This window comes from Bubalus kerabau, chromosome 4 (assembly GCF_029407905.1).
Source record: "Bubalus kerabau isolate K-KA32 ecotype Philippines breed swamp buffalo chromosome 4, PCC_UOA_SB_1v2, whole genome shotgun sequence".
NCBI lineage: Eukaryota > Metazoa > Chordata > Mammalia > Artiodactyla > Bovidae > Bubalus > Bubalus kerabau.
Genome location: NC_073627.1, coordinates 72809070 through 73095112, shown reverse-complemented (window position 1 = coordinate 73095112; position 286043 = coordinate 72809070). Strand labels below are relative to the sequence as shown.

General features: G+C 46.2%; 7 protein-coding genes, 1 long non-coding RNA gene and 1 pseudogene across 17 annotated transcripts in view; 3 read left to right on the top strand and 6 right to left on the bottom strand.

Moving 5' to 3' along the window:
- Window positions 1-43785: 43785 nt before the first annotated feature.
- On the top strand, window positions 43786-91957 carry GATA4 (GATA binding protein 4). 3 transcript variants are annotated; one of them, XM_055580171.1, is made up of 6 exons: window positions 43786-44401; window positions 83299-83465; window positions 84413-84538; window positions 86995-87082; window positions 88865-89013; window positions 90264-91957. In XM_055580171.1, the coding sequence occupies exons 1-6, from the start codon at window positions 43786-43788 to the stop codon at window positions 90444-90446; spliced, it is 1329 nt and encodes a 442-aa protein (XP_055436146.1). In that variant the 3' UTR covers window positions 90447-91957. The 3 variants fall into 3 exon arrangements, with proteins under 3 accessions (XP_055436146.1, XP_055436145.1, XP_055436147.1); XM_055580170.1 differs by having other exon boundaries at window positions 83296-83465; XM_055580172.1 differs by lacking the exons at window positions 43786-44401; window positions 84413-84538 and having other exon boundaries at window positions 83301-83465.
- Window positions 81246-82107, bottom strand: LOC129651462 (uncharacterized). Its single transcript, XR_008714154.1, has 3 exons — window positions 82030-82107; window positions 81806-81892; window positions 81246-81525 (listed from the first exon to the last, which is right to left on the bottom strand). It is a non-coding gene; the product is annotated as an uncharacterized LOC129651462 (long non-coding RNA).
- Window positions 91958-97482: 5525 nt separating the features above from the next.
- Window positions 97483-108498, top strand: NEIL2 (nei like DNA glycosylase 2). Of its 3 annotated transcripts, none has more exons than XM_055577704.1 (5): window positions 97483-97599; window positions 99796-99935; window positions 102073-102410; window positions 104680-104879; window positions 107441-108498. In XM_055577704.1, exons 2-5 carry the CDS (start codon window positions 99798-99800, stop codon window positions 107752-107754), a joined length of 990 nt encoding a protein of 329 aa, XP_055433679.1. In that variant the 5' UTR covers window positions 97483-97599; window positions 99796-99797; the 3' UTR covers window positions 107755-108498. The 3 variants fall into 3 exon arrangements, with proteins under 3 accessions (XP_055433679.1, XP_055433680.1, XP_055433678.1); XM_055577705.1 differs by having other exon boundaries at window positions 97513-97647; XM_055577703.1 differs by lacking the exon at window positions 97483-97599 and adding an exon at window positions 98892-99269.
- Window positions 108499-116884: 8386 nt separating this feature from the next.
- Window positions 116885-143330, top strand: FDFT1 (farnesyl-diphosphate farnesyltransferase 1). Of its 5 annotated transcripts, XM_055577695.1 has the most exons (8): window positions 116885-117125; window positions 129283-129380; window positions 130415-130598; window positions 134480-134608; window positions 135365-135556; window positions 137544-137720; window positions 139047-139199; window positions 142439-143330. In XM_055577695.1, exons 1-8 carry the CDS (start codon window positions 117027-117029, stop codon window positions 142658-142660), a joined length of 1254 nt encoding a protein of 417 aa, XP_055433670.1. In that variant the 5' UTR covers window positions 116885-117026; the 3' UTR covers window positions 142661-143330. The 5 variants fall into 5 exon arrangements, with proteins under 5 accessions (XP_055433670.1, XP_055433671.1, XP_055433672.1 ...); XM_055577697.1 differs by lacking the exon at window positions 130415-130598 and having other exon boundaries at window positions 116971-117125; XM_055577694.1 differs by lacking the exon at window positions 116885-117125 and having other exon boundaries at window positions 128908-129380.
- Window positions 143331-147299: 3969 nt separating this feature from the next.
- CTSB (cathepsin B) lies at window positions 147300-168372 on the bottom strand. Of its 2 annotated transcripts, XM_055577700.1 has the most exons (10): window positions 168242-168372; window positions 155833-155983; window positions 155092-155177; window positions 154092-154206; window positions 152149-152267; window positions 151215-151300; window positions 150764-150907; window positions 150238-150354; window positions 149003-149131; window positions 147300-148405 (listed from the first exon to the last, which is right to left on the bottom strand). In XM_055577700.1, exons 2-10 carry the CDS (start codon window positions 155956-155958, stop codon window positions 148320-148322), a joined length of 1008 nt encoding a protein of 335 aa, XP_055433675.1. In that variant the 5' UTR covers window positions 155959-155983; window positions 168242-168372; the 3' UTR covers window positions 147300-148319. The 2 variants fall into 2 exon arrangements, with proteins under 2 accessions (XP_055433675.1, XP_055433676.1); XM_055577701.1 differs by lacking the exons at window positions 152149-152267; window positions 155092-155177; window positions 155833-155983; window positions 168242-168372 and having other exon boundaries at window positions 154092-154165.
- Window positions 168373-235512: 67140 nt separating this feature from the next.
- Window positions 235513-236196, bottom strand: DEFB136 (defensin beta 136). Its single transcript, XM_055579688.1, has 2 exons — window positions 236142-236196; window positions 235513-235685 (listed from the first exon to the last, which is right to left on the bottom strand). Exons 1-2 carry the CDS (start codon window positions 236194-236196, stop codon window positions 235513-235515), a joined length of 228 nt encoding a protein of 75 aa, XP_055435663.1.
- Window positions 236197-249422: 13226 nt separating this feature from the next.
- LOC129651460 (nucleosome assembly protein 1-like 1) lies at window positions 249423-251251 on the bottom strand (annotated as a pseudogene).
- A 15081-nt stretch (window positions 251252-266332) lies between these two features.
- DEFB134 (defensin beta 134) lies at window positions 266333-268739 on the bottom strand. The gene is made up of 2 exons (XM_055579687.1): window positions 268682-268739; window positions 266333-266475 (listed from the first exon to the last, which is right to left on the bottom strand). Exons 1-2 carry the CDS (start codon window positions 268737-268739, stop codon window positions 266333-266335), a joined length of 201 nt encoding a protein of 66 aa, XP_055435662.1.
- A 14477-nt stretch (window positions 268740-283216) lies between these two features.
- Window positions 283217-286043, bottom strand: part of LOC129649821 (beta-defensin 43-like) — a 6781-nt gene continuing 3954 nt past the window's right edge. Inside the window, exon 2 of the mRNA XM_055577692.1 lies at window positions 283217-283467. Coding sequence (XP_055433667.1) covers window positions 283316-283467 — 152 coding nt within the window. The 3' untranslated portion in view covers window positions 283217-283315. The remainder of the gene's footprint in view (window positions 283468-286043) is intronic.

The window sequence follows — 286043 nt, the reverse complement described above, 5'->3', positions numbered from 1 at the left end:
GTCCTCTCCCCTGGGGTAGTCTAAACATGCATCTGAAGAAAAAGACATTTATTGCCTAGACAATTGAAGATAAGACAAGATTGTCTGTCTGCCCAAACGCCTTGGGTTGGGCCAGAGTTGCGGCATTGTCAGAGTGATTTTAGCACAGACTCTGCTAGACATGAGGCTCTTACAAACTCTAGATAAGGCCCTGGTCTTTATAAGGCTTGGAGGAGTGGAAGAGAGGCTGGGAGTTGCATGAGACTTGCCACTGTAGATAAGGAGGATATATATTTTGTTTAACCAGACCTGTCCTTTGGCTGGAAACCCCAATGAAGTAGCATCCATCAAATCCTTTTCTGATTTACATGAATCCCTGATTCCCCTGATAAGGAAAAGTGTAAGTCAACACAGCTCTGTTGTAATTGGGTGTTACCTGCTCAGATACCAGACTTTTTATCTATAGATTCTTTTGCAGGCTCCCTTTGGCTTTATCTGCTTTGTAGGTGCGACCAAATTATCATGTGTGTGTGTGTGTGTGTGTGTGTGTGTTCCAAGGACCTGTTCATGAATATGTCCCAAAGAAATGCATCAGAGAATTAGTGATTGGAATCCAAAGAGGGGGAAAAAAAAAAAAGGAAGATGGCAGAAAGATGATGAATCTATTTAATAATCATACCTAAGCCTTCCCATATTGTCTGCTCCATGAAGATATCTGCAATCCATCAACCATACCACAGGAAAGCCAAACTCAGGGCTGCCCTGATAAGAGGCTGATGCTGGGATAAATCACCCACACCTCCAGACTCAGTTTCTCCACCTATGAAAGGGAAAACTGTATGTACCACCATGTAGCTATCGTCAGGATAAATGAGCTGTGTTTCACCAAGTGATCTTAAAACAGGAAGGCTGGTGGATTAAATAAAGATTTACAAAGAATTATGTCTAAATGATCATTATGTATGATGTGCTTCGGGATGGTGATAGATGATGCCTGGAGAGATCGCCAGAGAGAACCTGCTTCCAGTGGCTCATTTCCCAAATGGAAAAAAAGAAAAACACACATACTCCCCTCCCCACTTTCCCTCTGCTGGTCAGGTCAGTATCCAGGGAAGATAAGTTCGAGCTACAAGTCACTGGGAGCTCAAAGTCCATCCTTCTCTCCTGGAGAGTGATACTTAGAATTTTTAGCAAGGCAGAGAATCAGCAAGGATACAATGTTAAGCAACCTAGCAGAATACAACGGGGATTGACATATATACACTACTATGTGTAAAATGGATGGCTAGTAGGAATCTACTGTAAAGCACAGGGAACTCTGCCCAATGCTCTGTGGTGACCTAAATGGGAAGGAAAGGCAAAAAAGAGGGGATATATGTATACGTATAGCTGATTCACTTTGCAATACAACAGAAACTAACACAACATTGTAAAGCAGCTGTACTCCAATAAAAATTAAAACAAAAACAGTACGTATACTACAATTGCATTTGTGCTGAGTGTGTGTCTGGGGAAAGCAGTATTTCAAAATGAATGGAAATAGTCATGCTTGAGGGTGTGTTTTAGTTTAAATGTTAGTCTCTAATGTTACTGCGTTGGCACTGGTCTCTTAAATTGTGACGCTCTCTTTGCCAAAGTGCTTTTATACAGAAGTGTAAAAGTGTGCTCCACCATGACTCCCCAGTCTCTTATCTTGCTCTCCCCGGTGAAATAGCTTTACGTTAGACATGTATTTCCAGATCTTTCCTAGCTACAAACCTGACTCTGAACGTTTGTATTGATTTTTTTTTCCTTTGAAAAGGGGGTGAGATTCTTAAGTCTCACTACTCAACAACCAGGAACAACCTGTCCTGGGACACAACAGTGTGTGTGGGGCGGTGGGGAGCGTGGAGGATGGGGGAGGATGTACTCTCCACTGAAACCAGGAAAATGTGACTGTGGACCGAGGTGAGAACAGTTCATTCACCTTCCTAAGGGGAGACTTTACTCCCAGAAAAGCACTGACTCAGCCTGGCTCCTCCTGGCTCAGTTTCTTCCCCTTTAGCCCAAAAGCACCCAAGTGTGTTGGCCTGTGGACCCAGCCACCACTGATGAGTCAGAGGCCAGCCTGACGGAGGGAGGCTCAGAGGCAGCAGTAAGTCAGTGTGCGTGAGTGACCTGAGAAAAACAAATCATAAAAGAAGAACCCTGAGGACAGCAGGTGCAACGAGCAAGCACCATGTGGCCTGTATGTGGATTATCTTCCTGGGAAATCCACCAGGACCCAATTCAAACACCACCTTCATAACACCCTCATTTATGCTGAGCTCTGGGTGCTCATAATGGACTAATCCAAACCTTGGAACAGGTTTCTTTCATGAGCAGGTGCCCCAGTAACCCCCAAATATAAGGAACCCACCCCCTATTCACACACAGGGCTTCCCAGGTGGCATTAATGGTAAAGAACCCGCCTGAAATGCAGGAGACAGAAGAGATATGGGTTCGATCGCTGGGTCTGGAAGATCCCTTGGAGAAGGGCATGGAAACCCACTCCAGTATTTTTGCCTGGAGAATTCCATGCACAGGGGAGCCTGGCGGGCTACAGTCCATGGGGTTGCCTAGAGTCAGACACAACCGAAGTGACCTAGCACACACGCATGCATACACATACCATTCCCATCAACACACCCCTCCATCCACGGACCCCAAAATTGTTGCAAGTTTTCTCCACACTTAGAATTGCCACATTTGCAAATAAAAACTCTGGACACCCAGTTAAATTTGAATTTCAGATAAATAACAAATTCTGTTTTAGTCTGGTAACAAAAGAGTTAACATTCAAGTCACTGGAGCTCCAGAAGAGAAAAGAAATGGGTAAGGCTGAAAATAAATTTTAAAAATTTTAAAAAATAAAAATTAAAAATACTTAAAAGTTCCAAATCTGAAAAAAGATATAAACTTGGAGATTCAAAAAGTTTAGTGAAGCTCAAACAGGATAAATCTAAAGAAATCCAAGTTCCTCACAACCTATTTAATATAAAATAGACCATTTGAATAGCCCTGCAACTCTTAAGAAAGCTGAATTTATAATTTTATTCCCCCCCAAAGAAATATCCAGGCCCAGAGGATTTTATTGAAGAATTCTACCAAGTGTTATGAAGAAATCTCACCAGCTCCACACAATCTCCTCCAGAAAATATACATGGGGAGACATTTCCCAAGGCATTTTATGAGGCTAGCGGTACCAAAAGAAAACTAAGAAATACACGAAAAGAACATGACAGACCAATGTCTCTCATTTATATAGATGCAAAAATCTTAACAAAATGTTAGCAGCTAGAATACAACAGCTCAAAAGAATTACGTACCATGACTAAGAGATTTATTGCAGAGATGCAAAGTTGGTTCAGTAGTTGAAAACTATTCAGTGTAATTCACCACATTAATAGGCTAAAAAAAGGTAAGTCATGAGATCATATCAATTGGTACAGAAAAAATCTTTCCACAAAATTTGACATCCGTTCATGATGAAAACTCTCTGTAAAACAGAAACAAAGGAATATTTTCTCATCCTGATAGCATTTACAAGACACCTATGGCTAACATCATACTTAATGGTGAAAGACTGAATGGTTTCTCCATAAAATTGAGACTAAGATGAGGATTTCCACTCCCAACCCTTCCGTTCAACATAGTGTTACCAGAAGTTCTATCCAAAATAATAAAGCAAGTAAAAGAAATAAAAGGAATACAGGGAAAAATAAAAGCATGGCTATTTGCAGATGATACGGTCATATAAATAGAAAACCCTAAAGAACCTATGAAAGAAAGCACTCTGGAATGCATAAATGAGTTCTCTATGGTTGCAGAATACAAGATCAACCATTAATTACATGTGATCAAATGACATAGAACTATACACATGGCACTATGTCAGTTTCCTGGTTTTGATATTGTACCTTATGTCAGACGTTATCATTGAGGGAAACAGGTAAAGAGTACATGTACTCTGCGCTGTCTTTGCATCTTCCTATGATTATATATGTATGCAAATCCGTGGTGTATCAGCAGCCAAGGGACTTTCCTATGAGAAAAACCTATAAAGAGAAGAACCTGGGGCTGTAATGATTTTCCTCCCACTTCAGTACCATGTCTCTCTTTCAATTAAGCATAGATGCTGATCTGGGATGAGAACAATAACTGCACCTTCTTCCTTTTAAAACATGGAATGTCAGAGCAAGGTGTGATCATTTAGAATTTGATATAAATTGCTTGTCAAACCATAAGAAGAAAGGAAATTTAGTTTATTTGATTCCGCAGTCTCCACATTTATAAGGACCAATCAAGTCAACAGAATCATGGATTATTCTGTTTGTGCAGCCTAGGACTTTTTCAGTTCTAAGAGTCTAAAATAATTCAGATTAGCTTAATAAAGGCAGACTTGAATCTAGGGGATTAAAATATGTCATAAGAGTCTTCACGATCCAGCAGGCTCTCTTCCAAATGTGCAGCCTGAAGACATACATCCCACCAATTTTGGAACCCAGCTGGAATAGACAGATGGCTTTCTCTGGTTAGAAAGTCTCAGGAAAATTCTGAATACATCTTCAAATTGGCCAGCTTGGGATACCTGCTCCAACTAAGCCACAAGGAACAAGTATCCCATAGGAAAGAGGATTCTGCCACTTGAAGAAGGGATGAGAGAAGTCAAGACCCAGGACTAGCCCTCCAAAGGAGTCCTCTCTGCCCTTGAAAGGGAAATTACCAAGTGGTCCCCACCCCTGCAGACTTCACTTTCCAAAAAGAGAAACAAGATGAACCCAAATGCACAATTCACATATAAACATGAGAGGTAGGAGATCAGGTGGCGTCAGCGGTAAAGAATCCACCTGCCAATGCAGGAGACATAAGAGACATGGGCTCGATCCCTGGATTAGGAAGATCCCCTGGAAGAGGGCATGGCAACCCACTCCAATATTCTTGCCTGGAGAATCCCATGGACAGAGGAGTCTAGCAGGCTACAATCCATAGGATCGAAAAGAGTCAGACACGGCTGAAGTGACTTAGCAGTAGCAGCAGCAGATTGCAAATATGAACACATTGAATCTCAGCTTTATGAAGACATGGGTTGAGTAAAAGGCCAGTAAAGCGTTAATAATGAAGTGCTGAGCTGGAGTGTCCAGAGGGGCGGGACTCAGAAAGCTCTCATGGGGGAAATGCCCAGGAGCAGTTTCAAAGGAGGGAGAGGGCTTTGCCTCTTGAACACACAGGATTAATGGGAAGGTCCAGTGAGAACAATGTGAACACTTGGTCACTGTCACCTGTGACACAGTTGGCTGTTGGCGTGATTTACCAGGGAGGATAGGAGGACATCCCCAAGCTGAGGAGGGCACAGTATCAGAGTTAGCCAGTTCAGAGAGTCAGCGGCACAGTGAGGAATATGTGAGGGTTCAAGGGACTTCTGTGAACCTAGATGAAATAAAATGATATGTTTGTTCTCTACAACCATGTTTCATTTCTGCTTTGAAAATAGGTTCATGTGCACCATTTGTTCTAGATTCCACGTATGTGTATTAGTGTATATATGGCTGGTTCGCTTTGTGGTATAGCAGAAAAGGATAACACATTGTAAAGCAACTATACTTCAAAAATATTTTAAAAATAAATAAATAAAAGGATAAGAAAACATGCACGTGGAGAGCTCAGGGTGGCGCCTTGCGAGGGTGAGAACCCAGCGCCAAGCCACCATTCAAAGCCACGGTCCTGGTTCACCAAGTCAACATGAAGAGCAGGAAGGACCGGGAATGATCAGCTAGGAGGCAGACCCAGAAGCTGAAGCTGGAATAGGGTTAGACCAACACAACCCCAAGGGCCACTAGAACTAAAAAGTCTGGGACTTTCTCTAAGAAATTTTCAATAAACCTGTTGCTGCTGCTAAGTTGCTTCAGGCATGTCCGACTGTGTGACCCCATAGACGGCAGCCCACCAGGCTCCCCCTTCCCTGGGATTTTCCAGGCAAGAACACTGGAGTGGGTTGCTATTTCCTTCTCCAATGCATGAGAGTGAAAAGTGAAAGAGAAGTCGCTCAGTCATGTCCTACCCTCAGCGACACCATGGACTGCAGCCTTCCAGGCTCCTCCGTCCATGGGATTTTCCAGGCAAGAGTACTGGAGTGGGGTGCCATTGCCTTTTCTGAATAAACCTGCTAAATCCAATCAAATTATGACCCGAAAACATTCTGAGTTTAGATGGTGGTGATGGTTTGCACAGCCTTGTGAATATACTAAAAGCCCCTGAACTGTACATTTTAAAGGATGAATTTTACTGTTTGATTCCACTTATACAAGGTACCTAGAATAGTCCAATTCATAGAGTCAGAAAGTACAAGCATCTCCGGTTAGAAAGTCTCAGGAAAATTCTGAGTACATCTTCAAATTGGCCAGGAGCCAGGCACAGGGTGTGAGGTGGGTTGGAGAGACGGGAATGGGGAGCTAGTGTTATTAAGAGGGACAGAGTTTCCATTAGGAAGGTGAAAACTTGGGGAGATGGATGATGGTGAAAGTTGAGAGTTGCACAACAATGCGAATGTATTAAGCACCATTGAACTTTATAGTTAAATAAGATTAAAATAGTATATTTTATATCATGTGATTTCTACCATAATAAAACAATACTTTAAAATTTTTTTTAATTAAAAGAATGAATTTTATGATATGCAAAATTTATCTTGATGTTAAAAAAAAAATCAAAGCCTGACAGGCTGGGACAGAGAACAAAGGTCAGAACAGAGTGGATATACAGAGCCAAGCCAGAGCCTGGCCCAGAAGGCACTTGTCTTCAAACTGTCCTTACGTCTGCCCACATCACAGGGACCTCCCGGCCCCAGGAGACACACTTACCAATAGTCCTGTCACAACAATGCGGGGGAGCCACCTGCCAAACACAGCACAGCCACGAGCTCCAGGGCCAGGCGGAGCGTTCACAGATGGTCAACGCTTGTCAAGCAGCTGTCCACAGAGCTCCTGCCTGGACACAGGTCAGCACAGGTAGCCTGAACAGGGTCACTGGGCTGAATTCAAGCTTCCCCTTCTGTCCACAGTTAGTAATATTTTATTTATTTGTTCATCTATCGATTCATTCATCTATGTGCCAGGCAACATACTAAGTGATTCCCATCTCAGGAATCTCAGGTTCACGGGAACCCTATGAGATAAAAATTATTTTCATACCCATTTCACACATTTGAAGGCTGAGGCTGAAAAATATCCATTAATTTGCTCACACAAGAGTAAGAAATGTAATTTCTGGAGGCTATCTCTTCATCACATGTTCAATGTCATACCACCCAGGAAAAAAGAAGTCTTCAGAAGAAAAGTCAGAATTTCAGAGGGATCTGATGAAGGGGGAGGTGACGGTGATGAGAAAGACTGTCAATTTTCACCTTCTACAGTACTTTTAATTTTAGCAGTGGCTATGCCACACTCCCATAATAAAAACTAGTAAAAAAAAAAAAAGTGTGTGTGTGTGTGCACGCATGTGTATATTTGAAGATCAGGGAAAGCAGATCTGTAATGAATGTTCCTCAGAAGTTCTCTCTCTGATCTTCTCCCTGGGGTGGGTTTTGAGTGGTTTTTAGAGAGTTCTGGCTGGTTTCATCAGCAGTCAACATCATCATCCCTGGGTTTTACCCTCTGCCCTAATACAGAACAAGCAGGGGTGTGTAGATGACAGTAAGTTCTTTGTCGAACCAACACACGAAGGAGCAACTGGCAGAGGGCTTCCTTACCCCTCGCCTAACCTGAGCTCCTGGGCACATCTCACCACCCTACTCCCCACCCATGGGCAGTAAGGGAGCAAGGGCTCCCACCCTCCCAGGAAAGACTGGACCTGACCTGGGCTGTATGGCCAGAGCCCCAGACTAGGCCTCAGGACAACAGAGTTTCAGGTTCCCCAAAAAATACAAAACCTCTGGAAAGTTTGAAACCACAGGGGACAAAAATGGGCTTGCCTCTACCTCACAAAAAAAGTTCAGTAACATGGGAAGAAACAAAAATACAGGAGATTGCATTAATGCTCCAGTGATTATTTTTGCTTTTTAAATTTCTGAACATAAAAGCGTGCTGTCTACGACTTGTGTTTCTCTCCTTGACCTTGTTGGCTGAATAGTGAAGCTGTGAGGACCCCAACTTGTGGTCACATGTGGAAGATGGAGGTAGTAGACAGCAGAGCGGATGTTGGGAGCCTCTGAGCAGGCATCAATCTGCCTGGATAGAACCCCAGCTGGAGTAAATGGGTGCAGCTGACTCAGCTCTTCATTTTTTTAGGGGGATGGAGACATCCTCTACCCATTTTAAATCAGAACTCCACAAGGGGTGGGAAAAAACAGCATGACGGGGACTTCCCTGGCAGTCTTGTCGTTAAGGCTCTGTGCTTCCACTGCAAGAGTCACGGGTTCAATCCCTGCTGGCGGAACTAAGCTCCCACATACTGCAGGGCCGAAAACAAAACAACAAAACAAAAACAGTACGGCAGCTCCTCAAAAAATTTAGCTTACACTGGTCCATATGATCCAGCAATTCCACTTCTGTGGATATAACGCAAAAGAGCTGAAAACAGAACTAGAACAGATGTTTGCACACCCCTGTTCATAACAGCATAATATTCACAATAGCCAGAATGGCCATCCACGGATGATGGTAAATAGAAGTGTTGTATATGTGCAATAGAATATTATTCAACCTTAAAAAGGAAGGAAATTCTTTTTATTTTTTAATTGGTGGAAAATTGCTTTACAGTGTTGTGTTGGTTTCTGCCGTGCAACAATGCAAATCAGTCATAATTATATTAATACATATATCCCCTCCATTGGCTCAGATGGTAAAGAATCTGCCTGCAATACAGCAGATGCGGGTTTGATCCCTGGGTTGGGAAGATCCCCTGGAGAAGGAAATGACATCCCACTCTAGTATTCCTGCCTGGAGAATCCCATGGACAGAGGAGCCTGGTGGCTACAGCCCATAGTGTTGCACAGAATCAGGCATGACTGAAGTGACTTAGCACACAGCACACCCCTCCATCTGGAGCCTCCCTCCCCTCTTCCCATCCCACCTTTCTAGGTCATTGTAGAGCGTCAGGCTGGGCTCCTTGTGCTATACAGCAATTTCCCCCTTGCTATCTATTTTGCACATGATAGTGTATATAAGTCGATGCTACTTTCTCAATTGGTCCTACCCTCTCCTTCCTCCATTGTATCTACAAGTCCATTCTCTACATCTGCGTCTCCATTCCTTCCCTGCAAATAGCTTCATCTGTACCAGATCATGGCATCTGGTCCCATCACTTCATGGGAAATAGATGGGGAAACAGTGGAAACAGTGTCAGACTTTATTTTTCTGGGCTCCAAAATCACTGCAGATGGTGACTGCAGCCATGAAATTAAAAGACACTTACTCCTTGAAAGAAAAGTTATGACCAACCTAGATAGCATATTGAAAAGCAGAAACATTACTTTGCCAACAAAGTTCCATCTAGTCAAGGCTATGGTTTTTCCAGTGGTCATGTATGGATATGAGAGTTGGACTGTGAAGAAGGCTGAGCACCGAAGAATTGATGTTTTTGAACTGTGATGTTGGAGAAGACTCTTGAGAGTCCCTTGGACTGCAAGGAGATCCAACCAGTTCATTCTGAAGGAGATCAGCCCTGGGATTTCTTTGGAAGGACTGATGCTGAAGCTGACACTCCAGTACTTTGGCCACCTCATGCGAAGAGTTGACTCATTGGAAAAGACGCTGATGCTGGGAGGGATTGGGGGCAGGAGGAGAAGGGGACGACAGAGGATGAGATGGCTGGATGGCATCACTGACTTGATGGACGTGAGTCTGAGTGAACTCCGGGAGTTGGTGATGCACAGGGAGGCCTGGCGAGCTGTGATTCATGGGGTCACAAAGAGTTGGACACGACTGAGGGACTAAACTGAACTGAACTGTACCGCTTTTCTAGGTTCCATATATATATGTTAATATACAATACGTGTTTTTTCTTTATGATTTACTTCACTCTGTATAATGGGCTCTAGTTTCATCCACCTCAGTACAACTGACTCAAATTCATTTCTTTTTATGGCTGAGTAATATTCCAAAGGAAGGAAATTCTGACAAAAGCTACAGCAATGGATGAACCGTGAAGACATTGTGCTCGGTGAAATAAGCCAGTCACCAAAGGACAAATACTGTGTGATTCCTTTTTGTATGAGGTGCTTAGAGTAGTCAAATTTAAAGAGACAGGAAGCAGAATGATGAGTAACAGGGCCTGCAGTGAGGAGGAACGGGGAAGTGTTATTTAACGGGGACAGAGTTTTGGTTGGAGAAGATGAAAAAGTTCTGGAGGCGAATGGTGGTGACGGCTGCACGGCAATCTGAATACAATTAGTGTCGCTGACCTATGAACTCTTAAACGTGGTTAAGATGGTAAATTTTACGTTACATGTATATGTGTGTGCTCAGTTACATCTGATGCGACCCCATGGACTACAGCCCGCCAGGCTCCTCTGTCCATTGAATTTCCCAGGCAAGAATACTGGAGTGGGTTGCCATTTCCTACTCCAGGAGATCCTGACCCAGGGATCAAACCCACATCTCTTGCATCTCCTGCATTGACAGACAGATTCTTTATCACTGTGCCTGTGTCTACATACTGTATATATATAAGTATACGTATTTACCATAATAATTGTTTAAACTTCATGAAGAGAGGCTACAGGGGAAAGGGCAGTCCTCTGGTAAAATTAAGAGACCCCCCCAAAAAAAAAGAAATCAGGTATGACCCTGCTTCTGCATCACTGTCTTGTCCTGCTCAGCCCACACATTAGGAATTTTAATGATCTGACATTACAGGGAGTTGTACACTGAAATCTTCCTGTGGCATAGTTTCTACAAGTTATTTGGCAGGGGAAGAGTATAGAGACAGATAACAATAATAGACACCTTATTTATCACTTCCAAAAATATTCATAACTAAAAATTCTTGGAAGGAAAAAAATATTTATCTTCCCTTATGTTTTGCCTTTTTTCCCAGGCCTTCATTTCTCTAGTTGCTTTTCCACCAAACGTTTGTTCTTTAATTTCTGGCAGTTCTTTTACCTTTTCTGTTCTGGGTTTCTGGACTACATTTGGAAATAAGTAATAACTTGTATTACTTATAACTTGTTCTTTCCTTTCCTTGCAGAGATTGTTGTAAGAATTCTGGAGACTGGGAAGAGGGAAATATGTTAAAAATATAAAGGCATTCTGTTTCTTCTTATTATTATTAAGAATTGCCTTTGGGGGACACTGACTCCACAGGAGAAACTTACCCTAAACAATGCCAGACGTGACAGGAGAGAACTCCACAACAGACCTGTCGAGAGACCTGGTTTGCCTGGTTCCTCAAATCATGCTGCAACTGCCTCTTCCTGTCTCTTTCTGTGTGCCTGGCATAGCCCGCAATTCTGGGTCACCTGGGGGACAGGTAAGTGTGGTGGCCAGGAGAGCTGTACCTCCATGCACTGTAAAGGGATGAGCTCCCCATCACCAAGGGTATTCAATTAGAGTGCAGCTAATCACATCACAGGGAATTTCTGCTTTGTGAAAGAGACTGAATTCTGAGGTCTCTTTCAGTTTTAAGAACCCATTGATTTCTTTATTACTGGATTCAGTTGTGTTCAACTCTTTGCGACACCATGGACTGCAACACACCAGGCTTCCCTGTCCATCACCAACTCCCGGAGCCTGCTCAAATTCACGTCCATTGAGTCGGTGATGCCATCCAACCATCTCATCCTTTGTTGTCCCCTTCTCCTCCCACCTTCAATCTTTTCCACATCAGGGTCTTTTCCAATGAGTCAGTTATTCACATCAGGTGGGCAAAGTACTGGAGTTTCAGCTTCAGCATCAGTCCTTCCAATGAATATTCAGGACTGATTTCCTTTAGGATGGACTGGTTAGGGGAGGGAGGTAGGAGGGGGGTTCAGGATGGGGAACACATGTACACCCATGGCGGATTCATGTCAATGTATGGCAAAACCAATACAATATTGTAATTAGCCTCCAATTAAAATAAATAAATTTATATTTAAAAAAAAAGGGTGGACTGGTTGGATCTCTTTGCTGTCTAAGTGACTCTCAAGAGTCTTCTCCAACACCACACTTCAAAAGCATCAATTCTTTGGCGCTCAGCTTTCTTTATAGTCCAACTCTCACATCCATACATGACCACTGGAAAAACCATAGCTTTGACTAGACAGACCTTTGTTGGCAAAGTAACGTCTCTGCTTTTTAATATGCTGTCTAGGTTGGTCATAACTTTTCTTCCAAGGAGCAAGTGTCTTTTAATTTCATGGCTGCAATCACCATCTGCAGTGATTTTAGAGCCCCCCAAAATAGGAGTCAATTGATCTGTTCTTTATATGGGCTCCATCCCCTTCCTTGCTGTGTGACTGGACCACAGGCATGTTCCTAACTTCTCTGAGCTCAGTTGTCTCAATTATCTCTTATTATTATGTAATCTGCCTCCCTGATCCTATCCTGAGGAGTCCAGAAAATGCTACAGAGCAAGTGCTTTGAAGATCTTATTTTTTTTTTAATTGCCATGCTGGGAAGAATTGTACTGCTGTTATTATTACTCCTGCCCTCAGAGGACGACTGCACAAACCAACCAAATACCACAGGGCAGCCCTCCCCGCTCAGAAGGACAAGACTAGAGTCTGAGAGGGACTTGGGGTAGAGGAGCCATGCTCTGAATCAGCATTTCTCCCCAAGAACAGTGATTCCTTCCGTTTCTTTCCTGTTGATCTCTGGTCCTTCTGAGCAGGCGAACTTTCAAAAGCATCTCTGGAACCATGTGAACACTGACTATTATTTTTTTAATGTCCAACTAGGGCTTCAGTTCCTAGGAGGGTTTCCTTCCACTTGCACACATACCAAAAAAAAAAAAAAAAGGCTTGCTGAATTAATGAACCACTTCTCTTATCTATTTTTCCTGTTATCTAATTCCGAGGGGAAAGCTGGGAGCTCTGAGGGAGCTGGGAGACAGCTCACAACGCCTCCCTCCCACCCGCTGAGAACAGCCTGGAGTCCCCAGGACTGAAGGACGCTTCGAGGAGCTGCAGGAACATCGCTTCTGCTCCGGGTGAGTCCCCACCTGGCCCCCTTGGTGACCCCTTCACCAGGGCAGAGCAGGAGATGCACCGAGGGAGTCGGGAGGGCCAGGAGCAGAGAGGCTGGAAGAGAGGCGGTCGGTGGGGGGAGGAGGTCAGGGAGAGGACCAGCCAGTGTGGAGTGAGGGTGCACAGGGCTCTTGGGCCTTGGGGACAGGAAGGATGAGATTCTTTGCAGGCCAAGTCACAGAGGCAAGGCTTCCTTTCCCACTTTCGCTCTCTGGTTCATTTTATCGGTTTCTCTTTCTTACAATCGGGTGGCATTTTAGTTTCTCATTTCCTGATTCGGCTTCCTGCTTGAACAATCAGAAGTTGATGGGGATGAGCAGTCTCTCAAGAAAAAAAAAAAAAAAAAAGAATATGCACCGTGCAAAAATATCAAGTGATTGGACCAGTTGCCCCTGGGCCCCTTGCCTCTGCTTCCTCCAACACACCCAATGGCCTTTCTTTCCCCTGGAGTCCCCGCTGTGGATACTCTGTCTTGAGAACCTGGTTGGAAAGCTTAGGAGAATCCTCCCTGACCCAGATCAGACTTGCCCAGGATGCTTTCGGGGCAGAAAAAATCTCACTGGCATTTTTTGTTGGTTTCTTTGGTGAGTTAGTGAACAGGCCTCACGGCCTTCAGGATCTGATCATTTTCTTTACTTATTAACAGGTCAAAAGTCAACCAGACTTGGTGTCCGGTTTAATTTTTCGTTAATTCTGGAGCCAGAATTGTGATGGGAAGGAGGGGGTGAGGGTGGGTCTTGCAGGTGTACCTCAATGATCACGCTTTTCTTTTCTGAGTTCAGTTTGTACTTGCAAGAGTTTGGTTGCATATGGTTTTTGCAAACACATCAAAATTACCTCTGCTCCCTATAAACCCATTCCTTGGACAAATGAGCTTTGGATCTTATTAGTAGCTGAGAAAAGGAGATACAGTGGCTAAGACAGAGGGATAGCTCTGAGAGGGCACAGTTGAGAATGACAAATCAGTGCTTAAAAATGAAGGCTCTGTGGGGTTTGAAACCAGGCAGGTTGAACTTTTTCCGCTGGCCCAAAAGTTGGAAATAGATAATGGCAGATTTTAACTCTGTAGCCTTTCAAGGACTAAGCAGCGTTCTTCGGGAACTGGGAAGGAGTTAGTGCAAAGTCTCTTGGTGTCTGTACAGTTACTACAAATATTAGCTCTGCAAAGAGGAGAAGGGAAACTTTTCCTGTTTCCCTCTCGCAGTCTTTCAGCCAGGTGGTTCAAAAGTTCTGCCTGACTTATCTTTCCCCTGCCCAACTCTGAGTTCCTTCACCTTCCCCATTCCCCTCAAAGGTTTTTATTCTCGGGCTTTTGTGTTTTCTCCAAAATTAAGGGAATTTGAGAGGTTTTTAGCTCGGCAAAATCAAGAAAGTGCCCCTCTGAATTGAATGAAAATCTTACTGTGAAAGGCTACTAGAATCCCATGATTTATCATCACAAAATTGATTTTTTTATTATTAGTAGTAATGTGTTGGTTTTTGTTTGCTTGTTTATGTCTGTTAGTCTTATTTGAATAAATAAGCCTAGCATAAAAGGATATATAAAAGTCCTGCTTTATAAACTTTTTAAACATAATTCATTAGAGTTCATTTGTAGCAAAACAGACATATCCTGTTTCTTCTAAAGAATTCATTCCTGAAAGTGACTTTGCATTTGTGAATTCAATTGGCAGGGAGGTGAGAATCTCAGTTTCCTGTGGTTGGTACTGAGGAAATATTAATAAGTTGCTCTTTATCCAGTTTTATTTCTCAAGCCCAATAAAATATCCATTTCAAATGACTTTCTAATGCTTTGTTATATTTGCCAAGTGATTTATGGGGCGGAAAATTGTAGTTCAGCATGTGTAAGTGCAGAGATGGTTTAGCGCTGGGGACAGTAGAAAGGAGGGGGTTTAGGGTTGGGGCAGCGCAGAGACTGAAGAAATTCAAGCTATCAATCTCCAGCTGTCTAAACACAGCACCAAGTGGAGATTTGAGACAATTATCCGAATAATTGGGGGTGGGGTGGGGAGGCACTTTCACCTGAACTGTCTGGATAAAGGGGAGGGCAACACAGGAAAAAAAAACTAGCACGGGGAGGGCTCTGCTTCGGCTTTTTCCGGGATCACGCGAATTCGGACGATTTTTCTTTAAATTCTCCGACTTAGACTTAGGGATGGCAAAGAAAGCTTTCCAGAAAAAGCTTAAAAGGGGCTCCCGTCGCACCACTGGGCAAGGCGGAGGGTGGGCGCCCCGCCCGCCGGGCCTGCGCCGCGGGACGCCCCCGCCGGGTCTGATAAAGCCCCGAAGCCGATCTAAGGTCAATAAACCAGGCGGCGTCAGGCTCTGGCGGAGGGTCGGGAAGGACAGGGGCGGGAAGGGAAGACAAGCAGTCTTGAGGCTGTCAGCGAAATGGAAAGGAACGGAGGACCGAGGAGGTCCGGGTCCGGGCGCCGGCGTGGGGCGCGCGGGGCCGAGACTGGGCCGCGGTGCGGGGCGCGCGGCCCACAGGAGGGAGTCGGGCGGCCCGGCTGGGTGGATCCCCGCGGGCGCGGCCCCCTGACCGGCAGTGAAGGCGGCGACCTTGAAAAGTAAATCGGATCCCCAGCGATCAATCGTAACTTCGCCGAGAGTTTGAAGAAGGAAACGAAAAGTTTGGGGGGCGGGAGGAACAATTTTTTTTTTTAAAGAAACGGAGGAGGGGTGAGGTGGAGACGCTCAAATAATGAGAACACTCAATAAAACTTCTGGGATGCTTGTAAAAGCCAGGGAATTGTCCCAAAACGAGAGAAACTAGGAGAAGGATGACAGTGTTCATCATTAGTCATCCATTTTAATCCCTTTTGTATGGCGTTTAAAAGTTTACAAATTCCTTTTACATATAGTTCTTGTTTCTCCCACTCCTCGCGTGGCGAGAAGAAAGATTGGAAGTAGTTATTCTGCCCAAAGTTACATCACGTCGCCAGGGTTCCCCGCAAAGGGACTCAAACCGGTTGCTAAGTCACTCCTCGTCATCAGAGAAGGTCTTCCCAGGAAAGAGCCCGGATAAGTACGCAGCCCTGCGGAAAACCGGTGCACGGAAGCCTGGACCAGCGATTGGGGTAGTTAACAGCCGCGATCTGGTCCCTCCCGCTGAGCAGTCTAGTGCAAAGCCCGGACGAGAGCAGATGCGCGATGAGCTGCTGCTGCTGGTGGTGGAGGGGGCTCCCCTGGAGGCTCGCAGGATCCCGGCTGACACAGCGCCTAGAACCGACGGATTTCCGCAAATAAACACCACCCGCCTTGAGTTCTTTCCACTCTCCCACGCTTGGCCCACGAGGCTGCGGGGTCCAACTTATTCGCATTCCTGGCGCGGCCGAAGCTGGTTTGGTTTGAACTTATTTCAGCTACTGTGGTGCTATGTAGGCCAGGCCACCTCGGATGGGTGTCGAGTCCGAGGTCTCCAGGGTCGGGTCTTAGGCCCTGGGAACCCCGCGCAACCGAACTTTCTGAGCGCAGCAGGGCTGGTAGGCGAGAAAGCCCAGGCCGCAGGCGCGGTCAGTCGTGTGACCTCGGGCCTGAGTGTGGCGCTGATCAGAACGCCGCCCTAGCTGCCCTCTGCAAGGGAGACCCCTTTAGGGGTCTGGGGATGCAGGATTCAGGACGCACTCATGGCGGGGGCGGGGGTGGGGCGCTGTACGGGTTAGGTGGCGGGCAGGAGTAGGTGTGCTAACTTTGCCTGCCTCCTCCGCTTCTCCCCCTGTGAGCTGAGCTCTAGCGGCCCCAGACCCCGTTGCCCCCATGGTCGGAATAGCAAGGCTTGTAGTGCAGCCCCGTCCCCCTGGTGTCTTTCCGGTCGCGACTGCCCTGTGAGGTTCCTAAACAGTCCAAGAATCACTGTAGGAGTTTAATCAGAAAGGTTATTCTTACACACAACTCCCCAGTTAGGCTGTTCTGCATCTCAACATCCCGTATGGAGGATCCCCTATCCCCAGGGTCGAGGGTCGCAGCGAACCTCCGCAGACTCCGAATGGCACTGGATCAGTCATTTCTTGGGCCGGGTTTGGAGGGTTATGGGATCTGGGAAGGAAATGAATGGCAAACACCCCGGGCTCGAAGGCTTAGTGGCCACGGACACCGGGTTCAGGGAGTCTCGCTCAGCCCGGCTCAAAGAGCCGTAGTATTTCAGGCACGTTCCCTTCCCGCGCGGGGGCTGGAGGTAGATTTTGCGCAGCTTCTGGACTTGGAACTTACGAAGGATAAAGGGTTCCCGGGCCTGGGCACGCGGATTTTTTTTTGGGGGGGGGGGCAGTGTTTTAATCACTTCTCAGCCCGCTCCCCAAACTCGACTGTTCCCCAGCGAACCTCCTCCTAGTCTTGGATAAAAACTCCTGGCAGATCCTTCCCATACGACCCGTCTCTAAACTCGGGGGCAGAGGCTGCAAAGCCCGCTTGGAGGTGAGGGCGGGGAGAGGGGGGGCCGGGGTCCAGTGAGACGTGGGCGGGTGTCGACGTGGGGCTGGGGTTGGAATGGCTGGTGCTTTTTCTTTAGCTACTGAGAGGTGTAATGTCTCCCTCATCCACGCCAATCGTCGTTCTTAGGGATTTTCTTTATTCGTTTAATATTGTCTTCTTAACTTAAACGCTCCGCCTTTAAATTTTCCTCTGGGTCTGGCTTGATCTTTCCTCATCCCAGCCCGAGACCCTTACTCCTTGTGATAAATTCGTTTTTATTAATTCGGGTGTCCAGTTCCCACCCAGAAATTACCCGATGATGTCCTGTTGGATGAATCAGGGGCCTTCCTGTTCGCGACTTATTTTAATTCATGAATGTTAAACTACATGGTAGCAGTTTTTCTCGCCTTTAAGGAATTTCTTAAATTCCCACCTCTAATTAAATAGCACCCTACAAATTATTTTCCAGCTTCTAGGTGGACGTCTAACAAGATTGATTCTCTCAAATCATGATGCAGTGGTGTTGATATTGTTGTTTTTTAATGTTGTAGAAACATTTACTACTGAGCCAGTTGATTTGTCCTACCACACGATTTATTATGGCTTTCCACTAACTCCAAAGATTTAGCAGGAAACTGATATGGTATAAATAGATAACTTTCAGTTGTTCATCAGCTAAGATTTTGTTTGCTTTCTGTTATATCAGAGTAGTTCCAGTGTAATAATGATAGAACAATTAGTCTCTCCTTGTAGATAAGTCATTATTTTGAGCATTTATTATATGTTTTCTGCCGAATTTGTTGTTAGAGCCTACTTGAAAATGTAGTTTCCTGTAAGAGTGCTGATTAATAATAGATCCTTTTCATTTTCAGAAAATGACTGGAGATCACGAAAAGATAGCTCATACCAGGGGAAAATGTGTTGAGGTTTATTTCTTCAAGAAACTTTAACAAGGAAACTCTAAAGAAACAAAATCATTAACAGATAAAACTTGATCACAGGGAATTCAGAGTGGAGGTCAGAAAACATAGAGGAAGCTATGCTTCCTCTGCAATGATTCAAAAACAACAAAAATTAGGAAAACTACTACCCTACTGGTCACCCTGTTACTGCAAAAATCTCTTTCTAGTATTAATTGAAGGGAGGGGGAGTGGAGTGCATGGGAAAGGTGTTCAAAGTGTTCCTAGCTTCTGGAAATTTGACAAGCAGAATCTACCAGTCTTAGACCTTCTCGCTAGAATTCAGCAGATAGTAGCTACCGAGCACATCGGATACCTGCTTCCTAAAATGCTATGGGAGTAGCGGCAGGAGTTAGGGTTCAGGGCAAGTTCTGAGAAGAAGTTCTAGGAGGAGACAGCCTGGAAGCCACAGGGATTTGTCAGCTCTCCTGGGCCTGTCGTTTCCCGGGCTTGGCACGGGGCTGCCTTAGAAAGCTCTCAGCATGGTGGCCGCTCGGGTTTGCTCCAGCTGCGATAACGAAGGGGCCAGCTATCTAATCTGGACAGCAGCATGAACAATCCATTAGACCTCGACATTTATCTGGGGCGGGGGAGGAAGGAGGGATGGGGCTGGCGTGCCCCACCAGGACTAGGAGGCGCTGAGCTGGCCCATTGGAGCCTGGATGGGGTGTGGGTGGGGGGTGGGGGGAACTGGTGAAGCAGAGTTTGTGTGGACTCACAATTCACCCTTGCTTGGTGTGCTTCCGATGCTGGTAAATTACAATTTACCCATTATCAGTGTAAGGACGAATAATTAGGATCCCTTTGGGTTTGGAGTATTATACGTTTTATCTTAGGCAGTTCAGTGTACACTTCACAATGTCTCATTCATACTCCACCCCAATTGCAGGGCACTGTCAGATTCCAATTTTCACCAGGATTCCCAGGACCTGGGAGACCTAAATCCATCCACCCATTCTTTCATTCAGTCATTCGGCAAACATTTACAAAGCTTCTCTCTGCCAGGCATTGTGCTTCGTTCTGACAGGTTGAATTATTTGCCCAAGACGAGGGCTATGCTGGCGACAGAGGCGGAACCCTAAATCAACTATTCCAGCCCTGTGACTGCTCACTTCTTTCCCCTAAAACACACAAATCAGAAACACAGGGAGTTGCAAGGGCCTCAGGGGTTATCCGGTCCAGCCTACCATTCAATGCAGGAATCCCCTCCTCAGAAGGCGGGCAACGAGGCCTGCGTGGGCTTGAATGTGGTTCCCAGGACTGGAAAGTCTGTTCTGGGAGAAATCAGCCTCTGCCTGCCTTCACCTAAGCTCAGGATGCTAAGCCCCTCCAGCTACTGTGAACCCCCAGGTGTCCTGCTAACGAGCTGAGCTACCTTCCTTTCAGACTTGCCCTGGGAATGGAATCTGCAAGTACAGGATACTAACCCCCAGGTAATGCTTGGGCACTAAGGGCCTTAGTCCAGCTGGCCTGCCTCCCCCTCCCATAGTGGGTATTTGCTGCTGGGTCAGCAGTAGCCAAAGAATCTTCAGAGCTTGGATTTTTGTCTCAACACAACTACCTACAAGCTGGGTGACCTGGAGCAAATGATTTCACTTCTGTTTCTGGCATATTCTAGAAATAAGATACATGAATGTGCTTCTCAGTACTGGAGGATACCACCTTCTTCAAAGATAAAATACCCCCTCATTAGTAAAGAGATTGTTGTCATTTGCTGTTTAAAAACTTCAAAGTTACAAAAGGCAACTTCTGAACAATGACCTCATCACAGAGAACATTCTGGAAACTTTAGAACTGATGAGAAACTAGGTGCGCACTGTCACTGGGTGAGTGTGAGAATTTAGGCTGTTAGAATAATGTGATTTCAATCCCACCCCCACTGCTTACTGGCTAAGTTGTGTTCAACTCTTTGCACCCTCACGGTCTGTAGCCCACCAGGTTCTTCTGTCCATGGGATTCTCCAGGCAGAAATACTGGAGTGGGTTGCCATTTCCTTCTCCAGGGATCTCCCCAATTCAGGGATCGAGCCCACACCCACGTCTCCTGCATTGGCAGTCAGATTCTTTAGAATTGAGCCACTTGGGAAGCCCCCGCTGGCTATGTTGTCTTGGGCAAATTACTTACCATTTCTGTGCTTCTGTTTCTTGTCTTTTGAAATCTTCACAGACGTTAGAGGGCAGAGAGGACCTCTCCCAGTCCCTAAAATAATCTCCATAATGTAGTTCATTAGCATCAATATCCCTTGTGGGTTTGGTTTTGTTTGTTTCTTAACCTGTAACTTCAAAACATTTAATAGTTAAATTTGTCTACTAATGGGTAGACATTTTCTCTAAAATTGATAACTATCTTTTAAAATTATCTCACCCAAAATGGAGTGTTGCTGGTGGGAATTTTAGGTGCAGCCTTTCTGAAAGGCAATTTAACAATATGTATCCAAAACACCACAAATATTCATATTTTTTGACCCACTTTTTCCAGTAGTAGCAATTTACTCCAAGGAAATAATCAGAGGTTTACAAGATGCTTTGCTTTCCAATATTTGTGTGAACTTGACAAGGACCCTTCAAACATATATTTAGTTTAGTGAAAAATAGAAAATAATATAAACTCTGAAAAATAAGTTACATAAACTGTGCAAAATCCATAATGTAGCCATCAAACTATTTTTTCTTAAAATATTTAACTCATGGGAAATCTCATAATATATTTTTAAAGAATAAAAAGAAGATTATAAAAGAATAAAAAGCAGATTATGGAATACTTTATACAGTGTGAAACTGGCTGAGTGGGGTGGAGGGGAGAGAGAATTAGATAGATGGAGAATATTAATGTTCTCTGTTTTTCTTTCTAGGTGATGTGGTTAAGGATAGGTTGTGTTTTCCTGTGTTATACTCATTTGTGTTTTCCAAATGAACTACAATGAGCTCCTGTTTCCTTGAAACTAGAAAAAGAAATTATTTGAGAGGGGTGGGGATAATTGGTCAGCTCCAAGACCAATTCTCTTGCTTCCTAAGATTTCATGACTATAGTGCTTATGACAAACACTTATTCATTTTGGAGAATTTAAAGTTTCCAAAACTCAATGGACTCAAATTCCAAAAACAGTCCTGGACTCTAGAGACGTTTATACTTGGTGGGAGTGATTTTTCCACACAGATTCCCCCTCCTCCTTTAGAAAATCTTTTCAAAGTCATCCAGATTGTCTCAGAATTTCACTTGCAACCTTGAGTGTTTCTGAAATTGAAAACAACAGTCTAAGTTCTTGTAACTTTTTCCTCTTCTCAAAACTCCCTTTGCTGGCAGAAGGATGTGCTGGAATGTGAGGCCAGGTGCTGGTCCAACTGCAAATAAAAGCTGCTTATTCAGACCCAGGAGAAGAGGAGGAGGGAAGGCAGACATTTAGTGTTGGCCCAAAAACCGGAGAGGGTTTTCAGAAGGGAAGACCTCTGTGAAAGCAAGGAAGTTAACCACTGAGAATGCAATGTAGGACAAAATAAATTACAAGTATCTAGTGAAATAGTTTTAATTTGTAGAGGATTAAGTAACAGTTTATAAAGAAGAAGGCTGCCTTCCTTCTACTTTATATGTGCATTGTGTGATGGGGTTGCGAGGGAAAGTGGTAACACAAATAAATGGAAACAAAATCCCATCATGAACTCAAAGAGCCTTCAAAGGTCTTGTACTGAGATTTTTAATTTAATATAACATATTGGGTCAACAGAAGATAAAAGTAGCATGGAGCTGAAGGCTGATTTCATTGATATTAATTGTGGAATAAACAAGCAAATTTTAAAAATTGGAGTCTGAATACAGTAGGGGATAGAGATTTAAAATACCACTCCTATCCTCTCTCTCCAAGCTCTATATTTTTTGTTTGTTTGTTTAACTTTGAGGTCAGCCTTTGATTGGTTGGTTGGTTGGTTGGTTTGGTAATAAAGGCATAGGAATAGAATTTTGGTAGAACTGCAGAATTTAAGTTTTTTGTAAACTGGAGTGAGTTTCTGTCCATCCTGCTCCATCTGTGAGGCAAGCAGGGCTCTAGTAAGGTACCATATTTATCTTTACGCTGCATTTGCAGGCCCCCTTCACTGCACAGTCATGGTAGTAGGTGATGTCTTAAAGACTGATCTCACAGGAGCACATTCTAGACATCTTTGCTAACTGAATTCTCTACAACAAAATCGTTATCAACCACTGATTTCCCTTGTCTCGGAAGGGAACAAACTTAAGCCTTGGACAGACCATATGTACCCTCCACCTGGCCAGGATACATCCCAAAGCAAGGGGTATAAGAAGTAGTAAGGACAACCAGAGTTACGAAGCATGCATATTTCCAAAGCCTTTACAAAATGCTTTATTTTTCTATTAACGAGGATTTCCTAGATCTGTGGGCCAGTAGATACAGGCTGATTTTCTTATGACTGTGCCATTTAGCATTCTCATAAATGTCTCATCAGGCAAGATTTTCTTGAATACACACTGACCCCAGGGAAGTATCCTTAAGTACTCAACCTCTATATAATTTTAAAATAATTTCCACATGTAATCAAAATAGAATGAGAGAGGTCAAACAAGACTTCCCTTGACCCCACTACAAACTGATTAAACAAACTGCCTCAATCGATTGCCCGATTTGTAAATTGGGGACAAGGAGTAGCATTTATTGGAGTCCTTTCATGTACATATCACATTTGATCCTCACGTTTGATTGCTCCCTGGGGCAATCAGTGTGGATATTAATAGTATTATGCCCGTTTTATAGGTGAGGAAACTGAGACTTGGAGATGTTGCACTGCCAAAGGTCACATCGCTAATAAGTAACAGAATAAAATTCAAAATGCCCTGCTATATCTAGCTCGTGCTGCCTCCTCCACCCTCCAGGAGTATGCCAAGGACTCCTGAGATGGTCTGTATGAACTGATTTGTAAAAGATCTCATCAGGATCCCTTAATTTACTCATCTGAAAATCTGGAAATCAAGGAATGACAGAGCTGCAAGTTTCTTAAAGCTTATTTAACTACCCCCTCCCTTTCATTTTACAGGTGAGGCTCAGGGAGGTTAAGTGATTTGCCAAAGGTCACCCCACAAGTTGGTGGGAAATGACCAATGTCATTTTTAAAAATTAGTTAAAACAATTTCCTACCAAGCCCATTTTTATGGCTTATTTTAAGCAGGTTAATAAGTATACCAGGCATAGCTTTAAACCCAACTGAGTAAATGCTGACACTAGTTTATAGATTCAACAGATAAGTAGCAATAAGGAATTATTCATCTCTCATTTATCATCCAGCCTCTCCAAGGTGCAAGTTATAAAGTGAAGCAAATAGCAGTTTAAGAGCCCCCACACATGGGAGATCAAAACAGTGAAAATAAAGTGGTTCAGGAAGCCATCATTTATAATGTGGCTTGGCCCCCAGGTCTCCTGAAATGTGAAAAAAGTGAAAGAAATTTGTGCATTTCACAAATAGACACTTTTGTGGTACAGACTTCCATATTTCGCTTCCAGATGCATCCCGTCTTAATTCATCCTTTGGAGTGTGTATTGAGCACCTACTGAATGCAGGGCACTGTGGAAGGTATGGAGAATGATTAAATACTATTCCAGCCATCAAGGACCTTTTACGCTTAATAAAGTGGCAAAATAAAACACACACACACACACACTTGAACCTCAGTTAGTGGGTATAAAGGAGGAAAGGGAGACTGCCCTGACTGCTGGGGAAGCCGCAACAAGCAGCAGACTGAGGAGGTGTCCTTGCACAACCTTGTCCCCAACAACACTTCTTTATCATAAGCACAGTGCTGGCAACCATCACGGGCAGAAAAAAAAAAAGGCTGTGAATTGACTGCCCCAGTTAAGAAGGAATCAAAAAACCACATTTCCTCCACTCAGCTCCATGTTAAATACAAACAACCTGGTGAAGAGATGGAGGGGGTCCCCTAGGATGTGAACAGATGTTAGAATATTTGTAACATATGCTGATGATGAGTAAAATTAACAGTTGATTTGCTTATTTGGAAGGTGAGCTCTAATGAATTCTCACATTGTTCTTCAGGAGGACTGGCTTACTTTATTATTTTCTAAAAGTCAATCCCAGTACCCCAAGGGTGAGCCTTGAGGCCCAAAGGTCAATGTCAATAACAGAGCAGTCACAGATCCATAGTGACTTTGCTCTCGCTGCCCAGACAAAAGATACTGTGAGGCTCCTCTTGGAGCCCCACTCTCACAAAATGGAAGCATTTTCCAAGATATTTACTCAAAATCCTTTAATTTATGGGACTTTCCTGGTGGTTGTGGTAAAGAATTCTCTTGCTGATGCAGGAGACACAGGAGACATGGGTTCTATGCCTGGATCAGGAAGATCCCCTGGAGGAGGAAATGGCAACCCACTCCAGTATTCTTGCCATGGACAGAGGAGCCTGGTGGGCCACAGTCCATGGGGTCACAGAGTCAGACATGACTGAGCGACTGAGCACAACAACATCAAACTTTAATTTGTAGATGAGGAACCAAAGCTCAGAGAGTCCAAGTGGCAAAAGGTGACCATTCAATATATGTGAAATGATGAGTGAAGTGTGTATTACAAATAATTACGCAGGACGTGGGGGGCATAAACTGGGACATGGGATCATCCCATGAAACAATAAGGGTCATGACAAGGACCTAGCCCAGGACCCTGTCTATTATACCTCTCAACCTGCCCACAACTTTGCTATCTTATTTCATTTTGAAGGCTGGAATGTTTAATGAGGATAATTGAAAGCCATTGTCCAGAAACATATTATGTACCCAGTGCCCCTTTTGGCTTGGTTTATCCTCTGTCTAGGAGGTGCAAGGAATGACTGTTGTTTTGAATGTCTCTGACTCCCTGAGACCCTTTACTGCAGCCTTGTTCCCCCGCCCACCCCCACCGGGGCTGAGCCTGGTCACCATCTTCACCTTCCTGCAAAGCGTGGGGGTGGCTCACCATGTACTCTGGCTACCCCAGAGCTCAGTGTGCCTTATCGCTAATCCTCTCACCCTGGTGATAGCATCAGGGTGAGGAAAGCTTGGCCTTGGGATTCAGATTTATAGAGGGGAGCTATCAGTTCCTACAGCAGCATATTGAAATGGAAGAATAGGGTACGGCCAGCTCTAATACTGGCTCTGCCACTAAATAGCTGTGTGACTCTGCACAAGCCTGTCGCCCTTTTCTGGGTCCTAATCGCCTCATCTATTGAATGAGTGGATTGGACCAGAATCCCCAAGGCCCCTTGCAACTCCAGCTCTCCATATCAGTGTCAATGTCAAAATAAGAGACCAAAGGTACATGGGTCATAGTCACTCCCACAATAGGGGCACTCAGGCTAAGATGCTTGTGAGGCCTCATTAGGCATCTTCTGCATGTGAGCTTTTCTGTGTTTGCACAATGGAAGGGACCACAGCACACGTTTTGCCGTATCCCACCGGTGGCTCAGCAGTGAAGAATCTGCCTGCGGTGCAGGAGGCACAGGAGACACGGGTTCAATCCCTGGGTCAGGAAGATCCCCTGAAGGAGGGCATGGCAACCTACTCCACTTTTCTTCCCTGGAGAATCCCCATGGACAGAAGAGCCTGGTGGACTACAGTCCATGGGGGTCGCAAAGAGTCGGACGTGACTGAAGTGACTTAGCTCGCATGTAACATGGTACATCATCTTCAGTCATAAACGATAGGGGTTTATACTGTGTGAAGACAAATTGAAAACTTCCATTTTCTGAGCTCAATTCAACAAACTTTTAAAAACATCTATTACATATTAGAAGCTATGGCAAATACAGAGATACCAAATAGGATTTCTGCCCTTGATAAAGCTGAAATTTGGGAGAGGGTTATGGAGACAGGCAGACATGTGGAGAGATTAAAAGGAACTAATGTGGTAAAATCTGGATAAGGAGGGGGAAAGGGATCGATTCTGGGAATTGAAGTCTTTAAAAATGGATTTTCATTCACCTGCCAATGCAGGAGACATGGGTTCAATCCCTGGGAAGATCCCCTGGAGTAAGAAATGGCAACCCACTTCCGTATTATTGCCTGGGAAATTCCATGGACAGAAGAATCTGGTCTGTGGGGTCACAAAAGAGTTGGACACGACTTAGCCACTAAAAAACAACAATGTGAGGTTAAAGCTCATGTTTTTTCCCTTTTTCATCCCTCACAGTACCAATGCTTTGCTCACAGTAGCAGCATTTGGGTTCTGGAATCAAACTACCTGCTTGTAAATCTTGGCGCTGTCAGCTAGTAAGCTAGGCAAGTTATTTAATAGTGCTGTGTCTCAGTTTCTTCATCTGTAAAATGGGAGAATAAAGTGATTGCCTAGATAAATGAGATAGTCAATCTGTCCCACGTTGTTGGCACCATGCCTGGATATAGTAAGTGCCCAGTGGTAGCTGTTACTCAATAAACGTTTGTCTAGGAAATGGAAGTTTTGTCTGCAGTCTGAGCCTTCTATCATAGACATGCAGATGTCTATGATATAGACATTTTGGGTTCCTCACTGAACACATTCATTATCTGTGGCTAAAATTGAGTTCAGACTTAAAGGTCTGGTGTTCCTACCCTCCCTCTGTGTGGGACCAGCAGCGAGCCCCTTGTTATAGAACCTTTAGAGGGACAGAATGGCACCATTTGGAGATGTCCACCTGGGGAGCTTTAGAGTCACAAAGTGTTGATGTAGGAAAGGATCCAGCCTCTGCTACTTACAGACAGAAAACTAAAGCGCAAAGAAGCGATTTGCCTGTGGTCCTGCAGAGTCAGGATTAGAACCCAAAACTTCCAACTCCAAATCAATGCGTTTCCACCAGACACCTGACACCTAGATCCGACTCCCTGGCCAAGGCTGCTTTTTGCTGTGAGTCTCTTGGGCCACACTGCCTCCTCCCACTCTCCCTACTATGTCACAAAGAAAAGGCTACCTGTTCCCAGTTCTTAGGTCACATCTAACGTAGAGTGAAGGCCCTTACTTGTCAGAGCTAGCCCTCAACTCAGACTGGGGTGAGGGGCGGGGCGGGGCGGGGTGGGGGGAGACAAAAGAAAAATCTGAGCCCTTTAGCACTTCCTGTTAAGTTGTCTCCAGGGCTGACTTACTCCTTCAGTTCTCACCGAAAGTGCTTTGCAGGTGCTATGAGCATGGCCCCTCCCCCCACAGGAGTGTCTCCAACAGAGAAGGTGACCCTGGGGGCTTTCAGTAGAAAGTCAGAGGAAGAAGACAACTTGCCCTAGTTACAAAACCTGTCAGGAGGTCAGAGTGCCCGCTTTTCTGGTCTGAAAGACAATGGGAAGGAAAACTGACCAAAAGCAAGATGGAGGAGGGTGGAAACGGGAGAGTGAGCTTGAGGTTGCGCGTGAACTAAGGTGGATCGTATTTTTTCAAGCGAGTAAAGTGTATTCGCTATTATAAAAGCGCAATTGAAACATTCAGTTCAGTTCAGTCGAAATGTACAAAAATGGAAGGGGGGCGGATTCCAAGCTGGAAACGTACCGTCTTTACATGTAGGTGCACTGACTTTCATTTATCTACCTGTCTTGGTTTCTATCATTATGTAAAAATTCGATGAACTCAAATGGAATGTGCGCCGGGGTCCTGATTTTGCTGCGCTCGCGCGGGCGTGAGTGATGCCCGAGAAACTGACGATTCCCGTCCTGAGCTGTGTAGCCAGAGATACTACGCGGCCCCTCCGCTGGGAAAGGCGCTCCTCTCCCCCGGCGCGCAGCTGGAGAGGGCGGGCTCCGGGCTCTGACCCTGGCGCGGACCGCGGCTGCCGGGTTAGAGCCGAGGTCCGAGCGCGGGACCTCCGCCCAGGAGGCTGCGATGTCGGCCAGGGGGAAGTGGCGCGGGGGAGCGGGGGCGGGAAGCTGGGCCACAGCCTGGAGGAAGCTGGGCCGCGCACCGGGCGCCGGGCTGGGGAAGTGTTTCAGCGCCCGCCGCCCCCTCCGCGGAGCCGATCTGGGGCGCGCCGCGGGGCGGGGGCGGCCGGCCGGGGGCTGACCCCGAGCGCCGCAGAGTCTGCGCCCGCCTGCCGCCCCGCGCTCGCCGCCCGCCGCCTCGGGTTACGCGGCGGCTGTCGGCGCGCACCTCATCAATAAGGCCTGACAGGCCGCCGGCTCCGCGGCCATCCATCACCCGCCCGCGCGGCCCGAGGCGCAGGGCACCCGGCGCGGGGGGCGGGCGCGGGCCAGGAGCCGACGGCCCTTCAGGAGAGCGGGACAGGAAAGTCCAGCGGTCACCGAGGAGCTGGACCGACTCCACGTGGCGACTCCACAGCCCCGCGCAGCTCGGAAGCAGTTTTCTATCCATCAACAAATATTTGACTTTATTCCAGTTCTTAATTTCAGGGGGACATGCTCATTTGTTTTTAAAGAGCCACAAGGGAGCTTAGAAATGATCTAACACAGCCCGCCCATATCACAGATGAGGAAACTGAGACAGAATGGGAAGCAGGCATGCCTGAGGTCACGCAACCTGGTGGCGATGAAAACGACAGCCTAGGTCTCCTGACCCCGGATTCCCAGCCCACGCGCCGGCCACTTGGGCACTGGGCGGGACCCACGATCCATATGCAAGATTGTCATCAAATATGTGGATTGAACGAAGTCCTGCGTGTTGTAGGTTCTCGGTGTGCCCGCTAGTGCATGAACTCTACAAGGTCGACACAATCTCTTACCCCGAAGTCAGATCGCCTCCTGCGTGTGTGTGCGTGCGTGTGTGTGTACACGCGTGTGAGTGCGCGCGTGCTGAGGTCTAGAAAGAGAAGAGTGAATGAGGCAAATGTATGGGCGTGGCGGGGGGCACCTACATATAAAAATAATAGAGTTCCTTGAATTATTTACTTCCTCTTCCCACCTACTCCCCCACTCTCCGCCCCTCCAAGCATTAAGGTGGTTTCTCTTCTAATTTCTCTGTTGCAGCACTTTTCCGTTACCTGTTTGCAGGGTTCTTTTTCCTCACTGGTCTGAACCAGTTTGGAGGTGGAGACTTGTGTTCATCCTTAGATCGCCAAAGTTTGCCTGATGCATGGCATACAGCAAGCATTAAATACATGTTTGCTATGTAAATTGCAATTCTTGTAAGGGAATCCAAGTAATACAAGTTCAGTGGACACTGAAGCTGAAAGAACTCTCAGATTACAGTGTTTTGTCTCATTTCAGGAGAGACAGAGACTGACTCTTGATTTACTCAAGGTTGCCTGCCAGTAGGATCAAATCTCTCTTGGCCCCGAGTTTTTTTCCCCCCAGGATGCTACGGTCACAGGCTCTCCCAGTTGTGGCTTCCTGCATGCTTTTTACTTCTTCCCTTTCCTTCCCACCTTTTGGATCTTCCACTGCCAAATTAGCAAGCTTTCAAAGGATGGGGAGGAGAATAAGAAAAATCGACAGAGCCAATCTGTTGGCTTTATTTCTAACAGGAAACAGTATTTTGTGGGGTTTTGTTCTGTCTTTGTAGATGGTGGTGTTTTGTGATTGTTGGTGCTATTAATTTTTTATTTCGAGTGAACAGGATGAGATTAAAGCCAAAGACCAATGGGTGTCTGTTATGTTAGCATTCGTTTGATTGGAGTTAGAAACAATGATATCAGCAACTCTTGGAAGGGGTAGAAATGAATGCACACACACTCACACCACTTTTGTTGAGTGGGAAAGGCATCAGAGCCATCCTATGGTCCAGGTAGTCATTGGCTTTGGGCTGGCTTGTGATGTCCACTAGACCATGATTTCTGTAGATACAGGTAAAAAGTGTAATTTTATCTGGAATAATGTGCACTTTTTTCTGGTTACTATCTACCTACATGGTAGCCCTTCCACAGGCAGGTCATGAACTGCAGCTGAATGTAATGAAAATTGATATAAGAATCAGAGTCAGAACAACTTATCCTGCAGAACTGTTGTGAGGGTTGAATATGATCATTTACAGAAAAGGTCATGTTTCACCCAATGGAAAGGGAAATACAGTTCTCTTCTTGGGGGCAAACTCATGCTCTCAAGGGCACACTTTGGCTTACTCTTACTTCATGGGACCAGCCGGAGAAAATCCAGTCTCCTGATTGACTAGGTTCTGGCCAACTGGGTCTCTCCACCCTTCATTTCCTGCCAGCTGGTTGCCTTGGGGAGCAGCAATGTGACTGAAAGTGACTTAGCAATTTCTGAGCTTCTGCTACATGGTCCGGGGACTGTCAGGATGAGAGAACAACCATTCTTCCTGAAATAAGGAGGGCCAAAAGAAGATATGCAAGGCTGTCTTCTGTATATAAATCACTTTTCTGAAGTATCTTAGGTGGGAGTGAAACATGTACCAGGGATGTGAAGTCTCACTAAAGACTGGAGATGTGTGTGTGTGTGTGTGTGTGTGGAGACAGAGAGAACAGGGAGAAGAATTTTATCTTGCCCCAGAAATACTCTTCAACCCCCTGGTTTTTCAAAGATACTTTTTCAAATCCCCTCTTTCTGATTTATTGAGGTAAAACTTACATACAGTAAATTCACCCTTTTTAGTGTACAGTTTTGTCAAATATACAAATGGTGTAACCACCACCACAATCAAGACATAGACTAGTTCCAACACACCCCCAAATTTCCTCCTCCCCCTTTGCTGTCGCCCCTCCTCCACCCTCCTGCCCCTGCCAACCTCTCTTTGCTATCCCTACGGTTTTGCCTTTGTGACAATGTCAGATAAATGGGTTCATTTAGTCTTTTGAGTCCACCTCTTTGATGCAACCCTAGGGCACTTGACATTTTTTCATGTTGTCGGGTGTATTTGTAGTTCATTCTTTTTTGTTCCTGAGTCGTATTCCCTTGCATGGATGTCCCTCCATGTATCTATTTTCCAGTTGAGGATCATTTCTGTGGCTTCCAGTTTGGGACAATTATGAATAAAACTGTAAGTTTAAAGATGCCAGCAATCCTCTTTTATAGGTTAAAACACAACTTACATTGAGCTTGTCTTATCCTGAGGCTGGTCGCAAATAATTCATCTGCTGAGCAGCCATGTTCAGGGAGTCTGGGGAGGGGATGTCACAGTATGTAGAGGTAGGGAGGTTGGGAAGGAAGAGAAGAGGAAAGAGAATGAGAGTTCAGGGCTTTTGAAGAGGAATAAAGACCAATTACTCACCTAGTGAAGGAGAATTTGATTGCTCTTGTCACATAAGGCTGTGTTTTATGTGTCAACCCTCCATCCCATCCTTACCCCACACCAAGAAGTGTGTGGGCAATGGGAACGGCATCTCCAGAGACTTCCTGGGGTAGAGGTGCAAAGATTCTTGCCCTCACAGGGGAAAGATTCCAGCCTCTGTGAGCGGTGGTATGAGATGGGAGCGGGGAGACAGGCTCTGTGTGCAGAGGCTCCTGGGGTTGGGCTCTCCACCTCCCAGAACAAAACCCTGCCAACTCTTCCCCAGCTAGGTGCTGATTATTCCATTTCATTTGGACCCTTGCCTGTCTATTTTCCCCCCTTTAGTCTCTGGCACTTTGGCATCTTGCTGTTGATTAGCACCTCTGCTACAAAGGGCTTGGGCTGTGGAAGAAAGACTTTAAAGGTCGAGCACCCTTGTCTTTCAGTCAAACAGGCGGATGCAGGAGAATGCACAACAGGGAAGTTGAAACTAGCCTAGAGAAATGGAACATCAGGGATCTTCCAGTCTTTCTCTTCACTCAGGTCAAAATACAACAAATACTCTTTTGACCAAAATAGGTAGGTCGAGCTGTGGGGAAGCTCCATGCCTTCCACTTCCTTCTTCTGCTGTTGCAAGAAACCAATCATTTACAAATAATTAATAAATAACCAATACTCTGGCTGCCAGATGCCAAGAGCTGACTCATTAGAAAAGACTCTGATGCTAGGAAAGACTGAGGGCATGAGGAAAAGGGAATGACAGAGGTCAAAATGGTTGGATGGCATCATTGACTCAATGGACATGAATTTGAGCAAGCTATAGGAGATGATGAAGGACAGGGAAGCCTGGCGTGTTGCAGTCCATGGGGTCGCAAAGTGTTGGACACAACTGAGTGACTAAACAACAACAACAATAAATAATTATCTCCAAGTGCCCAGGGGTGTGTGAGAGAGGGCAGCCCACTCTCTTCAGGCACCTGCTGCCATTGAGGAGTGGTGGCCTCTGATCTAACTTTGGGTCCATTACAGGGAAGCCCAGGCCTGGGCAGAGAGGCTCCTCCCCCACATGCAGGATCACAGGGCTTCCAGCCACCAGCCCCCAGGTCCGCTCAGCTCAGCCCTGTGGCCTCGGCTCTGGGAGCCGCCTGCCCAGGGCGGAGAGATTTCCAGGGAATGGGGGGCAGGGAGGAGATGCTGTTTTTGCACTTGAGCTTCGTGCTTCCTTGACACTTTCCTGTCTCTCGCTCTGCCGCCACGTCGCGGCGCCTGCCTGGGCGTCTTCTCCAGCTCCGGGGTCACCTAGGGCTCAGTGGCCCCAGGAAGGGTGCAGGGGGAGGCCTGTGCGGAAACCGGCCCAGGCTGGCGCTGGAAACACCGCCTCTCCGGTGGCCCCACAGGTCCCGATATGCATGTCGGGGTATTGGACTGGCAGCTCTCCAGGCGCTGGATCCCGGTCACTGCCCGCTGCCCTCCTGGGAATGGGTCACGAGTGGTGGTGGGGGCACGATTTGGAATTGAAGTCGCCCTGCGGGGTCCCCTCTCCTCCATCCGGCAGCCCTGGCCTTTCCTTCCCAGTTCTCTCCTTGGCCTCCCCTCTCCCTGGGGGTCTCAATCTCTGTTTCTGTCGCCTGGTCTCTTGACTCCTATCTCTTCTTTCTCTGAGTCTGTGTTTCCCTCTCCTGTCGACACCCCCTCTTTTCCGGGGTCTCTGTTACTCTCTGCCCTCTGCCAGTCCTTTCCCAGCTGTTTTTTTCCCCTAACACTCCACATGGCCTAATACTCTGTATTTGACTTACTTCTTCTCTGTCTTCCTCTTATAGAATGTAAGCTTCCCAGGCAGAATTTTTCTCTATTTTGTTCTATGTTGACTCCCAGCAGCACAGAAAGCTCCCGGCACCGAGTAGTTGCTCAGTAAAAATAGGATGAATGACTGGATGAATGAATTGTCTAAGGATGGAACGAATCCTGTCCCCTGCTGAGTCTCCGGGGAAGCCCCTCTGGGCTCTCAAGCCAGTCTTTTCTCTGTCCTTTCTGCCTGCCTTCTTTGGTCTCAGCTTCCTCTTGTTTCTGTCTCTCTCCATTCCTCCCTCACTTTTTTTCTTGGTCCTACTAACTGACATGGTCCCTCCAGCTTTCCAAAATGTAGGGGTCCACGCCCTCCACCCTCCCTACCGGGAGACAATACACCTGGCATCGCTTGTCGGCCTTTGTCCCAAGGAGCCTGGCAGCTCCCGGCTCCAATCGCTGTAGGCTCAACGCCTAACCCGGTTCCTAGCAGAACTCAACCTCTAAAATCCTGACTGCACCTGGAAATCCCTTCTTCCTGCAGACCCCAGAGTCCTTGGTCCTTAAGAGGCAGCCTAGATTTGGGTGGGAAATTTGTAGGCAGCTGCACAGATTAACACTCCCCAGAGACTCAGAGTGGGCCTTCCTCTCCTCGTGTCTGGCCTGGGCCTCAGGGTTCTACTTAGAGAAATGGCGGTGACTGAGCACCTACTGTATGCCAAGAGATTCACTCCCTTTTGAGAGTGTCAGTGGTCCAATTCCCAGCAACCCTGAGAGATTCCATTAGCAATTCCTTTTGTAGTTGTAATCATTCAACAAACATTTACTGGGCAGCTACTATGTGCCAGCCCCTGCTGCCCTCATACATCCTGCATTCTGGCATGTGTGGGGGAGGAAGGGGTGTGTACAAGCAACCACAGATAAACGAATTTCTAACTGTGGGGAACAGAAGGCCTAGGGATTAAGCTAATTCACGTTTTTTGTATTCCAGGAACATTTACTGTGCTCTTCCGCTGCACTGGGCACAGCCAGCGCTGCAACTTCAATAGTCCCTGATAGAGGAGGAGGGAGGGAGAGTCCACAAGTGAAAGAATGGTGCCCACATCACCAAGAGAGAGCCCAGAGGTGGCAGCTTAGGTCCCAAAGAGTAGGGCCCCTCCAGTCAACTCAAAGACTCTGCAGGCTCAGGGCAGCCAGGGCAGTGGGTGCCAGAAGCTTCCGCTAGCGCTAGCGACTGTTCCCTTGCCTCCAGCCCCAACCCCCACCGAAGTCCTTTGTGAGGAAGGGGAGAGGGAGCCAGGCTGGGAGAAGGAAGAGGAGGCATGAGAGGGCGTCAGCCTGGCCGCAGGGCGCCCGGTGCTCCGCGCTCCGCGCCCCGCTGGCGGCAAAGCCGGGACTTGCGGGCGCCTGGACCGGGTTTCAGTTCTGGCCTCTGCTGCCCCGGGACCTGAGGATCACTCTCCCCATTCAAAAAACTTTTGGCATCCTTCCCGAAATTAATGAAAACGTAGAGACTCCTTTTAGCCTTTCTTTCCCTTCCCACGGGCTCTTAGATTATGAGACAGGAGCTGTTTTATTTAACCTTGATTTTAATTTTTAAATGTGAGACATATTCAATGAAATTTAGAAATATTTGAAAAGCAAAACGAGGGTTGTTTTTTTTTTTTTAAGCATTTCGTTGTAGAAACTCGATATTAAATAGAATGCTGCTGGTGCTAAGTCGCTTCAGTTGTGTCCAACTCTGTGCGACCCCATAGACGGCAGCCCACCAGGCTCCTCTGTCCCTGGGATTCTCTAGGCAAGAATACTGGAGTGGGTTGCCATTTCCTTCTCTATTAAGTAGAATAAATAAAAGAATTAAGACTCAGAAATCTAGATTTGAGACCTACTTCAGAGAGCACTGGCTTTGCTACCTCCAACAAGGGTTTTAACCGCTCTGGGTCTCTGAGTTCCCGTTTGTTCGAGGACGGGAATCTCTCTCCCTCTAGCACAGCGATGCTGTTGTTTCCTCGAAGGGGGGAAAAAAAAAAAGGAATTCGAAAGTGTTCTGTAATCTGGAAATGACTCTAAAATATGGTAGGATGTGCCAAAAACTCTAGTCCTCAGGGCCGGAAGCAGGAGGAAGCGTTTGCGGTCTGTGACTGAGAGCATGGCTTCGCCTTGCAACACCGGGTAGTATTTTTACAAGTTTGACAATTAAGAAGCCGAGCTGCCTTCTCCTCGCACGTCTGCCGGCCTCGAGGCTGGTAATTCCTTTCCGGGGTGCAGAGCACTGTACCCTCAGGAAGGGGGCGAGGGTCTCTATGCCCCCCTCCCACCAAGAATTCCCAGTGCCAAGGCACAGGGTTCGGGAGGGAAAGAAGGTCTACTAGCTTAATTCGTTCTGCATTTTTCCGTCCACGGGGATGGCCCTGCTCCACACGCTGGTCCTCGGTGCTCCACTTGCGGAGGGTTGCGCTGTTTTCAGTGCGGGCTCCGCGAGTGAGGACCGACTGTCGGAGAGGGAGAAGGAATCGCCCGCAGCGCGAGGCCCCGCGGGGCAATTGGAGGGCGGTGAGGGGACTCGAGCCGGAAAACGCTTCAGCGCGGGTCCCTTTGCCCGTCTGCCCAGAGTCCTTGTGCACAGACTCGCAGAGTATCGTCCACACCTCGAAGGAATTCGTTACACAGGACGAGGGGTGACTTTTCCGGTCTCCTCCCTGGTTCTCTTTGCGAGTTTCTTGATTAGAAGACTTTGGGGGCCCACTGTTCTTTCCGGCGTCGTTAGTTTTTAGGGCTGGCGGCCGCCGAGGCTGATTTCCGCGGGGTCCCCAACGACTGCGCCAGCCAGAACCGAGATTGTGGCACCGCCTTGCGCTCGGTTTAAAAGCAAGCCCACTCCGGTCCCACCAGGAAATCCGGAGAACCCCACACGGAGAGACCCTCGCTGGTGTCACTGTGAATCCCATCGTCCACTGCTTATTAACTTCTTTTTTCAGGGAACTAGAGTTCCGATCCCTTTGTCCAACGTGTCCTGCCTACAAACCTGTCTCTAAGGTATGGACCGGCTCAAGTCCCAGAGGTCTTAATGGAGCAAGAAAATGCATCTTATTCTTGTGTCCTGGAGATTTTTTTTTTAAGCGTAAAGCACATTTTAGTAATTCTTATTTCTCTAAAAATCTCACCACTTGACTCTTCATTAGACCCAGACTCCTAGTAAAAGAGGTCAAAGAATTTCACAGTATTACATTTTCCTTGCAGTCTATGGGAAAGAAAAGCGGAAAGAGGACGTGAATGGGGTTGGGCCATATCCCAGGCCAATTCAGAGCCTTCTCCTTAAAAATAGCCAGGAGTCCGAACCTCCAAGCACAACCGCCCCCCTCCCCCGACCCCCCTTCCTAGCGGCCTCCTGAACGTGGGAGAAGCCTGGGAACTTAGCGGCAGCCGATAAACCTCCTCCAGCCCGCGGGCCAGCGAGGCCTTGAAATGCTCTCTGCTCCTGGCAACGGCGAGCCGGCCCCAGCGGCTCCCGCCTCGCCCAAGGGAGGGAGGGGGCGAGCGAAGGAAGGAGGGAGGGAGCGAGGGAAAAAGAAACACCCTAAAAGAGTGGGCGGCTCGCCAACCACCCTCTGGACTGTCCTTGAGCTGGGCCCTTTGGGAAGAAACTTGGGGCGCTGGGCCCAAAGGTGGGAGCACATAGAATACATCGACACAAAATTCTCGGTCCCAGTAGCCTTCGTAGAAGCAAGGAATCTTTCATGGACTCCTGGGCTTCAGCACACAGGAGAGCCCGGGGGTTGGGGGTTGGGGGTGGTGAGGTGTGGGGTGGGTGTGGGGGTTGGTAAAGGAGCTCTATCGCAGGCCATGCCTGGAGCGGCCCCCTAGTGAATCCCGGCTGCCTCGAAATCAAGCGCTTAGAAAAATCAGGCTCTTCCATCAGGGGTCTCACAACAGCCACATACAGCAGGGACTGTTAAGTGACCCCTCCATTGCACTGGAGACTGGGAGTTGGGGGAGTGGGGCGAGGCCCCCCGCCGGTTACCGGGCTAATGCGACCCTCAGCACGCGCTCTAGCGCCGCGGCCGACCCGGCACTGTGGAGGTAGCCTGCGTGGGAGTGGCCGTGTCCTTGGCTTTGGGGAGGACGCCCAGATGGCCGCTCCGCCAGATGCTAAGCTCCAAGGTCCAGTCTCCAGGTTCATTCCTTTTCGCCCTCTGGGGGTCGCGCGGACGGGAGGCAGCTCTGAGACTTGGGGCATCGCTGGAGCCACAAATTTCCAGGGAGAAGGGAGATGCCGACGCAGCTTCCTGCTCGGCTGAGCTCAGCCTTTCAACTCCTAAGAAAGCCCTCGTAGGCCCCTGACGCAGGCCTTTTTCTTCGTGGCTTTCTCGCTCACTCCAGTGGGAAGGAGGACCCGTTTCAAAGAGCGCAGGGGCCCTGCACCCTTCTCGGCTGCATCTGAAAGTGCGCTGGTCGGAGTGTCCCCGCGAAAGCGCTTTTTCCCAGGTCCAGCCTCGGGGATCCCCAGGACCCTCCTCCGCCCCCACCCCCACCCCTCTTGAGTTCCCAGGCCTGGGATCTGCAGCACCAAACTCTGCCAGGCGCTGGCGAGGAGTTGGGGGAAGCTGGAGAAGGGACCGACACCTAGCACGCCACCCTCAGCTTCCGGGGCGCGAAGGGACCCGGCGGGCAGCAGCCCAGGGAGCGGCGTCGGTTCACCCAGCCAGCGCGCAGCCCTTCCGCCCCTCTGCTGGGCACCTCAGTTTTCTCTCTTTCGCCTGAGCCCCTCTAGATCTCCGCACCTTTCGCTCAGGGAAGAGACTTCCCCGCGCAGCCGCGCTCAGTCCTTCCTCCGGGATTTTCCTGAGAATCCCCACGAGTTGGCCACGATCCCTTTGGGGGTTTCCTTCCAGCCAGCCCCTAATCCTAGCCTGGTTCTCGGCGCTTGGATCGCCCTTGCGCAGGCCGGGAATCCAAGACCGATTACCGACTGCGGAAGCGGGTCTCGCCTTGTACCCTTACTTCGGAGGCGCACAGGTTTCTTGCAGGGAGGTATCCTGGTCCCCTCCCGACCCCTCCAATCTGGCTTGAGAAACCTGCGCTTGGGATAGAAACACGACCTTTGGCGGGTGGGGGGTGTTTAACCGAAAGCTTGAGAGCCACCGGCCGGCTGTTATCTGGAGCTGAAGGCTGCGGTAATCGATGGGTTATTTTTACGCGGTAATAGGGCCCTGTGATTGCTCTATTAACCTTTAGACCTGTCTGAGGGACTCTCCGGCTCGCAGCCCCGCTGCGCTGAGGCCTCTAGGCACTGACGCCGACTCCAAACTCAGGCCTGCCACCCTTCTCGCCCGGCTCGGGGCGGGGTGCTGAGCCCCTGGAAGAGTCATCTCCTCGGAGAAGCCCCGCTGGATTGCTGAGCTCCCCGAGCCCCTGCTAAGTCTCTTAGATTAGTGCGGCGGCGCCGCAGGCTGCAAAGAAAACGGAAAAATCTGAAGGCAGGAGGCCGCAGGGGCTGGGAGCTTCGCCATGAAAGCGTGGACTCTGCATAAACACAAAACTGTAGGCAGGAGCCTCACGGACTCCCTGGGCTACTGCGAAGGTGAAAGGGAGGGCGGGTTAGGTCTCCGCGCTCCGTTTGAGGAGGCCCATCCAAGTTTGGTGTCTCTTCCACTTACCCGGGATCTTGGACTACGAGGATCCCCACTGCCCACTATCACCCGGAGCCTTGCAGCCAGCCGGGGCACTCCCCGGTGACCTAGTGCCCCACACCCGAGCCAGGGTCGCTCCCAAGAGGTCACCTTCCCCTGATCAGCCCCGCCCCTCGCCCACCGCGTCCCTAGCCTCGGCTGGAACCCGACCACCAGGAGGCGTGTGGAGGAGGGACGAGGTGGAAGGCAGGGGAGGTCTCATTAATAAAGCTGACCCAGGGCAAAACCGCAAAATCGAATCGACCTCAGGCAGGGCGTGAGGTGGGGTGAAGCCCCGCGCCCGGGCGGAAGCACTTTGGCGTTTTCCGAGGAGATCCCAGAGCCTGGACTTTGCCTGCTGGGGGAGTTTTTTTGAACAGCCCCGCAGCCCGGCGCCCGGTGGAGGTGCAGCCGCCTCGGCGCACCCCCCGCCCCCTTCCCTTGCACGTGACTCCCGCGGGCCAGTCAACGCTGGCGAGCCGGGAGCAGGGGCCAGGGGCTCCGCGCCGCGAGCCGGGGGACTCCGCGGCGGCCGGCAGGGAGGCTGCGGGAGCTCTGCCGCCGCCTAAGCTGCCGCGGCGCCCGGGGGAGCGCGCGCTGGCCTCCAGGAAGCTCGAGCCCCGGCAGGTACGGCTTTTCCCATCCCTCTCCCGGCTCTTTCTCCCTAGTCGCGGAACCCCGATCTCCTCCGTGCGGGCTTGCCTGGGAGTAGAGAGAGGTAACTAGCGGGTGGAAAGGAGACGTCGGTCATCCCGCGTCCCTAACCTTGCCCAGAGCCGGCTCTCCTTTGGCTTAGCAGTTTCTTTAAAGCTAAGTGAGATTTAGGGGGAAAGTGGAGAGGAATCTTCTACGGGCTTCTGGATTTTTTCTGTGTGAACTTGGACGTTTTTAATCCCCGCCCCTCGTGCGGATTTCCCAGCCCTTGTCTGCACCTCGCAGGATTGGGCCTTGGTGGCAATGATGGCCGTGAGAAATCATCCTGACCAACTGACCCGGGACCGGCCGCCCAGCGGCTCGAACACGGAGAGACTCAGACGGAGGACTGTCGCCCATGGGCGACAGAGTGGCGGTGGGAGGCGGCGCAGCTGGGCCTCAGGGCCCCGGGGAGGCGCTCAGAAGTCGGGAATGGCTGCTGAGCGCCCGCTCTTTTTATGCCTCCCAGTCTTCCCATCCGGGGTCCAGGGAACTAAACGCCCCTCACGCATCTAGCAACCCCACCCACCCACAGTGCTTCTGGATGAGATTAGCTGGGGTTGGGGGCGGGCGGTAGGGAAGGGCGGGAACCCGGCGTAGAGCGGTGATGTCCCTCAACTGGCCAGGGCTAGCTACCCCGTCCACGAAATTCTGTCGCTTGACCTTGGGCTGGGGGGTGATCTAGGGGATCAGAGGATGCCCAAGTGGTGAGCTGCCACCAGGCTGAGAGAACGAGGGGCCTTGGGGTTGGTCTCAGAGGGTAGGGAGGGACCCAGGGCTCGTGGGAGTCCGGGCCAGCGCTGCCGGGAAGGTTGGGGAAGCGCCTCGGGGAAGTATTTCCTGTGTTTCTCAGAAAAGGAACTGCAGCCTAGAGCAGGTTAGAGGCTTTAAAAGAGAGAAAGTTTTTATTAGGGTGACGGGGTGGTTCCCACCCACCCTACCCCCCCACTTCTGGATCTCCACGTCCCCCTCAGCGATCAGGTTCATTATTGCCAGCTAGTGTGTGCGTTCGGGTGTGACAGTTTTCTAGGCAGCAGGCCGCGGGGGAAGGCGCCAGCAGAACCGAAGGAGCAGGAGTGACTGTAAATGGACGAGAATGTTAGGGCGCTCTCCATCCTCCCCGCTGGCAGAATTTATCAGAAAAGGGCTGTGCGCTAACTCAGTAAGGAAAAAAAGCATTCCTGTCCGGCCTGTGAATCGGGGGTGAACTGGGATGAGTGATCAGGAGGAGAGGGAAAACTGGGCGCAAGTCTGAATCTCCAGAGGCCAGACCTTTTCTGCCATTCTCAGGAGTTCTGTCTGTATCTTCTCTGGGTGGCCTGCTTCGGAGTCTCAATTACAGAAACAAGCAACAGTCTTTTAAAGGGAGCAGTTAATTTCTTGTCTTAACAGAAAGGTCTATGGTGGTATTTTCTCCACCTTCTATTGTTCAGTTATCCAACTCTTAGGTAATGTATCAGCCATTTTAAAAAGGCAGAGAATGCAGTAAAGACAAATGTTAGACTTATGGCATTTTCAGCGTTTACATTTTAAAGCTTGTTAAGTTAGCATCTGTATGTATATTGGAAATTGGATTACAAAATTATAAATCTTCCTTTCCTGCAGCTATGTGAGAAAAGAAATATGTAACGTTTGTTTTAGAACTGAGGTGGGTATTCCAGAAAATTCGATGAAATAGGTCAACTATTGGATTTTAAAATTAAATACGAATATTTTATTAAGGTAAACCTGTGTAATTTACTTATTGAAGCCTAGGTATTCCTTTAGGTATTAATTTTTTGTGTTCATTTTTGAAGGGGAAAATTGATTTCAGGTCAAATTTTTTAATATCCATCCTCTAACTAAACTTCTTATTGGAAGGAAATGTTCACAAACCAATAATTTATCGGAGTTTTGAAAGCAAATAATAAACCACTTAAGAGTTAACATATGACTATATAATATAGTGGTATCCCATTATTAGTAGTAATGTTATTAATGATGATGAAAAGCATTATATATTATATTAGAAATTCCGTTTCCAGAACTTTTACTGGAATAAAGATGACCATTTATTATAGTACATAATACATCGGAAGCACTTTCTTTTGATACATTAGAAAATTTTAATAGTAATAATAGCCAAGTATATAGAATTTATAATCCTCACAGTGACCCTACAAGATAATTACCTTTAATATTTGAATTTTTGCAAATGAAGAAACTGAAGCATGGGGGTTAAGTAATGTGTCTACAGTCGTTCATTTAGTAAGTGGCAGAGCCTGGATTTAGTACATAATTCAGTTAATAACTCTGTAAGTTTGCTATTGCAATAAAAAAAATTGTTACGAGTACCTGAATTTTCTTAAGGAGAAAAGTGGGCATGGACTGGACAAACTTAAACTCTGGAGTCCTTCAGATTTTGTCCCCCACATCTTTTAATTGTACTTTGATCTTAGAGGAGTTTTAAAACTTTTGGATGCTTCAGTTCTGTCTTTTGTAAAATGAGGAGAGAAACTTCTGCTTAGTGGAATTGTAAAGAAAATGACCTGGAACCAAGCAGGTGCTTCAGAACATAGCATGCTTGGTTTTTATCAGAAAAATTGCCTGGTGAAATCAAACACAGGATGCAAGGAAACAATCAAGTCCTACAAACTGTTTCTGTCCCCCAAGCAGTCTCATTGGTTGGAGGGACTGGACCTGTGATTCCATGTGCAAAATCCACTCAATGAATTGGAGAGCCAGTGAGTTCTATAGTTCTGTAAAGTGATTGTACATTTCTCTCACTTTTCTCATCTTAATATCCAGTCTGCAAAATCTCCAAAATAAAACTATTTGTAAGAAACGTGTATCTTGTCTAATTTGATGTCCACATTGTATAGTTGTATAGATAAGAGTTCACAAACCTTTTCACTGAGATTTACCAGACGCTGTGTTCATTTATAAATATTTAGAATCTGCCTCTAGTTTAAAAGCAAAAAAAAAAAAAAAAAAAAAAAACCCAAACAAACAAAAAAGATTGCAAACAAAATTTTCTTAGGTTGCTGGGTTTTTTATTTTATAAAGTTTGTCCTTGTCTTCCACGGGCAATCTAAAGTTCTTTCAGTCAGGATCAGTTGGGGATAGGTGGGGGAGAAAGGAGTTGGGGAGAGATTTCTTAGATTTCTAGGCTCTTCGTGGAAACCCGAAACCCTTGGTCTTTTAAAATACTGTGACAAGAATATGCTAGAAATAAGGTAAAATAAAAGTCCTTCCTGACAAGCAATGCAAAAAAGAAAAACGCTGATCGAGATCACAACCAGTACTTTACACGTCCAATAACTGCAGAGCCCTACCTCTCTAAGGCGCCCCTCCCCGAGGCTGCCTTGCAGCAGTCACACCCCACGGGCCTCTGCAGATCAGCTTTCCGAGGAGCTGGGCCCCTGAGAGTGGTGATTTTGTGTGTAGGGCGAGAGAAGCAACCAAGCTTAGGGGAAATAGGCCCTGAAAGCACTGGATGACCTTGTTTCCCCCTGTCGTTCCCTCTTTAGACGCGGCTACGTCTCGGAGGAAAGGAGCCGGCCCGGGCCTCAGCCTTGGAGCCAGCCTACCGCACCCTGTGCCCCAGGCCGGAGTGTTCTGACGACCGGCTGGCCCGCGTCACCCTGCAGGAGCTCCGCGCCCCGGCGCCATCCCGCGCCTTCGGATCCTCTAGGACCTTTAGTGGACTCGCCCCCCACCCCTCAACTCCACCACCAAGGGGAACAACCACAAATTCAATTTGGGATTTTCCTGAGTAAACCAGAACCTCAGTCTTTTTGCTCAACGCTGGATTTAATATGTATATATTTTTGAAGGATTTGTGTTTTTTTTTTTTTAACCTTTGATTTTTGATCTTCGGGTTTTTTGACAGCCCCTCCCCTGTACGTTATTCGTTTTTTGTTTTTAATTTTTGTGTTACTATTTTCTCTCTACGCGTTACTCCTTGGCCCGAGGACTCGGACGCTGCGAGCGCGCGCGGGGCGATGTACCAGAGCCTGGCCATGGCCGCCAACCACGGCCCCCCTCCCGGGCCCTACGAGGCGGGCGGCCCGGGTGCCTTCATGCACGGCGCGGGCGCCGCGTCCTCGCCTGTCTACGTGCCCACGCCGCGGGTGCCCTCCTCGGTGCTCGGCCTGTCCTACCTCCAGGGCGGAGGCGGGGGCGCGGCCTCCGGGGCTGCCTCGGGCGGCAGCTCGGGAGCCGCGCCGTCGGGAGCGGGGCCCGGGACGCAGCAGGGCAGCCCAGGCTGGAGCCAGGCGGGACCCGAGGGAGCCGCCTACACCCCGCCGCCCGTGTCGCCGCGCTTCTCCTTCCCGGGCACCACTGGGTCCCTGGCTGCCGCCGCCGCCGCCGCCGCGGCCCGGGAAGCCGCGGCCTACAGCAGTGGCGGCGGGGCTGCCGGCGCAGGCCTGGCGGGCCGCGAGCAGTACGGGCGAGCCGGCTTCGCGGGCTCCTACTCCAGCCCCTATCCCGCCTACATGGCCGACGTGGGCGCGTCCTGGGCCGCGGCCGCCGCCGCCTCCGCCGGACCCTTCGACAGCCCAGTCCTGCACAGCCTGCCCGGCCGAGCCAACCCCGCCGCGCGACACCCTAATCTCGGTGAGTGCTGCATGCCGCGCGAGTACCCGGGGCCGGAACAGAAGCAGCCCTGAGCCCTGTTTGGGGCATTTAATTTTTCACAAATATATGGGGGTGGGGCCAGAAGGTAGAAGTTATGCGTGAATTTCCAAGGAAAGCAAACTGGGATACCGAGCCAGGCGGCCAGGGTGATGATGGCGGTGAAGGTCACAGCTCCAGGGAGCCCAGATTCAGTGAGATTGGGCCTGCCCTCTACATCCTTTCCTGAGCGGGAGAGACGACTGCAGGATGGCAGGGGCTGGGGGAGCCCTCCGCGCGGCCCCAGACGTAGGATGTGTCTGGGCCGCCGTGCACCCAGGCAGCGCCCATTTTTGGGTGACTGGGGAGGCCACCGGGCGCCCCTAGTGTACAGCGCCGAGACCACGGGGTTTCTGCTCCCACCGCCTCTCAGTCCTCCGCAGGGTACTCATTCCATGGTTTGGGCCTAACATCTTATGGCTCCATATGGCGGCTCAGTTGGAGGATCCCTCTGGGCCGTAGATTTTCCTGTTGAGTATTTCACACCGGGAACAAATGAGGGACCCTAGCGATGGAGAGGGCTTCCCTGGTGGCTCAGACAGTAAAGAATCCGCCTGCAATGAGGAAGACCTGGGTTCGATCCCTGGGTTGGGAAGATACCCTGCAGGAGGGCATGGCAAGCCACTTCAGTATTCTTGCCTGGAGAACCCTCATGGACAGAGGAGCCTGGCGGGCTACAGTCCATGGGGTCCTAAAGAGTCAGACAGGACTGAGCGACTAAGCACAGCAATGGAGATGGGTTGAATTGGGACCAGTGCCAGGGGTGTGTCTCTGGGTCGTATCTCAGGGCCGGAGCGTATTGTGACCTTGGCTGGTCGGCCAGACCGAGGTGCCCAGGGCTGCGTTAGAAGCACTCCCCAGGTGGGTGTCCTGGCACACAGGGAGCTAGGCATAGGAAGTCCTGGCACACGGGTGCTTCTTTATAATGCCCACCTGTGGAGACTGTGACGCAGGTCCACGTGTTCAGCCTCCTCCTGTCCCTAGCGCTGGGGTTAGAAGTTATCATTGTAACAGGCAGAATGTTATAGTTCCTTTGAATGTCAGACCTGAGAAGGACAGCATGCGTGTACCCCTTGGCCGGATTTACAGATGAACAAAATGAAGTCCCAGGAAGGGCTTCCGTGCTGAGAGGAAAAGGAAGTGGCACCACAAATTCAGAATTCGAATGTCCTTTGGTCCTGTGGAGTTTCAGGAAAGGACAGAATCGGGTTTGGATGGAAGTGGCTTTGAGGAGGAGGGGAAGCCCAGACTTGAGAAATAAAGTTAACATTTATTGACTGCCTACTAAGTGCTAAATCCTTTCGCATTTGTTCTCACTTTGAAGAGGAGAGCTTTGTCCCTCCCTGGTTTCCAGTCTTGGGCTGGCTCCAAGAAGGATCCTGGCTTTGAAGGTTTTTAAATTAGTCTCTGACCCTGGGTGGCCTGGGAAGGTCCTTAGGGGTGTCGGACCAAATACACATCTTAGGTAAACTGATTAACCGTGCATGTGGCGCCCAGTTTCCCCCTCCCCCTCTTGGGGGAGCCAGATGGCACCCCCCCCATCCCCAGGGAGGAGGACCCCCCTCCCCCAGGCTGCTAGCCTCTGGGAGGACCTTGAGAGATAGCTGGACAGCATCTCCATACAATGGCAGTTGGAGGTGGGAGTACTAGGGGTGGGGCCCTCAGGCCTCCCATTCTTGGAACTCTCCTGAGTTCTCTCTAGAACTCACTCTAGAACTTCCATTTTAAAATAGGAATGGTTCACAGAGTTTTACTTCTTTTAACTTGGGAGTGGGCTGGAGAGATTGCTTCCTTAACTCCTGTAATCTTGGACTCAGAATTTGGTGTTAGAGGAAGAAAGAGAAGTCTGAAATCCAAAGATGGGGGACAGTTTGTGGTCATGAGAGTTACAGTCGCAGCAATGTTAAAAGAAAACAAAAGTACCGTTTGAGAAGTGCACTCAGGGAGTATTTAGATTAAAAAACATAACCCCTACCAAGCAGGAGGGTATTGGAGTCAGTAAAGTTTCCTGCATTCCAGTGTCAGCAAGCTGACCTTTAAGGATGGCATCCTTGCTGAGACGCGTGCTCTGTTCTGTGTCCTCCTGGTTCAGCAAGTCCCACCTGAAGACAGCCGTTGGGCCTGGCCAAGCCGTTGGATTTTCTCTTCTGTGCACAGCCAAGTGTTTTAAGTGGTCAAGTTACGAAAGGTTCCATGTTATCTATGTGAGGGGAGGAGGCATGTTGAATTTGTTGGCATTCACATCTCCAGTATGTTCTCCAGTGGCACTTATATCAAAGCCAGTTAAAAGCAGCATATGTACATGTGCTTTTTATATGTTCCTCCCATCACATGAGCCCTCTTGTAAATGCCTCGTAGCTTTATCAAGGACCATCACTGGCATGTTAACTGATGCTGAGTGGTAGAAGGATGAAGACTGATTCTATATTTTTTGAGAGCTTGCTGTGTGGAATGAATACCAGGTCCTAAGACCCACTGAAGGGCTTCCCTGGTAGCCCAGCCACAAAGAACCTGTCTGCCAATGAAGGAGATACAGGTTCAATCCCTGGGTGGAAAAGATCCCGTGGAGAAGGGAATGGCAACCCACTCCAGTATTCTCGCCGGGGAAATCCAATGGACAGAGGACCCCGGTGGACAACAGCAACGCCTAAGACCCAGTACGGTGTGGGGGTGTGGCAAAAGCAAACCTAGATCCAGGTGCCCCTGTGATCTTGGGCAAGTTACTTACCTCTCTAAGTCTCCTCTCTTTTTCTGTAAAATGAGATGATTGTAACTACTTTTAATGTTGTCTTAAAGTAGAAAAATACTGTAATGTTTGTGAAGTACTTGGCTCTGGCATCTCAGAAATGATGGCTATTTTATTAAACAGTCACTCGCTATCATGCAGAGTGACCAGTTCTGATTTTCTAAAGACTGGGGTTTTTTTTTTTAGGATTGGTTATGTTTCATGCTAAACCTAGGCGAGGCCTCCACAAATGGGGATGGTTGATCACCCTAAAGACACAAGAAGGCCAGTGAGTGACTCAGCAGGGAGCTATGGCCATGAACTGATAGCAGAGGAGAGATGACAGACGTGTGCCTCCCTTCTGTCTAGGAACCTGGAAGCCTTCACCAGGGTGGTACTGTCTGCACTTGGCACTGAAGGGTAAATAGAACTTTACCAGGAGAAGTGCCTGCAATTTGAAAAAAAAAAAAGATTAAGAAAACATATGCCCTCATCTACAAGTCACATAGCCTGGTACCATGAAATAATACAACCCAGTTTGGTTTTTGTTTAAATAATATATTTGTCACTATAGGTAAAACCACACAGACTAACTCACCCTTCACTCAGAAACTGTTTTTAATTTCAGTGAGGAGAAAGAAGCAAATACTTTTATTTTCTATGAAGTATTAAGCATTAATATTAACAATAGTTCACATCTTGCCAGAGTTCTTTTTTTTTTTTTTTGGTTATTGGAATAAGGGAAAACCCAAAGTAATAAAAGCAAACAAGGGCCTTTGTAGAGCTCTGGACTTCAGGTGGACGGAATTACTCTGCCTTGACTGCAATGTATATAAACGTTAATTCATTCCAAGTTCAATATGTGCGTGACACACCATTGAGTTCGTGAATTAGGCTGCACTAATGGAATTATGTGACCTTACTGAGGCCAGGTACAGAATGTCACTCATGTTTAAGTGCCTGGCAGAGGCTGGGCACTTAGCAAATATTTCAGTGGAAATCCAAGAGGGAGTTGCCGCAGTCCTCTGCCCAGGACAAACCACACACTTGGGCTGCTGAAGAGGCCAACTGGAGAGCCATGGGGAGGAGTAAGTCAGGTGGGAGAGGGTTCCAGAAACCCTGGGAAACCACTGGAACAGTTTTGAGTGAAGAAGTCACAGGGTGGGTAAGAGAAGATAAGAGAGAGAGAGGGACTGTGTACAGACATCTAAAATGCAAGAGTCTATGGCCTTTAAGAACTTCTCTGGTGGTCCAGTGGTTCAGACTCTGAACTTCCACTGCAGAGGGCATAGGTTTGATCCCTGGTCGGGGAATAAGATCCCACACGCCACACAACATGGCCAAAAGGTTTAAAACAAAAAATCTGTGGCCTTTAAACGTGTTGCTCTATGTGAGCAGATACTAGGCTTGAGAAGAACACTTTCAGACATGGGACTGTAGTTGCTGAAATGGAATGTGGGCGCTGAAAGTTCTTAAGGATGCACAGCGTGACCATCTGCCAATGGAGCTGTGTTCAAGGGCTCGGGTCCACGTAGGTGTGCCTGTGAGTTAGCTATGCAGGATGATATAGCTGTCCCCTTGTGGAGAACACAGCTGTTACGTAGGCATATCCATTTGTCAGAACTCATGGACAGGTACTAATAGAATGGGAGCATTGAGAATTCCCTGGTGGTCCAGTGGTTAGAACCCCATACTTGCACTGCCAGAGTGTGGCTTCAGTCCCTGGTCGGGGAACTAAGATCCTGCAAGCTGTGAGGCCTTGGATGAAAAATTAAATAAAATGGGAGTATATAAAATAAACAAAATTGCCAAAAATAAATAAAAGGGAGTATATAAAATAAACAAAATTGCCAAAAATAAATAAAATGGGAGTATTTTATTGTGTGTACATTACACCACAATAAAGTTGATTTTTTTAACCAATTAATGCTTGTAAATACTTAAGGCTGAAAAGGAAACTGGAAATTATATGTAAATATATCTTAAAGAAAATAACATTGTGATAGATGTTACTGGAAAGCTATGGAAATATATTTTATGATGAAATAATTCTTTTGTGTAATAGAAAAACAAGGGATTATATTTTTAAAGGATCTCAACAATTTAGAATCATTTTAAGGGTTGATTAAAAAAAATAACAATACAACAAAATGCACGTATAACAGTGTTAACCAGAGGTTTCTTTGAAAGCTTTGTCGTATTCGCTGTATTCTAAGAGTTTGTTCATGGTGTAGGTTGGTGAGTTCCACAAACCTACACCATAAACAAACTTTTAGAATCTTTTGGTAACTGCTTATCAACAAAGCCAGTTACTTTCTGAGCCAGTTCATTTATGTAGGGAACTTTGTAAGATAGACTCGTGAGTAGCTTGTTTGGCTAGAGAATGATTCGTCAGTCTTTGAGAAACCAAAGTTGTTTAACTTTCCGGTTACCACCCCAAGTAGGTCAGTCAGAGCTGGGGCTGGACTATGGTGCTGGCTTGAGAACCAATTAAATGGGGAAGGTGTGTGGGGGGAGCCAGGGGTGTGTCGCTGCTTCTAGTAACATTTGTCACCTGCCCAATTGTGTCCCATCGAAATGTCAAGCCACATTTGCTAGGTACTTTCTAAGCACTCAGGTAGAATGATGCACGGGAGATGGCTTTAGATAACACTTTCTTTGGTATCCCTCCCTATTTTTTTTTTTTTTTTACCTTAAATGAGCTAAGAAAACAAACATACTCTGAGATGGGGAAACAGGAACTCTGATACCTGTGGATGGAAGTGAAAATTGGTACAACCTTTATGGAGAGCCCTTTGTGATGTCTGACAAATTACAAAACTGATACCCTTGACCTGGAAATTTAACTTCTAGGAATTGATTCTGCAAATATAAGGGCCTATGTTAGTTGCAGCACTGTTTGTCATTGGAAATAATTATTCCAACCAAAATTGGAAATAATCTAAATGTGCATTATTAGGTGACTGCCTACATATGGTGCATACAAACAATAGGATATCTTGTCAGCGTAAAAAGTTAGGAAGTTAAAAAAAAATTAACACTGTTTAGAAAAAAAAAATAATTGATATTCTTTGAATATGCAAAAAGCTCTCCAGAAAAAGTTAGAACGTTCATTATGCAATGAACTTAGAATAAGCTTGGAATCCTCTCCAAGACGTTTATAAGTGCAGAATGTGTGTGTTTTTGATTTTTTAAAAAAAGGACAAGAAAAGATTATGTACGTTTGAAAATGTTTAATTTTTCTGTGGAACTATTCACAAGGAATTTGTAACAATGCTTGCCCGATGGGATGGGATGGGGTGGGGTGAGGGGAAAAGGACTTTCACCATATATGCTTGGGAACTTTTGAGTTTTTAACCATCTTAACTGTTTTTCATTGTCATTTTTCTGCTTCTTTATTAACCCATTAAATAACAAGAAAATACATTTAACATCCAGGGAGGTTAAAGTGAAAGTTTATTTGTTTTGTTTTTTACCATCTTGTTGTTGTTCAGTGGCTAAGTCACATCTCTTTTTGACACCATGGACTACAGCACACCAGGCTCCTCTATCCTCCACTATCTCCCCAAATTTGCTCAAATTCATGTGCATTGAGTCGGTGATGCTATCTAACCATCTCATCCTCTGTCGCCCTTTCTCCTCATGCCCTCAGTCTTTCCCAGCATCAGGGTCTTTTCCAATGAGTCGGCTCTTCACATCAGGTGGTCAAAGTATTGGAGCTTCAGCTTCAGCAACAGTCCTTCCAATGAATATTCAGAGTTGATTTCCTTTACCATCTGAACCATTTTTAAGTGTACAGTTCAGCAGTGTTGTGTGTGAATGCTCAGTCATGTCCAACTCTTTGTGACCCCATGGACTTCAACCCACCAGGCAGGAATACTAGAGTGAATTGCCATTTCTTCCTCCAGGGGATCTTCAGAACCCAGGCATTGAACCCGCATCTCCTACATTGACGGGCGGATTCTTTACCACTGAGCCACCTGGAAAGCCTAAGTTGTTTTTAGATTGTTGTAAAACAGATTTTCAGAATTTTTTTTGTCTTGCAAAACTGAAACTCTATACCCATTAAACAGCAACTCCAAATTTCAAACTCCCTACCAGCCCTTGGTCACTGCCTTTCTGTTTCCATGATTTTGACTACTTTAGATCCCTCGTGTAAGTGGAAATCAAACAGTATTCATCTTTGTGTGACTGGCTGATTTCACTTATGGTCTTCCTGGTGGCTCAGCGGTAAAGAATCCACCTGTAATGCAGGAGATGCGGGTTTGATCCCTGGAGAAGGGAATGGCTACCCACTCCAGTATTCTTGCCTGGAAAATCCCATGGCAGGTTACAGAATCCATGGGATCACAAAGAGCTGAACCCTGAGTAACTAACAACAACAAGGGAATGTCCTTCAGTTTCACCCACATTGTAGCCTGTGATATAATTTCCTTTCTTTTTAACACTGAACAACATTCCATTGTATGTACTATGTTTTGTTTTTCATCTGTCAGGGACACAAGTTGTCTCCTCCTCTTGACTGGTGAATACTGCTGCTGTGGATATGGGTATACATGTGGAACCTTTTTACTTTTGAGTCATATAACTATATTACCAGTTTAAAAAAGCATGAAACCGGTTAAAATTTTAAAGACACATAAGTATTCATTAATTAACTTCCTGAAAGTCTCCCTTCTTTCAAAAAAAATAGGGTTCTATATTTAGAGTTTATGGATGCACAGGAAAAGCACTTTAAAACATAAATTGTTGTTTATTGAATGTGGCTTTTGATTTTTGCTTATCCAACAGGTGATTGCTTTACTGAGGGGTCCAAAAACCCTTATCCAACCCTCAGTAATGTCTTCTGGAAGCAGATCTCAGTCCGCAATTGTCAGATGCCACTCCCCGCCCCCCACAACTGACATGACTTCCTAAGATGCCCTCAATTGGTGCATACACTGGCCACCATTCTTGGTGTGGGTACTTTCACTCAGATTATATTGGGGCTAGAACCAGAAAAACTAATAACCCAGGGCAGTGATGGGATTGTGTTAGAAAACCAAATTACCTTCCTCCAGGGCAAGGTAAGTAAGTCTTTTAACCACTTCTTTTCAGCCTGTCCTTTTAAGACCTTTAAGGTGTACTGAACTTAGAGCTGAAGCAGATTGCAAATATTGCTGCTTCTGATTGCTTAAGAAAGAAAAAGGACCCCTGGTTTTTTCCGTTGCTTTGCTCTAGAAGTGGGCAGTTCTTCTAGGTCCCGGGATACTGCTGTTTTAAGATCTTGAAGAGGCCCTTTTTGACATGCGAAAGTATTTGCTGGTGACTTCTTTGACCTATAGTCCTGCGTAAGTTGCTGGTGATAAGTCTCTCTCATGGCTTGGAAAGTATCACTCTGTTATATTGCCCTGCCATGGCCCATGAAGTGGTCTCAGGTAACACTCTCCAGGCAGGATTATTTAAATGTTTTATTGGCTTTAAAACTATTCTTCTGTGTAGAGCTGTTCTTCTGTTTCTTTCTAAAGAAGGTAAAGGAAGATAATATGAATGGGGTTATAATAAGAGTAACCTCTGAAGTATTTTAATTTATACAAAAGAAGTTTACAAGTTTGGGTACATTAATGTTTGGAAACCAGCTAACAACATTTTAGGGATAGGAACCTTTATCTTGTAATACACACACACACACACACAATGCCTGTATCATGCATATGGGGCTTCCCTTGTAGCTCAGCTGGTAAAGAATCCGCCTGTAATGAAGGAGACCCTGGTTCGATCCCTGGGTTGGGAAGATCCCCTGGAAGCAGACATGGTACCCCACTCCAGTATTCTTGTCTGGAGAATCCCTATGCACAGAGGAGCCTGGCAGGCTACAGTCCATGGGGTTGCAAAGAGTTGGACATGACTGAGTGACTAAGCACAGCACACAGCACATCGTGCATATATGCAAGTAAGCTGAATCCATTCCGTGAGGAAGTTGTCAGGTGAGAGGGACTTGTAAGTTCTTCTTGAGAATTAGATACTGTGATCTCCATTTTGCAGAAGAGGAAACTGGTGCTCAGAAAGATTAACCTGTCCCGGTTCTCTCTGGTAGCAAACAGTAGGTCCAACTTAGAACCCAGGTAAGTCTCAATTTCCAGGAACACGCTTTCTCCCCGTTTGCCACCCTTTCACTTGCCTAGTTTAAGGGCACTCATCCTTTCAGATCCTGAAGGTCTGTCGTGGTCAAAGGTCTCAGGTCAACTTCAGGCGTGTGTATTACTTTGTTCTCCGCCTGCTGTCTCTCCCCACTGTGGTTTCTCTTCTGTGTTTTCCTGTTTCCTACCAGTGTCTCGCCGTCTCCCTTTGATGCTGCAGAACTCGCTGTGCCAGGAGTCCCTGCCTCACAGAAGCGTCCTTTCAGCATCCTGATTTGGGGGTGTAGAGAATTAAAAGAGAGATTGCCCAGAATTGAGACCCTCCAAACTAGAAAATTCTTCTTATTCCTGGGGACTGTTGGCTACAGAAGAAGGGCAAAACCATATGCCTCTCACAAAAATCCTTTTCTAGAGTTTTCTGTATTACCTTTTCTTTGTATTCTCTTTATTGCCTTTTCTTTGAAGGTCAGAGCTGAGAAAGAAAGAGGGGAATCACAGTAATTATATTGTTTAGTGAACATGTGAATAGACGCCTGGATCAAGATAGTGGATAAAACCCTAGGCTGGAAAAGCCCATGGACTTGGTCTGAGCTGATCACAGAAGCCATCAGTAGAAGCTTTCTCGTTTCTGGCAGGGGGCCTAGGGTTTTATCTATTACTGCTCTGTAATCAGAACTGAGCCAGGATATTCAAGCCTCTTATCTGAATGAAGGGAATTGGGTTTTCTGGCCTTCAGTACTTTGCAAGAGCCCTTGAATTGCCTTCATGTCTTTAAATAATCTTTTTTTTTTTCTGCCAAAGGAGGCATATAATCCAGACTGGTAACCCATTCTATTTGGCTCACGCTTTGCAAGTGGAATGAACACAGAATGTAAGGCTGTCACTCTGTGTTGAATCGTCATAGACTGACTTTATTTTTGGAGGATGAGAAATCAAGGAGTTCCCACCAGAATTTGGTGGGAAGTTTTGAGGATTATTAAGCTACAGGCTTTGAGATTCCTTAGTCACAGATCCAGTTTTGCTTCTTAAAATTGAATTTGGTCCTTAACATATTTTTTTGATCTTCCTTTTTTGCTTCCTAGTTTAAATCTCTATTTCTACTTCTAGAAATGCAGTCAGACTTTATCAGCGCCATTCAGTATTGATCGATAGCAACTGGTGAGCAGGTTAATTATAATCGCAGAATAAACGCTGAAGTCTCAAAGTTCACCACGTTTGCAGTGTTTCCAAACCCCTCGGGGACCATGCCAAGAGACTCTCATTGACACATTCAGAGCAGGTGTGGGAGTTTGAACCCAGGCAGACAATCCGATCTGATTCAAGACAACCCAATTTGGCTTCTTATCTGCAGCTTTTCCTATCTTATGATGTCTGTCATTTCAGATTTAAAAAACAGTTCAGTCAATTGAGCTGGGAAATGGCAAGTTACATTTTTTTCTGATAAAAGTTTTCAAGTTGCTGTTTTATCAGATTGGGTTGAAGTTGTATGTGTTTCTGTCAAGGTCTGCAATGACCTTTTCAGATATTTTATCAGGTATTAGGTGGGGAGACCTTTTTTTTTCCTTCTTTCTTCGACCCAGCAGAGAATGACCTGACTTCCAAGATCATAAATCAAACCAGGTAAAGAGAGGCAATAATACAGGTTACCCATCAAAATTGAGTAGGCGGGGAAAACAAACAACAAATAAAACCTTTCCCTAGCATATAGAGAGAACTTAACTTGACCCTAAATAAAGAATGTGGTTCTCTCTGAGTGTACATTTAATAGGGAAATACTGCTTATTTGAGAAAAGAAAATATTTTCCAGGTCAAAGATGGCTTCAGAAAGTTTTTTTTTTTTTTCAAATAGTATCAATAAAATGTAATTATTTTTATTTTATTAAACAGTGTGTATTTACTATGGAGAAATGAAAAACTCTTATAAACCAATGCACAGAGTTGTAATCTTACCGTCCAAAGATAACCACTGTTAGGCATTAATCCTTGACTTCTTAGTTACCATATACAGGCATGTGTATATCTATATATTTAAACAGTCATAAAAAGTTACTGTTTAGTTATTTAAACATTGAAGAAAGTTTTTATAAGATTAGTGACCCAGACTGGCTCCTAAAGACTGATCCCTTAAATCAGGGGTCCCCAACCTCTGGGATCTAATACCTGATGATCTAAGGTGGAACTGATATAATAATAATAGAAATTAGTATTTCCATAAGAATAGAAATAAAGTGCACAATAAATGTAATAATTTGATCGAATCATCCTAAAACCATCCCCCTGCACCGTCCGTGGCAAAACTGTCTTCCATGAAAACAGACCCTGGTGCCAAAAAAGTTTGGGGACCACTGCCTTAAATAGAGGAAGACTGGGGAAATGACTGAAAGAATGGGCTGTAATAAATAGCCAATCAAATGGGAGCATAGTTTTCAAATCTTACAGTATGTTATGCTTAGCCATTTAAAAGCTAGGGCATTTTTCTAAGTTGTAAGTGGTTGCCCTCTTGAAGTGAGGTGACCAGCTACAGGATATGTTGATTTTCGAGGCTCTGACATGCGGGAAATATGAGTGTGCTGCTTTCAACCCACTTTTTAGAAGGAGAGGTCACTGAGGTGAAAGCACATCAGTCTGGCACCAAGAGTCCCTGCGATCCTGTCTCATGCTCTCATCTTCCTGCTGTGTGACTTTGCACAACTTACTAAGCCTCTCTTAGTCTGAGCATCTGCATTGTCAAGGTTAAGAAACCAGGCCAGGCACAGAAGTAGTGAGAAAAGGTATTTAAAAATCCAGGGTCTGGGGAATTCCCTGGCAGTCCAGTGTTTCGGGCTCCACGCTCCCAGTGCACGGGGCCCAGATTCGATCCCTGGTCAATGAACTAGATTCTGCACGCTGCAACTAAAAGCCCACATGCCCCAGCTAAGACCCAGCACAGCCAAATTAAAAAGACAAAGAAACCCCAGTCAGGGAACTAAGATCCTGCGAGCCGCATGGTGGAAATAAATAAACTTAAAAAATCCAGGATCTGATGGCATCGCCCGTGACAATAGTTCGCGGGCTTTGTCTTTCCTCACAGCAATGGTACATGTAATGGTTCTGAGCTTGCTGGGCATCCATTCGATTTCATTCATTCTGGGTAGTGTAGGTTTCCATGACTGCATGTGTGTGTGCTAAGTAGCCTCAGTCATGTCCTGCTCTTTGTGACCCCATGGACCATAACCCACCAGGCTACTCTGTCCATGGGATTCTCCAGGCAAGAATACTGGAGTGGGTTGCCATACCCACCTCTAGGGTATCTTCCTGACCCAGGGACTGAACATTCCCTTACATTCTCTTACATTCTTCTGCTTTGGCAGTCAGGTTCTTTAGCACTAGCACCACCTGAGAATCCCATTTTAAGCAATGGTATCTGAAATTTCAGGTTTGATGGGTTAATTTTTTTTTTCTTATACAAAATAAAATAGAAAAAGGTAAAAACATCTATGGGAAAGCATGGGTTAAATGACTCCAGTGTTGGGGTCTCAGTGTGTTGTTCCTTTGGTTTTGTTTTTCTGTTGTTAACTAAACCCATTCAGTGCCTGAGGTTCTTGGAGACCTGCAGAGGGTAGAGCTCTGTTACCGACACCAGTACAGACACATCATTTGTTTCATCAGCCAACCAGCCAACAGATTTTTTTTTCCCCCTGCTTCCCAGGAGCTGAGCGCTTGTTAGGCTTTGGAGATTGAAAATGAACAAGGTTGTCTCTTCATCCCAACAGTGTACCATCTGTCAGGGGAGTTAAAAAGGCAAGGGTCTCAGTGTGTGGAGAGCACATGGAGATTTACTCAGCGGGTTAAATCTGGGTTCCTCAAGAGCCCAGGATGCTTCAACTGGTAGAGGCCCGCTTCCTGTAGACCTGGACTCCTACAGGCGGCCTGAAAAGAAGTTTAGGAGTTTGCTGCCTGTGGGGGAAAGACATGGTAAGCTGAGGCTCCTGAGTTGGCTTTTCTGCAGTGTTGGGGGTGAAGTGTGGGGAGCATGCGGCCAGCAGAGGCATCTGGAGAGTTCAGACTTGGCTCGGGAAGGCAAGACTTAGACAGTGGAGGGGCAGGATTCAAGTAGCATTTTGGATCTATCACTTTGGTTATAGTGTAGACAGGTTAAAATTAGTGGCTCTTGTTTGTTTTGTTTTTGCCTCACTCTTGCAAGGTGATGACAGCCTTCCCCCTGCATTTCTGTGTGCATGCATGCTCAGTCGTGTCCGAGTCTTTGGGACCTCATGGACTGTAGCCCGCCAGACTCCTCTCTCCATGGGATTTCCTAGGCAAGAATACTGGAGCAGGTTGCCATGCCCTCCTCCAGGAGATCTTCCTGACCCAGGGATCCAACCCGAGTTTCCTGTGTCTCCTTCATTGACAGGCAGATTCTTGATGCCTGAGCCACCCACCTGTTCCCAATTAGAGAAAGAGCTCAAGTGGAAAGCAGGAGATGCAGTATAGGATGTTGAGCTGTTGTGTGTTTATGCGTGCTTTAGAGTAGGGCATAGTGTGGCTGTGTGGCTTGTGTCCGTGCCGAGGTGGAAGAAGGGGCAAAAATCCAGGTGGATTCTAGCTCCCAAACCCAGATTCCCTGCCCTGGGAAGCATGGGGATGTGGCTAATCTGACCTCAGAGGTGGAGTCCTACCCTCTTTTGTAACCCCACTCCCTTCTTAGTGATTCTGTCTCTAAAAGTGAGATGTAGGGACCAGGAGTGTCCTGAATAGGAATACAGGTAATGACGGTAAATTACTGTTCATGCAGGTGTGCAGAGCCAGATGCCACAGCACCTACTTCCCAGGGGGGTTAGAGGTGACGATGAAGATTTTACGCTCACTTCTTGCCTTTCATACACATTTAAAATAACATGTTAATTTCCAAACATATGCAAAATTAAGAGTAACTACTCATCCTGCTAGCTTCAACAAATTTCGACTCAAGACCAGCTGTATTTCATCTGTATCTCCCCCATCCCTCATACTATGTTATTTTGAAGGAAATTCTAGACAACTTATCATTTTATCTCTAATACTTTGTACATATCTCTAAAAGATATGAGGACACTGAAAAAAAATGTAGCCTGAGGATCAGCATCACTCTGATACAAATTAACTGTCACACCTTAATAGTAAATATCCAGTTGGTGTTCATATTTCCTATTTGTCTAACTTTCTTTAACAGTTTGTTGGAATCCGGATCTAAAAGGTCCATTCACTTCCTCTGTTAATATGTCTCTTAAGTCTCTTTTAACTTGAGTTCCCCCTTTCACTCTTCTTTTTCTTGGAATATATTTGCTAGGCTTCCTTGGTAGCTTGGTGATAAAGAATCTGCCTGTCAACGCAGGAGATGCAGGTTTGATTCCTGGTCTGGGAAGATCCCTGGAAAAGGAAATGGCAACCACTCCAATATTCTTACCTGGGAAATCCCACAGACTGAGGTGAAATGAGTCCATGGGGTCACAAAGCGTCAGACACGACTTAGCAAATGAACAGCAGCAATATTTGCTAAAGAAACTAGGCTTTTCCTTTAGGTTTCCCCACAACCTGGATTTTATTGATTGCATTCCCTTCATTTAATGAGTTTCTCTGTCCCATTTTTTTTTTTAACTAACTAATTATCTATTTGTTTTTGGTTGTGCTGGATCTTCGTTGCAGTGAGCAGGCTTTCTCTAGTTGCGGAGAGTGGGGGCTACTCATTTTTGCAGTGCACGGGCTCTAGAGCACACAGGCTTCTATAGTTGTAGCGTGAAGGCTTAGTGGTTGTGGCGCTCTAGCTTAGCTGCTCCGAGGCATGTGGGATCTTCCTGGACCAGGGATTGAACCCGTGTTCCCTGCATTGGCAGGCAGATTCTTAGCCACTGCACTGTGAGAGAGGACCCCCATCCCGGTTGTTTTGTGTAAATCTGTGATTGGAAAAATTGGCTAGATTATGTTCAGCAGCTGATGGTCATTGCCTAGATCTGTTATTTCACTGGGGTTGCAAATGGTGACATTCTAATACCCTCATTCCTTCTTCATTTATTAGCTGAAATGCATCTATGACAGCAAAAAGACTTTAATTTATCAAATATTCGGTTACTCTGAGATACAGTTTATATAAGAAAAGTAGGATAAATGCTTGCTTCTTTCACTTTACTTTTCAATGTTCAAAATAATGAATTCGCTCACTAGCATCCTTTCCAAGATTACCAGTGGAATAAAAGCTTTCTAGTATAATTAAGAACTCATGGATTTAAACATACTTGATGTGTTTTAGTCTATTTCCTTATTATCCTAATTGATGCTCACGCTGTCCCATCTTTGCCAGAGGGAACTTGTTCAAATTGTCTCCTGAGTTCTTTTGACAAAATCTTGGCTTGATCCCTTCCTGATTTGCATACTGTAAAATGTTCCAAGTTCTTCTTATGCACTTCCTCCTCCCAGACCTGGGTTTGGCCATGTCTCCAAGAAACACTGGATCCTTCTAATGAGAAATGGTGTTTGGACACCACTCTTAGAGTTGGCTCTGCTAGTTGAGCTCTCTGCTATTGGATGAGTCATTCAAAATAGAGAGATAGGAAATACTTCCCCTGTCCACCTGAAGATAAGATAAAATACATCGTGTGGTGAAGCTAATACTTCCAACTCAAATTTAGGACTGAAAGGCTTTCTCTTCCCTTTATGCATCTTTTGTATTAACTGCTGTAAAATATACACAGCATAAGATTGGCCATTTTAACAATTTTTAGCTATCATTTCAGTGGCACTAAGTGCGTCCACATGTTCACACGTCCATCACCACTTCCATCTCCAGAACTTTTTCATCCCCCCCAAATGAAACTCTCTGTACATTTTTCCTCCTCCTCCCAGCCCCTGGCAACCACCATTTTCCTTTCTGTCCCTAGGAATTTGACCATTCTAGTTACCTCATGTAAGTGGAATAATCCAGGGTTTGTGCTTTTGTGTCTGGATTATTTCATGTAGCATATGTCCACAGGGCCCACTCATGTTGTAAGCCTGTGTCAGAATTTCCTTCCTTTTTTGGCAGCACCACATGGCACATTGGGTCTTAGTTCCTTGACCAGGGATTGAACCCGTGCCTCCATGTTGGAAGTACAGAGTCTTAACCACTGGACAACCAATGAAGTCCCTTTCCTTCCTTTTAAATACCGAATAATATTCCATTGCATGGATAGACCACATTTTATTTATCCATTCACCTGTTGATGGACACTTGGGTTATTCTGCCTGTTGTGAATCATGCTGTTTGCCCACAGATGCACCAATATCTCTTCAAGTTCCTGCCTTCACTTCTTTTGGGAATATACCCAGAGGTGGGATTGCTGGGTCATGTGGTAGTTGTGTGTGGTTTTTGAGGTACTACTATAGTGATTTCCATGACAACTGCATCATATTACATCTCTCATGCATCTTTTGGAGAAGGCAACAGCACCCCACTCCAGTACTCTTGCCTGGAAAATCCCATGGATGGAGGAGCCTAGAGGGCTGCAGTCCATGGGGTCGCTAGGCGTTGGACACAACCGAGTGACTTCACTTTCACTTTTCCCTTTCATGTATTGGAGAAGGAAATGGCAACCCACTCCAGTGTTCTTGCCTGGAGAATCCCAGGGGCGGGGGAGCCTGGTGGGCTGCCGTCTATGGGGTCGCACAGAGTCGGACACGACTGAAGCGACTTAGCAGCAGCAGCAGCAGCATGCATCTTTACATCTTTAAATCCTTTCATCCATATCAAGAATCTCACTCTCAAAAAACCCCAACAGAATTCCTCGTTTGCTTTATGCCATCCATAGAGTCTGAGAAAAGCAGTATCGATGCTAACACTGAAGCTTGGTTGCTGGAACCTGGTCTGTCTGTTTTGATTTTGGGTTTACCTCCCGTGTTTCCAGCCCTGGGCTCTGGGCTCTTGTGCAAGTACATGAGCTGGTTGCTCACAGCGACACCCCTGCCTCTTGCTCCCTGATACAGTTCTGCACCCTGGAGGACCACCTTGGGCATCTTGGATATTCCCACACACACACATCTTGGACCTTTTCCAGGTGCAGCTTGGTTCTCCTTTTGGGGTTGCCCAGGTTGACACCATGGGTCTGCATGTGGAGGGCCTTGAAAATCAGGCACAGGATTTCGGGCTTTGTGAACAGGGAGAACATGACTGAGACAGTAAATTGAGAACATGTATACACAGAGGTGGGGCTTCCCAGGTAGGCTCAGTGGTAAAGAATCCATGTTCAACGCAGGAGACACAGGAGATGTGGGTTTGTTTCCTGGGTCTGGAAGATCCCTTGGAGGAGGGCATGGCAACCCACTCCGATATTCTTGCCTGGAGAATCCCATGGACTGAGGAGCCTGGTGGGCTGCAGTCCATGGTATCGCAAAAGAGTCGGACATGACTGGGCGACTAGGCATGCGTGGCCTCATTTTTCCTTCTACCCTAGACAGTTCATTCTGGCTTTTTAAAGCAAACAACTTTGTTTCTTCTCACTCACCTGACCATGGAAGAACCAGAAGCAAACAAGGAAGAATTAAAGAAATCAGGTTCACGCTGCCTCTCCATAGGCCAGAGGGAGCAGAGCTGGATCTTGTCATGAATGCACGAGAGCTGGGGTAGGCTCTGGGCTGGGAATCTCGCTGTGGGCTCATCTTTGCGGGGCAGCCTTTGACTTGCCCACAGACAGAATTCCTGAGACTTGTGCACGACCAGCTTTCTCAACCTGTACACACCTGTCTATCCTTGGCGCTGCCCTTTAATCTGGATTATAGTTCTACTAGACGGGAAGTGTTTCCAGGGTAAGAATCCCACCTCACTTATTTTGCCGTCCGTGATACAATTACAGGGAAGATACTAAGTGAGCGTTTAATATCTGAAAAGATAAAATCAGGAATTCATCAGAGTCTGTGGCCCCTTCGGCTCACATTTTCATACCTGCAGTCTAGCCCCACTGAGACTTTGAGAGGAAGGGATCATCCTTGTAAAAGGAACCTGAGAGGCAGAGGTCCAGGGAGGAGCGTGATCAGTTTTACAGGGAGAAGGACCTGGAGGGACTGGGTGTGGGAGGGGAGGAGGTTGAGGAGTTGTAAGAACCACGTTCAGGGGCTTCCCTGTTGGTCCAGTGGCTAAGACTCTGCACTTCCGATGCAGGCAGCCAGGATTCGATCCCTGGTCGGGGAGTTACAGCCTACAGGCTGCAACTAAGACCCAACGCAGCCAAATAAAGATTAAAAAAAAGAAGAATCAGGCTCAGGCAGCCCAAACCTAGTAGGCCAGGGGAGAGAGGAGAGCGTAGAAAACTCCAGTGCTGTGCTCTCAGAGGTAACAACAAGGCAACAGGGGATCTAGGGGTGGGTCAGTGTGTTGGACACGGTGGTCCTGAGGCGTGGGGGAGGGACAGGTAGGTGGCAGGACGCAGATGAGCCAGTCTGGAGTCTGCAATCATCACTCTGTTTGAAGCCTTGAGAAGAGGAGAGAGCCCCCAGTGTTGTGGGGAGAGTTGGTGGGGGAGTGGGGGTGGGAGGGTGGGGGTGGCTAGGCAGCACTGGCCTCTAGTGGAGGTGGGAGTGGTAACAGGTTAAGAGATGCCTGGCAAGAGGAACCAAGAAAGGAAGCTGAAAAAAAAAAAAAAAAATCGATAGTTATGTGCAGAAAAGGCAATGGCACCCCACTCCAGTACTCTTGCCTGGAAAATCCCATGGATGGAGGAGCCTGGAAGGCTGCAGTCCATGGGGTCGCTAAGAGTCGGACACGACTGAGTGACTTCACTTTCACTTTTCACTTTCGTGCACTGGAGAAGGAAATGGCAACCCACTCCAGTGTTCTTGCCTGGAGAATCCCAGGGATGGGGGAGCCTGGTGGGCTGCCGTCTATGGGGTCACACAGAGTCAGACACAACTGAAGCGACTTAGCAGCAGCAGCAGTGCTCTCCATGTTCACCTTGTAAAATTCATGCGACCTTATTCCTTGATCTCGTGATGCTCTGCTGGGCCCTGGTGGTGCCCTCTTTGACTTCCTAAACTGCTTGACCCCTGCCAACCACACACCAAGCCTTTGCATCCTCTCAGATTCTGGCCCCGATGCCAGAACCATACAATCTCCTCCTGCCAACGTATGGAGACTTGTAGCATTTCCCTCAGCAGATTTGTCCTTTGCAACTCATTGAGTGTCTGAATCTGTGCTTCTCCCTCCTCCTCACTGCGAATAGATTCCTTGAGATCCTTTTTAGAGAGCCTCTTAAGGCACCCAGGAGGGTTTTGTGTATACGGGTAACCGCCTCTCAACCTCATCATAACAAACGAGCTCAGGAACTCAAAGATTCTCTGTAGAAACAAACTCTCCCATCAGACTCTGTTTAAAGGGCGTAAGTGCCTGTTGATTTGGAAGGCTGGTCTCTGCCTGCCTGAAGTGCTTCACAGAAGTGACAAGACACTCTCCTTCAGGGAATGTTGATATTAAGTTTCCTGCCCTGTGTAAACACATCTCCAGGAATGGCATTAATAAAGGGGACCCTTTCCCAAGACAAAGCACAAGGGGCAGTGGGGGGAGAAGGACTGGGAGGACGGATCTGCTGGGCCGGGGAGAGCTGGCTGAATGCACCGTCTGACCAGCTGTTCCCGGTGAAGGCAGAGCCCATTAGCCAGACCTCTTTTTGGCATGTTCGGAACTCTTGCTTATATTTCGTGTTGGGACCTCCATCTTTTTATTATTTGGCAGCTGATAACAGAGCGGCAGAAGAGGCTTGTGTTGAGGGCACGAGTCTGGAGTCAAGACACCTGATTTAAAATTCCAGCTCTACTACTCACTTCAGTGTTCACGTCCACTTCATCAGCTTATTGAGAGTAACAGAAATAACATTCTTAAAGCATAGCATCCTTAACTGTTAGTCATCAGTCACCTATTAATAAATATTCACTATTATCACCAAGCAGGTATTATTTCAAATAGGATTTTTTCAGTTCTACTAATGAAAGATTAGGTGGCCAGGTGGAATTAAATTGGAGTTTTGTAAATATTTGTTAGGAGTTACCTTCTTTCTCAGTATTAGTGTACATTTAGGCATACAGTTGGACATATCCAGCTTAACATCTGACTTTTTTCTACATATGGGGGCATGTGTATGTAGTGAAGTGAAGTGAAAGTTGCTTAGTCGTGTCTGACTCTTGCCACCCTATGGACTATACAGTCCATGGAATTCTCCAGGCTAGAATACTGGAGTGGGTAGCCTTTCCCTTCTCCAGGAGATCTTCCCAACCCAGGGATTGAACCTAGGTCTCCCACAGTTGCAGGCAAATTCTTTACCAGCTGAGCCACAAGGGAAGACCAAGAATACTGGAGTGGGTAGCCTATCCCTTCTCCAGGGGATCTTCCTGACCCAGGAATCAAACCACGTTCTCCTGCATTGCAGGCGGATTCTTTACCAACTGAGTTATCAGGGAAGCCACATGTACATATGCAGATGTTAATTGGGGTTGTAGGTACTTGGAGGACGACTTTTTCATAGCTTTGGAATGTTTTAAAAATCCTTCTAAGGAAGTTGGAGCCAGTTGTCCGCCTTCATCAAGAGCTGAAAAAAAAGGGGAAAACAAAGAAACCCTTTGGGTTGCACTTAGAAAGGAAGAGAGTACAGGCCCTGAGGAGGCCTAGACAGGGTCTGTCTCTGGGAATCTGACAGTAAGTGAGACCCCTCTTCCTCACTGAGCCTCTTTAGTGGACTCTTCCCTAGAGTTCCAGACCAGCATCACTTGGTTCACACCATCGTGGTGCTAAGTTGTATTTGCCAGAAAGCAGGGGCCAGGTCACCTGCATGGTGGATTTCTGCCAGGAAATGTACCTATCCCACGGTGGCTGCTGGATTCCCAGTGGATTTGGATAAGAATACGAGGAAAAGGAGGAATTGTGTATTGGTTTTGTTTTTTTTTTTAATTTATTTAAGTAACCCAATATATACATCTTCCTGGACATTCCTACCTCTGACTGATTTGGGGGGCTGGAATTGATCCAGGGTTCTCTGTACCTCTGTCTCTACTGTGGGAGTGATGTGGGCTTGGTGTCCCTCTCAGAAGAGGTGATCAGGCTGTCTATAAGGTGAAAACTGCATTGTCCATATGGGCTTCCCTCGGCTTCTGATTCCTTTGTAAAAACAAGTGGATTAGAACCATATGCCTCATGTCCAGCTCTGACCCTCTGAGAGTCAGTGAGGGTAAAGTCTTGGAGTGTGTGTTGGAGGGGGTGGATTTTAATGACTTTAGCACAAATAGAAATAGAGTGAAAAAAATAGAAACCTCTGAAGGATGATTTATGCAGCTACTGGCAAAAGCAGGGGTCTTTGGGCCTTTCTTTAGGGTCTGAGGACAACAGCCCAGCAGAGGTCCAGGCAGCAAGGAGGAATATGAAACCTGGGTCCCCATCCTCATCCATGTCCAACCTGTCCAGTTGGTGAACCATTTGGAAGAAGTTGTGACATTTATTGGTGGCACTGAGGCTCAGCAGACACTCTGAGAGTGAAAAAAGGAAAAAGAAAATAAAACTAATACAATAAATGAATATAAAATATATTCTGATATCCATGTGCTTATGTCTTGGTTTAGGAACAAAATGTCTTCATCTCTAGTGAAAAGTGGGGAAAAACTCATGCCCCCAACTTTAGAAATACTCTCAAATAGGATGGAAATTCAAACCACATTGAGGGAAAGACTTTGAGAACTGGTCCATACCTCTCAGATCTCTGGCTAGTGTAAATTTATTTACCTGGTAATAAAATAAATGAGATTGGAAGGGAAGAGGCAATGTTCTCATTATTTGCAGAAGAAAGAATGGTCAGCTTTGGTAAACAAATATGTAAGATCACTGTGGAGAAAGCTATAAAACTTAAAGACATATAAAAAAGACATGAACAAATGGGAAAAGATATTGTGTTCTTGGATTGGAAAGCTTAGCAGTATTCTTCCTTCCAGATTCCCCCTCAAAGAAAATCTATAAATTTAATGCACTTCCAGCAAACATCCCAACAGGATTTCTTAAATTCAACTTATCAAGATGATTATAAAATTTATATGGATGAGTTATTGTGCAAGAATAGCCAAGATAGTTTTTATGAATAAGATGTAAGAAGAGAGAACTTGTCCTGCCAGAAATCAAAACAAATTAAAATAAACAGGTACTGGCACAGAAATTAAGGCAATGCTGTTCATTACAGCCCTGCTGTATGTAGCCGTGAAAAATTACTTGCTGAAAGACAGCCAAGGCATTAGGAAAGGGGAACCCATAGTATAAAAAGACTGGCAGCAAGCAGTGGATCCTTTCAGATATCAAAGTGCAGCTAAACAACTTTGGGAATTATGGATTAGAATGTAAATGTACTTTTACCATGTAAAACTAACAAATACTCTTCAAAGAGTGAGATAGATCTTTGTTGATGGTGTGTGCTTAGTTGGGCAGTTGTGTCTGACTCTTTGGAACCCCATGGACTGTAGCCCACAAGGCTCCTGTGTCCATGGGGATTCTGCAGGCATGAATACTGGAGTAGGTTGCCATGCCCTCCTTCAGGGGATCTTCCCAACTCAGGGATCAAACCCATGTCTCCCGTATTGCAGGCGGATTCTTTACCATCTGAGCCACCAGGGAAGCCCCTCTTAAGGCATAGGAGGAGTTATTTCCTCAGGGCAAGAATTCTTAAAGAGAATCTAGAGTCTAAAGAATATTGTGACCACACTGTCAAAAACCTTATTTTTCCGGGGTCATAGTTTTATAACCAAACTTTAGACCAGATAGTGCTCAAATTGGCCCTGATAACAAGGGCAGATTGATACCAGCAGGGATTGTCCTTCTGGGGGAGTGGGGATCTGAGTTTGATCAGCCCCAGGCTGTTGATTATAAGAGAAAGTCCTGGGCATAAGGGAACTTCAGTCCATTTTCCTATCCTATGTCAATAAAGATCTAATATTTTTAGGCCTTTTTTGCGGGGGGAGGGAGGAGGAAGTGTCCAAATACATGTGCTTCCATGAAGAAACTAAGCTGCAGAAAGGCCTGTATGGTGTGATCCCACTTGTGTTCAGCGCAGATGGCACTGTGCCCTGATGCCCTGGGGCCCTTCCAGGTGCCCCTTCCTGGGGGAGGATTACATCTCCCACCCTGATAACAGGCGTGCCTGTGAGACTTGCTTTGATCAAGGCCATGTGACTGCAAGTCACTTGCGCAGATTCCAAGCACAGGTGTGAAGAGTCATGATGTAGCACTGACATCACTTTTTTGCCCCTGCCACGAGACCAGCGTGACCCAGGTGGAGGCTGCACTGTCAGCCCGGGTCTCAGATTGAGTCGAAGCACACGCATACAACAGATCTGCAGCCAGCTGACGGGTAATGTGAACAGCAGGAAAAAACGCTTCAACATAGTAGACCGCTGAGATTCTGGGGTTGCTTACTACAGCGTAAGCTAGCAAAAGATGTCTGATACGTTGTTAAACAGCACCCAAGCCAAACCTAAGTGTTTGTTGAATATATATGTTTCTCTTTAATGCATCTATATTTGTTACAACTTTTAAAGCAGATGTGATTTGAGTACTACATTTCCATTCACAAAACTTGCTGGGTTACTTATCAGAGGTGTTACAACGTGCCTCGGTAGGCTTACTCTAAACAATGTTTTTCTTTGGAAAATAAGTCCTGTGGAAAGCTATTCCCGTCAAGTTGGTTCAGTTTAACATGCTAATTTCTAGAGGTCTGACACTTGCAGTGGATAACTGCTGGGGATGGAAGGTTTTGAACAAGCCTAATACATCCTAGAGATAAGTACAAAGACTCCTGTTACAGGGTTATTGTGGCAAAAATTGAAAACTACCTAAATATACATCATAATGAAATAGACAAATTAATGTTAATATAAAGAAAAACTGTAAAGCAAATAAAGTAGGTCCGTATGTATTAACATAATTAAAACTCAGAAACATATTAACAGGCAAAAATAAAACTTACAGAAAGCTACAAATATCATGTTATTTCTATGAAGCTTAATGAAGCTTAAGACATGCAAAAAAACTATGTACTTTTTTGAAAAACTGTGCACATATATTTACCAGAGTAAAAGCATTCACATGAATTGTAAACATATTCAAGATCCACTGAGGGAAAGAGGAGACTGGGATGATAGGAATCAACAATCTGCAGTGCTTGATTTCTTTAAAAAATTGGAAAGAAATATGGTAAGATGTTGAGATTTAACAAAGCCAAGTGCTGGCTTCAAAAGTGGTGTAATATTCTTTTCTTCTCAATTACTGAAATATTTCACATTAAAAAAAAAGGAAATTTGTAAACTTGATGTACAGTATGAGGGTATTCATGTAAAGTAAAATTTCAATTTATACAAAGCCATGCCTATAATGTTCAGAGATGCCTATCTATGTGTGTAAGAGGATAAACAGGAATTGGAAGAATATACAGTGAATTCAAAATAGTGATTGGATAGGGATGGTGATAAAGAATAAAAGGAATTGTTATATTATTTTTGGTACTTTTTGTAATTTCTAAATATGAAAATTATAATTAATAATATAGAAAATGTCTGGAAATAGAAAATTTGTGAACCTCCATTGCTTCTAGGGAGCAGGATAGTGGTAATGGTGGAGACTTGTATCTTTCGTGTGCCATCTTTCTGTACTGTTTGTGTTCTTAAAGCAATAATGATTTATACAATTTAAACATAAATATAGGGATAAATAAAATACATATATACATGAATGGAAAGAGTTCCAGTGTAGTGCCAAGTCAGATGATTCAAAAAGTAGGGAGTTAAAGGGGCTTCCCTGGTGGTCCCGTGGTTAAGGCTTCACCTTCCAGTGTTTGGGGTGCGGGTTCAATGTCTGGTTAGGGAGCAAAGATTCCACATGCTTCCTGGCCAAAAAAGCAAAATATACAACAGAAGCAATATTGTAACAAACTCAATAAAGACTTTAAAAGTGGTCCACATTAAAAAAAAAAAAAATACAACCTAGGGAGTTAGAAATCATCTTTTCCAAATATTTTATTTCTGAGTTTTGGAGACCAAAGCAAGAGAGGGAAAGCTGCTGTTGGTGAATGTTTTGGCTTGTAATGCTTCTGGAACGGGTTCTCATTGCTCCCAGCCTGTAAGCTTGGTAAATGTAGTTTGTGGTATTGAAGCAGTAGATGAATCTCATTCATATCATTGGTAGAGAGTCCTGGGTAACACTCCTGCAGCTATACTAATCCTAAATACATCAATCCTAAATAAAATTTTCATTGAAGAAAGGGTTCTGCAGCTTTAAAAAAACCCAAATGACAGAAAAGTACTCTGGTGGTTGGAGGACCTCCTCAGGGCCACTGTGTGAGTTTAAATGTATTGAGGGGGATTTGGGAAAAGTCTGGGTCATCCTTTCACTCAATCAGCTGCACTTCTCTTTTTTTTTAATATAAATTTATTTATTTTAATTGGAGGTTAATTACTTTACAATATTGTATTGGTTTTGCCATACATCAATCCTAAATAAAATTTTCATTGAAGAAAGGGTTCTGCAACTTAAAAAAAAACAAATGACAGAAAAATCACTGACAGAGTCATTTATACATTTGATCTGATATTAATCTGGATAATTTTTGAACTAGGAAGGACCTTGATATGTGGTCTAACACTCCCATTTTACGAAGAAGGTCCTAAACATAGGTGCATAAAATGTGTGCTTTCCGGGTCCCTTGCCTGGGAGAAACACAGTCTCCTGGCCCTACTGTAAGTGATATTCATCCTTCTTTTTGTTTTATGTTAAGTGAACGCAAAGCTAAACAGAGCCCTCGTGACTCTCCTTAGAATCCACGTTTCATACAAAAAGCTTGCAGGATAACTAGGTGGATTAGTGGGAGAAGAAAATATAAACTGCTGGTGATTGAATTTAACCTGGGTTTGATTAAATAATCCCTAAGAAACCCCCAGAGGAGGAAAGTAGTCCCATGTATACAGTGCTACACCTTAGCTCCCCTCCCCTTCTAAAAGGCGTAAATCTCCCTGAAATGCCTCCCTAGCATTCAGAGCAATAAAGAGGTCACATTATATCTCCATAAATCTCCCTGGCTGGCTGGCTGGCTGCTGCCATTCCAGGAGGTGAAAGGGAAGTTGTTTCCTTTTGACGGCCACTGGGCTGGAAGGAAAAGGCTTTTCCCTCCAGACCCATTGTCTGGATCCCTGAGGGAGCTGGTCTGGCAATTTGTTCAGTATTTCCTTTCTGTCCTTCCAACCTGTCACAAACTTGAAGAGAGGTTGCAGAGTCAAAAGGGCCCAGACTGGCCTGGTATAAGTTTCCTCCAGCGGCCCTGATAAAGGGCCTGGCCATAGCGCCTTCTCAGTCTTCCTAATTAATAAAAGGAACAGGATCTAAACAGGCAGTATGCATGGGTATAGCCTAGCTTTAGAAACCAAGCAGGATTCGCCAGGGGCTGGGACCTGAGCTGGTCGAGGAGACTGGACTTGGGGGCACCTCAGGATAAGAACTGGAGTGCTCTGAGAGATGGCAGTGGGTCAATTAGACTGAGAACCTGCTTGGGAAATTGTGGGAGATAAGATGCTCTGATGGGCAATCAGAAAAAGGAATCTTCCCTGCTCTAAATTAAAAACATCACTACGTGAAACAGTGGTGATGCTGGTGGGGGCTTATTATTTGCTTTATTGCTTTATTTAACCTATAAAAGAGTTATTTAATTGCAATGAGGAGATAAATTAACATAGGTCAGTATTCAAAAGGTTCACAAGGGAATACAGTTGAAAAGTACTCCTGAGCCACCAGATTATAGTCTCCCTAGAAGCAGTCAGTATTACCAGTTTCTTGTCTGTCCTCCTAGAGATACTTGGTGTGCGTACGAGCAAATTTGTGATAGTTTCAGGTGAACAGGGAAGGACCTCAGCCTTGCAGATACAGGTATCCATTCTCCCCCAAACTCCTCTCCCATTCGGGCTGCCACATAACACAGAGCATAGTTCCCTGTGCTATATAGTAGGTCCTGTTGGTTATCCATTTTAAATATAGCAGTGTTGGACGCCTCTTCTTTTTTAACAGAGTCTTCTATGCCCTGTTGTGTACCGTCTAACATTTCATAGCATATTTTGTAAAGAATTCCTTGCTACTGCTAAGTCACATCAGTCGTGTCCGACTCTATGTGACCCCATAGACAGCAGCCCACCAGGCTCCTCCGTCCTGCAATTCTCCAGGCAAGAACACCGGAGTGGGTTGCCATTTCCTTCTCCAGTGCATGAAAGTGAAAAGTGAAAGTGAAGTCGTGTCCGACTCTTAGTGACCCCATGGACTCCAGCCCACCAGGCTCCTGCATCCATGGGATTTTACAGGCAAGAGTACTGGAGTGGGTTGCCAGTGCCTTCTCCGAAAGAATTCCTTATCAGTGTATAAAAGATTTTCATTCTTTATGGCTACACAGCACTCCCTCATTGAGTTAATAACAGTCCCATATTGATGAATATATAAGTTGTTTTCCCAATCCTCTGCTGTTACAGGAAAAAAAATGCCACATTAACTATGCTTGTACGTGAGCCATTTTATGAAAGTGCCAGGGCATCCACAGGATAAATTCCTGGAAGTGGAGTTTCTGGATCAAATGCACTTGTGTTTATCCTCTTGCCAAGATATCCTCATGTTGCCCACCTCCCTATCCCCGTGCCCTGCTCTCCATCAATGTCCGGTCTGCGTGTTTACTCACAGTCCTCTCCCAGGGCACAATTAGGAGACTGAGGCAGGCTGGCGGGAGGCCTGGACTCTGGGGAGCCAGAACCAGCGCCGGACTTTGTCCACAGCGAGATTGGCAGGCAGCTTTTGACTAGCTTGTCACGTACATGGCTGCACTTGTTGGTCCTGCCCACTGAGGAAAGGACCTTCCTCTCTCCTTCTGTGGGGTAGGAAGAATAGCCTGTGCCTTAGTGGCTACCTGAGCCCAGAGAGGGATACCTGAGCCCTGAGGTCCACTTGCAGAAGGCATTTGGTCATTGGAATGGGAGGATCCTGGGAAATTGCAGGAATGAAGTCGACATCTCCAATCCCCTGGCGCCTAGGCAGAGATGCTTTGGAAAAGTAAATTGAACATGATATTAGTTATTTCACAACAGCCTTATTAATCTGCATTATGCAAGTAATATGTAATGTACAGGCTGTAAATTTCACTCATTTAAAGTGTGCACTACAGTGGATGGATGGTAGTATGTTCACAAAGTTGTGTGTCTGTCTCACAATCAACTTGAAGACATTTTCATCACTCCATGAAGAACCCTGTACCCATCAACAGACATTCCCGTTCCTTCTCCCCCAGCCCCTGGCAACCACTAATCTACTCTCTGTGGATTTGCCCGTGGATTCTGAACATTTCATATGAATGGGACCATGCACTCTGATCTTTGTGACCGGCTTCTTTCGCGGTATTAATGTGATTTTTAACCATCCATTTCCCCTGAGCTCAGGGATTTCACACTGCTGTTCCCTCTGCCTCCAATGCTGTTCCCCCAAATACAAAGATGTTTGCTTAATTAGCTGCTGATTTAGTGAATTTTGAACTGGGTTACAGGAAGATAAAATTCTTGACATAGTCTACTAATTGTCATTTAAAAAAAATCAACCCAAGTTTTCTTTTTTTTCTTTTTTTACTGTATCTTAGTTTTCTTACTCATTCCCCTACCAGTGAATATTTGAGTTGTTGCTAGTGTTTTGCCATTAACACCTAACATATAAATATTTCTCCCTTCCTGTCTGTCTCTCTCTTTATCTCTGGGAGCGTTGGGGAGTCTTTTTGATGTATTTTAATGAATTATTAGAGCAATTTTATCACTAGAGTTGGCTGATTTTTAATGCATTTCATGGAGTACTTTCCTGTATCCATCCATCCATACATCCAGATGGATGTATAATATACATATATATATACACACACACAGATGGGTGTATATGTACACTATGTGTATATGTGTATTTATAGCTAGGAGAACTTGTGGCCCTGTGTAGATAATTCCCTCAACTGAATTATGATGTGTGTCCAGGAACATGGATCTCAGTGACCAGGCAATCAGGCAGGCCAGGAGCGGAGCCTTCAGATGTACACTATCCTACTGGTGTGACCGCAGCCTCATTGAATGTTTTAGGGCGCTGGATTTTGAAATCTGTTCGGTCAAAATGTTCTGAGTTTCTATTGTGTGCCGAGCACTGCAGATGAAGTGAACCGGCCTGAGAGCAGCATGGGGCTGGGGAGGGCAAAGATCAGGTCACAGAATGTTCTGGAAGCTTAGATGACTTACTCACCATCTTCGGACCTTGGTTTCCTCCACCAAATGTCCACACAGTCACCCAGACATCTCTTCTAGTTTTCAAGACTTGTGTGCCCACCCTCCAGGAGCCAGCACAAGAGTACCAGGATGAGGGGCTGCTCAGAGCTTATCGGGCGCAGAGAAGGAATGGGGGTGTGTTTTGGGCTCAGTACCCAGAGTCCAGGAAGCAGCAAATATTTTCAGTGGCCAATGCCCACCCAGGGCTCCTGTGGCTGTAGCTGAGCCAAAGGCTAAACCCAGCCTGAACCCGGGGAACTGGGAGATGTTGGTGGCCAACTGGAGAACCCAGCATTCAGAGCAGTTTGGGGCACCTCTTTCCTTGCATTCTGCATACACCTTGTCTGGGAGGTGGTGACATGGAGAAACGAGTGTCCGGGGGACCCCGGGGGAGTAAGTGTCAGGGTTGTAGGTCTTATACCTGAGTTCTGCCAAGAGTGGCCATAAGTCTGGTGTTAAGCCAGTTACCTGATGTGAACAGCCAACTTATTGGAAAAGACACTGATGTTGGGAAAGATTGAAGACAAAAGAAGAGGGCGGCAGAGGATGAGATGGTTGGATGGCGTCACTGGTCCAATGGACATGAACCTGGGCAAACTCAGGGAGAGAGTGAGGGACAGGGAGGCCTGGCGTGCTGCAGTCCACGGGGTGGCGAAGAGTTGGACATGACTTAGCAAGTGAACACAAAACGGTAACCCAGAATAATTAGTAACAAGCACCTTTCCCTCAGAAGTGTTCTGCTGTAACTGGTGAGTTATGTGGTATCCTAGCCAGTCCAACAGAGTGGGTAAGCGGGGGGAGGCAAAGAGGAGGAGCTGTTGGTTCCAGGTTTAGAGGTGGGGGGCTGCAGGGCAGGGTGTCTGTTGGATGCAGCAGCTGACAGAGACCCAGGCTAGTCCTCACTCATGTCTGCAGGGTTCTTCCCCAGGCCCCTTGGGGAAGACTCTGGGCAGCTCAGCCACTGGGTAAAAATGGACAGGATGTGGGGAGGGGGAGCCCACAGAGGACCAGGAGACCACTGGGCAAAACAGTGTTTGTAAAAACATTTATTGTCAAAAGGATAAAATATCAACATTAGGAAGAGTTTTAAGATCGAAATTAAAACACAACACAATCTTTTGAGTGTCTCTTTCTTTGTCTACTTTGAAGACAGTTTCCCAAGCCCGTCATCACAAATGGAAAGGGGCCATGGTGACCCTCTCCCAGGAGCCTACATGTGTTTCGCTTATAGATGCAGCAAGCAAAGTAATATTCTCAGAACTTAACACCATGGATAATCATGAGGCTGTCTGTATCCTTCATGGACTTAACCTAGCACAATGCAGGAGGCTCAGGACATCATGCTCACCAAGGACCAACTGTGAATTCTAAAGCACCCGGGGCTTCCCTGGTGCTTCAGTGGTAAAGAATCCTTCTGCCAATGTAGGAGGTACAGGTTTGATTCCTGATCCAGGAAGATCCCACATACCATGGAGCAACTGAGCCCATGCGCTATAACTACTGAGCTTGTGCTCTAGAGCCCAGGAGACTCAACTACTGAGCCCACGTGCCGCAGCTATTGAAGCCATCGTGCCCTAGAGCCCGTGTTCCGAAACAAGAGGAGCCTGAGCACTGCAACTAGAGAGTAGCCCCCGCTCTCCGAAACTAGAGAAAAACTCACACAGCAACAAAGACACAGCCCAATAAATAAATAAAAATTTAAAGCTCCCAGAAATTTCTCCCACATTAGTGACTATGCCTTCAGTCATGGGGAAATCTTTACACTGTAATTATATCCCTGTACCTGGGGATTCTTGAGGGTCACAAAGAGGCAGGCCAGGAGGCATTTCCCAAGCTGGTGTGCTGAAGGACATTGAAACGCCCGTGCCTTGAGATGCTTCTGTGATGCCGGTGAGCTGGGTAAACAGGCATACATACGTGGGTGCCGGACTTCTGTGGTCCTCGCTGCTAACATGTCATGTCATGACTGTCTTTCACAAAGTGATTTTTGAATTGCTCACGTTCAAAAATCACTGTCTGCTACTGGGAGGAGAATCAGGCCCCCGGCAAGATGGTCAAGCCATCCATTTGCTGGTAGAACCTGGTGGAACTCTGGGCCCATGGTTAAGAGACTGGCCAGTTTTCTGGGTTGAAATCTGAACTCCTCTATTTACTGGACAAGACTTACTTCTCTGAACCCCACTAACACACCTCTTTCTGGGCCTCCCTCCCACTCTGCCCCTGCTGTGAATGCAGACCAAATAGGAATGGAGGCAGATACTTGGGAGCTTGTAGAGCTTCAAGAAAGGATCAGTTGCTCCACAGAATGGAAAGGCTTGTCTCTTCCCACAGCTTCTTCAGTGTCATCATTGGTTGCCCCACGGAGTCTTTCTCTGTGTGACGTGTCATTTTTCTTAACATATTCAGTTCAGTTCAGTCACTCAGTCGTGTCTGACTCTTTGCAACCCCATGGACTGCAGTGCGCCAGGCCTCCCTGTCCATCACCAACTCCCAGAGCTTGCTCAAACTCAAGTCCATCGAGTCGGTGATGCCACCCAACCATCTCATCCTTTGTCATCCCCCTCTCCTCCTGCCTTCAATCTTTCCCAGCATCAGGGTCTTTTGCAGTTAGTCAGTTCTTCACATCAGGTGCCCAAAGTATATCGCTGCTGCTGCTGCTAAGTTGCTTCAGTCATGTCCGACTCTGTGCGACCCCACAGACGGTAGCCCACTAGGCTCCTCTGTCCCTGGGATTCTCCAGGCAAGAACACTGGAGTGGGTTGCCATTCCCTTCTCCAATGCATGGAAGGGAAAAGTGAAAGTGAAGTCACTCAGTTGTGCCCGACTCTTAGGGACCCCATGGACTGCAGCCTACCAGGCTCCTCCATCCATGGGATTTTCCAGGCAAGAGTACTGGAGTGGGTTGCCATTGCCTTCCCTGCCAAAGCATATTAGATGGTATTAATTCTTGGCATCATGCTGCAGATATTTTCCTCCAGTCTATCATAGCAAGAGGTTCTTTCTTTCCTCCTTTCCTTCCTCCCTCCCTCCCTGTTTCTGGTGCTTTTGTTCCTTCCTTTCAGGATGTCCTTGCTTACTTGTGATTTTTTTCTTAACCTGACTCATTCTTTAACTCTCACCTCAAGTCCAAAGCCAGGCTCCTCGGTAAATGCTACTGGAGCGTGTATGTGTGTTGGTGGAAATCTATTTCCAGTACAATTACAATATTCACCTGAAGAAAAGTTTAAAGGTCTCTCATATTGCTCAGTGGCTATTAAGAAATGTAATTCGGGGACTTCCCTGGGGGTCCAGTGGTTACGACTCTGTGCGTCCACTGCAGGGGGCATGGGTTCGATCCCTGGTCCAGGAGCTAAGATCCTATAAGCCACATGGTGTGGAAAAAAAAAAAAAAGTAGGAAGAAAGGAAAGAAAGAAAAAGAAATGTAGTGGGTCACATGTTTCATACAGATTCTTCTCGGCTTCCTTGTTTGTAAATTTCTAAAGCTATCCCGCCCCTCATAGGTCAGGGTTGGGATGTAGTGGGTACTCTTTGTGCACCTCCCGCGTGCCCTGCCGGGCGCTCAGAGGCAGGGCCTCAGCTCCCGCTCCGCAGGGCAGCTGCAGCCCGGCCCAGCAGGAACCGCTTCTGTTTAGCAGGAGCTTCCAAAATAGGTGCTCTAATCCTGCCAGCCAGCCGGTCGCTGCCTGAGCTGTGTCTGCCCTCCCCGCCCAGCTGCCTGTCACCAGCCGGGCCTGACGAAGCCCAGAAGACCGAAGGCTCAGTCGCTACCCAAAAACCTCAAGATTTGTTTGCTGCTCGTGCCTCAAACTGAGGCGCCAGCCCAGGGACAGAGCCTGGCCTGTCAGGAAATCCAGGCACAGTCTCCTCTGAACTTTGGATGGGACTCGGGGCTGGGGTTCAGCAGGGGACGTCTGGGTAGGGCTAGATGTCCTGAAGCCCCTTTGGCTCTGTCCCATCTCTGGGCGGCCCCTCCACTCTATTCACCCGGCCTGGCCTTGCACCCAATCTGGCCTTGATTTTGCACCACTGAATTGGCACTCTGGGCATGGGTCATTTCCATTGTGTTTGTGTGTCTTCCCTCCCCAGGTAGACTGCAGAGTAACCTGGGACAGCTGAGGATGTGCTGGGGGTGGGGGTGAGGGGTGGGGCCTAGTGATGCAGCCCAGACTTCATTGCAATTTGTTGCATTTAATAAAATTATTTGCTTTGAGTTGTGCATCCCCAGCTAGATCGAGACAACTTAGGGCAGAGATTTTAGCCCCAGTTTTGCCTAATATGGGCTTCCCTGGTGGCTCAGACAGTAAAGAATCTGTCTACAATGCAAGAGACCTGGGTTTGATCCCTGGGTTGAGAAGAGCCTCTGGAGAAGGGAATGGCAACCCACTCCAGTATTCTTGCCCGGAGAATTCTTGGCATGGACAGAGGAGCCTGGTGGGCTACAGTTCTCGGGGTCGCAAAGACTTGGACACGACTGAGCAACTAACACTTCCACGCTTTACACTTTGCCTAATATATCTCTATAGGTCCAGCACTTGCTTCAAAGGCAAGCAGAGTGGACACACACACGGCATATATCTGGGCTCTGGTGCCCCCACCAGAAGCACAGGCACCTGGCAGACTCAGCATCTGAGGACTGAGGGAGAGGAGGGGCTGGCTCAATACCCAGCAAGTGGTAGCCCCCCTGAAGAGGGAAGGCATGAGGGGCACCTTTGCAGCAGAGCAGAGCCAGCTTTGCAGCTCCAACCTAGCGGCTGACATGAACGTGGCCAAGTCCGTCAGCCTGAGCTCGCTCTCTCCGGCTGTAGGGAGACAAAACAGCTTTCTCACAGTACCCAGTGGATGTTGCCAACTGTGATCCTGGTCTCTGAGTCCTCTCACTTCTCCCCCACCACCTCCCCTCTCTTCCTCTCCCGTCAGCCGCTCTCCCAGCCCAGACTTGCTGGCCAGCCTGTGGGTGGGTTCCCCAAGATTGATGGAGCCGGCCGGGAGAGGTCAGCTCCCAGCCCGTGTTTGCGTCAGCTAGCCATGGGGGAAGTCAGGGTGGGATCCTTCAACCTCCTGGCCCACATTTTTCTTGCAGGCACTTGGGTGGGCGTAGTCTGCCTTAATTCCTAGGCATATCCGTACTATTAATAAATTGGGCACAGAACAAACCAGGCTGGGTTTGCGCTCCTCCTTTAAAACATTTTTTTAATTGGGCATGGATGGAAGTGAGGAGTTAAATCCCCATTCCTGGGGTGAGGGCTCAATTCATTTTCTGCTTTTGGTTGCTAAAATGATCATGAATTAAGAGTTCCCATGAGGAGCAGCCCCAGACCACTCAACCTGTCTGCAAGTTCACTCTGCCTATGAGTCTCAAACTGGGTCAAGTTTAAGAGCGATACACCTTACAATTGAGAAAAGGTCAGATTCCCAAATCTAGCTCTTCTATCTGTTCCGGCTCCCAAAATCCCAGCCCCCAGTTTCTCCCTGGTTGTTCCCACTCTCTCCCAACCCCACCAGCCCTGACAATAACCCATCATTGTTATCTCATTGGGTGTTTGCAGACCTCTTTACAGCCATTGTTGAGTTTTTTTTTCCTCTTATTTGCAAAGTACTTTACAATTTTTATTACAAGTCTTTCCTCTGAATGTGGGGTAACACTGACCCACTTCTGAGAGCTGGATTCCCATTGCCTTTCTAAGTGGTTGGTCCAGATCCCAAGATGCCCGGCACTGGGTGGGTGGGGCTTTTGAAAGTCAAGGCCATAGCCATGGCCTTCCTCATTAGAAATCAGGCTGCTGCCCACTTGCCCTCGGGAAGTTCCACCCAGGGCACGTCTGTGTAATGAGGTGGTTGTTACCAAGGTTCACACAGATGTTAGTGCTGGTTTGGGGCTCCCAGCCTGTTGCCTCCCACCTCCCCCAGAGTGGGAGCTAAGCAGCAGTGTTTGGACTTTCTTTCCCTTCTTCAGTCTATCGGATTCCTGCTTGTGTCAGATGTAAGAGAATAAAAGGTGCCTTCCCCCATGGCATAGTGGGAGTTGCTGAAGATGATCAAAAATTTTGGTTTTCTTATCTTTTTATCATATTTAAAAGCTAAGCAATTATAACATTTCAGAATGATGCTTTTAAAAATGAAAAAGCCACACAATTTATTAGCCGAATTGAAGCCCCTTCCTGGTGGTCTCAGCTGCCGTCACAATGTATAGGATGTTTTGCAAGTTGCATTTTTTATTTAACATGGGAAGTAGGCATTTTTCTCTATCATTAGGTTGTCTTCGTCATAATCATTTACGTGTGTGTAACATCCCACTGAGTAGGTCAGATGACAAGATCTGGTAGAAGACATGGAGACTTTACCCATTTGGAGGTGTGGTAGGTTGTAGGCAGACGCGGTACATTTACAATGCTTTTAGGAAGCTCGTCCTTAACGGCTTTCCTTTGGCTGATGTTGTAATGCCCAACTCTTCAGTCTGGGTCAGACTTCTGCGCCTTCTACCCTAGACAAGCAGTCTCTGCCACCATAATACCCAACTTGCTTAAGGTATGTGTCCCAGGGCTTCCCTGGTGGCTCCATGGTAAAGAATCCACCTGCCGACGCAGGAGACATAGGTTCCATCCCTGGTCTGAGAAGATCTCACATGCCGTGGAGCAACTGAGCTTACGTTCAGCAACAAAAGAGGCCACCGCGATGAGAAGCCCGTGCATGCCCCATGCACTGCAACTAGAGAGCAGCCCCCACTCGCCACAACTAGAGAAGGCCCTTGTGCAGCGATGAAGACCCAGCACAGCCAAAAAAAAAAAAAATTTTTTTTAAGATACATGGCCCAAATGAGTTCAGTTATGCTGTTATTCATTGCTGATACTGTGGCCCAGTTTGCCCAACCAGGGCATTAGTGTTCATAGCTCCTATGACCTCTATCAGAGTGCTTAAATAGCAGGTACTCAGTAAATATTTGTCAGTGACAAATACATACTTGCCGACCTCCAATGCCTTTCCCCAGCCTGTAAAATAGTTGCTTGACTGTGTAACCCATTCTGTGTGGCAGGTGAGAAGGTATTTCTAAGGCAAGCCTTGGTGTTGGGTTCTCAACGCTCCAGGCCAGTAACCAGCAGAGAGACTGGAACTGCTAGGGAGGCTCCTGGGATGAGACCCTGTCTGGGATGTAAAACAGTAAGTGTGAAGAGAAAAGGGAATGTCCCCTCCAAAAAAAGAGGAATGGATTGAGAGACCTCTGTTTGTGCAGCCTTCTTTAGATGAATCGGAACATAGGAAAGAGGTTGGTTTGCTCATCTTTAAAAGAAAAAGAGTGTGAATCTTTATCTGTGAGAGGCACGTTCTGAAATATTTATGAGTGAAATGGCAGAAAGTCTGAGAGTTTCTTTAAAAAAAAAAATCAGGTAGGGAAAGTGGGTTGAGGTATACATGAGATACGATTGGCCACAAAATGTTGAAAGCTGGATGGTAATTAAATAAGAGTTCGTTTTCCCATTCAGGCCCCATTTGGGCCTGAAAAACAAAAAACAAAAACAAAAAAAACAATAATTGAGTTGTACTGGGTTTGGAATGGGAAGGTGCTGTAGAAAGCCCTCTGTCCGGAGTTAGACCCGAATGACGAGTATCTTTTGAGGCTGTAGCGCCATCTAGTGTTGATTGCAAACACGCTACAAATAAGGACATTGCAAGCGCCTCTCCTTGCTCTGAGGGCCTTTTATGAACTCCCTTGGCCTTTCCAGCCCTCTCACCAGAAGGCTGGGCCAAGGGAGCCGGGCAACAGGCACGGGTGGGGTGGCAGTGGTGGGTGGAGGGTGACGTGCAGGTTGTTGACGCCTCCCCCGGGTTTGGGAAAGAAAGCTGAGTCCAGGAGTCGTCCCGTCATGTGGGGCTCTGAAGGCCGGTGACCTTGCTGGAGGGTTCTCAGTGTGACCTAGGTGCAAAAATAGCCTCTCTTGTGACTGTGTGTGCTCAGCTCCCCAGCCTGAGCAAACAGCCCCTCACACCTGCACGCTGTTGACTCACAGTTACTTGTTTGCAGGTGCAAATGACTGTTTGTGTACCCAGACTTGAGGGGAGGGCCCCCCACCATCCTTTCCTCTCTTAGCTCATGTTCCCTTAGAGCAGGTAGTGGGGCCACAGAACTGGCAGAATGTGAGACCTTAACCCCCAGGGCCAGGGGGCTAAGTCCTGATGGCAGAGAAAGGCATTACCCTCCTCCTCAAGTCTCCCCGTGCACTAGAGAAAAATCCACTCTTGCTTCTCGTAGTACGATGAGAACAATCTGGACACCAGAGTGGCTGTATTTAGGGACAGAAAATTAGAAAGAATATAACATTTTTCAAAATAGGAAGCAATCCTATGGAGTCAGAGAGACTTCTGGGAGTTCTCAGCCAGGCTTTATATAGATAACAGGGAATAAGAAAACCAGCCCAACCTATCTCAGCAGGATGACACGAGTGAAATGTGTCCGTTGTCACCTTCTATAGACATTAGGACCTCCTCAGTGGGCCCGTGGTTAAGACTTTGAGCTCCCGCTGCAGGGAGCTTGAGTTCGATCCCTGGTCAATGAACTAGATCCCACGTGCTACAACTAAGACCCAGCATGGCCAAATCAATCAATCAATCAATCAATAAGTAAATATTTTACAAAATTCTAGAGACAATGGACGACAAAGGGGATGGGGAGGGAGGGGCCTGTGAGCGAGTGCAGGGGAGTGGCAGGGATGGCCACGTTCCTGTGGACAGGTTCCACTCCAAGGCATCATTGCTCATAATATGCACCTTTATTCCTTTGTTCCAATAAGCAAGAAAAATATCAAGCTATGACATAGCATAATCATACAGATATTGACATGAGAAACTCATGCAGGGAAGTTTGAAAATTTCAAGAGCTTTCAAAAAGAGAGTCCCTTTTGCTCAGTAATTCTATATCTAGGGGAGTATCCTGAGAAATAACCAGAAATGCTAAGAGTAGTTTACCGAATGAGCTGTGTCTACAAAAGTCAGAAACTGGGTAATGACTTAGTAAAAATTCAATGAGAATAAAGGATGGTACATTTCTGTGATGGGATAATATACACTAAAGTTTCTGAAGAATTTCTAATATGGGAAAATGCTTTGATATGAAGTGAAAAGACAGGCTCAAAATGATATGGCCTGACCTCAAGTAGGCAAACCTGTGTCAATGTGTAAAGTATTACAAAGGATGTAATAGAACAAACTTAATAACATGGTGATCTTTGAGTTATAGGATTACCTGTGTTTCCTATATTCTTTGTACACATTTCAGCATTTAACTTTCTTGAAGTAAATATTTATTATATTTTTATGGAAAAGGAACTGGAATCTCAATTCTGAAAGGGAAAAAAAAGAGAAAGAAGGTCTTGAGTGGAACTCAATGTCGAGTGAGACCCCAGCTCTGAAGCGGCGGAGGGGCCAGGTGCTAGTGGTCTCTGCCGCCCTGCCTTCCCCTTCTCACAACCAGGGAGAGCCCTGCTGTGTCTGTGATGTCGGCGGTGAAACGTCCACTCCCCAGGACAGGCCTTGGAGCCAGTTCTCCAGGGTGAGGGCAGAGTGAGGGACAACGTGGCAGCCCGCGGTGGCCCGTCTTCCACTCCTTGCAGGGGAGGCCATCGTTTCTGTGGTCTCTGATTTCTGGGCATAAGCAGAGAGCTAATCCTCTGTGTTGCTTCCCACCCAGTAGATATGTTTGATGACTTCTCGGAAGGCAGAGAGTGTGTCAACTGTGGGGCCATGTCCACCCCTCTGTGGCGGCGGGACGGGACGGGACACTACCTGTGCAACGCCTGCGGCCTCTACCACAAGATGAACGGCATCAACCGGCCCCTCATCAAACCCCAGCGCCGCCTGGTAAGCAGGGCCTGGTGCCGCATGGCCAGGGCCGGGGCAGGTGCCGCGTGCCCAGGGCGGGGGCAGCGGGCTTGCTTCTCTGCTTCTCTCAGCTCCCGGCTTCGGGCTCAGCCTCGGTGGGCAGCTCCTGGTTTCGAATCTGGGGTTTCAAGTTATCTTTCAAAGAAGGTGCAGGTTGAAGGATTGGGTGGGTGGCAAAGAGTCATTTCTTCCACCTTCAGTGTTAGTTTGAACTGTGAGGATGGTCCAGCCCATTTAGTTCAACCCCTTAATTATGCAGAAGTGGAAAGTGAGGCTATGCCTTGCCTGCATTGTGTGGTGTGTCTCCTGTGCTCACGTCAACCCCATGAGGAAGGCTGACTCTTCCTTTTATGTTGTGACTCACTCAGTTTTCAGTTGATCCGTTGACAAACCCAAAGATTATGTGAGGGTGTGCTGGACCCTGTAGCTGGGGAGGAGATAGAAGCAAGTTTTTGGCTCCTAGTTTCCTGGTCGTTTCTACCACGATTTAATTTTGACCAATAGCTTTCACAGATATTAGGGAAGGAAGAACAGAGGGGATAAACTGTGGTGCTTGCTTCCCTCTCTTGAAGTCAGTGTTTGAAGTCTCTGGGATACAGTAATTGTCAACTCCTGCCCCTGAGACCCAGGTTAATTTTACTTTCGGGAGAAGTTTTTCTGCCTACAGTGCCCAGTGGTTGCTGGGCTCTTCCCTGACGTGAGTGACAGATAATGTCGCTGACGCAGCAGGAACGACCAGGATTTGCTGTCTCCGGCAGCCCAGCCCTCGGTCCCATGCACCCGTGAGAGGCTGGGGTACCCGATTCCCAGCATCCGGGCACCGCAGCACCGGAGCATCCCTTGCGGTGGCCCCACCCCGCGATTGCTCCTGGTGAAGCAGATGCCATGGCACCTTGGGCCTGAAGGGTCTGTCTCCTGTGTTGCAGTCTGCCTCGCGCCGAGTGGGCCTCTCCTGCGCCAACTGCCAGACCACCACCACCACGCTGTGGCGCCGCAACGCCGAGGGCGAGCCAGTGTGTAATGCCTGCGGCCTCTACATGAAGCTCCATGGCGTAAGGCTCCCCCCGCACCACGTCCCGTACTTTCCTCCACAGCTTGGGTCTCATCCCTCTTCTTCCCCACAGATCATAATTCATTGTCTCCTTCTTAAATATACTTAAATCTGGAAGGTCCAGAGACTGTCTTACAGCAGTCTATTAAGGCTGCTGTAACAATGCCATAGGCTGGGGAGCTTGGGTCTCCTGCATTGCAGGTGGATTCTTTACTGACTGAGCCACCCGGGAGGCCCACGGGGCAGCTTGTGTGTGTGTGTGTGTGTGTGTGTGTGTTAGTCATTCAGTCATGTCCGACTCTTTGCAACCCCAGGGACTGTAGCCTGCTAGGCTCCTCTGTCCAAGGGGGATTCTCCAGGCAAGAATTCCCCAGGCAAGTTCTCTAAAGTGGGTAGCCATTCCCTTCTTCAGGGGATCTTCCCTACCCAGAGATCTAACCCAGGCCTCCTGCATTCCAAGTGGATTCTTTACTGTCTGAGCCACCAGGGAAGCCCTCCTGGGCAACTTAACCAACAAGAATTAATTTCTGTGGTTCTAGAAGCTGGAGGTCTGAGATCAGAGGCCAGATCAAGGGAGGATCCCCTGTCTGGTGGCAGACTTCTTACTGTGTCCTTACATGGTGGAAGGGGCAAGGATGCTGTGGGGTCTCCTGTATAAGGCCACTAATCCCATTCATCAGGGCTCAACCTCATGACCTCATCACCTTCCAAAGGCCCCACCTCCTAATACAATCACCTTGGACTATAGGTTTGTGAACATGTCAGTTTGAGGGGGATACACATTCAGACCATAGCAGAGACATTGCTAGGGAACATCACTTCCATCTTAATACTACCTAAGTCTAATTCCCATTTTACCAATGAAAGAGACTCAAAAGTAGTCTGTATATGTGGTAGTATGATATATAACAAAGGTAACAATTCAATGGATAAAGAATAGCTTTTTAAGAATGCTTGTATTGACACAGTCTGGAACACAAAAATGAAACTTGGCCTCTGCCTCCTACCAAAACCAAAAATAAACTTGGGTGTATTAAAGATATTTGCCATTTCCTTCTCCAGGGGATCTTCCCAGCCCAGGGATCAAACCCATGTCTCCCGCACTGCAGGCAGACGCTTTAACCTCTGAGCCACCAGAGAAGCCCTGTATTAAAGATATGAAATGTAAAACCTCTTTTAAAAGGGACAGTAAAAATACTAAAAGAAAATGTAGAGGGAGAGGTTATATAACCTTGGGGATGGAAAAACTTTTCTTCAGCAAATTTTAAAAACTCTTAAGCCATAAAAGAAAAAGATATATTTGATTGTATACCAATTCATATTAGTATATGGAAAAAGATACCCCAAGAAAGTAAAAGCAGGGGGTAAGGGGAGAGGGAAATGAGGAGTTCCTGTTTAATGAGCAGAGAGTTCAGTTTTGCAAGATGAAGTGTTCTGGAGATGAATGGCGGAGACGGTTGCATAACTGTGAATACGCTTGACAGCGTTGAACTATACATTTAATAATGGTTAAGATGGTAATTTTATGTGACATGCACTTTATGACAATGTTTCTGAAGTACTGATGTGGGTGGGGTGCACATGAGGGCAGGATTCTTCTGAAGTCAGGATGGTGTTCAGGAAGGTTCAAGGTGGGCGGAGGGGAGGAGGGCTGGGAGGGAAGGACACTTTCCTCCAAAGGTGGAGGTGCTCTCTCATCTGACTAGGTTGACCGGAAGGCAGTTCAAGTTCACGGATGCTACTGCCCTCTTTTATTTTTTAGCCACTCTCGTGGCTTAGTTCTCTGACCACAGAATGAACCTGGGCCCTTGGTAGTGAGAGCGCAGAGTCTTAACCACTGGACTGTCAGGGAATTCCCTACACTTCCTTCTTTAACAATTCCATGTTCATATCTCAAAAGTGGTTGTTGCTTTTCCTTCGGCTTTTGCAGGTGTGGCCTGTATTAGTCCCACAGGAGAGAATAGCATAGACCCGGGACTGAACCGTTTGGTTGGCCAGGCCTGAAAGAAGTCAGATGTAGGCAAGGCACACTATTTTAAAATACTAGAAAGAGGACCCCGCCAGTCTGCCACTTTCCCTCCCCCAACCCAAGACAGAGTTCAGTGTTTTTATTTTTCTGTTTTCCCGCATCACCTAAAATCTGGTTATTTTCTATTTGTCTGTCTTTCCCAACACACTGTGAACTCTACAGGCAAGGAACTGTGTCTTTAAGTCTGTTGCCCCAGGGTCTAGTACAGTATCCCCAAATACAAGTGTTCAACTCATCTTTTTAATAGAATTGATTTCTTGCTCAAAAGGAGTTCCAGGCCTGATTGACTTAGACTCAGTCCCAAAGTTTGTAGAGGAATTGCACAGATCTGGCCTTCCCAGTGTGTATTTCTGTGTGTGTTGTGTAAATACTGTCACAGATCATGTACAACTGGAAAACCATGTGTGTTGACTTGCGCAACCTCCTAGGTCCCCAGGCCTCTTGCAATGCGGAAAGAGGGGATTCAAACCAGAAAACGGAAGCCCAAGAACCTTAACAAATCAAAGACACCAGCAGGTGAGAAAAAGATCTCTGTGTAATTCTATGAATAACTCCGTAGACTTCAGAGTGAATGAGCATCGTGTATGCTCAGGTGGGCCAGCCCAGGCTGCAGAGGTGTAATGATAGCATCGTCCATTCCCTGCCTTTCAGGACAGAATGAATAACTTAGTGCAAAAGTAACATTGCCGTGGAACGTATTGGGAGCTTTTAAAGCAGGTTCAACTCTTGTCATGCCTGATTTTTGCCAGTTACAAAGATTGCAGAGGTCCAGCTAGACCGGTCTTGGAGGAGAAAGGGAAATTACTCAGCCCCTCCATCTTTAGTGCTGCAGCTACTCAAGAACTCGAGTCCTCTTGGCTCGCTTTGGGCTAAATGGGGTCAAGAAACACTGGGCCCATGAGTTGTGTTCAGTTAGATTTGGATATTGATTTGTAAGCTAGTGTATAATTAACATTGTGTGTACTTGGTGCTTTACAAACCTCCTTCACAAATACTGTCTCGTTGCTCCTTAAAGACCCTCACTAGACCCCATTTATGATCCCCATTTTACTAATGAGCAGGCTGAGGCTCAGAGAGGGCAGTGACTTAACAAGGGTCACATAACTGTGAATGGGTAGAGCTGGGATTAAAACCCCTGTGGTTTCACTTAGGAAATATGGATATTCTGTTCAATATATGTTCTGCCTCTCAATTTCTAGATTTCAAGATGAGGACTACTTGGGTCCCCTACCAAGAGCATTCCCTGCTTGACTGACATGTACACACAGCTCTATTTAAAATGGATAACCAACAAGGACCCACTGTGTAGCACAGGGGACTCTGCTCAATGCCATGTGGCAGCCTGGATGTGAAGGGAGTTTGGGGGAGAATGGACACACATATACGTATGATTGAGTCCCTTTGCTGTCCACCTGAAACCATCACAACATTGTTAATCAGCTAAACTCTAATACGAAATAAAAAATCTAAAAAAAGAGCACTTCCTTCTCAGTCAGTACCACTGTCAAAATGTGGCAGGGGCAGAGAAAATAAGTCAGCTGACCTGATGGGAATTTTATCTTCTAATGTAAGGCCTGACACGTTCAGATGACGTTCCCTGTTCCACTGCTGAGAACATGACTGAAGTGCTCCTTTTCCAGGTTCCACAGTGGCTTGCCCCTTCTGGCAGTCATGTATTATTAGAGCGTGCAGTGTCTCATAGCTGGTTCTCGGCCTTTCCCCCTCCTTGCACGCTGTGTGTATGTCCAGCACCTTCCCCTGGAACTTCATCTTTTTACATGGTGGAGTCCTGGGGGATCAGGTGTCAGTTCAGGTGTAGGATCCCCCATCTGAAACTCCAAACCCAGGGAGCTAGATTTGGCAGCAAGACGTAATCTGAACTGACACAGGCTACTTATAATCTTTATTTATCCCACGTGTGAATATTCACGTTTTGCTTTAGAACTATTAATGTATTTAATTACTGGGTGTTGTCCCAGACCCTGCCTCAGATATTCTATAATATACAGGTCTTGCCCCATTTATAATCCAAAAGTTTTGAATCCTGAGACATATGTGGCCCCAAGGATCTGGGATAAGGGGGGATGAGCCAGTCATCTGAAAAAGTTCCCTTGAAATTCTGCTGCTTCTGCTTCATCATGAGAACTGCCACCCTGCCCTGATGAAGGGCCCTGCTTCTTCTCTCCCCAGCAAGTGTAGACAGAGCCATTAGCGCTGATCTGCCCTGGCTGGCTCCAAGGGCCACCATCCGTGTGTCCCGGGCCCTGGGCTGGGTGTGCTGACTCTGCCTTGTTCCAGGTCCCTCAGGCAGTGAGAGCCTCCCTCCTGCCACCAGTGCTTCCAGCAGCTCCAGCAGCGTGGCCACCAGCAGCAGTGAGGAGATGCGCCCCATCAAAACAGAACCCGGGCTGTCATCCCACTATGGGCCCAGCAGCTCCCTGTCGCAGGTACTGCCCGTGGGAGAGTAGACTCTGGGTGGCCAGGCCCCCAGCCGAGGCAAGGGGCTGTCCACACAGGGGTATATTTCAGCATATCTGATCAAGCTACAGCGATTTGGATACACAGCCGGGATACACTCTGTGCCAGGCTTCCCTGGTAGCTTAATGGTAAAGAACATGCCTGCCAATGCTGAAGACGCAGGTTCGATCCCTGGGTTGGGAAGAACTCCTGGAGAAGGAAATGGCAACCCACTCCAGTACTCTTGCCTGGGAATTCCTGTGGACAGAGAAGCCTGTCGGGCTACAGTCCAGGGAGTTGCGAAGAGTCACACACAACTTAGTGACTAAACAGCAACAACTGTGCCAGGGCCAGTGAAGACGGGCTGGCACACAGCATGACTGCAACCTGAATCAGACTGTGGGCTCGCTGGGGGACATGGCGAACCCATCGCAGGCCTTGGGAGGCAGAACGGGGCTTTCTGAGCAAGTCTGTCTCCTCAGTGAGGGTGGCTTGACCTTGGCGGCAGGTAGATTTCAACAAGAGGACGAGGTCCCTCCTGGCCTGTGGAAGCTGCAGCGGGCAGGGTGGGAGGCTTGGGGTTGATGAGGGGTCACAGGCAGGATGCTATTGTAATGAGAGCTGGCTGCAGGTCCAGCTTCACACGTGTCCAGAGATGGGCCAGCGGGACCCTCCTGTCCCTCTGTCAGATATGACGGCAACCCTGCTCCTTCACCCTCTTCCCTCTGTGGCTCCCCCATTCGGGACCAGAATGCCTCCAAACTTGGTCATGGTCTCCCATTAACTGATCTCTTCTCCTCCTGTACTTGAGGTGAGCATGTCCTAATAAGCTTTGTGCTGTCAGAGTGAAGAGAAACTGGTCCTGTGGGACCAGGAGAGCCAGGAGCCCCTTCTGGGCAGGGGGGAATGGCTTCTCTTTGGAAAATAGAGATTGATGGTGCTAAGATTATAGAAAATGTCTGATGCAGTCATCAAAGGCGTCTGAGAAACCAGAATAGTCACAGAGTTACCAGGTCAGTGCTCAGAAGCAGCTGGTCAGTCAGGAAGACCCGTTGCCTCTCATACCTCGGGATCAGGGGGCCAGCAGTGCGGCATGGTACCTTTCCTGCCCTTGTCTTTTGACCCTGTCCTCTGGTCCCCTTCCTGGGGTGGGAGCCAGCCTGGGCACAGCTACAGAGCAGGGTTCCCCTCTCCGGTAGGAAGGATCCCACTGATGGTATCTTATACCTTTCGCTTTCAGACGTTCTCGGTCAGTGCGATGTCTGGCCACGGGTCCTCCATCCACCCGGTCCTCTCCGCTCTGAAGCTCTCCCCGCAAGGCTACGCGTCTTCTGTCAGCCAGTCACCACAGGCCAGCTCCAAGCAGGACCCTTGGAACAGCCTGGCCTTAGCTGACAGTCATGGGGACATAATCACTACATAATGTCACCCCTTCCCTCCTCGGATTCCTGCCCGGACTTGGGGACACGGGGGACAGCAGAGACGAGGCTCTGGGCTCCAGGGTGCCGGCCTGCTCTGTCTGGGAATGACTCCAGACAACAACTGGGAAGAAACTTGAAGTCAATGATTTGCTTAGGGGATTTTAGCGCATACCTTTTTAAGGTGGGGGACTGGAGAGCTCAGACTCTGATCAGGAGGAGCCCACTCCCTTCACTAGGAGCACACCTCAGCCCCTCCCACAGAGCTGCAGACTTTCTCATTTTTCTGCCCCATCACCCCCGACAAGAGACGAGAAGTCCTTCTCCCCTGTTTCCACCACTGCACCCAAGATGGTGGCCTTTCCACGGTGCTGCGGCCACCGGGGATCCCAGGGCAGGTAGAGTGGGCATCTGTTTTTGGACATGTGTTGGGATCCCTCGGACCCGCGGCCGGTCCTGCCCTCGGCCAACACTCCCCTTCAGGCTCAGTGCACCCGCATCCCTCATATTGAATCTTGACTCCAGAAACACTGCGTGTAGGGCCAGTGTTACCAGATGCTGCGTGGGGAGAGTGGCTTCCGCAAACTCGCTACCTGGCAACCTTGCCTCCCTGCAAGTTCCTTCCGCGGCTCTAATCGCTCCTTCTCTTCACCCCCTCCCTCCTCGAGGCCTCTGAAAACAAACGCCCCTCCGCTGCTCTTGGTGATTCTGCTCTGCCTGCAGTTTGAACTAGTCCCCGAATCCTTCTTCTGCCCCATCACGCTCAGGGGGGTTCCTGAGTAAGAACAAAAAAGGTTCTGCTGCTGAAGCGGATTTGACTAGCAGTCATCTAGGACTTGAGATCCTTCTGGACAGGATGTCTGGTGGACGGCCTCCCCCAACCCGGCGGGGGCTGCGCTGCGTGGGGCCGGGTTGTTGGCCTGGAACTTGCGGATGCGCTGTGGTTCCCTGGAAACGCACCTGCTGCCTGGGCCGCGGGCCGAGTCCATCTGAGGGGTGCGCACTGCCTGCACCCGCGTCCTTTCTCCAGCAGAAGGCGTCTGTCCAGGAGGCAAAAATGCTAGGGATTTTCCAATATATATTTAAACAAACACAACACAACTCATGGAAGAAAGACGACGGGTGATGAGAGAAGATAAAAGGGCGCGAGGGGGCGCCTACCGCTCCCTCGGTTTGGCAATCGGCCTCCTCTCCGCGTCGCTATCTCTACTCACTATCCGTGACCCGGGGCTCGCGAAGATGCTGCGTTCCGTGCCCTGGCTGCCAGCAGAGTGTAGCTGACTGCCCTTCCTCTGTGCTACTCCACAAACACCCAGCCCCCGCCCCGCAATCCTCCCGGCGGTAGCAGAGTTATCTTTAAGCCCAGGTTCTGTTTTAATCATCATTTACATAGGCTTTCTTCTACGAAAGCCGCCCCCCACCCCTTGTATACCCTTCCCTAACCCACAAAACTGCTAACGTTGTCTTAAGGTGAAATGGCTGTAAAATCAGTATTTAACTAATAAATTTATCTGTATTCCTCTTTCCCTTCTCCTCCCTCCGCGGTGTTTTCTAAGAGGTTCACTGCTGCCCGTTGCAAGGCAGTCCTGAGCCACCGAGGCCCCTTTGCTGAATCATTTCTCCGTCCATTCCTTTTGGCAGTTGGCGGAGACTTCCTCTGTAGGTGCTGGGGGTTAGTGACAAGGACACGCATCCAAGCCCTGCTACTGACTAGTCTGTGACTCGACAGGTAACCTCTAGGTTTGGTTACCTAGGGCGGGTTGAACCAGCCCTTAACTGAAGTTCCTGTGGCCTTTTAGAAGTTGCCACCCCAGGAAGGGGGCCATTTTTAGAGCTGCTGGCAAATACTGGTAGCTGGAGTGTGAAGGAGAGCTGCGAGGTAGTACTCTCCAGTCCACCTTATTTTACAGTGTGTACTGGAGGGTCATGCTGAGTTATTTGCCATCTTCTCCATTATGGTTTGATCCAAACAAGCCCCCAAGGGTTCCATACCAGTAGGAGAGGAGGGGAAAAAACCTCTCCTTTGTCCATTTTGTCTTCACTTAGGCTTACAGACTTGCTTACTTGCTTCATCTTAAAAGTGGAGTGGGGTTGAGGGGGGTGACTCTAAGGTTTGTGGAACAGAACCCAGACAGGCAAATGCGCTCCCACTCAGAACTGTTGGTAGCAGCTTCCTGCCTCTCAGATGGCTTATACCCAGTTGGTAACTGAAGGTGTTTGACCTTTCACAGCACCCGAGTTATTTTTTGAGCAAATAAGGATAAAAAACTGTAATAAGTACTCAATATAAAATTGGAAAAGCCTTTAAACTGGCTGTGAAATAGCCAAACCTATTCAATGCATCTACCATCCAGAAAGATGAGTAATTGATAACTCTGGCAAAGAGTAGCAAAAAAGATTTAGAAGCAAAAATAAATCGACCAGGATTTATATTAGCCTTGGGGAAGATGTGTTTTCTGATGATGAAGTCTTAGCTGAAAACATTTTTGCCACTTACCTTTAGGAATGGCTTTCAGAGGATGGATATACACACACACACACATATATATATATATATACACACACACACATATACATATATATATATATATACCTATACACACAGAACCAGAAGATTGACCTCATTCCTTATATGGTCATAACTTGTGCTTCACCCCAGATGGTAAAATCCAGCTTTATTCATCCTCCTTGCTCACCAGACTGGGTTGATTTTTCAAATCAAATGTATCCTTGCTGCTGCTAAGTTGCTTCAGTCGTGTCTGACTCTGTGCGACCCCATAGACGGCAGCCCACCAGGCTCCCCCGTCCATGGGATTCTCCAGGCAAAAACACTGGAGTGGCTTGCCATTTCCTTCTCCAATGCATGAAAGTGAAAGTGAAGTCGCTCAGTCGTGTCTGACTCTTAGCGACCCCACGGACTGCAGCCCACCAGGCTCCTCCGTCCATGGGATTTTCCAGGCAGGAGTACTGGAGTGGGGTGCCATTATCTTCTCCTAATGTATCCTTAGAAGAGGTCAATAATAATGTTAGTCGCTCAGTCATGTCCGACTCTTTGCGACCCCAATATCTGTAGCCTGCCAGGCTCCTCTGTCCATAGAATTCTCCAGGTAAGAATACCGGAGTGGGTTGCCATTCCCTTCTCCAGGGGATCTTCCCAACCTGGGTCTCCTGCATTGCAGGCAGGTTCTTTTACTATCTGAGCCACCAGGGAGGCCCCAGGAGGTCAAGAGGAGGCCAAGTTGCTACCAATCAGGATATTTGAAAGGATGCAATTCCCAGATTTTTGGAAAGTGGCTAGAGGAAGGATGGGGAGGTGGGTGTGGGAGATGGCGTCCTTAGAATAAGTGTCTGCCCTAATATGGTGAGTGCAGCCCCTGGGGGTGTTTGTTCAGGTTGAGACATCCCTCATGGTCCCTTTCAGGCTCACCCCTCACTATGACAAAAATTTTGAAGTGCAGATCAAATCATTTTAACACTCGGGAGCATCAGTTCTTAATATTTGACTTTTCGATACCTTTAGGGGCTAAGTAGTAGCAGATTTAGCCATGATTATGTGCTTCACCCCAGATGTTTGGCTTGGGTGGCAGTAGTGAACATGAGTTTATATTCACTGAACATGCGCCAACTAGACCTGGGCTGCGGATTATTTGATGCCCCCTCTTCTAAGCCCCCAAAACCTACTGATGTGGACACTAATGCATGAGAAATTCGGTCATTTGGCAAGCTGCTGTTGGAGTGGAGGTGACTGGTTTTCAGTTTTAAAAATCATTTTCTGACATTGGAGACTACTCTTCAGATTACATCCTTGCCTTGCTTGATGCTGGAACACAAACAGGCCTCCATCCTTAACAACACAAATAGGTATCTTCCCAGAACCAAGGACGAGGCTCAGAGCTTCCAAGTGTAGCCCGGGAAGTGGAATCCGTGCTCCAGGGGACTCTGGGCCCTGGACACTGTTCCTTTCTGTACAGTAACTGAGCCTCTGTTCTGTAGCCTCCTAGGAGCACAGCTGCTCTGTGCCACCCTGGCTCCTGTGCGATTATCTCCCCTCCAGTAGCTGTGGCAGTCCAATTTGCAAAAAGACATCAGTGACAAGAGAGCTAAATAATCCAAGCAAAGATGGCACTAAAGCAGACCTAGGTTCTCAAAGTCCAGTTTTCTTTGGGTCTGTGCATGGCTAGAACACTGGCTGAAGCCTGGGAAATTGTGGGCTCAGTTGTATGGAGAGAGGGGCAACCACACACAGCTGTGCTCTGGGTTCACGGGAATAGTGGAAACAGAAAAATCCTGTAAGGTGCCTGCTGGTGCTCTTAGGCCCTGACTTAGAGGTGGTGTCAGGAGGTCTTCAGAAGGACCCAAAGAGGGAGCATCTCCAGTGAAGGCTGATAAATGAGAACCCCCATCGCCCCCCACAACACACACTCACACTGCATCCCCGCGCTGTGTGGTGACTGCCTTCTGTCCTTAGCTGTAGTGGCCCTGCTTCACCTAAGAAATAAACATGACTGCATAGGTTTTTAACCAGATGCACCTGAAGTTCAAATCACTGGGTGGTTTCAGTTTCCAAATCACTGAATCTCTGACAGCAAGGAGTTCATCCAGATGAAGTTCAATACTAGTAAATGATGCCAGTGAACAATACAAATAGACCCCTCTTACAACAAAGATATTGTAGTCTCTTGTGCTGCTTCTCTTTTAAGATAGGTTTAGTCTCTGCCAAAAAAGATTTAGTCCAATGAAATGGGTTGTAATTAGAGATGTGAAACATTTAGATTTTTCGTTCCTCTGTCCTTTTCCAACTTATGAAAATTTTTAAAAAAATGAAAATTTCATTACTTCTAGGGTTCTTGATTATCTAAGACTTTGGGGCTGGGATGTGGGACAAAAACGGCAAAACTGAGATAACAGAATCCTAAATAGGATTGTTCTCTGCCGAACAAAGCAATGAGTGATGCCAGCTAATGTGCTTTAGAATGTAAAGTTGTCACTTCATTATTCAAAGAATCCCCAGACTTCGCTGTAGGGATGTGGCCTGGAAACACTTTCAGGAAGTCTTCTGGTCCAGCCCCCCTCAGTGACATCCTTGCAGAATTCCTTAATTGTGGCTTCCATCCTGACCACAGCTAGTTTCCCCATTCCACCCTACCCCTGCAATAGTGCCCATGTTTGGAAATTATTTTGCCTGCATAGTTATTGGGCTTCTCCTCACTTTAGATTAAAACCATAACCACATATAAATTACACTTCAATTTTTAAAGAACAAAAAGCGTAACTGCTCACCTCTGCTGACAAGTACTACCAGATCACACAAGGATAAGTGTGAGGAATTCTTGGTAGCCCCTTCCTTAGAGGAGGATTTGAGTCTGGGGTCTGTGGGAGTACAGGGGAGTTACAAGACACAAGCTGCTAAAGATTAGGGGCAGTATAGCTAAGGTTTCCTTCGAGTAGCTGGTTGCTGCTGCAGCTGCTAAGTCGCTTCAGTCGTGTCCAACTCTTAGCGACCCCATGGACTGCAGCCTACCAGGCTCCTCCCATGGGATTTTCCAGGCAAGAGTACTGGAGTGGGTTGCCATTGCCTTCACCCACCAGTAGCTGGTTGCTGCTGCTGCTGCTGCTGCTAAGTCGCTTCAGTCGTGTCCGACTCTGTGAGACCCCATAGACAGCAGCCCACCAGGCTCCCCGTCCTTGGGATTCTCCAGGCAAGAACACTGGAGTGGGTTGCCATTTCCTTCTCCAATGCATGAAAGTGAAAAGTCAAAGTGAAGTCGCTCAGTTGTGTCTGACTCTTCGAGACCCCATGGACTGCAGCCTACCAGGCTCCTCCGTCCATGGGATTTTCCAGGCAAGAGTACTGGAGTGGGGTGCCATTGCCTTCTCCGCAGTAGCTGGTTAGGGAGAGTCAAATGGAAGGGAAACAACCCAGCTAGAAAGAAGAATACCTGGATTGGGAGACCATGCCTGATGCACTTAAAGATCATGAGGGGATCTCAGAGATCATTTGGTGCAAACCTTTTTGTCCCACCATCATCAAAAAAAACAAAAAACAAAACAAAACTCCCCCAAGGTCACAGAGCCCCATGAAGAGGGGTGCTTCCTGAGCACCTACTCTCACTAGGCATAAAGGTTGTCAGATACCGCCCTTGCAGTTAACACACTCACCATGTGAGGGCGCCAGCGTTCTCTCTCTTGTGGCCTCCAGAATGCACCAGCCTGATTTTCGAACATTCCATCTGAGACTAGCCCAGAAATTCGACTTAAAAAAGTACCTGCCACTTATTGAGCACTTCTGCACGTCAGACACGCTAGCAGCTGTATGTACTTACTCAAGTTTTCCGAAATCCTTATAAGCACGTTTTACACATGAAGAAGATAGACATGGACTTTCTTAACATTTTTTTTTAATATGGACCATTTTAAAACTCTTTACTGAATTTGTTACAATATATTGTTTCTGTTTTGTGTTATGGCTTTTTGGCTGCAAGGCATGTGGGATTTTAGCTCCCTGAGCAGGGATCGAACCCGCACCCCATAAGTTGGGAGATAAAGTCCTAACCACTGAACGGCCAGCCTTGGAATTCCTAGCCCAAGGATTTTAAGTAGCTTGCTTAGTACAGAACTAGTACAGGCAGAACCAGGATTCAAATCTGACTCCAGAATCTGAACATTTATTAAAGCCCACCCCCGCCACTCCCAAAGAGTGGAAACCTAAGACCTGGAAACCCCGCACAACCTGGGTCTAGGTACCACTCCAAGCTGAAGTCTTTCAACTTCTCTTCAGTTAGAACCACTGGGGAATACGGCTCACTATCGACAGTCACAAGTCCAAAGAAGGGGACAACTGGAAGAGATCCCTGCCCGAAGCCTCACTCTCCGCCCTCCAAGTTCCCCAGGTGCCCCTGGAGACACATGAAACCTCCGCGATGTGGTTCAGGACCCCCAGCTCTTTCACTGTACCTGTTAGGACTGAGGAGCCCGGAACCCCTACCGCCCCAGGCATGAGCCCCGCCTCCAACGCTCAGCAGGGGGCGGAGCCCCGAGCGACCCTACCCTCGAGGGAGGAGCCTCTCCCTACGCGTCCTGGTCTCCAACCTCGCATCTGCCTCTGCACGAGGCTGCGTGCGGGCCTTTGGGGTCCCGGGGTCTACGGGCCCAGAGCCGGTGAGTCTAGCCGCGAGCCCCACCAGCGGCGTCGCACGACCTGAGCGGGTGAGGACTGGAAGTCGCGTCCTCGGCGGTAGCGACCTCCCCACCCCCAGTTGGAAACGCAGTGCTTTTTCCCAGCTTTACCCTCATCACCTGTTAGCCGCATGAAAACTGTTACCGAACATTTTAGAAGCATCCCTCATGAAAACCCGTACCCCGGGTCGAATTTTTCTTTCTTTTCGGCTGTTTACCACTTTTTAACCTACCGCCCCACCCCCCCACTCCCCCCACCCCGCCTCCACCCCCAGTGGAGCGCAGTGACCGTCTGCTCCGTCTTTGCACCCGCCTCTCCCGCACATCACCCGGAGGCGGCGTTGGGAAAAGCAGCCATTTTAGACTTTTGGGGAGTGGGGGAGGGGTGCGGATGGGGAGGGGGGCGTCGATCTGCAGAGGAAAGGGGACGCCGGCGACGCCCCCTCCCCTCCTCCTTTCTTTGTGGTCCGCAAGCCAGCCCCTTAACCAGCGTCGCGCGGTTCACCGTTCGGGGGAGGGGCTCGAGGGTGGGCGGGGTGTCCCCTTGGAACCTGTGTCCCTTTGGCTTCTTGTCTCTTAAGGCTGTAACTGAGCCCAGCTTTCCATCTCCATAAGTAAACCTAAAAAACACATGCCCTTGTGTCGAAAGATCTTAAGGATCAGATGCATTTCAGACGGGAGCTTTTCCAGAAGCTTCCTCTGTTGGAGAGGACCAGGGCGCAGAGCTGGCAGAAGTTCAGGTCGACTTAACTGTGATCTCCCTGCAGCCGCGCAGTTTTGTCAGGATACTCTGTCGAGTGTCTTGAAGGTCTGATTAGGGGCAACCACACTACATTTTAGTGAGTCTAAAGCACCATCAAAGTAAAAATACATATTAATGTTATGGAATGTGGTGCTAATTAAACAGTGAGAAAACATGGATTGTAAGAGGCACGCCCATTTCTGAGATTTTTAAATTCTTTTCAGAGTTACTGAAATGCAGTAGCTACCACCATGCCGGGAAGCTGCTTAGTTCCTTGTGTTTTCATCATCATTTGCAGATTTGTGCAGTTGAGGAAGCTGGTGGATAAGTAGTATGAGTGGGGGGGATGCCTTCAGTGTCTTAGAAGCTGGGGTGCTGAGCACTTAGACTCAAACATGTGAATGCCCCCCACACAAGACCCCAGTGGAGTGTGATGATTTGGGGCAGGAAGAGATGGGGGTCCCAGGTGACCTACATCAGGGTTAAAATGAAACCCCAGCTGTTTCTCAGTTACCAGGGGTAATTTTCTCTAGTTAAGCTGCATGTGGATCTGACGTGGCATGACCCCGTGACTTGTCACGGTCCTGAGCTCTGCGTGGTTGTCGCATATACAGTGCTCCTGCTAGCAGGATGGTCAGGGCAGGCTGAATCGGCATCTATGTCTGTGTCCCTTACAGCTTTCTCTGTCCCAGCCATCTCTCCACTGAAAGAGGGGAGACAAAGCACCAGCAGTGGGCTGAGATGATTTGGGAAGGCAGACGGAGGAGGACAGAGAAAGCATGGAGATGAGCTAGGGCCGCAGTCCAGGAAAAAAGTTGACAAGGGCTGGCTCCTATTCAGGCTGCAGGGTCAAAGTGGAGGACGCTTGTGGTGTGGTGCCTGGTATGTTGTTGGTGCTGCCTGGAGAAAGGTGAGGGTCTGGATGAGGCAACCCTCCTTGGGAAACTGGCTTATACCCTGCTGCAGCTGGACTTACTTTTTAAAAATTTTGGGGGGACATTTTATTTATTTTTATTTTTTGGCTGTGCTGGGTCCTTGCTCTGCATGGGCTTTCTCTATTTGCAGTGAGCCGGAGCTTCTCTTGTTACAGAGCACAGGCTCTACGCACTCGTACATTAGTAGTTGCAACTCTCGGGCTCAGTAGTTGTAATTCACGGGCTTCACATATGCTCCGTGGCATATGGGATCCTCCCAGACCAGGGATCGAACCCATGTCCCCTGCATTGGCAGGGGGATTCTTATCCACTGCACCACCAGGGAATTCCTGGGGTTTCTCTTTGATCTGACCACCTCCCTCCCCAACCACATTCTTTTTTTGGCTGTATATGCTCTTAAAGTTGATGGCAAAAACGTGGCTACTTGAAAGTTTGGAACCCACCAGAAATGCTGGAGAAACCAGCTAAGTCAGCAGCCTCTTTCCCCGTTTCTGCCTGTAGGGATGCCAGAGGGGCCGTCCGTGAGGAAGTTTCACCATCTGGTTTCTCCCTTTGTGGGGCAGCAGGTGGTCAAGGCAGGAGGCAGCAGCAAGAAGCTAAACCCCACAAATTTCCAGTCCCTCTGGCTGCAGGACAGCCAGGTGAGTTCACCGTCTTCCAGCAGGTTCGTTCCATACCTCACCCCCGTGGGCCAGCTCCATCAACACAGCCTGTCCCTCCCCTCAGTTTCTGTTAAGACTTTCCATGTGGTTGTTTCCTTTTTCCTGAGGGTAGCCACGCTGGGACTCCATGCAACTCCTCCGCTGACGTTTCTCAGCCTTAGGTCAGTGGCACAGTGGCCCATGGAACTGTGCATGAGCTGGATATTCACGTTCAGGGTCTAAAGTGATTCTGGTGACTCTAGCTGAGTCCACTGTGCACTTTTGGTTGGAAACAGTATTTAATTCTCTGGGGCCAGCAAGGAGGTGAGGAAAGAGCATAGCCTTAAAAAAAATTTTTTTTTAATTTACTTTTTAATTGGTGGAGAATTGAGCATAGCCTTTGTTCTGGGTTTCAGCCTGGCTCATCTTTGCCCTCAACATCAGTCGGTATTCCCTTAAGGGCTCACGTGGCCACTTGCCAATCTGATTTCATGCCTCCCCCTCTGGCCTCTCTGCCTTAGATCTCTCCCCAATCATGCTGAACTATTTGGAGCTCCTCTCACAGCCCTTCTTGCTTATGGTTTGACATGGTGATCTTCCTTTTTCTCCCTACTCCACCCCCATTCCTGTACCTTCATGTTACCACGGTAATTCCTAGTCTCCTTTGGATTCAGCCTTGGATCACATCCTTTGAGAAGCCTGTTCTGCCTGCGCTGGGTTAGGGAAGAGACCTTGATGTGCTTCCAGGGCACCTTATATGTCCTCCTGTTGGCCCCTCATTCCTGAATTTGTCCTGCCTTTTGATTGGAGGAGACAAATAAACAGGACAGGGACTGTGACCTCAGCATTATTGTATTCCTAGCACTTAACTGAGTGTCTGGTGCCTAGGAGACTTACAGTAATTGGTGGTAGAGAAACTAATGAGCTCTGCTGCTGCTTAGCTGTGCGCTCCTAAGCAAGGTACTCAACATCTCAGCTCTAGTGTCTGCTTGAGTTGTAAAATGGGGTAAACCATGTACCAGTTAAAATTGAATTAAGTAGACTTTATGCCTGGCACATAATAGGCACTCAGTAAATACTAGTTCTCTATCTTCCATCTTGCCCTTCTATCTGTCTTTCCTTTCTCTCTCTCTGTCTCACACATACATCCCAGTTTCAGTTAGAACTGAAAGATGCCTGAGAGGTCTGCTAGACCTTCACATGTGTTTTCTGCATTTGAAGGAGGGGCTCAGGGAAGGCAGAGTGGTTAGTCCAAGCTGACATAGGCTGGAAAGGGGCAGAGATTGGAGTCCAAGCCCTTTGACCTCCAGGTCTGCATGAGAGCACCTGTACTCTTTGTGCACACTGTCCTGCAAAGTTTGCAGGACACGATTAATGTCCCTTTGTCTCTGGATCCCAGAGGCCTGCATCTTAGCACCTGCTGTCACAGAGCTGGCTCGTAGAAAATAACTTTTCATAACAGACTCAGAATACTGGCTAATCCATGAAAAAATTGGAAGCATTTCCTCTTGGGCATTCTAGAGTGGCCCTGCATCCAGCGTGCATCTCTTTCATTGCTGATATGATTGTTCCACTTGCTACTAATCATTTTGAAAACTGTATACTAAGTGCTCATAGGACTGGAACAAAAGGCAAGTCCTGAATACTCAAGTTGGGAAAGCTTCATAGAAGAGGCAGAAGGGGAGACATTTATATTAGGATAAATGGCTGGATGCACCTCTTCCAGTCTTCCCCTTTCTAGGTCTAAAAGGCTCAGTCTTTGTGGACTGTAGTAACAGAGCATGTCACACCAGGTGGCTTATAGCAACAAAAATTTATTTCTCACAGTCTGGAGCATGGGAAGTCCAAGGTCAAGGTGCCAGCAGATTCAGTGTCTAGTGAGGATCAACTTTCTGGTTTGTAGACAGCTGTCTTCTTGCTGTGTCCTCATGTGGAGGAAGAGGTGGGGGAACCCTCTGCAGTCTCTTCTATAAAGGCACTAGTCCGATGTATGAGGGCTCTATCCCCATGACCTGATCACCTCCTGGAGGCCCCACCTCCAGACACCATCATATTGAGGGTAGATGTCAACATATGAATTTTGGGAAGACACAAATAATTCTATACCAAGCCTTAGATCATGTTCATCTATTTCTAGGTCCATGGAAAGAAATTATTCCTTAGATTTGATCCAGATGAAGAAGCTGTGTCCCTGGGCAATTCCCCACTGTCAGAGCCTCTACGAAAAGGAGAGCAGAAGGACAAAGCCAGTCACCACCAAGAAGCCTCTGACCCGTCCTCCCAGTCCCCAGGAGGAGACAGTGCTGTCCCCAGTGGAGATGATGGTCTGCAGTGTTTGGGGGGAGACACCCCTGCAGGAGGTGCTGAGAGGTGGCTGCAGGTCAGCTTTGGTTTGTTTGGCAGCATTCGAGTGAACGAGTTCTCCAGAGCGAAGAAGGCAAACAAGAGGGGTGACTGGAGGGACCCTGTTCCCAGGTGAGGCGTGGTCGAGTAGGCCATGGGCTGCGACTGCGGCTGTGCAGGGTCTCCGGGCTTTGCCTGGGCCAGGCTCTCCACCTGCCCTCTGGCAGCCCACTTCTGGGAGAGAGAACCCACTTCCCTGGCCACCGTGATGGCAGGGAGACTGTGGTCTACACCAGGGGAGGGACGGGAACCAGCTGGCGGCTTGGAGAGCGGGGATAATTTTCCCAACGAACATGGCCCAAGTTATATCTACTTTCTTTGAGTCTTTGGGGTCATTGTTTTTAAGTTTTTTATTGGATTATGATCAGGACAATAGCCTGTACATTTTCTACTTTTGGCATCAAAGTTTGCAGCCAAACACATAATTGATCTTTGCTTACATTTTATATACATAAATGAAGATAAAATGTTCATTAAAAGTAAAACATTCTGATAAAAACCAACCAAACAAAAAAAGTAAAACACTCTGTAAATGTTAAGAACAGGTAGTTGTTTTGATCGCTCAGATTTTCTCCATTCTTGCTTATTTTTTGCTTATTTAATATGCCAAGCTCGGGAAGAGGAGCATTGAAATCCCCCACAGTAGTTGTGTTTTTATAGGTTCTCTTTGTCTTTCTTGGAGAAGGAAACAGCAACCCTCTCCAGTATTCATGCCTGGAAAATCCCATGGACCGAGGAGCCTGGTGGGCTACAATCCATGGAGTCGCAAAGAGTCGGACACGACTGAGCGACTTGTGTGTGTGTGTTTGTCTTTCTAAGCACTTTAGGGGCTTGTTTTGCTGCCCTGGGTCGCGGGCATCAGGGTCCCTGACTCTCACAGTTTCTTTATAGCTTCATTATTAAATAATCCTGTGCCTTCTGACTGCTTTTGGCCCTAATTCGGTTTCTTTTGACATTAACAGTGCTGTTCCATGTTTGGTTGGCTCACTCCCCGTACTTTTTTTCCACTTGTTTATGGGTTCATTTTTTTCCACTTATTTTAGGTATGTTTGTTATCAACAGTGAATAGCAGGCTTTTGTATCTCTTTAAACTCAAACTGAAACTCCTTGTTTTGAAATTGGGTAACTAGGCTATTTGGATTTTCTTTCATCTGCAGTCTTACTGTCCCTTGTTTTCTTCTGTTGGATTTATCAGGGTTTATCACGTTTCTTTTCTTCCCACTTTTTTTTTAAACCCCTGTTAATTTGGAAGTACTGCTATTCATCTTCATCCTATTGCTGGTAATCTTATCTTTAAATGATACCTGTTTTTTCCCCCCCTGGGTTAATAACTATCAATTTTTTGATAGCTTTAAATTAATAATCTTCTCCCTTATTATGAACACTGGTGTTTCACTCACTCTCCTGCCATCCCTCCCTCCAAGTTGAGACTTTTAAAATATTACTATTTCTACTTCTATACTTTTCTGTCATTTCTACCCCATCTTCTGTGTCTGCTGAGCTAGTTTAGAATTTTAGTTCCAGATTGCTAATTAACTAAATTGTTAGTTGTGTATAATTAAATTAAGTGATATTAAAAACATATGAAGGGTGTCCTTTTCTAGGCGCCTCCTTCCCTCACACTTGGTTTACATTCTCAGGTGCTCTGCCGTGACTGTAGACCTCAGATCGTACAGTAGATGTTGCAGGGTCCTGTGCTGATATCTTCACCCGTCCTTTCCATCTTCCTCCACTGTGAATCCTGCTGATTTCATTTCCATTTGGGATGTATTTTTCCTTGAGTAATCACCTCAGATACCATGCATAGGTGTTTTTCTGAGTCCTGTTCCTCTCAAATTGTCCCTTAACTTTCACATAAAGGTGCGTGAGTCTTGGCGTCCAGCTGCAGCCTGAGTCTCTCCCCTCACAGAGTGACCCACTGTTGCTTATCAGGGTTCATGGAGGTTTCTCCTCTGTGTCTGCAATTCAGGAAGCCCAGGGGAGTGAGTGTGATCTTGCCCAGGATGGGAGAGGGGCCTCCTTAGCATCGGCTCTCTGCCCTCCTTCCTAACAAGCCCTGCTTTGTGCCGTAGCCACACCTACTGAACTTGAGACTCTTCTGTACGTCCCAAGTTGTCTTCTATGTATTGTTTTGATCAGGAAAAAGGAGAATATATATGTTTTCTTCTAATTACTCCATTTGGCTGTGAGAGTTTGACAGTTGTGGCAGAGCCATCCCTTTTGTCCTCTGGGACCTGAGCTCCTCCAGGTTTGCCCTGCGTGGAGTGGGAGCCGTGTGTGCACGTAGGACCAGATGCCGGTGGCATCACCCTGTGGACTGTGGCCTCTCCTCTCTTCCCAGGCTGGTCCTACATTTCAGCGGGAGCGGCTTCCTGGCCTTCTATAACTGTCAGATGACATGGCGCTTCTCTTCCCCTGTGGTCAGTCCCGCCTCTGACATCTTGTCAGAAATGTTTCACCGAGGACAGGCCCTGGAGGCTCTGGGCCGGGAGCAGCCCATCTGCTATACACTGTTGGACCAGCGATACTTCTCAGGCTTAGGTACGGCTGATGGCAGAGGGTGGTCCCCCTGATAGACCTAGTGAGAAAGTCCCTTGTCCGGGAGGTGGGACACTGGGACCCCACCACAGCTCTCAGGGTTCCTTGGCTCTACTTCCCTCTTTTTTTTTTTTTTTGCCTTGTGGCATGTGAGGTCTTAGTTCTCTGACCAGGGATTGAACCCATGCCCCCTGCATTGGAAGTGCAGCGTCTTAACCACTGGACCACCACAGAAAGTCCCTTCCCTGTTTTTTAAAATGAGGGAGTTATCAGGCTTTTCTGACCTCTCTCCTACCCTGATTATATTGTTAGTCATAGTTGGCCTGACAGCCTCCTGGAGCGTGACCTTCTAGAGAGCAGGGGTCACATCCCTCCATCCTTTTTTTTTAAATTTATTTTTAAATTGTCGTATATAGTAGGATCTGGAGAAGGCAGTGGCAACCCACTCCAGTACTCTTGCCTGGAAAACCCCATGGACGGAGGAGCCTGGTAGGCTGCAGTCCATGGGGTCTCGAAGAGTCGGACACAACTGAGCGACTTCACTTTCACTTTTCACTTTCATGCACTGGAGAAGGAAATGGCAACCCACTCCAGTGTTCTTGCCTGGAGAATCCCAGGGATGGCAGAGCCTGGTGGGCTGCCATCTATGGGGTCGCACAGAGTCGGACACGACTTAAGTGACTTAGCAGCATATAGTAGGATCATGACAGTTCCTGCACCCAGAGGAGCACAGGCTTCTAGGAGCAGCATTTAGGGTAATTTAGCAAGAGAAATGAAGAAGGCAATGGCACCCCACTCCAGTACTCTTGCCTGGGAAATCCCATGGATGGAGGAGCCTGGTAGGCTACAGTCCGTGGGGTCGCTAAGAGTCGGACACGACTGAACGACTTCACTTTCACTTTTCACTTTCATGCATTGGAAAAGGAAATGGCAACCCACTCCAGTGTTCTTGCCTGGAGAATCCCAGGGACAGAGGAGCCTGGTGGGCTTCCGTCTATGCGGTCACACAGGGTCGGACACGACTGATGCAACTTAGCAGCAGCAGCAAGAGAAATACTCTATAACTAGCTGCTATTATGTACAGTAATCATAACAGCTGACGTTTTTCAGGTGACTGACTCCGCCTTACCAGGCACACGGTTCCATCCTTACTGCTCTTCTGCAGGATGGCCACTTACCAGTTTTTCCTTCATTCAGATGAAAAAATTGAAGCAAAAGACCCTTTGCTCTAAGGGCACAGCTGAGATATGAACCAGGTAGTCCACTGGTGAATTAGAGAGAAATTTTGTCTGACTGTGAAGTGCTTGGAAAGAGCAGTCTTTTCACCCATCCATCACTCCACGCATGCTAAATGTCTGCCTGCCACTAAGCCCGCTGTCTCTCCTGGAGGAGAGTGTTAATAACCCAGCTGACTTGGACTCAACTTCCTGGAACTTAAGATAGACTGTGATAAATGCCTAGTGGAGGTTAAAGAAAATGCACTGTTGGGACATTTTGAAGAAACTTACTGATTCTGAAAGGAGAGGTCAAAGTTGACGTCACAGCAAATGAGACAGGAGTAGAAAATAAAATAACACCTTCTAATCAAACCAATATTGTAAAGCAATCATCAATTAAAAATAAGTAAATATTAAAAAAATTAAAATGTAAAAAATAACACCTTCTGAACACTTTCTATATTTCAGGCATTAAGCTTGACATTTTAAATAATAATAGCAGCTAGTATTTATTATTGGAGAAGGCGATGGCACCCCACTCCAGTACTCTTGCCTAGAAAATCCCATGGACGGAGGAGCCTGGTAGGCTACAGTCCATGGGGTCGCTAAGAGTCAGACACGACTGAGTGACTTCCCTTTCACTTTTCACTTTCATGCATTGGAGAAGGAAATGGCAACCCACTCCAGTGTTCTTGCCTGGAGAATCCCAGGGACGGGGGAGCCTGGTGGGCTGCTGTCTATGAGGTCGCACAGAGTCGGACATGACTGAAGCGACTTAGCAGCAGCAGCAGCAGTATTTATTATTACTCTCCACATACCAGCATAGTGCTCAGCATTTGTATATATGTGTGAGAATTCTCATTTTCTGCCCATGAAAACCGGGTAACCCACCCCCATTTTAGAGAGAAGGAGACAGAAGCTGAAGGAGGGCAGGAAACTTGATAGGGTCAGGTAGCTGGGTCTGGTTGGGCCAGGATTCACAGCCAGGCACTCAAATCCAAGCCCCTTTTGTTAATCTCTTTGCTATAACATGGGCCACGTGTGAGTTTTATGTCATTTCATCTTTACAACCACCTCTGGGGTGTGTGCATACTAAGTCACCTCAGTTGTGTCCAACTCTTTGCAACTCTATGGACTGTAATCCACCAGATGGGTAAGTATTAGGAAATCCTTCGCAGATGGGGTGACTGACTCAGTGCAGTGACTCCCTTGAGAGCCCCAAGGACGCGTGGTTCCTCCTGAGGTGCTCCCTATGCTAGCTTTACTCTGTTTTATTAATTTTGTGGCCAGCTTTTCTTATGGACGTTTCCCTTTGCCTTCCCTCGTCCCCTCCCCACCTTCTTCCAGGGAACATCATTAAGAACGAGGCCCTGTTCAGAGCCGGGATCCACCCGCTTTCTCCAGGCTCCCTCCTGGGTCTTCCACGCCTCGAGGCCCTGGTGGACCATGTGGTGGCCTTCAGTGCAGACTGGCTGCAGGGCAAATTCCAGGGCACACGGCAGCACACGCAGATCTACCAGAAGGAGCAGTGCCCTGCCGGGCACCAGGTGGTGAAAGAGTCCCTGGGGCCGCCGGGGGGCTTCCAGAGGCTCACGTGGTGGTGCCCCCAGTGCCAGCCCAGGTTGTCAGCAGATGAGCCCAAGCAGGTGCAGCCCTCCTAGAGCATCCAGCCTCCTTCTATATGGAGCTTTGCCCTGAAGGGACTGTGATGCCTGAGCATTGCAGACAGAGCTGTGGGCAGAGATTGGGACTGGGCACAGGAATTGGGTGGTTGGGATGCTAGGACTATTGATGTCCATCTCACTGCAGTGAGTTCAGTCTAGGGCGGTTTTCACAAAGTTTGATTTTGTTCTCTGCTAGTTTTGGTTAATTCTTCCTATCTGATCCCCATTGTGAAAGATGAGACAAGTCACAGTGGCACTTTAGGGAAGACCTCCCGAAATGACAGTGTGGCAGAGCAAGTGAGAACCAGTGGGAGACAGCCAGGCCCAGCTCTGCTTTGCACATGTTTTATTTGGTTTGGTTTTGGTTTTAAAACACTGGCTGGAGTTAAGATCCTCCATTTGAGAACCAGGGAAAGGGAATTATCATCCTTCTTTTTTCCCCAAGAGGGATCCAGGGCTGAGGGGGAAGTAACAGGAGAGTAGTGCCCAAATTTAGCCTCCCAATTGCACCCTTCCCGTGGGACAGAGAAGGAGGAGAGACAGGATCAGGGAGCTGGCCACGTTCCTGGTGTGTCCAATGGGTTATAGAGAAAAAAAAAAAAAAAAAAAACCTTGTTTCCTCCTCAAGGTGATGTATTTGTGACTATTGACAAGCTCACCAGTACAGGGATCAAAGTTGTTAGCGAAACCTTGAAGAAACCAGGACATGGAAATAAAGCTGTTCATTACTTTGTGCTGTCATCTTTATTTGGCAGGAAAGATTCTTTCACCGTATGTAACTGAGCTCTTTGTGAAGGCACCGTGTGAGACGTGTTGAGTTGGCCAGATGGGTCTGCTTACAAGGAGCGGGGCTGGGAGGAAGGCAGCCATGCACTCTTTACTCTTGTCTGTCTGAAGTCACTGAGTTGCCCACGGTGGGGTAGGGAAAGCCACCTGATGGCAGGCACTGGCTGGGGGCCAAGGTGGTACCCACACAGGCCGTTTCCTATAAGTCAGTGTCTGTGAGGGGCTGGAGCACAAGAAGGGCTGGGCTGGGCAGACATCACAGCCTGCATGTGAGTGGACACTCACTGAGATTAATAGAAAAGGGAAAATGCTGTTGGCAGTTGTTGAGAAAAGAAGCCACAGAACTAGAAACAGCAGTGGAAGTGGAAAGGAGCAGAGATGGGAGGGTCACCATGGTGATTGATGTCAGCTGACTGGATGTGGAAATATGGCTGGGGAGGGGCTGAGGATGGCTCAGGCCTGGCAGCTGAGAGCTAGAGGAAGCCACCCCCACTTTGCCCTTGAGATAGAAAGTCGGGGGAACTGAGCAGGTTCCATGAGGAGACAGACCTTGTGCGCTGAGCTTGGGGTACCTGTACCTAAGCAGGAGGACAACAGCCAGGAAGCTCGCTGCCAGTGCAGGCTTGCAGACATGGATTTGGGAGCTTTCCTTAGATCGGAGGGTCAGTTCAAGAAGGTTAACAAGGGTACTCCTGCGGCCTGAGAAGGATGGAGGTCACAGGAGAGCCTTAAGATCTTTTGTATAAGAAGCAAGAGATGACAGAAGCCAACTGGAGATCAGATCGAACAGGAGGAGAGAACTCGGGGGGCAGCCAGTGGTGCACAGGACAGAGAAGAGGCCTCTGAATTTGACAGTAGGGTAAATTTGAGGTCATGACCTTCGAGAGCCAATTGTGCAGAATGGCAGCCAGTCTGTAGGGGCTGAGGACTGGGTGGGAGCCCAGTGAGCTGTGAGGGAGCTCTGCTCTTCAAGAAGGTGGTCCTTGAAGGAAATGAGAAAGAGGGTCACAGACGGAAGTGATGTCAGGATGTGTGTATGATCGGGTGAGGGGGAAACCAGGATGAAGAGAATTACCAGTGCCAGCATGTAGAGAAGCCTGGGCTCGAGTAGGAAAAGAAAAATAGACACAGAGAAAATGAGCTGGAGGTGAGGTCTTTTGAGGCACAGAGTAGGAGTTAGGGAGCTTTTGTAACAGCTGTGAGGGGAAGTTAGAGCTCAAGGGAAGGTTGTAGAACCAGGCTGGAGACCAGAGTGGTTAGTTGCTCCATTTCCCGACCTTGTCCAGCAGTCTCTAGTAGCTTAGGGTCAAAAAGAAGAGCTGTGCTGGATGAGCCCATAGTAGAAGGTTGTCAGGGTAGGAATGGTAGAAATCCAAGAGGGAAAAGGAGATTCCTTATTTTATCATTTAAGTTGTTAAAATTCAAGCCACATAAAAGTTTATAGAGCAAAACATGGGAGAATAATTCTCAGTCTACTCTGTCCTCTCAGGAACTGACTTATCACTTCTCTGACTTCAGTCTGTAATGAGGAAAATAGTAGCACCTAGTAGCTGAGTTGTGAAGGTTGATGACCACGTTGTCAGTTCTTCAGCAGAACTGCATGGACTGGGTTCCATGTGGAGGTGACAGGGAAGCAGAAACATGAAAGAAACAAAAACACAGAAAACACGGCTGCCGCGCCCGATCTGAGATACCATTCATCCTGGCAGGAGGTTCGTGGCAGAAAGTCTCAGGTTAGTTCTGCGAGGAGGAAGGGAAAAGCCAGTAGAGGCAGACTGAATGAGGATGAGAGAAGAAGATGGTGCTACAGGACCTGCAGGGCTAGGGTGGGGTGAACAGTGGGAATGACCCCTGTGGCCCGTGTGCCTGCTCGACGGGAGGAAAGGCTTTGCTTGACAGGCTGCAGGTGAGGGGTGGAAAGTCCAGGTTTCACTTAGGAGTAAGAGGTGAGATATTTGGACTCCGCAGGTGTTAGGGAAAAGATTTACTTAAGAGCTGGAGTTTCATGATGATTGACATTGTAAAAAGCTTGGAATTTAATGTGAGGCTTCAGTGGCCTTCAGTTCAGTCACTCAGTTGTGTCTGACTGTTTGTGACCCCATGGACTGTAGCACACCAGGCTTCCCTGTCCATCACCAACTCCCGGAACTTGCTCAAACTCAAGTTTGTCAAGTCCGTGATGCCATCCAACCATCTCATCCTCTGTTGTCCCCTTCTCCTGCCTTCAGTCTTTCCCAGCATCAGGGTCTTTTCCAATGAGTCAGTTCTTCACATTAGGTGGCCAAAGTATTGGAGTTTCAGCTTCAGCATCAGTCCTTCCAATAAATATTTAGGACTGATTTGCTTTAGGATTGACTAGTTGGATCTTGCGGTCCGAGGGACTCTCAAGAGTCTCTTCTCAGTGGCCTTAGCCATTCAATAATTGTTTTGTTTTGTTTTAATTTTTTGACAAATGAATAGGATTTACTAAAGAGAAGGAAAGTACAAAGCTCTCAGCATGGACACTGAGGGGAGTAAAGAGTCCCCGAAAAGGTGGGGATTATAGCAGTTTTATATCTTTACTAGTATTAATTACATTTTTGGTTGCTTCCTTGGATCTGATTGCTGATCATTTATCAGGCCAAAGACACATTGAAAAGCAGTGACAACCCTAGACAGCATATTAAAAAGCAGAGAAATTACTTTGCGTACAAAGGTCCATATACTCAAAGCTATGGTCCTTCCAATAGTCATGTACAGATGTGAGAGCTGGACAATAAAAAAGGCTGAGTTCTGAAGAATTGATGCCTTTGAACTGTGGTGCTGGAGAAGGCTCTTGAGAGTCTCTTGGATAGCAAAGAGATCAAACCAGTCAATACTAAAGGAAATCAACCCTGAATATTTATTGGAAGGACTGATGATGAAGCTGAAGGTCCAGTACTTTGGCCAGCTGATGCAAAGAACTGAATCACTGAAAAAGACCCTGAAGGCAGGAGGAGAAGGGAATGACAGAGGACAAGATGATTGGAAGGCATCACCAACTCAATGGACATGAGTTTGAGCAAACTATGGGAGATGGTAAAGGACAGGGAAGCCTGGAGTGCTGCAGTCCATGGGGTCACAGAGTCAGACACGTCTGAGCGACTGAACGACAACAAAAAGACACATTCCAAGAACTCAGGACAGAGGGTATAGCTTTAGGCTAATGGAGTGAGATGTTTATTGAAAACAAGACCAAGGTCTCAGAGTCCTACACTGACTGCCTAGCAGTTTCTCCCTCAATCCTCGCCTCTAGAGATGGAGACTAAATGCCAGTATGGGGAAAGGAGCAGTGACCAATCTGGCTTCTCCAAGCTGTGTAGGGGCATAATGAAGGGATGGCAATTAGATCTTCACCACTGGGATGATCTAGTGAACCTCGGTATATCATCTTAGGCTCTATTTCCATAACCATTTGAAGCTTGATAGCTTCAATGTGAGACATTACAAAGCAAGAGAGACAATTTAGAATACAAGGGCCAAAAAACAATATGAGCAAAATAAGACTTCCATTCAGGACCAGGGGTTTCCACCAGGTGGAAGTTGATACCCAGTTCCATAAGGTGGTCTCAAAAGGAGGAGTGGAATCAGCCATTGCCTGGATTTGACTTTTCAGATCTTACATAGGTGTTGAAGGATCCCGGATGAGCCCCCAAAAGATGAAATGAGAATCTGAGTTCTTGTTCACAGAGCCGAAGAATGAACTTCATGAACACACAGACACTCGTGGTAGCAAGTGAATAGGATTTATTAAAGAGAAGGAAAGTACAAATCTCTCAGGATAGACAGAAGGGATAAAGAGCCCCCAGTTATTTCGTAAACACCTCCTAAATGCTAGGTCTGGAAATGCAATGATAAACAAGACAAGAAAACTTCTACACTAGTAGGAGAAGGCCAGCTTGTTACAATAGAGTGTTGGAAACATTTCAGTAGGTTACGAAAAAGTGCTTTATGTGTCAGGGTGGGGGCCAAGTGACTGCCTGCTGCTGCTGCTATGTCACTTCAGTCGTGTCCAACTCTGTGTGATCCCATAGACGGCAGCCCACCAGGCTCCCCCGTCCCTGGGATTCTCTAGGCAAGAACACTGGAGTGGGTTGCCATTTCCTTCTCCAATGCATGAAAGTGAAAGTGAAGTTGCTCAGTTGTGTCCGACTCTAGCGACCCCATGGACTGCAGCCTACCAGGCTCCTCCATCCATGGGATTTTCCAGGCAAGAGTACTGGAGTGGGGTGCCATTGCCTATCTGTGGTCTAAAAGTTCCAATACAGTCTCTTATTTCAAGCCCTGGTATTCAATAAAAAGTAGTGGAGACTTGTTACGTGGCAAGTACTGTGCCAGGTGCCCTCTTTAGACACAGTCCCTGACCTTGAGGGGTTCAAGGTGAGGTGAAGAGTCAGACAAAGGATAATTAGCATAAAGTTCTGGATGAGAGTAACCGGTAAACATGACTGAAGTAATGAGGTTTGTGGAAATAGAAAAGTCCACTGGAATAAGAACAAGCAAATGAGGCTTTTTATTCAGAGCTTGCTATAGCAAGGGCCTCAGCCCCCATCACTGGCATGTGGCTGAAACTCAGGCAGGCAGGGAGTGGGAAGACTTTATAGTCCAAAAAAAAAAGAAAAAATGAAATCATTTTGCTCTGATGGGAGGAGGTTGGCAAGGGGATGCTGGAAGCAAGCTAACTAGAAGTGGGTGTGTCGTGTGTGACTGGTTTGGGGAGTATGTTTGGTTTTCTGTGGTTGGTCCTGAGTTGGAAGCAGGGACAAAAGATAGAGAAGTAGTTGATCAAGTCCTGACCATTCCAGGCCAACTGGTGCAGAGGTTATGGGTAAGAATTCTTTCATTTTATCTAGTCTGGCCACTGTCCATTTGTCCATACTGTTTCTGGCTGGGCGCCTGGATCAGACTCAGGGAACTGGATGAGGCTCCAGGTGTGTCTCTAGCGAACAACAACATCATGTCAGACACATCTGTCTCTTACTCTGGACTGGACTTTTTCCGCCTCTCCCTCTTTGGGGAAGAACCTCATCTACCTTGTCTTCATTATTCCCAGTGTGGGGCATGTTGTTGGTGTTTAATGGATGCTTGTTAAATCTGAAGAACAGACAAAGGAAAGAGGCCAGGGAGCTTCAGAAAAGCTTCAAAAAAGGTTTCAAAGTAGTCAAGTGACTGAATAGGAGGCTGAAATCCAAAGGGAATTTAAGTGCCAAATGATGAGGGAATTTTTATTCTGTGCCAGAATCCTCGATTTTATCTTGAAAGCATTTCCTTTGTGGAATTTAAAATTGAAAGAAGGGAATGTTTCCTACAGGATCCTTGTAATAGGGAAGCGAAGGAGTGCTAAAACTCTTAGCTTTGTGTTTTCTGGCCAAAAGCAGTGTGCAAGTAGAGATATAAAGTTACAAGTTGACAAGAGTTTTTGTTACTCTTGTTCAGTCGCTCTTGTGTCCTACTCTTTGCAACCCCATGGGCTGCAGCACGCCAGGCTTCCCTGTCCTTCACCATCTCCCGGAGTTTGCTTAAACTCATGTCCATTGAGTTGGTCATGCCATCCAACCATCTCATCCTCTGTCACCCCCTGCTCCTCCTGCCTTCAATCTTTCCCAGCATCGGGATCTTTTCTATTGAATTGGCTCTTTACATCAGGTGGCCAAAATATTGGAACTTCAGCTTCAACATCAGCCCTGCCAATGAATATTCAGGGTTGATTTCCTCTAGGACAAGAGTTTTAAGCAGGACCAAACATCACGTTTGGCATCACCGACTCAATAGACATGAGTTTGGGTAGGCTCCGGGAGTTGGTGTTGGACAGGGAGGCCTGGTGTGCTGCGGTTCATGGAGTCGCAGAGTTGGACACGAGAGCTGCTGAACTGAACTGACTGAAACATCAGGTAAGATGAAACTAAATCGTGGATACATGAGTTCTCCGTGAAACTCCCTTCAGTCTGTTTTTCTATGTTGCCAGACTAATTCATGAAATCAAAGTCTAAAAGCCCACAGGGCCTCACCATAAGCTGATTAAAATCATAATACCTTATGAAATGGAAAGATGGTAGGCAAGAGAGTAATATAATCAAATATATGTTTTAGATACATTATTCAAACTGTCACATGGGATTGGATGGAGAGAGAGATATGGGAAACTGTCCTCAAAATAGTTGGAGAGAGAAGATGGGGCTTGAACCTTGATGGAGCAAAGATTAAGATGAAATATAGGTGTTTCTTGGACTCTAGAGACTTGATGAATGACTGGGTGTAGGGAGAGCAAGGAGGACTTAGGAATGACATGTGGATTTTGTAATTAGGCAACCAGGAGGCTGTTAGTGGAGAAGGAGAAGGAGTTTCAATGGGCAAGAGATTCCAGTTAGGGGCAATGTTAAGTTTGCAGTGTTCAGGGGACATCAAAGAGTTGCACTGTAAAACTTGAGGCTATGTTAGTGAACGAAACAAAGGTCTGTCATCATTGAACTTACAGTTTACAAGGAGAAGCAGACACTAAACATCATAAGTAAATGATACATATCAGAATGCAGTCAGTCCTGAGATAGGCTGGGACCTGGACCCTTAACTGTAGTGCTTAGACCTGGACAGATGTCTCCCCGAGCAGCAGAATGCAAAGAGACTAGAAGGGACTAAACATAACTGCATGTTTGGGCAGTTTGGGCAAATAATGAACTGTTGGGAAAATTATGGTCCATGCACAGGTTGGAAAAGAATTTCCAGATATGAGGAGGCAGAATGAGAGGAGAATAAAGTTTATTAGAGTGGGAGATGCTGTTAGAACAGTGGGCTGGCTCAAGGGAGAACCGAACCCTTTTGCAGGTTAGCAGCCAACTTTTATAGCCTCAAGACAGAGAAAATTCCTACTGGAATGGTGGCATTAGGTGATTGGTTACGATGCTATAGGGTGGTTAATAGGGTGCACATTTTACATAATATGGGGTCAGAGAACTGTCTGGTTTAGATCTGGAGGCTGATGACAACAGTTGCTATGGGGTTTGGTCAGTTCCAGAGATTTTTATCCTGTGACCTTGGTACAGGGTTCCACATGAACAATAAGATACAATAAGACCAAAACCCAACTGGCACTTCTGAGGTGCCAGGAACAAAAGCAGGTACTCCATGATCCTTGCACACAGCACCATCAGTGAGCCAACCACCTAAGCCACTCCTCCCCTTCCACCCACCACCCACTGATCTGCCCTTAGGCTCACCCCATTTAAGGGACAAGCTTGTTTTCTCTCGTGTCCCAGTAAAGCCTTGCCTGAATTCCTGGTCTGGCCTCTTATCAATTTCTATTGATTAAAGAGTCCAAGGACCGTAGAAACAAGACTACTGGAAAAACTAGAGCAGAATGGGGCATCAGCAGTGGTGGGGGAGGAATCGGGGCAAGCTGCCCTGTAAAACAGGGTGATCAGTGTGGGCCTAAATGAGACACCAGCAAAGACTTGAAGGAGTTAGCCAACTGCATATCTGGCGTGGGAGGAAATAGTGCAGGAAAATGAACTGTAGACAACAGGCCCTGGGGCAAAGGAGAGAGGGATAGAAAATAAAGGTGAGAGAGGTAATGAGAATGGGGCGCTACTCATATATATAGCTTTTAGACTCTCATAGGAACTTTGGCTTTTATGAATGTAATGGAGAGACACTGCAGGTTTTTGGGCAGTGATCAGATCTGCCTTAAAATTTTAAAAGGGTCACTGATTGCTGTTAAAATAGATATGGAGTTTGGGGGCTGGGATAGCAATTACTTTCTAGGGCTTGTGAGAGCACTTTCCGTATCATCTTTGGATAGGGCGTAGAAATTCTTCAAATCCTTTTCTGGGACTAAAGCGTGCTCGGCAGCCTCAGGCTGATCCCACCCAGCGAGGTGCGCCTGCGCCGAGTGCGTCCGGGAAGAGCTAATCTGGTCGGCAGGACGAACATGTGGAGGGCTTGTTAACAAAGTCATATTGGACTCTCCGCGGCTGGGCTTTCAGAGGAAGCCAGCCCGGGACCGGTCTCCAACGCCATGAGCTCCGCCTCGGGGTTTCGCAAAGCGAGGGTTCACTGCCCCAGATCCGCGCAAGGCAAGCAGAGGAAAACAAAGGCCCGCCTCCATTACGAGCACCAATCCCGCTCTCCCGCCCGCCCCCTTTTTCACCCTCCATTTAGCCTCTAGGACGTGGTCCTCACGCCAGACTCATGCCGCCGCCGATTGGCCAGCGTCTTCCTGGTGCGAGCGGCCCTAGCCAATCGACACCCGTCAGTCCACCCCGCGCGCTCACCGGGAGCGGCGCGAGAGCTGGAGGCCCGTTGAAGTTGGTGGGGAAATGGGCGTGGCGCCGCCGCGTTGGGTCCGCCTCCGCCCCGCCCCGCCGTCTAGCCGCACCTCCTCAGCCTAATCCTTCCTTGAATGCAAGAAGGGGCCAGGCTGAGGTTTCGACGAGGTGAGCTCAGGGATCCGACTGTCCGCTGCCGCCAGCATGGAGTTCGTGAAGTGCTTGGGGCACCCTGAGGAGTTCTACAACCTTCTGCGCTTCCAGATGGGGGGCCGGCGGAAGGTGATACCCGAAATGGACCAGGTGGGCTGAGCATCCCTGCATCCCCGCGGAATGGGGAGGCTGCGCGCGACCGCTGACTTCTGGGTCTGACCGGCAGGGCCCATAATCGAGCTCAGAGGTTGCGGCCAGCGAGTGCCAGACCCCTCGAGCTCCCTCCTTCCCTCCGGGGAACAGACCCCTATCACGTCAGGCGGCCCCACCTGCCAAGTTTGGTTCACCTTCCGTTACCCCAATATTTGGCCCGGCTGCCCTTGTGTCCTAGGCATTCCCCTAACCCCCAAGTTGTCTTGCTGCTTAAAATGTTTCTATTTGTTAAAGACATTGGTTTTCAAGTAGTTGGCTTCACGTTTCGTTCTGTCCCTGAGATTGATTTTTTTATGTCTTGTAATACGTGGGTTAGACAACCACATGGGTAGATTAATGGGAAAGGAGGTGTGAAAGAATTTTGTGAACATAATGAACTATGCAAATATTGTCAGGAATACCTTTTCTGGAATGAAACCTTACTCATTCTTACAGTTTTCAGTTACACCACCTCCATACGCTTCTCCCCACCTCTTTGCTGCAGTCTGAGCAGTCCCTTCGTCCTCTGTGCTCCCTGAGTTTTTTAGAACACTTATCTACTCTTGCAAGTTCTAATTATTTGTCTGTCTGTCGATTAGCTACACTGTTGGCTCTTTGAAGGCCAGACTTGGGTTTGTTTGTATTTCATCTGCCTCACTCCTGTACCCTTTGTTCAGTGAATTTTCAATGAATAAATATGGTATTTATTCCAACAAGAAACTCATTAAGTGATTTTAAATGAATAGACACATTCAACTGAAGTAGTGGGGTTATATAAAAAGTTATAAATTCTTTTCCCCAATGGAAACATCACAAATACTGTCCTTTGTTTAAATATACTCTTAGTTGTTGTCCTTTATTAAAACACTATAATTTTCCATCAGAAAAAATTTCCCTTTGTGATGTAACTCAGAATCCTTCTCCTTCACAGTCTAGCTTCTGTGACTGCTACCTCTGTTGACCACTCAGCAGACATTTATAAAACATCTGTTCTGTTTTAGGCTTTATGCTGGGTTCAGAAGGGCAGGATAACATGTGTAGACAAATTAGACACCCAAAGAGCTCATTCTCTTGTCCGTTCGATAAAATGTTATAAAATTGTTCATAGAAATTAGGCAGGCACCATAATGAGATGCCTTTTCATGTTACCTCTGACCCTCCCTCAACCATTTTCTCTAGCACTGTTTAATCTTGTATCAGCCCCATAGTCTTGTATCCTGGTTATTTGTGGATGGGTTTTATGTTCCCAAAGTCCCTTTCAGAGTTAAGAGTCTGTTTGAATCCAGATTTTAAGCTGTTTGAAAACAGGAGCCTTGTTTGATATACCTTGATGCAGTGCCCTCAAGAAACCTCTAGTTTTGTAAACAAAAGAAACTTAAGTAACCATGGCAGAATATACACGCGGTAAGGAAATTTACAGAAGGAAAAAGTCACCTCTGCCTGGGATAGGGGATTAGTTTTTAAAGGGATGCCTAAAGGAAATACAGCCTTAAATTGCTCCTATGCCTTGGTTGATAGATATTTGTTTACTTAGGAGAGTCTGGCTAAGAGCGCTTAGGTGGTCCTTTCCTGAAATTATTTGGAAATATTTATTTTATTGTATATTTGTGTGTTTTGAGGGGGTAGAAAAATTCTGTTCCCTATTATCAGATGATGTCAGGGATCTGTGACCCAAAACAGAAAAATAGCCACTGCTTTTACAATCCAAGATGTACAGTTTCCTGGACACTTCCTGGGACAGGTAATTCACTACCTCTGGAGACTGGCCCCCTCCAGACAGTTCTGGTTTTTACGAAGTGTTTCTTGACAGTGAGTTGAAGTTTTACTCTTTGTTCACCCTCTGGAGTCAAGAGAGTCTAATCCTTGTTTTGTAATATGCCACTTGAAGTATCTTAAGACAAGTTTCATTCTCTCCAAGAATAATGATATACAAGCCAAATGTTCTGTGTTCTGCTTGTAGTTATTCATTATATGTTACTTTTTCCAGGTCATTAACCAACCTGGTCTCTCTTACTTTAAAGTCTAGTATTCAAAACTGAACAATATTCCTTAGGTGTGATCTGGTTATTTCAGAACTTTAAATTCCTTTCTTATGGATACTGTATTTCTAATTAACATAACTCATAATTGCTTTAATTTAAAAAATGCACTTTATTTATAAAATGTTTTATTTATTTTTTTAGGCTGTGCTTTGCAGCCTGTGGGATCTTCGTTCCCCAACCAGGGAGCAGACCCATGCCCCCTGCATTAGGAGCCTGAAGTCTTAACCACTGGACTGCCAGGGAAGTCCCTAAAATATTTTAAGTGAAGACAAAAATACTGAAAATACTGTAACAAACCGTTTTTGATTCCATCATGCTGACAGTCATTAAGGTGATGAGCAACAGAGTCACATTAAGCAGAGGGTGGTCCAGATTCAGCTGAAAGCTGAGCACACTTTGTGTGATGGACACAGACAGGAAACTGTGTACCCTCAGTTCATCCCTGATGGAGAACAGGTGTACAAAGGTTAACCTAGAGAGCTTCCCTGGTGGTCCAGTGGCTAAGACTGTGCACTTCCAGCGCAGGGGGCGAGAGTTTGATCCCTGGTTGGGGAACTGGGACCCCAGGCACCCGTGCAGTTTGGCCAAAAAGAAAAAAATTAACCTAGGAAATGCCAAGTCGTCTTAAGTTCATTGAGATTTCAGGAAATTTTAGCGAAGTAGAACCATTTTACAGCAAAAAGTTTTCAGAAAACACAGAGTAAGTGCTTTGTAATGTGTAGGGCCTTGAAGAAATATTAGATTTAGATTAGCAGTGAGGATCATCCATGTGTAAAGCCAGTATGAGCCAAGTCATTTGGTAGGACTGTGCACAGTGTGGGGCTGAGGATTCCAAGTTAGAAGTACATTGTAAAGGGACTTCCCTGGTGGTCCGATGGTTAAGACTCCTTGCTCCCAGTGCAGGGTCCCAGGTTCCAACCCTGGACAAAGAACTAGATCCCACATGCTGTAATTAAGGTCAAAGATCCCATGTACTGCAGCTAAGACCAGGCACAGCTAAGTAAATAAATAAACACTTTAAAAAATAAATAGATAAAGGGGTTTTGAATTAAAAAAAAAGTACATTGTAAAGCAACTGTACTCCAATATAAATTAACTTTAAAAAAAAGAAGTACAAAGTGCAGTGGGTGCATGTGGGAATCCTGGAGCTGAGCTATATTCATGGAAGCAGGCAATGGTCAAATGCACCCATGACATGATGAAAGCAGTATTTTGGGAACAGTAATTTGGCAGGTGAATGGATTAGGGGATTATACTGTGAGTTAAACTAATCAAGTTAATAATAGACAGCATTTGAGTTCTTCTATGTGCTAGACTTGAGGTCTATTATCAGTTAGCTTTCACTGGGTAGCCACCCCAAAACTGTGTGGCCTAATTCTGGAGTCTGGTTGCACAACAGTATGACTGTACTTAACACTGCTGAAGTGCCTGCTTACAAACGGTCAAGATGGGCAATTTCATGTTATGTATATTTCACCATGGCTTGCCTGATGGCTTAAGGGTAAAGACTCCACCTGCTGGTGTGGGAGACACAGGTTAGATCCCTGGGTCTAGACCATCCCCTGAAGAAGGAAATGGTAACCCACTCCAGTGTTCTTGCCTGACAGATCCCATGGACAGAGGAGCCTGGTGGATGACAGTCCATGGAGTCGCAAAAGAGTTAGACACGACTAAGTGACTAAACAACAATATATTTCACCATAATTAAAAAAACCAAACTCAGTGACTTAAAATAACACCTGTTATTTAGTTCACAGTTCTCTGGGAGAGCTGGGGGGTTCTGGTCTGGGCCAGCTTGGGGTTGATTCCTACTGAGTTTGCTCAGTTGGCCAGTTGGCATGTGGCTGGACCATGTGTGATTTACAGGCTATAGGCTGGGGGCTCTCCGCTCTTGACTGGAATTGTGCAAACCCGAGTGTGCACACACTCTTGAGCTTTATGCTTAACTCACAGTTCCTACTGTCTTATTGGCCAAAAAAAGGGGAGCCCACATGCAAAGAGATGGAGAAAGACTCCATCTTCTGATGGAAAGAGCAACAAACTTTATGGCCATTTTGTAATTTACCACACTTAGTTGATCTTGACAACAACCCTAAAGACATAAGAGCTATTGGTACTGCCATTTTACAGGTTATAAAACTGTGACATAAAGTGGTTGAAATATGAATCTCTTAAATGGTGGTTCCAGGATGCTGACCCGGGCCTGTTTGAAGACCTTCCTGCTTCCACTCTGAAGGTCACCCTGGGATAAAGAGCACAGGCTTCTACTGGCCCCAGACAGCGGATCATATCCCAGCGCTGTCGTGTGTGCTCCAGACATATCACAGGCATGCAACAGTTGCTGGTTTCTTCCCTTTCCACTTCTTTCCAATTCTGCTGTATAGTCCCGCCCTCCCTTACTCCCTTCCTTCTTTCCTTCCTTCCTGTATCCATCTAACAGACATGGGACCACTGGTTGCATGCTTGATATTGTTCTAGGAGCTTGAGATTAAACGGTGAACAAAATAGGTGAATACCTTGCTTTTACAAACCTTACATTCTTGTAGAAGAGACAGAATGAAGAAAAAAAAAAGATAACACAGTATTTCATGTGGAGAGAAGCACTACAAAGAAAAAATGATAGCAGTACAAGGGAGCTGAATGTTTGAAGTCAGGGGACATCATTTATAAGGTGGTCATTTGGGTCCAGACACTTATCTTTGCATCTTTTACATTTTTTGAAAAGTGAGACCTGGACTATTCCCTCTTCTAGCTCTAAGGTTTGATGAGCACAGAGTACAATATTTTACCATGCTCAGTGACTCAGTTGTGTCCCACTCTTGGCGGCCCCATGAACTGTAGCCCACCAGGCTTCTCTGTTCGTGGGATTTTCCAGGCAAGAATACTGGAGTGGGTTGCCATTTGCTTCTTCAGGGATAATTTTGTTAGTTTTAGGTTTTCTGAGCCAGTTTTAATCTGAAGCATTTTTAAAAATGGCTGAGTATACCTCTAATTAGAGAAAACAGTTGGACTGTGAAGAAGGCTGAGCACCTAAGAATTGATGCTTTTGAACTGTGGTGTTGGAGAAGACTCTTGAGAGTCCCTTGGACTGCAAGGAGAGCCAACCAGTCCATTCTAAAGGAGATCAGCCCTGGGATTTCTTGGGAAGGAATGATGCTAAAGCTGAAACTCCAGTACTTTGGCCACCTCATGCGAAGAGTTGACTCATTGGAAAAGACTCTGATGCTGGGAGGGATTGGGGGCAAGAGGAGAAGGGGATGACAGAGGATGAGATGGCTGGATGGCATCACTGACTTGATGGACATGAGTCTGAGTGAACTCCGGGAGTTGGTGATGGACAGGGAGGCCTGGCGTGCTGCGATTCATGGGGTTGCAAAGAGTCAGACACGACTGAGCGACTGATCTGATCTGATCTGATCTGAGGAACACCTATGGGACAATGAAAAACCAAACTGAGGTGGGCAGTCTCCAGAGGTAGTAAATTACCTGTCCTTGGAGGTGTTCCAGAAACTGTGTATCTTGGATTGTAAAGCAGTGGCTGTTTTTCTGTTTTGGGTCACAGATCCCTGGCTGCATCTGATAATAGGGAACAGAATTTTTCTCCCCCCTCAAACACAAATGTATAATAATGTGTGTGTGTGCATAGTCACTCAGTCGTGCAACCCCATGGACGTTAGCCTGCCAGGCTCCTCTGTCCATGGGGATTCTCCAGGCAAGTATACTGGAGTGGATTGCCATGCCCCCCTCCAGATCCCTTCCCAACCCAGAGATCTAACCCAGGTCTCCTGAATTGCAGGCAGATTCTTTACCGTCTGAGTCACCAGTTCAGTTCAGTTCAGTCACTCGGTCGTGTCCGACTCCTTGTGACCCCATGAATCGCAGCACGCCAGGCCTCCCTGTCCATCACCAACTCCCGGAGTTCACTCAAACTCACGTCCATCGAGTCAGTGATGCCATCCAGCCATCTCATCCTCTGTCATCCCCTTTTCCTCCTGCCCCCAATCCCTCCCAGCATCAGACTCTTTTTCAATGAGTCAGCTCTTCGCATGAGGTTGCCAAAGTACTGGAGTTTCAGCTTTAGCATCATTCCTTCCAAAGAACACCCAGGGCTGATCTCCTTTAGAATGGATCTCCTTGCAGTCCAAAGGACTCTCAAGAGTCTTCTCCAACACCACTGTTCAAAAGCATCAATTCTTCGGTGCTCAGCTTTCTTCACAGTCCAACTCTCACATCCATACATGACCACTGGAAAAACCATAGCCTTGACTAGACGGACCTTTGTTGGCAAAGTAATGTCTCTGCTTTTCAATATGCTATCTAGGTTGGTCATAACTTTCCTTCCAAGAAGTAAGCGTCTTTTAATTTCATGGCTGCAGTCACCATCTGCAGTGATTTTGGAGCCCAAAAAGATAAAGTCTGACACTGTTCCCATCTATTTCCCATGAAGTGATGGGACCAGATGCCATGATCTTCGTTTTCTGAATGTTGAGCTTTAAGCCAACTTTTTCACTCTCCTCTTTCACTTTCATCAAGAGGCTTTTTAGTTTCTCTTCACTTTCTGCCATGAGGGTGGTGTCATCTGCATATCTGAGGTTATTGATATTTCTCCCAGCAATCTTGATTCCAGCTTGTGCTTCTTCCAGCCTAGCGTTTCTCATGATGTACTCTGCATATCAGTTAAATAAGCAGGATGACAATATACAGTCTCAACATACTCCTTTTCCTATTTGGAACCAGTCTGTTGTTCCATGTCCAGTTCTAACTGTTGCTTCCTGACCTGCATACAGGTTTCTCAAGAGGCAGGTCAGGTAGTCTGGTATTCCCGTCTCTTGAATTTTCCACAGTTTATTGTGATCCACACAGTCAAAGCCTTTGGCATAGTCAATAAAGCAGAAATAGATGTTTTTCTGGAACTCTCTTGCTTTTTCGATGATCCAGCAGATGTTGGCAATTTGATCTCTGGTTCCTCTGCCTTTTCTAAAACCAGCTTGAAATCTGGAAGTTCACGGTCCATGAATCAAGGCAAATTGGAAGTGGTCAAACAGGAGATGGCAAGAGTGAACGTTGACATTCTAGGAATCAGTGAACTAAAATGGACTGGAATGGATGAATTTAACTCAGATGACCGTTATATCTACTACTGCAGGCAGGAATCCCTTAGAAGAAATGGAGTAGCCATCATGGTCAACAAAAGAGTCCGAAATGCAGAACTTCGATGCAATCTCAAAAATGACAGAATGATCTCTGTTCGTTTCCAAGGCAAACCATTCAGTATCACAGTAGTCTAAGTCTACGCCCCAACCAGTAATGCTGAAGAAGCTGAAGTTGAATGGTTCTATGAAGACCTACAGGACCTTTTAGAACTAACACCCCCAAAAGATGTCCTTTTCATTATAGGGGACTAGAATGCAAAAGTAGGAAGTCAAGAAACACCTGGAGTAACAGGCAAATTTAGCCTTGGAATATGGAATGAAGCAGGGCAAAGGCTAATAGAATTTTGCCAAGAGAATGCACTGGTCATAGCAAACACCCTCTTCCTACAACACAAGAGAAGACTCTATACATGGACATCACCAGATGGTCAACACCGAAATCAGATTGATTATATTCTTTGCAGCCAAAGATGGAGAAGCTCTATACAGTCAGCAAAAACAAGACCGGGAGCTGACTGTGGCTCATATCATGAGCTCCTTATTGCCAAATTCAGACTTAAATCGAAGAAAGTAGGGAAAACCACTAGACCATTCAGGTATGACCTAAATCAAATCCCTTATCATTATACAGTGGAAGTGAGAAATAGATTTAAGGGACTAGATCTGATAGATGCCTGATGAACTATGGACTGAGGTTCGTGACGTTGTACAGGAGACAGGGATCAAGACCATCCCCATGGAAAAGAAATGCAAAAAAAAAAAGGCAAAATGAGTCACCTGGGAGGCCCATTAATACTGGAGTGGGTAGCCTGTCCATTCTCCAGCGGATCTTCCCGACCCAGGAATCGAACCAGGGTCTCCTGAATTGCAGGCAGATTCTTTACCAACTAAGCTATTAGGGAAGTCCATAAAATTAATAACAAAATATTTGCAAATGATTTCAGAAAAGGGCCACTTAAGACTTCTTCACTAAACATTATCTTAGTTTCTGTCTTAGGTAACAAAGACTCTAGAGAAAAAGATTTATACTTAGCAGACATGGAGGGCTGAGATTATTTCAATCATAGAAAGATTTTGCTGTAGGAGTGCAGGGTTCCCTAAACTTGATTTATCCTGAATTTTTAGAAGCATATCAATAAATCTGGAGGCATACTGCCAGCTGCAAGCTGTGTGACATCACTTAGCACAAAATGGAAAAAGTGTTTTCTAATCATGAAGCTCTGGTTTCCATCAAGTCTAAATCCTATTATTTAGACTAACATCTTCTCTGTTAAATCAAATCCTGACTCTTACTTGTGGTTGCTTAACTTTCAGCAACAGTTTCTTCATCCATAAAATAGAGATAGTGGCTTACAATCTCTCAGTCACAGTTTCCCAACTCCAAAATGGTCTAAAACAGGTTTTTAATAAGTCTGGCTCCAAGTCATTTGGCGGTATAATGTGCTTTGATTTAAAGTCATCCACTTAGGGTAATTATTCACTGTTGAAAAAGTGTTGATAATCCCAGTTACAGGGAGCCACTCCACAAAGACTGAATATGTATGCTTTTTATTGCCTGTCTTCTAAAACACTACAGATTCTGAGTTCTGCTACACATCTGGCCTTGAAGTCCTTGGGTGGATTGCAGATCTGTATGATACCTTCTTTAAAGGATTGTGTAAGGATCAAGGCTATTGTTTGTATTGTGCTTGGCGTACAGTTGCCACCCAGTAAGGGGTTGTTACTACACTTGTTATTTCGTAACTTCAGTTCTCAAGTTTGTGGGGTTTTCCCTCCCTTCTGAGGAAACCTGTGTTGTATGAAGTCTGAACGGAAGGCTGTGGGGAAGGTTGGTCACTGTCTACTTGTGGAATTGCTTTTCAGCTGGAGCCCCAGTCCTAGGAGGACAGTCCTGTACTTCTCACCACTGCACACTCTTCCCCTCAGTGCCCTTCATCCGTCTTCTGTCACTGGAGAGTTCTTGGGAGCATGCTCATCTATCTCAGCAAAGGAAAACAACAGGAGACTCAAGGGACAGGCTGCGGTAGCTTTAGCTTCCCGCTCCCTCCCCAGTCTCCTTTAGCTCCTGGGAAGCAAGCAGTGGAGATGTTTTTAACAGTGATGTTTTCCATAGTGTGTTTTTTAGTTGTATCTTCCCTGTATCTTCTTGGTAATTTGAGGAAATTGTTACAGATGTATTGAAACAAATAGGTGCCAAGAAAAAGACTGATGGCAGAAGGAGATAAGTGATTTAGTGACCTGGGTCACTTTTAAGATTGTAGAGGGCATTTTTGGAAAGGAGGGGCATGTTCTTAAAGATTGTTACTCTTCAGAAGGAGTGCGATCTAGCTTTGACATCAGCCCCCAAACCCTTAGGTGTAGCTGAGGATGAAAACATTTGGCAGAGCAGGGAAAGGAATCAAGTTGTATGTGAAGAGCTGGCTCAGAGCTCAGAAAAGAGCTGTTCCTTTTATTTATTGTGAAGTTTTTCCTCTCTACATTTTGAGAGAGGAGTTGATGAATTGCTCTTAAAATACTCTCTGAACTGATTAATTTATTCATCAGTCCTTCACTCAGTATTTTTATATGCCAGACTGTATGTCCAAAATGATGTTACTAATATATGGTGCTTAGTAAATATTAATTTTTACTAATAATTTTAAATTGAATTTCACAATAAAATGAAATTCTTATGGTTAAAAAAAAGCTTTATTCTCTTGACAAAAGAATATGTATCTATGTAAATTTAGGAAATATACACAAATGAAAAGAACATGGTTCACCTGGACCCCAGCAAGGTCCCAAGTTTCACTGTTAACATGCCAAAGTGACTATGGGATTTACTTTTATACATATATATATATACACACACACACACACACACACACACACATATTCTTTTAAACCATCCCCTTGTTAGATATTGCAAATTATTTACTGTTTCTCTCTTAAAAAGAGAGTGCAGGGAGACTGGTTGGGGGGTGGTATATGGGAACTCAATTCTCTCTGAACCTAAAACTGCTCTAAAATATAAAGTCTCCATAAAAATAAATACAAAAGAGCAATTCTTTCTGATATGGTTGTGTATTAAAATATGGATTTTTTTTTAAGAAACAGTTTTTGTTTTCCTTAGGGAAGAGTAAATATAAAGTTCATAAGGATCGTTATGGTTCATTGATTTGAAAGGGAAAGATGATTAGAAATCTTTAGAAAAGGAATAATTAGCTTTCCAGAGGATAATAGAGGTAGGTGTGTGTGTGTGTGTGTGTGTGTGTGTGTATGCTCAGTCATGTCCAACTCTTTGCGACCCCTTGAAATAGTACCCTGCCAGCCTCCTCTGTCCATGGAGTTTTCCAGTATACTGGAATATAATATATATTATATAATATATAATAATATAATTATATAATATACTATATTATATATTATATATAAACAATATATAATTATGTATAATATATAATATACTGAAATATAACAGCATAATACTGGAGTGGGTTGTCATTTTCCTCCTCCAGGGAATCTTCCCGACCCAGGAATTAAACCCATTTCTTTTGTCTCCTGCATTAGCAGGCTAGAGTTTTTACCACTAAGCCACCTGGGAAGCCCCAATAGAGGTTTGCTGTTGCTGTTAAGTCGCTTCAGTCGTGTCCAACTCTGTGCGACCCCATAGACGGCAGCCCAGCAGGCTCCCCCGTCCCTGGGATTCTCCAGGCAAGAACACTGGAGTGGGTTGCCATTTCCTTCTACAATGCATGAAAGTGAAAGGGAAGTCGCTCAGTCGTGTCTGACTCTTAGTGACTCCATGGACTGCAGCCTACCAGGCTCCTCCGTCCATGGGATTTTCCAGGAGTGGGGTGCCATTGCCTTTTCCGCTAATAGAGGTTTAACAGGTGTTAAAATAAAACCAGAACAGGACAGTAGTTAAAGAGGTCAGAAAAGATTTTATTCAGAAAAGCGTTTGCAGTAGAGGAAGAGACTTCAGTATAGAACTGGGCTCAGTTCCACACAGTGTAGGGGCGGGTGGATGAAAAATTACTAAGATGAAACCTATGGGGTAAAGAGCATTCTACTTGAACTACCTATCGATTTTTACTGGAGGCAGGCCGGGGCGCTAGGATAAGTGGGGGAAGAGGAACCTGGCCAGATAGTGAGGGTGATCATATATGGGTTATGGGGGATTCTGGCTAAACCAATTTAACCGCGTTCTTGCTAGAGCTGAGCGATGCAAAGATAGCACAGAAGTACAAAGGTTGAGGATTCAGAGGAGCCTGGCTAAAGTTTGGCCGAGGGGAGATTCCGTTGCAGGGGAAAGAGCAAACTTCTCAAAAGAGGACTGGGTTCCCTTAAGCAGCCTATGGGTTCTGGGGAGAAGGGGAACTCAGAGGAAGGCGCAAAGTGGCCGAGTTTTGAGCCAGCGGCCGCGGGGCGGGGCGGGGCGGGGCTAACATCTGGGCGGGGCTTACATCTGGGCAGGCGGCGGGCCGGGTTGTGGGGTGAGAGGGGCTGGCCGCGGGGTGGGCGGGGCCCGCAGGGGGCGGGCGGCGGGCGCCTGCTCGGTGCTCTGGAGCCACAAGCCTATTGCGGGTGAGGGAGAGCACGTCCCGCCCAGCGGTGGGCGCCTCTCCTCTCGGCTCGGGTCTATGGAGGAAAAACTGCGCTGGCCCTGCGATTCCCATGGCCGCAGTCGCCTGCAGCACCAAGGCCATGTCCCTCTTCAAGAGGACTTTGGTGCTGAGTCCCGGCGCGGCACCCAGGGGCGCGGGCACCCCCTCGCGCGGCTGCCCCTTGCCTCCCGCCGCCTGGCCGTCCAAGGACCGGCCGCGGGGAGAGGGCGTGTGCGGCCGGCTGCGGAGCCCCGCGGCAGCCGGCCGCTCGCCCCAGCCCCACTCCAGCACTTCCGCGTCTCCCACCGCCGTTGTGTGTCTCCTCTGCCCGCAGGACTCGCTCAGCAGCAGCTTGAAAACATGCTACAAGTACCTGAATCAGACCAGTCGCAGTTTCGCAGCTGTTATCCAGGCACTGGATGGGGAAATGCGGTGAGTGGCAGAGGCTGCAGTTTTTGACTTGGGGGAGGAAAACTTTGCCAGAGGCCTGCAGAGTCATTCGAAGCTAACTTTTTGACACAGCTCCTTGCGTTGCAGTCTCGGTGGTGCTTGTGGCTTTGCCAGAGCGTGCCCCAGTGGGTGAAGGAAATGTTGGCGGTTGAAACGCGCCTGTGTTTACTTTGGGCCCTTCCAGGCACCTGGCCATCTCATCGTGTCCCTGCCCAGTTCTGTAGGGCGGCGGGGGGGGGGGGGGGGGGGGGGGGGATGTTTATTAACTTTTTTTAGTCCTGGCCGCTGGACCTGTCTCTGAGCGGTTCGTGTATTTTCCTTGGCTTCACTTAGGCTACCTTGCATTTCTAGTATATTGGGTTTATTCTTCTGAAGTTGCCTCTGTGCAGATTATATACATGACTTAGACCAGTTGCCTTTAAGTATGATAGTGTTTGGGCTTCCCAGGTGGCGCTAGTGGTAAAGAATCCATCTGCCAAGAAACTCAGGTTCAGTCCCTGGGTGGGGAAGATCCCCTGGAGAAGGAGATGGCAACCCACTCCAGTATTCTTGCCTGGAAAATTCCATGCGCAGAGGAGCCTGGAGTCCATGAGGCTGCAGAGAGTCAGACACTACTGAGCCAGCCAGCCATACATGATAGTATTTAGACTGAGATGTTATTATGTCTTTTGACTTTATTTTATCTGCAAAATAATAGTTCTGTCTACACATTTGGTCTTTCTACAGTTCTTCATTAGTTAAATGTAACTCATTCTGGGAGTAGTAGTGACATCCAGCTGGTAACATTTTTTATTTTATTTTTTTTAATAAATTACAGAAGTCCATTGTTCCCATCTAAGAAAGGAAAGCTAAGAAGTTGCCTTAAGTAGGAAAAGCTTTGGATATCCTTTCATTGGTCTGTAGAGTTAAGAGTGTAGGAGGGTTTTCAAAATGGCCTGGCAAAAATGAAATGTGATTTTGAAACAGTATCTTTGAATGTTTGTTCACATGCATTAGTAGTTATTCCTTTCTTACAGCCATGCAGTGTGCATATTTTATCTGGTTCTCCGAGCTTTGGACACACTGGAAGATGACATGACTATCAGTATAGAAAGAAAAGTGCCACTGCTACACAACTTCCACTCATACCTTTATGAGCCTGACTGGCGGTTCACGGAGAGCAAGGAAAAGGACCGACAAGTCCTGGAGGACTTTCCAACGGTAGTAGGACTAGTGGGGTGCAGTCGCGTGCATGATTGGTGGGGGGGCTGTCAGCCAGCTTGTGTGCCTGGTTGTCATTGTTTAGTTCCTAAGTTGCTTTTGCGACTCTGTGGACTGTAGCCCCCCAGGCTCCTCTGTCCATAGCATTCTCCAGGCAAGAATACTGGAGTGGATTGCCATTTCCTGCTCAGGGAATCTTCCCACACCAGGGATCAAACTTGTGTCACCTGCATTGGCAGGTGTATTCTTTACTACTGAGCTGTGAGCCTGCAGGGAACTGCAAAACCAGCAGTCTCAGGACAGCATAGCATAATGTGGCGAAGGTGCATCAAGCCAGACTTTCTGGGTTGGTGGCCCCACACTCTTGCTCACTAACTGGTGCTGCCTGTGATCACATAGTCTGCCTGTGATTCCATTCTTTCATCTATAAAATAGATTAAAAGTCCCTGTCTCCTAGTGTGGTTTCGAGGATGGAAAGAGTTACCAATAGGTGGAGCTCTTGCTGCTGCTGCTAAGTCACTTCAGTCGTGTCCGACTCTGTGCGACCCCATGGACTGCAGCACACCAGGCTCCTCCATCCATGGAATTTTCCAGGCAAGAGTACTGGAGTGGGGTGCCATTGCCTTTTCCGGGTGGAGCTCTTAGACAGATGTTATTTGCTGCTATGATAACCAGGATGTTGTTGGTAAGTCCAGCCTTTCTTCCTGTGGAAAGAGCTCTCAAATGCCAGTGTCCTGAAAGATGCTTTGTCCAGTTTGTGCACCCAAGAATGCAGCTGGCCACAGTCACACTGCTGGCCTCTGGAGCACCCTGAGTCTGGTGGCAAACCGTGCAGCTCGCAGTGGGTGGCAGTTGTGGAGTAGGGAGTGGGCTCTTTGCACCTGGACTGAGTGAGGACTGAAGCAGGATGACCTCTGTCATCCGCAGCTGTGTGAGCTTGGATGCGCTCATTAACTTCCTCATGCCTGAGTTTCTGCCTTTGTAAAGTGAGAGCTGTGAGGCCTGAATGAGTTTATACATGTAAAGTACTTAGAGTAGTGTCTGGTACATACTGAGTGTTCTGTAAATATTAGGTATGTAGTCCATTCTGTTGGAGTAAAGTGGATTCTAACTAAAATCTTGAGCTTTAGAAAATTTCACAGATTTCTTTTATGCATGTGCCTAGATCCTACTTTTCTAGGATTTTATCTTAGAAAAGTCATATCTTTATCATATCTTATCACATAAATAAGCGATTCTTCCATACCTTATAAATAAAGGTTTGATTTGGCAACATCTCAATGTTCTCTAGGGGCTTCCCAGGTGGCTCAGTGGTAGAGAATCCACCTACCAATGCAAGAGATGCAGGGTTTGATCCCTGGGTCCAGAAGATCCCCTGGAGAAAGAAATGGCAACCCACTTCAGTATTCTTGTTTGGGAAATCTTCCAGACAGAAGAGTCTGGTAGACTACAGTCCATGGGGTCGCAAAGACTCAGACATGACTGAGTGACTGAGCATGAGCACCAGAGGCTTTCTAGAACAATCAGTGTATGTGATGGGTTAAATTAGAGTACATCTTTTTCACCTGGTGCTAGTGGAGACTTGTAGTCTTAGAGATCTACCTCCAATCATAGCTTGAGGAATAACAAAGGGTTACTTTTAAATGATACTAGCAGTAATAGCATTCATTTATTGAGCTATGGGTTATGAAATGCATTTCATTATCGATTCATCATCTTTATTTTATATGAATGGAGTTTAACATGTAACATCTATGATACACTGTTCCCCATGTTTTGTATAGATGAAGAAACTGAAGCACAGTTTTAGTTTTAAGCCCCTTGCCTGAAATTACCTGTGCAGTTAAGTGGCAGGACCAGGATTCAAATCCAGAAAGCCTGCCTCCAGAACCCTCCTACTCAATTCCTGGTACGCTTTACTGTCCCTTTAAAACATGGTTAAAAGGAAAATTTTGTGATTTGAGATAGTAGCATTAAAACATATACATTACCATATATAAAATAGATGGCCCGTGAATTCCCACACAGGGAATTTGCTGTGTGATGCAGGGAACCCAAAGCCAGTGCTCTGTGACAACCTAGAGGGGTGGGATGGGGAGGGAGGTTCAAGAGGGAGGGGACATGTGTTTACCTATGGCTGATTCATGTTGATGTATGGCAGAAACCATTACAATATTGTGAAGTAATTATCCTCTAATTAAGAGTAAAATAAAGTTTTAAAGAAAGTAAAACTTTACATATAGGTGAAGTGTTTTGATCGTAACATCCCAAGGTTTATTATTAGGGAGGTTTCTGTTTACATGCTCCTGTCACCCTTGTTGGGAATCTGGCCTTTCTCCATGATACCAGTGGATTCTCTTCCATGTCTTCTCTTCTCATACTTAGCATCACTAGAGAGTGGCCCGGGGACCAAAAAGTGTACTATAGGTGGGAAACAGAATTACTTGGAGGCATAAGAGAAAGCACCTCCTGGGTGACCTTGCTGAGCAGAGGTCCTTCCCTCAGATTTCTGGGGAAATGGAGAGCTCTTCACTGTCACTCTGCTAGATATTTGTTTTCGTGTTCTGTACAACGACGTAGTAAGTACCAAAGAGCTGAAATTGGTTCACATTCAGCAGTGAAGTGTGTATCTTGGAGGGTTTGTTTTCAAGCCTAAGCTGCCCCTCCCCCAGCTGGCTGGCCTTGCCCCTTTTATAAATAGAACTGACCCAGCCCCTTTAGCTGTTGAAAGACCAGGTCCTCTCGAGATTCAGGGATTTAGATGACCTTTGGTAGAGTCGCTGATTTGCTTCAGTCCACGTGGGAATTGCCTTTGGGCTTTGTCTTGGAACAGCTGTTCTGGAAAGAGCAGTTCTGGAGAGATGGAATTGATTTTACGGATTTTAGGGGTTTAACAGTCAATGTTTATCAGAATAATCCTTAATATCTTAGGCTTCTGAGTTCTTTCAGTGCCCTGCAACCAGCTGAGTTTCCCTCAGGTCCTTACATTTAGGTGTTTCCTGAGGGAGTTTTTCTAACCTTTCTGTAAATGTAGACCAAGTCTACATGAGACCAAGATCTCAGCCTTCAGATCCTTAGCAAAGTCTGTTCACTACTTTTCGTATTTTGTGGATAGTATATTATTTGAGAAGTTTCATGGTATTTAATATTTTATTTTGACAACCTACAAACACTTCTTTGAACTTAAGTAAGATACTTATGCAGTAGCGATGAATTTTAAAAGCATCAATAATACTTTTAGACATTAAAGCTTGGGCTATGGGAAAAAAAAAAAAAAATTGGATAGCCTGCCTCAGATTGAACTAAACTGAGTTGTTTAAGAAATTAGAAAGTATAGCTTTATAATGGATAAGACACTATAGCTTCATGGCATGAATTCAGAAACTGATGATGGAAAATGGTTGTTTGGTCTCCTCAGTGGAATGTAAGCTCTTAGGGCAGGTTACCTGCCGGCTGTACCCACAGCAGTGCTTGTTGCATAGGGAGCACCCAAGACTGCACAAATGAATCTTCATTATAATGAGGCTTGTCTGAAAATGAGGTGTTCTTCCTAAAATTCTTACACTTAGGTTCAGTTTTATGTTGAAGCATCTCATTTCTCATTAATTGGGAAGGTGGGCATATAATAAGACTTTGCATCTTGAGTTTGGAGACTAGCATTTTTATACCCTTCTATTTTAACATGTGTGAAATTTGCTGAGCTTGTTATTCAATATGTAGAAACATCGTATAACATAGATTTAGGCTTACTGCTGGATCGTTTGGGGGTCTTCACTAACAAGTTCTGTTACAGCTCTGCTTTACGATCCATAGGTACCATCTTGTTTCCCAGTTTTAATACATGTTTCATATTTTCTGTTTTTTTATGACCTCCATTTCAGATCTCCCTGGAGTTTCGAAATCTGGCTGAGAAATATCAAACAGTGATTGTTGACGTTTGCCAGAAGATGGGCTTTGGGATGGCGGAGTTTCTGGATAAGCGTGTGACGTCTGAACGGGAGTGGGACAAGGTTAGTGTCCCTGTCGAGCATTGTCGGTGTGGGTGGCACCGATGAAGCTGGCAGCACCCACTGTGATGTTTAGGATGAAGAAGAAGTGGTGTTTTTACAACCCAGTGGTAATGTCTCCTCATAAACACTTAGCAGTCTTGTGTTACCACTGGGTTGTTTCTGAGGACTTAATACACAGAGCTTAAAACACATCCTCATTATGTTAAAAAAAAACAAAGTACTACCATGACGTTCTTTTACATAATGAAGATTTTGAGACACTGCAAGATCTTAAAATGTCTTCAAGATTAAACTCTACTTAGTATTCTAGTTTCTGTTAGACTATTCCTTATTCCCTAAGGGCCTTTACTCCCAATTTCAGATATCAGAAAGTTTACTGTACTCGGTTATTTTTCCAATAACCTTTTATTCTAGAAGCAGTGCGTGTGCATTGTACATATATATCTTTATATATATATATATATATATATAAAGATATAGAAAATATAGAAAAAAAGAAAAAGAAGAAGAAATATCACATGAGCTAGAGATCACAGATCTCTGATGAGCCAGAGATCATTTTTGTTAAGTCTTTTGTATCCATCCTTCTTGGAATGTTTTTTACTGCTTACATGTACATGGTATATAATGTGTGCGTGTGTGTTTAAAGCAAAATGGGATCTCTTACACTGTCTGGAACCTGGCTTTTCGCAGCTAATGCTTTCTAGTGCCCCTTTAGTGAAAGCTTCATTATTAACTCTAAGAACTTTCTTACAGTACTGTCACTATGTTGCTGGGCTGGTCGGAATTGGCCTCTCCCGTCTCTTCTCGGCCTCGGAGCTAGAAGACCCCTTAATTGGTGAAGACACAGAGCGAGCCAACTCTATGGGCCTTTTCCTGCAGAAAACAAACATCATCCGTGATTATCTGGAAGACCAGCGAGAAGGGAGAGAGTTTTGGCCTCAAGAGGTAACAGCTTCAGGGGGTTTGGGCAGAATTTTGAACGCTCTCTGACAACAAACCATTAAGTCCTGTTGGTTGCAAGTGACAGAAACACAAATCAAGGTCCCTTAGACAACACAGGAGAATATGCAGACTAGGTTAGGATTTAGTTTGCTTCAGGGAGACTGGCTGCATCCATCTAGGAGTTCAGGCTGTGTCCCCTTTTTCTTGGACAGGCTTTCTCCAGTGGTGGGTATAACGTCCCGTGACTCACTCAGAGGCTTGGTTCCTGTGTCATAGTTTTTGGATTTTCCCAGATTCTCACCAAAGGGAAAAAAAAGAAAAAGATGAGAAACTCAAGCTATTACCCAAAACCCAGCTCATGGATAACATGTCCAAAAGCACAAGCGACAGAACATCCCCAGGAGCTCCAAACCATGAATGGTGCAGGCAGCACACCAGCTCCACAGATGAGAGCTCAGAGTCTGTGCAGGACAAAGCCAGAGCAGCCACAGGGAGCTCAGATCAAACAGGTGTTCCTTGTCAGACTGTGTGTGAGTCCACGAGGGCCGTGGTAAAGCCTACAGGGGCTGGAGTGGACTGGCCCCCTTGAACTGGACATGGACACTGACCAGCCAGGGTTCTCTTCCTGGACTGGGCCACATTGAGGAGTGAAATAAAAACTGAGCAGCTGGACCTAGGAGAGACCTAAGTGACATCAGCCAGATATAACGCATGGACCTTGTTTGTTTAAGATCCTTATTGGAGGAAACTCAGTGGGGAAAAAATCAGACAGTGGGACAATATGGCTGCTAACTGGATAATCTGTATTAAACATTTATCTTTAGTTAACTTTTAGTTGTGATAAGATATATGTGCAAGAAAGGTTCCTGGTCTTTTAGAAATTCATAATAAAATATTAAATGATAACATATCAGGATAAAATGATAAATACAATGATTATTGGGATTTTAAAATAATTTGGGGGCTGGGGCAGTAGAAGCCAAGCATCAGTAACTGTTGAAGCTGGCAGATGGTTACATAGGCGTTCATTAACCTTTTTCTCCAGGTTCTGCAGGACAGTTGAGTACCATCAATCTGAGTGAGTTTAGGTGCAAGTTAAGCATGGAAAACAAATTTGATTTTCCGTTAAATCTCTTAGTCCTTTTAGGCCCAGTCATTTCTTTTGGGGAGTGTATAAAGTTATGCTGCTGCTGCTAAGTCGCTTCAGTCATGTCCAACTCTGTGCCACCCCATAGACAGCAGCCCACCAGGCTCCCCCATCCCTGGGATTCTCCAGGCAAGAACACTGGAATGGGTTGTATAAAGTTATAATAAGTGTTATTCTTTAGGAAGTTTAAGAATACCTAAGAATAAAAGTAAGTTATTTGCTAGCTTCAGAGAACCCTCTAAGTAATATCATTAAAGATCATCAAACCAATCCCGTTGTTCAAGTTGAGGCTGTTATTTCACTTTCAAGTTACTAGGATCAAGGAGGGTAACGTTCTTATAGTAGACACTCAGCTCGTTTCCCCTGGATAATTTGTTCAGCCGTATTCTTATCAGAATTGGGAACATAACGTTAATCATTAATTATTTTGAGTCCTGGACACCTTGTGAATGTTTAATGTTTATCTTACAATGCCGTTGTAGCTGATTTTGTTATAGCTGGTTATTTTTTCAGAAGTAGACAATTGCCTTGCGAAAATCAGGAGGCCTTTTTGGCCTGAGGTCATCAAAGTATTGCTCCATCTGTGCTGAACTAATTGTCCCAAAGGGACACTTTCCCAAACACTTAACTTAACTCTTGGTTGTGGTTAGAGTGTAGTTATAATAGCGGTGGTTAAAACAGATTCAGTCTTTTTTTTTTTTTAGATTCAGTCTTGATGAAAGGTGAGGCCGCGGCAAGATGGACTTTGTATATCATAGTTATTTGCAAAGGTCCTTTCATGTGGCTCGCGCATTGCTCCCTTATATATATGCTGACTTGTCTTTAATCTGCTTATCTGTCCAGACTTGGAGCAAGTACGTGAAGAAGCTGGGTGACTTTGCTAAGCCAGAGAACATCAACTTGGCCGTGCAGTGTCTGAATGAACTCATCACCAACACACTGCACCACATCCCCGACGTCATCACCTACCTCTCACGACTTAGAAACCAGAGTATTTTTAACTTCTGTGCTATTCCACAGGTACGGAGCGAGGAGCCTGATGAGGAGAGGGCGGGATGCTGGGGGTGGGGATGATGGAAGGCATTTACTATTTTGGTCTATTTAGGAATGGAGAGTTCCTTAAAAGACGACTCTAGTGTTTTTCTTTCTTTGCCCAACAACCACCACACTCAGCTCAGCCTTGAGGTTAATTAAGTCTGTGCTTTTCCAAAAAATTCTAGAACCTATTTTCCCATCAGCTACTCTATAAACTAGTTACTTTGATTCTTATCCTCACTATTTAAATCGAGGACTTCAACTCCAGATTTTATGAGTTCTGGGTGAAACACAGGTGAAGCTGTTATTAAAAAGTCATAATTAAGCACTTAACTTTTGCTGTCCTTTTCCTAGATCTTGGGATAACAGAACGTGAAACCTGAGCCTGTGAAACCTAGGAACTTAATTTTTAAATCCCTTTACCAACTATTTCAGTTTTTAACTCAAAGTGAAGAAAGTTACAGGATTTAGCTGATTTGGAAACTTGGTTTGGTCTTATTCTAATGACCAGTCTTGCCCAGCTGATGGAACTAAAACCTCCGTGCTGGGCTTATATATGCCATGTGCTTAGTTGTGTCCAACTGTTTGCAACCCCGTGGACTGTAGCCCACCGCACTTCTCTGTCCATGGGATTTTCCAGGCAAGAATAACAGAATGGTTGTCATTCCCTTCTCCAGGGGATCTTCCCAACCCAGGGATTGAACCTGGGTTTCCTGCATTGCAGGTAGATTCTTTACCACTGCACCATCTGGGAAACCATATGCTGGAATTAGGTTTCCATCTATCCTAAAAATAATTTACCTTTTAAGCATGGGAGACCATTATTACCCCCTCACACCCTACTTTTGTCCCCCACAACCCCCTGTACTTTTTTTTTTAATGTATAATGATTATGTTCATTGTAGGAAAAATAGGGAGAAAAAACAAAATAGTGAAAAATTTTCAGATACTATTTTGGAATATATGTTTTTCAGATCTAATAACTCATTGCCTTAGCATGGAAGTTATTTGTTACACTGGATTGTGTGTTTTTTTCCAAATAAAAAGGAACTTTTGTGACTAAATTATAGAATTATTCAGGACTGCAAAGGGCGCTTGATTCTGTGTGTTGCTGAGAAAGGGAGGCATGGGAGCTGGGGTGTCTTGGCGTGCTTTCTTTATGGGTGTTTTCTCTTGGCTGGCTGCAGCTTAGCCCTTTGGTGCTCTCTGCCCATGTTCTCTTCCCATCTCATGATGACTGGTTACAGTGCGGTTTCTCACATGTTTTCATGAAATGAGATGAACGTGTTTTCTGTCTCTCATTATCCATAGGTCATGGCCATTGCTACTTTGGCTGCCTGTTACAATAATCAGCAGGTGTTCAAGGGAGTGGTGAAGATTCGAAAAGGGCAAGCGGTCACCCTAATGATGGATGCCACCAACATGCCAGCTGTAAAAGCCATAATACACCAGTACATGGAAGAGGTGGGCTTTATTTAATAATGTTACTATTTAAACATTCCTTCATATTGGGATATTAGATGATCTCAACAACTCGCAGTGTTATGGCATAAAGACATGGGTTGGTATCTTTTATTCCAGAAGAATATGCACAGGGAGCCGACTGTTGGGAGCTTCCTGGTGCCCTAGTCAGAGGGGATAAAGGAAGCCAGGTCTTACGATGGCGCTCCTAGGAGAATCATATTTTTTGAGTTGGAAGGTGAAGTTAGAGGCCAACCAGGCTTCTCTTTTTATGGCTGATGCATGTAAAGCCAGGTCTGTGGCTGATGACATAGCATCTGAGGGGATCCAGGATCGCAGGCTACACTTCCTGACACCCCGTCCAGTACTTCATATTATGGCAAGGGCCTCAGTGGAGAATCCATCGTGGAGAATTTTGACAAAGGAAAACCAAGAGGCTGCAACTATTTCTAAATTTTGTAATGTCGATCTCATTTCATATGCCAAAATGCATCCCATAAAACAGAGCATGCCTGTTCTAGAACTTTTTCTTAGAGGTTGGGGCTCTCTACTTGCCAGGCCCTGAGCCTTACTTCTCAAGTGAGATGATTTAGCTTCCTCCTCTTCCGAGGACATTTAGTAGCGTCTGGAGACATTTTTGATTTTCACAGGGGGTGTGGGTGGCTACCGCCTTCCGCTGCATAGAAACCCGAGAGGCTTAGGTTTGTTCTTACTGAAGACTGAACTACTGCAGAAGCAGGTGAAAACATAAGACCTCCCTCCCCACAGGTCACCACTGCCCCTAGTTTTCTGATCCTTCCAGTCCCTGGGTTATGTTTTGACCGGGATAAGATTTATAAGAGCAGTTTTATCTAAAAATTCTATAATACAATGACTTCCTCTGATTTCCATTGCATATTGCACATTTTTCTTGTATTTCTTTCCTGTCTTCCATCTGCCAAGTTTTAGATCTCTGCATTTCTGTGTGAGGCACTTATAGAAGGTATAGAGAGCAGGTTTTTTAAAAAAACCCAAAATTCTTTTACTGACTGGATGAACATGTCCAGCTATTGACCAAAAAATAGCTACAAAAAAATATTGACCAAAAAATGAGACTTGGGACACTGGGGTTCACCGTTTAGCCAGCACTTACTTGGGACTTACTCTGTACCTGGCATAGCAGCCAAAAAGGTGGGTACTATTAATATCAAGGAAATTTGAGGCTCTAACACCATGGCTGGGGCCATAATTTGGACCCAGGTCTGGCTGACTTCAGAGCCACTGTTCATCACAATTCTAAAGGCTTGAATTACCCTTTCTGAATAGTGACATTTTAGGTACCGTTCCCATTTTATATAAATTAGAAACATGGTATGTAGTTTATAGTTCAGAGAATAGTTTTATAATTTTATTCTGATCATTGATTTTAGAAAACCATGTTTTTAAAATGTAGGCAGTTCCATTGCTGTATTAGAATTCATATTTTATTAGGTATTTTCCATCACTACTGGAATTAAAGCCTAGTTGGGATTCACAGTTTGACTTAGGGCAGAGCAGGGCAGGCCGCACACAGCTGGCTGACCCCCTGATTTCATAAATGACTTTACATTAGGACACAGCCCCATCCATTTGTTTCTGTTATCGTCCATGGCTCCCAGGGCTCTTGAGCAGCTATAATAGACAGGGCCCACAACGCTGAAAATACTTTTTTAGGCCCTTTAAGAAAAGTTTGCAGGGACATCCCTGGTGGTCCAGTGGCTAAGACTCTGTGCTCGCCTTGCAGGGGGCCCAGATTTGATCCCCGGTCAGGGAACTAGATCCACATGTTGACCTATTGACTTGCCACAACTAAGACCTGTTGCAGTCAAATAAATATACAAAAAGATAAAAAGTTTGCAGACCTTTGATCCAGGGCATCGATTATTTTATTTAAAATTACTCTAGTGAAACTTAAGGTATTTTAGAGGAAATATTAATAGCCATAAGTTTATTTGACTTAAACTGAAAATTTCTGAGTCTCAAGGAATGGAATGTGAAATGGTTTTAATGTCAGCCTTAAGGACATTTTGTTAATAAACTTTCAAGTGACGACGTTTAGTATGAAGTCCACGAGTTGTTGGGCATTTTGCTGGTGGCCAGAGGTTAGCTCGCATCCTGTCTCTCCTCGCTGAGCGTGTAAGACGGGAGGACATTTACCCCTGGGGTGCCTGATTGCACATGCGCAGGGAATTCAGGGCTCTCACAAGTCTGAAGTGCGAAGGACGAGGTGGAGCGAAGCCCAGATCCCCTGAGCAGGGCAGCTGCTCCTCAGGGCCTCGTCCTCTGGAGCCGCCTCCACTGGAAGGCAGTCTGGGTACCTGGCAGCTGGTGAGAAGCTCCACCAGCTATTTTGGGACAAAAACAAATGCTCAGGCAAACAGCCAGAAACTTCTACTTCCTTCTCTGCTAAAGATGATTCCTTGGCAAGGACCAACTTTTTCTAGCAGGTGGAGCTTCCTGTTTGGCTGTGGTCCGTGCTTCTCAAACCCCGTGGATCCTCTTGACTCAGGGCATAGTCCTGTGCCCCCGCAAGCGGGTTAGCATTTCTGTTCTTGAGTCAGAATGCGTCTATCCCAGGATGCCCAGGTGGCGCCTGTGAGCACAGTTTGAAGAGCAAGCAGGGGATTGGACGTCTGAACTCTTTGTGTCCCCACCCCCATGCTTGTGCTCTTTCCCTCCTGCCCTCCTCCCTGGCTACTCCACCCCACCAAGGGTGATGGGTGAGAAGGGAGCCGAGGAGGCCCTTGGCCAGACCTGGGCATTTGGGGTAGGTGTCCTAGAAAAACTTAAGCTGAGGCTTGGGCAGGAGGGAGCCTCAGGCTGAGGACAGAACATGGGAGCAGCATTCCCAGGCAGAGGGAATGGTGTGAATGAACAAGGAGGGGAACAGGAGCGGCATCGCAATATCATTTCCCTCCACCACGTCACTCTGCTTCAGCCTCAACAAAGAATGTGGATGCCACTGGCTCTTTGAGGTGCTGGGATAGAGCCCACTGGGACGGCCCTGCTGCTCCAGGATGGGCTAGGGGATCACCCAGGCTAGGCTGATATCCTGCCTTATTAGTGGAGTGGTTTGGGGTTGTTACTTTTGTATTCAATGAGCCTCAGTTTTCTCACTGGTGAAATGGGCATAAAATGCCTAGCTGTTGCAGGTTGTCGTAAGAAGTGAGCACAGATATTTATAAGGTTTTTAGGATTTACTGTGTTTTCCTCTTTCTCAACAGATTTATCACAGAATTCCCAACTCTGACCCCTGTTCCACTAAAACACGGCAGATCATCTCCACCATCAGGACACAGAATCTCCCCAACTGTCAGCTGGTCTCGCGGAGCCACTACTCGCCCATCTACCTGTCGTTCGTCATGCTCCTGGCGGCCCTGAGCTGGCAGTACCTGAGCACCCTGTCCCAGGTCACAGAGGACTACGTTCAGACCGGGGAGCACTGACTGGCTCGGTCTGGAGACTGAACGCCCCTCCTCCCCAGCCCCCATCTGGGAAACAGACTGACCTTCTCTTCAGGGATGGATGTGGGCTCCTCTTTTTTCCCCTCCTGTTTTAATCCCTCAAAGAGTTCTGTGGGCCTGGACCTTTAGAAACTGTGACCTGTGGTGGAGAAAAAGATAGGATTAAAGGGAAAGGACAGCTCAGCCACCTGTACTCACTTGTGCGGGGTGACTGACGCCGAACGTTCACGGCTGCCATCAGGGAAGGGGCTGCATCCGGGGCTGCAGAGGAGATCATAGTGTGAATACAGGCTAGAGCTACAATTAAGTGTATTTAATGCAAAACAACTTTTGAATACCTATCACAGTAGAAAGTGAAGGGAATTTTCTTTCCATTCACTTCTTGTTTTTTTTTTTTTCATCATTTTGTTTCTTCCAGTGGACTTGAATGTAGCAGGTGTGAATATTTGTAGAGTTCTAGGAAATATTCCTAAGAATGCAGACTGTCTGCTGCACATAAAGCCTAGGAGGCAACTTCTGGTGAAGTTGGCATCATTTCCTTGTTTAAAGGGAGTTTAGGTTTCAGGATTGCCGTCGGTCCCTTCATAGCAGGTGAGTTTCCAGTCAAAGCTAATGTTTTTGAGATTTTTATAATAAAGAATTGAATTATTCAGCGTTTGTCAAGGGTAGTTCACCTGAAGTCTGGACGTGGCAGGTGTGGAACTCCAGGTATGGAGTCGGTGGTTGAGGGACGATGGCAGGCTGCTGCCCCCAGAAAGCTGGAACCACCCAGCTGCCCAGCCCCACACTGTCCCTGCCAGAAAGGGAGCAAGGGCGTCCCTTCCACTGGCCTGCTGTGCTTCTGGCCAGTTCTATTAGCTGTGTTCAGACATTTTATTGAATTCAGAGGTTATTTTCAGTTTTGGGCTTTTTTTGTTTCTCAAGAAAGGCAGATGTTTTTCTGGTGACTGGCTTGAACGTCGAGTGGCACTTAGCCCCATCCCGCAGCACAATGGTCTGTCTCCCTTTTCCCCCAGGCATTGCTGAAGTTTGGGCCATGCCCACCCAGTGACTCCCTGAGTCTCAGCACAGAGCCCGAGAATCCCTGTTGGAGGGCATGATAGAACTTTCCAGAAGCCGGGCTCTTGGTATATACAGTGCACAGTCCTATTTTGCTTCTGCTTTTTATGTAGTGAGTCACCGAAAGAGGTTTGTTCCAGCAAAAACTGGGTTTGCACTGCTCCACTCATACCCACACTGATTCTGGTCGTGTGGCCGCTGCTGGCCGTCTGATAATAGACTGATGGTTAGTTTGATAATAGACTTGGGGTTCATGGAGGCTTCAGGTCCTCAGTTCATTTGAGACTAAAACCAGCCACCACACTGACCCAAAGTTACTTGCCACTTGGGAGCAGGGCTCTAAGCCAGACTCAACAATTTTCCAAATATTTGTAATTTAAGCATCAAAACTTAGTCTCAATATTCCAAGGTAGGTTGTTAAGATTTGTATGTTGAAACCTATTAGTTCTGCTAAAGTTCACGTAGGACACGGGACAAGCTGGTGGCAACAACCTTGGTCTGAGGATGCACTGGAAGATTCCTCGCTCAGCCGTGGGCTGTGGGGCTTTCTGAACCTCTGGGTGGTGTGGGTCCCTCCCAGCTGTAAAGCTGTTGGGGGTCTTGGCCCTGGTACACACTCCTAAGCTCTTTGGAAGAACATTTGCCTTCTAAATGTTTCTCTACTATTGATATAATTCAATACAGGATGTCCAGTTAAACTTGAATTCCAGATAAACTTTTTTCTAGTATAATTATATCCCAAATATCACACAGGACATATTATGCTTTAAAAAGGAGTTCTGGGACTTCCCTAATGGTCCAGTGGTTAAGAATCTGCCTGCTAGTGTAGGGGACACGGGTTCAATCCCTGGTCTGGGACCATCCCACATACTCAGAGCAACTAAGCCCATGCTCCACAACTACTGAAGCCCGCATGCCTAGAGCCCCTGCACTCAACAACGAGTAGCCCTCCCTCACTGCAACTAGAGACGGCACGTGCATAGCATCTCCGGAGACCCGGCATAGGCCAAAAAATAAATTTTTAAAAATGGACTTCTGAATTCAAATTGGGCATCCTGTACTTTTAGTCTCTAAATCTGTCAGCCCTGCCCTCTACTCTGCACTTTAATTATATGTATAGCATCCTTGGTAGCATCTACTTGGCTCCTACTTCCAGAGAGAAATTTTAAGTTGTCCTCACAGGAGTTTCTGACTAAGCTGAATCTAGGGCTTTAATTCAAGAAGCTCACAGAGCCCAACGCCATTTGGGCAGCTTTCTGGAGTTGTAACTAAGACCTGCACCCACAAACACACCCACCCTTCCCTGGGAAACTGCTTTGAAGCCCGCATCTTCTATTTACTGGGCCCCTTCTCTGGGGCTGGGGGTGTAGCGGGAGGAGGAGGAGTGGCTGGATGTTTGTTAATTAACAGGCATTCTAGGTTCTTAGTTTGGGGAACAGAGCTCTCAGGCTGATTCTTAAACTTCAGTGAACTGCCTGAAGGTTCCAGGTTTTCTCATAGTTCTCATAGTTTTTTCCTAGTCATGTATGGATGTGAGAGTTGGACCATAAAGAAGGCTAAGCGCCAAAGAATTAATGCTTTTGAACTGTGGTGTTGGAGAAGACTCTAGATAGAGTGTCCCTTGGACTGCAAGGAGATCAAACCAATCAATTCTAAAGGAAATCAATCCTGAATATTCATTGGAAGGACTAATGCTGAAGCTGAAACTCCCAATACTGTGGCCACCTGATGTGAAGAACTGACTCACTGGAAAATAACCTGATGCTGGGAAAGATCGAAGGCAAGAGAAGGGGATGACAGAGAATGAGATGGTTGGATGTCATTACCAACTCAGTGGACAACAGTTGGAGCAAGATCCAGGAGTTGATGATGGACAGGGAAGCCTGGTGTGCTGCAGTCCATGGGGTCACAAAGAGTTGGACATGACTGAGTGACTGAACTGATGCTTTCTCAGGAGACGTGGGGAGGTGCCTCAAAACCTGCATTTTTTAACAGGTCCCCTGACAGTCTTCTTTAACTGCGGACTCAGGTCTGGCCCCAAATTCTGCATTTCTTAGAACCTTGGAGATAGCAATGCTGCTGGCCCACGGGCCAGTCCCGAGTAGCAGGGCTCTTCAGGGTAGCGTTCTGACGCATGCTCTGAGTGGGTTAGGCTGATCGACCTTTGCTCCCACTTCTAACAAAAATATGCCCTCCTCCACTTAAAGAACGAAAAGGCACTGTCACTTCCAACCGTCCTCTTGCTTGGAGGCACCCAAGAAAAAGTGAGCCGAGGTGAAAAGGTGGTAATCAGTGTGGCAAATTTTTTACTGAAGTAGTGACATCAATCCCAATCCTAAATTCTGCTTTTTGTTTCATAGCAATGATTCCTTAGGCCAAGCATGAAGATGCCCTAAGATTGTTCTGGCCCACTTAGTGCATCTCTGCTAGCTTCCGGGTAAGGATGGAGGTGCCGGTGGGTACATAGCATGGATTGGAGAAAATAGGAAATGGGATTATTCAACTTGTGTGTGGGAGTGGGTAGAAAATGTTAGAACCGAGGTTATGCATGTTTCCTGGTTGAAATTGTACACATAATGCAATGATATATCTACAGATTTAAACCTCATTAAACATTCCGTAAGTACTGGGTTCCACCAGTTTTTCCTACAATGTTAACCAGAAGTTTAAGAGCTTGTATGAGGTAGTTCTGATCCTAACTTCTGAGGCACATCCAAAGGCCAACCTCCCCGCTTCTCAGAAGAGCACTGGTCCAGCTCCCAGTTGTGGAGGGGAAGTGATCTGTGGTATCAACAGGCCAGTGATGGTGGTGATGGCGGGAGAGGAGTGGATGTTGCCAGTATTAATGGGCTCCTGATCCCTCAGGAACTGGTGTCCTTCCTTTGTGTATGTATGGTCCTGTGATTTTGGAAAGATTGAGGCCAGGAGGAGAAGGGGACGACAGAGGATGAGATGGTTGGATGGCATCACCGACTCAATGGACATGGGTTTGGGTGGACTCCGGGAGTTGATGATGGACAGGGAGGCCTGGCGTGCTGCGTTTCATGGGGTCGCAGAGTCGGAAATGACTGAACTGAAACTTCCTGCGTGTTATCTAGGACAATGCAAAAGAATACAAAGGAATATGTAATTTTCAAACATTTATTTGGCTGCACTGGATCTTAGTTGCAGCACGTGGGATCTAGTTACCTGACCAGGGATTGAATCGGGCCCCTGCATTGGGAACGCAGTCTCAGTCACTGGGCCACCAGGGAACTCCCAGAAATAAGTAATTCTTAACCAGCAAGGTAAATCCAAGAGACCAGGAGCTCATAAAACCACACATGGACTCTGCTTCCACCCAGCTGCAACGCTGGAGGGCCCCAGGACGCTGGCTTGGAGGAGGACCGGTACACCACCAGTACCCCATGCCTGCAGGGCTCCTCAGGTCACTGCTGGTGTATGGCTGGTAAAAAGAGGTACGAGTTCTTACCTTAGTAAAACAGGGACAGAGCTGCTTAATCAACAGAAGACGGCTGATGAGAATGAGGCACCATGCTTTTAAAGTACAGCAGCAGCAACATAGTTAAAACTAGGTATTTATTTTGTTCCACTAAACTGAGACAAGACCTCCCTGGTTAGAGGTTCGAGGGTACCCAGATTCATGGGAACATGATTCTTTCTGGGGAATAAGGAGAGACAGCAGCTAGAAGTCCACAGTGACACACAATCTTGGAGATACCACCAGAACGCAGACTTCACACTGAAGGAGAGGCTTTTTATTGGCAGCCATTCCTTGTGTTAACAGGGTGAAGCAGTGATTGTAAAAGGTACAAGTTGGCTTCCTGCCAAACTAGTTTCACTGGATTAGAGGGCACCGAGGTCAGTCAAGTCACAACCACCTCGTTTGAAGGAGACAATCCGTACAAGTAGTACAGCTCTTCCATCTCATTCACATGATTAGCCGAGGTGCACAAAAAGAAAACTTAGAAGGATCACAGCAAGGACAGGACCGGAGAGGGTGAGCCATGCTGCGACGCGCGACAGATGCAGGGGCCTGGGAGAACAACAGGGCTTTCCAAAGGGCTGCCCCACGGTCTCTTCTCAGATCTGTCCCACTCCAGATCCGGAAAGCTGCCTGCTTGTGCAGGGATCTAACTAGGAACTCTGCCTTCCACTCTAGGAAATCTACAAACCCTTTAAGGTCTTGCTCCCTGGTGATGCAGAGGCGGGGGTGGGGGCAGTACAGAAGTGGTCAGGGCAGAAGCAGGGGTAGCAGGCACTACACAGTTCGTCTACGGGGAAAGGTTCGCTCTGCTTCGGCAGTGGCTTGTGTGTCTACGTGTTCGTGTTGGGGCAGCAGTCTGTCCCTGGGCAGGCCTGGCTGTGTCTGGAAGACAGACTGGATGGCAGACACACAGCTTGGCCCGACCCAGTCTTCTTCAGACCCTGTCTAAAAACCCTTTATATCTTATCATAATTCAAAAAATAAAAGACATCCCACTCCCCCCTATCCCCCCACCTCATCCCCAGTCCAAGTGGCTGTATTTAGGGGAAAACTGGCCCTGGGCCAGCAGACAGGCCCCCAGGCAGATCAGATCTTCTAGTACTGATGAGTGCACGGCATTCCAGCCACGATTTCCGACTCGATTCCACAGTGGTCCTGTCCTCTGAGGATTTTGAAGAAGCCTGGAAAGCAGAAGTAAGATGCATTTAGTCTGCTTGGATTCTGATCTTTGCCAACATACCCAGTGTGCATGCTCAGTCGTGTTTGACTCTTTGTGATCCCATGGACTATAGCCCACCAGGCTCATCCGTGCATGAGATTTCCCAGGCAAGAATACTGGAGTGGGTTGCCATTCTCTTCTTCAAAGGATCTTCCCTACCCAGGGATCAAACCCACATCTCCTGTGTCTCCCCCATCAGCAGGCGAATTCTTTACCACTGAGCCACCTGGGAAGCCACAGACCGACCCCTGAAAGACGGGGGAGTGGAAGTCACAAACCAGCCCCAAAGCTGTCACCAACCGGCACCAAGGTGCTCGGCGGGCTTCCACTTACCCTCCCACCCAGCCCTGTATCAGACTTCTGGACGGTATGGCCCCCCGCCCCCTGCGGAACCAGGACGAGCACATCTGGCTTGAGGCCATGCCCCCATCCACACACTCTATTGGGATCAGAGGCTGCCCTTGTGGCAAGGGGAAACCCCAGCTCCCCAGCACAGCTGGCAGACACGATGCCCACTGTGCCCTGGCTTGGGCGCCTTCTTAGTGGGGACTGCGCTCACCATTGTCACCCCAATCAGTGTTCCAGGAGTTGCCGACCAGCCAGTAGGGGGTGCCGTTCTCCACTCCCCAGCCTAGGATGCGGATGGCGTGGCCTCCCATAATCTCTCCAGAGACGTGCTGGTACACCCCTGGGGGAGGACAAGACCCTTCAGACTCAGCCTGGGCACCGCTGGTCTCCCACAGCAGCCCGCCCGCTCAGCTGGCCAACCCCACACAGGACAGATAGAGCCAGAGGAAAGGACGGGCCCTGGTGTTCCATGGGAAGACTCCAGGGATTCCCATAACATTCGGGAATTATTTACATATATTTTTGAAAGCCCAGCACACTCAAACATGGGGGATAAATATTAAGATGGAATGCAATACAATGTGCTTGTTGGCTGCCTTTTAAATTAGAAACTCTGACACATTAAAATATCAACGATTATTTTTTTTACATACTAGGACTCCATGCAATGACTTGTCAAAGGCTATCTGTGGCTTAAGTTTTAAATTGCTAATCTGGGGCACACCGTGCAGACTGGGTGCTGTGGGAGAGGGCTGGGCTGGCAGCTGCAAGTCTGACTGATGGGAAGAGATACCGGCTAAGGTGCTCAGAGGACCACCAGGTTACTGATGAATGATTGTCCAATCGGAAATGTGTTCTCTTTTATAACACTAGTGGAAGTTAAGAACTGCCAGGTTTATAATTTTTTTCTCGCCAGGCAACTTGGTCTTTTTTTTTTTTTTTAAATGACTAGAGAGCTTTGAGTTTTTGAACAAGCAGAATACAAAATGAGACAGAAATCCTCAGCACAGACCATTTGTCTGGAACAGGGGATTTCTAAGACAGCTCTTGGGTGGGGACCATCCTGCCCCCTTCCCACTTTGAGTCCCCACAGGAAGGTGCTCCCTGTTTCCTCACCCACTGGGGGCTGGGCACAAGGCTACGACTTTGTCAAGACAAAGATGACAGAGGAGGTCACCCAGTGCAGACACGGGAAACCTGCGGACGTGCTGGGGGAGTGATGGAGCTGGAGAGATGGGGCCAGCGGCTCCAGAAGGAGCAGAAAGGAGGAGACGCTTGGGAGGAGCAGGAGTTGGCCACGGACAGGGCGGGTGCAAAGGGCTGAGAGAGTGGCCAGCAGCGTGCGGCACTGCTGGAGGCCCAGCGCCCACCCAGGACATCCTGCCAGCAGGAACCTATACCTGCCTCCCCGGGTGCTGTCGGTGGGGTCGGGAGGGGGATACACACCAGACTTGTATAGCAGGAAGTCCGAGTACACAGAGAAGGCCCCCTCGACTGGACCATTTTTGTAGATCTCTGCCATGATCTCCTTCTCGTTGTTGGCGACGCTGTAGGAACTGCATCCTGCAAAGAAACCAACCAAGTGGGGAGGGTGCCTCCGGCAGGGGGTCAGCCACTCCCTGATTCATGGGGTTCCAGCAGGCAGGATCTTGGGGGGGGGGGGTGTGTGTGTGTGTGTGTGTGTGTGCGCGTGCACATGCATGCACAGTAAGCATGAGGCCCTAGAAGCAGGGCAGGAGGAGAAGGCTCCTAGGCCAGATTACTCCCCCGTGACTGAGGGGTTTGGTCTCTTCCTTCCGAGACTGAGGGTCTAAGACTCTGTTCAGGGTGGAGACATGCAGAGAACACCGTGCTGCTCTCTCCCATCAAAGAGGCACTAACCGCATCGCTTCTCCTGACCTATGACTCCAATGCCCTGGCCTCCTCCTTCAGCTTCCCTGGGCCCGGGGCAGGGGTCGCCCACCCCACTTACCAAAATGCTTGTCTTCTTTGTAGGACGGGCTGTAGCCGGGCTCACAGGTCTTGCTGCACTTGGGGGTGTCCCCCTCACCGGTACACGGGGGCCGGGAGCCGTTCACATGGTGCTCACAGGGAGGGATGGAGTACGGCCTGCAACCTGGGGGCCAAGGAGAAAGGTGGTGTCAGCAGGAAGCCAGCCCCTCAGAGGCCAGAGAGAAGAATCAGGGTGAGAGCTCATGAGAATGGAAGTCGCCCCGAGTCTGTGGCGCCAAGACTGCCCTCTTCCAGTTGCTGACTCTGTGTACACAGGGCTGCCCTGTCTTCTACCTGAGTTTTCAGCCCAGCGTTCAATGTACCCTCAACCCTGATCTTCACTTTATAGGGGAAAATGAGACCATTTTATAAGGAGTAATCCTGCTTATAAAATCCATCTGGCTGGACGGGAACTAAAGGCAGACACTCACCTACATGTGAGTTATAGAGGCCCCCGGACACTAAGCCTTTCTTTGTCCAGAAGTTCCAGGCTCCAGAGGGGAAGCCGCCGTTACAGCTGAGAAAAGAGCCACTCATTAAACAGTGTGAGAGTTGTCCTGGCTGCTCCCAGACCACCACCCACTACACCCATCACCGCCTTCAGCAACTGGCCCGTCGGTTCTCCCAGATCCCCAAAATCCCCGTCGGTTCTCCCAGATCCCCAAAATCCCCCAATTCTCCTCCTGATAGTCACTTCCTGCTGGGAATCACCCAGGACTGCCCACCAAGTACTTTCATAATCAGAAGTACTTTCATAATCATGTGCTCACCAGGAGGCTGTGTCTTCTCTCTGGACAGGGGTTCTCAAAGGGCAGCACATGAGAATCCCTGGGGCTATGTTACAAATACCAATTCCAGGGATTTCATTGCTGTGGGCTGAGACCTATGCACTCCCTTTTTACTTTCTTTTCAGGCCCCAGGTTTTTCTAATCTGCAGCCACATCTGAGAACCACTGTTGCAAAACCAAGGCCAGAACTGGCAGAAAACAGGGAGCTGTGTTCCTAATGTGGGCTTATCTGGGAATCCATCAAACCTCAGTTACAGAGGAGGAGACAGGTCCCAAGCTGTTCCCCGAGGAACAGGAAAGGAGAAGAAGCACAATAAAACCCAGAAACTAAACCGGGAACATCTGTTTTCCCCTGACCGAGGCCCAGTCCAGCCCTGTGGGGGCCCAGCCTGGTTTCAGGAGCCTCCTAAAAGCAGTATCTCCCAGGGTCAGCTTCCAGATGCCCTGGGGCCCCATCGTGTCTTGGTAGAGACATCGTCCTGCCCGAGGGAGTATCATGCCTGTACCCTACAGGGAGCCCTCCAGTCCACGTCCACCCACAGGTCTCCTGGGGAAGCTCCCAGGGGCTCCGACTCACCCGTCCCCACACTCGCCGCCACAGCAGGTCAGCATGTCTTCAGCAGACACCTCCACGTTGACACGCCCATTGCTGTGGATGCAGATCCGGTCAGAAATGGCTTCCACAGCCCCGAACGCCTGCAGGAACAAGCCCCCCAAGGTGAGCCCCACTCTGCGCTGCGGTCCCTCCAGCCCACACCTAGGAGACCACAGTTGACACCTCGGGCCTTCCTGGTGGCTTGTTTCCCTCAAGGCAGCTGGGGGTCCTGGGGCTGAAGCTGCGCTTTAAAGCAAGAGACCAGTTCACTCCAGACCTCTACCTGGGCATTTGGTTTATCTCTGAACCGTGCAGTTTTGGGATTTTTAACGTAAAAGTATAGCTTGCACAAAGGACAAATACTGTTATGATGCCACTTATATGAGGTATCCAGACTAGTTAATATCATAAGAGCTCCCCTACCCAAAATAAAAAAGTCGGGGTGGAGTGTATGACTATTAGCATAACTGATGCCATCTGGGGGCCCTACAGTTTCTCTGGTCCTTTTGCTGATATACCTTGATTGCATGATGCAGTGAATCACTTCTATGTCATCAAAGGCTTTAGTATTTAACAGATTTTGTTTCATAATCATTAGGACCATGTAGCCTCTATGTTCTGTTAGTCCCCAAACAATGAGGAAAACTTTCGCTGACATAATGCCTAGTTACCATTCATGAATCTTGACTTAAGAATGTACTTCCCATTTTCAAGCTTCTAACTACCCGTCCCCATACCCTAGGTTAGCTATAAAACACCAGAGGCTCCTCAGTGGTGTGGAGTGCAGCTGCAAATGATTCCAGACTCTTGTCCCCACTCATATCCCCCATCCTGATCCTACCCTGTGAGTCACCCTATAATAAACTGATTGATTTAAAAAAAAAAAAAAAAAAAACAGAAAAATCATAGCACAGAGAACTTTACTAAGTGCTCTGTGGTGACCTAAATCAGAAGGAAATCCAAAAATCGGGGGATGTATGTAGCTGATTCACTTTGCTGTACAGTAAAAAGTAACACAACCTTGTAGAGCAATTATGTGTATGTGTGTCCAGTCGTGTCCCACTCCTTGCAACCCCATAGACTGTAGCCCGCCAGGCTCCTCTGTCTTGGGATTCTCCTGTCCCTGAGATTCTCCAGGCAAGAATACTGGAGTGGGTAGCCAGTTCCTTCTCCAGCGGAGCTTCTTGACCCAGGGATTGAACCTGGGTCTCCCACACTGCAGGCAGATTATTGTCTGAGCCATCACTCCAACAAAAATTAAAAGGAAAAAAAAAGAAAAGTCATGAGAGACAGAAAGTAGAAGAGTGGTCGCTGGGGACTGGTGGAGGCGAGCAGGAGTTTCTGTTTAGTGGGGATGGAGTCTCAGCTCTCCAAGGTGCCGGGTCCTGTGGACGCAGCTGGTGATAGTGGCACAGCAATGGGAACGAACCCAACGCCACCGGCTGGCACACTGAGCGACTAGGACGGTTACATCTATATCACGTGTTTTACCCCCACACACACAGTTAAGACAGCTCATTGACACAGACGCACCGCTACTTCATGAAGCAGTGTGTACATGCTGAGTCGCTTCAGTCGTGTCCAGCTCTGTGCGACCTTTGGACTGTAGCCAGGCAGAGCAGGGGTCAAAGCTAATGGTGTCTGCTGATGGCCCAGGACAGGGTGTTCAACAGAAATCAAAACTGCTTCACAACCCGTATGTGGGGCATGCCTTGTACAGGACACTCTGCCTGTCAATTCTTCCACCTGGTCCTGCCATGATTCACGACCACCAGGGATCTTTCTTTTACACTAGGGGAGACTGAGCCTCGAGAAGTTTATGTGACTTGCCTAGACTCAACCTGTCTAACCTTAGAGCCCCTGGTTGATCCCACCCTTCCCCAGCCCCTCACCCCAACCCTCCCTTCTGGCCCGCAGGGCCTCACCCAGCAGGAGCCACAGGATCCCTGGTCTCTGATCTCTTTGATGGTTGGGCAGTTTGGCCACTGTTCCCGGGCATCGAAGCTTTCAGGCAGAACCACATCCGTAGCAAATACATCTCTGAAAAATGACAGGTCTCCGTCACAAGCCGTCACCTTACAGTCCGCGCCCCCAGCCCCTGTGGCCTGGGCTGTCACTTTGCAGGGAGAGGAAGAAGATGTGTGGAGGGGGCCATGTGCAAGGACGTCCCCTTGGAATTTTATTAAAATTTTTTTTTTTTTTGCTGCGCCATGGAGCATGCAGGATGCTGGTTCCCCGACCAGGGATTGAAATCATGCCCTCAGCAGTGATAGCATGGAGTCCTAACCTCTGCACTGCCAGGGAACTTCCCACTTGGAGCTTGATAAAAACAAAACTGGGTTCTACTCCTCCAAATAACTTACCATTCTGTATACTTCTGCCTAAACTTATTTTGTGCATATTTTTGAAGAGTTTTAACCTCAGGGTCCAGATAACTACATCTCTTGCTTTCCCCATGCTACCCTGAATCGAACATCTGCCAGATGTTCATCGTTTTTCAAACATCTTCACAACTGTGTATTGGTCCCATCACTTAACTATCCCAACCTCATAGATTTTTCTAATGCTTCCTTCAAGGGAAGTATCTGCATGAAAAATGCAGACTTTTCCAGAAAAATAAAACATTAATGGCAGATTACATGGCTTTTTTCAGGTTTTGCTTATTCAAGACCATTCAGACCTGGGGCCTCTCCCTCTGCAGCTGGGACACCCGAGAAGCACAGGAGGAAATTCCGGCACTGGGAGCGGGGCCCTGCGCCTCAGGCGGGGTCCCTGCAGCTAGGGGCGGGGGGCGGGGCAGATGAGGCCTCTGCATGCCAGGGAAGCCTCCCTGTCCCCCCCTTGCCCCTGTGCCAAGCATAATCTCTGCCTACATGCCAGCAGTCCTGGTGCAGCCAGGTGCCCTACCCGGGGGCGGGTACGCACCTCTGGGGCAGCTTGGGCCCGCCCAGGATGGCGCCACACAGCTTCTTCACGTAGCTCAGGTCCACGTTGTAGAAGTTGTGTCCAGCCTGGAAAAGAGCCCCACCCAGAGCAGTCACCCACCGACTTGGGGGGTTGGGGGTGTGGCATGTGCACACCACCCACACAGGGCCTGACAAGGCCAGGGGTCCCCTCAACCCCGTAGCGCAAGGGTGCTGGGGCACTGCTCCAGAATGATGTCTCTCCCCCGACAATTCACGTTCAAACCTAACCCACTGTGATGCTGTGATACAGTGGGGCCTTTAGAGATGATCAGGTTGTGAGGGAGTAGCCCTCAAGACTGGGACTAGTGCCCTTTTATAAGGAGACCCCAGAGATCAAGCTTGCCCCTCAGGCCAGGGAAGAACACAGAAGTCACCACTTGCCACCTAGAAAAGGACCCCAAGCAGGACCTGGCCACGCTAGCACCCTCGTCACGGTGGGGTCTCAGCACGAACCCAGCTGTGAACTCCACGGGGGCTGGTTTACTCTCCCATGCACCTGCACACACTCGCACTCATACTCTCACACACGTGGACGACACACGCGCACACACACACGAGGCAGGGGACAGGGCAGTGGGCACGGGCCTAAGCAAGTCAGGACCACGAATCAGATCAACTGTCCAGAACACACCGGCCCGTGGGCCACAGCCGCCGCCCCTCCTGCAGGAGTCAGAACGCACAGAAGGGGCCCCCAGCCCACCTTCCAAGTGGTGTTTTGCTTGTTAACAAAGTTGACCAGCTCATCGGACAGAGGCGGGAAATACAGGCTGCTCCGGGCACTGGTCAGCACCAGCAGGCAGCTGAGGGTGGCCAAGAGCCGCCACATTTTGGAAACTGGATCGGAGATTCACCTGGAGAGGAAAGGACACGAGACATCAGTACGTTTCTTCCTTCAGCTCAAGTGCTCGACACACACAAGGCGTCACCTCAGGATGCACCGTTCTGGGGGCCTCGTCCCATCCTCTCTCCGCCGTCTGCCCCCTCATGCTCCTTGGTCTCCCCTTCTGGAAACAGGGGGTCGGCAGAGTGCCTGCAGGGACCTTGGCACCTGTGGGCTCTCATGCCTTGTCTCAGAGTCCCAGCCCGTGCCCACAGCACACAGGACTGCACGATGGACTGAATGTTTGTGTCCCCTGCCCACAAATTGAAGTTGCAATCCTATCCCAGAAGGTGATGGTGTTAGGAGGTGGGGCCTTTGGGGGAATGATAAGGCCATGTGGGTGGAGCCCCTATGAGTAGGATTAGTGCCCTGATTATAAAAAAGACGCTACAGAGCTCCCTTGCCTCTTCTCCATGTGAGGACACAAGGGCAGTCTGACCAGGCAGGGTGTCCTCAGTGGACCACACTGGCCCCTGATCTCGGGACTCCCAGTCTCCAAACTGAGAGCAGTAAGTTTGTCTGGAAGCCACTGTCTGTGGCATTCTGCTGCAGCTACCTGAATGGCCAAGAGAGACCGTGTGGTCCAGGAACACAAGACAAGCCAAGGAAAGGCTGTGCCATGCGCAAAAGGCCCCACTGATGTGGGCAGGACACCGTGTCACTTAAGCCTCCAAAGCTGCTGCAGGGCCAGGTAAGGGCTCGCGGTCTGAAATGGTGCTGCTCACTGCATGGTTTGTGAACCAACTATCTCGTGAACTATGAGTTTGGGGCAAAGGCAGCCTGCTTTCCGTCAGAACCCACCCCAGGGCCCAGGTGACAAGCAGTGCCAACAAGTCCATCCCAAACAAACAGATAAAACCAAATCTGCACGCAAAGGCAAGCCCATGGCGCCTGCTGCCGTGGCCAAGCTGCCTCTGCACGCGCTACCGGAACAGGGTTTGGGCCTCTTCTCAAGTTTGAGCTCCCAAAGAGTAAACACCTTTCCCTGTGATCACGTCTCAACTGGAAGCCCAGTGAGAGACAAAAAATGAAACCGAAGATAAATCTCACGAGCCACGTTTTGAACACCAGACAAGCAAACACAAGTCCACCTCCAGCTCCGCATGCCTTTCTCGAGAGCCGGGAACTAGAGCTGGTTTGGCCGGTGGCACAGGTCTCCTGGGACCTTCTGTGGTTTTTCCAGTCAGACGAGGACTGTGCTTCAGAGACGGGGCTTCCAAGAAGGTAAGTCATCCCATTACCACTACAGCCTTAGATCCTGGACTGGCCTGCAGGTCGAGAGACAGGCGAGTTCTAGAGTCACACTCTTAGGCAGGAGGCTCTGATGAGAGCAAGAAATATGACCCAGGTGCCACAGCACCACCGGGCCTGGGGAGATGCCCTCTCAGTGTGTGTGTGTGTGTGTGTGTGTGTGTGTGCAAAGGCGCTGGCCACTGTGTCGCCTCCTCAGGTCACAGGTTGCTGAGTGGTACAGGAAGATGACGTGTTTGACAGCACTGAACACGCTGCCTCCCACACAGTGAATTCTATTTAAGCAAGAGCAAAGCTAAATGTATCTGTTGCTTAAGCAACAAGCCACGGGGAAGAATCCATGTATGAGGCTGGCCAGGCAGTTCTGGAAAGCAGCAGTGACGGAGGCCTAAACCCCTGGGGTGGCAGAGGTATGATAAACCCCGGGGGATGCCAGCTCAGGAAGGGGTCCATCAACACAACAGGCCACTTGGAGGCACAGCTGTGTGTGGCAGAGGTGGGGGAGGAAACACACATCTCAGTGGATGGTGTTTGCACACCTGGTTGTGCATTTACAAAAAGGGAAAAAAATAAGACTGAATCTTTACCCTCAAGTTCTTACACGCAAAAATGCTACATGGAACAAAGATCTTGCATAAAAACACAGAAGTTGTATGAGAAAATAAGCACACTTAAAAAAAGTAGTATTGGGACTACCCTGGAGGCTCAGGGATAAGGAATCCGCCTGCCAAGGCAGGAGACGCAGGTTCAATCCCTGATCTGGGGAGATCCCATATGCCGCAGAGCAACCAAGCCCGTGTGCACCAACTATTGAGCCTTTGCTCTAGAGCCCGGGAACTGCAAATACGGAGCCCATGTGCCACAACGAGAGTGCAGCCCCTGCTCGCCAAAACAAGAGAAAGCCCGTGCGCAGCGAAGAAGACCCAGCAGAGCCAAAAAAAGATAATCCTTAAGATTAATAAAACAAACAAACATAATATTGGAGCGAGGAATGCCTCAGATTGACATAAAACAGAGCCCTTAAGGGGAAAATGTTTGATTACATGAAAGTAAAGCCTCCCTTCTAGAAAAAAAACAACATACAAAGTGACAGACAAAAAACAGCCCTTACATATACTTAAGGCTTTGTTTCCCTAATAAGCAAAGGACCCAAAATCAGAACAGCAGCAGCATAATGGAAAACTAGCCAAAGGAGATACACAGTACGTGTACAGAAAAAGAGCTTCAGAAGGCCAGCAGATATTGAAAGATGCTCATCAAAGAGATTTATCTTCCACCACACTGGCAGAAGCTGCAGTGGGATCATTTTCCACTGGGGTTAGAGGTGGGGAATCAGATGCTGCTGCTGCTGTTTACCCACCAGTAGGTACCGCCCAGCGTCTATCAGCTCTTCAATCCACACACCCTTTGACTCAGCAATCTGACCTTTAGAAATGTATCCCACAAGCCTCAAACCACAAAGACACTGGTAACATGCGTATTCACTAAACATTCTTGGTGTTCACAAAAGACCAGAAAGAAAGCATCTATAACAGTAACTGTTAAGTTGTGGTAAATGGTTAAATAATGAACTACAAAGCAGCCATTAGGAAATGAACCTGTGGAAGTGAACCACATTGTACTGATAATAATATATGTGTGTGTGTGTGTGTGGGCATATATATATATGCCCACACACACATACAGTAAGTGAAAGAAAGCAAAGGAGCAGGTGAGTCATGGCAAGTGTGACCCCTCAACCCGAGTACGTTTACTCCTGTCACTACATGCAAAATGTCAAGAAAACCATACTCACACATAACCGCTTACGTTCGCTATACGTGTGCATGCTCAGTTGCGTTCAACTCTGAGACCCCATGGACTGTAGCCTGCCAGGCTCCTCTGTCCATGGGACTCTTCAGGCAAGAATACTGGAGTCTGTTGCCATTTCCTCCTCCAGGGGATCTTCCCAATCCAAGGATCAAACCCACAGCTCCCAAGTCTCCAGCATTGGCAGGCAGATTCTTTACCACTGAGCCACCTAGGAAGCCCATTTTCACTATACAGCCTTCCCTCTTTTTTAAAAAAATTATTTTTTCTGGAGTGAACATGCTATACTCTTAAGTTTTGTTCCTGTAGAAGAATAATACTGTTAATAATCCTTCAGTTGGGCCACCCAACTGAAAGAACCCAACTGAAAGAACATGTTCTGATGAGGCTCGAGATGCATTTCCAGTCAGAGGTCTTCTCTAGAGTGGCTTTCTGCTCAAAACGCTTACCCTTCCCATGTTCAGTGACTCATAGGAAGGCTGCTGCTCACATGACCCCGAGTCAGGCAGTCTCCAAACTGTCAGGAGATATTTCACTGTACACGCTTGTGCCAGGAGGGACAAAGGAGCTCTCCAGGGCTTCTTTTTAAAAGGCTTCTGAGCAGAGAAGAAGAGGGTTCCTATCGACACCCTGACTTACACTTGTCATCTCAGCACTGCACTGAGAAGGTGTGTGTGCTCCCTGCATACAGACCCACCCCTGCAGCTGGAGGCCGGGCCGACAGGCCCATCAGAATCACAGCTGGAAGGGTCGCCACCCTCGGCCCTCACCACAGCCTGTCCAGGTCACAGGAACACAGCTGGGTCCCCAGGAAACCAGAGGCCATCCTCGTGAATGCTCCCTGTGTGTCAAAGCGGAGTGTCCCCAGGACCCCTGTGGGCTTAGCCAGCTGCTCAGTGTGCAGAATGGGGCACTTCCATGCAACCCAGATCACATGTAAGATTTCTCTGGTTTCCTGGTGGCAGGGAATGCCACCCTGCTTTCCTGCTCTATGGGTCCTAATCCATGGCTCCTATCAACTGTTCTCCCAGCTCAACCCCGGCCTCAGTGAGAACCAGACCCGTGAACCTGGGGATTGCAGCAAAGCACGAACCACCGCCCCAACTTGCCCACTGGGGCTGCAGCATCACATAAGAGCATCTGGGTTGCAGTTCAAGGATGAGCTCCAGGCGTGTAGTCCGGAGACCTGGATTCCACTTACTTCCTAACTGTGCACCTGCCTTCACTTAGCCTCAGTCTCACCACCTGTAAAATGGGGCTAATGACCACTGGTGTCCCCCCAGTGGAAGTCCAGAGTGAGAGGAGGGTGCCTGCCACAGTCAGAAGGCAACAAAGCCTCCTCCCTCTTCTCTTCTCTCATGTCCCTATTCACAGCCCGTGCCAGACAAGCCCAGTTCGCACAAACCCACCTACCTACCTCCACGTCACAAAGAGCCTGAAATTAAAACAGGTGTTAACTCCAGCTGACCTCCCAATGGGCCTCCCTTTGTGGCGGTCCGGAAGCTACTGAGACCCCAGAGAATATGGAGTCAAGTTTCTCCTCCCAAGGGGACAGACCGATGTCCAGGGCAGTGGCAACTGCATCCCAGCGGGTGCTGACCTCCACAGGGACCGGGAACCAGGGACAAACTCGCACAAACAGCCGGAGGCCCGAGCCGTGCTGTTAGCCGGGGTCACGGCCTCAGCACGAAACACTGCCAGTTTTCACTTCCCCTCTTTTGGGCAAACATTTCCCTTTTCTCATTCTGTGGGGGTATTTTTCCCCCTTAAAAACAGGGGAGAAAGAATAGAAGGTCCTTACTGCGAGGGAAGAGGGCTCCCATACAGGATTACGACACCTGCAAGTCACAAGACCACGTCAGGGTGTGGACGGAGCAGGGGCAGCTGTGGGCAGATGTGAGTTCCAGCCCTCGGTCAGCTGACTTCCTGGGAAGTCAGATCACGGGCTCCTCTACGCCCTCTGGCCCTTTTCCAAGCTAAACTCTAGCATTTAAAAATAAGGGCTGCCTCATGTCTTTCCGCTCCAGACCCCTAGAGCACTTTTGTGTCCAGCCTCCCACGAGAGCACAGTTGCTCGCTACACCTCCCTGCCGCCAGCTATGGGCTCCATGGACCGGGGCTCAGGAAGCACGGGACTGAACACGGGAGTCCTGACATCCCAGGGACACGTAGCCAAGCCTGATTTTTTTATTTTTTTTTTAATTTAGTTTTATTTTTGTTGGTGTTGAAATGCATGAAGTCATTTATTCATGATTACAGCTGTGCAAACAGCTGGGCAAATAGCCGTCCCAGGGCTTACAGACGCACCCTCTGCCCTGGGTGCCTCCATGAGAATGGGGAGCGGGTGGAGTTGGAGGCGCACAAAAATGCTGATAGAACACAGGCCTTTAGGACAAGAGCCCAAGCTCGATTATTTAAAACAGCTTTCTTATATGGTTAAGAGCCCTCTGCAGACTGGATTCTAAATCCTAAGGAGGCAGGACATATATACCTGAAATTTCCAAATTGGCCACCTGCAATCCACCGGCTAATCCAGAAAAAGATGGATGCATGTCCAACCCGCCTTTCATCTGGTCCTGTGCTCTTCCTTATCCATTGCTGTTGTTTAGTCTCTAAGTTGTGTCTGACTCTTTGCAAACCCAAGGACTGTAGCCCGCCAGGCTTCTCTGTCCACAGGGTTTCCCAGGTAAGAATACTGGAGTGGGTTGCCATTTCCTTCTCTAGGAGATCTTGCCAACCTGGGGATCGAACCCCTGTCTCCTGCATTAGCAGGCAGATTCTTTACCACTGAGCCACCAGGGAAGCCCCCTATCCACTACTGCCACTCAAATACTGTTGACAGTTGACTTTCACAGTTGGCTCAAAAGAACTGAGTGCCTACATTCCGCCAATAGCTACAAAGTGAGGCTGTTTCTTATGCAGCAGAGTGGCTCTAGGTAGGGGTAAGGTAGAAGGTTTGGAGGGTTGTGAACATTCAGTGGGACCATGTTAGAACTTGTGTTTCTTTCTCTTCCACAAAGACTACTCTTGCCTCTCGCTGTTGCCATGAGCACTTGCGCCCTTGAAGCTGGGACCATTTCAGGGCACCCACACAAAACCAGGCACCCCTTGGTGTCCCCTGGATGCCAGCTGCTCACCGACACCTCCATGCTGGAGCAGAGCACGGACCTTGACTTCAAATGGGCTCTGACTGAACTGAAGGACACCTGAGACCCCTCCTCTTTGAATCTGAATCACAGCCTTGATGTGGTCTGTTTGATGTCTTGGTTCCAAACGGAAACGTGCTCAGCTGCTTTGAAATCAAAGTGGAGCTCGGTAACAACCCAGAAGGGTGAGATGGGGAGGGAGGTAGGAGGGAGGTTCAAGTCGGGGGGGGGACATGGGTAAACCTATGGCTGATTCATGCTGATGTTTGGTAGAAACCAACACAATACTGTAAAGCAATCATCCTTCTATTAAAAATAAATACATTAAAAAAAAAAAAAGCAAGCAGAAAGGGTTGATGGTCTTCTCCTCACAGCGCTAAACAGACAGATAGCCAGACATGAGCTGGTTATCTGGCCCCTAGATCCAGGCCCCCTGCAGCTGAATGCCCCCAAGCAAGTGCTGTGAGACCCAGAAAAGGCATCTACCACATCACTGCAGGCTCCATGGGATCCAGGAGCCGTGAGAGGGATCCCACCACCCTCACCCACCTAAGCTCTTCAGGACACTCATGGGGACTCTCCCTGCTCCCCATCTGCCAATCGTCTGCCCAGAATGAGTGACTAATTCCCACCAAGTTCTGCAGTGTGGCTTCCTCAAGCTGCTCTCCCCTGGTGCCTGGAAGCCGTATGGCTGCAGTGCCCACAAATGGAACATCACTTAACACACTATTGACCAAAGATGTATTATGGTCACAGGCGCCAGTTTCTGCAAAAATTCCCAGTCAGTAATGTGTTAAGATCAGTCACAACAGCTCACACCCTATAAAGAGAAGAAAAATACTAGTCTAGGGCTAAAAAGGGCTTTCTAGGTGGCTCAGTGTTAAAGAATCCACCCGCCAATGCAGGAGACGCAGGTTAGATTCCTGGGTTAGGAAGACCCCCCTGGAGGAGGAAATGGCAACCTACTCCACTATTTTTGCCTGGGAATTTCTATGGACAGAGGAGCTGCAAAGAGTTTGGACACAACTGAGCCACTAACCAACAGGCCTAAAGACATGGACCTGCAGGAAGGTCCTTGGCAGTCAAAAAATGTTGTTTTTTTGAAAACCAAGACCATTTGGGCAAGGTTCTGTAGAGCTGTAGAAGCTTTTGCTTGCCAGCTTGATCCCAGACTCAGATGCTGACTTACTGAGATGCTGAAGGGGTGACTTCGTCCCCACTCGGTCTCAGTCAATAAAACGGGCATGCTGCCTGGATTCTGAAGGACCTTGAGGCCCCTTTATAAAAGCTTTCAGAAATCCTTGAAGATTCAAATGAGATTAGTGTTCCAAGCCTTTCCAGCAAGCAGGAACACAGCAGCTCCCTAATTTAATTCGAGGCTAGATTACATCTCCCTGCTGGCTGGGCACTGGGGGCACAGAAACATAAGCAGATACAAAAGCAGGCAGCAGAAAGGCCTCACCTCTCTTATGTGGGCCTGGTTTCCTTCCCTGGGCCCCTGAAAAGACACATGCCTCTCATCAGGGGCTGCCTGGCTCGGAGCAGACAGCCCTACAGCCACGCAGGAAAACAGTTTCTCAGGGACCACGTGAGACAGTTTCTCATGGAACATATCTCCCTATGCACAGGCCGGTTAACTCCTCCCTCCCCAAGGTAATCCCTTCTGTCCTCAAACGTACCCCAGTGGGCGGCAGGGGTAATCAAGATCTTCCTCAAATGATGGTTTGCGTGTGTGCCTGCATGCTCAGTCGCTCAACTGTGCTCGACTCTTTGCGACCCCAAGGACTGTAGCCCACCAGGCTCCTCTGTCCATGGGATTCTCCAGGCAAGAATACTGGAGTGGGTTGCCATTTCCTCCTCCAGGAGACCTTCCTGACCCAGGGAACCAACCAGTGTCTCCTGCATTGACGAGTGGATTCTTTACAACTGCACCACCAGGTGAGCCCAAATGATGGTTTATTTTGCTCTTAACCACCAGAACATAGCACCCCCTAAATATCTGCAGAGTTAAGTAGAGGCAGAAGGGGCGGGGGCTGAAGGCTCCTAGTGGATGTGTGACAAGGCCTCAACCCTAAGCCACAGGACTTGTTTGTTCCAATGAACAGATCTTGCCCAACTCCAGGTCAGCAGGTCATGGAGAAGCCCAGCCTCGCTGGGTCTCTTGGCAGAATAGCTGGTCTCACTGTGCTCTGTACGGAGTCCTTTCACTACCTAGATATTTGTCCCATCCTCCTTCCCGTACCCTTGCTGGTAATTCTAGGTTATCCTGATGGCCACACTGAGTGACTTACTGGCCAGGTAAGAGACATGTAACCACAGTCAGACTGCAGGCACATCCCTCCTAGCACCCAGCATTCATAACATAGTAACACTGGAAAAGGACCCCTGGTCCTGATTAAGGCTTTTGTTTCCCAGGTGAGGGGACCTGGAGCTTGAGAAAAGACCGAGAGCAAGCTCTGGATGGTGTACCTGGATGGGGACAGAACTGCCAAGAAATGGAATTGTAGAGATTTCTGCACAATCATCTGGGTGACCCCCGCCCCCCGCCCCATCATGTCACAAACCTGCAGGTGCCTCAGTTTTCTCATTGTAAAGTGGAAGATTCAGACTGCCAATATCCCGACCCCACACGCGTCCTCAACGTTAAAAAAACCAGAGAATATTATCTACTTGAAGACAAGTCCAGATGCCTAGGTTAGGATCAAAAGAAACCTTCTTAAGTTTCAGCTGTTGGCAAACATACTAAAACCCACAAATTACCACTGATCAACAACAAAAATAGAAAAACATCATCAACAATTTCCTAGGGCAAAGAATTAAACTGGAATTCCCAACCATGCAAATTAAAACAAGGACAGCTTTTCAAACACATCAGATGCGCGGAGATTAAAATCTAGTAATACCTGGTGTTGGTAAATATGAGGAGCAAGAACCCTCAAGGCCCTGAGGATATGCTGGTGAAACTTCAGTGGACAGCACGGACATCTAGAAAATGGACGGTGCACACAGCGTAGGACCGAGCACCTTCCCGACTTCTGCTTCTCCCCCAGAAAAACCCTTGCAACTGACTGAGAGACAGGATACTGTAGCCTTGTGAGGACAGAGAAAAAGCAAAACCCACCTAACTGTCCCTCAGGAGAGAAATACACTGTGTATTCAAAATGAATGAACAGTGTGTATGTATCAATGTAAATCAATTTCACAGACACCAGTGGAAAAGGATACATGTGGTATAATTAAAGTCATGTGCATTTCAATAACATTCATAAATTGATACAGATACAAGGATTAAAAGAACCATAAGGGGATTAAAAAAAAATCATGCAGGAAAATTAGAAAGAGAAGAGCAAGGGACATCCCTGGCAGTCTAGTGATTAAGACTTTGCCTTCCAATGCAAGGAGGTAGGGATTTGAGATTCTTGGTTGGTTGGGGAGCTAAGATTCCACATACCTAAGTGGCCCAAAAGCCAAAGCATAAAACAGAAGCAATGTTGTAACAAACTCAATACTTTAAAAATGGTCCACATAAAAAAAAAAAAAAGAGAGAGAGAGACAGACAGACAGAGAGGAGAGAAAGCAGATAGGAGTTACAATGTCCCTTAGGAACTAGACACAGATTTGCAGAAAAGAAGCTGAAAGTTGCTGCCTGCAGAGGGGGGCTGTGACCAGGAGGAAAGGCCCTGACTCCACCACCCACCCTCCTCCCCACCCAGACACACAAGGCTGAGACAAGGAAGCTGTGGGTAGGGTAGAAAGCAGGTGGGGATGAGGCTTGGGCTTTAAAAAGGGACTGAAGCCTAAATATTTAATGGTGTTTGATCCCTAGATCCCCCTCCTACCCAAACTAGGGTAAAAGGTGAATATATCAGCCATGGAGGGACTCAGGAGTCATCTCTCAAGCACCTGGCTTAAGCAGCTCTGCTAAGTGTTAACCAAGAAAGATGAGGACCCAGGGCACTGAGTGTAAACCAAGAAAAATGAAGACCCAGGACCAGGGGCAGAGTGACAACTGCCTCCTAATACCCAGTGAGTCCAACATACACCTGCATGTTGCTCAAGCAGATCCATCAACCTACTGGATCCATCAACCCCGACCACCCCGCACACGAGACTGAACTGTATCAAGGTGCCCGATCTCAATGCTCCCTGACCTACAAAAAATTACCATTTCATACAGTTCAACCTCATATTTCCAATACTTTCCTTCTGCCAAACTGTCAAAAACAAACAGCAGATATTTCGGGTTCTCATCCCGAAACATTTCAGTCCTTCTCTCCCAAGGACAGGGATATTCAACACAATCACAACTCATCACCACATTTAAGAAAACCGTCCAACCAACCTTCCAAGGTTCACCTGAAAGCACTCTTCGTTCACTCCCCAGTGCAGCTGCCAGGTAACAAAAGAAATCTTAAGCCCTAAAACGCATGCAACTTCCTACTCCCAACTCCCAGGGCCAGCAGCTGGGGAAACAGCCAGTCCATAAGGAGGACCTCGGCTTAAGCTGCTGAGTCAGCAACACACGGGCATGCCTCCTGGAGACAAAGGGCTTCCACCCTCACTACCTGACCAGTTCAGAAAAAGGGCTGTCCTGACCCAGCGGCAGCGGAGGTAACTGGAATCAGGGCTCTTGTCTGGTCCAAGGTGCCTCCCCCTGGGCCTGTGAAGCCCCCAGATAAGGGATCTGCACCTTTCCACTTGGCAGCACCCCACCTCTAGGACAGATACCCCTAAGAGATCTGAGTGAATCCAGGGCACCTTCTTTGGGAAAGCCACACAGGGTGGGGCGGCCCAACCTCTTTTTCCACAAAGCTTAAGAGTCACCATTACCAGTACCAACAGGAAACAATCTTCTATGAAGTTAACAACGTTATGAGAGAAGAAAAGGAAAGTAGCCTTTAACCAATCCAGACACACCACTAAGGCTCTTTGTCTTATCACCCTGCATCTAAAGATTCAACTAGATGGATGTACCTTGGCAGATATGCCCCTAGTGAAGGCGCCTGAAGGGCAGTTTTTCTAAGGTTACCAAAGGTGCTAGGTCTCCTTTTGAACCCCATGCCCCTCCAACTGGGTATGAGTCTCAGAGGGATATGGGGCCTATCCTTCTCCCTGTGCCTGCCTATTGGCTTCCTCAGTGCCTGGGGAAGGGGCTGACCAAGGTCCATAAAGAAAGCAAATCCAATTCACATCTACCAGAACGGCCTGGCTAACTTCCAAATTCAGTCACCCCACAATGCTCCCTCTCCCAGACCTCCAGAGTCATCAGCTGAGGGGCAGGCGATGCTCCAGGGACTCTGCCCTGCCTTCCCGCTCCCACAGCACCCTGGGCCCAAGCCTGACTCCCTGCCTTAGCAGTGCAGGGTTGGGGCCGGCATTCCACTCTTCTCACACTCCCAGGGAAGAGGCTGGCACCCCGGGCTCTAAAGTGCCCTGTCCTCCCCTCTGCTTAGCTTCTCCTCCCTCCATCTGTGGATTTAACTCTTCCTGTGGGTCCCACCCTGCTCCACCCAGTTCCAGGTTCCTGTTTCCCAGTTTCTGTCTTCTGGGGTCCCTGGAATTGTATGACTCTGTGCAGAAAGTTGCCCAGGAAAATAATTTACAAAAAGAAAACAACTAAGACAGATGTTGATAGTATTTCCTATCAACTCAGTGATCTTCTAAGAAAACTGAGGACCAGAAGCTCACAAGGGGCTGGAAGCCAGGCCGAGGTCCAAATGGAGTCAGCGGGGATCCAAGCCAAGCTCTTCCTCCCAGACTCCTCCCTCGTGTCCGCCGGCAAACTCCCCGCCTCCGGCTCTGGAGACGGCGGACTGTGGGGTCGGGTGACCCGACCCGGGGTCCGACCAGCGCCCGAGATGGGGGCAAGCCTCCCGGACTGGCAGTGCAGTCCGGCCGCCCGCGCGCAGAGCTTGCCTTTCTCATCACAACCACGTCGGAGAGGGCGCGATGCCGCTCGGTTCGCCCTGCTGCGACTCCCCGAGGGTCCCGGCTTCCGCATCCCCTAGCCCGCCCGCACTCACCGCGCTCCGCCGCTGCCGCCGCCGCCGAGGGCCTGGGCCTGCAGCCTGAGCGCCTGAGCAGCCGCCGTAGCTTCCCGCAGCCGCCCCCGCGCTAAGTACAGCGCCGGGCCCCGCCCCGTGTCCAGCTGACTCGTCACGTGACCGCACACTCCCCGCCCCTACTGGAGCCTCACATGACCTTCCGCGCCCAGGTGCGCTGGGGTTCTGCTTGGACCCAGCACACCTCCAGGCGCCGGCTCATCGCAGGGGCTGGGAGCAGGGTTTCTGAGTTCCTCCTGCGTATCCCCGGCGCACTGGGACCCTTGCAGAGAAGAAGGGGGCTGCAGGCGGCTCTCGGGGCCTCACCCCTCCTGGCGAAATTCCCCGGGGCGGCCCTGGACGGGATGCAGTGTGTCAAAGCCTTGATCCCTACTTGTGGGAAGAGGATAGTTTTTCCTTATTTCATTGATCTAGAAACCACTGCCAGAGATGGGGGCATCGAACCAGCAGGCTTCCCAGAAGAGCCTTAAAAGGCTGTTAGCTTTAATAGAATGTCGCTATCAGATATGTGAGAATTTTTTTTTTTTTTTTAAGTATTCCTCTGTCCATGGAATTCTCCAGGCAAGACTACTGGAGTGGGTAGCTGGTTCCCTTCTCCAGGGGATCTTCCCAACCTTGGGATCAAACCCATGTCCCCCGCATTGCAGGCGGGTTCTGTACCATCTGAGCAACCAGGGAAGCCCAACAAGAAAACTGGTGTGGGTTGCCATGCCCTCCTCCAGGGGATCTTTCCAACCCAGGGATCGAACCCAGGTGTCTCACATTACAAGTGGATTCTTATTTACCACCTGAGCCACCAGGGAAGCCCAAGAATACTGAGGTGGGTAGCATATCCCTTCTCCAGGGGATCTTACTCGGGAATCCAGCCGGGGTCTCCTGCATTGCAGACGGATTCTTTACCAGCTGAGCTTCCAGGGAAGCCTGAGTTATTACCACTGAGTACTAATTTCAAGAGCTGCATAAGAATTTCTATAAAGGCGTGATAGGCAAAAATCGAAAAAGGGGTGCCAGGTGGCCTGTCCTGAAGAGGACGTACATAGCAAGCTCAGTGTTATATCTGGAGTTTACTTCAGGGTGGGAGTGCCTGCAGAAGCTGATGGAGATGTTTGGGGGTAGGGGTCAAGTCCCACCCTGCTCTGTGAATCCACGGATGTTTCTTTTTTTTTTATTTTTTTTTTATTTTTTTTTTTTCCACGGATGTTTCTAATGCGGATGACAACCTTGCAAGGTTGGTATCATCCCAGTTTTGTTCAAGGGACTTGGGGAAAATCTGACATTTTATCCTGGTGCTCCTTTAGTATGACAGCTATAGGTCTGACCAAATCCAAGAGGCCTTGACTGGCTGCTGCGTCTTGCAGATCCCCGGCCATAAGCTGTGACACAGTCCTTGTGCCTTCCAGGGCCCTTCAGATAGCTTTGTGGACACATGTGCTCGCACCTGTTTAGTTCCAGTTAAGGATAAGAGGGGAAGGAAAAAAGACTCGTGTATTGATGTGAGAGTTGGACTGTAAAGAAAGCTGACCACGGAAGAATTGATGCTTTTGAACTGTGGTGTTGGAGAAGACTCTTGGGAGTCCCTTGGACTGCAAGGAGATCGGTCCTGGGTGTTCACTAGAAGGACTGAAGTTGAAGCTGAAACTCTAATACTTTGGCCACCTGATGCAAAGAACTGACTCATTTGAAAAGACCCTGATGCTGGGAAAGATTGAGGGCAGTTGGAGAAGGGGATGACGGAGGATGAGATGGTTGGATGGCATCACCGACTCAATGGACATGAGTTTGGGTAGGCTACGTGAGTTGGTGATGGACAGGGAGGCCTGGCATGCTGCAGTTCATGGGGTCGCAAAGAGTTGGACATGACTGAGCGACTGAACTGAACTGAACCCATGGTTGGTACACCCGCAAGTGCGTGGAGTTTCCAAGGAACTTAACGACAACGGTGGGGATGAAGAAGCTCCAGCCTTGGGCTCCAGACTGCAAGTCAGTGTTTTGCCAAGTCACATTCATATGACATCAGTCCTTCTTGAATTCCATAGAAGTGCTCATAAGAGGAGGCATGAATAGGGAGGACACACACATGATGGTGATACATTTCTCTCTCATTAAGAGGTAGAAATTCCTTTTGAAATAGAACAAAAGAAAAATAAACAAGTACTGCAAGAGTAGAATTGAACCCTTGCTGGGAGATCCAAGAGTGCTTCATGGAGAAATACACCTCAGAATTTATTTTACTTTTCTCTTTGCTCTCACTGGCTGTTAAACTCCATGAGGACAAGGAGTTAGCGTGTTGTTCCCTCACCATCCTGAGCACATAGCAGCATCAGTTCAGTCAGTTCAGTCACTCAGTCATGTCCAACTCTTTGCAACCCCATGAACTGCAGCACACCAGGCCTCCCTGTCCATCACCAACTTCCGGAGTTCACTCAGACTCACGTCCATCGAGTCGGTGATGCCATCCAGCCATCTCATCCTCTGTCGTCCCCTTCTCCTCCTGCCTCCAATCCCTCCCAGCATCACAGTCTTTTCCAATGAGTCAACTCTTCACATGAGGTGGCCAAAGTACTGGAGTTTCAGCTTTAGCATCATTCCTTCCAAAGAAATCCCAGGGCTGATCTCCTTCAGAATGGACTGGTTGGATCTCCTTGCAGTCCAAGGGACTCTCAAGAGTCTTCTCCAACACCACAGTTAAAAAGCATCAATTCTTTGGCGCTCAGCCTTCTTCACAGTCCAACTCTCACATCCATACATGACCACTGGAAAAACCATAGCTATAGCATCCTCAAAGCAACCTTATGAAGCTGCTCCCATTAACACTCCCATTTCTCAGATAAGAACACTAAGGCTTAGTGAAGTGTCTTGTCCAAAGTTCTCCACTAGTGCATAGCCTACTGGAGATTCAAATACAGCTCTGTCTGAAGTCAGAGATCCTGGACATTACTTTGCTTCTCTGATGAAAGACAATTTCACCCTCTAGAAACCTTTCTAATCTCTGTACTGGCTGGTACTTCATGGTGATAACACCAAGGAAGTAAAAATGCTTTTAATCACTTCAAGAATTGAGAATTTTACTCAAGGCATAAAATAACATGAATTTCTGAAAACCAAGGTGGTCACAGAAATTATTACAAGCTTCTTTCTTTACTGCTCTTTAAGTTCATCAAACAGGTCGGGGCGGCTGCCAAGAGCACCAGGCTGTGATGGCGAAGGAGCAGCCGAGAGGAGCTATCCCACATCTGAGGTCAGGGGCAGTGGCCGAGAGAAGCAACCCCACGTCCAAGGAGCGGCGGCTGTGCAGGCGCAGGAGGGCCGAGAGGAGCTACTCCACATTTGAGGTCGGGAGGCGTGACCTTGTCCAAGGTAAGGAGCAGTGGCGGCACTTTGCTGGAGCAGCCGTGAACAGACACCCCACGTCCAAGGTAAGAGAAACCCAAGTAAGACCATAGGTGTTGCAAGAGGGCATCGGAGGGCAGACACACTGAAATCATAATCACAGAAAACCAGCCAATCTGATCACACGGACCACAGCCTTGTCTAACTTAATGAAACTAAGCCATGCCCTGTGGGGCCACCCACAATGGGCAGGTCATGGTGGAGAGGTCTGACAGAATGTGGTCCACTGGAGAAGGGAATGGCAAACCACTTCAGTTTTCTTGCCTTGAGAACCCCATGAATAGTATGAAAAGGCAAAATGGTAGGATACTGAAAGAGGAACTCCCAAGGTCGGTAGGTGCCCAATATGCTACTGGAGATCAGTGGAGAAATAACTCCAGAAAGAATGAGAGGATGAAGCCAAAGCAAAAACAATACCCAGCTGTGGATGTGACTGGTGATAGAAGCAAGGTCCGATGCTGTAAAGAGCAATATTGCATAGGAACCTGGAATGTGAGGTCCATGAATCAAGGCAAATTGGAAGTGGTCAAACAGAAGACGGCAAGAGTGAACATCAACGTTCTAGGAATCAGTGAACTAAAATGGACTGGAATGGGTGAATTTAACTCAGATGACCATTATATCTACTACTGCAGGCAGGAATCCCTTAGAAGAAATGGAGTAGCCATCATGGTCAACAAAAGAGTCTGAAATGCAGTACTTGGATGCAATCTCAAAAATGACAAAATGATCTCTGTTCATTTCCAAGGCAAACCATTCAATATCACAGTAATCCAAGTCTATGCCCCAACCAGTAACGCTGAAGAAGCTGAAGTTGAATGGTTCTATGAAGACCTACAGGACCTTTTAGAACTAACACCCAAAAAAGATGTCCTTTTCATTATAGGGGACTGGAATGCAAAAGTAGGAAGTCAAGAAACACCTGGAGTAACAGGCAAATTTGGCCTTGGAATACGGATTGAAGCAGGGCAAAGGCTAATAGAGTTTTGCCAAGAGAACGCAGTGGTCATAGCAAACACCCTCTTCCAACAACACAAGAGAAGACTCTAAACATGGACATCACGAGATGGTCAACACTGAAATCAGATTGATTATATTCTTTGCAGCCAAAGATGGAGAAGCTCTATACAGTCAGCAAAAACAAGACCGGGAGCTGACTGTAGCTCAGATCATGAACTCCTTATTGCCAAATTCAGACTTAAATCGAAGAAAGTAGGGAAAACCACTAGACCATTCAGATATGACCTAAATCAAATCCCTTATGATTATATAGTGGAAGTGAGAAATAGATTTAAGATCTGAGAGATAGAGTGCCCGATGAACTATGGGCTGAGGTTCGTGACATTGTACAGGAGACAGGGATCAAGACCATCCCCATGGAAAAGAAATGCAAAAAAGCAAAATGGCTGTCTGGGGAGGCCTTACAATTAGCTGTGAAAAGAAGAGAAGCAAAAAGCAAAGGAGAAAAGGAAAGATTTAAGCATCTGAATGCAGAGTTCCAAGGAACAGCAAGAAGAGATAAGAAAGCCTTCCTCAGCGATCAATGCAAAGAAATAGAGGAAAACAACAGAATGGGAAAGACTAGAGATCTAAGAGATACCAAGGGAACATGTCATGCAAAGATGGGCTCGATAAAGGACAGAAATGGTATGGACCTAACAGAAGCAGAAGATATTAAGAAGAGATGGCAAGAATACACAGAAGAACTGTACAAAAATGATCTTCACGACCAAGATAATCACGATGGTGTGATCACTCACCTAGAGCCAGACATCCTGGAATGTGAAATCAAGTGGGCCTTAGAAAGTATCACTACAAACAAAGCTAGTGGAGGTGATGGAATTCCAGTGGAGCTATTTCAAATGCTGAAAGATGATGCTGTGAAAGTGCTGCACTCAATTTGCCAGCAAATATGGAAAACTCAGCAGTGACCACAGGACTGGAAAAGGTCAGTTTTCATTCCAATCCCAAAGAAAGGCAATGCCAAAGAATGCTCAAACTACTGCACAATTGTACTCATCTCACATGCTAGTAAAGTAATGCTCAAAATTCTCCAGGCCAGGCTTCAGCAATACGTGAACTGTGAACTTCCAGATGTTCAAGCTGGTTTTAGAAAAGGCAGAGGAACCAGAGATCAAATTGCCAACATCCACTGGACCATGGAAAAAGCAAGAGAGTTCCAGAAAAACATTTATTTCTGCTTTCTTGACTATGCCAAAGCCTTTGACTGTGTGGATCACAATAAACTGTGGAAAATTCTGAAAGAGATGAGAATACCAGACCACCTGACCTGCCTCTTAAGAAACCTATATGCAGGTCAGGAAGCAACAGTTAGAACTGGACATGGAACAACAGACTGGTTCCAAATAGGAAAAGGAGTACGTCAAGGCTGTATATTGTCATCCTGCTTATTTAACTGATATGCAGAGTACATCATGAGAAACGCTGGGCTGGAAGAAGCACAAGCTGGAATCAAGATTGCTGGGAGAAATATCAATAACCTCAGATATGCAGATGACACCACCCTTAAGGCATAAAGTGAAGAGGAACTAAAAAGCCTGTTGATGAAAGTGAAAGAGGACAGTGAAAAAGTTGGCTTAAAGCTCAACATTCAGAAAACTAAGATCATGGCATCTGGTACCATCACTTCATGGAAAATAGATGGGGAAACAGTGGAAACAGTGTCAGACTTTATTTTTTTGGGCTCCAAAATCACTACAGTCATGAAATTAAAAGGCGCTTACTCCTTGGAAGGAGGGGTATGACCAACCTAGATAGCATATTGAAAAGCAGAGACATTACTCTGCCAACAAAGGTCCGTCTAGTCAAGGCTGTGGTTTTTCCAGTGGTCATGTATGGATGTGAGAGTTGGACTGTCAAGAAAGCTGAGTGCCGAAGAATTGATGCTTTTTAACTGTGGTGTTGGAGAAGACTCTTGAGAGTCCCTTGGACTGCAAGGAGATCCAACCAGTCCATTCTAAAGGAGATCAGTCCTGGGTGTTCTTTGGAAGGAATAATGCTGAAGCTGAAACTCCAGTACTTTGGCCACCTCATGCGAAGAGTTGACTCATTGGAAAAGACGCTGATGCTGGGAGGGATTGGGGGCAGGAGGAGAAGGGGATGACCGAGGATGAGATGGTTGGATGGCATCACCGACTGGATGGATGTGAGTCTGAGTGAACTCTGGAAGTTGGTGATGGACAGGGAGGCCTGACGTGATGCAATTCATGGGGTTTCAAAGAGTCGGACACAACTGAGCAACTGAACTGAACTGAACTTAGTAGCTGACTGGAGAAGGGAATGGCAACCCACTCTTGCCTGAAGAATTCTTGCCTGGAGAATTCCATGGACAGAGGAGCCTGGTGGGCTATTGTCCATGAGATCGCAGAGTTGGACACGACTATGCAACTAGCTTTCACTTTTTTCCGGTTGGAAGGAGAACGAAAAATGAATGATCAATCATTTCTTTTTAAAAAATTAAGTTTTTGTTGAAGTTGTTACAATATTGCTTTTTAAATATATATATATATATATATATATATATGTGTATATATATATACACACACACATACATACATACTTTTTTTTGGCTTTTTGTCTTCAAGGCATGTGGGACCTTAACTCCCCAACCAGGGATTGAATCCACACTCCTGCATTGGAAGTTGAAGACTTAACCACTGGACCACCAGAGAAATCCCTGGATCACTCATTACGTAATGCACACCTTTTAAAGAAAATTCTCAACAGCCTTGTGATACAGAAGAGTTTCCTCCATGAAGAAGGATCTCAGAGAAGTCCTGATGCATCCCATGTTACTCTGGCTTATTAAGGGCTGAGCAGCAGTTTTAAAAGGACAACAGTACAGTGTGACCCTGAAGCCCTGGTCCCTCCTCCTTCCTCAGGCAACTGGAGGCGCCATTACTCACTTCTGTGGTGGGATTTTAGGAAGAAAGAGTGCCTTTTTTCTGCTTAAGGCATTTTGTCCTCAGGAGATTACAGTTAAAATGCAAATAGACCACCTGGAGAAGTAGCCCAAGCCACAGAGAATTCCTTTCAGTCTGCTGCAGCTCTGAAGTTTTGCAGAACAGCTCTTCTACTTCAGGCTCTCGTCCCTCCTGAGACTGCTTGGAAGGTTCTTTCTTTTCGCAGATCCAGGAGCTTGGGCATTTGTCTCGGAGGCGGCCTTGTTGAGAAAGTATCTTGGCATGAGGGTTTCCCATCTGGGTGGGAGCACTCTCAGTATGGCAGCTCTGAGCCTGTGATCATGTAGCCCCTGCATCAGTGTTTTTGGCTGGGAGGAGACAGAGTTTGGAGCCTTCCTCGTGAAACTGAGTCCAAGCTCATACTGCTTGCACAACAAGCCAATAATTCAATAAGTCGAGAGCTGAGTTGTGGGGGCAAGAAAGAGGAATTTTATTCAGAAAGCCTGCAGGCCCAGAAGATGGTGGATTAGAGTCCCAAATCAGGTTTCTTTTATACTAAAAGGGGAGATGGTAAAGCCCTGGTTCTGGAGGGCCTCCCGAGGGGATATGTTAAATGTGTTATGTTAATTTCTTCCTGCCGCGGTTCACTGGTGGATCTGGTCAAGGTGTGTCCTGGGAGCTAAACAAAGTTATTTTTAGCTTAATGCTCATTACGTGGGGGACGGGGTTCCAGAGAAGTACTATTATAGTTTAAGTTTATAAGCAACATCCCTTTAGAGATTAACTTGTAATATAATAGAATACCAAGCTTCTTCCTTATCGTTTTACTTAAGTGACTCAAACCCTCTGTTCTTCAGGTTCCTCTTTGGCTAGTAAGATGGTTGTGTTTACTGCATACAATTGTGAGGGCTAGGTGAGTGGGGCTCCATTCATTCCCTTAGGATTTATATCCCCAACCCCATGCAATCCCTCAAATAAATCTGGGTGCTCCCAATGGGCAGATTCAGCTCCCACTGGGTCAAAAAGCCCATTTGAGGGATATTATTTAAGCCAAGCAGAACTGCAATTGGAATTTGTGTTGCAACCAGCACCCTTAGCCGCAGAGGTCCCTTTCCTGGGAGGTTGACAGCACAGATAAGTTTTTCCTTTAGGGCCTTTGTGAGCCTGAAAGCTTAATCTCCTGAAACCTCTAGCAAGTGGAAGGAAGGGTTTGAAGGAGGATTCTTTTCCCCACTTAGGCCCTGTCTCCAATTCATCCAAACCTACAGTGCAGAAGCAGTGGGTTCTACCAGGAACCAGAATCTTTTGAGCTTCCCAGAGGGCCCTGACTGATGGCAAGAGTTGACGATAGTCTCCTGCACAGAGATCTTGCTACAGGAAAACTAGGTTCACCTCCTGATGGATGTCGAGCCGATAGACACAATCAAGCCAAAGATCAGGAGAAGGATATGTTATTACTTGAGTCAAAGGTGAACACAAGGGATCTTTCCCAAAGTGGTGTCTCCCAGAGCAGCAAAATTGGTACATGCATATTAATGAAGGGGCTTGAGCAGAGGTGAATTAGTGTAGAATCAGAGCAAAGGTTGAGAGTCCAAATCTTAGCAGATTGAAGTCAGGAGGAGGGTCAGCATTACCATTCCACTCCTACCTGGTAGAGGCCTTAGGTCCTGTAGAACTCAAAGATTTATTATTGTGTATTGCTTATTATCAATACATTATATCATTATGTATAATTACTGATTATAATTAATACATTGTATTATTATGTATCCTTTGAGGAAGCACTAGCACTCGGCTTTATCATTGCACTGTTGTTGACTGCCATTTACCTGTTCCTGGATTCCTTTTTTTCCCTTAGAAATAATTAATTACTGAGACCTGTTCAAAAGCAAGCATTGTGGCCAGGCTTAGATCACAAAATGACTTAGGCCAAAATGGGTTCTTTTATGTCAGGAAGGCCATTCCTGTTTCTCTTTTTCCAGGAGCCCCTAACCTATCTGCTTGCTGCTGCTGCTGCTTCTAAGTTGCTTCAGTCGTGTCCGACTCTGTGCGACCCCATAGATGGCAGCCCACTAGGCTCCTCCGTCCATGGGATTTTCCAGGCAAGAGTACTGGAGTGGGGTGCCATTGCCTTCTCCAAACCTATCTGCTTACAACCTGCCTTCTCAACACTTGGAGAATATGCACTTCACATTTGTACATTTAATCGTTGTAGATATTAATAGTTTTATTTATATGTGTGTGTTTAGTTGCTAAGTGTTGTCTGACTCCTTGCAACCCCATGGACTATAGCCTGCCAGGTTCCTCTGTCCATAGGATTTTCCAGGCGAGAATATTGGAGGGGGTTGCCATTTCATCCTCCAGGGTATCTTTCCAACTCAGGGATTGAACCCTCATCTCTGGCATCTCCTGCATTGGCAGATGCATTGTTTACCACTGAGCCACCAGTGAAGCCCAATACCATAGATAGGGAGGCTTAAATAAAAGGACTTTTATTTCTCCCTGTTCCGGAGGCTGGAAGTCTAAACTCAAGGTACCTGTAGGGGTGGCATCTGGTGAAGTGCTCTCCTTGGGTTGAAAATAGTGAAGTGAAAGTCGCTCAGTCATGTCCAACTCTTGAATTCTCCAGGCCAGAATACTGGAGTGGGTTGCTTTTCCCTTCTCCAGGGGATCTTCCCAACCCAGGGATCAAACCCAGGTCTCCCTCATTGCAGGCGATTCTTTACCAGCTAAGCCACAAGGGAAGCCCAAGAACACTGGAGTGGGTAGCCTATCCCTTCTCCAGGGGACCTTCCCGACCCAGGAATCAAACCAGGATCTCCTGCACTGCAGGCAGATTCTTTACCAACTGAGCTATCAGGGTTGCAAATGGCCCTTCTTTCTGTGTCCTCTTATGGTCTCTCCTCCACAAAGGTAGGTAGAGAGAGAGGGAAAGCAAGCTGTCTGGCTTCTCTTCTTTAAAAAAATTTTTAAAATTTGTTTATTTTATATTTGGCTGCGCTTGTCTTCATTGCTTTGTGTGGGCTTTCTCCAGTTGTTGGAGAAGGAAATGGCAACTCACTCCAGTACTCTTGCCTGGAAAATTCCATGGACTGAGGAGCCTGGTAGGCTGCAGTCCATGGGGTCGCAAAGAGTCGGACACGACTGAGCGACTAACACTGTCCAGATGTGGCGAGGGGGGCTACTCTTCATTGCAGTTCTCGGGCTTCTCATTGCTGTGGCTTCTCTTGCTGCGGATCACAGGCTCTAGGTACACAATCTTCAGTTGCAACTCACAGGCTCTAGAGCTCAGGCTCACTAGTTGTGGTGTACGGGCTTAGTTGCTCCACGGCGTGTGGAGTCTTCCTGGACCAGGGATTGAACCGTGCATTGGCAGGTGGATTCTTATCCGCTGCACCAGCAGGGAAGCCCCCTGGTTTTTTTTTTTATGATAAAGGCATCATCATGACCTCATCTAAACCTGACTACTTCCTAAGGATCCCATCTCCAAATACTATCCCACTGGGGGTTAGAGCTTCAACTTGTGAAATCTGAGGTGACTCGATTCAGTCCATGGCAGGAGTTAATACATGGAAGACACTGAGCAGCCAGCACCAGAAACATGATCAAATCCAAAAGTGCTGACAACACACGTGAGTGTGTTTGTACTCATATAGCTCCTTACGGTTTACAGCGCACCCTCACCCTCAAAACTTTTCCACTTGGGGCCTCTTAGCAGCCCTGTGAGGTAGGCTTTTTCCAGATGAGAAAGCCAAGGAGAGGCTGGGCGATTTGCTAGTCACGTGCACTTAAGCAGTTCAGCCTCCTGACTCAGCCCACGCTTTCCTGTCTCTTTTTCTGAGGTCGCTGGCAGCACCTTTAGCACACTGTGCCCCCTGGACTCACTCCAAGGCTGCCAAGAAGCTCACAGAGAGGTCTAAGTTAGAACTGCCGAGTCTGCTCCGGGTCCCATACTTGGGGGTCTCCTGGACTGCGTCAGACTGTTTCTGTCCTCGGTACTAAGCTTCCTCTAGAGATAAATCAGTTGACTTCACTGTCTGTGAAAAAGCAACGCCATGCCGTCAGCAGTCAATACGGAATGTATAGTCAGTGAAGTCATCAGGAAGAGTGACCGCAGGGAAGTACCCAAGTTCAGGGTTCTCCATCATGTGGGGGTCAAATGGGAGAAAAGTTTTATTTCCATACGCCAGCAGAAATCATTTCTGAGATTGTTTTTGCTAAGAGGAAGTAAAGAGTAAACTGTTCCCATATAAATGCAGAGTCATTGCCCTGGCTGGTGTTAGAGGCCAGTAAGATCATCATGGAGGATGGTTTAATTTTTCTATGAATACAGAAGGCTTGCTTGCTGTAGATGCCCAACAAGTACTTTTCAAAAATCAACTAATCTTCCAAGAAGATCTTTAAAAAAAAAAAATGTTTGTTTATTTGGCTGTACCAGGTCTTAGTTTTGGCATGCAGGATCTTCAGTTATGACATGTGGTATCTACTTCCCTGACCAGGAGTCAAACTTGAGCTCTCTGCATTGGGAGCATGGTGTCTTAGCCACTAGACCACCAGGGAAGTCTCCAAGAAGATCTCTTAATTTCTTAAGAGAAATTTCTTAATTTCGTTCTTTCTCTTAATTTCTTAATCTCTTAATTAATTTCTCATGAATTATTCTTTTGCTTGAGAATGTCTTCAGATATTAGAAATCCATGGTGAGAAAGAGTCCTTTGTTTCCTCCAGATGTTGACCTGTGTGAGCTCTCCAACCTGTTTATCTTGGGTTCTGTGTAGGTGAGAAAACCTCCTCTAATTGGCACATGTGTGTATGACTGGATGAATAAAGTATCTTTTGATTATTAATCATCTAATTTATGTGTGTGTGAAGGGAAATAGTGGGCCAGTCATCAGGGAGGATTTTGCAAATTTTGTGAATTTGCAACAAGAGCTGAGAAGGGCTTGAACATTTGTTGGGGCGGGATATACAGCCTGAATCCCAGCTCAGTTTTCTGCCTTCCATTCAGCCAGGAGTAAGTCTTCCTTGATGACTCAGTGGGTAAAGAATCCACTTGCAATGCAAGAGACACAGGAGATGGGATTCCATCCCTGGATCAGGAAGATCCCTTGGAGAAGGAAACTGTAAGGGGAGTGCAGAGAAAAAGAGAGCGAGCTGCGCAGTCAGACAAGAAGGGGGAAATTTATTAGAGGGAAAAGAGAGGATGACTGGCTCTTAAGGAGAACCAGCATCCTCCCTTTCTGACAGAGTCCTTCTTATACCCCACCAATGAAAAATTCTCTGAAAGGAAGGTCACGTAGCCGGAGGTCTGGAATCTGGTGGAATCGCAGCTTTGAGAAGATAGGCACCAGTGAGGTAACAGGATGCCATTTGGGCAATTTGGTCAGTCTCAAGGATCACTGTGATTTATTCTTTATTTGTGAGGTCGACATAACGAGCCATCTTATCAGTGAGACCCCATGTGGACCCTATCGTTCCAGCCTTTTTGATTTAGGATAAGGGCCGAAGGTCAATCTTCTGTAACTGCTTCCTGTGGAACAGGGGTATCATGGGGGGTGAGATAAGAAAAGGCTGGAATGTGGGTCAAGGGGATTTGTGTGGGTTTGAAGTTTTTGATAATCTGAGTGACTTAGAAGTAACTTGTGGATAGTTCAGTCGGTGAAGGCTTGTAAGTGATCCTGAAGAAATTTTGAAAAAAGATGCATTAAACGTGGGCTGACAGAAAAAGGGTGAGTAGAAGGAGAGGGCCTAGAAAAGGCAGGACCCAGGGCATCCAATTCCAATTGCTTAACCAGTTTTCCCATGAATTACTGAGGTGTTGGGGTATTCTCGAGGCCCCGTTTGTCAGATTTCTTGCTGCTTCCTCTAGAACGCCTGATTTATTGGCGTAGAAACAGCAGGCTTCCTCCAAAACTAGGCATAGGCTTCCTTTTTCTGCTGTGAGGTCTAATCCTCTTCCGTTTTGGAGGACCACGGCTGCCAGGGTTTAGCTGGTTTAGGATAGTGATAAGGCTGTTAGCTATTTCTTCTAGGCTGTCACTGAGGTCTTTAGAAAGGCTTTTATAGTAATTTAAAGAGGTTGTGAATCCTGTGGTCCCTCCCCAATCCCAGCAGCTCTTCCTAAACTGATTAATGGAGGAATGAATTGAATTGTCCTTCTGGGTCAGTTTTGCGTTAGTGGATAGGAAGGGTCTGATTGTTAGGAGCCAGATATACCAGGGTGTATGCTCCTGTCTAGTTAGTGGGAAGACATAAATAAGTGATGGTTCCACATAAGAAAAATATTCCAGGAGTGAGAAGTCAACAGCTGAAATCGATAGCAAATAGGAGTCTTTCTGGGAACTTGTTAGTAGTCTCTGAAACTGACAGTGAAGTCGCAGTGTAGCCCCTACAAGAGGAGTAGTTACACGATATGCAGAAGGGAGTCTCCCTGAGAAAATAAAAGAATGCCCTGCAGTTCCTGAGACATGATAGACAGATCGACCTGAAGGGAAAGAGAGATGTGAAGTGTGACTACAGAGGTGTGGCAGTGTAGTTCCTAGTTGGGGGTAAGAATTGTTTATCGAGTGTTGTCTGGAAAAACAGAAAGAAACTTGTAGTTAACATCAGAGGGGGTGGGTGTGAAGGAGCAGTAACCAGGCTAAATCAGAGGGTAGGCTTGGGATAGTAATAGAGGCTTTGAATTTTGAGAGGTCTCTCCCAAGAATTTTGGGAGTATGAGAAAAGAATGGGAAAATGGAGTATCTTGAATTGTGCAAGGTAGAGGCTCGGTTATTTGTGGCATAGATATTAAACTGTCAACCCCCATAACAGAGACCTGGGAGACCTTGGTTTTTCTGGAGTAGGCAGGCATAGCAGAGCAAGTGGCCCCTGTGTGACTGAGAAAGGAGGTTGGCTTACCTGTGACTGTAAGAGTTACCCGGGCTCCGAAGAGGTGATGAGAGTTGGGGCCTGGGGCCTGGGGCACCTTCAGTCTTCAGCGGCGAGTCCGAGGAGGCTGGGCACAGCTGGGTTGGAGGACTCCGTGGGCCTCTCTAGCTTTGCCTGTTCTTCCCAGTTATTGAAAATCTTAAAGGCTAAATGTAAAAGGTCTCGTTGAGGGGGTTGAGGTCTTTCTTCTGCCTTTTTTAGTTTCTTGCCCATATCTGGGGACGACTGGGAGATAAAATGGATGTTAAGAACAATGGTGCCCTCTGCTGAAGTGGGGTCTAATTTTGTATATTTTTGTAGGGCTTCCATTAACCTGGCTAGAAATTGAGCCAGGTTTTCATCTAGTCTTTGAGTTATTTCCCAGAGCTTATCAAAGTTGATGGCTTTATGCCCTGCCTTTTGAAGGCACACACTGAGGCAAGCAACCATTTGGTTACGGGCTGCTTGTCCGGGTCTCCCTGCCTGATAACCCCAGTTGGGGTCATCTCGGGGGACGGCTGTGGCCCCTACGGGCTTGGTGTCATCTGTCCTGTGTATCTCATCAGCATACGCCTGAGAGGCTTGCCATACTCGTTCCTTCTCTTCTGGGAGAAGAGTGGAGGAAAAGATGATGTAAGTATCATGCCAGGTTAAGTTGTAAGACTGGGTAAGATACTTGAATTCTTTTAGATAATTATCAGGGTCTGAGGAGAAGGAGCCAAGACGCTTTTCAATCTGAGACAGATCTGTGAGGGAGAATGGGACATGAACTGAACAATGCCTTCTGCCCCAGCTACTTCCCACAAAGGGAGGAGTGGGGCAGGGGAAGGAGCGGTGAAGTTTCCTGTTTTAAATTTGTTCAGGACCCATGGCAAGGGGATCTAGGGAGGTCGGGGTAAAGCCTTGGGACCCTCAGGGTAGATGATGGGGTTGAGGTCTCAGAGCTTATTTCAGACACAGGCTAGGGAAGGGGTTTGGGAGCTGTGGTGGAGGCCTGCGCTTCAGAAGGAGGGGGTTGGGGGTGCTCCATAAGGTGGAGGTTGTGGAACTGAATCTGGAGCAGCTGCAAGGGAATTGGGAGCAATAGGGGGTGGGCCATGGTTGGAAGGGTCAAAGGAAGAAGAAGAGAAGTCTCAACAGGGATCAGGAGACATTGTATTAGGAGGATGTGGTCCAGAGTGGATTAAGAGTATTTGAGAAGTAGAATTCAGAGAGAATAAACAGCAAAGAAAGCCTGAACATAAGGGATTTCTAACCACTTGCCACGGTGGTGGCAGAAGTTATTGAGGTCCTGTAGTGTATTATAATCAAGAGTTCTGTTTTCTGGCCATTGGAACCTGTTATCAAGTCTGTATGGTGGCCAGACAGTGCTAGAATAGTAAATAAGTCTTTTTGGTCTTATCTCCCCTTGGAAGCCTGAAGCTTTCAGGTTTTGGAGAAGGCATCCTAGAGGAGTTGATTTTGAGGGCTGGGACTGAGAATTTCCCTTTGCAGCCAAATATGGAGGTTAGACGTGGGCAAGAGAAAGCGAGGAGAAAGGTCCGAGAGAAGAGGCGTCCCCGTTCTCAGGACTTTCTCAGAGTAATCATAGTCTGCTTTGAAATGGGCGTCCCCTATTTCAAAGTCAGACGGGGCGCAAGGCCAAGGGCTGAGAGCCGTGGGGATCCTCCCACCTAGTGCTAGGACTCCAAGAAAATGGGATTTCACTCACCCTTGTAACTGATGGATGAAAAATGGGCTGGTGTGTGGATGTCAGTCCAGCAAGGCAAGTGGGGAGTCCCGTCCCAGAGCTCGTCTCAGTTTCTCGGCGAGGTCCAAGGGAGGGGACCACCAGAGGTGGGCTCGGGAGAGGAGCCCACCCGGTTGCAGTGGGTCTTCCCTCACTGGTTTCGGCACCAGAATGTAAGGCGAGTGTAGAGAAAAAGAGAGTGGGCTGCGCAGTCAGACAAGAAAAGGGAAATTTATTAGAGGGAAAAGAGAGGATGACTGGCTCTTAAGGAGAACCAGCGTCCTCCCTTTCTGACAGAGTCCTTCTTATACCCCACCAATGAAAAATTCTCTGAAGGGATGATCACGTAGCCAGAGGTCTGGAATCTGGTGGTCTCGCAACTTTGAGAAGATAGGCGCCAGTGAGATAACAGGATGCCATTTGGGCAGTTTGGTCAGTCTCAAGGATCACTGTGATTTATTCTTTATTTGCGAGGTCAACATAACGAGCTGTCTTATCAGTGAGTCCCCACGTGGACCCTATCAGAAACAACAATCCACTCCAGTATTCTTGCCTGGGAAATCCCATGAACAGAAAAGCCTCGAGAGCTGCACTTCATGGGGTTGTAAAAGACTTGGACATGACTGAGCAGCTAAGCACGCATAAGCACAGCCAGGAATGGCTTTCAGACCAGGAGCAGGAGACTCATGGAAGACTGGCTGGGGTGATGGGCTCCTGAACCCATAGAACCATGGTGCCTCCTGCCAACAGAAGGAGCAGAACCTGCAGGAGGCAGGGTTCTGGCTGGCATCAGTCTGCTGATAGCACTGGGCCAGATGTTGGTCAGGAAGTCGAGGGCAGGAGGACGGGTTGAGCTTAAGCCTGGAGCCCGCTATCGCTGTGAACCAGCACATCAGCTCAACACCAGGGACAGGGACTTTCCTGGAGGTCCAGTGGTTAAGAACTCACCTTCCAATGCAGGAGACAAAGGTTTGATCCCTGGTTGGGGAACTAAGATCTCATATGCCATGGGGCAACTAAGCCTGCATAGCACAACTAGAGAAGCCTGAGCTCTGCAACAAAGACCCAGCACAGCCAAAATTAAAAAAGCCAGGGTCGAAGAAGAACCAGGGTCCTTGGGTCTGAGACAAGCGTGAGTTAATCAAGGCAAAAATATCTGTGCTCTGTTAACTTGTCCCTTTTATACTTGGTCATTTTTTTTGCACTTTAGGTTTTCAATCGGGGCTTCCTTTCCCTTTAGATGTAGGTAAAATGGATGGAAACCTTCCACTGTGACGATCTTTGGATGTTAAAGGTGTCCCTAGATGTTACAAATCCCCAGGTAAAGGAGGGTGCTGGGGGAAAAGGTTGTGCTTGCTTTCTGAAGACATAAAGCTCCGCCATTGTTTGATTTCTTGACTGCTATTATTTTTATTTATTTATTTGGCCATGCCGTATGGCATGTGGGATCTCAGTTCCCCGACCAGGGATTGAACCTGCACCCCCTGCAGTAGAAGAGTCTTAACCACCGGACCACCAGGGAAGTCCTGCCATTCTTGTTGATTTTTGAAACTCCCAGTGAACCTGGTGAGTTTAGTAAACCCACCTGCAGATTTAGGAATAGATGATGAGGATGGCAGGAGAAGTCACAAGGTAGAGAAGGGCTCTGCTTTGCAGAAACTCACCCAGAACATAGGGTTTCTTCTTCCAGAAGATGTTCTTTGCCGACCCCACCATGCTGGATTTCATGTCGACCCTGACCCCTCCCTTCTCCTTCGCATCCGTCTCTCCTACCCTTTCAGTGGCAGGGCAGCAGCCTCCCCCCTGCTCTGATGTCAGGGTCCTTGCTGACATTCATTCACCCCACAAGGTCTCACATGCCCCAGCCTGACCTAACTCAAGATCCTTCCTGTATTGGTTGCAATTCTGGGTTCAGTTGTATTCTCTCTCTTTTTAATCTCATATCTCCAGAGAGGTTTCATTTGGAAATTCCAACCTTGCTCAGCTGATATAAGGGAGTCAGAGCAGGACTGCTGTGGGATCATCCTGGCCTCCCAGTTTTGGGTGTGCCTGGGGAGAGGCGGGGTGCACCCCAGGGGAGCCCTGCAGCTGCTGGGAGGTGGAGATGGCTCCTTGGCCCTTGGCACAGTGGAGGTGCTGGTGAGGCAGAAGCCCTCCCAGCTGAGGAAGCATGTTCTAGACACTCCTACCAAGGTTGTCCTGAAGGTTTCTTTAGTTCTTTTTAAATTTATTTTTTATTATTTTTTTGGCAGTGCCGTGTGGTTTGCAAGCTCCTGGTTTTAGGGCTTTGGATCTGAGCTGAATTACGCCACGGGCTTTCCTAGTTCTCTAGCTTGCAGACATCAGACTGGGAGACTTCCTCACCTCTGTAACCACGGGAGCCAGTTCCTAGAATAAATCTCCCCTCCTCTCTCCCTCTCTCTCTGTTCATATGTACACCTCTTGGTTTATTCTCCAGAGAACCCCAGTGATTATGTGAGCTGTGCACTCACTCCAGGATAGAGATGAAATCTAGCAAATGGAATCCAAAATGCTGGTCTTTTAATGATCTTCAGAGATGACGTGGCTGAACCCATTAGTGGGGAGTAGAGGAGGGTGAGGAGAAATAACATGGACGTGAGCTCATCTGGACTAGAGCTGAGTGGAGCCTGAGTTTCCGAAGCACCACAGACCTGAACCCAGTGCCTGTGACTCCCGTCCCTCCAGGACCCACACGACTGACATCGCCACCTGGTGTAGATGCCAACAAAGGTGATGCGGGCATCACCTGCGGGGGGTCATCGTCACGCTGGTGTTTCCAGGGCCACAGTTAGCAAATGCCAAGGTGATGATGTGCTGATGGCTGCTTCCCTAAGCCCTTGGCTTCAGGTTGGAGTGTGGGGCCAAGAGGAACAAACAGTTTGCTAGGAGCCAGGGAGATGGCTGGGCAGGAATGAGCTATCTGTAAACCGCCTTTGTTCTCTTCTCAGCTGGTCCCCCTCTTTTAATTGATTAATTAATTAAAAAATTTACTTGGCTGCGCCGGGTCTTAGTTGGGGCATGCAGGATCTTTAGTTGTGGCATGTGAACTCTTAGTTTGGCACAAGGGATCTAGTTCCCTGATCAGGTCTTGAACCCAGGCCCCCTGCATTGGAACCACAGAGACTTAGCCACTGGACCATGAGGGAAGTCTCTGGGTGCCCATTGTAAATCGGTGGGTAATGGGGTCGGCCTCCCTGGAGTCTCTGGCTCTTGTAGTGGTCCCTGCACGGAAGGCACCTCACTGGTCTCCGGGGGGAGGGGTCTTCCCAGGGGTCCCAGGAGCAGCTCTGTGAGGTGCACAGGCGTGCCTCCCTGTGTCCCTTGACCTTCCTCGGTGTGAGGCAAGGCAAGCAGAGGAAAGACAGGCTTAGGCTTTGGAGCTGGAATTTGCCTCTGGCCTTTAGTAGGTGTGTGAAGTCACTGGGCTTTGATAAGCCTTGGTTTTATCCTCTGTGTCATCTGAGAAATGGGGATGGTATTTGCCAGAGGTCTGAAGTCAAGGCATCAGCAGGGTTCATTTCCCGATACTGCTCTCCGTGGCTTAGAGGTGGCTGCGTCTCTCCCTGCCTCAACATGGTTTCTCTTCTGTGCTTGAGCACCACTGGGGTCTCTCTGTGTTCAAATTCCACTTTCTTTACACAGGTCAGATTTGATGAGGGCTCACCCTGTAGGCCTGACTTCATTTTAACTTCTTTAAAGTTAAAGAAGTTAATTTTAAAGGCTCTGTCTCCAAACACAGTCACAGGTCATGGGGCTTAGGGTTTTGACATATGAATGCTGGGGCGGGGGCAGGAATTCAGTCCATAGGGCTTCCCTGGTAGCTCAGCTGGTAAAGAACCCCCCGGCCAGTGCAGGAAACACAAAGTTTGATCTCTGGGTTGGGAAGATCCTCTGGAGAAAGAAATGGCAGTATACGGCTCCAGTATTCCTGCCTGGAAAATTCCATGGGTAGAGAAGCCTGGCAGGCTATAGCTCATGAGGTCACAGAGAGATCTTTCTGCCATAAGGGTGGTATCATCTGCATATCTGAGGTTATTGATATTTATCTTGGCAATCTTGATTCGAGCTTGAGCTTCATCCAGCCCAGCATTTCACATGATGTACTCTGCATGTAAGTTAAACAAGCAAGGTGACAATATACAGCCTTGACATACTCCTTTCCCAATTTGGAACCAGTCTGTTGTTCCATGTTCAGTTTTAACTGTTGCTTCTTGACCTGCATACAGATTTCACAGGAGGCAAGTCAGGTGGTCTGGTATTCCCATCTCTTTTTGGCATAGTCAATAAAGCAGAAATGGATGTTTTTCTGGAACTCTCTTTCTCAATGATCCAGTGGATGTTGGCAATTTTCTAAAACCAGCTTGAACATCTGGAAGTTCACGGTTCACATACTGTTGAAGCCTGGCTTAGAGAATTTTGAGCATTACTTTTGCTAGCGCGTGAGATGAGTGCAATTGTGAGGTAGTTGGAGCATTTTTTGGCGTTGCCTTTCTTTGGGATTGGAATGAAAACTCACCTTTTCCAGTCCTGTGGCCACTGCGGAGTTTCCCAAATTTGCTGGAAAATTGAGTGCAGCACTTTCACAGCATCATCTTTTAGGATTTGAAAGAGCTCAACTGGAATTCCATCACCTCTACTAGCTTTGTTTGTAGTGATGCTTCCTAAGGCCTACTTGACTTCGCATTCCAGGATATCTGACTCTAGGTGAGTGATCACACCATCATGGTTATCTGAGTCATGAAAATCTTTTTTGTATAGTTCTTCTGTGTATTCTTGCCACCTCTTCTTAATATCTTGTGCTTCTGTTAAGTCCATACCATTTCTGTTCTTTATTGTGCCCATCTTTGCATGAAATGTTCCCTTGGTGTCTCCAATTTTCTTGATTTCCTTTAGGATGGACTGGAAACAGTGAAAAGCCTGCTCAGCATTGCTTTACCAACAGTCTATCCTCAGGGACTTCCCTTGGGCTAGTCTAACTGAGAAATTGTCTGCTGATTCTGAATCTGTGGAAGATGCATTGCTCCCAAGTCAAAAACATGCTATGATTACAACCCACCTATTGTGCCTTTTGTGATTGGATTTTTTTGCTGCATAAATGAAGAAAGGGTGTTAGTGGATATTTGTATATCAATATTAGGGGAGCCTTTTTGGTGAGAAGTTTTCTTTCAGTAGAAATCTTTTATTAAAAAAAAATTTTTTTTTGACCACACCTATTGGCATGTGGGGGCTTCCCAGATGGCGCTAGTGGTAAAAGAACCCACCTGCCAATGCAGGAGACATGAGAGATGCTGGTTCAACCCCTGGGTTAGGAAGATCTCCTGGAGGAGGGCACAGCAACCCACTCCAGTATTCTTGCCTGGAGAATCCCATGGACAGCAGAGCGTGGCAGCCTATGGGCCATAGGATCACAAAGAGTCAGATACGACTGAAATGAGCAGGCATTCATGCTCATGTTGGCACTCAGCATCTTAGCTTCCTGACCAGGGATCAAACCCTCATCGCCTGCTTTGGAAACTCAGAGTCTTAACCACTGGACCTCCAGGGAAGTCTTGCATTATTTTTTATTTTTATAGTGCTTGAAAGAGTCTAAGTAATCTTAAAATTGAAAGGCACGTAGACATGATGGAGGGCCTTATAAGGCTGGGCACTGTTCTGGGTGTTGAAGATACCGATGTGAAATGAAAATGTCTCCTGCCATATCAATAAACAAGAAAAGTCACAGCCATAAGTGGTTTCTGGCCTCCAAATGTGAATGAGGCCTCCCCAAATTGCCATCTAGCAGCTGCCGCCACCCCCCAAGGTGACTGTAGAGGAACTGGGGGAATGCAAGAAGCAGCCTTCTGCCACTCCTTAAGGTGAACAAGGAAACTGGATGGGCCCCAGATAGCTGAGGTGCGTTTGAAAGGAATGAATTCAATGAGCCCGGAGGCTTGCATCTTCCCACACAGAGAATGCTAAATTCCTTGATGTGATACCTGATCTTTGACGTTCAGACTGCCTGCTCGCTCTGCTGTGTACAGCCTGGCTGCCCCTCCTCCGTTCTAGGAGCAGTCTCTCAGAACTGACTGTGCTGAGGTCTTCCTGGGCTGCAGTCCTCATTATGCTCCACATAAAGCTTAACTTACAGCTCTCAAGTTGTGCATACTTTTTAGTTGACACAGAGAAGGTCTTGACAGGCTCTTTGCTCTCCAGGATGTCAACCTTCTCCACTGTCCCGAACACCCACTGCCGAAGGTGAGTAGCACTTTGTAATGGGAACCCTGGCTCGTGGTCACTGGCCGTGGTCCGGGAGAGTGAGGCTTCCTGGACGCTGGCTACTGCACCAGGCACCCTGACATCTGAATGCAGAGTGAGCTCTCTGCCCTACCTGTCCCACCCTACAGGTTCAAATATCACCATCTGTACACGTGAGGCTGCCTCATCCCTTGATTTGGGCCGGAGGCCTGCATTCCACCAGCTCATGCTCTTGGGATTCCGTTCCCAGACCTGACCTCCCCGTGCCTGGTTGGGCTTCCTCCTGTTTGCCACTCTCTTCCTGAAAGCATGGCCTCTGGAGAGGACCCAGCGGAGAGCAGGGCAGTGCCTGGGGTGGTGGGGAACATTCCTCCCCAAAGAGACCCAAGTGCCGTTTCCTCCAGAAGCAGTGGGTCATGGCAGGTTTTTCTAAAGGCAAGAGTCTTTTTTCTCAGGTTTCTAATGTTCAGACTCTACATGAAGCCACTTGACTTCTCCCTATGCTGCATTAAGGTTGGGATCAGGGGTAGGGCAACAGAATGGAATCATGCCTCTCATCCCTTTTGTTGTTATGAATGATAATATTCATTTATTTATAGTAATGTTGGCCAGCTATGGAAAGTCTGGTGTACCAAAGTGTGCCTTAAATATTTTATGGGATTCTAAAAGCCTGATCTGTGGTTTGAACTGCAAAGAGGATGACAGGAATGCCTTTGTCTTTCCAGAAAGAGCCCCGGGTCACTGTGAGCCCCGGCCAGTGCCCTTTGCCTAACTGCAGTCACTTCACTGAAGCAGATTCTTATCGTTGCATTTCTAGCGAAATGGACTTTGGAATCCTCAAAGACAGATTTTAAAATGTATGTTATCCATATATAACAAGTAAATACAAATGTTAATAAAAAGGAATTCGCTGGTGGTCCAGTGCTTAGGACTCCACTCTTTCACTGCTGAGGGCCCAGATTTAATCCCTAGATGGGAAATAAGATGCCTTATGCCTTTTGGCTTTGCCAAAACAAAACCACTATAACATTTGTCCCGTGCACTTTCATTGCACAATATCATTCAGTCTTTACTTCAACCCTGTAAGATCTTTTAACAGATAGGGAGACTGAAGTAGGGCAGTGAGGCAATCTGTCCAGGGATCCAACAGCCGGTCAACGCTTAAGCTGGGACGTGCACTCAGCTCATTTGGCTGCAATTCAGCAAATCAGTTAGGAGCAGTGACCAAAGCCACTCAGGGCAGAGATCCTCCTAGAGCCAGGTGCTGGGAGAATGAAGTCAGCAGAAAGCAGAAGAGCCCCGGAGCCCAGCCAACGAGGGCTGGAGTTTTACTGGGGGGCTGGACGAACTGCACTGCAACACACACACAAGTGCATATGCGTACACACACGCCACAAATCCACATGTCACACACAGCGCACACACTCCACACACAACCACACACACACGCACACACCATACACACTCCACACACAACCACACACACACGCACACAACCACACACTCCACACACACTCTACACACAACGCACACAACCACCCCCCTGCACATACACACACACCAGACACACACCACACACAACCACATACCACACACACACACACACACACACACACACTCCACACACAGCACACACACACACACCATACACACTCCACACACAACCACACACACATGCACACAACCACACACTCCACACACACTCTACACACAACGCACACAACCACCCCCCTGCACATACACACACACCAGACACGCACCACACTCATATACACACATCACACACCACACACACACCAGACACACACCACACATACCACATACGCATGCCACACACACACCAAAAACACACACCAGCCCCCCCTCACCCTCCCCACCCCCCCCCACGCACATGCCTTATGGAACAGAAGAGGAGAGAGACAGAACTAGTACTGTGATAGGGAGAATCTGGGAAGGCTTTACCCAAAGAGACCTCAGTGAGATTTTGGAGATTTTGGCAATAGGAGGAGGAGCGTGGGGTGGGTGGGGGAGCAGAGGCCCTGGATCCCTCTGGGCAAGGGCGAACGAGGCTTCCCTTTGCCCTGGGGGAGGGGGCTGAGCAGGGGAAGGACTGCGTAACCAGCAGACCCAGTGAGGCTTCTGTTTCGAGGCTTCCTGAAGGCTCTAGCCCGGCCAGCCAGCTGTGCCTTTGGAATTTGGAGTTTGTCTTTGCAGTGCCCTCCGCTTCCCAAGCCCTCCAGCTCTTCATCTCCACTTAAGCTCCAGGCTAAGAATAAATGCATCTCTTCCCTGAAGCATTTATTGACCTGTGGCAGGAGAGACCTTGCCGTCTCTGCCCCCAGAGCTGGAGCTGATGCCTTGTGGTCACTGGGAGCCCTGGGAGCCCCTCAAGGGAGGGATGGAGCCCTGCTCACCTCTGTCCCTTTTCAGACCCTGTTTCTGGCCCTACCCATGGTGGTCATCCCATCTTCTGAATTAGTCCATAGACTTGCCCTGGGAGCCCCTCAAGGGAGGGATGGAGCCCTGCTCACTTCTGTCCCTTTTCAGACCCTGTTTCTGGCCCTGCCCATGGTGGTCATCCCATCTTCTGAATTAGTCCATAGACTTGCCCTGTGGGCCCCTGGCCACTCCCCAGGACCCCAGGAGGCTTCAACACTCACCGTGCACTCAGCTTCTCTTCTCTGGGGGGCAGATGGCACTAAACTGTGACCCTCGTCAAGTCCTGACCCCCCACTCCCAGGGTCTGAGTTCCTCTTTCCCAGAAAATGTGCCAGGCAGAGAAGGGGAAAGCCACACCTCCTGCGGCAGGACCTCTTGGGGAAGCCTCTCTGAGTCTGCAAAGGATGCTGGCAGTTGACTGTTTCAGCGGGACCGTCCACACCCAGGACACCTGCCCTCCAGGATTACACATGCAGCCCACCTCAGTGGCCCCTTCCCGTCCCGGGGGCGGACAGAGCGGGGGCCAGGCCGCTCTCTGGCGGCTGCCCCAGAGCTTGACCACAGGGCCCGGGCACCCGTCAAGCCCCACCCTGTGGCCCAGCGAGGGCCTGGAGGTCAGGAACTGAAGGGAACACAAAACCACTTGGTCTCTGTCTCTCAGTGTGCAGAAACTTGCTTCTCACTGTGACAGCAGGCATGGATAGCAGGTCTCTCCTCCCGAGACTAGCTGCGAGACCCCAGTCCAGCCACTGCTCTGGCAAGTGCAAGCTGCACCTTGCTCATCTTGGCTGTCAGACACTTCCTGACGTGTGCTTTGCTGCCTCCCCTCTGAGGGTCACGTGCTTTGGTGTAGACTGAAGCTGAAAGGAGGTGAAAGTCTTTGTTTCCTGCTTCGCCATCACAAGGGATCCCAAGCCCTCCTTGTTCCTCTTCTTTCTTCCCACACAGCGGAACGGGCTCCTTTGTCAGCCTCAGTGCGCTTCCCCAGTCCCGTTTGGGGCCATCGTCTGCCCGCCGCCTCTGTATCTTTCTTGTGCCTCCGGAATGGAATGCACTAACAGTTGTGCATTTGCTCACAGCACAACCAGGGCACCATTCACAGAAGTGAGGAGGCGAATGGCACACAGGCCCACAGTAGCCTCATGGGCCCCCTTCTGCATTTCATATCCTGTCTTTGCCATGTTGGAGTCCATGAGAGACTTCCTCGAGTTGGTGGCTCTGAGGTTCTTTTCCCATTTGGGGGAAGAACCATTAGGGAACCATTTCTCTATTTTAAGAAAAAAAACAGCTCAGGGATTATGAACAGTGGTGATTAATACTTGGTCTCTGTGTTGGAGAGAAACTAAGAGGGTGGTGAGGAATAGGGAGAAATAGAGCATGTAAGTCAAAGAAAGGGATAACTTCTACTCAGTTCTGGAAGGTCCTTGGCATAAAACTGAGGAATTCTCACCTTCCTCAGAGAGAAAGAAAACTGTTGTCAGAGGTTCTACCTCAGGTGATGGGGACACTCTTTCCGGCAGGAGACTGCAGCTTTAGAGGCTGTCTGGCCAGGCAGCCCCGGCAGAAACTGCAGAGTTTTCCTCTTAAGATGGTACCACCCTTCTTGCCTTGGTTCCATAATTTCTTTTCTTTTAAAATCTACTATATTGAAGTATAGGCTTCCCAGGTGGCTCGGACAATGAAGACTGCCTGCCAGTGCAGGAGACATAGGTTTGATCCCTGGGTCAGGAAGATCCTCTGGAGAAGGGAATGGCAACTCACTCCAGTATTCTTGCCTGGAGAATCCCAGGGACAGAGGAAACTGGTGGGCTACTGTCCATGGGGTCCTAAAGAGTCAGACACGACTGAAGCAACTTTGCTTGCACACACATATTCCTTTCCAGATTCATATGTTGAAGCCCCAGTATCTCAGAGTGTGACTATATTTGGAGATAAGGTCTTCAAAGAGGTGACTGAGCTTTTTTTTTTTTTAAATTAATTTGCCTCTCCTGGGTCTTAGCTGCTGCATGTGGGATCTAGTTCCCTGACCAGGGATTGAACCCGGGCCCCCTGCATTGGGAGCACAGAGTCTTAGCCACTGGACCACCTGGGAAGTCCCAGGACATGGATTTTTAAGTGAGGTGGAAGCCATCTGGAGGATGACATGATCCTTCGTAGGTTTTAAAAGGATCCTTGTGGCTGCTTGAATTGTAGAGGGCTTTAGGGTGGGCCTTCATCCAGTCTGATCAGGGTCCTTATAAAAGAAGAACTGTAGAGACCGTGTGGAAGGGACAGAGGATGAGAGACCACAGGAGGATGTGGTGGGAAGGTGACTGCAACAATGTGATTTATAGAAAAATATGTTTGGTTATTCAGATGACCAAAATACAGATCTCATGTATATCATGTCTCACTCTTTGCACCCCATGGACTGTAGCCCGCCAGGCTCCTCTGTCCATGGAATTTTCCAGGCAAGAATACTGGAGTGGGGTACCATTTCCTACTCCAGGGGATCTTCCTAACCCAGGGATCAAATCTGTGTCTTTAGCATCTCCTGCACTGGCCGGTGGATTCTTCACCACTGCGCCACCTGGGATGCCCCTCGTGTGTATTTGGTCTCTGCCCACAGTTCCTGGCTAAAAGCTCCCCAAAGCCTTGAAATTTCCTAAGTGAGAGTGATAAATGTTAATGTGGTAACTTTTGGATCCCACCTAAGGATGGGGGCTGGTTGCCTTGGAGACCAACCAAGTGACTGGAGGGTTGGAAGTTTTCAGTCCCACCCCGGACCTCTGGGCTGGAGGTAGGATCAATTGCTATCAGCCAATGATTTGGTCAGTCATGCCTGTATAATGAAACATCTCCCAGACCCAAAGGGGTGGAGTTTGGAAAGCTTCCAGGTTTGTGATCGTGTGGAGATTGAGGGAGAGCAGTATGCCTGGGGAGGGCACATCGTTTGCCCTGTGGGTCTCTTCCACCTGACTGTTACTTGAGTCACATCCTTTTGTAGTAAACCAATCATCTAGTAAGTAAAATGTTTCTCTGAATTCTGAGAGCTGCCCTAGCAAATCGACAGCATCTGGAGTGGCAAGGAGGGACAGTTTTGTAGGACCAAACCCTTACCCTGTGGGCTTTGGTGCACTCTCTGGGTAGACAGTGTCAGAACAGAGTTGAATTGTAAGACACCTTGGTGGTGTCTGAGGGTTATCTGTTGGTGTGGGAGAATACCCAGCCCCCCATTAGAATTGGGTTCAGGAACCTAATTTAGTAACCTTCTGTAAGCCAAGGAGAGAGGTCACAAAAGACCAAGGCTTCTGGCACCTTGATCTCAGACTTCTAGGCTCCAAAATTGTGAGAAAATTAATTTCTATTGTCTAAAATTAATTTCTGTTGTTCAAGTCACCCAGTGTGTGGGGATGCCCACGTGGCAAGAAACGAGGGTGGCTTCCAGCCAAAAGCTAGCTAGGAACTAAGGCCCTCAGTCTAGCAGCCCCACAGGAACTGAATCCTGCTGACAATCACATGACTGACTTTGGAAGTGGACCCTCCCTGAACCGAGCCTTCTGATAAGACCTTGACCTTGGCTGAGTACAGCCTTGTGAGAGACCCTGAGCAGAGGATAGCAAAGTTGTGTCCAGATTCCTGGCCCACAGAAGCTGTGTGATGATAGATGTGTTTCAAGGTGCTGTGTGCTAATGTTACTCAGCAGTAGATAATTAGTTCAGTTCTGAAAAAGGCTCTTTGAGGTGGAGACTGGAGTGAATCCTAGGCCCAGTCAGCACTGGCCTGAGGCATACTCCTTGACTGTACCTGGAAACTTGAGGCTCCTGGGATGAATCACATCCTCACCAGCTCTCAAACTCCCCACTAATGAGCTGAGAAGTTTGGACAGATCTCCAAGGTCTCTTTTGGTGCCAACTTTCTACAACACGATTAAGAGCTCACAGCCAGCACACCTGGGTTGGTTGGCTTATGGCAGCCCATTGAGGCTTCATTTAAAAACCAGTGTTTGGGGCGCTTCCCAAGTGGCTCAGTGGTAAAGAATCCACTTGCCAATGCAGGATACATGCGTTAGATCCCTGGTCCGGGAAGATCCCACGTGCCAAGGAGCGACTAAACCCATGCATCACAATGGCTGAGTCTGTGCTCTAGAGCTGGGGAATACAGACTGTTGAGCCCACAAACTGCAACTACTGAACCCTGAGTGCCCTGGAGCCTGTGCTCTGCAACAAGAGAAGTCACAGCGATGAGAAGCCTGCTCATCGCAACTAGGGAAAAGCCTGAATAGCAATGAAGACACAGCACAGCCAAAAATAAATAAATTAAAAGAAAAAAAATTTTTTTTTAAAAGCAGTGTTTGGCTTCAGAATTTTGCAGACGGCAGCCAGAGTGTCAAATACTGTCTCTCCAAATTCATGTCCATCTAGAACCTCAGATATTCATTGGAAAGCTTGATGCTGAAGCTCCAACACTTTAACCATCTGATGTGAAGAGCTGACTCATTGGAAAAGATCCTGATGCTGGGAAAGACTGAAGGCAAAAGGAGAAGGGCACAGCAGAGGATGAGATGGTTAGAGAGCATCACTGACTCAACCCACAAGAATCTGAGCAAACTCCAGGAGATAGTGAAGGATGGGGGAGCCTGGTAGGCTGCAGTCTGTGGGGATGCAAAGAGTTGGACACGACTAAACAACAAACAAATATTACACAGAAGTCATTGAGATTCTTGGATTTCCATGAAGTATAAATATGTTACAATGCAGCCATGAAGAACGATGACTTTGAAGATTTTAGATAATGCTATAAACAGGTTTCCAAATTAAGAACAGAAAGCAGAAGTATGAAGAGTGTGACTATGACTTAGTAAAAAAGAGACCCACTGTGGAGGGAAAGCTGAAATATGAATAAATGGTAGGACTGCAGCGGATCTTCTCCCTTTTAATTTCTCAGAATTCTTTGATATGTTTATATTCACTTCTATGGAAAATATTATAGGAGGTTGCGTAAAAGGAATTCAGATTTTAAGAGAGACTGTGAATCATACTGGTGAAATGAATGTGTGACACCACCACCCGCCTCAGCAACAACACTGTTAGCGTGAACGCCGTCACCCGTAAGCTTTTCTCCCTGTCTCTCTCCTACCTCCCAGAGCGAGCAAACACTCAAGATTGAACTGACATTGGGACTTCCCTGGAGGTCCAGTGGCTAAGACTTCACCTTCCAATGCAGTGGGTACATGTTCCATCCCTGGTCAGGGAGCCAAGATCCCACATGCCTCGTGGCTAAAAACCCAAAACGTCAAACAAGAAGCAATATTGTAACAAATTCAATAAAGACTGTAAAAATGGCCCACATCAAAGGAACTCTTCAAAGAATTGAACATATATCACTATTTGGCCTTTAAAAAAATAGTACTGTGAATTACAAATCTATAAATGGTGATTATTTGGTTCTACTTATTATGAGGTTTATTAGAAAGGTTGTACGTACTAGTTTTGTGACATGCTTTTTTGATTCAGTATTACCCAGCTAACATTCATCGATATTCATTTCTCTAGCTGTCCTTCATTCAGTCTCTGATGGATGTTGGGCTTAGCTGCTCAGTCGTGTCCGACTCTTTGTGACCCCATGGACTGTAGCCCACCAAGCTCCTCTGTCCATGGGGATTCTCCAGGCAAGAATCTTGGAGTGTGTTGCCTTGCCTTCCTCCAGGGGATCTTCCCAACCCAGGGATCAAACCCAGGTCTCCCACAATGCAGGCAGATTCTTTACTGACTGACCCATCAGGGAATCCCTTTGTTGATGATAGCCTTGCTTTTAAAATGTATTCATTCAGGGCTTTGTCCAGGCATTTTGGAATACAGGAATGGGGGGGAGGGGTGGGCAGGAAATTCAGATTTTTAGACAAAATTTTCAGAGAGTTAAATTTTTTTAAATAAGACTTGTGGTATGATTTGACCAAATCATGGTTATTTTCTTTCCTCTTTCCCTCTCTGGTTTGTGCATTTCCCTGTCTGCTGCTGGAATGTGATTTAAGAGGGTTGCTTGTTTACCATCCCTGGGCCCCCCAGGCCATTTCAGCAGGACCCGAGGGCAGGATGGAGGTAGAGGGCAGAGTCCCTGGATGACTCCGGGCAAGGAACAGAACTCACAGCCTAGCGAAACTCCACTGTTTTCTTCAGAAGTGGTTAGGAAGGATTTTTTTTTTTTGCATTTTTGCTTCTTCTCGGCATCTTTGGCCCACAAAATGACCTCAGCATCTCCTGACTGTGGAATCACATGCTTTTCTCTACTTTGAAGTTTGAGCTTTTTAAAGTCCCTAGCTTTGGCAATAGGTAGGGTGGGGGTGACGTCAGCAGTGGGGACAAGGCTGTCAGCTGCTCGCCATCTGTCCACGCGAGTGCGATGAGTCCTAGGAAGCCCCGATTTGACCCTCCCTACAGGAAGCCACGGTGCACATCGTCTTGAGACAGGCCCTGACCCGCTAAGGATGGCACCCACGTGATGTGTTAGTTGACAAAGCCTCTGCAAATACACTCCCATCTGACTTCCGAAGCAACCCTGGGGGAAGACACATCAAGTGCTTTTGATGGAGAGGATGGTCCATTGCTAAGTGGGACAACAGGGTGGGGAAAATGTGGTTTGAGAAGATGCTGGCCTTTTTTAAAGTCTCTTCCCCGGGTCTCACCCTGCACTGGAGCTTTGTACCTGCTTGACCCTTCAGATAAACTAGATCGCCATCCTGAGTGAAGCAAGTCAGACAGAGAAAGGCTAATATTGTATGGCATCCCTTATATGTGAATCTAAAAAGAAATGATACAAACGAACTTATTTACAAAACAGACTCATGGACTTAAAGAAGGAAATTATGATAGCTGGCAGAGAGGGGGACGTATCGAGAAAGGGATAGTTAGGGAGTTTGGGATCAAGGTGTACACACTGCTGTATTTAAAATGATAAACAGCAAGGTCCTACTGTACAGCATGGGGAACTCTGCTCAGTGTTATGTGGCAGCCTGGATGGGAGGGAATTTGTGGGAGAATGGATACATATATGTGTATGGCTGTGTCGCTCAGCTGTGCATCTGGAACGATCACATTGTTAATCAACTATACTCCAATTTAAAATTAAAAAGTTAGATAAAATAGAAATTCTACTTCTGTATGGGCTTCCTGGGTGGCACAGTGGTAAAGAACCTGCCTGCCAGCGCAGGAGACGCAGGTTCGATACATGGGTCGGGAAGATGCCTAGAGGAGGGCATGGCAACCCACTCCAGTGTTCTTGCCTGGAGAATCTCATGGACAGAGGAGCCTGGTGGGCTACAGTCCATGGGGTGGCACAGAGCCGGACACGACTAAAGAGACTTGGCATCGCGCACACAGTGGTGGCTCCTGGCGCAGATTGGTTGCCCTGTCTTAGACGGTGATACGAGACCAGGTCCTTCTGTGCTGGGAACTAACACAGGACTTTCTAACTGATTCATGTAAGGAAGGTGAGCCGGTCCAAAGCTTCCTGAGCCCCAGTGTCTGGGAACTGAGGCCAGATGGTAACTGGAGGGGTGGAAGAGGGGGTGTTTCGACATGATGGCTGAAGCAGCTAGGACAGCTAGCTCGGCCAGAAGTTGGAGCAACATATTCTCACCCTTGTTCCTCTCTCTTCCTATGTAACAGATTTTCCCTCAAGTTTCTTTTACCATAAGCTGACAACTGTCAGACTTTCCCCACCCTGATGTAATAGCACAGAAGCTTTCACATGGAGGATGGCATCATTCTTCATCCTTCTTCACAGAATAGCTATAGAGCCATTCAAAGACCACCGTAAAATGATCAATAGCAACTGATTATCTCTAACCATTGAAAGGATGCCTTTTTGCCTTGGCATCAACCAACTGGGCCGAATTCTGTGATGGGCTTTTGGTGATTTTAGGAACCATTGGTAGCGTTCTCTTCTCCCCGGGAAATGTTCCACTTTAGGATAGGAGCAGGCAGGTTTTTTTGTTTGTTTGTTTTGTTCCTTTCCTCCATTTGACATCAGTCTGTAAATGGAGAAACGATTCGGAAACAGAATGAAAAGAGGAACTTCCCTCGTGGTCCAGTGGTTACAACTTAGCCTTCCAATGCAGGGGGTGTGGGTTCTATCCCTGTTCGAGGAGGTAAGATCCCACATGCCTGCAGCCAAAAAACCAAAATATAAAACACAGGCAGTGTTGTAACAAATTCAATAAAGACTTTAAAAAGTGGTCCACAGGAAAAAAATCTTTAATTAAAAAAAATGAAATGAGAAACCCTTTTGGTCTTGGGGTTTTATCTATCCCAAGAACCATCCACTCAGCCCCTATGCAATGTGAGTCCTTGGCCAGGTTAATGACACAGGAGATGCAAAAGATGTAATTAACACAGAAGGCATGACAGTGCACAGTGCGCTGGGCCCCAGGATAACCCTGCCTAAACCCCTTGCGGAGATCCTAACGGGTACTGTGGCCACACATTGTTAGAATAAAATATCTTTGTCTCCGTCATGGGTTCATAGCTATAATCAGACCACTTAGCCAAAATGCACCCCAGAGGACATTCTTTAGGGATAGTTAAAATACTCCTCAATTTTTAAAGACACAAACAACACGCATGAATGCCATCATCCAAAGAAACAAATGAACTGGTTCACAAATCAAGTAAAAGGCCAGTAACTCATTCCTCTCTCCAACAGGACACCCCACTCAAATACAAAGCAAATTGGCTTATTCTGGAGAAAAAGCCGCAAACAAAGAGGAAATAAAGTTTCTGGCGGTACACTAGAGTGACTGTACTGAGCCTGTCGGCTGGCTACCAGATGTCAGTTCCTTGCTCTAACTGCCAAGCTGTAGCCAGTGCTGCTTCAGGGAACTCTGAAGGGAAGATTCTGAGGACAAGGGGTCCCAGCAGTTGCTCAGGCCTTGCTGGACAATTCCCCAATCTGGGGGTCTCTGGCCACGAGCAGCAAGGCTCCTGGTTGGTTTCAGAAGGTGGGCGACTTGCGCCCTAAGAAGCCATCTTCCGAAAGGTAGAGTTCAGACTTCCTCTGTACTCAGATGGGAAGGGGTATAACCTCAGACATGCAGATGACACCACCCTTATGGCAGAAAGTGAAGAGGAACTAAAAAGCCTCTTGATGAAAGTGAAAGAGGAGAGTGAAAAAGTTGGCTTAAAGCTCAACATTCAGAAAACGAAGATCATGGCAGCTGGTCCCATCACTTCATGGGAAATAGATGGGGAAACAGTGGAAACAGTGTCAGACTTTATTTTTTTGGGCTCCAAAATCCCTGCAAATGGTGACTGCAGCCATGAAATTAAAAGATGCTTACTCCTTGGAAGGAAAGTTATGACCAACCTAGATAGCATTTTCAAAAGCAGAGACATTACTTTGCCAATAAAGGTTCGTCTAGTCAAGGCTATGGTTTTTCCTGTGGTCATGTATGGATGTGAGAGTTGGACTGTGAAGAAGGCTGAGCGCCGAAGAATTGATGCTTTTGAACTGTGGTGTTGGAGAAGACTCTTGAGAGTCCCTTGGACTGCAAGGAGATCCAACCAGTCCATTCTGAAGGAGATCAGCCCTGGGATTTCTTTGGAAGGAATGATGCTGAAGCTGAAACTCCAGTATTTTGGCCACCTCATGGGAAGAGTTGACTCATTGGAAAAGACGCTGATGCTGGGAGGGATTGGGGACAGGAGGAGAAGGGGACGACAGAGGATGAGATGGCTGGATGGCATCACTGACTCGATGGACGTGAGTCTGGGTGAACTCTGGGAGTTGGTGATGGACAGGGAGGCCTGGCATGCTGCAGTTCATGAGGTCGCAAAGAGTCGGACATGACTGAGTGACTGAACTGAACTGAAAGCCCTGGTTCCAGCCAGCCTTCAGAGGGGATGGGTTAATTTCTTCCTTCCTGCAGGCATCCATGGGTATGCCTGATCAGGGTGCTTCCTGTGACCTAAACAAAGTATTTTAGCTTAATGCTCAGTATCTGGGAGGCATCGTTTCAGAGATGGTCTATTATGTATCATTTAAGCTTATAGGCAGCATTCTTTCAGTGATTAACTTGTAACAGAAAAGCAAGATTCTTCCTTATTATTGGTATGCAGCCACCTTCATGAAGGATCTTAACTGGATCTCCTGGGTAACTTGCTGCAGCTTCCACATCAGCACAAGCCTCTTCACTTTGCATTTCTACCTTAGGCAGATGACTTCTTTCCTTAAACCTTATGAACCAACTTCTGCTAGCTTCACTTTTCTTCAGCAGCTTCCTCACCTCTCAGTCATGTCTCTTTGTGACCCCATGCACTGCAGAACTTCAGGCTTCACTATCTCCCGGAGTTTGCTCAAACTCCTGTCCACTGAGTCAGTGATGCCATCCAACCATCTTATCCTCTGTCGACCCCTTCTCCTCCTGCCCTCAGTCTTTCCCAGCATCAGGGTCTTTTCTAATGAGTCAGTTATTTCCATCAGGTGGCCAGAGTATTGGAGCTTCAGCTTCAGCATCAGTCCTTCCAGCGAATACCTCCATTCCCCCCAAAAGTTTCCTTATGCCCCCTTGTAATTGATCTTTGCTTTCACACTTGTCCCCAAGTTAACCACTGATGTGCTGTTACTGAGAATTAGTTTCCATTTTTAAGCGCTACACAGTGCATTCTCTTTTATGTCTGGCTGCTTTCATTCAACATAATGATTTTGAAAATTACCTGTGTTATTATGTGTATTGATACTTTGCTCTTTTTTAAAAATTTAACAACTTCTTTTATCGAGCTATAATTGGCACACAGTAAACTGCATGTTTTTAAAGTATACACTCTGATAAATTTTTACCCGTGAATATGTACCATGAAAACTGTTACATTAATCAAAATAATGAAAACATGCGTCACTCCAGGATTCTCGCCCAGCCCTAAGCCGCCATTTCAGCCGCTGCTTGTCCTTGGCGCCCTCCATTAATGCCGACAGCGCCACCCAGTGGCCCACCTGGGAACAGTCGCCACTGCCTGGAGAAAGGGAGGGATGTTCTGGGTGTGGAGAGGCGGGGAGCGCCCTGCTTGGGTCCGGATCGGATGGATCAGGTGGCAAACCACGCCAGGCCGGCCGGGGCCTCCCCACATGGAGGTCTAAGGGCGACACACAAGCCAGCTAGAGCCACCTCCGCTGCTTCTGCTGTCTTGACTTTAATTTTTGAAAATGGGATAAGAAAAACTAACCCAACATTGTAAATCAACTATATTTCCATTTAAGAAAAAACGAAAATGAAAAATATGGCAAGAAAGACTTTATTCAAAACTATTGCAGGGCTTCCCTGGTGGCTCAGTGGTAAAGAATCCACCTGTCAATGCAGGAAACATAAGTTTGATCCCTGGTCTCGGAAGACCCCACACGCTGCAGAGCAGCTGAGCCCGTGCGCCACAAAAAGAGAAGCTGGCGCCCAGCACATTACACCTAGAGAGTTGCCCCTGCTGGCTTCGACTCCAGGATTCAACAAAAGCCTGTGCAGCAATGAAGACCCAGCACGGTCCAAAAAAAAAAAAAAAAAAAAAAAAATATATATATATATATATATATATAACTATTGTAAAAGGGGGCCATGACTGTGGCAGCAGGATAGAGATGATGCTCAATTCCTACTACAACAAGGACAAGGGGATTTCTACCCAAGGGGCAGGGCGGGGCGGGTCACGAATGGAAAATGACTAAGAGGAGACATCAAGGTTAGGGGGGATTCTTGCTAAACTGATTTAACAGGATTCTTGCAAAATACAGACAAGGACTTAGATAGCAAGGGCGGGGCATGAGGAACCTGATCAGACACCCGTGGTGATAAGATATCAGGGTGCTCAGTTATCAGAAATGGGGGGATCTTGCTCAACTGGGTCAGGCAGCCTGAGGACAGGATGGGGGCCAAGCTGGAGACCCAGTTGAGAGGAGGGCTCAGAGGATCCTGACTGTAAAGTTTGGTCAGGGAGAGAGTCTTGGTCACAGAACACAGCCATTGAGTTTGCATGTATTGAAGTCAATAGCATACATATAATTAAGCCCTTGCATCTTTTAAGCAGTCCTCTAAAAGAACAAGGGAGAAGGCAATGGCACCCTACTCCAGTACTCTTGCCTAGAAAATCCCATGGATGGAGGAGCCTGGTGGGCTGCAGTCCATGGGGTCACTAGAGTCGGACATGACTGAGCGACTTCACTTTGCCTTTTCACTTTCATGCATTGGAGAAGGAAATGGCAACCCACTCCAGTGTTCTTGCCTGGAGAATCCCAGGGACAGGGGAGCCTGGCGGGCTGCCGTCTATGGGGTCACACAGAGTTGGACACGACTGAAGCGACTTAGCAGCAGCAGCAGCTAAAATAACAAAACTCATTTTCCTCTCTAGAGTCTGTAAACTTGAAAATAGGAGTTTGGCAAGCCCTCTGTAGAACAGAGGAACTTTATGTGAAGACAAGGAACCCCTACTCTGGCTTCTATTCTGGTATCTCATACTCCCCAAATCCATTATTTATTCAACAAACATTTATTGAGCACTTGCTGTGACAGATACCATTGTAAGTACAGAAAATATAACTGATCGAAAGAGATCCCTGCCTTCTTTGGGGTTCACACTTTATTGGAGGGAACCAAATAATAAGCCAAATAGTAAAATATATATTATATCTAGGGGCTTCCCTGGTGGCTAAGTGGTAAAGAATCTGCCTGCAAACCCAGGAGATGTGAGTTTGATACCTGGGTCAGGAAGATCCCCTGGAGGAAGAAATGGCAACCCAACCCAGTATTCTTGCCTGGGAAATCCCATGGACAGGGGAGCCTGATGGGCTACAGTCCATGGACTCTCAAAGAGTTCGACATGACTGAGTGACTGAGTGTGCACCATATCATACCACAGGGGAAAAAAAAAGCAGGGAAGGTGCAGTCGCATCCCTAGAATGAGCAAGAGGGACCCCTGCCCTCAGGTCCACACTTTAGAGGCCAGCCCTGCCTCCAGAGGAGTTGGCCAGGCCAAGGGGATGCACCCCTAGGAGACTGAACCCCACTTTCAGACCACACTCTGGTTACCAAGAACCTGAAAAGTTCCTGCCCAAATGGCACAGTGTCGATGTCCTGGACTTGTAGGGATTTCCCTGAAGTCTGACCTTAGCAGGTAGACTGGAACACAGATGTGTGTACTCCTAAGCCTGCAGTGTGATCAGAGGCCACTTGCTGGATACTCATGTGAGTGTGTGAAGATCTTGAGCAGCTCGGTGAAAATGGGTGTGGGAGGAGAAAAGAGGGGCTATATTTTGGGGACCACCATTTTACTATTTTCTAGCTTCCTTGGTGGCTCAGTTGGTAAAGAATCTGCCTGCAATGCAGGAGACCCTGGTTCCATCTATGGGTTCCATCTCTTCTCCCTGGAGAAGGGAATGGCTACACACTCCAGTATTCTTTTTTTTTTTTTAATGTATTTATTATTTGGAGGCTAATTACTTTACAATATTGTATTGGTTTTGCCATACATTCACATGAATCAGCCACGGGTGTACACATGTTCCCCTTCCTGAAACCCCCTCCCACCTCCCTCCCCGTTCCATCCCTCTGGATCATCCCAGTGCACCAGCCCTGAGCACCCTGTCTCATGCATCAAACTTGGACTGATGATTCATTTCACTTATGATATTATACATGTTTCAATGCCATTCTCCCAAATCATCCTACCCTCGCCTTCTCCCACAGAGTCCATAAGACTGTTCTATACATCTGTGTCTCTTTTGCTATCTCGCATACAGGGTTATCGTTACCATTTTCCAAATTCCATATATATGTGTTAGTATACTATATTGGTGTTTTTCTTTCTGGCTTACTTCATTGTGTATGATAGGTTACAGTTTCACCCACCTCATTAGAACTGATTCAAATGCATTCTTTTTAATGGCTGAGTAATACTCCATTGTGTATATGTACCACAGCTTTCTTATCCATTCGACTGCTGATGGACATCTAGGTTGCTTCCATGTCCTGGCTATTATAAACAGTGCTGTAATGAACTTTGGGGTACACATGTCTCTTTCAATTCTGATTTCCTCGGTGTGTATGCCCAGCAGTGGGATTGCTGGATCATATGGCAGTTCTTTTTTTTTTTTTTTTAATTTTATTTTATTATTAAACTTTACATAACTGTATTAGTTTTGCCAAATATCAAAATGAATCTGCCACAGGTAAACATGTGTTCCCCATCCTGAACCCTCCTCCCTTCTCCCTCCCCATGCCATCCCTCTGGGTCGTCCCAGTGCACCAGCCCCAAGCATCCAGTATCGTGCATAGAACCTGGACTGGCAACTCGTTTCATACATGATATTTTACATGTTTCAATGCCATTCTCCCAAATCTTCCCACCCTCTCCCTCTCCCACAGAGTCCATAAGACTGTTCTATACATCAGTGTCTCTTTTGGTGTCTCATACACAGGGTTATTGTTACCATCTTTCTAAATTCCATATATATGCGTTAGTATACTGTATTGGTGTTTTTCTTTCTGGCTTACTTCACTCTGTATAACAGGCTCCAGTTTCATCCACCTCATTAGAACTGATTCAAATGTATTCTTTTTAATAGCTGAGTAATACTCCATTGTGTATATGTACCATAGCTTTCTTATCCATTCATCTGCTGATGGGCATCTAGGTTGCTTCCATGTCCTGGCTATTATAAACAGTGCTGCAATGAACATTGGGGTACACGTGTCTCTTTCCCTTCTGGTTTCCTCAGTGTGTATGCCCAGCAGTGGGATTGCTGGATCATAAGGCAGTTCTATTTCCAGTTTTTTAAGGAATCTCCACACTGTTCTCCATAGTGGCTGTACTAGTTTGCATTCCCACCAACAGTGGAAGAGGGTTCCCTTTTCTCCACACCCTCTCCAGCATTTATTACTTGTAGACTTTTGGATCGCAGCCATTCTGACTGGTGTGAAATGGTACCTCATAGTGGTTTTGATTTGCATTTCTCTGATAATGAGTGATGTTGAGCATCTTTTCATGTGTTTGTTAGCCCATATGGCAGTTCTATTTCCAGTTTTTTAAGGGATCTCCACACTGTTCTCCATAGTGGCTGTACTAGTTTGCATTCCCACCAACAGTGTAAGAGGGTTCCCTTTTCTCCACACCCTCTCCAGCATATATTGCTGTAGACTTTAGGATAGCAGCCATTCTGACTGGCATGAAATGGTACCTCATTGTGGTTTTGATTTGCATTTCTCTGATAATGAGTAATGTTGAACATCTTTTCATGTGTTTGTTAGCCATCTGTATGTCTTCTTTGGAGAAATGTCTGTTTAGTTCTTTGACCCATTTTTTGATTGGGTTATTTATTTTTCTGGAATTGAGCTGCAGGAGTTGCTTGTATATTTTTGAGATTAATTCTTTGTCAGTTGCTTCATTTGCTATTATTTTCTCCCATTCTGAAGGCTGTCTTTTCACCTTGCTTATAGTTTCCTTTGTTGTGCAGAAGCTTTTAATTTTAATTAGGTCCCATTTGTTTATTATCACTCCAGTATTCTTGCCTGGAGAATCTCCTCGACAGAGGAGCCTGGTGGACTACAGTCCACAGGGTCACAAAGAGTCAGACATGACTGAGTAACACTTTCACTTTCAGGCTCTACATATGTTAGGGTCAGGCCCAGGAGGAGAAATGATAGGATCTTTAGGTGTGTGTGTGGGGCTGGGGGGCGGAGCACCTCTGCAATTTTAGATCGGAAGGCATCACGGATAAGGTGACATTTTACTGAAGAGCCAAGGAAGATAAGGGAAGGAATGATGAGGGGTGGAGAGCATTCTAGACAGAGGAAAAAGCAAGCGCAGAGGCCCTGCGGTAGGTGTGTGCCTGGTATGTTCGGAAAAAGTCATTTCAGTCCACGGGGACCTGCCACGTTTGTGTCTGTGCAAAATGTAACAGGCATAAATGTAATTTTTTTTTTTTTTTTTGCCACAGTGCATGGTGTGTGGGATCTTAGTTCCCTGACCAGGGATCACAGCCACACCCTCTGCAGTGGGAGCACAGAGTCTGGACCACCAGGGATGCCCCATAAAAGTCACACTGAGTAAGTGAAGGGCCAGGTCTGCCTTCCCTGCCCTGCCCCCGAGTTCCTGGGCCAGCTCTGCTGTCCCTGTCGATGACCAGCAACAGCTACTCTTCAGGCCAGGATTTCTCCAAACCTGCTGTTTTTAAGTTTTTTTTTGTTTTGTTTTCCCCCAGTTCCCTCAAGACTCTCTCCTTATCACCCCACCTTCCTGTTTTCCTCTTCCACCCATGCCCTTGATCTCCCAAAGGTCTCCCCACACGTCTGCCTATCCTTGGGGACACCCGGGTGTCGGATGTGGCTGCAGACACAGGGCTGAGAGAGGGGTGGCCGGGGCTGGGGAAGGCTGGGGCTGAGGAAGGAAAGACTCAGGGGTCGCTTGACCTGGTCTCAGTTGCGGGTATTTACACAGATAAGTTATTATTGTTGGTTAGTTGCTCAATCATATCTGACTCTTGCGACCCCATGGACTGTAGCCCGCCAGGCTCCTCTGTCCTGGGATTTTCCAGACAAGAATACCGGAGTGGGTTGCCATGCCCTCCTCCAGGGGATCTCCCCACCCAGGAATCGAACCTGTGTCCCTTACGTCTCTTGCATTGGCAGGCGGGTTCTTTCCCATTGTTTCCCAGCTCCTCCCTGCTAACCCAGGCAGCAGGCATGACCCTCCTGGGACTACATGGAAAGTGCTAGTCAAATGCAAGTCCCATCCCAGTTTTCTTTCTTTTAATGTACTTATTCATTTGGCTGTGCCAGGTGTTAGTTGGGGCATGACTGAGACACAAGAATAAATAGAGGGACTTCCCTGGTGGCTCAGTGGTGCTGACTCTGCACTCCCAGTGCAGGGGACCCGGGTTCGATCCCTCTCCAGGGAACTAGACCCCGTATGTCCAATTGAGTTCTCAGGCTGCAACTAAAGATCCAATGCAGCCAAATAATTTTTTTTTTTTTTAAATAACAGAGATCCAAGCAAGTGAGCAAATATGTGAGTAAATGTGAGTGAATATACACTGTATATGGAGAAGGCAATGGCACCCCACTCCAGTACTCTTGCCTGGAAAATCCCATGGACGGAGGAGCCTGGAAGGCTGCAGTCCATGGGGTCGCTGAGGGTCAGACACGACTAAGCGACTTCACTTTTACTTTTCACTTTCATGCATTGGAGAAGGAAATGGCAACCCACTCTACTGTTCTTGCCTGGAGAATCCCAGGGACGGGGGAGCCTGGTGGGCTGCCGTCTATGGGGTCTTGCCGAGTCGGACATGACTGAAGTGACGTAGCAGCAGCAGCAGCAGCAGACACTGTATAAAACAACATCCATAATTATTGGTCTTTGAAAGAAGAACTGGAAAAACTGACACGCACAGCAATAGCAAACCAGCTGGGGGGATAAGTGGACCTGAAGTGTTATAGGTTGTGATACTCTCTGAGAGTGGGATAGACAAATTGTTCAACTTCAGACTCTGATAAGAATTTAATTCTGCATGCTGTGATCTCCAAGGTAGTCGTGATAAAAACAGGGCTTATAACTTCCAAGGTGGTAGAGGGATAAAAAAAAAGGAATGATAAAATTAATCAAGATCAAGCGATGCCAAGAAGAGAGAGAAAAACAAACATAGAGGAACCGAGACAAAAGGGAATCACAAACGAGGTGATAGATGTAAACTTGGATATGTTAGTAATCTCATTAGATGTAAATGCACCGAATGTTTCTTTTTAACAAAGGTTTAAGACTGTGTAAACTGACTCTGTGTGAACCAGAGAGAGGAAATTAACCTGCCCAAGTTCCCAGCAAGTTGGGGAGTTGGATGTGTTCTTCCAGCCCTCCCCAGTTCAATCAAACCCAGTCCCTCTCTACTGAGCAGCCCATGGTGTGCTGGGTGGCGTCAGATTCTGGAACATGCAGATGAGTAAAAAACAAGGTTTCTACCCTTATAGTATTTTCCTCAATGAGGAGCAACTATGTTTTAGGACAAATTCTTGGATGCATTCTTTTTCCAGGGGTTTGTGGTCACAGCAAGACTTCACAGGGGTGGGGACAGTTTTTTTAATTTATTTATTTTTATTTTTTAAATTTATTTTTAATTGAAGAATAATTACAATACCGTGTTAGTTTTTGCCGTACATCAACATGGATCGGTCATGGGGTGGGGACAGGTTTGAGGCTGTGTCTGAGAAAGGCCCAGCCTGTGAACCTGAATGCTCCTCCAAGTGGGACCACGTGAGCACAGAGGGGAGGGCAAGGGGAGGGGGGCACTTTTCTCAATGGAAATTCATCAGTGCGTTCCTGTCTGCCCCAGTTATCAGCGTTGCTATTTCAGTGAGTAGCCATGGAGCCTCCACCAGGCTCTGGCCAGACGCTGGGGGCGGGGGTGCAGGGCCACGATACGGCAGGGTCCTCTCTGTCGTCAGAAAACATGAGCTCATGCCAGGGTTTCTGCAGGTCACTGAGATAGCACGGACTCTCTGGAGACAGGCGTGACCCTCAGGTCGGCTCCTAGTCATTGAACTAAGTGGGCCCAGATAAGGGCCAGATAATGGTAGCCAAACTCCCACGGCCTGGACAGGCTTCCCCCAGGGCCCCCGGGGCCAGAGAGGGGAAGGTCTGGGAGGGGCCAGCCAGATGGAGCCTGAGACCTGGGCAATGCCACCAGGGCCCAGGCCTCTTGGGGCTTAGAGCCCTACCCTTGGTCCATGACCCTGTCTCTAGGCCAAATCGTTGTTAGGAAAAACGGATGTCTGTTGGGAAGACCACTGGCCACAGTAACTCCTGGAAAGATGTCAAATTGGCAGCACTCTCTTCCCTGGACTTTTTCTTGTTTCATCACCATTCGCTGTGTCTGTTGGCAGGTTTTAGTGTGTGGGGAAGCAGACGCGTGCTCTCAGGGCTCTGCTGTGGATGGGGTGGAGGGTGCGGAGGACACGGGGTTAATCTGCGTGGTGGTTTCAGGGAAAGCCAAGATCTGACTATGGTCCAAACAGTTTCTCAGCCTCTACTGTTGATCAGTCACTCAGTTGTGTCTGACTCTTTGCGACCCCATGGACTGCAGCATGTCACTTCCCTGTCCTTCACCATCTCCCAGAGCTTGCTTAAACTCATGTCCATTGAGTCAGTGATGCCATTCAACCATCTCATCCTCTGTCATCCCCTTCTTCTACCTTCAATCTTTCCCAGCATCAGGGTCTTTTCCAATAAGTCAACTCTTCACATCAGATGGCCAAAGTATTGGAGCTTCAGCCTCAGCATCAGTCCTTCCAATGAACAGCCAGGACTGATCTCCTTTAGGACTGACTGGTTTGATCAGCCTCTGTCCCCTGACCCTAAATCGGCCACCTGAGGAGTCTTCATCTTAACTAAGCCGCCCTGGGACTTAAGCCACAGTGGCTTCAATGATAAATGACACCTGCGTAGCCCAAACCTGTGAGTCTCTGGGGGCTGCGCTACAGCACCTGGGGAGTGTGGGAGGTGGATTTAGAGCCGGGAGGACCCCGGAGCTCGGTCTCCTCCGGGGATGGCCAACATCAGGCTGCGTGGGTTCCCCTCTGTCCTTGTGGATTTAGGGAAGCTTTCCTTCCTCTGCCCAGGCAGCCTTCAGGGAGCTTCCATCAAACGACCAGAGTGCCTCTATGAGATGTGCTTCTCTTGAGGGAAGGCTTGGGTTGGAGTGAGGGGACCGGACACCCAGGACCGGGATCGAAACCTGCCTGCCCAGGTTGACGCAGCTGAACGCATCCTCTGTACCCTGGGGCTCACAGGTCTTTCCTCTAGGGAAAGAACTCAACTAAATCATCGGAAGCATCACTGTTGCCGTTCTGGTATCTTGCCTGTAGACAGCCTCCAACTGCAAACTTGCAGTTAAAACTTGAATTAAAACTTGCACAGACGGAAATCCCAAGCTGGTCAAGGAGAAAGGGGAAACCGGATCTGCACGCGTGGAGTCCTAGCGACATCTAGCGGCCTATGTAGGCACTGCAGGCGCGCCGGACAACGAATCATCCTCTGATTCGAACACATTTTACTGTGTAAAAAATTTAAACGCATGCAATTCATATGTTGTTTACGAATATAAGTACATGCAGAAAAGTATAAAATATTCTCGCAGATGACAAACAAAGATTCAAGATAGAAGTTACCTATGGGGAGGGTAGAGATGTAGAATTTTTTTTTTTCCTTTAAAGAAATCTGAAGCCAATATGACAAGGTACATCTATTAAATCCTGGAGGTGGTAATATTGGAGCATTTTTCTGCACTTATCTCTTTGTTTAAGAGTTTATAATAATAGTAATGATTATTATATTTATATATTTTATTATATAAATATAGTACATATTTAAAATACATACTACAAAATAAACTATAAAATATAGTGCAATAAATATATACTATATATTATAATTATATGTATTATTATTATATATATTATATATAGTATAATATGTATATATATTATATGTATTTACTGTACTGTATTATATGGTATAAGTTATATATTCATTATGTAAGTTACATATATGTAAATACAATACAAAATAAGAATGTAAAATTTGGGGTCCAGGTTTTGGGCCCGGATGGTAGCAGTACAGCTTTAAGGTGTTAATATCGGCTGGTTGCTATTGTTATGTTTAACAGGTTTACTGGAGTTGATGCAAATAACTGAATAGCAACCAAAGAGTCATGCACAGGCTAAAAAGAAACAGCACTCTTCAGTAGAAGTGACAAGATGAAGATGATACATGCATTTGCTATTAATAGTTTGACACTGGACAGACTCATTTCTTTTGTTGAAAATGGTCCCTTCCCCATAGGAAGAAGGGATTAACACAAAGTGTTAATCTCATGTAGGAGGCTAAAGGTGGGTAGTTGGATTAAATCCATAGTCAATATTCTCTCCAGAAGAATCTTACAGCCTAGGTATGATCACAGACCACAGCTTCTCACAGTTGGGACTATAACGCAAAAGCTGCCTAACGAGTCATCAGGACTACAGCAGAGGTCACCATAGTTTGATAATTTGGGTTCATCTCCATAATTTTTTACATAGGTACTTCTTGTAGTTTAATTACATAGCACAATTTTATTTAAATAAACTCACTTTTGACTACCAGAAATTTGAATGTGATTGGTTTGGGTTGTGTGCTGGGATTTTAAAAATGTCCCCAGTTGATTCTCAAGGTTGAAAACCACTTCTCCAAAGCAAGAAAGGGAAAGCCTGAGTTTCTGGGGGTGAAGAGGGAATTGAAAGCCAGAGTGTTGGTGTGAAAGCTGATGTCGTGGGCCCTGGAGTCTGACTGGGTGGATTCTGACCAGGAAGTGGATCTGATTGGTTAGAGGCTTGTCCCTCAAAGGGACAGGCTTGTGAAAAGGGGAAGCTGCACCTGAGACCCCTGTTCAGGGAACGTGGGAACTAGAAACCCCCTACCCACTGGTGAGGGAGACTTTGTGTGTCTGGGGCCTTAGGCGGGAAAACATCTCCCAGGATAACCCTACCCCCAGCTGAGAAATTCACTTAAAAATCAGTCCATCCACGGATGAGTGGATAAACAAAATGAGGCATATACATACAGTGGAATATTAGCCAGCCTTAAAAAGAAATGAAATTCTCTTTATTTAAAAAATGGAGATATAATAACACATAACATTTTATTAATCTTAGCGTGACATCTAAAAATTCCTAAATCCCTAAAAATTCCTTTACAAGGAATGAAATTCTGACATGTGATACAACGTGGATAAACCTTGAAGACATTACACTGAGTGAAGCAAGCCAGTCACAAAGAGACAGATATTGTGTCATCCCGCTCACACGAGGTGCCGAGAGTGGTTGAGTTCAGAGAAACAGAGTCACACTCACAGAGTGGTGTCTACCTGGGGCCAGGGGAAGCGGGGAGTAGGGAGTCAGTGTTTATGGGGACAGAGCTTCAGTTTGGGATGATGAAAAAGTTCTGGGGATGGATGGTGGTGATGGTTGCATAAAAAGGGAATGTACTTACTGCCACTACACTGTACACTCAAAAATGGTTAAATGATAAATTTTATGTATATTTTACCACAATGAAAAAATTGGTCCCAAGTTTATGGCATCCCTGGAGGGTTTTGCAGAATCAAATAAAATACTGCCTGGAGAAAACAATCCTCTTCCTAGAGTGCATTGGTTGCCCCAGTGGAGTGAGGAGATGGGGTGGGCTAGGGTGAATTCTCACTGAAAGTAGTTTCATAGTAATAAATTACAAAACGTAGGAAAACTGCCTCCCATGATAGAGAATAACACAGAGAAAGAACAATGCACACACACACACAGTCATAAACGTACACACACACACAGTCATAAAAAATGAAATCTTGCCATTTGTAACAACACGGATGAATCCAGAAGGTTGGATGCTCAGTGAAATAAATCAGGCAGAGAAAAGCAAATACCACATTATCTCACTTACATATAGAATCTAAAACCAAAAAGCAACAGAATGAAAAGACACAGAAAGTAGACACGTGGTTGCCAGCAGAGATGGTGGTGGGGTGTGTGTGACATAGGAGTAGGAGAATAAGAGATATAAATCTCATGCGACATAATAAATCAGTCATAGGGATGCTAACATCCAGCATAAGGAATATGGGCAATAATACTGTAATAACTTCGTATGAGGATAGAGGGTTACCAGACTCATGGTGATCATTTAAGGATGTATGTAAATATCAAAACCAACATTTTACTGTGTATCAACTATATATCAGTTTTTAAAATGATAACAGTGCCTATTTCTTCCTCCTTTCACCAAAACTGGTTGTTTTCATCTTTCTTTGAAAAACGTTATTTGGCCTCCTTGGGTCTTAGTTGCAGCACGTGGGAGTTTCCTTGTGTCATGCATGGTTTTTCACTGAGGCCCATTGACTCTTGGTTTGCAGGCTTCAGAGCACGTGGGCTCAATAGTTGAGGCCTCCTTGCTCAGAGGCATGTGGGATCTTAGTTCCAGGACCAGGAATCGAGCCTGGGTCCCCTGAACTGCAAGGAAGATTCTTAATCACTGTCCCACCAGCGAAACCCCTGTTTCCATCTTTTTAATATTTTCTCCAGTGCTGTTTCTCACCAATCTCCCCCTTGTCTCCCTTTGTGCCATCAACTTCTCTTCCGACACACCACACACAGACACTCTTCAGGGGCTCACGCTCTGTACTCAAGTCATAAAATCACACGGACATAATCCATATGGTCAGAAGTCACGGAGTGAACCTCATGCAAGCAGGCTTCCACGGAGTTTGTAAAATTGCGCGCGCGCACACACACACACACACGCACATGTCTTCACACACAAACACTGTCTTCTTTCCAGCTAAGATAAGACAGTGGTGGGAAAAGTGCCGCCAAACTATCTCATTTCCCCTGTGTGGGCGTCCCAGATAAGTGGCCTCCCAGATCTGGACAATAATACCCCAACTGACAGCTTCGCCGCCCTCCGCCTCCCCCACCTCCCCAGAAGTCACCATGGTCACGGCTGTGTCGGGGCGGGGTCAGGCCAGCAGCTCTGAGCCGATGGACTGGAGACAGCGAGGAGGACCCAGGAGGAGGAGCCAGGGCCATGACTGGGGCGTGGCCGCAGATGTGCGGGTGCAAATGAGCGTAACCACTGGGGGGCCCAGGTCATCACTGTGGCCTGGAAGTGAGGATGCAAAGTGGCCAAGCTTGAGGAGGCATGTCTAACAGGTGTGTAAGCTCCCCTTTGCTCCGTCTACCATCCCCAGGTACTCTGGGCAGGACAGTCTTGATAGCACAACTCCCTCTGACCCGTGTGAGGTGTTGCCCCACTCTAGTTTCCATTTGCTTTTCTCTAATAATGAATCACTGCAGATGGTGGCTGCAGCCATGAAATTAAAAGATGCTTGCTCCTTGGGAAAAAAAAAACAAAAAACTATGACCAACCTAGACAGCATATTAAAAAGCAGAGACATTACTTTGCCAACAAAGGTCCGTCTAGTCAAAGCTATGGTTTTTCCAGTGGTCATGTATGGATGTGAGAGTTGGACTATGAGGAAAGCTGAGCGCTGAATAATTGATGCTTTTGGAGAAGACTCTTGAGAGTCCCTTGGACTGCAAGGAGATCCAACCAGTCCATCCTAAAGGAAATCAGTCCTGAATATTCATTGGAAGGACTGATGCTGAAGCTGAAACTCCAATACTTTGGCCATCTCATGCGAAGAACTGGCTCATTGGAAAAAACTGATGCTGGGAAAGATTGAAGGTGGGAGGAGAAGGGGACGACAGAGGATGAGATGGATGGACATGAGTGTGAGTAGGCTCTGGGAGTTGGTAATGGACAGGGAAGCCTGGCGTGCTGCAGTCCATGGGGTTGCGAAGAGTTGGACACGACTGAGCGACTGAACTGAATAATGAGCGCTGTGAGCATCTTTTCATGTATTTATTGGCCGTCTGTATGTCTTCTTTGGAGAAATGTCTGCTTAGGTTTTCTGTCCATTTTTTAAATTGGGCTGTTTGTTTTTCTGGTATTGAGCTGTGTGAGCTGATTAAATATTTTGGCGATTAATCCTTTGTCAGTTATGGACACAGCAGGGGAAGGAGAGGCTGGGATGAATTGAGAAAGTAGCATTGCCATATATACACTATCATGTATAACACAGAAAGCTAGTGGGAAGTTGCGAAACGGCACATGGAGCCTAGCTCCATGCACTGTGATGACTTAGGAGGGGGAGGGGGAGGGGGAGGGAGGGGGAGGGGGAGGGGGAGGGAGTCTCAAGAGGGAAGGGATTTATGTATACATAGAGGTGATTCACACTCTCGTATGGCAGAAACCAACACCACATTGTAAAGCGATTTTCCTCCAATTAAAAAAAAAAAAGACTCCCTCCACCATCAATGTTCAACGTTCCTCCCTTTCCCACAACTCTTGGCCTTTACTCCGTGGCTTCTACCACAGGTGAGTGCCAGGGACTCTGCTCATCCTAAAGGATATGAAACACAGTAAGGACCCACTGCAGCCCTCAGGGACCTCATGGCCTGGAGATGATCCCGCTGGTACTGCAGCCATATCATCATCCTCGACCGCGCTTCCCCGTCCCACGCTCCTCGCTGCTGTGTTTGATGTTCACGGTCTTGATGCCACTGAGCTAGCAGCTCGTGATACTCATTTTGAGTCTTTACTTCTAACTGTTAAGTAAAGGCATAGAGACAGGCACACAGGGGATCAGCTGTGATGGGCCTGAGGTCAGAGGAATACACTCGCCCAATAGTCCCCCATCCGGGGCTGGGGATGAGAGGCTGGGAGCCTGGAGACCTTGTCAGGCTCTGCAGAGCATGAGGCTGTCCTCTGTTCTCCCACCTGGGAGGAAAAGGCAGAGCTCCTTAATCTGCTATAGAAAAGGAGAAACTGAAGGCTACGAAGGTTAAATGACCCCCCTCAGGCTACACAGCTGGGAAAGAAAGAACCCCGTCTCTGGACTTGAAGAAGATGGGCCCAACCATGGGTTGTGTCCGAAGGGGCTTAGCAAGCCAGCTCCACAGAGCAGTGCCCCCTCAGTGAGTGGAGGAGGTGGGGGCATTTCTGTGGTTTCCGCTCACCTCCCTGCCACCCAGGCCCCTGTGGGCATCCTTAAGGAGGGGAAGACAGAGCAAGTCACATTTATGTCCTACACAGCCCCCAACATGAGCCTCCAGGTGTGATGGTTAAAAATGGGAAATGAAATATTGATGGTGGACTTACTGGGTGATCAGTCTGGAAGGTGGGTTTATGGGGGGAGCGGTGAGTGTTCTCTGGTGGCTCAGATGGTAAAGAATCTGCCTGCAATGCAGGAGACTCAGGTTCGATTTCTGCGTCAGGAAGATCCCCCAGAGAAGAGAAAGGCTACCCACCCCAGTAGTCTTGCCTGGAGAATTCAGCCTAATATTTTCCAGCACTAGTTGATGAAGCTACTGGCTGTTGCCTTCGAAGCAGTCTGAGCCTTTTGTTCTCCAATCAGATTGAGACCTCACAAACCTTCGACATTTTCACTTGCGTATTTACTGAATGTTGGTATCCTGGCTACAGTCACAGCCACGGGACCAGGGCTCTGAGCTCTGATGTGAGGGCCACAGCTTGAGCTAGTCCAACCAGAGCCTGTCTGGACCAGGAAAAGCCACACGCTTGGGTCCAAGGTGGAATTTTGTAAAGAATCTAGGGCTAAATATCAGACAGTGGGAAAACCAAATGAAAAAAAAAAAAAAGAAAAAGAGCCAGGAACAGGAGTGAAGCTTTAGTGTGGAGCTGGGGTTCAGAGTTTGGTCAAGAAGTGGTTTGGAATGAGAAAGGAAGGTCAGGGAGAAGAGACAGAATGTTCTGAGAGCATGTTTTGTTTTTTAAAGATTTTTTTTGAAGTGGAAATAAATGGTCTGGGGGGTGGGGATCCAGGACCAGGGATAAAGGGCGATTCCCTCTGCTCTCCTCTGCCTGGCTAAGTGGCGGCGCTGGTCGCAGCTGCGCTTGTCCCCAAGTGCAGCTCAGAGGAGGTGGAGGCTGGGCTGGGAGACGTGGCCACATGCTCTCACGGCCAGGGCGGCTCTGATTTGAAGGCTGCGGCTGACAGTCCACAGAGCCCCAGGCTGCGCCAAAGTAACCATGGCTCAGGCTGTCCCCTGCCTCCTGGCCCCCTCCCTGCTCCAGTCCCAGGGAGGCCAGAGCTGATAGGAGCTGGGTCCTGCCATGAAGTCATCTGTTATGGTGCCAGGGAAGGGAAGGGCTGGGGGCAGCAGGCGGAGGGGCCACAGGGCCCCCGCTCTGTCTGCCTTCCCCACACTGGCGCCGTAGGTTGGAAAGCTTGAGTCTTATCTAGGGAGTGCCCACCGGGGGGTTGGGGGGAGGCGGCGGTGGGTAGGAGTGGGGGCCCTTGGAGGGCAGGGGCTGGTGGGGAGGGCCTGTGCATTGTCAGCAAATCTGGAAGAGAAAATGAGAGTTCGGTGGAAATGGCAGGGATAGGGGCATTTGTAGGTCTCTGCAAAGTTTGTTGAGCTGATACTGGGAATGATTCAGTCATGATTGGATGCACACAGTCCTTTGACCGTGTGCCATTCTACAGCAAAAGGAAAGAACCCAAAGAATATTCCAAACTGCCAAGGTGAGGGTGGGTGGTGGGGGTGGACCAATCCAGCTTTCCAAGGAGGGGAGGGGCATGCTGGAGGGATTGTGCTGAAAGTTACCTCCTTCTGTCCAAAGGAAACAACAGAGAACATGGCAGGGCAAAGAAACAGGGATGACAGAGGTGTGTGTGGGCCCATGCAGGGCAAGGGCACCCATGGGCATAGGACCCGACCACCCAAGCATCAAAAAGTCAAGGCCAGGCAAAGGATCATCTAAGCCCAGGGCCCCGGGCACAGGGAAGGATGAGTCTCTTGGGGACAGAGAGGCTGGAGATCAGCTCTGGACGGGAGGTGAACAAGAGTGGGCAGAGCCTCGGAAAGTGGAAGCAAAGAGCCTCAGAGGAAGACTCACTGTGTCAGCCACTGTTCCTGATTAGCAGAAAATGAGGGAAACGGAGTCCAGTGCTGGGTGGGTCAATTGGGCTGGACTGAAGGCCCATCTCTGGGTTCTTGGCAAGACAGAGGAAAATGCGGTGCTCTTCCTCAGGTGTGGTATATGACTTGAATGCACTCAGTTAAGGAGTCAGAAATAGAGGGAAGTTGAAAGACAGCAAAAAACAGGCTGGAACCCAGAGCCTCATCCCCTGTGCTGTGGTCTGAATTCTGTGTCCCCCAAATTCACCTGCTGACACCCCAACCCCCAGAGGAGATGGTGTTGGAATGAGCAGCCTTTGGGAGGTAGTCATGAGGGTGGAGCCCCCTGGGGGTTAGTGCCCTTAAAAAAGAGACCCCAGAGAGCTCCTCAGCCCCTCTGCCATGTGAGGACACAGCTGGGACTTCCCTGGTGGTCCAGTGGCTAAGGCTCTGTGCTCCCAATGCAGGCGTTCAGGGTTCAATCCCTGGTCAGGGAAGGAGATCCCACATGCCTCAACTATTTAATAAGACCTGGTGCAGCCAAATACATACATAAAATAAATAAAACTAAATGTTAAAAAAAGAAGGCACCAGATATAAGTTAGAAGGTGAGTTCTCAGACACCCAGTCTGCAGACGGCAAGGCACTTTGATCTTGAACTTCTAGTCTCTAGAACTATGAGCAGTGAACTTCTGCTATTTGTAAGCCATCTGGTCTGCGGTATCTTGTTAGAGCAGCCTGCATGGGCTAAGACATCAAGTTGATGGCCTTAGGCCTGGACTTGGGCCAGCATAGCCTTGTCAGAACACTGGGCAGGCTGGGGTTCCAGAATCCTGTTATGCGCCCCCTGTGGGCTGCCCAGATCCAGAGCTGGCTGCTCTGTGTTAGCACATAGAGCGCAGCAGGAGAGGGACCCCATCCCTGATACCTACCTGAGCTGGGGGCACTGGAGAGGGCAGGGTTGTGGGCACCCCAGTGCCAGGTGTCCTGCTAAGATGTGGCTGGTAAATGGTGGGAGGGCAAGGCTTTAGGTGGCTGGGTGGTACTCAAAGGCGAGACTCTGAAGTCGTCTTTACCTTTTTCAGCTGCTTTTGACTAGTTGCAGCTGATAACGCTCTTTAAGTAACACCCAGCCAGCAGATGGTGACTGTTCTCAAGTTAAAGCTTCATTATTTTGAATCATACCTTCAAAAATCAGAGCATCACTCTTTTGAAATATTTCCTACAGATTCAAAACCCATTCTCACTGTTATAAACTAGTTGAACAATATATTTGTTAGTAAAAGACAAGGAAGAAGTATACTGAAATATAAAAATGGATATGAAAAATAAATATTCAGAGAACTTCAAAGGTCTTATTAAAATTGGAAACATTATATAAGAAAACACGTATGTGCCTTGGAACACGTCTCTTCTCATGTCTTGTCAAGCAGAATCTGGGTACAGATCTGACCTGTCCCATTGATACTTATTATCAGTGAATAGATTCCACATCTATTGACTCATACCATGACATGGTGCCGACCACGTGAGCTTATTTATGGCCTCTTGAGTGATCGTTATTTTCCCTTTACAGATGTGAGTAACTGAAGTTGAGAGTTTTTCTTAACATCACTTTTTGGGCAGCCTCATCCAAGACTGTAACACTTCAATGCTGTTCTCATCATGGACCCTCCATTACATTTGCTCTGCCTTCCCTTTTCTCTCCAAATTAGTTTATTTCCTTTTATATATGTTTTCAGTTCAGTTCAGTTCAGTCGCTCAGTCGTGTCTGACTCTTTGCGACCCCATGAGCTGCAGCACGCCAGGCCTCCCTGTCCAACACCAGCTCCCGGAGCCCACCTGAACTCATGTCCATTGAGTCGGTGATGCCATCCAACCATCTCATCCTCTGTCGTCCCTTCCTCCTCTTGCCCTCAATTTTTCCCAGCATCAGGGTCTTTTCCAATGAGTCAGCTCTTCGCATCAGGTGGCCAAAGTATTGGAGTTTCAGCTTCAACATCAGACCTTCCAGTGAACACCCAGGACTGATCTCCTTTAGGATGGACTGGTTGGATCTCTTTGCAATCCAAGGGACTGCATGTTTTATATAAGTTTTAATATATGTTATATATATTTAATATATGTTACATATATGTTTATATGTTGTATGTTATATATGTTTATATATACATATATGTTTTAATATACAATTAAAAAAACAAACTTCATCTCCAATTGAAACATCTTATCAATTTATATTTGCTAATGATTTCCGTGTCTTAAACATTCAGCAATTGATTTCCTTCAGAAAACTGGAATAAATACTTCCTCTTTCTGTTCCCCACCAAATCCCCAGAACCAAACAATGTACTATTTAATTTCTCTGGTTCCTGTTGTGTGATGTGAGGTTTATATCCAAGTTCACATGCATCCAGTTTTCTTTCCTACTCTTCCAAGAGTTGTTGAAAGTTGCCTCCTGCTGCTACAAGTGGAAAAGTGGCGAGAGAGGTGGTCTGAGCGCTGCAAAGACCCCCAGGATGCGAGAAGCGCCGACATCCTCGCTGTCCGCCCGAGTGAGAAAAGCAGGCAGGCTGCGCCCTCTGGTGGTGAGAACAGGCTCTAGCTGCTCGCCGGGAGCGTGGGGCTTGCCTTACTGCCGGGCGGTCACTCTCACCTCTCACCTGCGCAGAACAAAGGCCCTTAGGGGCTTTTCAGCGATTCGAGTCCCTTTTGGACCATCATCGGATTGCATTTAATTTCGATCTAATGTCTTTTGAGTTCTACATAAGTTGGCACATATCCAATTTCTCAAACAGGCAAGGTTAAAAAGATTTTAAACATTTAAAGGGTGGTTTGATCCATCATTTTGAGTAGCTCCCTCCCTAAATACACGTGGTGTGGAGCACGGAGCACAGAGCTGCCTCTCAGGAGACCTGAGGCCTTTTCTGGGTTCTGGTCTCACTAATGGCTGTGGTCTTGCGCAAGTTGCTTCCCCTCTCTGGCCCTCTGTTTTCTCACTTGTGGTGATGATATCTAAGGGCCTTTCCAGACCCAGACGTGGGGGATGTTTTCAGGTGAGCGGGCTGCCTCAATGGCCCGTGCTTGGGTCAGACCCAGCAGTGCAGGAGTGACCCCTTTGTTACAGCCTGGTCCCACTTTGCCCCCCCCCCCCCCCCAACCCATGATTAGGACTCTAACTGGTGTGGTCCTTGGGTTCAGTTTTCATGTAAGGGCCTGACTCCCACTCGCTGTGTAGCTGGGACCACGGCTTTAACCTGTCTGTGACCTTATTTCTGTAAACTGTCATATTCTGTAAACAGAGTCCGTAAAAAGTGGACAATATTGTGGAAAAATCACAGCCCAGAGGAAGCTCTGCTTTTATTAATCGACTTTGCTTTTGACCGTCGCGCTGATCATGAAGACCTCAAAGGAAAGGAAGCAGCTGGTTATTAAGCAGGGCATTGGGGAAGATGCTGGGCAGTGGCCAGGGCGTGCGCCCAGTGGGCTCGGAGTCTTGGTAAGGCTGCTGAAGGAGGACAGCAGGTACAGCCTGCCACCTGGTGGCAGGAAAGAGTATTGCTTCCTAAGGGATGCTCCGTGTGCTGCTCCTGCCAAAACAAACAGGGATAAAAATAGAAGAGCTGGCTGGCCACGCATCTGGTAGAGAGAGTAAGAGGAACTGTTCCGTAAAGGAAAATGGTTTTTGCCTTGGTATGGCTTGGTTTCCTTTACTCTTCTGATCTAAACCTGGTCTATATGACAGGTCAAGATTATTCATTTATGTAATCATAAGGAGACGTGTTAAGCGAGTTACGCACGTCTTCCAGGACCTAGTCCATGGTAACAACTCAGCTGTTCATTGTTTTAAAAATGAAAAGATTAACAGCATTTTGTGGCACTCATTCCCCCCAACCCCACACCTTCCCTTTCATCTTTCCCTGGGTACATGTTACTATGTTAGGGAATAGGAGACTCCCATTCCTGTTAGGAAATAGGAATTTTAGGAAACCCAGGCTCTTGTCTGGGCTCCTCTGTCTTTAACTTAGTGATGGGCTCATGACTCAGCTGTGGCATGAGGACTGTGGAGCTCAGTTTTAAAGCAGACAAAGATCAATTCATTACCATAAATGTATTTGTCAACTCAAATGTATTAGAAGTCCTACAAATCAGTAAAGAAATGACAAAGAGCCCAATAAGATTGGGCAAAGGTTTGAACAGGTGTTTCATAACTGAGGGTCTCCAGAAGGCCAATAAGCCAGTGAAAAGATGTTCAATATTATTTTTATTAGAGGAATGCAAGTTAAAATAGCAAGACAGTACACAAACACCAGAATGGTGAGAATGTGAAAGACACGGCTAAGTGTTTGTAAAGATAGGTGGCAACCTGGACTCTCACACACTGCTGTTGGGAGTTAAATTGGTACACCCAGTTTGGAAACTGTCAGTATTCACTAAGAAATCAGTATATAAATGCATCGTGGTATGTACACAGAAATAAAAGAGAACGAACTACCATGACAGGCAACATAATGGATGAACTTTATAAACACGGTATTGAATGAAAGAAGTCAAACACATAAGACTGAGCAGTCTGAGCCCATTTCCACAAAATTCAGTCGTAAGCAAAACTAACTGATGGTAATAGAATTTAGATTAGTGGTTCCCTCTGGTGTGGTTATTGATGTAGAAGGGGCAAGAGAGAATCGTCTGGGGGTGGTGGAAATATCCTATATCTTGATCAGGGTGTGGTTACACAGATTGTGTAGTACAAATGCACACTTATGTATATATGTACATACACACATGTATAGATTGATGTGCCCCTACACCTTCCTTCAAAGCAATTGCCATTTGTGTGATTTTTTACAACTGAGTAGATAATTTCACCAAAATGTATTTTATTAATACAAGGCTATCATAATTTTCCACTTCACTTTTATGAGAATTGGTGAAGTCATATAAGCTCCATTAAAATGTATAGGGGAAAAAAGAAAAAAAATTGTTTAGAGGAATAGGTTTTTATAAAGACAATTTTACTGTGATTTTTCCTACAGACTCTAATGATTAATGCAGCATTTAAAAATGATAACCCAATAAACATTGGTACAACCCCCTCCAGTATTCTTTCCTGAAAAATCCCATGGACAGGGGAGCCTGGTGGGCTACAGTCCAAGGGGGTTGCAAAGAGTCAGACATGACTGAGTGAATGAGCACAAAAAACATTTAGAAAGATACGGAAAGTGACCATTTTTATGATCGTTGATTTGTTTGCTTTTCTAATTCATTTACTTTTGGTTTATCACTTCTAGTGTGCTATAAATTCAATGAAGATGGTGAACACAGGGGTGTTTTTTTTTTTGTGTGTGCCTATTCCCATAGTAGCCATGAATTATATTTTTGTTAGATGAATGTTGCTGCTACTGCTAAGTTGCTTCAGTTGTGTCCGACTCTGGGCGACCCCATAGACCGCAGCCCACCAGGCTCCCTCGTCCCTGGGATTCTCCAGGCAAGAATACTGGAGTGGGTTGCCATTTCTTTCTCCAATACATGAAAGTGAAAAGTGAAAGTGAAGTCGCTCAGTCGTGTCCGACTCTTAGCGACCCCATGGACTGCAGCCTACCAGGCTCCTCCATCCATGGGATTTTCCAGGCAAGAGTACTGGAGTGGGGTGCCATTGCCTTCTCTGTGTTAGATGAATAAATGAGTACAAAAAACAAATGAAGACAGGAATGAGTTTTTTGCATTGTGAATGCTTTGTTTTTGCCTTGGAAGGAATAAACACAGCTCAGAACTGCATAGAATGGTCAGAAATAGTGTTTTTAAGGAAGGCTTTTTTGAATCAGTATAGGTATGGTTTATTAAGCATCTAATATATGTGAGGCCTTGCAAATATCTCACTTAAGCTTCATAACAATCACTTGAAACAAGTATTATTATTTTCTCTTTTTGTTTGACATTAAAATTTTTTAATCCCAAATGGACATTTTCAGGACACATGAAGAATTTGTTTATGCTTTAGTATTACAGTATCAAGTTTTTCTTTGCTGAATTGTTCTGACTCCATTGCACCTTAATATTGATATTTTTAAGAGGAGAAGCTGAGGTTTGGAGTTCAGTAAGTGGTCCAACGTCACAATGATGGATAAAGAAGTCTGGGGTGACTTGGGGGACCCCACTTCTTCTTGATGTCGTCCTCCACCTTCTCATCCATGTGCTCCTGACATAGCCTTGGGGTCAATGTCCCAGAAGCCTTGCTCACACAGCCAGTAGTGGGAGCAGGGGTCCCCAGGGCAGTGCCGGGGCTCTGTCTCCATGTTCCCCACAGGCTAGTGCCTGGCATGCAGTGGGTAGGCAACTGATATCCAAGGAACAAAGGAAAGAATAGTGGTGATACTGATGGATACCAAGACATGGTTCCATTGGTGTACTTATTCATCTGTCATGAACATGTGTAGATTGTAAGCCCCTTGGGGGCACACACCCTGGTCCAAGCTCTATGGCCTCAGCACTTCCTGTGGCCTCCACAGCTAGTCAAGGGGCTGAAACATTCCCTGGAGCAGAGGTTGGCAAACCCAGCCCTGTAGGCCAAATCCTGCCCACTGCCTGATTTTTTAAAAGTTTTTCTTTAACATGGAAAAATAATTTAAAAATTTTTTTAAAAAATCTTAATTGAATTTGTTACAATATTGCCTCTGTTTTATGGATTGGTTTTTTTGACTGAGAGACATGTGGGATCTGAGCTCCCCGACCAGAGGCAGCTTCTGGGCTCCTGGGCCAGGGCTTTGCTTGCGAACCACATGGTTTCCTAGGAGGAAGTGGTGAGGATGGGGTGTGGCTGTGCCTGGGGTGGGCGGACATACCAGCTGGGGGAGCTTCTTCCCAGGAGCTGGACCTCAGTGCCGTCCTCTCCAGCAGTGGCTACCTTTAGGAATAGGTCATCGTGTTAATGCACCTGGATTGTAGGGGCTTCTGGGGGCTGCTGCCCTGGTGGTTTGCCCCATCACAGTGAGGAGAGAGCTTGACAAAACCAGGGGGCAGCGGGCCAGCTCCAATAGTACCACCAGCAGCAACAAGTACTAGTCTGAAAAAGAAAAAATACAACTTGTTTGTACTGAGTGCTTGGGCTCCCTAGGTTGTGCAGGGGTGAAGAATCCACATGCCAAGCAGGACATGTGGGTTCAGTCCTTGGGTTAGGAAGATCTCCTGGAGAAGGAAATGGCAATCCACTCCAGTATTTTTGCCTGCGAAATCCTATGGACAGAGGAGCCTGGTGGGCTACAGTCCATGGAGTCCATAGAGTTGGATGAGACTGAGTGACGAAACACACATAATACAACGAAGGCTTACCTATGAGTTAGTGACCCAGTGCCACTGTGTGTCAGGCTCCATGCTAATCACTTTTTATCTTACTCAAGTTCCCAACCATCCTGTGGAGACTAACTTCCCTGATTATTCCCTTCTCTTCTTTTCTCCCCTTTTCTCCTTTTCCCCTCCCCCTCCCCTTTATCCTCTTCCCCTCCTCCTCCTTCTCCCTTTGGTACTCCCTTCCCAGGGAGCAGAACATGGAACCTAACAGAGGTTAAATGACAAGGTCACCAAGCTAAGACATGGTTCTGGAAGGACCGGAACTTAAATTCAAATTGTCTGATACTGAGGCCCATTCTGAATGAGTACACAGCTCTGCTCCCATTAATGAGTCCTGATGGCATCAGGGCCCCTGATCCAAGCCAGGCGGCCGGCAGCCCAGGGAATATCGTGAGTCCTCATGCCTCAGTGGGTCCCGCTGCCCCTCAGGTGTTCTGTCATCAGACTCTTATCAGGTCCTGCCCCAGGTGTCCTGCAGGCCCTGATTGAAGGTGGGCAGAAGCAGCCCTCACGTGGTCGTTCACCGCCGGCAGGAACAGAGCTAGCATGACTAGCGTCCTCCAGAAGAGCAGCTCCAGGGCCAGACCTGGCCTTAGGTGACCCCAGGCCGGCAGAACCCAGGATTTACTAGTCATTACCTTCTTGTATCCTCCCAGGTTCTACTTAGGAGAGAGAGACAAAGACAGGCAGAGACAGAGTGGAGCATCTGGGACCCTCTCCACGACTGCTGTGGGATGGGGAGCCAGGACTGGATGCTTTGGTCTCCCTGAGTGGGTGGCTGCCACCTCGAAGTTACACCCATGGAGCCCCTGGTGAATCCATAATGGCCTTTGTGCCTGACAGTTTACTCATTTTACATGCAGTTTTCAGCAAGAATGACTCTGAACATTCCAGTCTTATCTAAGCTGCAGGGGAGAAAAGCAAAGACAGGGTCATGTCTTCTTTGATGTCTTCTTTTGCCAAGTGAGAGCTGTTCCTCCCCTCAGGCTGGTGGAATAATGGCCTTAGGAACCACAAGAAAAGGGTAGGGATTTTTAGTCTTGGGGGTGGGGATGGGGTCCTGTGGACCCTTTTGAAATTTGGTGAAAGAATGTTTGCTTTTTTTCCCTTCACCTAGTTGTCTGTCTTATTTTCTGCTTTTATGTGAATTTCACTGCATTTATAGGCATTTGTGAGCATCAAACCTCTTCTCTCTTTCTTTTGGTTAGTGAGTGGGCTTAAGAGAGCAAATATAATAGCCCAACACCTGGGAACCTCTCTAGACAGAATGCAATGGGCAAGCTAAAATACAATACCCTGTGCACCACGGATGACTTCTGGCTTTTTTTTTTTCCTGAAATGTTGAGGATCAGAGGCAGGAAAGAGTCTGAGCAGATATGTTTCCTTCAGGCCTATCCTTGGAGAAGGGAAAGTCTGAAACTCAGCTGCTGGGTTTTATTTTCCTAAGCAGATGATGACAAGAGTCTTTTTTTTTTTTTTTTAATTCTTGGGGTATAGCTGATTAACAGTATTGTGATAGTTTCCGGTGGATAGCAGAGTGACTCAGCTATACGTATACAGGTACCCATTCTCCTCCAAACTCCCCTCCCATCCAGGCTGCCACATGGCATTGAGCAGAGTTCCATGTGCTATACAATAAGACCTTGTTGGTCAGTCATTTTAAATATGGCACTGTGTACATGTCCATCCCAAACTCTCTTGAGTATCCCTTTCCCCCATCTTCCCTTCCCCCAACCCCCACCAACTCCCGCCCCCCTCCCCGACCCCCCCCCACCAGGCTCCAACTCCAATTTCCTTTTCTATGTCTGTGAGCCTCTTTCTGTTTTCTAAGTAAGTTCATTTGTATCATTTTGAGAGTGTTAATAGCCTCCGTAGGGAGGCCAGAGGTCCCCAAGCAGGCAGGAGGAAATAAAACTGCAAGGGCAGACATTTTTATTTCTTTTTTCTCTTATAATGCTGTGTTGTCACGGTGACCCCTGGTTCCACCTGCACTTAACTTTATCTCAAACCTTGAGCTACTGCTGCTGCTGCTGCTAAGTCGAGTCAGTCATGTCTGCCTCTGTGCGTCCCCACAGATGGAAGCCCACCAGGCTCCTTTGTCCCTGAGATTCTCCAGGCAAGAACACTGGAGTGGGTTGCCATTTCCTTCTCCAATGCAGGAAAGTGAAAAGTGAAAGTGAAGTGGCTCAGTCGTGTCCGACTCTTAGCAACCCCATGGACTGAAGCCTACCAGGCTCCTCCATCCATGGGATTTCCCAGGCAAGAGTACTGGAGTGGGGTGCCATTGCCTTGAGCTAACCAGTGCGTTTTTCTCGTGGAAATGCCTGCCTTCTTCATTAGCTATGCTAATGAACTATGTATTTGCCTTTCTTCAAGATTCATGTCAATTGTTCTGTGGTCTGGGATGACTCACCTTGTGCCATGCTATCTCAAAATGCATGTTGTGGGTGAGGAGCCTGGTGCAACTCTCTTAGTTTTGAGGTGTTTCCTTCCTCTAATTAGCAGCTTGCTGATAGGTATATAACTCTTTGCTAAAAACTAGCAAGGGGGCACTCTTTCTGTCCCCGTCTGATGTCTATGTCAGAAGCTTTCTCTATCTCTTTTATACTTTAATAAAACTTTATTACACAAAAAGCTCTGAGCAATCAAGACTCATCACTGGCTCTGGATCAAATTTTTCTCCTCTGGAGGCCAAGAATCACAGCATTGTTCTTGGCTTGTAGCAGCAACCTTTCAATTTCTTTTTAGATTCCACATGTAAAAGTTGTCGTACAATATTTTTCCTTCTCTATCCGACTTAGTTTACTCAGTATGATAGTCTCTAGGTCCATCCATTTTGCTGTAAATGGCATTATTTCATCTTTATAATGCCTGAGTAATATTCCATTGTATATATGTACCACATCTTCTTTACCCATTCCTCTGGATGACAGGGGTCTTGATGAAGATCTGTGATGTCTGCCCCTGGTCAGAGGTGCTGGAGGGGAGGTGAGGAAGGGCTGCTGGACCAGCACCCCCCATGAGCTAGAAGTTTTGTGTGGGTATGGATGGGCCATTGCTTCTACTGCAATGGTGAAAGCAGCAATGTTTGGCATATGAAATCTTAAGGCTGCACTGGTCTTGAATCATGAAAGTTACTGAGTAGCCTCAAAAATACAACTTAACAGCCAGAGACATTATAGCCTGAAGTCATGGGAAGTTTTGAGGGACTTGCTATTGGATCTAGTTGGATCCTTGATTCCTCATTGTACTATAATCTCCAATCAATACATCCAGCTAGAAATTACTAGAGAATGCAAATCAAAACTATATGAGGTATTGCCTCACATCAATCAGAATAGTTATCATCAAAAAGTCTATGAATAATAAACACTGGAGATGGTAAGGGAAAAAAAGAACCTGTCTACAGTGTTAGTGGGAATGTAAATTGGTGCAGCCACCATGGAGAATAGCATAGTTGTTCCTTAAAAAACTAAAAACAGAGCTACCATATGATCCAGCAGCCCCACTTCTGGGCATATATCCAGGAAAGATGAAAACTCTCATTCAAAAAGATACATGCATTACCCAACGTTCATTGCGGCTGTATTTACAATAGCCAAGACAAGGAAGCAAGCAAGTGTCTATCGACAGATGAATAGATAAAGGAGATGTGAGATATATATTTATGTATATGTAAAACTGTATATTACGTAGCCATAAAAAAGAATGAAATAATTCCATTAGCAACAATTGATGGACCTAGAGATTATCGTAGTAAGTGAAGTAAGTCAGACAGAGAAAGACAATTATCATATGATATCACTTATATGTGGAATCTAAAAAAATGATACAAAGGAGCTTATTTACAAAACAGAAACAGATTCACAGACACAGAAAACAAACTTATGGTTGCCAGTGGGGAAAGGGACAGAGGGATAAATTAGGAGTTTGGTATTAACAAACACACACTGCTGCTGCTGCTGCTGCTAAGTCGCTTCAGTCGTGTCTGACTCTGTGCAACCCCATACACGGCAGCCCACCAGCCTCCCCCGTCCCTGGGATTCTCCAGGCAAGAACACTGGAGTGGGTTGCCATTTCCTTCTCCAATGCAGGAAAGTGAACAGTGAAAGTGAAGTCACTCAATCGTATCCGACCCTAGCGACCCCATGGACTGTAGCCCACCAGGCTCCTCCATCCATGGGATTTTCCAGGCAAGAGTACACACTACTACTATATATAAAATAAATAAAAAACAAGGGCATGGCACAGGGAACTATATTCAATATTTTATAATAATATATAAAGGAAAAGAATATTAAAAATTTGTGTGTATATATATATAATGGACTTCCCAGGTGGTGCAGTGGTAAAGAACCTGCCTACCAATACAGGAGACACAATACATGGGTTCAATCCTTGGGTTGGGAAGATCCCATGGAGAAGAAAGTGGCAACCCACTCCAGTATTCTTGCCTGGGAAATCCCATGGACAGAAGAGCCTGGTAGGGTACAGTCCATGGGGTCGCAGAGAGTTTAACATGATTTAGTGACTGAGCACACACCTATACACACACACACACACACACACACAACTGAATAATGTTGCTGTATACCTGAAACTAACACAACACTGTCAATCAACTATACTTCAGTGAAAACATACATTCAGTTATATTCCTTTGCTTCATAATTGAGAAGTGGCATTTCATGCAAAGATGGGCTCGATAAAGGGCAGAAATGGTATGGACTTAACAGAAGCAGAAGATATTAAGAAGAGGTGGCAAGAATACACAGGAAAACTGTACAAAAAAGATCTTCACGACCAAGATAATCACGATGGTGTGATCACTCACCTAGAGCCAGACATCCTGGAATGTGAAGTCAAGTGGGCCTTAGAAAGCATCTCTACGAACAAAGCTAGTGGAGATGATGGAATTCCAGTTGAGCTATTTCAAATCCTGGAAGATGATGCTCTGAAAGTGCCGCACTCAATATGCCAGCAAATTTGGAAAACTCAGCAGTGGCCACAGAACTGGAAAAGGTCAGTTTTCATTCCAATCCCAAAGAAAGGCAATGCCAAAAAATGCTCAAACTACCGCACAATTGCACTCATCTCACATACTAGTAAAGTAATGCTCAAAATTCTCCAAGCCAGGCTTCAGCAATATGTGAACCGTGAACTTCCTGATGTTCAAGCTGATTTTAGAAAAGGCAGAGGAACCAGAGATCAAATTGCCAACATCCAATGGATCATCGAAAAAGCAAGAGAGTTCCAGCAAAACATCTATTTCTGCTTTCTTGACTATGCCAAAGCCTTTGACTGTGTGGATCACAATAAACTGTGGAAAATTCTGAAAGAGATGGAAATACCAGACCACCTGACCTGCCTCTTAAGAAACCTATATGCAGGTCAGGAAGCAACAGTTAGAATTGGACATGGAACAGCAGACTGGTTCCAAATAGGAAAAGGAGTATGTCAAAGCTGTATATTGTCACCCTGCTTATTTAACTGATATGCAGAGTACATCATGAGAAACGCTGGGCTGGATGAAGCACAAGCTGGAATCAAGATTGCCAGGAGAAATATCGATAACCTCAGATATGCAGATGATAACACCTTTATGGCAGAAAGCAAAGAAGAACTAAAAATCCTCTTGATGTAAATGAAAGAGGAGAGTGAAAAAGTTGGCTTAAAACTCAGCATTCAGAAAACTAAGATCATGGCATCTGGTCCCATCACTTCATGGAAAATAGATGGGGAAACAATGGAAACAGGGAGAGACTTTATTTTCTTGGGCTCAAAAATCACTGCAGATGGTGACTGCAGCCATGAAATTAAAAGAGGCTTGCTCCTTGGAAGAAAACTTATGACCAACCTAGACAGTATATTAAAAAGCAGAGACATTACTTTGCCAACAAAGTCCATCTAGTCAAGGCTATGGTTTTTCCAATAGTCGTGTATGGATGTGAGAGTTGGACTATAAAGAAAGCTGAGCACCGAAGAATTGATGCTCTTGAACTGTGGTGTTGGAGAAGACTCTTGAGTCCCTTGGACTGCAAGGAGATCCAACCAGTCCATCCTAAAGGAAATCAGTCCTCAATATTTATTGGAAGGACTGATGCTGAAGCTGAAACTCCAATACTTTGGCCATCTGATGCGAAGAACTGATTCACTGGAAATGACCTTGATGCTGGGAAAGACTGAAGGCAGGAGGAGAAGGGGATGACCAAGGATGAGACGGTTGGATGGCATCACCAATACAATGGACATGAGTTTGAGTAAGCTCCAGGAGTTGGTGATAGACAGGGAAGCCTGGCGTGCTGCAGTCCATGGGGTCGCAAAGAGTTGGACATGACTGAGTGACTTAACTGACTGAAACCACTTAAAAATGGGACTGGCATGTGGTCAGCTATTGTTATTAGGCTTGTGCGTGTATGCTCAGTTGCTCCTCTGTCCATACAAGTTTTCCAGGCAAGAATACTGGATTAGGTTGCTATTTCCTACTACAGGAGATCTTCTTGACCCAGGGATAGAACCTGGGTTTTTACAATTGGCAGGCAGATTTTTTACCACTGTTCCACCTGGGAAGCCCATTATTAGGTTCAATGGATGTCTTATACTTGGGCCTGTTCAGTTCAGTTCAGTTGCTCAGTCATGTCAGACTCTTTGCGACCCCATGAATTGCAGCATGCCAGGCCTCCCTGTCCATCACCAACTCTTGGAGTTCACCCAAACTCATGTCCATCGAGTCGGTGATGCCATCCAGCCATCTCATCCTGTCGTCCCCTTCTCCTGCTCTTAATCCCTCCCAGCATCAGGGTCTTTTTCAATGAGTCAGCTCTTCGCATGAGGTGGCCAAAGTATTGGAGTTTCAGCTTCAGCATCAGTCCTTCCAATGAACACCCAGGACTGATCTCCTTTAGGATGGACTGGCTGGATCTCCTTGCAGTCCAAGGGACTCAAGAGTCTTCTCCAACACCACAGTTCAAGAGCATCAATTTTCAGTGCTCAGCTTTCTTCACAGTCCAATTCTCACATCCATACATGACCACTGGAAAAACCATAGCCTTGACTAGACGGACCTTTGTTGGCAAAGTAATATCTCTGCTTTTCAATATGCTATCTAGGTTGGTCATAACTTTCCTTCCAAGGAGCAAGCCTCTTTTAATTTCATGGCTGCAGTCACCATCTGCAGTGATTTTGGAGCCCCCCAAAATAAAGTCTGACACTGTTTCCACTGTTTCCCCATCTATTTGCCATGAAGTGATGGGACCAGATGCCATGATCTTAGTTTTCTGAATGTTGAGTTTGAAGCCAACTTTTTAATTCTCCTCTTTCACTTTTATCAAGAGGCTTTTTAGTTCCTCTTCACTTTCTGCCTTAAGAGTGGTGTCATCTGCATTTCTGAGGGTATTGATATTTCTCCCAACAATCTTGATTCCAGCTTGTGCTTCTTCCAGCCCAGAGTTTCTCATGATGTACTTGGGCCTGTAGTCATGTATTAATCAACTGATTTTGAATTGGATGTGGGAATTACTTATTGGAGATTGGAGGGCAGAAAAGAGAGTAGGAATGCATATTGCCACAATGCTCCTTTAAGAAAGCATGTCTGAAATTTTGCCAGTAAATTGGTTATAATCTGGCCCCCTTTTGTTACCCAGAGCCCAGTCAACCATCCTTACACACAAATTAGAGGTCTCATCCTTTTAGCCATTTGTGTATCCTTTTAATTGGACACATGAGGTGAGGGTCACGGTAAGTTGACTTGAGGGGGTTTATTAACCTTCAGTTTTATGCAGCAAGACAGTACATTGTGACAGAAGGCGACCCATTTCCATCCCAGTTTACAGCCGAAGTAACAATCTCCGCCAAGTTGAGTGCAAGTACGGACTGTCGCTCCATTGTTACTAAACACACTGTTCCCTGAAGGAGAAAAAACACATACACACAAAAGAAAAAGCGGTCTTCACGAGCCTGGGGGAAATCTTAGGGCTGTCCTCTCTTTCCTGGTGAATGGCTTCTCAGTTTGGGATTTTCCTTCTACACTCCATCCTCTCACCTGCTATTACATTTTGGCGAGGGCCACTGAGTCCAGCGCTAACCAGAGGAAGCCGAGGGAAACAGGATTGTAAATAGCTGGACAATGATCTATGCATGTGGTGAAAAGGGCTCCCCTCTCTTAAGCTGTGGCAGACTTTCAGGAGGTAGCAACAGATGATCAGGGCAGGGGCTGAATAACACTCAACCAGCTCTTGCCTCTAGCACCTCTGCTGACTGATACAGTGGTCTCCCTGCTGGGCTTACACCAATAGGGCTTTTCAAGTGCCTCAATCCTCAGAAGGCCCTCAATTTTCATGACCCATACCCATCATTACTTACCTGAAGGCAATGAGATCACGAGGAGGAAGAGTAACCCAGAGAGACGGAGTCTCATAGTTGATGAGGACACAGAACTACAGCTTCCTGGGGGTGGCTATCTGGGAGGCTCCTTTATAGTGCTGGGCAAGGCTGGGTGGGGCTGGACACTGGCCTCATTCTATCTGGAGGGATACCCAGGGGCGACAGGCTTTTTCAGGATTACAGGAAAAGGAATCCCTGGGCCATTCTGTGTGGCTTCCTCTTCTACAAATCATGGGAGGGCAAAGGACTCAGTCAAGGTAGAAGAAAGGGAGACAGTAGGTATCATCATGCTCAGCACTGGGCACTATTCCTGTGTCACTTCAAATGGACACTGATGGGAAAATGGCAGGGAAATGTCTGCTTGTTCCTCCCATTCTTTGCAGTCCCACTGAAAACACAGGAGCCCAGAGAGGCGATGTGATAAAACAGGTTTAACTGAAGGCCAGAAAGGATGTCAGCAAGAATTTACAGTGTTCCAAGAAGCAAAGGATCTCAGGGTGTCAACTGGTGGCCTGACCAAGAGTTAGGTAGGTGTTCAGACATGGTGAAGAAGGGAAAGCTTATTTGCCTATTGGAGGCTTGCGCTGCAGGGAATCTCACCTCCCAGAACAGTTCACTGAGCGACTTTGTTTTCTAAATGGCTGATGTAGAAAGTCAGCTGGACTTTGGGAACCAGTTCCGGGGAAGGTTCTGTTTCTGCAATGGGTGAGTTAGAATTCTCTCCTGGCCCCTGAGAGCAGGAAGACCTGGTTCAGGGTTGGCTGCCCTCTGTTAGGAGTAGAGCAGAACAACGCTTCCCTGGAGCTAGAGGGACATGGTTCCCGGGAAGGGTCATTAGGTCTGCCTCCCTGGAGGGATGGTGGGAAAGAAGAAGGCATGAATTTAGGCTTTGTTCTTGCCCCTGAGCCAGGCTTGTACCTGAATGATCCCAGACTGTAGGATTCTGAGTCTGTAAAGTGGCAGCAGAGCATAGTTTTATTGGTTACACTCTGTTTTGCTGTCACAGGCCCCCTTGGATGAATTATTTAGCATCTCTGAGTTTCAGCTTCCTCTTTTCTTTCTTTTTTCTTTTTCTCTTTCTTTCTTTCCCTCTTTTTTATTTTTAGGATAAAAAAAATTGAGGTAGAGTTGCTGTACAATATTATGAAAGTTACAGGCACACAATGTAGCGATTCCCAAATTTGAAAGGTCCATTTCTAGTTATTATAAAATATTGACTAGATTTGCTGTGTTGTACAACATAGTCTTGTATCTGATTTTATACCTGTTTGTACCTTTTAATTCTCTACCCGTAGATATGCAGATGACACCAACCTTATGGCAGAAAGTGAAGAGGAACTAAAAAGCCTCTTGATGAAAGTGAAAGTGGAGAGTGAAAAAGTTGGCTTAAAGCTCAACATTCAGAAAACGAAGATCATGGCATTCGGTCCCATCACTTCATGGGAAATAGATGGGGAAACAGTGGAAACAGTGTCAGACTTTATTTTTCTGGGCTCCAAAATCACTACAGATGGTGACTGCAGCCATGAAATTAAAAGCCGCTTACTCCTTGGAAGGAAAGTTATGACCAACCTAGACAGCATATTGAAAAGCAGAGACATTACTTTGCCAACAAAGATCCATCTAGTCAAGGCTATGGTTTTTCCAGTGGTCATGTATGGATGTGAGAGTTGGACTGTGAAGAAGGCTGAGCGCCAAAGAATTGATGCATTTGAACTGCTGTGTTGGAGAAGACTCTTGAGAGTCCCTTGGACTGCAAGGAGATCCAACCAGTCCATTCTGAAGGAGATCAGCCCTGGGATTTCTTTGGAAGGAATGATGCTAAAGCTGAAACTCCAGTACTTTGGCCACCTCATGCGAAGAGTTGACCCATTGAAAAAGACTCTGATGCTGGGAGGGATTGGGGGCAGGAGGAGAAGGGGACGACAGAGGATGAGATGGCTGGATGGCATCACTGACTCGATGGACGTGAGTCTGAGTGAACTCCGGGAGTTGGTGATGGACAGGGAGGCCTGGCATGCTGCAATTCATGGGGTCGCAAAGAGTCGGACACGACTGGAGCGACTGATCTGATCTGATATCGCCCCTCTGCTCTTCCCTCTCCCCACTGGTAACCACTATATATATTCTATCTGTGAATCTGCTCTATTTTGTTATATTCCCTAGTTTGTTGTATCTTTTAATAAAGATTCCACATATAAATGATATCACACCATATTTGTCTTTCTCTGTCTTATTTCAGTTATTATAATACCCTCCAAGTCCATGTTGTTGTAAATAGCAAAATTTTATTCTTTTTTATAGCTGCATAGTATTTCATTGCATGTGTATATATTTATATTTACATATAGCATAACTTTCTTAATCAATTTTTTTGTTGTTGATGGGGCTTTGCTGGTGGCTCAGCAGTAAAGAATTTGCCTGCAATGCAGGAGATACAGGAGACATAGGTTCAATCTCTGCATTGGGAAGATCCCCTGGAATAGGAAATGGCAACTCACTCCAGTATTCTTGCCTAGAAAAATTCTATGGACAGAGGAGCCTGGTGGGCTACAGTCCAGGTGGGTTGCAAAGAGTCAGACACGACTGAGCACACAGGCATGTTCTGTTGATGGACACTTAGGTTGCTTCTATAGTGCTGCTATGAACACTGGGGTGAATATATCTTTTTGAATCAGTGTTTTTTTTTTTTTTTCTTTCAGATAATCTTCCTTTTCCCTAAAAGTGCACTGTAAGAGGTTTTATTTGAGGATGAAATGAGATAAAGCTTACAAATTGCATTGTGCTCTTTCCTTCTCTTCCTTATTCTTTATTAAATTCTGCCACTATAGCTGTGTTTCTTTCTCTTCTGTGGACCCTCTCCAAGAGACTTCTTAGTGAATGCAAGACATCACTGGGAAAGTTTCATCCTGGTTTACAACAGTGGGTATGGTTGAGGACGTGGCTGCAGGTTGGAACAGGGATGGGAGAGAGACGGTGGGCGAGTGGACTAGAAGCACCACGGTCAGTGCTAGTTCAGGGCTGAGGATTCCCTTGCAAGATCCCAGGAAAGGCTCCCAGGAGACCCTTCAGTGGGCATATGATTCCGGCCCATAGAGCCCAGGCCATATGCTAACCATCTGCTATCATAGACATAGTGAGACCATAGCATAGACATAGACAAAGCATAGACACCTCATTCTTTCAGAGATGGAGGAAACAAGGCTCAGATTTGTGAATGGACTTGCACAAAGGAAGGAAGCAAGTTGTGGGCTGTGCTGACATCAGATATTCAGCTATCTTGATACTCAGTTCAGAACTCTGTCCTTCATATATTTTAAATTGTTCAATTGTACTTTAGGAAAGATGGGAAGTATGAACCTAACATTTTCTAAATACTTCTGAGTCCCTCCTACATACAGTTCTGGAAAAACACAGATCTAACATGTGTCTGGGAATCAGTATATGTTCAGGACAGACCCTTTCCTTTCCATCCACAGATGTCCTATTAAATCACCATTCCAGCCTTTGGAAAGGAGTTTCTCTTAAGTGAGTTAAGTGTTCCCACCTTCTGCTTGAAGTCTTGTTGAACAAAGCTGCCAGGGAAACAGAAATGGCTTCATTCTCTTTTATTTAGTATTGCTGTGTTGGTGCTTTCTTCCTTTATCTTAGTTTTCTAGAGTTTTCATGCTCGCCTTACTATTGTCTTTACCTTTGAGAAAAAATGTTCACTGCACATCCTGCTGCTGCTGCTGCTAAGTCGCTTCAGTCATGTCCGACTCTGTGCGACCCCAGAGATGGCAGCCCATCAGGCTCCCCTGTCCCTGGGATTCTCCAGGCAAGAACACCGGAGTGGGTTGCCATTTCCTTCTCCAATGCATGAAAGTGAAAAGTGAAAGGGAAGTCGCTCAGTCGTGTCCGACTCCTAGTGAGCCCATGGACTGCAGCTGACCAGGCTTCTCTGTCCATGTGATCCAGGCAAGAGTGGGTTGCCATTTCCTTCTCCAATGCATGAAAGTGAAAAGTGAAAGGGAAGTCGCTCAGTCGTGTCCGACTCCTAGTGAGCCCATGGACTGCAGCTGACCAGGCTTCTCCGTCCATGTGATCCAGGCAAGAGTACTGGAGTGGGGTGCCATCACCGCACATCCTACCGAACCTTGATGAATTACTCTGTCAAATTGAATTATGCTTCCTTTTCAGTTGTCTCATTTTACTAGTCAGACAGTTCCTGAATGCAGTGACTTCACTGTTTATTTTTTTGCATGGGAAAATTTATTTTCTCCTATGGTTTTTATTTTTAAATTTTATTATTATTACATTATCACAACTACATTAAAAATTATTTGGCTATTAAAATTATACTTTTCTTTTCTATTATTGTTTATTACAGGATATTGTATATAGCTCCCCATTCTATACAGTAGGGCCTTGTTTATTATCCATCCTATAGGTAATAGTTTGCATTTACTAATCCCAAACTCCCAATGCATCTCTTCCCTCCCTCTTGGCAATCACAGTCTGTTCTATATGTCTGGACATTTACAGACTCCACCTTTTTTAGAACAGTTTTAGGTTCACAGCTAAATTGAGTGGAAAGTTCAAACAGCTTCCTCCTGTCAATCACCCCTACCAGAGTGGTATGTTTGTTTCAAATGATGACACCCCCACAGTGACATATATTATCACTCAAAATGTGTACTTTATGCTAAGGTTCACCTGTGGGATTTATGTTGTCAGCTTTGACAAATGTGTAACATTTCATCCCTCTTGTAGTATCATACAGAAATCTCACACCAGCCTAAAAATCTTCTGTCCTCTGGCTGGCTCTTATTCTTAAACTTTTAACATAAAATATTGACAAAAGATGAAATTTAATACACATAAAGAAAAACACATCACAGACTTAGCTCAGTGACTGAATATACAGCAAACACTGTGTAACCAACCACTCAGATCAAGGAAACAAATGTTCTCCAGCACCAGGGACGTCCCATGCCCCACTAGTGACTGCAGCCCACTCCCTCCCCTTGTGGGAGACAGCTCAGACGCCAGGTGTGCGGACAGGTGATGTATGGACACGTGGCGTGTGCATGCCTGGTGTGGGACACGTGGTGGGCAGATTCGTGACGGGTGTACACGTGGTGCACAGATGCCTCGTGCTCAGGCACGTGCTGCGTGCGGGTGAGGAAGGCCAGTGGAGGCACGTGGACCCAGGCACGCCGATGGCTCTGGCTCGCACCAGACCTAGGGACTGGGACCAACAGTCACCCAGGTGTGGGAAGCATGCCAAAGTGACATCCTAGTGGTTTCTCTGAGGAGGATGCTCCGGCGCCACCCCCCCAACCCCCGCCCTGTTGATTTTAAAGGATTTTCAGGCTTTTAAAAAGTCTTCACGCCCCCATTTTTTCCCCTTCTGGCTGCTAGGCCCGAAAGCGATGGAGCCTGCGGAGGCGGGGAGGAGAGAGCAAAGACTACATTCTTACCAATTATTCTTCTCAAATATTTGCTTTTACTGCCTGCTACAGAGGTTGGCCTTTTACTAGAACTATGCATCACAGAGCAGTCAAGCTATCCAGGAGCAGGAGAAGATTTTCAAGACAGGTAAGCGCTAAAAGGGCTTCCCTGGTGGCTCAGTGGTAAAGAACACGCCTGCCAGTGCGGGAGATGCGGTTCCATCCCAGCGTGGGGAAGATCCCCTGGAGGAGGCATGGCAACCCATGCCAGTATTCTTGCCTGGAGAATTCCGTGGATAGAGGAGCCTGGTGGGCTACTCTTCATGGGGTTGCAAAGAGTGGGACATGACTTAGCGACTGAACAACAACAAGCGGTTAAAAAAAAGTAAGGCGCAGAAATAAAGATGCCATCAAAGTTGCATTAGTTTGTGCCATGCCAGAGCTTGAGATTTGTGAGAACCATGGAAATGGGAGTATGTTTGGCTGAAAAAGCTTACAAAAGACTCTGTATATGGGGTCCAAGCTCAGGTCCTTCAACTCAGCTCTCCAAATGGGAATAAATGAATGAGAATGGTTTCTTTGACAATTCCCACCAAAACTTCTTTTCCGAGGTACAGGCAGGCTATACGTTTTAGTGCAAAGAACCCAGACCTTAGCTTCTGATAGATTCAAGTTGGCCTCTGTGCTCTGCTGCTTCTGAGATACGTGATATTGGATAAGTCACTTAATGTGTCAGAATTTCGGGGTCTTCATCTGTAAGATGAGAATCAGTTGTAAGTTGTTGTGGGACAAATGGAGATGACACAGAGAAAATACAGGGACTGTGGGTTCTTGGAAGAACTTTTCTTCCTCTTTGTATGAGGAGAAGAGACAAAAGTGAATGGAAAATGACTTGGCCATATCTGTATAATATTATGAGTCAAAAGAATTGTGAGGGGAGAGGGATGGGAAGACAGCAGGAGAGACTTTGGCAGGCTGGCACTTCCCTAGTGCCCTGTGGGTTTTCATTGAGACTTGTAGAAATTGAGTTTCTCTGCAAGATGCCTCCTTGGTCTCCACTTCCTCACCCCTGATGGAGTAACTGAAAATCCGGTTGTTCAGGAAGGCACACAGAACATGTTTTGATTGGAAAAAATTTAGATGAGGGTCAGGGGTGGATGTTCAAAAAGTATTTTTCCCCCAGGCCTGTTTTCTGAGGGTACTGCTTTGCCAGGTCTCCCCAAGGAATCTTGTCCCTCTTTCAAAACAGAATCGTTATGTTGCTACAGCCTCAATTGTTGGAATGTTCTCTTTTGTGATGTGCGGTCTGCTGTACACTGGCCTTCATGGACTGCATAATACTCAGGATATTCAAATTATAATAAATACTTTACCCAGAAACAAGTTGGAAGAGATTCTGTTTCCTATATGAAAATCCCTGGGATTAAAATAAGGTCTCCCCATCACACCAATCCTGGAAGATATCAGTGGACACAGATCTGTTATACCGTCTCTTCTGTGGTTAATCTGTGAGTCTTGGGAACCCAGGAATACCGAGCGCTAGTGCCCCAGGTTCCGACCAGGAATCCAAGGTCTCACAACAGACTGCAGGGTCACAAGGTTTAAAGATGCATTTGCCTAGACCAGTCCTCCTGTAGGGTCTTTGTTCCCATGTCCAACTCATCCCTAGAAAACCTGAGGGTGTCAGTCCTAGGGAAGGCCTGAGGCACATTGCCATGGCCCAGCTCAACATACACCCATCCCCTTAGGTGGAAGCACATTGTCAAATGGAAGATCAAGGTCAATGAAAGGAGAAAGCCTTTCAGGTGTGATGAAGGGACATGTTTCTGATCCTAGAACTTCCCAGCAAAAGATGGGAAGAGCCTGTTTCAAGATGGGGTGGATATTGGGGTTCAGTGTGGCCCATTCTGCCATATAGGGCTGATAGGAGAATCCATGGAAGTCAGAGGGTAGGAATCCATTGCTGCCATCTCCTTAGCAACTGGGGGACATCAGACAAGAGGAACAAAGGGTGTGAGCACAGCAGCTTCTCTGATCACTGGGAAATTTGACCTAAACCTTGGGTCTTCTAGGGCATGATCCAGAACCCTCCACTCTTTCACCAGGTTCCTCTAACTGTGTGTTGGGGTGGGACTTAGAGTGAGGATTAAGATCATAGTTTCAGTGTGTCTAATAGCCTGCAAGCTCTGAGCAAGAACTTCAGACCAAAACATAAGTTCAAACCCACATAGGAAAAAAAGTTTAACCAGCTGGTTACATATAACCATGACATGAGGATACTAAAGAAATCCCTGTTTGGACCTGGAGAAGTTCAGAGAGGAAAGGGGTCTGGTTGTTGCAAGCAATCAAGAGACACTTCTGCCTGGAAGGGGCTGTGTAATCAGGTGAATCCACGATTGCCTTTAGCAAGATTTGATTATGTTTGGAGTCTTAGGACATTCTGTGAGGAGATGCTGGCTTGGAACTGGTCCCTGGCCATATACAAGGAAGAATGTTCTCAGTGCTTTCTTTCAAGATCAGATGCCCTTATGCCACTGGCCAAATGCCCAAAGTCCCCTGGGCTAGTTTGCCTTCTTCCTTAGCTTCAGACAGATTGTCTATAGAACATGATGCTTTCCTTTGGGTATTTGAGTCTCTTCCTGGTCCTTGAATTTCCTAGCACAGTTGTAGCAAACAGGGCTGTCCTTATCTTCGTGGATTTCTGTGAGGGCTGTGAGAAAGGCAGTTCTACCACACTGGTCATGGACCTGGTGTGTGACAAATTCTCAGCCTTACTCATGACTCTGAGCGGATCAGCAGCCCACCCTGTCCTTACTCAGACTCGTGTCTGTAAGAAGTGAGTTACAGACCCAATGTGGGGAGAATACAGAAGGGCTATGATCACTGTGAGTGTGGAGGGGAAATCTAGCATGGTGCATGGAAATGGAGAGCTCTAGAGAGCAGGAAACCAGGAAGGTTCAGTTCAGTTCAATTCAGGGTGGCCAACATTAGTGGCGCTTTATGCCAGGCCCTTTGCTGGGTTCCAGGGACATAAAGAAGATTCCTGTCCTCACTGGTACATGGCCCATAGGTTATAATTTTCATATAATGAGGAAAAGTTGTGAACAGGAATTATGTACAGGATACTATGGAAACTTGGGGCACCAAATTGAGCTTTGAGAGAAGCAGGGAAGGCTTCTTGGAGAAGATGAATCTTTTAGGGTAAGTAGGAATTATCCAGGAAGTACAGGAAAGAGTGCTCTAGGAAAAATCAATAGATCCACAGATCAGGGCACAGAGGTATAGAAAAGTCTGGTGTGTGCAGGTATGAACACATATTTAGGTGTCACTGACAGGTGGGATGTGGTTACAAATGAGGCTGGTGAGGGAGGTGGAGCCAAGTTACAAAGGGTCATGAGTGAAATTTTATTAATTTATTTAATTTTATTTTTCATTGAAGTATAGTTGATTTACAGTGTTTTGGGTATACAGCAAAGTGATTCAGTTATACCTAAATGTATCTCTATGCGTATATCTGTTCTTTTCAGATTCTTTTCCTTTATAGGTTATTAGAAGATATTGGATATAATTTTCTGGCAATTTGATCTCTGGTTCCTCTGCCTTTTCTAAAACCAGCTTGAACATCTGGAAGTTCATGGCTCACATACCGTTGAAGCTTGGCTTGGAGAATTTTGAGCATTACTTTACTAGCATGTGAGACGAATGCAATAGTGTGGTAGTTTGAGCATTCTTTGGCATTGCCTTGCTTTGGGATTGGAATGAAAACTGGTCTTTTCCAGTCCTGTGGCCACTGCTGAGTTTTCCAGATTTACTGGCATATTGAGTGCAGCACTTTCACAGCATCATCTTATAGGATTTGAAATAGCTCAACTGGGATTCCATCACCTCCACTAGTTTTGTTCATAGTGATGCTTCCTAAAGCCCACTTGACTTCGCATTCCAGGATGTCTGGCTCTAAGTGAGTGATCCTACCATCGTGGTTATCTGGGTCATGAATATCTTTTTTGTATAGTTCTTCTGTTTTCTTGCCACCTTTTCTTAATATCTTCTGCTTCTGTTTGGTCCATACCATTTCTGTCCATTATGGTGCCCATCTTTGCATGAAATGTTCCCTTGGTATCTCTGATTTTCTTGACGAGATCTCTAGTCTTTCCCATTCTATTGTTTTCTTCTATTTCTTTGCATTGATCACTGTGGAAGGCTTTCTTATCTTTCCTTGCTATTCTTTGGAACTCTGTATTCAATTGGGTATATCTTTCCTTTTCTCCTTTGCCTTTAGCTTCTCTTCTTTTCTCAGCTATTTGTAAGGCCTCCTCAGACAACCATTCTGCCTTTTTGCATTTCTTTTTCCTTGGGGATGTCCTTGATCACTGCCTCCTGTACAATGTCATGAACCTCCGTCCATAGTTCTTCAGGTACTCTGTCTATCAGATCCAATCGCTTGTATCTATTTGTCACTTCTACTGCATAATTGTAAGGGATTTGATGTAGATCATACCTGAATGGTCTAGTGGGTTTCCCTACTTTCTTCAATTTAAGTCTGAATTTGGCAATAAGGAGCTCATGATCTGAGCCACAGTCAGCTCTTGGTCTGTTTTTGCTGACTGAATAGAGCTTCTCCATCTTTGGCTGCAAAGAATATAATCAATCTGATTTCGGTGTTGACCATCTGGTGATGTCCATGCATAGTCTTCTCTTGTGTTTGCTATGACCAGTGTGTTCTGTTAGCAAAATTCTGTTAGCCTTTGCCCTGCTTCATTTTGTACTCCATGGTCAAATTTGCCTGTTCCTCCAGGTATCTCTTGACTTCCTACTTTTGTATTCCAGTCCCCTGTAATAAGAAGGACATCTTTTTTGGGTGTTAGTTCTAGAAGGTCTTGCAGGTCTTGAGGGAACTGTTCAACTTCAGGTCTTTGGCGTTAGTGGTTGGGGCATAGACTTGGATTACTGTGATACGGATTGGTTTGCCTTGGAAATGAACAGAGATCATTCTGTCGTTTTTGAGATTGCACCCAAGAACTGCATTTCAGACTCTTTTGTTGACTATGATGGCTGCTCCATTTCTTTTAAGGGACTCTTGCCCACAGTAGTAGATATAATGGTCATCTGAGTAAAATTCACCCATTCCAGTCTTTTTTAGTTCCCTGATTCCTAAAATGTTGATGTTCACTCTTGCCATCTCCTGTTTGACCACTTCCAGTTTGCCTTGATTCATGGACCTAACCTTCCAGGTTCATATGTAATATTGCTCTTTATAGCACTGGACTTTACTTCCATTGCAAGCCTCATCCACAACTGGGCATTGTTTTGCTTTGGCTCCATCTCTTGATTCTTTCTGGAGTTATTTCTCCACGCTTCTCCAGTAGCATATTGGGCACCTGCCGATGCAGGGAGTTCATCTTTCAGTGTCCTATCTTTTTGTCTTTTCATACTGTTCATGGGGTTCTCAAGGCAAGAATACTGAAGTTGTTTGCCGTTCCCTTGTCCAGGGGACCACATTTTGTCAGAACTCTCCACCATGACCTGTCCAACTTGGGTGGCCCTACATGGCATGGCTCATAGTTTCATTAAGTTAGACAAGGCTGTGGTCCATGTAATCAGTTTGAGTAGTTTTCTTTGATTGCAGTTTTCAGTCTGTCTGCCCTCTGATGGATAAAGATAAGAGGCTTATGGAAGCTTCCTGATGGGAGAGACTGACTGAGTGGGACAGTGGGTCTTGTTCTGATGGGCAGGGCCAGCTCAGTAAATCTTTAATCCAATTTTCTGTTGCTGGGCGGGGCTGTGTCTCTCCCTGTTGTTTGACCTGAGACCAAGCTATGGTGGAGGTAATGAAGATAATGGTGACCTTTTTCAAAAGGTCCCATGCATACACTGCTACAAGCAGTGCCCCCAACCCTGCAGCAGGCCACTGCCTACCCATGCCTCCACCAGAGACTCCTGGACTTTCACAGGCAAGTCTGGGTCAGTCTCTTGTGGGGTCACTGCTCCTTTCTTTTGGGTTCTGATGCACACAAGATTTTGTTTGTGCTCTCTAAGAGTCTGTTTCCCAAGTCTTGTGTAAGTTCTGGGAGCTCTATGGTCGGATTAATAGCGACTTCCTCTAAGAGGGTTTATGCCACACCCAGGTCTGTTGCACCCAGAGCCCCTGCCTCTGTGGCAGGCCACTGATGACCCATACCTCTGAAAGAGACACTCACACACTCAAAGGCAGGTCTGGCTCAGTCTCTGTGGAGTCTCCTGGTGCATAAAAAATTTTCTTTGAGCCCTCCAAGCGTGTCTGGTGGGTATGGGGTTTGCTCTAAATACAGTTTCGCCCCTCCTACCATCTTGCTGGGGCTTCTTCTTTGTCTTTGGAGGTGGGTTATCTTTTTTTGGTGGGATCCAATATTCTCCTGTCGATGGTTGTTCAGCAGAGAGTTGTAATTTTGAAGTTTTTACAGGAGAAGATGAGTGCATATCCTTCTACTCCACCATCTTGTTACTTGTAATGAGGGGTACTCATTACACTTGTGTGTTTGTGTAATCCAGGGTCTGTCTCTTGGTTTTCCACTCTCCCAAAGCGTATCAATCCCCCAGGGACCAGATTCACATAAACCAGGCTCATCTAATTTATTTGCAAAGCATATCTCACGATATATTGCTTTCTGATGAGAAACAGTTATCATGGGGTTGAAATATTCTATGTCAGCTGAGTTGCAGCATGGGTACCTTGAGCCCCTCATGCACTGCTGGAGGATGAACATGGTTGGAGTATTTTATGATCGTGATTACACCGGTAAGGGGTCGGCCAGAGAATGATGCTTTTTATTGATATGAGTTTGAAGTGTGCTTGTCTTACATTGGTTTTCCTTGGTTTGTGTCCTAATACATACTTCCTAATTGAAATAATGTTTATGTTGAGGCTTATCCGGTAGTTGGAGTACATGTCTAAACCTTGTATCTGTCTTTTAAAGACAGAACGGCTCCTCACAGTGCCCAGCAGTTTGGTGCTGTGTGATACAGATGGTCTCATCCTAGGCTAAGCTGAACATGATTTGCTGGTGGCATCAGAGATACGAGGGTTTTTAGTATTTTTCCCACTACTCTATATGGTAGCCATTTCAGCTTCCTTCTAGGTCTCTTTATATGAGAGAGAATAAAATTCCATCTTATTTAAGTCACTTTTATTTCAGGGTTTCTCATTATTTACATTATACCAGATCCTAACTGTCACCACAGGCAAATTATATTTATTTATTTATTTTTTTTTTGAGAACTAAAATTATATGACATTTTTATTTTAGGATGCAAAAACAAAAATGAGCAAACAAACAACAAAAAACTTGAAATAGGCTTGTCAAATGATGTAAATTCATCCTTTCCATGGAAGCAGAAGGTAGATCCTACCACAAAGAAAAGATGCTTAATTAATGGAGGTTAAATTTTAAAAGTACAATTAAAATAAAAATAATGAGGCATAACTTCTGAAAATACTAGGTTTTAATCACCTCCCTAAGATAACCAATAACCATACTATTAGTTAATAAGCTTTTCTTATAGTAAATAATGTCACCTGACATACAAAAACCTGTTAATCTAAATTATCAGGTGTAGTCTTACTGGAAATTCTTAACCATATACTTGTCTTGACAAGTTTTGCTTTTTGAACGATGAATTGTCTTAATGCAAGTCATTGTATTTCTGTAACAAAGTAATGAAAGGCACAGCTCTTGCAAGCAAACTTAAACCCATTCAACCAGCTGAAAAAATACTTTGGTTCTTCAGGAAAAAACTTAGCAAGACAAAAAAATCTGGTTCATTTCACAGTTCATTTCACATTTCACATTTTCATAGCTTTAATCTAACAGTTACATGACAAAAATACTCCAAGAAGAACCAAACTATATAGCAACGGACGAACATGCGTGAGAGATTCTGTGCACTCGATGCAGCTGGCAGAAAAACTAGTTAAAATGCTAATTAGAACAAATTTGGTCTTTAAAATATCAGTTCCTTTCCTTTAAAAAAAACTTCTGAGTCTACCAAGAAAATACAAAAACATAAGGCTGTAAGTAAATAATAGCTGTGTTTAGGCTATTACAGCGCAGGTTATCCTCAGGCCTCATACATCCTGCCTCACTGCTGCTTGCACTCTGCTGGGTTTTGATCCTTCTTTGGGTCATAGTCTGGATCATTTTCCTCATCTCCTTCTTCTTCCCCCTCCTCATCCGCTTCTTCACCTTCTTCATCATAATCATCGTCATCATCTTCAATAGCTTCTCCAGTAAAGTATAACACTGATCTTGGGATTATATGCTCACGTAAAAAGTGACCAATTTCAAAGTCTGCAGCGAGGATAGCTTCAGAATCATCATCCAGATCTCTACTCTCAGGAACTTCAGGAGGGGCAAAAAAATTAAAGAAAGAGTCACTAGAAACTGTTTGGTCACAGTACGAACTGTCCCACATCCCTTGTGTTTCTGCTTCTTCTTAATTGTTTTCAAAGTGAAATTCTTCCCTTTTTTCCAATCTATCTGGCACCCTGTACAACCCATAATTTCTGGTCCATCAAAAGAAAAGGGATCAGAATCATCTGGTTCTGACCTCATCCTATATGTCTTTGCCAACACTTCATTTGTGAAATATTCATTGGGTTCAAAGAGAAATTCTAAGACAAAACTCATAGGCTGACCAGCATCTGAGAACTTCATTTTAATATCTTTCAAGTGCTTCAGAATAGGCTCATCATGTTCCTGAACCATATCACTGAGCAAGTCAACATTCTTTTTTTTTTTTTTTTTTTTTCTGTGTAATAAAGTTTTATTAAAGTATAAAAGAGATAGAGAAAGCTTCTGACATAGACATCAGAAGGGGGCAGAAAGAGTACCCCCCCCCCCCCCCCGCTAGTCTTTCAGTTTAGTTCAGTTCAGTTCAGTTGCTCAGTCATGTCCGACTCTGGGAGACCCCATGAACTGCAGCACACCAGGCCTCCCTGTCCACCACCAACAACATTCTTAAAAACGGTCAACCAAAACTCAGGAATTCCCTTGGGATCTTCTTTTTCTTCATCCTTTTTCTCATCTTCAATCTTGGCCTTTTCTTTTAGTTCCTCCGAAATTTCATCTTCCTTATTTGGTTTCCATTCACACTCTTCTTCTGTAGGTTCATAAATGGCATTAATGATCTCAAATCGCTTATCAAACAGAGGCTGATAAAGAACAGCATACTTTCTTTCAAGATCATGAACTTCCTCATAGAATTTGGCTTCTATCTGTGCACATTTAACTTGAAGGTTTTTGAGAGCATTCACTCGCCTTTTAACTACCCTAGGCAAGCTTTCAATGTATCCTGTTGGTGTTTCTACCAGACCATCAAGTCTTTCTTGAAAGGCTGCAAGAATCTGAGGATTTTGCATCATCTGAACAGTCAGCTGACGCGCTTTGATTTTTGTTTCTTCACCAGTTTCTTCTTCTTCTACTTCTTCAACATCATCCAAATCTTGATCAAGTTCAGACTGTTCTTTGTTGTCGATGTCTGCCATGTTGTACAAATGCCAAATATCGGTGGCGAGCGCGGGGAGCCGAGCGGCCCGAGCTGCGCAGGCAGTGACTCGGAGGTGGCGGGAGGAGCAGGAGGCGGCGCCGCGAGCAGATGGCGCTAAAAAAGCGGCAAATTATATTTAATAGAAAGCTGACCAAGCTATGTGAACATTAGCAAAAAGAGGAAACCAAAAAATATAATAGTGTTTATAGGCAAAAAAGGAAAGAATGTCACTATGTCACAAGCAGTTCATTTGGGAGATAACTGGTTCTTGTGGGGGTGGATTTAATAAGCTTTATAATGCCAAAACACAAAAGATCCTGGAAAATTCCAAGAAAAACACCACAAACAGATTTCAGCATTGAAGCTTATAAAAATGGGAAATTATTTCATCTATCCTGAAGGAAAGCTCTTTGGGGTGCATATTAGATATGTTAAGATCCGAAGAGCAATGGTCCCTGAATTAATCTGGCAGTCAGATGCGCTTTACAAAGGAGAGGAACACTCTGATAATGAACTGCCCTGAGGGCTCCCTTGGACTCGAGGCATTCAATTCTAATTTCCTATACAGGAGCTCCAGAGAAGGAAATGGCAACCCGCTCCAGTATTCTTGCGTGGAGAATTTCATGGGCAGAGGAGCCTAGCGGGCTACAGTCCGTGATGTGAGAGGAGTGTGTAATTTCCTCATTTCTGTCTTGCCCCAGCAAAAATTTGAAGTGATGGATGGAGCAGTGTTATAGCTCAGTTTTATTAGGAAAAACAGAGGATAGTACACCCTCAAGGAGTGAGGGCAGGTTGACCCAAAAGACAAGAGAAGAGAGGCCTCAATCCTTCTAGGCTTCCTCCTTGTATACGTTTGTCTCCTCCCCGCTGAGCCTGCCCTATGTAAACTGGGCTATCCAGGAGGGCTGTTTGTTTTATCTGAGGTCCTCACTCTGGTCCTCGGAACTTCCTTTGTTCTATTGTTGTGGGCTTTCCCCTTCTTTGTCTTTTAGCCACCACCATTTTGGACTCCTTTTTCTTATTCTACCTAACCTTCGCCCCTCAAGAGATGGGAGGCCCAATTCTTGGGGAATAGGGACATCGCAATTTCTCTGGCTACTTCCTGCTGAACGGGGATGGTGAGGGGGCATTGGGCCTCCCCCTCTTGCTAGTCTCAAGCCTTGAGTCTTTATAGTGGTGTCCATCTAAGGGTGAGTGATATTTTCCATGATCAACTGTAGTTTTACATATTCTTGTTAAACTGGCACTGCATGTTGTAGCCTGTTGACCTGGGCAGAGACAAAATGGGTTAGACAATTGATAATACATGGAGCAATCATAAGCAGCATCAGTATGGTGATAATAAGGATTAGTAGGGGCATTAGGAAACTTCAAATTCCCCCTCACTAGGAGAAGGATCCCCCAAAGAGACTGTAGCCACCCCAAGACCTCTCCAGCTCATTTTTTGAGATCCTGTAGGGTCTGAATGTTTTTCTTGAGGACTGTGAGACTTTCTTTAACTTAGCTGGAGGTATTTACCCAGAAACAACACATATCATTCAAGATGGGTCAAGTCCCTCCTTGTTCAGGGATCAGGAGATCTATCTCCTGTCTTTTTTGGAGTACAACCCCTGCCAAGCTGTGTTGGCTCTTTAGAGCTGTCTTGAGAAATCTTATTCCCAGAAACTTAATTTTGGGGGTGTTCATTAGAATGACACCCATTTGTAGTCCTGAATAGGTATCTGGGATCTCCCTGGGGCTCATAGGGTATTGAGTGTCCTCCTCTGTTTTCTTTCATGACTTGATTAGTGAGTAGTGAATCCAGGGGTCATGTCCTGGTACCTTGACTGCTGTGGGGGTAGAAAGTATTACAGAGTAGGTGCCCATCCATGTGGGCTGGAGTTGAACCTTTGGGGACCCATCTTTCCAGACTTTAGGACTTGAGTCCCTGGAACATATAGTGGTGGCCTTTTAGAATCTTTTGGGTCCTGGTTGACACTCCACAAGCATATATCTTATTGGAATTGTCCAATGACCATGGTATAAGACCAGATGGTCTGAGCCTCTGGATCTAGGAAGAGGTCATTGACATAAACAAAAGGTCTCCCATATAGCATCTCATAAGAACAAAGACCAACCTGTTCCTTAGGGGCAATACGAACGCAGAGGAGAGCTATTGGTAAAGCCTCTTTCCATCCTGGGGAGGTCTCCTGGGTTATCTTTTTTATTGTTAATTTTAAGAATTGATTGGCTCTTTCTACTTTTCCTGAAGACCGAGGCCTCTAGACACACTGGAGATAATAAGTAATGCCCAGTGCTTTAGAGACCCCTTGGGTGACCTTAGAAGTAAATGCTATCCCATTATCACTTTGTAATGACCTGGGCAGGCCAAATCTCAGAATGATTTCATGGAGCAGTTTTTTCTTTACCACCTCCTCAGCCTTCTCTGGTGGTTCAGATGGTAAAGCATCTGCCTACAACGCGGGAGACCCGGGTTCAATCCTTGGGTCGGGAAGATCTCCTGGAGAAGAAAATGGCAACCCACTCCAGTACTCTTGCCTGGGGAATCCCATGGACAGAGGAGCCTGGTGGGCTACAGTCCATGGGGTTGCAAAAAGTCGGACACGACTGAGTGACTTCACCTCACCAGCCTTCTCAGTCTGGGTGGGAAAGCCTTCAATCCATCCTATGAATATATCATGACTAATAGGTATTTATACCCTTGAGAAACTGACATCTTGGTGAAGTCCATCTGCCAGTCCTCTCCTGGGTAGGTCTCACATCACTGGATGGGCTGGGCCAGCTGGGGTCTTCAAGCTCTTTGGGGGTTGTTTAATTGGCAATTGGGAAGGAGACTACTTGCCTTATAGTCATTTGGAGGCCTGTTCCTCTGAAGGATCTTTCTAGTAATCTTTGGAGGGGCTTTCCCCCTAAATGAGTGGTGGCATGTAAGGAGTTAACCAACTTCCATTGGAGGTTCCAGGGAGAAAAAGGAGTCCCTCCTTGTGGAACCACCCCATATGATCTTCTTGAAAGCCCTCACTCTTAGCTTTAAGAGTCTCACCTTCAGTATATGAAGGAGTTTCTGGCAAATTTGTCTGTGGAACTAAGGAACCCCTATTAGGTCTGTGGAACTAAGGAAACCCTATTAGGTCATTGTTCCCTAATGCTGCTCAGAAGCTGCCTGATCAGCTGCTTGGTTCCCTTGTGCCACTTCCATGCTCCCTTTTTGGTGTCCTTTACAGTGGGGACTGAAACCTTAGCGGGAAGATGCCTCCAAGAGCCTAAGGATTTGATCACCATATTTGACTGGGGACCCTCAGGTGGTCAAGTGGCCTCTTTCTTTCCAAATAGCAGCATGTGCATGTAGCACCAGAAAGGCATACTTGCAGTCCGTGTAAATGGCTATTCCTTTTCCTTTTCCCAGCTCTAAAGCTCGAGTCAGGGATATGAGCTCAGCTAATTGGGCTGAAGTACCTGGTGGCAAAGGTTTAGCCTCTATGGTCTCAAAATTGGAGACTACTGAATATCCAGCTCTTCTTTTTCCTCCAAGACAAATCTGCTTCGATCAGTGTGCCAGATTTTCTCAGGATTGGTCAGAGGATCTTCTGACAGTCCCTCTTGGGGTTTTGTCCAGTGGTCCAAAGTTTCTAGGCAAGATTGAAAGGGGAGAGAGCCCTCAGGGGTAGGCAGGAAGGTAGCTGGGTTAAGAACCTCATAAGGAGATATAGTCAGGCCTGGATTTTCCATCAGCACCTGTTGATATCTGAGGGTCCTTAGATCAGACATCCATAAGTGGCTTCTCCCATTCAGAAGTTGTTTCACTTGGTGGCTGGTAAAAATAGTTAGTTTGCCCCCAAAAGAGAGTTTTATAGCATATTCTAAATCAGGACTGCAATAGCTGCAAGGTTTTGAAGTCAGGGGGAGATTTCTTCCCAATAAGGGAGGAGGACAATCAGGGACCACTAGAAACTGGTAAGAAAACGTTTGTCCATTCCAGCAACAAAGTGCTCAAGTGAATCTTTTTGTAATTGTTTTTCCTGTAGCACCCAAAATGGTACAGGTTTGGGGGGAGAAGGTTCTGGAGCAGGAGGTCAGGACAGAGTAGGTAGCCCCTGTGTCAATAAAGAACTTCTTGGATTTACCTGCCACATCCAGTTGTACCCTTGGCTCTAGTCCCATGATGGTTATCTGTGAGCTGGCTGGAGCAGGCCGCTTCAGTCTTGTTGAACCATCATGAGGGATGGCTTGGTGCTTGACCTTGAGGCTCTTGGGTCCCGAGGGCAGAGTGCCATCCAATATCCCAACTGATGGCATTTGTAGCAAGCCGTTTTAGGAGCCTTGTCACGGTTTGGACACTCTTTGGCCCAGTGTCCCGCCTGTCTACAGATTAGGTATTTGTCCTGTGCCTTGTCCTTTAAGGACTTGGGGTTTGCCATAGGGCTTCCCTGGAGGTCGGCCAGCACCTGGGCATGCCTTGTCTTTTTCCTTTTGTCCCTTTCCTGAGCCATGGCCTCCTCTCCCGTTCTCTGTTATAAAAGGTGGCTGCCTGGACCATCTCATCTAAAAAGGCAGCAGGGTCCTGCTGCTGTAGCTGTTGTAACTTTATCCTGATGTCTGATGCACACTGGGACAGGAATTTGTCCTTTAAAATCACCTGTCCCTTGTAAGAATCTAAGTGCAGATTGGTTAACTTTTAGAGGGCTTTTTTTTAGACTTTCCAGAAAGGCAATGGGGTTTTCTTTGGGTTCCTGAGTTATTGCTGAGACTGAGCATAGTCCCACAGCTAATAGGCTTCCTTCTATTTTCATGGGTGGGCTTCCTTAGGGGTGAGTCTTTTTGAAGCCTATCTTACCCAGTACTGTGACAACATGAGAGCCAGGTGTCCCCGAGTTAGGGTGCAGATCCCCAGACAGGCTGAGGTGTGACAGTCTCCTGGAGATTGAATCCCCAGGCAGGTCAGGGCAGGTCGGCCTCCTGAGAATTGGGTCCCTAGGCAGGTTGAGGCATGTTGACCTCCTGCGATCCTTGGACTGGTGGATCCCTGGGCAGGTTGAGGCATGACAACCTCCTGAGGACCAGATCCCTAGGCAGGTCAGGCAGGTCGACCTCCTGGGATGCCTGAACTGGTAGATCCCTCAGCAGGCTGAGGTGTGACAACCTCCTGGGGATAAGATGTTGAGGCAGGTTGACCTCCTGGGATCCCCGGGCTGGAGTTGGGTGTCCCCAAGATCTCCAGTGTGACCAGTGCTGGGTAGGATTCAGGGGTTGTAATCTTAACTCATTGCTGGTTTGTCCACTGCAGATGGGAATAGATATCATAATGTAAAGCCATTCAAATCTGTGCCCTGAGACTGGGAACCTGGTGCAACAGTCATAAACCTTATCCTCTTATTGCTCTGACAGAATGTAAGTCACTGATTTCCTCCCCTACTCCTCCATAAGAGCAGTTTAGGGTGTTTCCAATGGTAAACATTTCATTGTCATAGATTCACTTTAGGTAATAAAAAAGTAATGACAAAGGAGTGGGTTATCCGGTCCTGTTAGGGGGATTCAGTTCAGTTCAGTTGCTCAGTTTTGTCTGACTCTTTGCAACTCCATGGACTGCAGCATGCCAGGCCTCCCTGTCCATCACCAACTCCTGGAGCTTACTCATACTCATGTCCATTGAGTCGGTGATGCCATCCACCATCTCATCCTCTGTCATCCCCTTCTCCTCCTGCCTTCAATCTTCCCCAGCATCAGGGTCTTTTCAAATGAGTCAGTTCTTCGTATCAGGTGGCCAAAGTATTGCAGTTTCAGCTTCAACATCAGTCCTTCCAATGAATATTCAGGGCTGATTTCCTTTCAGATGGACTGGTTGGATCTCCTTGCAGTCCAAGGGACTCTCAAACCATAGTTCAAAAGCATCAACTCTTTGGCGCTCAGCTTTCTTTATAGTCCAACTCTCATATCCATACATGACTATTGGAAAAACCATAGCCTTGACTAGACAGACCTTTGTTGGCAAAGTAATGTCTCTGCTTTTTAATAATGCTGTCTAGGTTGGTCATAAGTTTTTTCCCCAAGGAGCAAGCCTCTTTTAATTTTATGACTGCAGTCACCATCTGCAGTGATTTTGGAGCCCCCCAAAATAAAGTCTCTCACTGTTTCCCCATCTATTTTCCATGAAGTGATGGGACCAGATGCCATGATCTTAGTTTTCTGAATGTTGAGCTTTAAGCCAACTTTTTCACTCTCCACTTTCACTTTCATCAAGAGACTTTTTAGTTCCTCTTCACTTTCTGCCATAAGGGTGGTGTTATCTGCATATCTGAGGTTATTGAGATTTCTCCTGGCAATCTTGATTCCAGCTTGAGCTTCATCCAGCCCAGCGTTTCTCATGATGTACTTTGCATATAAGTTAAATAAGCAGGGTGACAATATACAGCCTGATGTACTCCTTTTCCTATTTGGAACCAGTCTGTTGTTCCATGTCCAGTTCTAACTGTTTCTTCCTGACCCGCATACAGATTTCTCAAGAGGCAGGTCAGATGGTCTGGTATTCCCATGTCTTTAAGAGTTTTCCACAGTTTGTGGTGATTTGTACAGTCAAAGGCTATGGCATAGTCAATAAAGCAGAAATAGATGTTTTTCTAGAACTCTCTTGCTTTTTCCATGATCCAGCGGATATTGGCAATTTGATCTCTGATTCCTCTGCACTTTTCTAAGACCAGCTTGAACATGTGGAATTTCATAGTTCACATACTGTTGAAGCCTGGCTTGGAGAATTTTGAGCATTACTTTGTTAGTGTGTGAGATGAGTGCAGTTGTGTGGTAGTTTGACCATTCTTTGACATTGCCTTTCTTTGGGATTGGAATGAAAACTGACCTTTTCCAGTCCTGTGACCACTGCTGAGTTTTCCAAATTTGCTGGCATATTGAGTGCAGCACTTTCACAGCATCATCTTTCAGGATTTGAAATAGCTCAACTGGAATTCCATCACCTCCTCTAGCTTTGTTCATAGTGGCTTCCTAAGGCCCATTTGACTTCTTATTTCAGGATGTTGGCTCTAGGTGAGTAATCATACCATCGTGATTATCTGGGTCATGAAGATCTTTTTTGTATAGTTCTTCTGTGTATTCTTGCCACCTCTTCTTACTATCTTCTGCTTCTGTTAGGGGCATTTTAATAATAGGCTGGCTGGAGAGATGTTGCCTACAAGAGGGCAGGGTCCTGGTTGTAGGAGTTAGTAGGTGATTTGGTGGTTTAGTCACTAAGTCATGTCCGACTCTCGTGATCCCATGGACAGAGGAGCCTGGCGGCTACAGTCCATGGGATTCTCCAGGCAAGAATACTGAAGTGGGTTGCCATTTCCTTCTCCAGGGGATCTTCCTGACCCAGGAATCAAACCCAGGTCTCCTGCACTGCAGGCAGATTCTTTACCAACTGAGCTATGAGGGAAGTGGCTTAAAAACAAATTGATAAGAGACAATGGACCAGATGTTCTATAAAAGTGGAGTGGAGATTTGATCCAGGGGTATGTTTGTAACTTTAGGAGAAAGGTGATAAGGGTTTGGGCCCAATCGGCCTGCAGGGCTAACTCCCAAAGTGGGAAACATTATCCCTGGAAGCCCAGTTACTCTTGAAAAGATGCCACAAAGAGATGGACTTCTAGCAGGCATTGTGTGCCTGTCACCCACCCTAGTGGGTTCACTGAGAGATGCTGTTGTTGCACATGTTTAGGAAACATGGAAGATGAAGGCCTGAATATCTAGAGGGATTGGGTATTATACAGTATTTCCCTCCCAGGGACAGCTAGTTTCTGGTTGTCCCTCAAGAAGATTGTAAAGGCAACATTGTGGGCTCAGACAGGGCTCAGGAAGAGAGCAGGAGGGAAAGGGGCAGGCACAGCTTTTGAGAGAATGATATAGCCCAAGGGAATAACATAAACAGGTTAAAATCAAATGGATCCAAGATGACAAGTCAAATTCAACTAAACCTTGATCCTCATTCTGCAAGCTAAACACATATCCAGGGGCACCAGGACAGTTCCAAGGAGGAGGAGTAGGTGGTTCCCTAATTGTTGGAATGATCCTCCCACTCATTAGCATATGAAATCACCTGGCCTGACACTTCCATGGCCACTGCACTCTCCTCTGTGATGGCCCACACCCTGTGGAATGTGCTTCTCTCTGAATCCGAACAAATCCACCTCTTACCTATTGCTGTGTCTCTAACTGAATTTTTGCAATGAGACATCCGAGCCTGAACTTCATTAGGTCCTGAAGCCAGACACCATGGGTTTTGGCTGGGCTCAAGTCCTGGGAGAGAGGAGTTGAAGGATGGGAGGAAAAACCAGTGGGAAAAACATGCCGAGGAATCCCCTTCATAACCTGCCAGAAAATCTGCTAAATACCTGACCTGTGCTCACAGTTTTCATTGGCCTGATTCTTGGCACAAAGAAGATTAAGGACAGAAGAACCCTCACTCACTTGGACAACAGCTACTGGGGCGCAGAGGATAGTGGAGCCTTCCGGACATGCTGGGGAGTAGCCTCTCCAGAATCCCTCAGTTGTGCCCACTGCTGCTCTCCTGTTCACAGGGGGGTTTGAGGAAACAAGAAATGAGAGATTGTAAAGGAATTAAGATTTTTTTTAACCATATGTCCTACCAGTCATAGGAGCGAGGACCTCTTACCTTAACGGGAGGTCTTCTGGAATCTGAGACCTTGCCATGTGAGCTCTCTGCTGAGTTTGTTTTGGCTGTCCCATTTGCCAGCACGCTGGGCTTCTTGTCACTTCCACTGTGCTGGGTTTTCTTCATGTTCAGCTTCTGCCACAGAAGCTTTCGCCGAGTTGGACTTCTGCTGTGTTTCGCCTCTGCCTTGCGGGGCCGAACTGAGGTTGTTTCAGCTAGGTTAAATCCGAGAAATGGCACCATAGATGTCGGGGGAGCGTGTAATTTCCTCGGTTCTGTCTTGCCACAGCAAAAATTTGATGCGATGGACGGAGCAGCGGTATAGCTCGGTTTTATCAGGAAAAACAAGATAGGACACCCTTGATAGGACACCCTCGAGGAGTGAGGGTGGACCAACCAAAAGACAAGAGAAGAGAGGCCTCAATCCTTATAGACTTCCCCTTTTATACATTTGTCTCCTCCACTCTGAGCCTGCCCTGTGTAAATTGGGCTAGCCAGGAGGGCTGTTTGTTTTACCTGAGGTTCTCACTCTGGTCCTTGGAACTTCCTTTGTTCTATTTTCATGGGCTTTTCCCTTCTTTGTCTTTTAGCCACCACCATTTTGGACTCCTTTTTCGCATTCTTACTACTTAACAATGAGATCGCAAAGAGTTGGACATGATAGAGCGACTAAAATTTACACTTACTTACACTAATGATGGACTTCCCTGGTGGCTCAGACAGTAAAGCGTCTGCCTACAATGCGGGAGACCTGGGTTCAATCCCTGGGTCGGGAAAATCTCCTGGAGAAGGAAATGGCAGTCCACGCCAGTATTCTTGTCTGAAAAATCCCACGGATGGAGGAGCCTGGTAGGTTACAGTCCATGGGGTCGAAAAGAGTCAGACACGACTGAGTGACTTCACTTCACTTCACATTAATGATAAGAAACAGGAAGATGTAATAAGTCTAAACTTGTTGTTTAGATGCTCAGTCATGTCCAACTCTTTTTCGACCTTATGGCCTGTAGCCCACCAGGCTCCTCTGACCATGGGATTTCCCAGGCAAGAATACTGGAGTGGGGTGCCATTTCATTCTCCAGGAGATCTTTCTGATGCAGAGATCAAACCCATACCTCCTGCTTTGTCAGGCGGATTCTTTACCGTTGAGCCACCAGTTGTAGGTACCCAGTCTTACAGTGTTAAAATACAAAGCTAAAGGACACAGCCACACATATATCAGAGCCCTGATCTTTGTAAACCAGGAGGTACTTCTGCCCAGCTGTGCACATCTACTTTACAGGCCTCAGTATTTATGTCTGCTAAGAGATATGGAATGATAAAGCTCATTAGTGAATGGACTGCTGAGCTGCATCTATAGAGTGAAAGGCATCAGGGACCCTGTTCTCTGGCCCGTGACTAAAGAAAAATAGGAGAGGAGTATACTGGGGTATACAATAAGCAGTCTTTGCTAGAATTGACATATTTTCCCCAACTTTTATATCCCTCCTTTTTTTTTGTCTTTAGGTCTTATAAATAGGTTATTGCCAAATTAAAAATTCAATCTTAAAAGTATGTTTTGTACTTTTAATTTACCATTTTACTGATTGATCTATTGATTGATTTTTGCTTGTATTGTTTGTGCTTCCTTTGGTTTGGAAGTTACACATTCTGTTTTTATTCTTATAGCAATGATCTATTTTTAATCAGTAAACCTATCTTAAAAAATGTCTCTAAAATTAATCATTATCTTCATGTTCCTCCAATAATACAAAGACTGTGGAATGTTTTCATGTAGTAATTTTCTTCTCCCTTTTCATGTTGTTGTTTAGTGTTTCAACCTTATTTTTATACTTTTAAGTTACTCATACATACATTTTATTTTTAATAGTCCTTGCTTATTTGTATTCTCTAATGTAAATAATTAACTTATTGCATGCTTATTACTGCTTTTTCATCTTAATTCTTCTCTCTTTGCTTAATTTACTGCTTTATGAAGAACATCTTTTAGTAATTATTTTAGTGATTATTTTAATTGCAATATAGTTGATGTACAGTATTATCTGAGTTTCAGGTATACAACATAGTGATTCAAAAATTTTAAAGGTTATACTCTTATAAATGTTATTTATAAGATAGTGGCTATATTTCCTGTGTTGTACAATACATTCTTATAGTTTATTTATTTTCCACATAGTCGTTTGTACCTCTTAATCCCCTACTCCTGACTTGCCCTTCCTGCCTTCCTTCTCCCTACTGGTAGCTACTAGTATGTTCTCCATATCTGTGACTCTGTTTCTTTTCTGTTATATTCATTGGTTTGTTTTATTTTTTAGATTCCACATATAAGTGATATCATACAGTATTTGTCTTTCTTTGCTTGATTTATTTCATTTAGCATAATACCCTCCAGGTCCATCTATGTTGTTGCAGATGTAAAAATCTCATTCTTTTTTATGACCAAGTAATATTCCATTGTATGGATTTGTGTGTATACACACACTCACATATATAGCATATTTTGTTTATATATATATATATATATACACACACACACATATATGTATGTATATGTTTCCATATATATATATAAACAAGATGTGATAAATACACACACACACACAATGGAATATTAGTCATAAAAAATATATCACTTTACACCTGATCAGATGGCTGATTCAAATAGGTGTGAAGTGATATCTTATTGTGTGTTTTAATTTGCATTTTACTATCTTTTCCCCACTGAGTGTTCTTGGTGCTCATGTAAAATGAATGGGATTAGAGATGACCTGGAGTGATTATGTTCTTGATCATATATGCATAGGCTTACTTCTGGGTTCTTATTTCTGTTCCATTGATCTATGTGTATGTTTTATGCCAGTACCATACTGTTTTGATTACTGTAGCTTTATAATATAGTTTGTAAGTAAGAAGTATGATACCTCTACCTTTGCTCTTCTTTTTCAACATTGTTTTGACTATCTGGGATCTTTCATGATTCCATATGGATTTTAGAATTGTTATTTTTATTCTGTAAAAAAATGCCATTGACAATTAGAATATCACCTTTATTCAACTCTTGATGAATGAATGTCTCTTGCCATTAAGTATTAAGAGAGATACAGGTTCTCGCTCTTGCTTTGGAGACCACTTCTCTAATGGGTCTCTAACAGTGCCCCCTCAGCCAGCTGAAAAGAGAGGCTCTTCAGATAGTCAGCAGGCTGAGATATTTTCAAGTTTCGGTTTATCTCTGTGTATACAGAATGTACATCTTAAGTGAAAGAGTAAAATGTGAAGCAAGCCCAAGGTTTGTGGAGTATTTTGAGGACATTTCCAGAGGAGTCAGTGTGCTCATATAAGAATCCCCTGCTTCCTTCAGAGTCTGAGAGTTTTTTTTTTTTTAAAGTAAATTTATTATTCTGTATTCACACAGTTGCCTGAAAATAGTGAAAGTGTTTACAGTAACAATTATTTATGACATTCCATGTAGGGATTTCTTCAAGGGAAATCATTCTTCTCACGTGAAAAACTAATTTGGAATATATTCTCTATCACCAGAAATCTGAAGTTTATTTATTTTTTAACCTTTACTTTTTAATATAAATTTACTTATTTTAATTGGAGGCTAATTACTTTACAATATTGTATTGGTTTTGCCATACATCAACATGAATCTGCTACGGGTGTACATGTGCTCCCCATCCTGAACCCCCCTCCCACCTCCCTCCCCGTACCATCCCTTTGGGTCATCCCAGTGCGCCAGCCCCGAGCATCCTGTATCCTGCATCGAACCTGGACTGGCGATTCATTTCACATATGATATTATACATGTTTCAATGCCATTCTCCCAAATCATCCCACCCTCGCCCTCTCCCACAGAGTCCAAAAGACTGTTCTATACATCAGTGTCTCTTTTGCTGTCTCACATACAGGGTTATCGTTACCATCTTTCTAAATTCCATATATATGCATTAGTATACTGCATTGGTGTTTTTCTTTCTGGCTTACTTCACTCTGTATAATAGGCTCCAGTTTCATCCACCTCATTAGAACTGATTCAAATGTATTCTTTTTTTTATGATATTATACATGTTTTAATGCCATTCTTCCAAATCATCCCCCCCTCCCTCTCCCACAGAGTCCAAAAGACTGTTCTATACATCTGTGTCTCTTTTGCTGTCTTGTACACAGGGTTGTTGTTACCATCTTTCTAAATTCCATATATATGTGTTAGTATACTGTATTGGTGTTTTTCTTTCTGGCTTACTTCACTCTGTATATTAGGCTCCAGTTTCATCCACCTCATTAGAACTGATTCAAATGTATTCTTTTTAATGGCTGAGTAATACTCCATTGTGTATATGTACCACAGCTTTCTTATCCATTCATCTGCTGATGGACATCTAGGTGGCTTCCATGTCCTGGCTGTTATAAACAGTGCTGCGATGAACATTGGGGTACATGTGTCTCTTTCCCTTCTGGTTTCCTCAGTGTGTATGCCCAGCAGTGGGATTGCTGGATCATAAGGCGGTTCTATTTCCTGTTTTTTGAGGAATCTCCGCACTGTTCTCCATAGTGGCTGTACTAGTTTGCATTCCCACCAACAGTGTAAGAGGGTTCCCCTTTCTCCACACCTTCTCCAGCATTTATTGCTTGTAGACTTTTGGATCGCAGCCATTCTGACTGGTGTGAAATGGTACCTCATTGTGGTTTTGATTTGCATTTCTCTGATAATGAGTGATGTTGAGCATCTTTTCATGTGTTTGTTAGCCATCTGTATGTCTTCTTTGGAGAAATGTCTGTTTAGTTCTTTGGCAAATTTTTTGATTGGGTCATTTATTTTTCTGGAGTTGAGCTGCAGGAGTTGCTTGTATATTTTTGAGATTAATTCTTTGTCAGTTGCTTCATTTGCTGTTATTTTCTCGCATTCTGAAGGCTGTCTTTTCACCTTGCTTATAGTTTCCTTTCAGAGTCTGAGAGTTTTTTTGGGTCCTGTCTGGATGCCTTCCTTACTCTGGATACTGAACCATGGTTATCACTCCAGGTCATGTCTAATCCCATCCCTTTTTATCCCCTGTTCCCTAATGACTCCACAGGAGAATTTGGGCCTCTGAGAAGGGGATTTTTAGTATCTTCCCTGCTAAAGACACCAACACTGGATTTTATCAAAGGTTGAATAGTGTCTGGGAATGTGGAACCCCTAACAACCCTTCATTCATTTCAACCACTGTTATCCTTTTGTCTTTTCTCAGTATCAGGGAGTAGCTGGAAAGGCGGGGCTGTCATTCAGGCCAGGCCTTGGGCACAGTTTTCTCAGTCCTATTCTAGGTCAGTGATTGGTTCTCTGCAGTTAGAGCCCTGTCCTCTCAGAATCACAAGAGAGTCTGAGCTGAATTCAGCAGTGAAGCTGAAGAAGATTGCTGCACGCCCAGAATCTGCCCCCTTCCATCGCTGCACTGCTTATCCTGAGCAGCATGTGCCGAACTCCTTGGTGCATCTGTACACGGGTTGGTGACACTGAAAAGTGAGAAAGATGTGCAGCAGCACCACCGTGGTCAGTGGGACAACCATTGAGCTAGTGGAAGTTGCTAGGTTTGCCTGTCACACTTTTTTTTCCTTTTGCTTTCTTTTTCTTTTTTGGCCACACTTCAGGGCATGTGGGATCTTAAGTTCCCTGACCAGGAATTGAGCCATCAACCCCTGCAGTGGACGTGCAGAGTTAATCACTGGACTGTCAGGGACATCCCTGCCTGTCGTACTTTCGTAAGGTTCACTGGTAAACAAAACAATGAATTCTAGTGAAACACTTTATTACTTATACACAGCAAAGCAAGACTAGCAGGTGTGTTAGCTCCTAGTCTCACAGGATGGCACACCCCCAGAGTGGCCAGATGGTAGATGGCAAAGATGGTGAGCCACTCAGCTGTGGAGAAGCCAACTCTGAACCATGGCCAGGTGGTCTGATAGCTGAACCCAAGGGGGTTGAAGTGGAAAGTCACATGATTTCATTCTCTGAAACCAGGGAGGTGGATGAGAACCTGCTTTGTTACAGCCCATCGTAACATAGCTTTTGTCCTTGTGTTTCAAGACCTGCAGGGTCAGACCCAGTCAAGACTCGTGCAGCCTTAAGTGAAGTCAAAGTGGTCCATGTGAGAGAGATACAAGGTCATTAGAGGCTGGGGCAGGTCTGTTCCTCTACAGATGAGAGGCTCAAAGAAAAGGTGAATAGGGAACTGAAGGTATGGTAGGGTAAAGCCTAGGTGTAAAAGGATGTTTCTATAGTTTTGGGGCCTCTATAAATAATGTAGATAACCTTTCTATGAGTAAAGATAAAAATAGGCACTGAGGAGACTGTGCGTATCACTTTGAAGTGAGGAAAAATATATTATAACCTGTTTTCCTGAGGACCTTAAATGTCTTTAGGAAGACATCAGCTGAGCTTTTCAAATCTAATATAATAAGATTTTGATGTTCTGATGGCTTATAAAAATGCTGAAAACCAACAACTGTGGGCACATCTCAGTGTCAGAGTTCAGTTTAAATTCTCTGTCAAGTTAATTGGTATTTACTGGCTTCTTAAGTCAGGGCTCAGGGTTTCCTTTGAGACAGCACTCCAGCTGAAACATGCAGTAGGCAACTAGCATTTCACTTCCAAAGCACTCAAGTCTGCAGGTACCATTTATGTGACATCTTCTGTATAATTCTGATGATAATGGATTCAAGCCTGGAAAGAAAATGAGTGGAAAGATTATTCATGATAGACCTTTCTGTACTATAGAATGACTAGTCCTTCCATTTTTGTCAAAGTGGGTTCCAAGAGACCTGTTCATAGTCTGGTACTATAATTGAAAACATTTAAAAAGGTATGGTTTGAACTGTGTCCTCCACAGGTTCATATATTGAAACCATAATCCCCACTGTGATTGTTCTTGGAGATAGGGACTTTAGAGGTGACAGTAAAGTTAAATGAGGTTATAAGAGGGGGGGCCTGGTCCAATAGAATTGGTGGCCTTTTTGACAGAAAACACAGAAAGAAGATGGCTGTCTGCAAGCTAGGAAGGTAACTCGTATCAGAAACTGAATTGGTCTTCAGTTGCTCTTGGACTTTCCAGCCTCTGGAACTGTGAGAAAATAAATTTCTTTAGGCCTTGCCATGCATGATATTTTGCTATGGTAGCCTGAACTGACTGAGACAATTAATAACTTGGAACTTTGCCCAAATTGGTTGAATAATAAATTCTATAAACAAGTTACCTATGTATGTAGTCATTAACAAAATATATAATTATTTGTTCATTCTCAAGCCAGTTTTTTATAAATCCAAGTACTGTTTAGGTACAGATTTGAGTATGATACCACAAAGAATTTTTGGTCTTGGCTAAAAAGGAAGCACAAAAGATGCATGAGAGAGAAGAAAATATTACAAGTCCAGTGAGATATATGCAACATGGAGTTGTGGTGTGAGTTCAGAGGAGGATGGAAGCAATTCTGAGGATGGGATGTATTATTGGAGCCCAAGGCGTTTGAGCTGGACCTACAGTTTAGTGGACATGTACCTCTATAGAATCATCAGAATATGAATGTTTATTTTCATATGTAAGAGAGTGCTGAAAGGATAAACAATGCTAAAATTTGGCCATATGTGGAAATTTTGAGTAAGTCTTTACCCCATTTATTTTGCCTGGAGCTTCCCTGGTGGCTCCGACCATAAAGAATCCGCCTGCCAATGCAGGAGACCCAGGTTCAATCTCTGGGTCAGGAAGATCCCCTAAAGAAGGGTATGGCAACCCACTCCAGTATTCTTGCCTGGAAAATCCCATGGACAGAGGAGCCTGGCAGGCTATAGTCCATGGGGTTGCAAAGAGTCAGACGTGACTAAGCGATTAACATACACAGGAAAAGAGGAGGTCAGGGTTACTAGGTTAGCAAGATGGATGCCTAAGAAGATGTGAAGTATAATGGTCTATATGTGAAATTTGCAATGATCTCTATAAAGAAACAAGAAGTTCTTATAAAAATAATAAGCTATGGGCATGTATACAGCACTGAAGGGAATATTGTAGACTCTGTGCAGTTGTTCACTGTCCAGAGCCCATGGATTCATTGCATGAACCATAGTGGAATTGTAGTGGCCTGCAGAGCTTCTAGAGGCCTGGATTCTATAGGCCTGTTGAGTCACATGATATGAACATCTGGTTCATCTGCCTAGAGAATACATGAGAGATTGAGAAATTAAGTAGGACCCTTCAACATATGGATGTGAACTGATTCAGTAGCACTAAATGAAGAGAATTCTCAAGATGAGATTTTCAAAGTCAGTAATGTATGCGGTCAGTATGAGGCCAGCTGGTGCTCTCCCTAACATTTCTCCAGCTGCTACCTCATCTAATCAGATATTTCTCACTTCACATGAAGCCCATCAAATCTCTTGGATTATGGCAGTTCCTAATCTGTTTCCCTGTGTACCTGAAGGATCTACAAATGATAAGTTAACTGTGAGTAATTTGAGTATATTGGAAAGCGTTAAACATTACATTGTTACTGCTTGCTGGTGTTGACTACTATACCTAGGCATATTCCTGAGTAGAGATACAACAATAGTAGCAAAACAAAATGGAGTATTACTAATAAAAATATAATGATAACTCTTGTAAGTCAGGAACTGTACATATGTATAGGCATATTCTATACATTATTTTATTTAATCCTTGCAAGACTCTGAAGTTATTATTATTTCCATTTGGTAAATGAAGACATTACATTTCAGAGATGCTCAGACTTTTGCCTCCAACTGTACAGCTGCAGTTTGGAGAGCCAAGATTCAAGGTCCTTCAAAAATTACAGAGTTTATGGTGGTAGGACATTCATAGGCTTGCATAGTGCAATTGCTCTTCTAGACAAGGATTCTCCCAGGAAGATTCCCATTTTACCTGCTAGTGCTGTATCCCAAAAGATGAGAAACACAAACACAGTGAAGGGAGACTCCATGGCTGGCACTTTCTTGTTGAGGAGGCTCCTGGCAGGGTCTGATGCAGGCTGTCCTAGAGCAGAGAGGGAAAGATGAGCATGCCATTCAGCACAAACCTCTCAGGTCTGGGGATGATCTGCTCCAGGTAGATATGCTACACTGACCTCCCCTGAGGCAGCTGAGCTGGCAATGCTTATATGAGGAAAAAACAACCAGCCGTGTCCTGTTTGACAGCTTTTCCTATTGGCAAAGGCACTGCTCACCCCCTTGGAAAACCTGGATTTTCCAAAAGACTAACAGAGACCTTTTTAAAAAGAATTTCTTTTTATTTATTTTAAATAAATAAAGTTATTTGTTTGACTTTTATGTTACAACAGAAATGCAATTCTAGAAAATTCGTAAAATATTGAGAATTATAAGGAAAGAAGTTACACTTGAGCCCCACCTCTTCAGACACAACATGTGTGTTTCTCAAGGAAGTTGATTGTATTTCTAGTTTTTTGTTTAATATTTTATCTTGTATAGTTACAGGCATGATATACCCATATTTATGTATTCTGCTTTTGTAAGGTGGTATCAGTTCAGTTCAGTCACTCAGATGCGTCCAACTCTTTGCGACCCCATGCACTGCAGAATGCCAGGCTTCCCTGTGCATCACCAACTCCTGGAGCATGCTCAAACTCATGTCCATTGAGTCAGTGATGGCATTCAATCATCTCATTCTCTGTTGTCCCCTTCTCCTCCTGCCTTCAATCTTTCCCAGCATCAGGGTCTTTTCCAGTGAGTCAGTTCTTTGAATCAGGTGGCCAGAGTTTTGAAGTTTCAGCTTCAGCATCGGTCCTTCCAGTGAATATTCAGGACTGATTTCCTTTAGGATGGACTGGTTGGATCTCCTTGCTGTCAAATGGACTCTCAAGAGCCTTCTCCAACACCAAGTTCAAAAGCATCAATTCTTTGGCACTCAGTTTTCTTTATGGTCCAACTCGCACATCCATACATGACTATTGGAAAAACCATAGCCTTGACTAGACAGACCTTTTCGACAAAATAATGTCTCTGCTTTTTAATGTGCTGTCTAGGTTTGTCATAGCTTTTCTCTCAAGGAGAAAGCTCTTTTAATTTCATAGCTGTAGTCACCATCTGCAGTGATTTTGGAACCCCCAAAATAAAGTCTGTCACTGTTTCCATTGTTTCCCCATCTATTTGCCATGAAATGATAGGACTGGATGCCATGATCTTAGTTTTCTGAATGTTGAGTTTTAGGGCAACTTTTTCTCACTTTCATCAAGAGATTCTTTAGTTCTTCTTTACTTTCTGCCATAAGGGTGTTTTCATCTGCATATCTGAGGTTGTTGATATTTCTCCCGGCAATCTTGATTCCAGCTTGTGCTTCCTCCAGCCTGGCATTTCACATGATACATGCATCATGATAAGGTGATGTGTGCATAAATATTTTCTGTGTCATTTTAAACTTCATAAAATTAAAAAAGCTGTGCAATGTTTTATTAAGATCATTTTAAAATAGCTACTCTCCGACATACATCACAGCAGGATCCTCTATGACCCACCTCCCAGAATATTGGAAATAAAAGCAAAAATAAACAAATGGGACCTAATTAAACTTAAAAGCTTCTACACAACAAAGGAAACTATTAGCAAGGTGAAAAGGCAGCCTTCAGAATGGGAGAAAATAATAGCAAATGAAGCAACTGACAAACAACTAATCTCAAAAATATACAAGCAACTCCTACAGCTCAACTCCAGAAAAATAAATGACCCAATAAAAAAATGGGCCAAAGAACTAAATAGACATTTCTCCAAAGAAGACATACAGATGGCTAACAAACACATGAAAAGATGCTCAACATCACTCATTATCAGAGAAATGCAAATCAAAACCACTATGAGGTACCATTTCACGCCAGTCAGAATGGCTGTGATCCAAAAGTCTACAAGTAATAAATGCTGGAGAGGGTGTGGATAAAAGGGAACCCTCTTACACTGTTGGTCGGAATGCAAACTAGTACAGCCACTATGGAGAACAGTGCGGAGATTCCTTAAAAAACTGGAAATAGAACTGCCTTATGATCCAGCAATCCCACTGCTGGGCATACACACTGAGGAAACCAGAAGGGAAAGAGACACATGTACCCCAATGTTCATCGCAGCACTGTTTATAATAGCCAGGACATGGAAGCAACCTAGATGCCCATCAGCAGATGAATGGATAAGAAAGCTGTGGTACATATACACAATGGAGTATTACTCAGCCATTAAAAAGAATACATTTGAATCAGTTCTAATGAGGTGGATGAAACTGGAGCCTAATATACAGAGTGAAGTAAGCCATAAAGAAAAACACCAATACAGTATACTAACACATATATATGGACTTTAGAAAGATGGTAACAACAACCCTGTGTACGAGACAGCAAAAGAGACACTGATGTATAGATCAGTCTTATGGACTCTGTGGGAGAGGGAGAGGGTGGGGCGATTTGGGAGAATGGCATTGAAACATGTAAAATATCATGTATGAAACGAGTTGCCAGTCCAGGTTCGATGCACGATACTGGATGCTTGGGGCTGGTGCACTGGGATGACCCATAGGGAGGGTATGGGGAGGGAGGAGGGAGGAGGGTTCAGGATGGGGAGCACGGGTATACCTGTGGCGGATTCATTTCGATGTTTGGCAAAACTAATACAATATTGTAAAGCTTAAAAATAAAATAAAACTAAAAAAAAAAGAAAATATTTTAACATTTTACTGTGGAAAAAAATAGCTGTCACTATTTTAAAAAACATCTTTATTGAAGTAGAGATGACAAAACTGCAGATATTAAAGTGTACAGTTTGATAAATTTTGACACATATATACTTGAATGTGAAACCATCATCATATTCAAGATAATGAACATATCTGTTTCTTCCAACCATTCTTCATGACGTTTTCCTCACCAGTTTTATTGAGGTATAATTAATGAGAAAAATTGCATGTATTTAAAGGAGTGAAATGTGATGATTTTAAGTATGTATACATTGCAAAATGATTACCACAATCAAGTTAATTAACACATCTCTCACCTCAGATATTTACCATTTTGTGTGTGCGTGGTGAGAATACTTAAGATTTAGTCTTGCAGCAAATTTTAAATATTCAATATAGTGTTATTAGCTAGAGTCACGATGCTGTACCTTAGATCCCCAGTACTTCTTCATCTTGTGATTGGGAGTTTGTTCCCTTTGACCAACATGTCTCCCCTCCAGACACCTGGAAACTGCCATTTTACTTTCTGGCTTTCTGAATTGGAGTTTTTTGAGATTTTACATCTAAGCGAGATCATATGGCATTTGTCTATGTTGAGTTTTTTCTCACTCAGTGTGATGTCCTCTCGGTTTATCTATGTTGTCCCAAGTGGCATGATTTCCTTCCTTTTTATGGCTGACTAGCATTCAGTATGTGTGTACATACTGAGTAGTATGTATGTACATTTTCTTTATCCATTTAGTGTTGTTGGTCACTGAGATAGTGTCTTTATCTTGACTATTGTTAGTAATGAATGTAAGTGTGCAGATGATTCTGAGATATCACTTTAATTTACTTTGACTATGTACTGAGAAATGGAATTGCTGAATCACATTGCAGTTCTAATTTTGTTTTTTTGAGGAACCTCTGTATTGTTGTCCATAGAGGCTATATCAGCGATGCTCAAATGTTCCTTTTTCTCTACATCTTTGCTAATATTTGCTATCTCTTGTCTTTTTTATAATAAACATCCCAACAGGTGTGAAAATACATATCATTGGATTAAAAAAATTATTTATTTATCTATTTGGCTGTGCTGGGTCTTCATTGCTGCGGGAGCCTTTTCTCTAGTTGCAGGGAGCGTGGGCTACTCTCTCGTCATGGTACATGGGCTTCTCATTGCAGTGGCTTCTCTTGTGTGGAGCACAGGCTCCAGAGTGTTCGGGCTTCAGTGGCTGTGGCACAAGACTCAGTAGTGGCAGCTCCTGAGCTCTACATCGCAGGCTCAATAGTTGTGCTGTGCAGGCTCCTGTATTTACCACTGAGCCACCAGGGAAACCTGTCCTTGGACTTTGATTTGCGTTTCCCTGATGACTAGTGATGTTGAGAAACTTATCTGCCCATTGGGCATTTGTATGTCTTCTGTAGAAAACTGTCTATTCAGGACCTTTGCCTATTTTTATCAGCTTTTTAAAACTTGCTGTCAAGTTGTGTGAGCTTTCTTGTATATTTTGGATATTCATACCTTGTAGATCTAGGATTTGTAACCGTTTCTCCCATTGCATAGGTTGCCTTTTCATTTTGTTGATAGCTTCTTTTGCTCTACAGAAATTCTTTAGTTTGATGTAGTCCTACTTATTTTTGTTTTTGTTGTGTGTGCTTTGGATTTCATGTTAAAAACGTAATTGCCAAGAGCAATATCATGGAGTTATTGCCTCATGTTTTATTCTAGGAGTGTATGCTTTCAGGTCTTACATTTAAGTCTTTCATACATTTTGAGTTAATTACTGTGTATGCTGTAAGATAAGGGTCCAATTTCATCCTTTTGCATGTGGCTATCCAATATTCCCAACACCATTTTATTTTTTATAGAAGTATAGTTGATTTACAATGTTATGTTAATTTTGCTATACAACAAAGTGATTGTTATACACACACACACACACACACACACACACACATATATATATATATATACATTCTTTAAAAAATTCTTTTCCATATGGTTTATCTCAGGATATAAAATATAGTTCCCTGTGCTACACAGTAGGACCCTGTTGTTTATTCATTCCATATATAATAATTTGCATATGCTAACCCCAGACTTACAGATGGTTATATGCCCAGGATTAGCATTGCTCAGTACTATTTATTAAATACATCATAGATTTCCTATTGTGTATTCCTTGGCAACCTTGTCAGATGTTAGTTTACTGAATGCATTTGGGCTTAGCTGGGCCCTTCATTCTGCTCCATTGGTTTGTATCTATCTTTATGCTAGTTCCATACTATTTTGATTACTGTTTTGACTGTATCTGGGAAATGATTAGGTTGTGAAGGAGATGCCTTCTTGAATGGAATCTGTGCCTTTACAAAAGAAGCTCCAGAGAGATCTTTTGTCCCTTCCACCGTGTAAAGTTACAGTGAAAAAACAGACCCTCACCAAACACTGAATCTGTTTGCACCATGGTCTTGGACTTCCCAGCCTCCAAAACTGTGATAAATCAATGTCTTTTGTTGATAAGCCACCTATTTTAACCAGCTCATCCTTAGAGATCTCACTCCTGGGGAAGGCCTGAAGCAGACTCCCATGGCCCAGCTTAACTTACACCATCCTTTTAGCTGGAAGCACATTGTCAAAAGGAAGATCGAGGTCAATGAAAGGAGGAAGCCTTTCAGGTGTGATGAAGGGACATGTTTCTGATCCTAGAACTTCCCAGCAAAAGATGGGAAAAGCCTTGTTTCAAGCTGGGGTGGATATTGGGGTTCAGTGTGGCCCATTCTGCCATATAGGGCTGATGGGAGAATCCATGGAAGTCAGAGGGTAGGAATCCATTGCTGCCATCTCCTTAGCAACTGGGGGACATCAGACCAGGGCAACAAGGGGTGTGAGCACAGCAGCTTCTCTGATCACTGGGAAACTTGACCCAAACCTTGGGTCTTCTAGGGCATGATCCAGAACCCTCCACTCTTTCACCAGGCTCTTTTAACTGTATGTTGGGGTGGGACTTAGAGTGAGGATTAAGATCATAGTTTCAGTGTGTCTAACAGCCTGCAAGCTCTGAGCAAGAACTTCAGACCAAAACATAAGTCCAAACCCACGTAGGAAAAAAAATTTAACCAGCTGGTTACATATAACCATGACATGAGGATACTAAAGAAATCCCTGTTCGGACCTGGAGAAGTTCAGAGAGGAAAGTGGGGTCTGGTTGTCGCAAGCAATCAAGAGACACTTCTGCCCGGAAGGGGCTGTGTAATCAGGTGAAACCACGATTGCCTTTAGCAAAATTTGATTATGTTTGGAGTCTTAGGACATTCTGTGAGGAGATGCTGGCTTGGAACTGGTCCCTGGCCACACACAAGGGCGAATGTTCTCAGTGCTTTCTTTTAAGATCAGATGCCCTTATGCTGCTGGCCAGATGCCCAGAAGTCCCCTAGGCTAGCTTCAGACAGATTGTCTATAGAACATGATTTTTTCCTTTGGGCATTTGAGTCTCTTCCTGGTCCTTGAATTTCCTAGCACAGTTGTAGCAAACAGAGCTGTCCTTATCTCCGTGGATTTCTGTGAGGGCTGTGAGAAAGGCAGTTCTACCACACTGGTCATGAACCTGGTGTGTGACAAATTCTCAGCCTTACTAATGACTGTGAGCAGATCAGCAGCCCACCCTGTCCTTACTCAGACTCATGTCTGTAACAAGTGAGTTACAGACCCACGTGGGGAAAATACAGAAGGGCCATGAGCACTGTGAGCATGGAGGGGAAATCTAGCATGGGGCATGGAAATGGAGAGCTCTAGAGAGCAGGAAACCAGGAAGGTTCAGTTCAGTTCAATTCAGGGTGGCCAACATTAGTGGTGCTTTATGCCAGGCCCTTTGCTGGATTCCAGGGACATAGAGAATAGAGAAGATTCCTGTCCTCACTGGTGTATGGCCCATAGGTTATAATTTTCATATAATGAGGTAACGGGCTTCCCTGGTTGCACAGATGGTAAAGAATCCTCCTGCAATGCAGGAGACCTGGTTTCCATCCCTGGGTTTCATCCCTGGAGAAGGGAATGGCTACCCACTCCAGTATTCTTGCTTGGAGAATCCCAAGGACAGAGGAGCCTGGTGGGCTATAATCCATGGGGTTACAAAGAGTTAGACATGACTGAGCAACTCAACTAATACACACATAATGAGGTAAAAAGCTGTGAACAGGAATTATGTACAGAATGCTACGGAAACTTGGGACACCAAAATGAGCTTTGAGAGAAGCAGGAAAAGCTTCCTGGAAGAGTTGAATCTTTAAGGGTAAGTAGGAATTATCCCGGTAGTACATGAAAGAGGGCTCTAGGAAAGATCAGTAGATCAACAGACTCAGGGTACAGAGGTAGAAAAGTCTGGTGTGCAGGTGTGAACACATATTTAGGTATTACTGGACCATGGGGTATGGTTATGGATGAAGTTGTAGTGGATGGTAGAGCCATGTTACAAAGGCCTATGAGTGAAATTTTATTAATTTATTTAATTTTGTTTTTTACTGAAGTATAGTTGATGGACGGTGTTTCAGGTATTCCATTATTCGGAATCGATTTTAGGGCTATAGCTCTCCCAATGTGAGCAACATAGACCATTGAAGTAATTGTTTAAGAACACACTGATTGGTGGTAATTTGTAAGATTATTTTGTTAGGTAAAATTTGTCTTTTCCCCATAAAAGTGAAAAGGAACAAAAAAAAAAAACAACACTTAAAAATTCTTGTCGAGAGAACAACTGAAGGATGTTAAAATTTTGGGGGTGCTCTTATTTCTGTTCCATTGATCTATGTGCCTGTTTTTATTCTAGTGCCATACGTTCTGATTACTATAGCTTTATGATATAGTTTATAATTAAGAAGCATGATGCCTCCAGCTTTGTTCTTCTTTCTCAGCATTGAGTATTTGAGATCTTTTCTGGTTCCACGTTAATTTTAGAATTGTTATTTCTATTTTGTAAAAATGCCATTGGAAATTAGCATATAACCCCTTTTCAACTGTTGATGAATGAATGGTTCTTGGCATTAAGTGTCCGTAATTGCCAAAGGCACAATCAGAGACACAACCAGATATTATGAAATTTTGATGAAACAAGAAAACTTGTAGTTCTGTTGAACGGGTTGAACCTGAGTCTGACCAAGCCTGTGGATCCAGTTGCCTATTTTCAGGAAATATGAGGACAGAGGCACAAGTTAAACCTCACCATGAGTGAGTACCCAGTCAGCAAAATCCAGGATGTGGGTAAATCTACAGGCCAGGCCAGGTGTCCTAGGCTACTTAACAGTTAAATTGTAAGAGAGCAGGAGGGAGAACACTTAGATAAAAAGAGACCAAAAGATATATCAAGGAAAAAATAAGCAAGATGAAATTTTATTTTTGTAAGAATGGTGAGTTGTCTGGTAGAAATAGAAGTTCAAGGACATGATTACAATAAAAGTCAAGGTTTGTGGTAACTTGAGGGGGTTATGACTGGGATGGGGTTGTATGGAGGTGTTTCTGGGGTGCGGCAGAGTTGTGGTTTTTTTAATCTGAGTAGTGTTTACTATGGGGTTAAGCATATAATAATTTGTGAAGCTCTACCTTTGTCTTGTGGGTTTTCTATATATGTGTTATATATTTTACAACAAAAATTTATATTTTTTTTAAAAAGGGAATTAATGAGAAAGCAACATAACTTAGGAGATGTGTGTGCATGTGCTACGAGCCTGGCTGGAAGAATGAGATGTGGCAGGAGAATTGACACTTATTCCTCCAAAGAAGAACGTAAAGAAGAAAAATACATATACGTTTACAGATATATGCTTGCTTTATTGAGTGAGTAAGCTGGGAATGGGGTCAATGGTAAATCATTTAAAACCCTCTGACATCTCTTTTTTCTGAACCAGAAACCAAGTTACTTGCTGAGAGTAGGATGGGCTGTGATGGGTGGTGAGGTCAAATAGCCTCTGAAGTGACAGGAGTGACCTCATGTCTAAACTCAGCTTGCTTGCAGTGTTGTGTGGTGTTCTCCAGTGGCGTTCAGAAGCCCAGGAGTTTCTACTGGGCAGATCTGTGGCTGAATCTTCTTCCATGTACTGTGATAGAAGAAAAAAAAAACTTAGTGTCCTGGAAAAAAAATTGTTTGTTGTGATGCCATTTGGGTCCTAGAATTACCCAGGAAAATGAAAGATGAAAAGTTAATGTTTGCCATGGGTTAAATTGTGATCCTCCAAGGATGTTGAAGTCCTAAACTCTAGTACCTGTGAATGTGACCTTATTTGGAAATAGGGTCTCTGCAGATGTTTGAGTTGAAAATCATTTGGATGGGCCCTAATTCAATATGACTGTTTCCATATAAGAGGGCAAAATTGGACACAGGCACAAACACATACGGAGGGAAGGCAATACAAAGACCTGGGGAGAACACCATCTACCAGCCATGGAATGCCAGGGGCTGCCAGGAGCTGGGAGAGGGGCTTGGAGCATATCCTTCCTTCACAGGCCTCAGAAAGAAGCAGTTGTGAAGACAGCTTGATTTCAGACCTCTAGCCTCCAGAGGTGGGAGGCAATACAATTCTTCTGTTTAAGCCCCGCAGGCTGTAGTGCTTTATTATGGCAGCTTTAGGACTTAATCCAGTGCCCCAGAAAAAATATTGGGTTTGGTTGATGTGATGTATATGTGATGTACATGGTCCATGCTCTCATTGAACTTGTAGTCAAGTGATGAAGCAACTACTAAATCAAAAAACATATATACACAAATTCTAATATTTTGTGGGTTTTCCAGTGGTCATGTATGGATGTGAGAGTTGGACTGTGAAGAAAGCTGAGCGCTGAAGAATTCATGCTTTTGAACTGTGGTGTTGGAGAAGACTCTTGAGAGTCCCTTGGACTGCAAGGAGATCCAACCAGTCCATTCTGAAGGAGATCAGCCCTGGGATTTCTTTGGAAGGAATGATGTTAAAGCTGAAATTCCAGTACTTTGGGCACCTCATGCGAAGAGTTGACTCATTGGAAAAGACCCTGATTCTGGGAGGGATTGGGGGCAGGAGGAGAAGGCGACAACAGAGGATGAGATGGCTGGATGGCATCACTGACTTGATGGACATGAGTCTGAGTGAACTCCGGGAGTTGGTGATGGACAGGGAGGCCTAGTGTGCTGCGATTAATGGGGTCGCAAAGAATCGAACATGACTGAGCGACTGAACTGAACTGAACTGAATAATGAAAAAAGATCCTATGAGAAAATTTAACAGGGGAGAATATGATTTAGGTAGGGAGTATCCAGGAAAATTTATTCCATGGAAAACACTGAGAATATCTCTTTAAATGAGTAAATGTTAGGTGAAGACTGGGCGGCAGGGATGTAGATTTCCAGGATGTGTGCACAACATGGGTAGAAGCTGTGAGGTGAGCTTGTTTCAGAAAAGTAAAGTCCAGTCAGGTGGACCATGTGAGACAGTGGGCACATGAGACGGGTAGGGCTGCAGGAAGCAGTTGGGCCAGATGAGGGGGCTTGTTGTCCATGTAAGCAGTTTCTACATTAGCCCAATAGGAAGACAGTGAAAAGTTTTACTTGTGGCAAATGCATGATCCAATTTCAGTTCTATAAAGGTCATTTGATAACTGCATGAAAGAGGAGCAATAAATATGTAAAAATGACATGGGACACCAGTTAAGAGGCCATTTCCTTAGTCTTACACCAAATGCTCCTTGGTGCGTGGAGCCTCAGCAGATGAATGACCCCAGTCACCAGAAGCTCCTGGGAGGTCGTACCCTTCAGAGGATAAGCCAGCATTTCACTGGAATGCAGGTGGAAAGGTGTGCTGGGAGAAGGTGTAAAGCAGCAGATTCTGCAGGGCATGGCAGCAAGAGTAGATATAGAGGCCAAGAAGCTTGGCTGGAGAAGAGGAGATCAGAGCCAGATGGGGTGCATGAATGTATTTCTGGCTGCACTTGCTCCAGGCTGGAAAGTGGTTTTCATATCCCTAAGTGCATCCATGCTCACTTGGTCATTTCCCCAAATTCGCGTCTTTCACGAATTTTCTTTACATATTTTTTGTTCTGCGGTTCTGTTTAGGAGTCTTCCCCAGCTCTGTAATCAAAATCATATTGCACACTTCCTGAAGCTGGAATGCATGAAGCCAAAGTGATACACGTATATAAATTTTCATGGATGTGAAAAGCACACAGGAGGGAGTGATGGAAGAATTTGTTCCTGTCCTGGTTCTTTTGCTCTCCTGTTAGAAGAGCCCTATTTCTCCCATCTCTAGTTTTTTTCTTCTCTCGCTTTAAATGTCTTCTTCTGTTCTCTGGGTCTAACCGCTCCTGAAGTATACATTTTACAAAGGACAGTTTACAAGAATTGCTTTGCTTGGCCCCACCACAAGCCTCTGTAATAGGAAGCATTAATGGTGTACAGCCTGTTTTACAGGGGAGAGAACTGACATTTGGAAAGGCAAAGCAAGTGCCTTACTGAAAGCTCATCAAGCTGAGTCCAGATCTGAACTTGGATTGTCTGATTCTGGGTTCTGTATTTATATAAGATCAGATAAAGGTTTTGTAAAGCTTAAAATGCACTGCAAACTGTCAGGCACTCTTGATCTTCAGTCCTTCAAAGCAAGAGTTCTAACACGAATTCTTTGTATATCCCACATTGCCCAGCATGGAAGACTCATGTTGATGGTGTTATAGGACTTTGCCCTGCTCTGTGGGAAGCTCTGATTTCCCTAAATAGATTGCAGCCATATTAGAACTGGGCTGGACCATTCTTTAATTATTCTGTATGCATGAGCCATGTAAGTTGTGTTGCTGCCGTTTGTGATACATATAAACTCGAGAAAATCCTTTTTTCTACCCAAGCTTCATGTTCTTTGCATTTTAAAGCAAAGAGTGATATCTACCTGGTATTTCTTCTTTTCAAGGTGAGAGATTGAAGACAGCTATAAAAAACACACTGTCAGCTAAGTAAGGTAGCCTTACAGTTCTCTGTATACTATAGGCATTTGTTAAATGAATGTACAGTGAGGATGCAAAGAAACCTACATAACATCCTACCAGGCCATTAGGGCTGTTCCCACAGTCCTAAGTAATGCACTTTGCAAGTGGTACTCAAGAAGTGTATTTTAATGGTGAGACATTATGTTCAAAGACAGACCTTTATTTGATTGAACTGCTCAGTGGAGCAAGTAGATGTTCTTGTTCCTAAAAGGTTCACTAGTCACGCAGCTCACTACTGCTCAAGACCTACATATAGAGTGACTCTCCCCTGCTCTCAGCTGTCCCTTTGCTGATTGGTTCAGCTATGAGGAGCTTACTCTTGGTCCTTGTGATCCTTGTCTTGCTCTCCTATGTTCCACCAGGTAAAATGGAATCTCTTCCCTGTGGAATTATGAACCATCAAGGGAAAGAGGGTATGAGGTCCTACAAGAGTGAGGAGGAAGCTGGACTTGGATGAAGAAAATTGAAACAGAGAGGCAGAGATGGATGCTCCAGGCTGTTCCAGGGAACAGAGAGAAGATGCTAAGGACACATAGTAGTCTCAAAGAAGACATTAGTTCTGGATTTTGGTCTAGGGAATTTGTGAATTTTGTGGGGGAATTGAACTGATGGCATTGGCAGAGCAAAAGCATGAGACCTTTAGAGAATACATAGAGGGTGGGAGAGGGACTGTTCCTCTAGGACTCTTAGAACTTGCACTTTGAAGTCAGTTAGAAACCAAGGCAAATTTGATGCTGAGCAGAATCAATAAATAGAGCAAGTTGTTCAAATATATTAACTTTAAAGCATGATAGGAGCGTATGGAAGATCGGTTTGAAGGGTCAAAATTTATGTCCTATGGAAAGAAACCAGCAACTTGATACTGAGAAGGGTCCACTTAAGTCACTAAAGTGGCGAGTCAACAACTTTGCTTGTGGTTTGCTAAAGTCAGCAGAGAGCTTTTACCCTTTGTCTGAAAGCTTCACATTCTGAAGGTATCATTTAAGGGCCATAGGTAAGTATTCGAGAGGCACATGAGAATTGTGAGATTTCTGCCATTGTCCCGGATGGCAGGACCTTTGGACTCATGGTGTCTCCCTTGGCCTCCTTTGTCCCCAGGGGGTGCCCCAGGGATAATGGGCGTGTGAAAGGCAAATTCACTTGCCAGTGGCCTTTGGTCAGACCACATTGGTTACTTTTACGCTACAGAGGCCCTTGGGCAGGCTGGGTGGAGAGACTGGTAAGTTGAACACACAAGAGTGGGGAATTCAGTAGGATGACTCGGAGCCACCCTCACCCTCTTAAGCTGCCTGCCTACCACTCCTCCTGATCCCTCAGTCTCCAGAGGCGCCCAGGTCTTGAGGTGAGGAGAAAGACTAGTCACTGATCGGAACCTAGGCGTCAGGTCCTCCAGACCCATTCACATTCACCAGCCACCAACACTTTCCACTACTTTGTGATTAAGCCTGAGCAGGCAGTCAGGCATGCAGGAAAAAGTCAACGAGAAGCAGGCCTAGAACCAGGGGCTTCTGTACTTCTATGTTGGTGATCTTTCCTTCTTTAAACGACATTTGATAATCAGACTGTTATTTGTTCGAGATCCTGCGTGTCTCCTGCCATGAGGCCTTGACAGACTCCTGGGGTCTAAATGTTTTCCATTGCAAATAGTTCCAAGCAAATCTGCTGGGCTCTGTTACCTGTCTATAGTTGATGAGTGATTCACATGCGTTGGGACTGTGGAAACTAGTGACTCATAATACATCTCTGGGAAATAAGAGCAACTGAAAAAGGGACACCCAACCATAACATGACTGGGGTCTTTGGAGCCTGTTCAATGTACCATTAAATAGTTGTAAAGTGTAGTCTGCAGTCTTATCCAAGGCGTTATGACCCTGCAAGCACTGTGTGTTTAATTCTGTTTTTATTGGCAGTTAAAAGTGGAGCAAATGCATTCATAAGAAGATTCTTTAACACATGCTGGCGAACAAAAGGTATTTGCAGGAAATCATGTTATAAAAGTGAAATCTTTCATGTATTCTGTGACATGTCAATTCTTTGCTGCATTGATAAAAAGCATTTGCCTTCAATGGTTGGGAAATAGTTGAATCTGAGGTTCCTGCTGACTTCCTCTGAGGACCTTCTGAGATGTACCAGCCCATTAAAACGATGGCTTTAGCCTATCAATATTTCTGTGTTGGCTGTATTTCTCTTTATTTAGAGGAGTTTGTTGTCTCTCCCATGGAAATAATCTCTTAGTCGAATTCCTTGTCTTCAATATTTTTATTCTTTGTTAATTTTTCCTATTAAAATTTTCCTAAAAACTTTTTTTGAAATATACCATGTACTCAGAAAAATGTAAAAATCATAAGTGACCCTCTTAACAAATTTCACAAATTTAGTACATCCATGCAACAGTGGTCTTGCTTGGGAAATCCCACAGACAGAGGAGCCTGGCAGGCTACAGTCTACCGGGTCACAGAGAGTTGAACATGACTGAACACACACACACATACACACAATTCATGTAATTCTCACAACACTATGATGTAGGTACCATGGTTATCCGGTTGTATAGATAAGGAAACAGGATAGAGAGAGACTAAAGAACTTATCCAAGGTCAAATAGTTTGAAACTGGTGGGCCTGGGATACGTACTATAGATGAAATAACAATATAGTGGCTATAAGTTGAGGAAATTAATGAAAAAGTGCACACATGAAAACAGAGTGTGAGGTTTTAGAAAATATTTACTTTAACTTGACCATCTACATATATAATTACCATGAGTTTCCTTTATCCATCATATTAATTATTCTTATATAGACAAGGGAGTTTAAAACATCTTTAGATTTCTGAAGAAGATGGAGTTAGACTTTTCACCACTTCTTTTTTTCCTTAACTTTTTTCTTCTCTTTGCAGCAGATGGTCCAGTCAGCACAGTATTTAACTGCGTATTCGTTAGCATTGCACTTCATTCTGCAGTTATAGTATCCTGAAGGACATCCTTCCTGAAAAAAGAGGCTTCTGGCTTTAAAAAGAGAAAACATTGTATTTGGTGTTTGTATATTTTAATGTTTGAACACTTTACTATTTGAAGTGTTTCATAATAAAACAACAACAAAGAACTTCCAGAAAAAAATGACAAAAAAAGAATGGAGAAGAGAAAAGTGGCAGTACTGAATAAAAGAAAAGAGGGTTTCTTCTCTAGAGTAGTCAGTGAGCTGAGGCTGAAAACGGGCAGCGTTTCTGATAAGAACTGTCACTGCATATTTTTGGCTATGCTAAAATTAATGATCCATTTAAGTGTGGGGATTCATGATTCAGGAAAGGGTGTTTAATTTTAGAAGTGAAGTCTCTGAAAATGCGTGGGGGTGAAATCTCATGTACAGGTGAAGGGGTTGGCCTTAGGTCAGAGTATGAGTTTAGAAGGCAGGGTGAGATAAAATTAGGTAAAGGTTCATGGTAGTGGGGAAATGGGGATTTTGTCACTTGTTGCTTTTCCTGTCTTGGTGAAAAAACAAATCATCAACTGAGAATGAGAATGGGATGGGGAAATTGGGTCTTGGTTTCTATTTTCCAGTGTGTTTAGGCTCAGAGCTGTTACCTCCTTTACTGAGGAGGTTTTTGAGACCTGCACAGGGTCCCACACGCCATGACCTCTCACCTGGGTTTCCAGTTCTTGATCATAGGTGTTTCCATCTATCCCTTTACCCCAAGGAAGCCTAAGTTTTACAAGAATCACTCGCATGCATTTCCTTACTTAAAAAGTGTTAGTACCTGAATTTCATCCCTAGATACTGTAGTTTAGTTTTTTCTCTTTATAATTTTTGATATTCCTTCTAAACCTACAGATTTTTCCCAAATCCATTTTTTATAGTTTTCTTACAGTTCTTTATGTTGAAGAACTTGGGGTGTTTAACCTGTAGTGTTCCCTACAGTTTATATTTTTCTGATTGCATACTCTTAGAGAAATCAGCATGTTCCTGTGTCCTCTGTATTTTCAGTAAATTGGCAACTGGAATCAGACGCTTGACCAGACTCATGTTTGATTCCTTTAGCTGGCTGTACTGCAGCTGGTGGTGGTGACTGTGTGTGTGTGTGTGTGTGTGTGTGTGTGTGCTTTATCAGGAGGCCCTTAATGTCTGGTTGTCTATGTTTTGGAGATACTAGCAGCTACTCATTCCCAATGGCTTCATTCATTAATAATGAGGGTTGTATGTTGGTGACACTGTAGTTATATGTCTTTTTCATTGTTTAGTTGAAATGTACACGACTCAGTAAGTTTGGTGACTAGTTTACACTTGAGCGACTTTACTTTATCACTTTACACTTGTGAAATCATCACTACTATTAAGATCATAAGACACTTTAATCACATATGAAAATTTCCTCTCACTTCCTCTATTATTGTTGTTGTTGTTGTTGTTATTAATTGTGGTAAGAATACTTAGCGTAATATCTAGACTGTGAAAATATAAGTATACAATTCCATATTGTTAACTGTGGGTACTGTGTGAGGTAGAACATCAGAACTTTTCTGTCTTGCATAAATGAAACTTTGTACCTTTTGACCAATGTCTCCCCATTTCATCCACCCATCAGGCCCTGTTAGTATGAGTGTGCTATTTTTGGATTCCACATATAAGTGAGATCACACAGTATTTGTCTTTTTGTGTCTGACATTTCATTTAGCATAGTACCCTCCAGGTCCACCCATGTTGTCACAAATGGCAAGATTTCCTTCTTTTTTAATGCTGAATTTATCTTATATATTTATCACATTTTCTTCATATGTGTGTATATATTTTTCACTTTTATTGAGGAATGACTGACTGATAAAAATTGTATACATTTAGGGTATACAATGCAATATTACAATATAACATATATTGATACCACCACAAGATAATTAACATATCCAACACTTCATGTGGTCATCCTCTTTTATTGTATCGTAAGATCACTTGAGATCTACTCTCAGCAAACTTCAAGTGTATAATACATTATATTGACTATTTTTATTAACTATAGTCACCGTATTGTACATTAAGTCTCTGGAACTTGTTCATTTTATAACTGGACATTTGTACCCTAACATCTCTCCATTTCCTTCCCTGCCCCTCCAGCCCTTGGCATCCACCATTTTACTTGCTACTTCTTTGACTTTTACTTTTTTACGTTCCACACATAAATGAGATCACACAGTATTGATCCTTCTGTGTCTCACTTACTTGACTTAGCATAATGTCCTTCAGGACATTTGTTCATGTCAATGCATATGGTATAGTTTCCTTCTTTGTAAGGTTGAATAATATTCTGTTGTATGACTACACACACACACACACACACACACATATATAAGACATTTTCTTTATCCATTCATACATTGACAAGACACTTTGGTTGTTCCCTTATCTTGGCTAGTGTGAATAATACTGCATTGAACATAGGAGTACAGTTATCTCTTCAGCATCTCTATTCAATATCATTTTTTGGATATATACTCAGAAGTGGAATAGCTGGATCTTATAGTGGTTTCTAGTTCTAATTTTTAAAGGAGCATTCATATTTTTTCATAATTACTTTTTCAATTTATATTTCCAC

Coding starts and splice junctions, on each gene's coding strand:
- GATA4 (XM_055580170.1), top strand. CDS start 43,786: ATGTACCAGAGCCTGGCCATGGCCGCCAACCACGGCCCCCCTCCCGGG. Junction 44,402..83,295: donor CGCGCGACACCCTAATCTCG/GTGAGTGCTGCA, acceptor CTTCCCACCCAG/TAGATATGTTTGATGACTTC. Junction 83,466..84,412: donor TCAAACCCCAGCGCCGCCTG/GTAAGCAGGGCC, acceptor CCTGTGTTGCAG/TCTGCCTCGCGCCGAGTGGG.
- DEFB134 (XM_055579687.1), bottom strand. CDS start 268,739: ATGGAGTCTCCCTTCACTGTGTTTGTGTTTCTCATCTTTTGGGATACA. Junction 266,476..268,681: donor TTGGGATACAGCACTAGCAG/GTAAAATGGGAA, acceptor TTTTCTTTCCAG/GCTTGAATCCATTATCATCA.
- NEIL2 (XM_055577704.1), top strand. CDS start 99,798: ATGCCAGAGGGGCCGTCCGTGAGGAAGTTTCACCATCTGGTTTCTCCC. Junction 99,936..102,072: donor TCTGGCTGCAGGACAGCCAG/GTGAGTTCACCG, acceptor ATCTATTTCTAG/GTCCATGGAAAGAAATTATT. Junction 102,411..104,679: donor TGGAGGGACCCTGTTCCCAG/GTGAGGCGTGGT, acceptor CTCTCTTCCCAG/GCTGGTCCTACATTTCAGCG.
- CTSB (XM_055577700.1), bottom strand. CDS start 155,958: ATGTGGCGGCTCTTGGCCACCCTCAGCTGCCTGCTGGTGCTGACCAGT. Junction 152,268..154,091: donor GATCCTGTGGCTCCTGCTGG/GTGAGGCCCTGC, acceptor TTGTTCCTGCAG/GCGTTCGGGGCTGTGGAAGC. Junction 150,355..150,763: donor CAAAGAAGACAAGCATTTTG/GTAAGTGGGGTG, acceptor GTTTCTTTGCAG/GATGCAGTTCCTACAGCGTC.
- DEFB136 (XM_055579688.1), bottom strand. CDS start 236,196: ATGAGACTCCGTCTCTCTGGGTTACTCTTCCTCCTCGTGATCTCATTG. Junction 235,686..236,141: donor CGTGATCTCATTGCCTTCAG/GTAAGTAATGAT, acceptor TTTCTCCTTCAG/GGAACAGTGTGTTTAGTAAC.
- FDFT1 (XM_055577694.1), top strand. CDS start 129,019: ATGGCCGCAGTCGCCTGCAGCACCAAGGCCATGTCCCTCTTCAAGAGG. Junction 130,599..134,479: donor TCCTGGAGGACTTTCCAACG/GTAGTAGGACTA, acceptor CCTCCATTTCAG/ATCTCCCTGGAGTTTCGAAA. Junction 135,557..137,543: donor GAGAGTTTTGGCCTCAAGAG/GTAACAGCTTCA, acceptor TTATCTGTCCAG/ACTTGGAGCAAGTACGTGAA.